Source organism: Chlorocebus sabaeus, chromosome 11 (genome assembly GCF_047675955.1).
Source record: "Chlorocebus sabaeus isolate Y175 chromosome 11, mChlSab1.0.hap1, whole genome shotgun sequence".
Classification (NCBI taxonomy): domain Eukaryota; kingdom Metazoa; phylum Chordata; class Mammalia; order Primates; family Cercopithecidae; genus Chlorocebus; species Chlorocebus sabaeus.
Window position 1 is genome coordinate 15826349 of NC_132914.1, and position 288358 is coordinate 16114706.

The 288358-nt window shown below is 37.2% G+C and overlaps 1 protein-coding gene, 1 long non-coding RNA gene and 1 other non-coding gene across 4 annotated transcripts; 2 read left to right on the top strand and 1 right to left on the bottom strand.

The window, feature by feature from the left end:
- Positions 1-67116: 67116 nt before the first annotated feature.
- RERG (RAS like estrogen regulated growth inhibitor) lies at positions 67117-179459 on the bottom strand. 2 transcript variants are annotated; one of them, XM_007967762.3, is made up of 5 exons: positions 179148-179455; positions 175321-175495; positions 80378-80434; positions 70129-70202; positions 67117-68337 (listed from the first exon to the last, which is right to left on the bottom strand). In XM_007967762.3, the coding sequence occupies exons 2-5, from the start codon at positions 175379-175381 to the stop codon at positions 67930-67932; spliced, it is 600 nt and encodes a 199-aa protein (XP_007965953.1). In that variant the 5' UTR covers positions 175382-175495; positions 179148-179455; the 3' UTR covers positions 67117-67929. The 2 variants fall into 2 exon arrangements, with proteins under 2 accessions (XP_007965953.1, XP_072876608.1); XM_073020507.1 differs by lacking the exon at positions 80378-80434 and having other exon boundaries at positions 179148-179459.
- Positions 112702-116063, top strand: LOC140712837 (uncharacterized). The gene is made up of 3 exons (XR_012094645.1): positions 112702-112849; positions 115014-115115; positions 115976-116063. It is a non-coding gene; the product is annotated as an uncharacterized lncRNA (long non-coding RNA).
- Positions 179460-276779: 97320 nt separating the features above from the next.
- On the top strand, positions 276780-276886 carry LOC119621312 (U6 spliceosomal RNA). Its single transcript, XR_005237863.2, has one exon. It is a non-coding gene; the product is annotated as a U6 spliceosomal RNA (small nuclear RNA).
- The last annotated feature ends 11472 nt before the right edge of the window (positions 276887-288358 follow it).

Below are 288358 nucleotides of genomic sequence, written 5' to 3' on the forward strand. Positions count from 1 at the left end.
TTTGTAATTCTGCAATTAAAAGACAAAAACGGACTCAGGCAATGGTTATTATCTTAGTCCATTCAGGCTGTTATAACAAAATATCATATACTGCATAGTGTATAAACACAAAAAAAATATTTCTTACAGTTCTGGAGCCTGGGAAATCCAAGATCAAGGCACTGGCAGATTCAGTGTTTAGTGAGGGCCCACTTCCTGGTTCATAGAGGGTGACTTCTTGCTGCATCTTCACAGGATGGAAGGAGACAAGGCAGCTCTCTGTGACTTCCTTTTTAAGGGCCCCGGTCCCATTCATGAGAGCTCCACTGTCACGAACTACTCACTTCCCAAGAGCCCTATCTCTTAATACCATTACTATGGTGATTAGATTTCAACATACGAATTTTGGAGGGACATAAACATTCAGACTATAGCATTTATTAATGGTTGGAGATACCATTAGGTAAAAGACTGATAAGAAATTTTGCTGATAAGGAAGTTTACCACCTGCACTTACTGACCAGTCTTAGGATTATTAAAAGAAAAAAGAAATTGTGTGCCTCCTGATATAATGCTATATGAATTACATAGCTCCACTTAGGAAGTTTTCTTGGCCAACTCTGCCCTGTCACGCCCCCACACCACCCCTGCCAAAAAAAAAAAAAAAGTAAAAATAAAAAAGTTGAACATGAATTGAGTATTTACTTCTAACTTCTACTCTAGTGGAAATATGGCGGAAAAGGACATGTTAAAATATCATGAAAAAGCCATCAGCCAAATCTGGAATGTGGGGTATTTTATAAGACAAATGACTGTTCTTCTTAAAATGTCAATGGTGTTTTAAAAATAAGGAGTTGGGATTGCTATAAATTAAGAGACTGAAAGGTGACTTAAGAGATAATCAAATCCGTTGAGTAGGCCTCAATTGCATCTCATAAAAACAAACAAACTTTATTTCTAATTTTGGGACAACTGGACATATTTGAAAATAGCTGGCCGGGCGTGGTGGCTCACATCTGTAATTTCGGCACTTTGTGAGGCCGAGGTGGGTGGATCACGAGCAAGAGTTCGAGACCATCCTGGCCAACATCATGAAACCCTGTCTCTACTAAAAATACAAAAATTAGTTGGGCATGGTGGCGGGCGCCTGTAGTCCCAGCTACTCAGGAGGCTGAGGCAGGAGAATCGCTTGAACCCGGGAGGGGGAGGTTGCAGTGAGCTGAGATCACACCACTGCACTCCAACCTGGGTGACAGGGCAAGACTCTGTCTCAAAAAGAAAAAGAAAAAAAAAGAAAGAAAATAGACAGTGAATTATGATAATAGGGTATTATATAATACACATTAAGAAATTATTGGTATTTTTGTTAGGTATGGTAATAGTGTGTTTTAAGAAAATGTCATTTATGTTACTAATGCTCTTATTAATTTTGAGATTCTAAAGTAGATATAGATCAAATTTCATGGGATCTAGGATTTACTTTAAAAAAAACTCGTAATAAAAGGAGTTAATGTGAGGGAGGGGAAACAAATATGGCAAAGTGTTGATAAACGTCAACCCGGGGTGCTTGGACTCTTTATTTTTGTTATACTGTATATTTTCATGTTTGAAATTTTCTTTTTTTTTTTTTTTGAGGCGGAATCTCGTTCTGTCTCCCAGGCTGGAGTGCAGTGGCACGATCTCGGCTCACTGCAAGCTCCGCCTCCCGGGTTCACGCTATTCTCCTGCTTCAGCCTCCCGAGTAGCTGGGACTACAGGCGCCCGCCACCTCGCCCGGCTGATTTTTTGTATTTTTAGTAGAGACGGGGTTTCACTTTGTTAGCCAGGATGGTCTCGATCTCCTGACCTCGTGATCCGCCCACCTCGGCCTCCCAAAGTGCTGGGATTACAAGCATGAGCCACTTCACCCGGCCAGAAAGTTTCTTTAAAATAGTTATCACACAGTATGACACGGCCGGAACGTGGGGACATGGGAAGGAATAAAGGAAGCAGGGAAGCTGGAGAGCAGAAGGAGAGTCCTGACCTCAGGTCTAGGATGCTGCCTGTGCAGGTGACCGCTGACCATGCAGGCTACCTATCACAAAAGCAGCCCAGCAACCAGGAGCAGGTTGAAGGGAACCAGCTGCACACGACAGGCAGTGCAACTCAGACTGCCAATGTTCCAGACAAAAATAATCCATGGAAATCAAGCCAAAGCTGGCCTCAACAGACCAGATAATTAGATACAGGAAGAAAACGTTGCCAAGTCCAATACGAAGTTTGGTTCTTGTTTGACCATTTCAGAATAAAAATGAAATCAACATGTAGTGATGTACTCAGTTCATAAGTGAAGCAAATTACAATTGATTCTGGCACTTATTCAATGAGGCAGAAAAGTTTACGATTGCTCTTCCCTTATAATAATTTCTTATATATTGAAAAACATGATAAACATATTTCTTGACTTTCTACTGAGATTAAAAAGTTAGAATCAGTTTAGCCTTTCTTATTTTTTCCCAATCCTTTTATTATTTTTCTTCTCATTTGGAAATCTCAAAATTTACATTGTAATTGCAGAGTACATCAACATACTATAAAAATATCAGTAAACTTTAAAGGAAAGATGTAGGGACTCAACGAAGAGCAAGAATTCTGCACATTAAACAGTAATCATAGGAGTGGCATGGACTGATGGGGCAGATAATTGGCCTGCAAATAGACAGTGGCTCAAATTACACTGGCATTTTCCACAAAGCAAATTCCCTTTAAAGTAGATATAACATGATATCCTCCATCCACAGATGGAAATCCTTCCTTCCTTCCTTCCTGATGGAAATCCTTCCTTCCTTCCTTCCTTCCTTCCTTCCTTCCTTCCTTCCTTCCTTCCTTCCTTCCTTCCTTCCCTTCCCTTCCCTTCCCTTCCCTTCCCCTCCCTTCCTTCTTTCCTTCTTCCCTTTCCCTCTTTCCTTTTCTCTTCTTGCTTTCTTTATTCTATAACACAGTCAGATGACTAAAGAAGCGTTTGCATGTGTGTGTAAAGTCCTCATAAGGATCAGCAGGTTGTCAATTAGATTTGCATATGAGACTTACTCCTTCCAAATATAGGCCTTCTGCCTCTCTCTCACCAAGACATCACTTTTTATCATTTTATTGTCTCAAATCCAAAAACATTGTCTTCCAGTCTTCCATGGGGTATTCAGTTACCCATCTTGATTTCTTTTCCCTACTCCTTTTTAACTTCAACATACTATGACGCCCAATCGAGTAAAGATTCCATGAAGTGTTTAGGTTGAGAGACAATTTTCCAGGTGACTTACTTTTTGCTTAATGGAAATTGGAAGTTGTATATACATTTTTTCTGCTTAAGGATGAGAAATTACATATCAAAGAGAATAAAAATTGCAGAGGGGAACCAAATAATTCCACTGTTCTTATTTTGTTTAGAATTAAAATATATGCTATGTTAAATATATGTAGGTGTGTTGCTTAGTCATTAAACCCTTAGTGCTCCATTTATCATGTGTTTATGTAAGTGATGTGATGTGGTTTGGAAAAACGAAATATTAGAAAAATGGGCCGGGCGCGGTGGCTCAAGCCTGTAATCCCAGCACTTTGGGAGGCCGAGACGGGCGGATCACGAGGTCAGGAGATCGAGACCATCCTGGCTAACACAGTGAAACCCCGTCTCTACTAAAAACACAAAAAACTAGCCGGGCGAGGTGGCGGGCGCCTGTAGTCCCTGCTACTCGGGAGGCTGAGGCAGGAGAATGGCGTAAACCCGGGAGGCGGAGCTTGCAGTGAGCTGAGATCCGGCCTCTGCACTCCAGCCCGGGTGACAGAGCAAGACTCCGTCTCAAAAAAAAAAAAAAAAAAAAAAAAGAAAAATGGATGCCCTTAGTTTGGTTTGTGTGATGTTATATACTAATTTTTGATTTTTATTTCAGTACCTGCATATGGTTTAGAAATTTAGATAGCACTAAAGTCTCATTTTAAACGCCCCTCCCCAACTCCCAGCCCCTACACGGAGCAGTTACATGCCCCACCTTCCCACCTCTGAGTCCCCCTGCTTAAGGAATATTATTTTTCAACATTTTCAGGCTTACTGGCCATTAAATTTTTTTTTTCAAATTAGGATAATATCTAATGTCTTTCTACTCTGAAGATTTAACCCTTTTACATTATACTCCACTCCAGTGACCTTCCCCTTTATTCCAGTACATATATTTAATAAATTTTGGTTAAATCACTCTTAGGTACTTGGTATACTATGATTACATTTTTTTTATTGCATACCTTTTCATTTCTCTTGGACTTCACAATCTTTTTTTATTTGCATAGTTTTCTATGTATCTAGAAAATTCAGAAGGTGAGGAGGAGCACTGAACATCACTATGCCTCTCAGGAATTGGCTGAGAGTAGTTCTCTAGCTGATATGCATCGGGGGTCGATGGGGAGACTGCTCCTAGGAGGCAGGAAGCCTAGGAGCAGTGTGTGCCGTAGTGCTAAAAGACCTTGGGATCTTACTAGAGTACAGACATATATAACACTGCAGAGAAAGGAAGGCAATATATGTTGCTTGGAGAGGTTGCATGCTAAAAATGAAAGGAACTCTACTTACAAGAAGCCTCCCAGCGACATGAGAAATATTTTTACTAAATTTATGCCTAGGGTGCCAAGTATGTAGAGCTTAAAGGGTAAGTTGAAATTAAGACCTTGTAAATATGTGAAATCCAGGAGCAAAAAAAGAAAAGAAAATAACATAAAATAAAAACGGCTCAGGGAGACTGCAATGCCTTAAATGCTCTAAGAGATAAGGGGATTGGATATAGATAGGTGTTTTCCCGCAAGATAGGGGACACTTGTGATGAGGACAATTTATCTCTCAGTGTGATGGCTGTTGGAAAGGAATTTCAGCTCCCAGATTGTGAGCTTCAGACTACTGCTCACAGACTTAACGGCCTCCTGCTGCCCTGACGCCAAGACATTTTCCCCCCTTATCTCTCATATTTTATGTCTACTCTTCTTTCCAAGCTAATACTGAGCTTTGACCTTGGTATACTTCTGTAGGTATGGGTTGTCTTGAGGTCTGGATCATAAATTTTACCTAGGAATTTTGCTATAGATACCAAGGATTTGTTCTATGCCTATGAGGCCAGTGATGTGATAACCTCATATCCTATTTCGTCTGACTGGAAAAGAGATACACACATTTTAAAAGTCGAAACAACAACTTTGGAGGTGTCAGTGGAAGACAGCACAAGATGAAACAGCTGCTAAAGAAACCCAGATTAAGGTAATATCCTGTAACTGAGTTTGGCTAAAGAGAAAATTGATTTTGAACTTATATTTTTTAATGCACAAGAGGGCTCTTTTATCAGGGGATTTAATTCTTTCTGGTAACTTCATCTTTGGGGATGTATATATTATTAATTTTCTGGGTATTGTACCATTTGATATGTTATGTTTTTGTTTGGACATCTCTTATAATCTCAGATGAATTATGGTGAATAAAGTTACTGGGCATAAGTCAAAGTGTGAAATAAAGTTGACTTTTTATGTAGACAGCATCACTGACTTAATGAATGTTCTGATCCACACCAAAGCATTTGAAGGTCAATCATTAAAGGGGCCATTTCACAAATTTCAGGAGGATGTATCAGGGCCCCTGGTGGTAGTGTGGCTGGGCATCCTGAAGGACAATTCATTCCTCCATTCATACTTCCAGTTGACCAAAGGCTTGGCTGTAAAGTCTATTGGCTATGATAGAACAAAAATTTGTGGAATATTGATAAGACTGCATGACCCTATATTACTGTTTTGGCCCAGAGACAAGGTTATTTTTATTTTCCATCGTACTTATGAAATAATCTCATATGTCACATCCTTACTTACTCCTTCCTTCAGAGGAGCATGAGTAAAGTCTGAACATTCTTTGAGTCATGGTTTTTTACTAGTGAACGGGGTTACTTTGATTTAAAACTACAAAAATGGCACCATCTAGTCAGAAATTTAGTTTCCTTACCTTGTTCTTTAAGTCTCCATGAGGAAAGAGAAAAATAAGGACTTTTCCCGGGAGGCCCAGCTAAGTCTGCTCTCTCAATTACAGCTTCTTAGTATGCAATTGGGTGAGTAAATTAGATCAGCCTTGCCCAATCTTGAAAACTTCTTCAATTTGTGATGCGGGAAAAAATGGCCCATCATGTTGTTAAAGTCAGTGTTGTCAAAGAACGCTGCCCTTTAAGACAAAAATCAGCACTTGATTGGCACTTGATGAATAAACCTGACACTTGAGTCTCATTAGCTATCAACTCCTTGTGCCTATTCTCTTTTACTTCCGGAAGGGTGATTCTTCCATTCCTTCCTTTTGCAAAGCTTCCCAGTGTGTCGGGTGACTATGAAGTAACTTGAACTATCACGCTTACATCAGCCAACCATATGACCACATTGGTAGATACTTCGGTAGGCCAAGCTGATGAGCATCTGGCAAAGTGGGTCTCAATCCTGGATTGGAATCATCTGGGGCACTTAAAAAATTACACCAGCTGGCTCTACTCCCAAGGGATTTGATTTAACTGGTCTGAGTTGCACTCCCAGGGTTGATGTTTTTATAATGGTCCTAGGAGTTTCTAATATGCAGTCCGAGTTGAGACCTAAATATGATTAGAAGCTGAACAGCAAGTAAGTACACTTACTTCTGAAACAAGCAAGACATTAGGCTTCTAGCTAACACGACACTACTTAAAGTCTTCTTTATTTTCTCCCATTCCTTCAACCCTAGTTTCCTCAGGGAAGAAGAATAATTAATGATAATTATTATCATTAATAATTTACAGACTTTGTCCAAAGGCTGTAAAGGGTAACATCTGTGGTATTAATCCTCATCACAGCAGTTATATTTTCATCTTGTGGAAAAATCAAAGGCTAATGGTATAATAACTTTCCCAAGGTCACACTGGTAAGTGGAAAAATAGGATTACAATACTGGACTGTTTGAATTAATCCATTATCTTATTTCAAACTTATTTGGTAAATAGTTTTACAAGTTTGCATTTTAACACTGATGTGTCTTTATTTATTGAAATTCATTGTATTTGCAACTGTTTTAAGAGAAAGGAGTAGATGCAATTTGCCTTTACTCCACTATCTTTAGTTATAAGTCAAAGGTACAACTCAAAATTTATTATTCCCAGTAACTTCCAAAATATCAGAGGTGGCATAGCTTGCTTAGTAGTTAAAAGAGTATTGGACTTGGAGCCAGACCACATCAGTTCAAATCTCACCTCTATAATCTGTCCAACCCTGAGTTTACCTAACACCTCTGTGCCTCAATGGTTTCCACATTATGTTTAAGTGTTAATGTTGTTAATTAATTCTGAATTATCAACTTAAGGTATTGCATACTAAGGTTTTCTCTCTAATCTTCCTGTGCTCCTATCTTTTGCTTTACCCCCATTATTTATTTTTATCATCCAGCCAACAGCCCTTCTAGCCTATTAGCCTAAAGTTTCCAAGACTTAAGGTATTGCAGGCTACCCAAATATTTTTACTTTATGGCAGAACACAAACCAAACCTAATTTGACTGCAGGTGTTAAAACTCACGGAACTTGGCAGAATTAACACATTTTAGCTGTTTGTGGAACAACTTGAATGTCGTGACTCTGCCCCTTGGGTAGGATGGTGGTTTCGTATGCTGGAAACCTGTAAAGATGGCTGCATGCCAATCCTTTGAGTTAGAGACTTTGAAAGTCTCTGCAGAAGCTCTGTTGGCCAGTTTTATTCTCAAGTAGCTGCTTGAGAATAAGTAAATAAGTGGCTAACATGCTGTGCTAGTTACAAGTACTGTAGCTTGCTTGTTCTGCTCGTTTACAAAGTAAATGTGTGAGTTTAAAACTTGTCACACAGAATGTTGTAAATTACCTTCGAACCTGGACCCTGGTGAGAGAGAACTTTGGCAAGAGTACCAACGTATATCTGCAATTTGTAAAATTCTTCTTACCTACTTTGATGCAACAATGTCATTACTTGGGTTCCTAAGCATTAGTTTAGAATCAATCTTTATATCTTGTGTCAACCTTTTAAAGATTTCACAGTAATTATAGAAATAGAAAGTCATTCAGTATGCTAAGTATCTCTTATTTATACGTTTATGACATCCGTGTTTAAGAAGACAGACAAAAATATCTGGTCAATATGAGTTTACTGTTTAGATTGCAAGATAACGCATAAAATATAGGCAACATATAGGTAGTAAAGGTAATCAATGCTGTGAATTACAAACACAAGACATGTAGTCAGGTAAGACTTCAAGGAAAAGTAATGACTTAAAGGAAAAGCCTTGAAGAATAGGGTTAGTGAGATTACTGTCATGTGGGAATGACATGAACAAAGGTATTGCCACAAGAATAGTTAGGTATGATCACAAACAGGAAGGAAAGGTTTGTGTTCAATATCAGATCCCTTTTAGAAAATATACATTTAGAATTTTGCTTGGCCTTCTGATTAATCTTTTTCACTATACAAAAGCTATTTTTGAAGTAGCTTCTGTAGTGTACTTCTAGAACATATGCCTTATTCTGACTTTTGTCATAGAATGTTGAGGGAACTAGGAAGTACTGATCTCTAGGATCACCCTTTTCTGGCAATGGCAGAAGGTTGAGGATTACCTGTTCACTGGTTCACTGCTTGTTCACCACCAACCTACTGTTGTAGGTGCCATCATGATGCCAGAGAGCTCATTCTCTACACAGCACTGCTTACGCCCTTGCTGATAAGCTAAGTTCTCTTGTAGGAAGTCATATATAGCATCTTGATTTTTAGCTCCTTCTACATCTAATAATGGGTTGAAGATGGATGGATAGAAAGACTTAAGATAATCTTTAGATTTCTACAGATGGGCTTTGTTTTCTACTCCCTCCAAGTAGTAGTAGCAGAGGCTTGATCAGTACAGGCCTTCTTCCAAACCAAAGCATCAAATGACATTATGGTTAAGGGTATAAATTCTGGAGCCAAATTGTCTCTGTTTGATTCCTGGCTCCCCAGTTTCTAGCACTGTTGACTTGGCCAACATATTTAGTTTCTTAGTGCATTGGTAATTTTATCTGTAAAATGGAAATGATAATAAATGTCTACTTTCTTGGATTGTTCTGAGATATCTAAATATTTAATATTTGCCTTTAAAAAGTTCCAGGTACAAAGTAAGAACTCAAAGCATTGTATAATTGTAGTTATAATTACATATTACATATTTTTGTTTACTAATATTTTTTCTGTCACTGAATATTTCTTACTACATAGGATAAATACAATGGCCAAAACTTCAAATGAACCATGACAGGCTTTTACATATTTTCTCATTTAAAAAAATCACCCTATTATATTCACCCCTCTATGTACTTGTGGAAGTTTTACATTTCTCTGGATAAACTGTGCCCTTATCGTCAGCTATCATGTAAATGTATACTCTACTATCACAAAGACTTTTCAGCAAGAAATGTTCTATCTTGCTTCCCCAGTTGCTAAGAAGGGAGAAGGAAAACAATTTTCTCTCCTCCCTTTAGCTCCCTTTCACTCTTCTTTACCCCCCTCAACACAGACATATTGGCACTAATTCTTCTTCAGGAGACTAGAATAAGAAAACAGGAACAAGGATTTTTAGTCTTCCACATTAGAACCTTTGGACACAAGTTTAAACAAAGTTGTCATATGTTAGCCACATGTTTAAAAGTCAGCCAAGTCATTAGACGTCTAATATACAAACATAAGCTGCAGAGTTTAGAACTACAGTACAAAATTCCCTTTTTGTTCAGAGTTGGGCTACACAGTGGAGTTTTAATGTTGTATGATTTAAAGGGAACCTGACAGCCTTCTTTTTCTGTCCAAAGAATATCCTTCTTTACCCTGTGTCTCTTTTACTAAAGTATTTTTGGGGAAAATGATGAAGGCTTGTAGGCTAATGCAAGTTAGATTACTTTCTGTCCAGGGAGGATTAGGAAGTATGAAACTAGCCAGTATATTGAAATACTTAGTTGAATAAGAGGAAACATGGGGAAAAAACAGGGCCCTTAATTAAACTTTACCCACATGATTCTCTTGCTGAAAGAGTTTCTGTTTTACTTATTTCTAAAATTCTTTGAAGGCAGATTGGTTCTGTCTAGGCCTCCCTCTGTTATCAGGTAAGTAATGGTTACCTCTTATAAAATAGAACTGTAAAACCAAAGTCTATTTTAATTTAAGTGAGGACAGAGATATTTGCCTTTGAGAGATGGTCTAATACTCGATGGTTGTGATGTGACATGTAAACAATATTCACTTAGTGGAAAGCAAGAGTAGAATAACTACTTACTGTTTAGTCTTAAATGTATTTCTTCAAAAGTGATTCTCTTAGTTTATATCCCTTGTTGTTGCCAAGAAGTACGAGTGCAGAAGGAAATTAACAAAGTATCTGCAAACCCTGTAAGGCCCCATCTCAAATCTAGCTATGAGACACTGACTCAACCAAATATCATTACCCAGAAAATTTTATTTCCACTTACTCCACTTACTCTCATTGCCAATAATAAGAACGGTAACAGACTAAAACTTTTCTTGTTTCAATTTTACCTTTGGAAACCATCTCTATTTTTGTATAACTGTTAGTTTCCAATGTATTCAGTGGTCTTACCTTTACTGCTAATTACTTTTTTTGGACCTTAGGATTTTTTTTTTTTTTTTTTAAGCTTTAAACTAAAGCTGGCTTGATTAGGAAGATAGAGTAATATATTTTTTGAGTCATTATACTCACATGCGGATCACAGCTTTTTAGCCACCTGTTTCCGATCCTTCAGTCACACTGGGAAATGCTACCTTATATAGATGACTGAATCCATTAGGGCTGGTTACGCCAAGGTGTCATAGTTTGGCTTTGCTTTTGGGGCTATGAATTGTTTGTGGAATAGAGCAAGTGTAGACCATAAACACTATAGGTTAAAAATTTAATTCAGTTGTGGATGTGATAAAACATGAAAATAGCAAATCATGGGTCTTGAAGTTTGACCTCAATTCAGATCTTGCCTCATTACTTGTTATATGACTTTGAGCAAGTTATTTAAACTTTGAATGCTAGTTTCTTTTCTTTAAATGAAGATTTGAAAATATTCCTAGTGGGCTAGTGTAAGAAGGTAACAAAATAAAACACATTTGTAGATCATCAACAAATAGTAGTTGCTAATATTAACATTAGAGATTTCTAAATTTTCTTTAATCCACTTAATATCAGTGTCATCCAAAAGACTGCCAGGAAGGCTAAATAGTAGACAGGAGAGCTTTATTGGTAATACCAGTTTGCAAACTGGGAAGAGACTGTCTCCTGCATGTACCGAAGGTGCTCTCTCTTTGAAGAACGAAAGGGTAGGTTGATTTTTATGCCTCACAGGGTCTACATTATACAATAGAATCATACATATTCAGCAAGTTTAGGGTGGAAAGCCATACATATTTATGAGGGGAGCTGAGAGCATGTGGAATGGATAAACATGTAGGTAACATGCATTCTATGTTCACTTTGGGGTGGGGTTTTATTGTTGGTGCAAAAGTAATTAGGGTTTTTGCCAGTAAACATAATGGCAAAAACCACAATTACTTTTGTACCAACTTAATAGCATTAAAATGAGGTAGAATTTTGCTCTTTATGTCAAAGATAAGCTATAAGATACAAAGACAGTTTGTGCACAGTTTCTATAAGCTGGCTGAAACTGAATTGAGGTCTAGAAACATCATCAGGAAATAATGTCTGTAGGGCCAGTTCTTTGTCCAATCACAGTTGTAGTGATCTGAGTTATTAATCAGAGATAGGAAGCGTCTGACAATTTGCCTGATAGCTCCTATTGTTAGAGAGTTTAGCAAGAGTGTGGTTTGTCTGGTAGCCACAGGAGTTCAAAAAGATGCCATACCAGTTGAGCCCCGAACTCTTGATCTGCAGGTAACTTTTGTTTCCTTAACCTTAGGGTCCCTTTTAGTTGATAAAGGGGCATGCATCTGTTTTGGTCTTTCAGATCACAGCACCAGCATGTTGAGTCTCTACATTGTCTACTTATTTTTATCCATGTACTTGATGGATCAGATCTTTTTGTAGCCTAATAATAGTTGATACCACACAACGTGAGTGGGTCTTAATTAGCCCATAAAGCAAAGCAATATTCCTTAAGACTGTCTGTGAGTATAATGAACCTCCTATGCTGTGAAGATGTTTTCAGTCCTTTTTTGTTTGGGAGAAAAACTTCTCCTCATTTTTTAATTACCTGATCACATACCGCAGATTCAAACTAATTTTGTAAGCTTTTTCTGTACGTTATGCTATATTGCCAACACAAAGATATTTAATCTCCAAACAGAATTCTCCAAAACACCTTGCCCTGTAAGACATTCACTGAAGGCATTGTCCCATCTATTTTGGGCATTTTTTGATCCTTTATCTTGTGCTTAATTTAACAAGTTGGTTAATATTTTTGTTGGAATCTTAGGTGGCTTTAGGTTTCTAAATTCACAGGATGTCCCATGACTAGTGTCAGGCCTCGGAGCCTAAGCCAAGCCATCGCATCCCCTGTGATTTGCATGTATACACCCAGATGGCCTGAAGTAACTGAAGAATCACAAAAGAAGTGCAAATGCCCTGCCTCGTCTTAACAGATGACATTCCACCACGAAAGAAGTGAAAATGGCCGGTCCTTGCCTTAAGCGATGATATTATCTTGTGAAATTCCTTTTCCTGGCTCATCCTGGCTCAAAAAGCTCCCCGACTGAGCACCTTGTAACCCCCACTCCTGCCTGCCAGAGAACAACTCCCCTTTGACTGTAATTTTTCCTTTACCTACCCAAATCCTATAACACGGCCCCACCCCATCTCCCTTCGCTGACTCTCTTTTCGGACTCAGCCCGCCTGCACCCAGGTGATTAAAAAGCTTTATTGCTCACACAAAGCCTATTTGGTGGTCTCTTCACACGGATGCGCATGACAACTGGCACTGCCATTATTTTGGAAATAAGACATGAGCATCAGTTACCTGTAATCATGGGGTTAATCACTTGCATTTACTTTAGAAATATTTACTGTAAGAAAGCAAGTGAAGGCCAGGGAAGTGAGCAGTGCTTCAATATATCCACTCTTTCCAGTCTGAAATGGATTCTGTCTCTATCACTGCCTCATGTCCTATCAAAATTACTCAATGTATTTGTCAGAATTTGAATTCAAAAGGAAAATTCTTCGTTAAAATAAAATTGGCTAAATTAATTTGAGTGATAAAACTATTTGACAAATTTAGTTTAGGTTCCAATGAGCCAAGTTTGCGGGAATTTATTACAACCTCTTTAGAATGGCACGTGGCTTGTCACCGGCATTTAAGTATATAAGTCAATATTCCAATTACGTTTCAGAGCTATTTGGAAGTAGCTACCATACTACCATAATGAACTATCTTCTATAAGCTATAGATTTGAACCACAGATTTTTAACTTTCAAACAATTTCAAAAACAAAACAATTATTTCTATTTAGAAACTGTTATACTTTGTTGTATAATACAAAAGGTATACATTTAAAATGAGCAGGTTCGATGAGGACTGATCTCATTCAGTTAGAATAGGACGGATCTTTTCTAATTCTGGTTTTATCTCCAGTTTTTATGTGGAATGTTTCCTTCTAGTTCATTCTGGGTCGGCTGTTCTACTGCAGGGATTTAAATTCTTGATCTTTAGGCTTTCGATATTAAAGGCTTTCAGGTTTGCTGTTTCCCTTGGCAACCAGTTTAATTGAACAAATAAGAGTCCTTTCTGTGATCATAAATTAAAAGGCTGTTTGTAATTTGCCTTTTAAATTTCTCCTCTCATCTAAGGTCTCTCATATTCTTTCATGCAATAAAAGCAGGAGTAGACAGTGTCATATAAGATGTCTCTCTATTTTGAAGCCCTAAGTGTAAAATGTTCGTTTTTTTTTTCCTTGTGAGTTTGTTTCTGTTACTTGACTCAGTGACAAATCATAACATTTGTATTCTGCCTTATAATTTATAAACCTCTTTAATATTCTCATATTAACTTTGTAAAAAGCCTATGAAGTAACAGAGTCATTTACTGAACCCTTGGCATATAGTAGGTTATTAAAGATTAACTGAATGGGCCAGGCGCAGTGGCTCATGCCTGTAATCCCAGCACTTTGGGAGGCTGAGGCAAGTGGATCACCTGAGGTCACGAGTTCAAGACCAGCCTGGCCAACATGGCGAAACTCCATCTCTACTAAAAATACAAAAATTACCTGGGTGTGGTGGTGCATGTCTGTAATCTCAGCTACTTAGGGAGGCTGAGGTAGGACAATTGCTTGAACCTGGGAGGTAGAGGTTGCAGTGAGCTGAGATCGTGCCATTTCTCTCCAGCCTGGGCAACAAGAGAGAAACTCCGTCTCAACAACAACAACAACAACAACAACAACAACAGAAAAAAAGATTAACTGAATGAAATGTAGATATTAGTATCTTATTCTAACAACAGGTATTTGAAGCGATGAGAAGTTGAAATCATTTTCTAAGATCATTGGGTAGAGTCTGGGCTCATTTTTAGCTGTTCTAGATCACAGGGCTAGGTTTTTTTCCTTTATGCTATATCACACTGACCATATTTGAGGTTTCAGTTTTTGCGGTTGTTTTTTTTTTTTTTTTTGAGACGGAGTCTCACTCTGTCGCCCAGGCTGGAGTGCAGTAGCCGGATCTTAGCTCACTGCAAGCTCCACCTCCCGGGTTTACGCCATTCTCCTGCCTCAGCCTCCCGAGTAGCTGGGACTACAGGCGCCCGCCACCACGCCCAGCTAGTTTTTTGTATTTTTTAGTAGAGACAGGGTTTCACTGGGTTAGCCAGGATGGTCTCGATCTCCTGACCTCGTGATCCACCCGTCTCAGCCTCCCAAAGTGCTGGGATTACAGGCTTGAGCCACCGCGCCCGGCCTTTTTGCGGTTGTTTTTAAGGTAAAATTTACATAGATTGAAATGTTCGGATATTAATGTACAATTTGAGTTTTGAGAAGTGCATTTATCTGTACAATGAAGATGCCAACAAAGATATCAAATATTTCCATCTTCCCAACGCCCCTAGGGATATTTCCCATACCCTTTACCCCATGGCAATCACTGTTCTGACTTTTTTCCCTGCCATATGTTAGTTTTGCCGGGTCCAAAATTTCTTATAAATGAAATCATATAGAAGATACTCTGTATGTCCCAGTTATTTCATGTGGCATAATGGCCGAGATCCATCCACATTGTTGTGTGTATAAGTTGTTTATTCCTTTTCATTGCTGAATAATATTTATTATACGAATATATCACAATTTGCTCATCTGTTCTGTTGATGATCATTTTGGTTATTTTTTTTTTAGCTATTATAAATCCAACTGCTATAAACATTTGTGTACAAGTTTATTTGTGAATATAAATGTTTATTTTTATTGGAGACTTACTAGATTACAAGGTAGTTGATGGAGAACATAATGTAGCTACCAAGTCTTTTTCTAAAGTGGTTGTACTATTTTATACTCCTACCAATAACATATAAGTGTTCTATTTGTTCCACATCCTAGTTAATATTTACTGTTGTTAGTCTTTTACATTTTAGCTATTGTAGTGGATAGACAGTAGATTTCATTATGGTTTAATTTGTGTTTCTTGGTTAATGTGCTGACGTTTTTTTCCTGATTTTATATGCCATTCATGTATTATTGTTAGTGAAGGGCCCAACGTTTTCCCCACATTTATTTAAGATTCTCTTTTTGTGAGTCATGGGCATTCTTCATATATCCTGGATATACATTTTTGTCAGATATGTTTATTGTGAATATGCTCTCTGAGTTGGCAACTTTTCAATTTGTTTTCTTAATGATATCTTGATGAATAGAAATCTCCCTTGATAAGATTTAGTAGAAGGTTTTTAATTTTATTGATCTTTCCAAAGAAACAATTTTGGCTTTAATTTTTATATTATCTGTCTTTTTTATTTTATTGATTTAAGCTCTTTATTCCCTTCCTTCTACTTCCTAGATGAGCAAATTAAACCCAAAGGAGTTTTAGAGCTCTTGTTTTTTATTCTAATTTAATTCTGTTGTGTTCAGAGAATGCACTCCATGAGAATTCCTTTTAAAATTTACTTAAATTTATTCTATGATACGTGTGGTCCATATTGGTAAATACTTTAATGCACTTAAAAAATATAATATGATTATACATAATTATAATATAATTCAATTGTTTCATACAGTGAACAATAAATGTGAACCAGGTCAGGATGGTTATGGTGTTTAAATTTTCTCTCTCCCTACTACTTGATTGTGTACAATTGTTTTATTAATTGCTGAGGAAGAGATATTGACATCAGCCTATTCTTGTCTGCCCCTCCCTTCCCAAGGCATTGGAGGGGAATGTGCCAACTGGCAGTTAGAAGAGAAAGATGGCCTTGGGGGAAATTTTAGAGAGTCTTCAAACTCTTTTTATTCTCATGTTCCATATTTCTAATTTTAACCTAAATAATGTGCTTTTACACTGGATTGTAAAAGGCATGTGATTTTAGAGATTTTATTTTGGGATGTACTGTCTTATGCTGTATTAAAGGGAAACAATGATTAATGTGCATCACCCCATCTTGTTTTTGATGCCAGGGTAGTTGTATGATTTTGTTACTAGCAGTGCTATACCTGAATGTGACTTGGTTACCTTGGAAATGCAGGAACTTATATGAAAGTACTGTAAAATAAAATGAGGATTGGTTCCCAGGAAAAAAAATTGTATATTTTATTTTTGTAGATTTTCTTTAATTCTGTCCATTTATTGCTTCATGTATTTAGAAGATCTGCTGTTAGGCACACACATATTTATAATTCTTATGATTTCAGTTGAATTGACCGTTTTATAATTATGAAATAACTTTGTCTTGGGTAATATTCTTCCTTAGTTTACTTCAACTGCTATTAATGTAGGTACTCTAGACTTCTGCTGACACTTTTCATGGTGCCTGCTTTCCATCTACTTACATTCAATTTTTCAGGGTGTTTATATTTAACGTGTGTTTCCTATACACAGCATGTAGTTAAACCTTCCTTGAAAATTTGTATTGATACATAATATTCGTACATATTTATGGCTACATGTGTTATTTTGTTACATGAGTAGGATGTGTAATGACCAAGTCAGGGTATTTGGAGTATCCATTCCCTTAAGGATTTATCATTTCTATGTGTTGAGAACATTTTAAGTCCTCTTTTCTAGCTATTTAGAAATATACAATACATTGTTAACATACTCACCCTGTTTTGCTATAGAATATTAGAACTTATTCTTCCAGCATAACTGCATGTTTGTGTCCATTAACCAACCTCTCTTCATAAACCCCACAAACACATGCTTCCTAGCCTCTGGTCTCTATTATTCTATTCTCCACCTCCATGACATTTTAGCTCCCACCTTGACAATCTGCATTATTTACGTTTCTGTGCTTGGTTTGTTTTACTTAACATAATGACCTCCAATTCCAACAGTGTTGCTACAAATGACATGATTTTATTATTCTTTTATAGCCAAGTGTTATTTTATTATATATATATATATTCCATATTTTCTTTATCAACTGAATCGTTGATAGACACTTAGGTTGATCTCATATCTTTAGTATTATGAATAGTGCTGTAATTAAAAAAAGGTTACAGGTATCCCTTTGATATACTGACTTCTTTTCCAATGGATAAATACTCAGTGGGAGGGCTGGACCATGTGGTGGTTCTATTTTTTTTGTTTGCAAAATTGCCATACTATTTTCCATGGTGGCTATACTAATTTACAGTCCTACCAACAGTGTATTAAAAGTTTCCTTTTCTCTGCATCCTTACCAGAATTGTTTTTTGACTTTTTAATGATAGCCATTCTAACTGGAGTAAGATGATATCTCATTGTGGTTTTGATTTGCATTTTCCTAGTGACTAGTGATGGTTAGCATATTTTTATATACCTATTGGTCATTTGTATGTTGTTGTTGTTGTTGTTTTTCTGAGATGGGGTCTCGCTCTGTAGCCAGGCTGGAGTGCAGTGGTGCAATCTCAGCTCACCGCAACCTCTGACTCCCTCCTGGTTCAAGTGATTCTCCTGCCTCAGCCTCCCGAGTAGCTGGGATTACAGGCATGTGCCACCACACGCAGCTAATGTTTGTATTTTTAGTAGAGATGGGGTTTCACCATGTTGTCCACGATGGTCTCGATCTCCTGACCTCACAATCCACCCGCCTCGGCCTCCCAAAGTCTCGGATTACAGGCGTGAGTCACTGCACCCGGACTGTATGTTGTCTTTTGAAAAACGTCTATTCATGTTTTTTGCCCGTTTTTAATGGGACTCTTTTTTGTTGTTGTTGTTGTTTTCTGTTGAGTTCCTTGCATATTCTTGACATTAGTTCCTTGTTGGATGAACTTTATAAATATTATCTCCCATTCAACAGGTTGTCTCTTCACTCTGTTGTTTCCTTTGCTGTGCAAAAGCTTTTTGGTTTAGTATAGTCCCGTTTATCTGTTTTTGCTTTTGTTGCCTGTGCTTTTGAGGACTTAGTTATAAAATCTTTGCCTAATCAATATCCTGAAGTGCTGAACTATGTTTCCTTCTAGGATTTTTAGAGTGTCGGTCTTACCTTTAAGTCTTTAACCCATCTTGAATTGATCTCTGCATATAGTGAGAGATAGGAATCCAGTTTCATTCTTCTGCATATGGATGTCCAGTTTTCCAAGCAGCGTTCTTTAAAGAGGATGTTCTTTCTGCTGATGCGTATTCTTGGCACCTTTGTTGAAAATCGTTTAAACACATGGATTTATTTCTGTGTTCTTTATTCTCTTTCATTAGTTCATGATTCTGATTTTATACCAACACGCATGTTCTGGTTACTATAGCCCTGTGATGTTTTGAATTTAGGTAGTGTGATGCCTTTGGCTTGGTTATTTTTGTTCAGGATTGCCTTGGCTATTTGGGAACTCTTCAGTTCCACACAAATATTAGAATTGTTGTTTTTTTATTTCTGTGAAAAATGACCTTGTATTTTGATAAGGATTCCATTGAATCTGTAGATTGCTTTGGGCAATACAATCATTTTAATAACATTAATTCTTCTAATCAATGAGAATTGGATGTATTCCCATTTGGTTTTGTACTCTTCAATTTCTTTCATCAGTGTTTTGTAATTTTCCTTGTAGAGGTCATTTATCTCTTTGATCAAATTTATTTTTAGATTTTTTTTTTTGCAGCAATTGTAAATGGGATTGCCTTCTCGATTTCTCAGCTAATTCGTTATTTGTGTATAGAAATGCTGCAGATTTTTGTATGCTGATTTTATATCCTGTGACATTACTGAAATTATGTATAAGTTCTAAGAGAATTTTAGTAGTGTCTTTAGGTTTTTCTAGATATAAGATCATGCCACTTGCTAAGAGAGACGCTTTAATTTTCTCTTTTCAAATGTAGCTGCCTTTTATTTATTTTTGTTGTCTGATTGCTCTAGCTAGGGCTTCCAGTACTATGTTGAATAGGAGAGTGAAAGTGGGAATCCTGGTCTAGTTTCAATTCTCAGAAGAAAGACTTTCAGCTTTCCCCCATTCAGTATGATATTAACTGTGGGTTTGTCATACATGGCCTTCATTATGTTGGGGTATGTTCCGTTTATGTCTAATTTGTTGAGAGTTTGTATCATAAAGAGATGTTGACTATTATCGAGTGCTTTTTCTGCATTTATTGAGATGATCATACGATTGTCATTCATTCTGTTGATGTGATGTATCACGTTTATTAATTTGCATGTGTTGAACTGTCCTTACCTCCTAAGGATAAATCCCACTTGATCACTGTGTATTATATTTTTGATATGTTGCTGGATTCAATTTGCTAGTATTTTATTGAGGATTTTTGTATCTATATTCATCAGAGATATTGGTCTGTAGTTTTCTTTTTTTGTTGTTGCATCTTTGGTTTTGGTATTAGGATAATGCTGGCCTTATGGAATAAGTTAGGAAAAATTCCATTGTCTTCAATTTTTGGGACAGCTTGAGGAGAATTGGTGTTAGTGTTTTGTAAGTTTGATAGAATTCAGCAGCGAAGTCATCTGATTTGGAACATTTCTTTGTTGGGAGATGTTTTATTACTGAATCCATCTAATTACTGATTATTAGTCTCTTCAGGTGTTCTATTTCTTCCTGATTCAATGTTGGTAAGTTGTGTGTGTCCAGGAATTTATCTATTTCCTATAAGTTTCCCAGTTTGTTCGTGTACAGTTGTTCATAATAGCCTCTGATGATTATTTGTAAAATATTTCTTTGGTATCAGTGAGTATGTCTCCTTTTTTGTTCCTGATTTTATTTGGGTCTTTTTTTCCGTTTTCCTTGGTTAGCCTTGCTAGTTGTTTACCAAAGGTATTTATCTTTCCAAAAAACCAACTTTTCATTTTGTTGATCCTTTTTATTGTTTTTTAAGTCCCTATTTTGTTTAGTTTTGTTCTGATCCTTTTTTTCTTCTACTAATTTTGAGTTTGGTTTGTTCTTTTCTTTCTAGTTTCTTAAGGTAAATTGTTAGATTGTTCATTTGAACTCTTTCTATATTTTTGATGTAGGTGTTTATTGCTGTAACTTCCCTCTTAGCATGTATTTTTGCTGTATCCTATAGGCTTTTGTAGGTTGTGTTTCTATTTTCATTAGTTTATAGACATTTTTTGATTGCCTTTATAATTTCTACCCTAACTTGATGATCATTCAGGATCATGTTGTTTAATTTTCATGTATTTTTACAGTTTCTAAAGTTCCTTTTCTTATTGATTTCTAGTTTTATTACATTGTGGTTAGAGAAGATAATTGAAATGATTTCAATTTTTAAAAAATTTTTGAGACTTGTTTTGTTTCCTAACATATGGTCAATTTTGGAAAATGTTTCATGTGCTGTCAAGAAAAACGTGTATTCTGTAGCTGCTGAATGAAATATTCTGTAAATGTCTGTTAGGTCCATTTGATTTAAAGTACAGTTTAAACTCAGTGTTTATGTGTTAATTTTCTGTCTAGATTATCTGCCTAATGCTGAGGGTGGATTGTTGAAGTCCCTAGCTATTATTACATTGGAGTCTATTTCTCTCTTTAGGTCTAATATTTGCTTTATGTATCACAGTTCTCCAATGTTGGTTGCATACATCTTTATAATTATTATATCCCCTTGCTGAATTGATCCCTTTATTATTATAGAATAAACATTGTCTCTTTTTCACTGTCTTTGTCTTAAAGTTTATTTTAATTAAGTATAGTTACTTTTGCTCACATTTGGTTTCTGTTTGCATGGAATATCTTTTTCCATCCATTTACTTTCAGTTTCTATGTGTCTTTACAGATGAGGTGCATTTCTTGTAGGCAGCACATAGTTGGGCCATATTTCTTTTATTCAGTCAGTTTATATCTTTTAAAAAGTAGAAAGTTAAATCATTTTATATCCAAGGTTATTATTTTTATGTGAGGGTTTATTCCTGTCATTTTATTGATTGATTTCTGGTTGTTTCTCTATCCTTTGTTTTCTTTGTGCCTTATTTATCTTTGTGATATGGTGGTTTTTTTGTAGTGGTAAAATCTGAGTCCTTACTCTTTCTCATTTCTCAACCCATTTGCTCTGCCAGTGGGTTTAATACTTTAATGCAATTTTATAACAAGAGATATAGTCCTTTCACTTCCAGGTGTAGGACTTCCCTAAGCATTTCTTGTAGGAGCAATCATAGTGATATGAATTTGTAATGGTGATGAGTATTTTTAGCTTTTGCTTGTCTAGGAAAGAGTTTATTTCTCATTCATTTATGAATGATAACTTTGGTCTGTATAGTAGTATCCTTTGCCAGCAGTTTCTTTTTCTTTCAGCACCTTGAATATATTATGCAACTCTCTCCTGGCCTGTAAGTTTCTGCTGAGAAATCTGCTGTTAGTCTGATGGGGGTTCCCTTATAAGTGACTGGACAGTTTTCTCTTGCTGATTTTAAAATGTCCTCTTTATCTTTGACTTTTTACAGTTTCACTCTAATACGCTGTAGAGATGTTTTTGAATTTTATCTATTTGGGGAATCCCTGAGCTTCCTATATCTGATGTGTCAGTCTCTTGCTAGACTTAGGAAGTATTCTGCCATTATTTTATTAAATGGTGTTTCTATCCCCTTTGTTTTTTCTTCTCCTTCTGGGTCACCAAACATTTGATATTTGGTTTCTTTATGGTGTCCCACACATCACATAGAATCTGCTTATTCTTTTTGATTCTTTTTTCTTTATTTTTGTCTACTGGGTTATTTCAAAAGACAAGTCTTTGTGTTCTGAAATTCTTTCTGCTTGATTGTGTCTCTTGTTGAAGCTTTTGAATGTATTTTGTATTTAATTAAATAAATTTTTTAGTTCCAGAATTCCTGTTCCATTCTTTTTAATGATATCTATCTTTTTGTAATTTTAAAATTCATATCCTGAATTGTTTTCTGGATTTCTTTTTATTGTTTGTTTGTATAGTCTTGTATCTCACCGAGCTTCTTTAATATCATCATTTTGAATTCTTCTGGGATTTTATAAATTTCTTTTTTGTTGGTATGTGTTGCTGGAGAATTATTGTTTTCCTTTAGAGATGTCATATTTTCTTGCTTTTTCATGTCTTATTTACCTTTACATTGATATCTGCATATCTGATGTAACAGTCACTTCTAATGTTTTTGAATTTGTTTTCATGGGGGAGGACATTTTCCTGAAGATTAATCTATGTTGTTGGTTGGATAGGGCACTTTGGCTTAGATTCTGTGCACAGGCAGTAGTGCAGTTCCTGTACAATTTCTTCGGCTTTAAACAGCATATATGGCATCTGTGACTTTCTCAGTGGTTTAGGTTGCATTCGTAGTGGAGGCTGTGGTGAAGTTTTGCTGGGGATGGGGATGTCAGGTGGGCCAATCCTTGTGCCCCACTGGTGGCAGTGTGGGCCAATTGTACCTGAAGTGGTGTATGCTGGCACTGGATTAGCAGCTCCCTGCATGCTGATTCTTGGGCATTCAGGAAGCTTGCTCAGGTGCCAGTAGTGGCAGTGGTAGGCCAGGCAGGTGGGCAGGTCCTCTAGCCTCTGGTCATTAGGCATGGCAGGGATGATGGCCATAGCAGTGGCAGAACATGCCTGTCTCCCAAGTGGTCTGCACTGATGTTGGTAGTTGGTGCTGTAGGCTCAGCAGGCCAGTCCCTGGCCCACAGGTGGCAAGTGAAGGTAGATGCTGTCTGTTGTGGTAGTGGCAGGTTGGTTGGGCTTCACATCAGGTTCCTGGGAGAAGTACCCAGGTACAATGATGATGAATGGGGCTGGGTGATCCCCAGGCTCCTAGATGACATGCTCAGGCCCTGAGGGGGCAGAGCTGGACAGGGAAGGCCTGTCCTCAGGCCCCTCATTGCTGTTTGCAGGCACTGGCTGTAACAAGCAGGGGTTGGAGTGATTCCTGGGACTCTGACAAAATGCTTCAGTGGGGTTATCAGTAACTGCACTGTGGACCTACTACTGGGGTGGCCAAGGTTGCTTTTATAGGAGCAACCATAGGCAGGGGACTGAGGAGAATGCACTTCAGCTCCAGGTGGCAGCTTTGGGTGGAGCAGCCTCCCCTCAGGGAATTTGTTAATGCACAGTGCCTTCATGACTGGGGGGCAGTAGGGTCATTGTCAGTAGATTGCCCTTCAGCTTTCTTGAGGTCCCCTGTTTCTTTGCTTCAATCAGAAAAGTGCTCCCAGGCAAAAAATCTAGGTCATTGTTGGACTAATCTCATGCATTCTCCTCCCTGAGGGATCACAGTTCTATACTCTCTGTTGTTCATCATCTGACAATAAGCCCCTCATGTATTTTGTCTTAGGTTACAATTTTTTTTTTAATCTCGAAGGCATTAGTTGGATACCAGTTAGTTACTTCACTGTGGGCAAGAGTGGAAATCTCATGGGCAGAAACAGAAGTCTTAATTACTGATTATTTTTTAGCTACTTTGTCCCAACTAGATATCAATAGCTTAAAATAAGTGTTTACACATACTTTCTACTCATCTTTCCCACATCAGCATAAGCTACTAAGAGAGTTTCCTTGTTTCCCTAGAACAGTAGTTCTTGAAGTATATAGGTTATAGACAAGCAACACCGGCATCATCTGCACAACTTTTAGAAATAAAAATTTACTGGCCTCACCCAAGATCCGATGAATCAAAAAGTGTGTTTGGGAACCAGCTGTGTGTTGTTGTAGCTGTTGTTGTTGAATAAGCTTCCGGTGATTCTGATGTGCAGTGAAGCTTAGCTCCTATCCCATCAGGTCTCCTGCTGTCTCTACAGTATCCTTTGTTGTAATTACTTGATTGGTTGTGTAACTTCCCTCTAAGGTCTTTGTAAAGAGAAAATGTTTCTCATAGTCACCTGATTCCCAAATTTATGATTGACAAAAAATTTGAATATCTGTGCTATTGCTTTGTCTTCCTTTCTTAACACAATTTTTCTCCTTATACTCTTAAAGGTTCATAAATCATCTCCCAAGGATTTTTTAGCATGGAAAGATTATATTTTTTAAATGACTTTAATTGGTTTCATTTCATGGGATTATTATACTTTTTCTTTTGGAGAAGAAAAATTCACAAGTTTACGTAGATACCTGAAAATTTTTTTGTAGAGTAAACTTGTCCAAAGAAGCATATCTTTGTAGTTTTCAGTTTAATGAATGCTTTTAGGTTGAAGTAGACATGGGAGGTAGTTCCCATTCAATGACATTCTGCTTTCAGTATCAGTTGAGTATTTTAGTTAGACCAGGGCCTGGTGGAGTAAGGAATGCTTCAGGATGCAGTTATTTGTCTTCCTGCCCCAGAGGTAGGATCATGATATCATAGAGTCTCGGGGATGGAAAAGATAAGAAATTTTTGATTAGTGTGATAGAAACCACATTCAAATAAAGATTGTATGGTGAAGATTCTACATCTATTTTGGGCACTAAGGTAAATTACTATGAGGAAATTATAGAACCTTTTAACATCGTTTTTATTATCTGTAAAATAAACATGATTTTCTTCAATGCAAAGACTGTTTACTCTCAGTTTACAGCTTCACTGTCTCTTCTGCATCATACATTTCTTCTTCTTGACTGGAATGTTTCTGTGAGCTTACTTATTTTGCAATATATCTGATTTTTTTATCCCTCTTTTTAATCCCACATCTCCCCACCACCCCAAGAAATAGCTAACCTTTTACTTAATCTTTGTCCTACCAGGCATTCTGTTGAAATTTGCTTAAAGGAGAAGATGAAAGTCTTTAAATCTATGGTATAAATCCTATCATGAATTGTAAATTAGTTATCATTAGTAGCATTTAGTGTACCTCTGCTAACCTCATAGCCTTAGAATTGCATGTATTGCTATGGCATTTATTAATTTTCACCTTTACTGCCAGTAAGGAACACACACACGTAGTTGTGTGCCACATAATGATCTTTCAGTCAATGAATAATCCCATAAGATGATAATGGAACTGAAATTTTCCTATCACCTAGTGACTTGTGTTACAGTTGCCTACAGTATTCAGTACAGTAACATTCCATACAGGTTTATAGCTTAGGAGCAATAAGCTATGCCATATAGTCTAGGTGCATAGTAGGCTGTACGATCTAGATTTGCATAATTACATGCTATGCTGTTCATACAGTGACAAAATCACCCAAAGTTGCATTTCTCAAAACGTATCCCTGCCATTAAGTGTTGCATTTTCCCCTTGAGGTTCCATGTATCTATTCTTAAATTATAAGCTACTCAGTTTCCTAAAAATGTAGTATGTGCTTACAGGCAATTGAAATGTAGGAAGTCTAAGGCCTTTTCTGTGTAGCCTATCTGAATGTTCAAATTTATCTTTAATCTTTTGTCTTTTTAAATATACTCAGAAACCTTTAATTTATGCACATATTCATACAAATTTTCTTCTGATATCAGTGGATTCAGAAACATGGCTTGAGATCCTTATTTAAACATTTTGTAGTTTTTAAACATAATACATGCTTATCTACAGCTTTAAAAAAACTAACCAGAGTATAAAACATTGTCTTGGTCAGCTCAGGCTGCTATAACAAAAATACCATAGACTGTGCAGCTTAAACCTGGGGTCCCCAACCCCTGGGCCACAGACTGGTACTGGTTTGTGGCCTATTAGGAAATGGGCCGCAGAGCAGGAGATGAGTGGCAGGCAAGCGAGTGATGCTTCATCTGTATTTACAGCTGTTCACCATCGTTTGGATTACCACCTGAACTCTGCCTCCTGTGAGATCAGTGGCACCATTACATTCTCATAGGAGCACAAACCCTATTGTGAACTACACAAGCAAGTGATCTAGGCTGCACATTCCTTATGAGAATCCAAGGCCTGATGATCTGTCACTGTCTCCCATCACCCCCAGATGGGACTGTCTAATTGCAGGAAACAAGCTCAGGGCTCCCATTGATTCTACATTATGGTGAGTTGTATAATTATCTCATTGTATATTATAATGTAATAATGAGAGAAATAAAGTACATAATAAATGTAATGTGCTTGAATTATCCCAAAACCATCTCTCCTCTCCTGGTCTGTGGAAAAATTGTTTTCCATGAAACCAGTCCCTGGTGCCACAAAGGTTGGGGACAATGACTTAAACAACAAACAGTTGTTTGTTTATTTCTCACAGTTCTAGAGGCTGGGAAAGCCAGTATTACGATTCTGGGAGATCTGGTGTCTGGCGACGAACTGCTTTCTGGCTTGTAGACAGCTGCCTTCTTGATTTCTCCCAACATGGCAGAAAAGGGGATCTCTGGTTTCCTTTTCTTCTTATAAGGACACTCATCCCAGCCTGGAAGCTCCACCCTCATAATTTCGTGTAAACCTAATTACTTCCAAAGGCTCACCTCTTTATAACGTCCCATTGGGGTTGCGGTTTCAACATATAAATTGTAGGGAGACAAAAACATGCCGTATATAACAAATATTTGATCGAACATTCACAATTGCCATAAACATCCCAAGTACCATTCTATTAACAGCAAATATTGCAAATGTTAACAGTAAATGCTTGTTCGTGCCTCAACTTTCTCTGATATGAAATCCAGGTCATTATGAATAAAATGAGAGCTTTTACTTTTTCAGACAAGCCTGTTTTCAGTGGAGTCACAGAGAAATCAGTTACCATGACTACAAGGTTAGTTGCCAGTTCATTTGCTTATTAAATTACTGTCTAATAGTCATTCCTACTTCCTGGTCCAGATACATGATCTGACCTTTCATTTTGAATTGCTAAGTAAAATTATGAATTCATGTTTTCATTTTCCTATTTGAGAAGACAGGTTTTTGTGTTTCCTTGGTTATCAAGATTAATTTTTCTGGATTGATTCTACTAAGTCCTGTTACATGAACTCTCAGGCTGGAGTTATATACGTTTCAATGGTATCACTGATAAAATATAATTGACTTCCTACAATGGGAACTTAAGTTTCTTTTCTATGAAAATTATAGCATGCCGATAAGTATTTGATACTGATATTACTACTTTCTATGTATGGGATTTTACGTATATCTTGAAATGAATTCAATAAAGTCAGCTTGCAATAACCAGATACATTTTACTCATTGCCAAAAGGAAACTTCCAGAATTAAGTTTGAGATGGGATCATATTAGCTGTTTATTTTTACTCTGATGTCTTAAAAGCATTATATTACAAGATATGCTTTAGAAATGAGAGAAGTATGTAAAAATGTTCACATTATTTTGATTTCTTTCTACTTCAACTTTCCTGTAAGGAGTCTTGGGTAAGGCATTGGAAACTGTCAAGCCTCTGGAGGAAGATATAAAATTAATTCACTAAAATGAGACATATTATAATGCATGCTAACCCTTAAAAATACTGAGGGAACAAGAGGAAGAGAGTTGACTCAGGAGAGATTGGCATCAAAAGAAGTGAATTGGTTGCCTTTATTTAGATTAAGACTTTTCCTTTCAGTGTATGTTAATCTCCTGTTTTGCAAAATGCCTGGGCATGTCTTTGGATCTTTCTGAATAATTGAGAAGGAAATGATGAATGAATCAATGCAGTGCTAAACTTTATGGTTAATCACCAATATGTGTGACCTACTGCTACTCTGCTATGTATGTATCAGAGCACACTGGCTCAAAGATTAGGTTACAGAATGATAACCAAAACAGCATGGTACTGGTACCAAAACAGATATATAGACCAATGGAACAAAACAGAGGCCTCAGATGTAACAACACACATCTACAACCATCTGATCTTTGACAAACCTGACAAAAACAAGCAATGGGGAAAGGATTCCCTATTTAATAAATGGTGCTGGGAAAACTGGCTAGCCATATGCAGAAAACTGAAACTGGATCCCTTCTTTACACCTTATGCAAAAATTAACTCAAGATGTATTAAAGCCTTAAATGTAAGACCTAAAACCATAAAAACCCTAGAAGAAAACCTGGGCAATACCATTCAGGACATAGGCATGGGCAAGGACTTCATGACTAAAACACCGAAAGCAATGGCAACAAAAGCCAAAATGGACAAATAGGATCTAATTAAACTAAAGAACTTACGCACAGTAAAAGAAACTACCATCAGAGTGAACAGACAACCTACAGAATGGGAGAAAATTTTTACATTTTATCCATCTGACAAAGGACTAATATCCAGAATCTACAAAGAACTTAAACAAATTTACAAGAAAAAAACAAACAACCCCATCAAAAAGTGGGCAAAGGATATGAACAGACACTTCTCAAAAGAAGACATTTATGTAGCCAACAAACATATGAAAAAAGGCTCATCATCACTGGTCGTTAGAGAAATGCAAATCAAAACCACAATGAGATACCATCTCATGCCAGTTAGAATGGTGATCATTAAAAAGCCAGGAAACAACAGGTGCTGGAGAGGATGTGGAGAAATAGGAACACTTTTACACTGTTGGTGGGAGTGTAAATTAGTTCAACCATTGTGGAAGACCGTGTGGTGATTCCTCAAGGATCTAATACCAGAAATGCCATTTGACCCAGCCATCTCATTACTGGGTATGTATCCAAAGGATTATAAATCATTCTACTATGAAGACACATGCACACATATGTTTATTGCAGCACTATTCACAATAGCAAAGACTTGGAACCAACCCAAATGCCCATCAATGATAGACTGGATAAATAAATTGTGGCACATATATGCCATAGAATACTATGCAACCATAAAAAAAGATGAGTTCATGTCCTTTGCAGGGTCATGGATGAAGCCAGAAACCATAATTCTCAGCAAATTAACACAAAAACAGAAAACGAAACACTGCATGTTCTCGCTCATAGGTAGGAGTTGAACGATGAGAACACGTGGTCACAGGGAGGGGAACATTAGGCACCGGGACCTGTCGGGAGGTGGGGGGTTAGGGTGGGAATAGCATTAAGAGAAATACCTAATGCAGATGACGGGTTGATGGGTGCAGCAAACCACTATGGCACATGTATACCTATGTAACAAACCTGCATCTTCTGCACATGTACCCCAGAACTTAAAGTAAAATAATAATAATAATAAAAGAATCATCCTGCATTATGTCTCAGCCACTGTGACATTTAAGAAAGTCATATTTTCCTTCTGGCCTCAGTTTCCTTACTGAGGAATTGATTATTGGATTCAATAATCCAAGGATGTTGAAGTAGACAACTATGATTCTTTTTGGTATTTAATATTATATTATCGTTTTCACCAAAAAGCTATATATTTCCTTCTGGCCATGGCTCTGTGACCATTTGAATGTACACAGGTTTTTGTGAGAATTGATTTTAGAAATTCCAAGAACATTTGAGTAAATTAAATATTTTAGATTTGAAATCTATCTTGTAACTTTTCTAATTTTGTTTACAATTTTTTTCAGGCTACAAAGGCAGCCTTTGTCAAGCCCAAAAGCAAAATTGTCATTGTTATACTAGATGCAGTTAATTATAAATGTAAAAAATGTAAGAGCCCCGTTCTGTATGAAGCTGGTGAATATGGCAGTGAAACTTACAGAAAAAGGAAACAATCTAAACAGACCATCATCCTAAACCCTAACAGTGATGTCTCACTCTTCGATGAAGAAAAACTACCCAGAGCAGAATTCCATTTCTCCTCCTTAAAAAAACGTGCTTGATCATCTTAAAGTATAAAATATCTTTCACTCCCGTGCTCCTGGAGTTATTTATCTATTCCAGCGTGTTCACTTTTTTTACTTGACTAATGACTAAGTTGAGATTGAAATAGGAATGTGTGGGGACTCGTATTTAAGTCATTATGAATAAAAATAACGTGTAGGTTGTACTGTTTCTTACTATTTCAAGAAAGAAGTGATATCTTCTCCACAATGTTAATAATAAAAGAGCTTTCTATCAAATACAAACATACATATGTAACCCAAATACAAACCGCACATAGGGTGGTTTGGGCCATGGGATGAGTCTGTGATAGTTGTTTACTCCACTGTTACTAGCCAAACACAAATGGAACTATATTACTATTCAGGAAAACTACAGAGGAAATTGATGTCTCGTAGGCTCCCAAGAGGTACAATCCTAGTGAATGTCGAGATGATCATGCTGAGTCTTTACTTCCTTCCATTCACTTATAATCTTCAATATTTGTATCATGGTTTATAATGGTCAATAGGACCCATAGTCCTCTTACTTGAGGTGTAATTATAATGTTGTGGAGGTCAAATCAACTCCACCTTGGATGTTAATCTGCTGTATTGACTTATGATTAACTCGTTTCAGGAAGCCTCTAAGATTTCCATTTACCTAATGTTCCTTGTTTAAGAGGATTTACTTACTGTAAATCCTACCCTTAAGTCAAACAACCTTTGTTATCGTAATTTGGTTTTCCTACTCTCCCTTCTGAATCACACTTTCCCTATGGTATATACGCCCTGGGTCTGGGGGATAATAGGATGGAAATCCACCATCTTGTCTTGTACGTAGATGGGGCTTCTGTTCATAAGTTATTATTAAATATTTCTTTCTAAGAAACTGGATATGTCAGCCTCTTTTTTGGCCTCTCAGCTTCCTTGAACTTTGAGAGTAGGTTTGCATAGACTTGCCTACCACAAAACAAATGTTATTATTTATAAACAGATGAAAGAAGTATTTAACATTATTTAAGAACAAAAACTCCATCACAGGTTTCTGAAAGAAAGTAAATTAAAGCAAATTTCCAAAGCACCCTGGTTTTTATTAATCTTAACATACTATGTTGTAATCATATTATGTTAGACTTATGGTTTTGTTAGCCAGCATAGGTGTATGTATCTATATCATTTTGTAAATATCTATTTATATTCAACAATGACAAAATTCAACACCAAACCGGCTTTGCTTATCTGTACCTATTATTTGTTCCCAGTCCGTACAGTATGATAATCGGCCTGCTATTCTCATTCTGTTCTTTTTTGCATGATCCTTCTTGAACCAGTTGTCCTCCTTTCATCCTGCAAACTCTCACACTGCACTAGATTTGGCTTAGCCTTAAAGATGCAGTTTCAGAGTTTATTCTCTGCTGCAAAGCTCTGGGTCCCTCCCACAGCCACCCTGCTTTCTGGATCAGGTGCTTTATCTATCACCATCTCTATCAGAGCACAATATTACACCGAGGTCAATACAATGTTTTAATTCATCCATCTTCTCCAGTAGACTCAGAACTCTTGAGGATAGAAATTTGTCATACTTACCTTTGTATCTTATACAGCATTGTGGTCAACTTAACCTAATAAGAAATCTGTAAACAAAATGAATAAAAATACCAGAAATAACACTTTGGCTCAGATGGAACATCAGAATGGGGACATTGTGGGAAATGTCAAAAATTTTTATACCCCTTGTTTACATATATAGCTGTTATTCAGAGGTACCTTAAGTGTCTTCAGACAGAAACATCTGATAAACAGAGTCATCTTCAGAAGTTTGGACCAGTTTACTTTCTTTAGCCGCCTGAGCATTTGTATATATAATTGGGATTGCTCTGCTTGAGAGAGACCCTGTGACTATTAGTCATACTATTGCTACTACATACTAGTAGCATGAACTACCTTCTCTTCTCATATGTGCATGCCATTTATGTCCAACTATGTTTTAAGATTGAGCTTCCTGATTGTGTTTTCCGGAGATACGTTTTCAACCTCTACTGTTTAAGGGTAAAATAAAAGAGAATTATAACACTGTGGGTAAAATTTTGATTTAAAATTATTGGCCAGTCACGGTGGCTGATGCCTGTAATCCCAACACTTTGTGGGGGAGAGTGAGGCAAGTGAATCATTTATGTTCAGGATTTCGAGACCAGCTTGGCCAACATAATAAAACCCGCTCTCAATACTACCACAGCGGATGCTCTCTTGAAAGCACCACCTCCCAGCAGGAGGCCAACCAGCACAAAAATAGTGCACTAATTCACCAAAGCTAAGGACCCTCACAGAGTCCATTTCATCTCCTGCCACTTCCACCAGAGCACGTGCTGGTATTCACGACTGAGAGAACCACAGACGGTTCAGATCACAGGACTCTGTTCAGACAACCCCCAGTACCAGCCCAGAACCTGGTAGACTTGCTGAGTGGCTAGATCCAGAAGAGAGATAACAATCACTACAGCCTGGCTCTCAGAAAGCCACATTCCTTGGAAAAGGGGGAGAGTACTACACCAAGGAAACACCCTGTGGGACAGAAGAATCCGAACAAGAGCCTTGAGCCCTAGATCTTCCCTCTGACAGAGTCTACCCAAATGAGAAGGAACCAGAAAATCAACTCTGGTGATATGACAAAACAAGGTTCTTTGACAACCCCCAAAATCACACTAGCGCAATGAATCCAAACCAAATAGAAATCCCTGATTTACCTGTAGAAGAATTCAGAAGGTCAATTATTAAGCTAATAAGGGAGGTACCAGAGAAAGGTGAAGCCCAATGTTAAGAAATTTTTAAAAAATGATACAAGAAGTGAAGTGAGAAATATTCAACGAAACAGATAGCATGAATAAAGAACAGTCAAAACTTCAGGAAACAATGGAAGCACTTACAGAAATCAAAATGCTCTGGAAAGTCTCAGCAATAGAATTGAACAAGCCAAAGAAAGAACTTCAGAGCTTGAAGACAAGGTTTTCAAATTAACCCAATCCAACAAAGACAAAGAAAAAAGAATAAGAAAATATTAACAAAGTCTCCAAGAAGTCTGGGATTATGTTAACTGACCAAACCGAAGAATAATCAGTGTTCCTGAGGAAGGAGAGAAATCTAAAAGTTTGGAAAATATATCTGGGGGAATAATTGAGGAAAACTTACCCAGCCTTGCTAGAGAACTAGACTTCCAAATACAAGAAGCTCAAAGAACACCTGGGAAATTCATAGCAAAAAGATCATCACCTAGGCACATTGTCATCTGGTTATCTAAACTTCAGATGAAGGAAAGAATCTTAAGAACTATGAGGCAAAAACACCAGGTAACCTATAAAAGAAAACATATCAAACTAACAGCAGATTTCTCAGCAGAAACCCCACAAGCTAGATGGGACTGGGGACCTATCTTTAGCCTCCTCAAACAAAACAATTATCAGCCAAGAATTTTGTACCCACTGAAACTAAGCTTCATAAATGATGCAGTCTTTTTCAGACCAACAAATGTTGAGAGAATTTGCTACTACCAAGCCAGCACTACAAAAACTGCTAAAAGGAGCTCTAAGTCTTGACACAAATCCTAGAAGCACATCAAAACAGAACCTGTTTAAAGCATAAATCATACAGGACCTATGAAACAAAAATACAATTTAAAAAACCAAAAACAAAAAAAACAAGGTATACAGGCAACAGATAGCATGATGAATGGAATGGCACCTCACATCTCAATAATAATGTTAAATGTAAATGGCCTAAATGTTCCACTTCAAAGATACAGAATTGCAGAATGGATAAGAAATCACTAATCAACTATCTTCTGCCCTTGAGAGACACACTTAACACATAAGAACTCACATAAACTTAAGGTAAAGGGGTAGAAAAAGACATTTCATGCAAATGGACACCAAAAGAGAGCAGGAGTAGCTATTCTTATACCAGATGAATGAAACTTTAAAACCACAGCAGTTAAAGGAGACAAAGAGGGACATTATATAATGATGAAAAGCCTTATCCAACAGGAAAATATCATAATCCTGAATATATATGAACCTAACATTGGAGGTCCCATATTTATAAAACAATTACTAACAGACCTATGAAATGAGTTAGAAAACAAACAATAATAGTGGGGACTTTAATACTGCACTGACAGCACTAGACAGGTAATCGAGACAGAAAGTCAGCAAAGAAACAATGGATTTAAACTATACCCTGGAACAAGTGGACTCAACAGATATATACAGAACATTCTACCCAACAACCACAGAATATACATTCTATTCAACAGAGCGTGGAACTTTCTCCAAGACAGACCGTATGATAGGCCACAAAATGAGCCTCAATAAATTCAAGAAAATTGAAATTATATCAACCACTCTCTCAGACCACAGTGGAATACAACTGGGAATCAACTCCAAAAGGAACCTGCAAAACCATGCAAGTACATGGAACTTAAATAAACTGCTTCTGAATGAACATTGGGTCAAAAATGAAATCAAGATGGAGATTAGAAAATTCTTTGACCTGAAAGACTATAGTGTCACAACCTATCAAAACCTCTGGGACACAGCAAAGGTGGTGCTAAGAGGAAAGTTCATAGCCCTAAACGCCTACATCAAAAAGTCTGAAAGAGCACAAACAGACAATCTAAAGTCACACCTCAAGGAACTAAAGAAACAAGAACCAACCAAACCCAAACCCAGGAGAAGAAAGGAAATAAGACCAGAGCAGAACTAAATGAAAGTGAAACAAAAAAGTACAAAATATAAATGAAACAAAAACCTGGTTCTTTGAAAAGATAAATAAAATTGATAGAGCATTAGCAAGATTAACCAAGAAGAGAGAAAATCCAAATAAGCTCAATTAGAAATGAAAAGGGGGATATTACAACTGACTCTACAGACATACAAAAGATCATTCAAGGCTACTATGAACACCTCTACTTCCATAAAGTAGAAAACCTAGAGGAGATGGATAAATTCCTGGAAAGATACATCCTTCCTAGCTTAAATCAGGAAGAATTAGATACTCTGAACAGACCAGTAACAAGCAGCGAGATTGAAATGGTAATAAAAACTTACAAGGAAAAGTCTAGGACCAGACAGATTCACAGCAAAATTCTACCAGATGTTCAATGAGTTGGTAGCAATCCTAATGACACTATTCCACAAGATAGAGAAAGAGGGACCCCTCCCTAAACCATTCTATGAAGCCAGTATCACCTTAATACCAAAACCAAGAAAGGACATAACCGAAAAAGGAAACTACAGACCAATATCCCTGATGAACATAGATGCTAAAATCCTTAACAAAATACTAGCTAAAAAACAACATATCAAAAAGATAATCCATCATGATCAAGTGAGTTTCATAACAGGAGTGCAGGGATGGCTTAACATGTGCAGGTCAATAAATGTGATACACCACATAAACAGAATCAAAAACAAAAATCATGTGATCATCTCAATAGATGCAGAAAAAGCATTCAACAAAATCCAGCATCTCTTTATGATTAAAACTCTCAGCAAAATCGGCATACAAGGGGATATATCTCAATGTCATAAAAGCCATCTATGGTAAACCCACAGCGAACATAAAACTGAATGGCGAAAAGTTAAAAGCATTCCCTCTGAGAACTGGAACAAGACAAGAATGCCCACACTCACCACTCCTCTTCAACATAGTCCTGGAAGTCCTAGCCAGAGCAATCAGACAAGAGAAAGAAATAAAGGGCATCCAAATCAGTAAACAGGAAGTCAAACTGTTTTTGTTTGCTGATGACATGATTGTTTACCTAAAAAAACCCTTAAAACTCTTCCAGAAATCTCCTAGAACTAATAAAAGAATGCAGCAGGGTTTCTGGATAAAAAATTAATGCACACAAATCAGTAGCTCCTTTATACACCAATAGCAACCAAGCTGAGAATCAAATCAAGAACTCAACCTCTTTTACAATAGCTGCAAAAATAAAATACTTAGGAATATACCTAGAGATCTTACAGGTGAAAGATCTCTACAAGGAAAACCATAAAACGTGCTGATAGAAATCACAGATGACAAACAAATGGAAACACACTTCATGCACATGGATGGGTAGAATCAATATTGTGAAAATGGCCATACTTCCAAAAGCAATCTACAAATTCAATGCAATTCCTACCAAAATGCCACCATCATTCTTCACAGAATTAGAAAAAATCCTAAAATTCATATGGAACCAAAAAAGAGCCCGCATAGCCAAAGCAAGACTACGAGAAAGAAGCAAATCTGGAGGCATCACATTACCTAATTTCAAACTATACTATAAGGCCATAGTCACCAAAACAGCTTGGTACTGGCACAAAAATAGGCACCTAGACCAAATGGAATGGAATAGAGAACTGAGAAATAAACCCAAATACTTACAGCCAACCGATCTTCCACAAAGCAAACAAAAACTTAAAGTGGGGAAAGGTCACCCTATTCAACAAATGGTGCTGGGATAAGTGGCAAGTCACAAGCAGGAGAATGAAACTGAATCCTCATGTCTCACCTTATACAAAAACCAACTCAAGATGGATCAAGAACTTAAATCTAAGACCTGAAACTATAAAAATTCTAGAAGACAACATTGGAAAAACCCTCGTAGACATTGGCCTAGGCAAGGATTTCATGACCAAGAACCCAAAAGCGAATGCAATAAAAACAAAGATAAACTGCTGGGACTTAATTAAACTAAAGAGCTTTTGCACAACAAAAGGAACAGTCAGCAGAGTAAACAGACTACCCACAAAATGGGAGAAAATCTTCACAATCTGTACATCTGACAGAGAACTAATATCCAGAATCTACAACAAACTAACAAATCAGTAAAAACAGACAATCCCATCAAAAAGTGGGCTAAGGAATAGACAGTTCTCAAAAGAAGATATACAAATGGCCAACAAACATATGAAAAATGCTCAATGTCACTAATGATCAGAGAAATGCAAATCAAAATGGCAATGCAATACTACCTTACTCCTGAAATAATGGTCATAATAAAAAAATACAAAAACCGTATATGTTGGCGTGGATTTGGTGATCAGGGAATACTTCTACACTGCTGCTGGGAATGTAAACTAGTACAGCCACTATGGAAAACAGTGTGGAGATTCCCTAAAGAACTAAAAGTAGAACTACCGTTTGATCCAGCAATCCCACTACTGGATATCTACCCAGAGGAAAAGAAGCCATTATACAAAAAAGATACTTGCACATGCAAGTTTGTAGCAGCACAATTTGCAATTATGAAAATGTGGAACCAACCCAAATGCCCATCAATTGATGAGTGGATAAAGAAACTGTGGCATACATACATACATATATATATATATATATATAAAATATGAATATGATGGAATATTACTTAGCCACAAAAAGGAATGAATTAATGGCATTCACAGTGACCTGGATGAGACTGGAGACTATTATTCTAAGTGAAGTTACTCAGGAATGGAAAACCAAACACTGTGTGTTCTCACTCTTAAGTGGAAGCTAAGCTGTGAGGATGCAAAGGCATAAGAATCACACAGTGAAATCTGGGGACTCAAGGGGAAAGGGTGGGAAGAGGGTGAGGGATAAAAGACTACAAATTGGGTGCAGTGTATACTGCTCAGGTGATGGGTGCACCAAAATCTCACAAATCACCACTAAAAAACTTACTCATTACTTACTCATGTAAACACCACATGTTCCCCAGTAACCTATAGAAATAAAGTAAAAAACAAAACAAAACAAAACTATAGCAACTCATAAAAATTTCAGAATAAAGTTCCTTAAAAAAAAAAATACCCATCGCTACTAAAAGTACAAAAATCAGCCAGGTGTGGTGGCATGTGCCTATAGTCCCAGCTGCCCTGAGCCTCCTGAGGCTTAGGTAGGAGAATCGCTGGAACCCAGGAGGCAAAGGTTGCAGTGAGCCAAGATCATGCCACTGCACTCCAGTCTGGGTGCCACAGCAAGATTCCATTTCAAAATAAAATAAGATTACTTGGACACCTCCACCCCTACCACCATTTTTAGCTTCAAAAATTGTGCCTTGCCAAGTGATTTGTCTTACAGTGAAAGAAAATTTTATGGCAATTTTAAGTGTATGACAAGAGATCTAGAAAACAATTTTATTTCTTTACAATTTAGTCGTCCAGAAATATATATTATAAAAACGTGCTTTTAAAAAAAGAGATTTATTATAATCTTTGCAGGTTCCTGAAGTAAGACAAATTTCCATATCAAGTGAAATCTGATTAGGAATCTTGGTTTTTGCTCCAACAAGTTTTTCTGAATGGAGTTATATTTAGTTAAATGACATACTCCTGGTTTATAGTAAAGTTTTCCTGTTAATTTCTTGGCCCATAGTCTGTTAGACTTAGATTTCAAATTTTATTCTTCATTCATAGTTCAAAACTTGATTGAGTTCCTCTTACATGGCAGACAGTGTCCTAGTCCCTAGGTAAATTGTCACAGACAAAACAAACGTGATGCTTATTTCTGTGGAGCTGATAGCAATCCGGATGGAAACCTCATGGCCCAGACATGTTTCTTTGGCCTTGTCATTTTTCTATCTGACTTTGACAAAAACTTTTAAAACACAGGGCTTATCAGGACAAATATTACCGGAGAGATCTTTGTTTTTGAAGAGTGGGGATCGCTGACCTGCCCAGCACACAGGGAGAGAGGAAGAACACAGAACAGGGGGAAATTTGTATTCTTAAAACTTTTTTGAAGGTACTGTACCTCTGACCCAGCAATTTCATTACTGTGTATATACTCAGAGGAACATAAATCATCCTACCATAAAGACACATGCACAGGAATGTTCATTGTAGCACTATTCACAATAGCAAAGACAAGGAATCAATTGAAATGTCCATCAATGACAGACTGGATAAAGAAAATATAGTACATATACACCATGGAATACTATGCAGCCATTAAAAAAGAACGAGATCATCTTTTGCGGGAACATGGATGGAGCTGGAAGTCATTATCTTTAGCCAAGTAATGCAGGAACAGAAAATCAAGTACTGCATGTCCTTACTTGTAAGTGGAAGTTAAATGATGAGAACTCATGAACACAAAGAAGGGGACAACAGACAGTAGAGGCTACTTGAGGGCAGAGTTGTGGAGTAGTGAGAGGAGCAGAAAAAATAAGCATTGGGTGCTTGGCTTAATACTTGGATGATGAAATGATCTGTACAACAAACTCCCATGACATGAATTTACCTATATAACGAAACTTCACGTGTACTCCCGAACCTAAAATAAAAGTTAAAAAAAAAGAAGCCTTTGAAACTTGATCTCTTTTTTTTTTTTTTTTAATTTATTTATTATTATTAAACTTCAAGTTGTAGGGTACATGTGCACAACGTGCAGGTTTGCTACATATGTATACTTGTGCCATGTTGGTGTGCTGCACCCATCAACTCGTCATTTACATAAGGTATAACTCCCAATGCAATCCCTCCCCCCTCCCCCCTCCCCATGATAGGCCCCGGTGTGTGATGTTCCCCTTCCCGAGTCCAAGTGATCTCATTGTTCAGTTCCCGCCTATGAGTGAGAACATGCGGTGTTTGGTTTTCTGTTCTTGTGATAGTTTGCTGAGAATGATGGTTTCCAGCTGCATCCATGTCCCTACAAAGGACACAAACTCATCCTTTTTTATGGCTGCATAGTATTCCATGGTGTATATGTGCCACATTTTCTTAATCCAATCTGTCACTGATGGACATTTGGGTTGATTCCAAGTCTTTGCTATTGTGAATAGTGCTGCAATAAACATACGTGTGCATGTGTCTTTATAGCAGCATAATTTATAATCCTTTGGGTATATACCTAGTAATGGGATGGCTGGGTCATATGGTACATCTAGTTCTAGATCCTTGAGGAATCGCCATACTGTTTTCCATAATGGTTGAACTAGTTTACAATCCCACCAACAGTGTAAAAGTGTTCCTATTTCTCCACATCCTCTCCAGCACCTGTTGTTTCCTGACTTTTGAATGATCGCCATTCTAACTGGTGTGAGATGGTATCTCATTGTGGTTTTGATTTGCATTTCTCTGATGGCCAGTGATGATGAGCATTTTTTCATGTGTCTGTTGGCTGTATGAATGTCTTCTTTTGAGAAATGTCTGTTCATATCCTTTGCCCATTTTTTGATGGGGTTGTTTGTTTTTTTCTTGTAAATTTGTTTGAGTTCTTTGTAGGTTCTGGATATTAGCCCTTTGTCAGATGAGTAGATTGCAAAAATTTTCTCTCATTCTGTAGGTTGCCTGTTCACTCTGATGGTAGTTTCTTTTGCTGTGCAGAAGCTCTTTAGTTTAATGAGATCCCATTTGTCAATTTTGGCTTTTGCTGCCATTGCTTTTGGTGTTTTAGACATGAAGTCTTTGCCCATGCCTATGTCCTGAATGGTACTACCTAGGTTTTCCTCTAGGATTTTTATGGTATTAGGTCTAACATTTAAGTCTCTAATCCATCTTGAATTAATTTTCGTATAAGGAGTAAGGAAAGGATCCAGTTTCAGCTTTCTACTTATGGCTAGCCAATTTTCCCAGCACCATTTATTAAATAGGGAATCCTTTCCCCATTTCTTGTTTCTCTCAGGTTTGTCAAAGATCAGATGAAACTTGATCTCAAAAAATACCAGTCCAGGTGTGGTAGGAAAAAAAAAAAAAAAGGAAAAAAGTACTACACCTATCTTTCTCTGATTAATTGTGAGGTTTTCTTTTGGTTTTTGGCTTTCAGCAATTGATTATAGAGTGCTTATGTATGGTCTTTGTATTTGTCATGTATTAGATTTAAGTGTAGTTGATGTTGCTGATCGGGTTTTAAAAATTATCTACCTTTATTTCTCAAATATTCCTTCTGACTCATTCTCTCTTCTCTTCTTTTGGAACTTTAATTAAAGGTGTTAAACTTATAGATAATGTCCTATATATTCTATTCTTTCCTTTTTTCCCCCTCAGTGCTTTGGTTTTTATAATTCCTATTAAACTGTCTTTGCATTCACTAATCCTGTCTCCTGTGCTAGTCTACTGTTAAATTTATCCAATGAGTTAATTTCAGATATATTTCAAGTTGCAGTTCTAGAACGTCTATTTAATTTCTTTTTAGACTCTGTCTACATTTAAATATTCCTTTTTAAAATCTCTCTACCTGCTTTTCTATTTTTTATCACGTTAATTAATGTTACATATTAACTTCTACATGTGACTCATCTTTGGCTCTCATTAATTAATCTCTTTTATCACCTTTTCCTGCTAATCACATTTTAAGATGATACATTGTTGGGTTCTACATTATGTTATCCTCCTCTAACAGGTGTTGAATTTTGTTCTGATGATCAGTAAAATTACTGACAGATCATTTGGATACTTTATTTTAGGTTTTACTATGGCAGGTTAGTTTTATTTTTCCCCTGCTTGTGGGATGCGACATTTGTGGGTTTGGAACCCAAAGATTAGAGTGTTCACCAAGGTCTCTGCATTCTGGCTTAGTTTAGACTCTAACCTCTACCTACCCAGTATTGTGTAGTTTTCTCTGCTTTGGAATTTTTCCCCGTGGGTATGTGACTTAGGGGTCAGCCAAGGACCTGAAGTAAATTTAATTTAAAAAATGTAATTATTATTGGTACTTAATAGTTATACATGTGATATTTTGATTCTAGCATACGACATGTAATGGTTAAATAAGGGTACTGTAATCCCAAAACTTTGGGAGGCCGAGGCAGACGGATCACCTGAAGTCGGGAGTTTGAGACCAGCCTGACCAACGTGGAGAAACCCAGTCTCTACAAAAAAAAAAAAAAAAAAAAAAAAAAGGCAAAATTAGCCGGGCATGGTAGTGCATGCCTGTAGTCCCAGCTACTCAGAGGGCTGAGGCAGGAGAATTGCTTGAACCGGGGGACGGAAGGTTGCGGTGAGCCGAGATGGCCCCATTGCACTCCAGCCTGGCAAGGAGAGCAAAACTCCGTCTCAAAAAAAAAAAGGGGGGGTAATTAGGGGATACATCACATCAAGTATTTAGCATTTCTTTGTGTTAGAAACATCCCAATTCCACTCTTTTAGTTATTTTAAAATATGCACTAGATTATTGTTAACTACAGTCACCTTACTGTGCTACCGAACACTAGATCTTATCCCTGAAGGGAGTTTTAAACCCAGAGGTTTGAATTCCTATTCTGTTGTTCTCATCTCCAGGACTTTCCCTCAGATCCCACCTGCTTTGGCAGCCCCACGCAATGACTGTATCTTCTTGACAAGAAGACCATCATTCTTTTCTTGAACTCTATTTTCCTGCACTGAGGTTTGGAAGATGCCGTCAGTGAGAGCAAGGAAGAATGTAAGGCTCATCTTGTCGTCTTCTCTCAAGGATTATAGATATGCTCTAGGTGCTGTTCAGGGCCTACAAAAAGCGATTTCTGTGTCTTGTCTATCTCTTAAATATTTATAACAAGAGAATAAGTTCAGCACAAGTAATCCTTCTTGGCTTTAGATAATATAAATTCCTTCAAAATTTTTTAAATCAAATTAATTCTTTTCATGTGAAATCCACTGTCTTTAAGTTACTAGTCAATCAACTTACTACTTTCTCTTCCAAGAATGTTAAAATCGAGGGTAGGGAGAATAGTCCAAATTTATTGCCTTTGAGTTTTTGTCTGCAACCCATCGTCCCCTGCCAATATGATTTTTGACATCTTTGCTTTATGGAATGTTCTGTACAAGTTCAATGACTTTTAGTTTATCTGAGACAATAGATTTATCTTGTTTTTCTACCTGCTTGACCTTTGCAGCATTTGTCAATTGTAACAATCATGCTTTTCTTAAAATCCTTCTTATATTACTCTGTTTTTATATCTCTGACTGCAATAAACTGAATACTTACGTTCCCCCAAAATTCATATGTCAAAATCCTAACCCCTAAAATGATGGTATTGAGATGTGTGGAGCCTCATAAATGAGATCAGTGTTCTTATAAATGAGACCCCAGAGAACACTTTCATTCTGTTGGCCATGTGAGTTTATAAGGAGAAGCCTGCTGCCTGTGTGGAAGTGGGTCCTCACCAGACACCGAATCCGCCAGAGCCTTAACCTTGGACTTTCTGGCCCCAAGAACACTGAGAAATATCTTTGTGTAGTTTATAAGCCACCCAGTTTATTTTGGTTATAGCAGTCCAAACAGATTAAGATGTTGACAATATTTCGTTGTCATCTTGATTCAGTGTTCTCTGTAGGTATTTATATAGTTTCTCTCCCCAAAACATATTCTTTCTGTATTCTAGTCATTCTAATTGACTCCTGTGGCTTCAACCATCACCATTAAGCAAATGGTTTCCTTGACCGTAGCCCTAAACTTTCTCTCAGGGCTCAAATACCTACTTTTTTTTTTTTTTGAAACTATGGAATTAATGAAACAGCATTGGATTGAGTACTTCTGATATTATTTTGTAGAAAATTGAGAGCAATCTACTCCACATTTGTGGGAATCCCTCTCTTCTTCCCAAATCCTTACTAGTTTATAAGCCCCATAAAGGCAAAGACAGAATCGTATTTGTCTGTGTTGATTTTGCAGTGCTTTAGAAGCAGTTGATAAACATTTTGCAGAGTAAATGTTTACCAGCCATTTATATTTGAAGGCTCTATTAATATTCCAAGGACAGTAGTCCTGCTAGTCACCAACTAGATTTTGAGTGTGCCCTTTTTACAGCAGCCATAAAAGGTGAATATTTTAAACAACAAACAGGGCCTGAATATTCTGCAAAAGAAGGAGGGAAGGATGAGATGAGAGGAGTCAGGGAATGGACGACTGGATGGATTCTGAGAGGGGTAAAGTCAGAGGGAAATTACAAAGGCATTTTGGGTACAGGAAATCCATTCCATGATTGGAATCTGTTTACCTTGCTTTAGTATAGAACCCTTTTTCAACACCCTCAATTCTCCAGTGAAGATGACTACATTCATGAATAATTTTGGCAAGTATTTTTTTTCTTTTTACTTCGATCCTTAGAATTAGAAGAAGATTGTGTTTCACATCCAGACCAATGGATTGAGGACCAGAGAGATCAGATATTTAGAGACAGATGTGACCACAAGAAAATTTATAGAAATTTTGGAAACATCTATAGACTTCCATAGGCTATGAAGTTTCTATCTGGGTCTTGATATCTCAGTTAGTTTCTAAATGATAGTAATATTTATAATGCACCATTTAAAAAATATTATCAAGGCCGGGTGTGGTGGCTCATGCCTGTAATCCCAGCACTTTGGGAGGTGGAGGCGAGTGGATCACTTGAGGTCAGGAGTTCGAGACCAGCCTGGCCGACATGGTGAAACCCCGTCTCTACTAAAAATACCAAAAAAAATTAGCCAGGCATGGTAGCGGGTGCCTGTAATCCCAGCTGCTTGGGAGGCTGAGGCAGGAGAATCACTCGAACCCAGGAGATGGAGGTTGCAGTGAACCAAGATCACGCCATGGCATTCCAGCCTGGATAACAGAGCAAGACTCTGTCTGAAAAAGAAAAAAAGAGAAAGAAAAAAATACCATCAAATGTAATTTCTTATTTTTCTTGGCATACCTAAGTTCCTCAAGGACAGAATCATACCTTATTCATTTTTTGTTGTTTCTTCCTTTCCCATCCCTAAAATACAGACCAGTGAATAGCTGGATGAATTATACAGTTGATCAACTTAAATTAATGAAATGAGTAAGTTAATGAATTTAAGCTAATTCCTCACTGTTTACAGCCAATAAACAACCAGATTACCTGATTTCCAAGCATTTTCTTCTTAAAGAAATTGAATAGGGAGTCTTCCAAATATGTTAGCAATTACATAGACTCAAGGAAACAACTAGTTTAGTAGTTCTTATACATTAATATACTTCAAAACAAGCTGGAAGGTTTGCTAAAACAATTTTGGGAGCTCCACACAGAGTTTTTGATTCTGTAGATCTGAGGTGGGTCTCAAGACTTTGTAGTTCTAACAAGTTCCCAGGTGAAGCTGATGCTACTGATTTGGAGGTCACACTTTGCAAACCACTCATGAAGGTGACATTATTAAAACACACAGAATTCTCTCCATGGAAAACATTGTAGGAAGACTGTTCTTGAAATGCTTAAAAAATCTCCTTCACTGCCCTGTGGCATAACAAAGTGGAAGGTACCCGTGTTGTACAGCCTCAGCTCTGACACCCACTCAGGATGATCTTAGGAAAGCCACATCATGCCTTCGTACTTCAGCTTCTTATAAAGAGGTTTACAGTAATTTTTGTAAACTGCAAGCTCTTTCTAGAATGTAAACTCTGACTACAGAATTGAAAGTACATTAACCTTTTATGAAGAATGTTAACTCGGCTCTAGTGATTCTCCAGAAGCTTTGGTTATGAGATTCTGTCATTAGCCAGACCCTGGAAAAGTAACATACTAATATTGGTCATAACTAAAACCAGAAATTGACCTTGCTCATTCTTTTATGCTTTCTCTAATACAAAGATATTGAATGTACCCGATTTGGACTGGGGTCTAGTTTCTCTCCTTCCATATCATGTAAGGGCTGCAGAGATAGGAGAATGGAGCAGTTGCCTTCTTTGACTGCGTGCCAGGGGAACTTTAGCTCTTCAGCAGGTGCACAGTAATTTCAACAGAACAACCACTCCAAACGAACAAAGTCTTAAAGGAAAAGCATTTCAAACTCAGTATCTTTTTCTGTTACAAACAATATCCATATTTTAAAATCAGCCACATAGGATAAATATATTTTTATTCTCTTCCTTTTCCAAAAAAGATTTGATTCTTTGTAACCAGAATGCCTTTTTGGATTTCTGTATGTACAGGGGTTGGTCTTGCGGATTTACAATAGTCACATAATTTGAAGAAATAGGCAAAACCTAACATTAGTTTTGAGCTTCTATATGTGGTGATAGGTACCCAATGTAGTTAATAGTGAAGCATTGCCAATTTATTTACTTGTCTTTGGTAAATTTTCATTGTTCATTTACTTGTCAGTTCATTACTTGTTCATGCTTATTCATTTTTTAATGGTTGACATAGGTTGACACCATCTAGACAAAACAATTGATTATATTTCTCATCCTTTTGTTTGATAGAACATTGAAACAAGTTGCATTCCAAGTGGTACCCTTGATCTGTGAGCTACCACATGCTCTGCAGAAGAGACTCGTGCAGCATCAGGGCGTCACATTCCACTGTTAAACATCTCTGATTTTGAGTGTTCTGCTCTGTATCCCTGTAAACACCATGTGTTAGACTGATGTTTTGATTCTAGCAGAAAGAAGAAAAATGATACAGGCAAAAATAAGATGCAAAATTTATGAAAATCATGGTATTTTTTGAGCAATAACATACTTTCAGAAAACAATCGCCTTTTCTTAATATTATGTCAAAAGTGGTTTATGTGTTATGGGGGTGACAATTGACCATAGATGCCATTTGTCCAGGGACAGTCCTGGTTTATGCCTATTTACTCAGGAAACTTACTAATAATGCTCTCTTTTGTTACCACATGCTTTAGTGTGGATGATAAACATGGTCACATTATTTATTAGCAAGTGTAAACTGCACTTAAAAAACTACTGTTTTGTATGTTTATTAAAGAGGTAAACTGTAAACATTTTCCGATTACTAGTACATATACAGTTTCTAAAACATCGGGACAAAAACAGTAATTTACTTCATCATATAATTAAGCTTTGATTCAAAAAGAATCTCTGATAGACACACTGAAAGTACAATGGCTATGAAACGAAAAGTAGTAGTTCTTCTTTTCCCCATTTACCCAGTCCAGAGTAGTAGCACTTTTCACACATGTAATTGTCATAAAAGGTAGGAAAATTAATTTTTATTGAAGCATTCAGAATGTAGTCCCTATAAAAAGGGATTCCTACATGTAGAATTTAGGTAAAAAGGGAAACTAGAAAGTTTTCATTTCCTCAGCAAAGGAAGCAAGTTGTCCTTGTTGAGAAATTCAAGAGAGGAAAGCTTGAGGTTGATGTTCAATGATTTTAGAAAGCCTGTAACTAAATCTCTTTTTGTCTGAACTCTAAGAGAAGGGTAAAACACTAGAGGAAATAGCCAGAAAAGTTAAGTAGACTAAAGCTCACCAAGATGGCAGAAAAGTCAGAATTGAACCTGGATTCTCAAACATTAAGCTAGCACATTCCCTCAACAGCAGATTTTTCAATAGCTCAGGTATATACACATTTTCAGTAGGAATACTTGCATGGAAATTAAGTAAAGTGCGTTTCCAGCTGTCTCAAATGGTAACATTGCTCTCTGTATTTTTCAGATGAGCATTTTGTGAATATGTCTGAATTGTTGGACATTATTTTTCTACATCTGTTAAAATATTGTTCATTTATACAGGACCAACTCTGTATTCTTCACAAACATAATTGAACTAAATTAAACCATAAACAAAACCTGGAAAGCAAACCTTACCCAGACCAATTAAATCCATCACTGGAAAGTGGGGATGAGGTCTTATTACTGGGAGGGCATGTTTATTAGTTTTTTAGGGCTGCCATATCAAAGTATCACAAACTGGTTGGCTCAGGCAATAGAATTTTTCCTTTTCTTATAGTTCTGGAGACTAGAAATACAAGATCAAGGTGTCAGCAGGTTTGATTTTTTCAGCGGGCTCTCTCCTTGGCTTGCAGATGGCCACCTTCTTACTACGTCTTCAAATGGTTGGCACTCTGTTTTGTCCATGTCCTGATCCCCTCTTTTCATAAATACATCAGTCAGATTGGATTAAGATCTATCCATATGACCTTATTTTATCTGAATTATTTCTTTAAAGGTCCTGGTTTTACACAAAGTCACATTCCTTGGTATTCAACGTTAGGGTTTTAACATACTAATTCTGGGTGGAGATAATCAGCCTATAACATCATGTGTGTGTTAGAAATCCTACTTCAGAGAGTCTCTGGGCCATTTACACTGCACACCTGGAAATGTTTAGAACAAATTTCATGTCATTCATAATTTTGCTTGTAACAGGCTGAATCTTGAAGTCAAGAGCCCTGACTTCTTGGGAAGCAATAGGGGATGTTGGAAACATATAAGCTTTGTCAACTGCAAAAGTGGCTCTTTTGACTGACAACTATATGCATTTTGTGGAGTAATTTAAGCATTCCAAGCCTTACTTTTCTTATCTGAAAAATAGGGATAATGTTTATCTCATGGATTATTGTATAAGCTAATTATGATAATATTTAAAGTAATTAATATAGTGACTGACATCAGGACTCTAATATTAGTAAAAACAGGATCCTACTCCTTCTTCTATTTATTGACTCTGTATTTGGATTAGTTTTATTTTGCTACTATAACAAATTGCTACAAACCCAGTGGTCTAAGACAACACAGTTGGAGTTCAGAACAACACAGTTTTGGAGTTCAGAAGCCTGACATAGTACTCACTGTTCTAAAATCAACGTGTTGGTAGGGCTGTGTACGTGTGTGTGCGTTTTTTTCTTTTTCTCTTCTTTTTTTTTTGAGATGGAGTTTTGCTCTTGTTGCCCAGGCTGGAGTGCAATGGCACGATCTTGGCTCACTGCAACCTCCGCCTCCCAGGTTCAAGCGATTCTCCTGCCTCAGCCTCCCGAGTAGCTGGGATTACAGGCATGCGCCACCACACCTGCCTACTTTTGTAATTTTAGTAGAGAGGGGTTTCTCCATGTTGGCCAGGCTGGTCTCAAACTCTTGACCTCAGGTAATCCGCCTGCCTTGGCCTCCCAAAGTGCTGGGATTACAGGCATGAGCCTCCGTGCCCGCTGGGTTGTTTTTTCTGGAGGATCTGGGAGATAATACGTTTCTTTGTCTTTTCCAGTTTCTAGAAGCCACCTGCCATTTCTTGGCTCATGGTCCCCTTCCTCTACCTTCAAAGCCAACAATGGTGGGTTGAGTCCTCATTTTTGTGACCCTGCTTTCGTCATTGTCACATCTCTTTCTCTGATTCTAGCCAGGAAAGTTTCTTTGCTTTTAAGGACCCATGTGATTAGATTGGAGCCATCTCAACAATCCAGGATAATTTTCCCATTTCAAGGTCCTCAACTTAATTACAATTGCAAAGTCCTCTGCCAAGTAAGGTGACATAGTCACAGATTCACAATAATGGGGTTATTACTCTGCCTGCTGCAGTATCCTTGGACACATTTCCACCGAGCCAATTCTTTGACACTAACGTGGAGATACTGCTGTAACTGCCCTTACATTGAGAAGTTTATTTTGGAAAGTTAATGCATTATTTTCTTTTTGAGAATAACAATTCTGTAGTGAATAAAGTTTCTTATTTTATTCTATAGCCATATGAGAAATGAAGACTTATTATCAAAGCCATAAACAGAAATTCTATCAATTCTCCTTACACTGTGGTAAATTTCTTACCTTTTCTTTTCTTTTTTTCTTCTGTACCTGACCCCTATCCCACTGATTCTCTTGTCCTTTAGTGATAGCTCTTGCTTATCTTTCAAGTTCAATACAAAAGGCTACTATATAATTTAATTAATCAAAATATCTCATTTGCCAACTATTATAGAAACAAAGAAATTGAAATTTGGACATATTCTCTGTTGGATACTTAGCCTGATACTGAGCTTAATGCTATATTCTTTTAAAAATTTATTAAAAGTTTATTTTTGTATAGATGAGGTTTTAATGTGTTGCCCAGGCTGGTCTTGAACTCCTCAGCTCAAGCAATCTACCTTGGCTTTCCAAAGTGCTAGGATTACAGGCATGAACCACTGCACCTGGCCAGTGCTGTATTCTAAGATTCCTGAAAGCCATTATTTATTGAGCTGGTTCCAAGATAAACTGATGATATAATTTGGAAGTACATGATGTTTTTCCTTGGAATGTTACCGCCTCCAGTTTGTTTGTAGAGGCTAGTCCTTTTCTGTGCATAGGGAATTAAAGGGTAGGCAACACATATTATACCTTCATCTGTTACATTGATAGAGTATAAAACAGTACGTCAGAATTGGGGTTTTATAGGCAAAGATACCAGAGTTTAACCCTTGGTCTGCCATTTTTCTAGCTGACTGACCTTGGGAAAGTTTTACTTTATTTAGACCTTTATTTCCTCATCTACTGAATGTAGTAATAGCAAATGTACAGGCTTGATTTGGGAATTAAATAAAATAATGCTTAAAATACATATTTCACAGTGTCTAGCACACAAGAAAGACAATATTTATTAACTTTAGTTATTATATTTTGTCTTCAGCTTTCCTAATGGCTGCCATGAAGTAAATGGGAAAGGGGAGAAATTTAGATTTATAAAAATTAGTGTAAATGAGTTTTTCCTTTCCTATGGGAAGACCCAAAACACTTATAGGAAGTAAAAATGGTGAACACATTTTAAAATGTAAACACCTTCCAGGTAGGAACTTATCTTCCCCATCAAAGTGTGTCTCAGCTTTTCTCCATCAGTTCCTTCCTGTTTACTATTCACTGAAAAAAATTCTATCCCTTTTAGATTTGTCCTTTAGGTTAAAATCAAGGTGTCGGTGAGGCTGTGTATTTTTTCTCAAGGATCTGAGAGAGAATATGCTTCCTTGTCCTTTCCAGCTTCTAGAAGCCACCTGCCATTTCTTGGCTCATGATCGCCTTCCTCCATCTTCCAAGCCAACGAGAATGGGTTGAGTCTTCGTTTTTGTTACCCTACTTTGGTTGTTGTCACATCTGTTTCTCTGATTGTAGTCAGGGAAGTTTTTCTGCTTTTAAGGACCCATGTGAGCCATCCCAACAATCCAGGGTAATTTTTCCATTTCCAGGTCTTCATCTTAATTACATCTATAAAGTCCTCTGCCAAGTAAGGTGACATAGTCACCTCAATACAAAGGACCTAATTCACATGATGCTGAATCTGGAGACGTGAGCAAATGGGAGAAGAAAATGGGAAAATATTTCCTGGGGGATTTGAGCAGAAATGCGCTGCAGTTGTCGTCGTAGGAGTTGTCAAAAGACAAAATTACGATAAACTTAAAAATTGAATTGCCTTTTGTTTGTGATTCTGGAATAGAGCAAAACATCATTTTATAAAATAGAATGAGTTGGGCATGATAGAATGGCTGGTTTTTGTAAGGTGGGGACATGAAAATAGAAAAATAAAAAAAGTGACTGGTTAACATCAAGTCACTCCAGGTTCCTTTTCTTGTAAGTGTTAGAGCAAAGAGGACTTCCTTGAATGATGCTGACTTAGATTGACTGTGCTCTTTCTGATAGATTTCTGTGAATCTCCTGTTTCCAGGAAAAACTGGCTTAAAGCACAGTTTGATTGTGTGGCATTTAGCATGCATTGACCCCATTTTTATTTGTTTTGGGCTGCTGGGGCCTAGGCAGGACACTAGTCCAAAACAATAGATTCCACAAATTTTAACATAGGAAAAAGAAGAAAGAGGATTCTAAAAATTATTGTTGTGGACTGTGTGTTTACTTTGAGATGTTAAAGAAATACCATAAGCAGGTGATTATCTTGAACTTAGGTTTTAGTCATGAATCCATTTATGTGCTGTACAGTTCTTTAATGGGACCATGTGAATCACAGCCTCAATAGGCTTACACAAAGTATTAAAAGAAAAACCTTAGACAAATTAAATATAACAGAGTTTAATTGAGCAGAGAATCATGGTCGCATTGGGCAGCCTCCCAGGCCAGGGTAGAGGCAGAGAGACTCCAGCAGAGCCACGTGATGGAAGAACATTTGTGGACAGAAAAGGGGAAGCAACCTATGGAAAACAGGTGTGTGAGGTACGGAAATAGCCAGATTGGTTACAGCTCTGTGTTTGCCTTATTTGAACACAGTTTGAATAGTTGGCTGCCTTTGATTGGCCAAAACTCAGTGATTGGAACAAGAACAGATTACAGTCTGTTTATACATCCTGTTAGGTTACAGTTACTGTGCACAGAGAAACCATGAGGCCAAATTTTGAATATATAAGGAGGCAACTTTGAGCTAAATTTAATTTAACAAAAAGGTATACATATTTTGAAAGGATAAATTTACAAAATTACAGATATTGTGGGAGAGAGAAAGAAATAAATGAGAGAAAAGGAGAAGGAAAAGAGAAAGCAGGAGGGGGAAAAAAGATGGATATGAATAAAAAAAGGGAGGAAGACGTAAGACAAACTACTTATTTCAACATTCTGACTAAAGTAGAACCCTGCAATCTGAGTTGTTTGTATCCAGATTCAACCACTCAGAGTCACATTTAAAGTCACATTTTAGGCAAGGCAAGACCACAGATCAATTTGCTAACCTTACATTTTAAAAGCCTTAACCACTGGTTTATTTTGGGTGCCATGGAAACAAATAACTGGCTTTACTAACTGGACACTTTTAAGCTGGTGGTTTTGGCTAGGTGTAGTCACAGCTAGAATCAGAGACCAAAACTGAGCCTCAATCTTGACTAAGCAGATGCAGAGATGTTCAATAACAAGTGACATTTTCATCTTAGACACAGATTACAGATTACATGCTCTCAAATTTCAAATTTTGACTTTGTCATTAGACCATAATTCTACCTCTGGTATATCGTTTCATTTTTGCTCATCCTTTTCTGGAAGCAATAGCAATTTTCATGCGGAGACTGATCTCATGTCCAGGTAGCGGATGTCTTGCATTTATGAGTTAGATGCTGGTTTGATTTTTTTGTTTGTTTAGTCTCCAGCCATGTCCTCAGAAGCTCATTATAGAGAAAGCAGAAGTTATAGTAACTAAAAATTAGAGCTACAACTCTTACACTTTCAAATTAATACAACAAAGTGCAGATGAGTACCAAGGTTTTAGAAGACTCTGCTCAGGGTCACAGAAACCAAAATCAAAACAAGGCAGGACTCCTACAATTCAGTGAATGAAGATCTGGTGCACAAGACTGGCAAAATCATAAATTGCCACCATGCAAGTCAGAAAGTGATCATTATAAACTAAGTAATCTCTGAGTACAAAGAAGAAAAAAGGGAAAATGCCACTGATTAGGAAGTTTATTTTTAATTCTGTAGCTTACCTTTTCTTATCCTAAGAGATTATATGTGTGCAGGTTATTGAGCAAACATCAAAACTAGTCCTCCATAATCTAGTAAATGATAACTACTCTGCCATTTTCTTCTCTTTCAATTTTTGTCCTTTTATACATAGTTTTACTTGAGATTTAGCTGTATAATTTGTATCTCACTTATCTTTTTAAAAATGTCACAAACACTTTCCCATGTTTTTAGAAACTTTGTCAATAATATTGCAAAGTCTCTATAAAATCTATGTATAATTTTTAACATCCCTTATTATTGAATACATAAATGGCTCCTTTTTTGTTTAGTTGATTTTAACATTAAGTTAATTAAGGGGATTTTGGTATTCAGGTGAATGATGGTGGCCTGAATTCTTTGTACCATTTTAACGAAACAGACATTATTATAAAATTGGTGTTAAGAAGCTTCATTTTAAATTTGGTTTCACCCCATCTCCAGGAGTTACACAAATGACCCAGGTGCTTTTGTCAAGGCTCTCAGAACTCTAAGAACGTTGAAGAACCTTAGCTCTGGTGCAGTAATGTGAAGATCTGGCATACCCCTCTGTATGGTGGCAGAAAACTGAAATAATATAGTGCTAATTCCCTTCCCCTTGAAATTCACAGATCCTTCAGAAAATAGACATTTGATATGTGATATAGTTGATATAGTTTCTTGTTCTGCCTGTCTCTTTGGCCCTACTGCAGAAATTGTCACACTTTGATGTAAAATAAATTCTTTGAAGAAAAAATAATCACCTAGGGAGCTTGTTACAATGCAGATTTCTGGGCTCCCCTGCCACACATTTAGTTCAGTAGGTCTGGAGTAAGTCTAGGATTTAAATTCTTAACACACTTCCCAGAAGAGCTGTATTTTGAAAAACGTTTCCACAGGAAATAAAGCACCGAGCTGTGCCAGGACAGCATGGGGATTCTCGTATTCCCCACCAAGCTCAGGTTGGAGATGGGATATCATACTTTCTTGTTAGTGTGCTTTCAACAGACTTGACCAAGATGGTCCCAACAGAAAGGGTCAATTACTTATGGCTTCAGATCTCCCCCCCATGTTTTACCTTTGACTCCTTAGCAAGAACGTGATTTGCAACGTAGAAAAAATATCTGGCAGGTTGGCAGTCCAGTGTGTAATCTAGTTTTAGGCTAAGCAGAATTCAGACACAGCAGTAAGGTTTGTGGGCTGGTGCCCAGTAATTACAGTTGGTGAGAAGAGTTCCACTCTGTTTTACTTGCTCATGGTTTGAGGTCACAATCAGATCATTTATCAGCATCATACATTTGTCCAGCATCATTTCTCTTCTGCACTCTGAGTTGACATTTTAATGGATTGTTTATAGCCAACATGGTAGCAAGATACAGGATGTTGATTCACTGTTAATTTATTTCAATGGGGAAGATTACCAAAGCAGCATATGTCTTTGATATGGTTTGGCTGTGTCTCCACCCACATCTCACCCTGAAATATAATAATCTTCCTGTGTTGTGGGAGAAACCCATTAAGAAGTAATTGAATCATAGGCATCATAAGGGCAGGTTTTTCCTCTGTAATAGTGAATAGGTCTCATAGGATCTGGTGGTTTTATAAAGGGGAGTTCCCCTGCTCATGTCCTCTTGCTTGCCACCATGTAAGACATCCCTTTGCCTTTCCTTCATCTTCTGCCATGATTGTGAGGCCTCCCTAGCCATCTGGAACTGTGAGTCCACTAAACTTCCTTCCTTTATAAGTTACCCAGCCTTGGGTATGTCTTTATTAGCAGCAAGCAAATGAACTAATACACTCTTGTTTGTTTTTGTTTATTTGCTTTTGTCATTGTGAGCAACCCGGATAGATAGTGCTTTCCCTCCCTTGTTCTCACCTGTCCTTTGATTGTATGACTTTTCTTCCATAAAAGCTTTCATTTGGTATACTAGTTCACTTGGGACATAATATTTATTATCAGTAAAAATTAGAGTAATAGAGCTAAGCCAGCAAACTCAAGACCCACTTTTTTTCAAAAAGTCAAACTCAATGTAAAACATCCTAATTTTCCATAGAAAAATAGCTTGATAAAGTTTGTGTAGCCAATTAAATCTCAATTTGCCTATTCAACACCTCAATTGTTTTGTGTTTTTATTTTTTTCCAAGGTCCCATAGAATCAGTTGACTGGCAAAAAATTAGCAAACTGAATTTTAAAATTCAATTTGTAAGTAATATCATCTGGCTGAGAGGTGAAAGCTGAGCAGATAAATGGAAGCTGGACACCCCTTCTCTAGAGAGAAATGGAGAAGGGCTAGCACATTACTAACTTTGCTGTGGTATCTGAGTTTATTACATGTTTGTGTTGCTGACTTAAGTACTTCATACAATGAAAATGTAGCAATAAAGAGTTGCTCTTTAATCTACCATATATGCTCTGTTTTTCAACTTGGAAAGTAGCTTCGCTGCACAGTGGATATACTCTGGAAAACGTGTTTGCAAATTGAATTTTTTAAAAAGAAATCACACATTTTCTGGAGGTAGACAATTTTTTTTTATTTTTTTATTTTTTTTTTTGAGGCAGAGTCTCGCTCTGTCGCCCAGGCTGGAGTGCAGTGGCGTGATCTCAGCTCACTGCAATCTCCGCCTCCCGGGTTCACGCCATTCTCCTGCCTCAGCCTCCCGAGTAGCTGGGACTACAGGCGCCCACCATCTCGCCCGGCTAGTTTTTTGTATTTATAGTAGAGATGGGGTTTCGCCATGTTAGCCAGGATGGTCTTGATCTCCTGACCTCGTGATCTGCCCGCCTCGGCCTCCCAAAGTGCTGAGATTACAGGCATGAGCCACCGCGCCCAGCTGGCAATTTTTAGGAATAATTCTGTGGTGATCTTTTAAAAGGTGAAGTCAGAAATTTCTTCATAAATTCAAATTGTAATGTTTCCATTTGAGAATATTATTGGTTGGTATGTTATTATATATAAGGGAGAAAAGAATGTAACCTAGCTATCGAGGCCTGCATTCCAATCCTGTTTCATTGTTTTGCTCTAGAGTTGAGAGATGGCATTAGATGATGTTTGAGTATACTTTTACTTTTATAATTCCAGAATTTCAATTTCCAATTTTTAGTGACTGGCTTTGTTCAAAATAAAGCATGAACACGCAATAGATACCAACATATCCTGATGCTGCACCATCCAGTACAGCAGCTACTAGCCACATGTGGCAACTGGGTACTTGAAAGACGGCTGGTCTAAACTAACAAGTGCTGTAAGTGTAAAGTGCATACTAGATTTCAAATATTTGATAAAAATTGTGAAATATCTCATGAATTAATACTTTTTATATTGATTATGTTACTGTGATATTATCTTGGATATACTGGATTCAATAAAACATATCAAAATGAATGCCATGTGTTTCTTATTTTAAATGTAAACATTTTATTTTATTTAACTTTTATTTTAGATTCAGGGCATACATATGTGCAGGCTTGTTACAAAGGTATGTTGTGTGATGCTGAGATTTGAGGTACAATGGAACCCATCACCCAGGTAAGTGAGCATAGTACTGAACAGGTAGCTTTTCAAACCTTGTCCCCCTCCCACCCTCCCCATTCTTGTATTCCTCAGTGTCTATTGTTCCCATATTTATGTCTATGTGTGCCCAGTGTGTAAATATTTTACATTTAAATAATTTAAATTTAAGCAATTAATCAGACTCTGGTAAACCATCTAATAAATAGAAAATTTAAACTTCCTTATGGCTTACATTATATTTTTATTGGGCAGTGCTACTCTTAAGGCACAGCACATCCTACAAAGGACCTCTCCTTAGAAGCAGAGAACTTTTCACTACTGGTGTTGTTCAAGAAAAGCCTTGATGATGTAGAAGAGAATCTTTGAAGGTAAGACGAAAACATTATTTCTCAAAGTACAGTTCACAGAACACTAGTCCCTGAGATACACCACCGCAGTCAAGCAAGTTTAGGCAACTCTATGCTACTAACCTCCTCTTTCTGATTCCCAACACTCATTAGCGTAATGAAGGCTCAGAGAAGTTACCCTGTAGTGAAACTTACTTTCCTTGAGTTAATCCACTTTTGTTTTTTTCCAAATTCGTTTGAAAAAAAAGAATTCTTTTAAAAATGTATTAATGATACCTAATAGCAGCCTGTAGAATCAAGAAAATCACTTGGAAAAATTCTGGTAAATTAGATCATTGCTAAGTCCCTTTTGTCTGTTGTATGTTTATATGCAATTTATAGGACCTCATCCTAGGGATTAGGTGTAACTGCTTCTGTGTATATATGCTTCTATTCAAAAGAATCCTTCCTCTGTTCTACGTAAAAATGTTTTCCTTCACTTTTCTAAGCTACTTGAAATATCATCAGTCGGACGTATTTGTGTTATCAACTACCCTCTTGAAAAAATTCCTAACTTGCCCTACTCTTCAAAGAAGGTATAAAATCAAGAGTTCAAGGAGGGGTTACTGCAATGTGTGAGAGATATATAGAAAGATAGGCAAGGGGATGCTAAAAAGATACCTGCCCTTTTTGAAATGTTATGTTTAGTGTATTCCCTATCAGGAAAAGTGCTGTGTTATGGGTTAAATAGGTGGCTATAGACTCACTGGGGAGCCTAAGGATGATTTATAACTTTGTTTTCCAGGGAAATTGTATTGAGCATTCCAAAAAGCCAATTTACAAGCAAATGTTAGGAGCATAAATTGTAAGTTAGACACTGCCGGTGTATATATAGATTCACTCAGAACCTCAGGGAATAGAAGCGATCAATATCCTGTGCATTGCTTCAATGCACGATCTTGCTTTTTGCAATAAGCTCTTTGCTTCTTCAAATAGCAAGAAGATGGAGAGAAAGATAGAACAAAAGTTTTTATAGCAGTATTTGAGGATCTCATAAATTATAAAGTAACATCAAGAAGCCTTCATCAAGAATTTCCCTAGATTACAAACAATGAAACAATGAGGTTTTATTCTTTTTTTTTTTTTTTTTTTTTTTGAGACGGAGTTGCACTCTTGTTGCCCAGGCTGGAGTGCAATGGTGTGACCTCAGCTCACTGCAACCTCCATCTCCCAGGTTCAAGAGATTCTCCTGCCTTAGCCTCCCAAGTGCAGGGATTACAGGTGCCTGCCACCATGTCCGGCTCATATTTTTTTGTATTTTTAGTAGAGATGAGGTTTCGCCATGTCAGCCACTCTGGTCTCGAACTCCTGACCTCAGGTGATCTACCTGCCCTTTTGGCCTTCGAAAGTGCTGGGATTACAGGCATGAGCCACCACATCTGGCCAAGGTTTTATTCTTAAAGATACTCTCATAAAATAAAACAAGTTATTTTTTCTTATAGAATATGTAAGAGTAGACATACACATATGCGAGCAGCCCAAACTTAAAATCCTCAGACACCCATCTGCAGTTTTTAAGGAAAAATACATTTATTGGATTCACAAGGCATTAAATCACACATTGACTCGCAGTGGGTGTTTATTGATTGGACATACTTCAGGTCAGGGGGCCTGAAATGGGGCAAAAACAAGGAGAATTTAAATGAAACTATTATTTTAAAATATTTATACTTTATTAAAACTGGAAAAGATATTAAATACAAACCCATGCTGAGATGTGGAACATTTGTTTTAAAGGGTTTCAGAAAGTTGCTCTTTGACCTGCCTTCTTTGCTGAATGTGCAAATGAATATGTTTTGTTTTCTAATTTGCATTACTGAGATAATAAGTTATGAACAGTAAGTAAACCACTTTTCAATGAGTCTTAACAGATATATATGGTCATTTAACCAGTCATTCCTTTGGATTCCTCTGTAGTCCGTTCCTGCCCATTATCTGCAGCCTCTGGCAAACACAGATCTGCTTTTACTGTAACTTTTCCTTTTCCAGAGTTTTGTGCAAATGAAACCTTGTCTTATAATACTTGTGTAGTATCTTGTGTTTGACTTCTTTTGCATAGCATAATGCATTGAGATTCATCCAGTAGTTTGATCTTTTTTTAAAAAAATTGTTTAGTAATATTTCTTGAATGAGTTTATTCATTCATTCATTCATTCATTCATTCATTCATTCATTCATTCATCTGTTTATTCATTCACCCATGATGGAAAACTGAGCTGTGGCTAGTTTTTGGTCATTATGAATAAAGTTGCTGTAAATGTCAACAGACACATCTTTATGTGGACATAGATTTTTATTTCTCTTGGAACATATTTAGGAATAGAATTGCTGGATTGTATGTGAAGTTTGCATGCTTAACTTTGGAATTAACTGCCAAACCGTTTTCCTAAGTGGCTGTTCCATTTTATATTCATACTGGCAACATATGAGAGTTCCAGGGTGCAGACGTCGTCACAGAGGTATGTTGCATCTTTTGGAATATTAGGCATTATAATGGGTGCATACTGATAATATACTGTGGTCTTAATTAGCATTACATTAATGGCTAATGACGTTGAGCATCTTTTCATGTAATTATTTAGCTTTTGCATATATTTTTAGTGAATTATATATTCAAACTTTTGCTCAAGTTTTAAACATGTCATTTTTAAACTTTTAACCCAATTTAATTTTCCTATTATTGAGTTTTAATAATTCTTTGTGTATTCTAGAAATAGATCCCTCATAAGATAAATGTTTTCCATGTACTTTTTCCTAGTCAGGCCTACTGCTGCGTATTCTTAACGTCCTTTAAAGTAATACACTTTTAATTTTGCTTTTAAATTGTGTTCTTTGTGTTCGATGTTAAAATTGTATACCTAAGCCAAGGTCCTAAGGATTTTTTCCCTATGTTTTCTTGTGAAAGTGTTCTAGTTTAGCTGTTACATGTAGGCAAATGATCCACTCAGAGTTAACTTTTGTATATGGTCTGAGGTATGGGTTGAGGTTTATTTATTTGTTTATTTCGCATATGGCTATTCAATTATTACAGCACCATTTGTTGAAGAGAATATCCTTTCCCCATGGAATTACCTTGGTACATTTGTCAAAAATCAATGGACCATCTAAGTACAGTTCTTTTTTTTTGTCTTTCTATTCTGCCTTATAGACCTGTATATCTAACCTTCCACCGGTAACAGGTTATCTTGACTAGTGTAGCTTTATAATAAGTATGAAAATCAGGTAGTATAAGCTCTCTCTTTTTTTTATTCTTTTCAAAAATTGTTTTAGCTCTTCTAGATCCTTTGAATTTAAACATTCGTTTTAGAATTAGTTTGTTAATTTTACAAAATAGCCTGCTGGGATTTTGACTGGGGGTTTATCAAATGTAAAAATCAAAGTGGGGACAGCCGACATCTTAACAATGTTGAATCATCCTAACCATGGACCCAATATGTCGCTCCATGGATTTAGAGCTTTAATTTCTCTAGGCAATGTTTCATAGTTTCCGGGATACAGGTCTTGCACATATTTTGTAAAATTTATTCCTAAATATTATATGTATATGGGTGTTACTATAAATAGATTTTTAAAATAATTTTATAATTGTATGCTGCTAGTATGTAGAAATGCAATTGATTTTGGGGTACTACCTTTATACAACTAATTTTGCTAAACTCATTAATTAGTTCTAGTAGTTTTTCTTTAAAGATCCCTTAGGCATTATCTGTATAGATGATCATGTCATCTGCAAATAAAAACAATTTACTTATCCATTCCCTTGATTTGTTGTGCTGTCTAGAACCTCTGTATAATGTTGAAAAGAAGTGGTGAGAGCTTATATCCTTGTACCCTTTCTTAGGGGAAAAGTTTTTGGTCTTTTACCTCTAAGTATGATGTAGAAATTTTGAAGATACACTTTTTTGGAGTCAGGAAGATCTCTTCTACTTTCAGTTTGCTGAGATATATTTTTGTTTTTTTGAATTTCAAGATCAAGAATTGGCATTGAATTCATCAAATTATTTTTATGAATCAATTGAGATTATTATGTATTTGTTATATTTTAATCTGTTAGAATTGTGAGTTACATTGATTAATTTTTGAATATTAAATTAACCTTGCAATTCCTGGTATAAACTCTCTTGGTCAAGATGTATTATGATATGTGTGTGAATGTGTGTGTTTGTGTGTGTGTGTGTGTGCATTCATCTACTAAAACTTTGATAAAGATGTTTGTGTTCATGTTGAAGAGAAATATTAGCTGGCAGTTTTTTAAAAATAATATGACTTTTCTTGCTTTGGTGTTAGAGTAATGCTGGTATCAGTGTAATATGTTGATTTGTACTGGATTTTTTTTCTTCTCTAATATAAGATGTTAGTGTAATTAATTTTATTCTAGCACAGCTTTGGCTGGGTCCCACAAATTTTGATATTTGGTGTTTCCACATTAATTTTGTTCAAAACGTTTCCTGACTTCCCGGTTGATTCTTCTGTGATTCATGAATTATTTATATGTTATTTAATTTCCTAATATTTGGTTATTTCCCAATTATCATTTTGTTGACTATACGTACTTTAATTCTTTTAAAGTCAGAGAACATTCTTTAAGATGTAAATTATTTTAACTTTATTTAAACTTATTGCCCGACATGATCTAGTTTGATAAATGTGTACACCTGAAAAAAATGTACTCTGCTTTTGTTCAGTGGAATGTTCTGTAAATATCACATCAATTTGATTGATAGTTTTGTTTATGTGTTCCATAGTTTTACTTCTTCTTAAAATCTATTTGTTCTATCAATTACTGAAAGAAGACTTGAAATATTCAATCATAATCATATATTTGTCTATTTATAATTTCATTTCTATCATTTTCTTTATGTGTTTTAAGGCTGTGTTATAGGTGCATACATTTAGAAGTATTATGTCTTTTTCAGTTGACCTCTTTATCTTCAGGAAAGGTTTCTTTTGGTTCCTGTTAATTTCCTTGCTCTGACATCTATCTTGTCCAATATTAATATGGCTACTCTGACTTGCTTTCATTAGTGTTTGTTTAGTGTATATTTCTGACTGTTGTAGTTTTAATCTATTTGTATCTTTTTGTTTAATAAGAATTTCTTGTGGACAGAATGTAGGTTGTTTTCACTTTATCCAATTAGAAAATCTATGATTTTTAATTAGAGTGTTTAGACCTCTCATATTTAGTAAATTCATAGATATAATTGAATTTCCTTCCTTTAATCCAATCTGTTCTTTTTTCTTTTCCTGATTTTTTATTAGAGTAATTGAGTATTTCTTATGATTCCATTTTATATACATTATTGGCTTATTAGCTATATCTCTTTGTTTTAGTTTTAAGTGGCTGCCCTAAACTTTACAACATATACATTTAACTTATTATCACTGCCTATCTCAAAATGATATTATGATATTTTACATATAGTTTCAGAAACTTACAATCTATTCCTACCCTTCCTTGGTATTAATGTTATTATGTATTTTGCCTGAAAAATGTGCTTTAACTTTTCTGGCATTACAGACTGGCTGGTGATAAATTCTCCTAGATCTTTTATGATTATTTTACCCTTATTATTGAAAAATATTTTCACTTGGAATAGAATTGTAAGTTGACATTTCTTTTCCTTCCATTTTAAATATTTCATTCCAATGACTTCTGGCTTGCATAGTTTTGAAAGTAAAGTTGGCTGTCATTCTAGTCTTTGTTTCGCTGTACTTAATGTGTCTATTTTCCCCACTGGCTGCTGGTTTTTTTTTTTTTTCTTTTCTTTGAGATGGGGTCTCACTCTGTCACCCAGGTTGGAGTGCAGTGGCATGATCTTGGCTCACTGCAGCCTCTGCCTCCCAGGTTCAAGTTATTCTCCTGCCTCAGCCTCCCGAATAGCTGGGATTAGAGGTGCCCACCATCACGTCTGGCTAATTTTTTGTATTTTTGGGAGAGACAGGGTTTCACCATGTTGGTCATGCTAATCTCAAACTCCTGACCTCAGGTAATCTTCCCACCTTGGCCTCCCAAAAGGCTGGGATTACAGGCATGAGCCATTGTGCCAAGCCCCCACTGACTGCTTTTAAGATTTTCTCTTTATCATAGTTTTGTAGTAATTTGATTTTGATGTATCATGATATTGTTTTCTTTGTTTTTTACTCCTTAGGGTCTTTTGAGCTTCTTGGATTTGAGGGTTTATAGTATGAATTTTTTCAGCTATCATTTGTTCACTTTTTTTTCAGTCCCACCATCCTCTTCTCTACTTCTGGGAGTCCAATTATATACATATATGTTAGACTGCTTGGTCTTATCCCAGAAATCACTGATGATGTGTTCATTTTTATCTCTCTAGTCTTTTTTCTCCCTTTTCTTCATTTGGATTGTTTCTATCACTATGTCATCAAGTTGACTGGTCAATTTTTCAGAGTCTAATCTGATATAAATGCTACACAGTGTATTATTATTTCAGATATTGTATTTTCTATCTCTAGAGATTACATTTGGGTCTTGTTTATAACTTTTACTTCTGTCTTCACTCACTATGTTTGTATCTTTCCCCACCTTCTTGAACATATGGAGCATATACATATAATGGCTGTATTAATTTTTGTTGTTTGCTAATGCTAGCATTTGTCATGTTTTTGTCTGTTTCTATTGATTGATTGATTGATTTTTCTTCTATTTATGGATTATATTTTCCTGCTTCTTTTGCTGCATAGTAATTTTTGACTGGATGCCAGTCACTGTAATTTTTATCTTATTGGGCACAAGATTTTAGTATTTTTTTTACAGTGTGTTGGATTTTTTTCCAGCATAAAATCAAGTTACTGGACTCCATTTGATCAATTTCAGGCTGCCTTTTATGCTATGTTACAGCAGTCACTTAGCATCCTGGTCTAGCACTAATTGAGACTTACAATGCACACAAAGTCCTAATGTCCTGTGTGTAAACACAATGTCTAAGATCCTGTGTATTACTTGTATATTACATGGTCTTTTCAATGTGGCTGGAGGGTATACAAACTATTATCAGCCTTATTTATGCTCCCCCCAAATTTTGACCTACTGCTTTTCTGCACTTCTTACTTCATCCATGGGTAGCATCCTTTTACCATATGATCCATACTAAGCCAAAGACTAAAAGGAACTCTTTTGTATGTCTATGGAATTTTCTTTCTGTTAAGTTTCCTTTTTTCAGACATTCTATCCCACAGATTCTTATAAACTTGACATCCCCCAATTCTGATTTTTGTCTATTCAACTCAATGAGACGACCAAGTTCTGTGGTGTTTTTGTTTGTTTGTTTGTTTGACAGGGTCTCACTCTGTCACCCAGGCTGGAGTGTAGTGGCATGATCTGGGCTAACTGCAATCTCAGCCTCCTGGGCTCAAGCGATTCTCCTGGCTCAGCCTCAGCAGTAGCTGGGATTACAGGCATGCACCACCATGACCAGCTAATTTTTGTGTCTTTAGTAGAGATGGGGTTTTGTCATGTTGCCCAGGCTAGTCTCGAACTCTTGGGCTCAAGTGATTCACCTGCCTTGTCTTCCCAAAGTGCTGGGATTACAGGGATGAGCCACCATGCCCAGCTTTTTTTCTTTTCTTTTCTTTCTTCTTTTCTTTCTCTCTTTTCTTTCTTTCTTTCTTTCTTTCTTTCTTTCTTTCTTTCTTTCTTTCTTTCTTTCTTTCTTTCTTTCTTTCTTTCCTTTCTTTCTTTCTCTCTCTCTTTTTCTTTATCTGTCTCTTTCTTTCTCTTTCTTCTTTCCTTCTTTCTTTCTTTCTTTCTTTCTTTCTTTCTTTCTTTCTTTCTTTCTTTCTTTCTTTCTTTCTTTCTTTCTTTCTTTCCTTCCTTCCTTCCTTCCTTCCTATTTCTTTCTCTTTCTTCTTTCTTTCTCCTTTCTTTCCTTCCTTTTCTTTTTCTGTTTTTCTTTTTTTCTCTTTCTTTCATTTTTTTTCTCTCTCTCTTTCTTTCTTTCCTTTTTATTTTTAACTGTACTGCTTCTTGGAACCTATCACTTGGCAATAAGCTGAAGCATTTGTAGGGTTTACATCATTTCTTTCCCTCCTTTTAGGGATCAATGCACTATATTGCTTGTTATTCAACATCTGAAAACCATTGTTCTATACATTTTATCTGACTTTTTTTCTAGTTGTTTAATATGTAAGAGTAAATCTGGTCCCTGTTATTCTATAATGGCCAAGTGAATATTATGCTTCTAATGCAGAAAATAGAACACTGTCTCTACTTTTTACAAAGGGAATCTTGCTTCCTCAGCATTCATAAAAATGAAGCTGAGCTTCTAAACAACTAGTAGTATTAACTTATTTATAATCTTATATTTGGGGAGAAGCCTGAGGCATGAGAGAAATAACCAATTTATATTTGTACAATCTCATGCTCTTCTGTAATTAGTGGTTGAAACTTACACCAATGGTTGTTTGGTTTTTAACGTCTGGATTTGTATTCACATATCTAGGGTAGTTTCTGGTGTTGGTGACTGTGTGTTTAACTTAGTTTTTTGACTCAAGAATGACATCCATGTATTTCACTATGCTTCCTTATGAACTTATTTTTAATAGGAATTGGCTGAATTATATTTCCAAGTATAGATATGAGAGAATCAAAGTGACTAATTCTAGAAGATAATGAAATTTCAAAAATAATTTTTATCTGCTCCCATTTCCCCCACATTGTCTAAAAGGACTTTACTGAAAATGCATCATAGCTAAGTCTCCCAATTTGATTCTTTAGTAGGTAGTTGCTTGCAGGAATAGGAATTTTTGCCTTTCTTTCTTCCCTCCTGCCCCTTCATTTAAAAAAAAAAATCCCTTTTGTTCTCTTTCCCTTTTTCCCCTAAAAATGATATATGTGGTCCTCTAAACTCCTTCTCATTACCACATTTGCCATCACTGTTCATGTCTCTATATTTTGATTCCATGCTATTTCCTTTGCCTAGAAAATCTTTACCATATTTCTTTCTTGGATAACTCTCATCTATACTTTAAGGCTCAGATTAGACACCATCAAATAGACTAATTTGTATCAAGTTATGTGTCCAACATGTATAAATATTTGTAATGAGTAAACAAAAACATAAAGTGAATTATCTGCTTCTGTATCTTCCCTGCTACAGCTCAAGGATAAGAAGTATGTAACTGATAATAATGCAGAGTCTAGAATCCAAACTTTTACTCTTTGGGTTCAAATCCTGGTTCTACCCACTAAATAGCTATGCAAAATTGGCTTTACTACATTTTTCCGCTTGTGACTCAATATCTTTATCTCTATCATTGTGCTTACAGTACTAGGCATTGTGAAGATTTGATAATACATAAAGTGCCTAAAATAGCACCTAAAGACTCCAAAAGCAGCTATCCTAATCAACAGGAGCTAATTTTTTTATATCAGGTTCACTGATTTGTTAGTTTTGCAATTCAGTTGTCTCCTCATGTCTCCCTTCAAATTATAAATGTTTCACGTTATCACAAGAAAGATTACCCAAATATGACAGAATGAGAAAATTATGCTTTTTATTATAGTCACATAAAATAAAGTCAGTTACACCAAGTTGTCCAAATGCATTGGTGAATTAATGCCTCCAACTCTTACAAATTTTTATACATATATCTATGCATTTATAAATACATACATATGTAAAAGATATATATTTTCTACTAAAATAAAGTACCCAAATCTTGGTATATAGGGGCATAATGGGGGATAAAAGAATCACGAAGTTTTATCAGTTGTAGACTGTACTTTCAGAATACAAGAATCTGTTTTAGACACATTTATTCAGCTGTAATGAACTTTAATCACCCATTGTTTTCTGAATTTTCCTAAGTGAGTTAATGTATCCAAAATATCAAAACAAGTTATGTGGCAGACTTAATGAATCAGAGGCTAATTTTTCTTACTGTACCTGACTCAAAGCCTAGACTTCCCAATGGAGGCATGGTTAAGCTCCATTCTTAATTTTCTTGTTTTTTGGACTGTGGTTTTTCTGCTGAGGTGATAAACAAATAAGATGTCTCTAATTTTACATCTTCTACTAGCATTCGATAAAGTCAGGGTTTGGTGAAAAGATTTCCAATGTTTTTACATCACCCTGACTTGATGAAAAAAGGCCCAGCAGGGTCTGAATTTCCTGCTGCCTTTGTTATAGCAAAAATACTGTTTGAGCCATGGAAGGAGAATTAGGGTGTAATGATCAATAGATCATTGAGAGAACCAACTCAAATTGAAATGAATTCTCTGTTATAGTGAAAAACCTTAGTGAGAAGATGCTTGAACTTAAGAACAAAATAAAATGTTAAAGAAAACCTAGATGATATTAGATAATTCAGAAAATCTTCACTTCAGACAGAAACTAGAGTTCTTTCTGTTTCCTGTTCCAATAGCTCAGCTTCTTCTCCTGTGTTTTTACTGTATTTTCTGCTATCTTAGACTTTTAAGACAATTATTTGTAGTATCTGACAAGAAATTGAATTTTTAAATGCCTTTGAAAAAACTTCAACCTACTTAAGCAAGGTGAAGATGCCTAAAAATAGCTTAATATAAACCAGTCATTTCAGAATCTCTGGTGATTACATGTTCAAATGCCATTAGAGTGTATCTTTATTCAAGCAGGAAAGGAAGAAGTTGTTAGCACTGAAATTGCATAAAACACGCTAAAACTTCCCAACCTACGGGAGGCTGGGAACAATGGGAAGCCCAGACATTTCCCAGAATCAAAACAAAGGATGCAATATTTCATTTTATTTTTGAAAGGGGAACAGAAGGGGAAGAGTGTTTCCAATTACGTGGTCCACCTCAGCTGGGCTGCCTAACTACTGATTTTGGTGAGCATCTTGTTAATGGCTTGCTTGACGTGCGTGGTGGAGCTGCGTCGCCTCGTCTTGCCCTGCACCATCCTCCGGCGACGCACCTCTCGACACAGCTCATAGAATATCTCTGTGATGTTCCCTTCCCCAGTGCAGGCAGAACACTCGTAAAAAGCACAAGCCAACTCTGTGGCCAGCTTCTCTCCTTCTTCTGTGCTAACCTGCCTGGAGTGGTCCAAGTCAGCTTTGTTTCCAACCAAGATGAGAGTCACATTCTTGGGCTTTTTGATCTCATCTAGGATGTTCTTAAGTGGCAGCACTTCCTCAAAACTTCCTCGGTCAGTAATGTCGTAGACCAGCACAAAGCCTTCCCCCCATCGCATGTGTCCTTCCCTCTGAATGGTATCTTCCTGTTGGCAAAGAAAAATGGCCGTCAAGAGACCTGGAAATAATCAAAATAGATGGATGCTGGTAATGCTGACAGTAATCCCTTAATTACTATTCTTTATATCCAAAGTCATTAAAATGTCATGGTACTCTAATTGTACAAACTTTCTAAATAAGTTTTAAATACAGTCATTACTTATTCATCTCAACATATTTCTGGAAACTGAATATTTTCTAATTTAACAGATTTTACCTTTCTGCTTTTATTTTTTTTCTTGCCATATCATTAAATCTGTAATCATAAGAACTAAAAAGAAATTATAATCTTAGTTAAGCACATCACTTTTGAGACTTTTCATCACGATTAAGGAATTAGCAATTTTTTAACAGATGACTAGCCCCTATCCCACCTTTTAAGTATCATAGAGTCAAAGTTTAGCAAGATGCCATTTTGGTTTGTTTATTACTTTTTTGGTTTGTTGTTTGTTTTAATTTTCTCTTTCTTCAGATTATAGACAATTAGCTTCCAGTAAAACCGTGACAAACTATTTAGAGAATCCAACTCTATGCTAAAGGATTTGACTTTTTTCTTTTCCTATCTCAGAGCACCCAAAATGTCATGTAGTACCAATGACAGAAACTCTATTATAGAACTGATTCTCAAAGTGGGTTATCGCTCCTTCATAGGAAAGTGGCATGTATGATTTGAAAAAGCATTGCTTTCCCAGGTTCAAATGACTTCTGGAGGTATGCACTTCCCTGCTGCTTCTCTTCAGAATCAGTGCTCTGTGAAGGTCAGAGAATAAGTAGGTGGTAATGAGATGGAAAAGTGGGTAATTCATTTCGAGAACATTTCTTGGTTTAAACACTTTGATTCAAGTCTTTTTGGGCGTCACAGGTCATCGATAAAGTACCATGGAAAACTTCAGCTTTCTGTCATTCTAGTGGCCATTGCTTTTTTTTTTTTTTTGAGATGGAGTCTCGCTCAGTTGTCCAGGCTGGAGTGCAGTGGCGTGATCTGGGCTCACTGCAAGCTTTGCCTCCCGGGTTCACGCCATTCTCCTGCCTCAGCCTCCCAAGTAGCTGGGACTACAGGTACCGACCACCACCCCTGGCTAATTTTTTGTATTTTTAGTAGAGATGGGATTTCACTGTGTTAGCCAGGATGGTCTCGATCTCCTGACCTCATGATCCTCCTGCCTCAGCCTCCCAAAGTGCTGGGATTACAGGTGGGAGCTACTGCGCCCTGCCAGTGACCATTTCTATACCTGAAAACTAAACCTACCTATGAACCCTTTTTTAATCTCAGAAGTGACTGACCTAATACCAAATACTACAAGAAAGACACCTAAAATAAAGTTTTCTGAAACAAACTTATATGACATCATGTAAGTTTAAATACAATATATACTAAATCTCTTTCTTAAAGACTCACACATACGCATGGTAGAGGTTTTGAGAATTCTTTCAGTAAAGACACCTGTTTAACTTCATTTGAGCATTTCAAAACACATTTGACCATGAAAACTTATTAATATCTTGGTATGCCACAAAATATAGGTGAGTGAGTCTAACCTAGATAATATGTGAATATTATAGTATGTTCAAAACCCTCTTGAAACACTAGGCAGTTTACATAAGGATGCGTATACAGATATTTACAAATACATTAATATATAAAATGACTAATTAGAGAAAAAGGTTTTAGGCATGCAAAATTTAGTTGAAGAAAAGTGCCTTATTTTTGTTCATAGCATAGATTTCTCAGTTTTATTTGATCTAGAAAAAATATTTTAGCTGAACTCTTTATTCACCTGACCAGCAGTGTCTAGTATCTCCATGGAAACAACTTCATCATCGATGGTTGCTTGGTGTCGGTAGGTTGATTCTAAGGGAATGAGCAAATAAAAAAGGCAAAAAGGTAAATACATGCAAGATTTAATTTGATCCTTAAAACTGAAAATGGGCATGGGAAAAGTATTCCTGATTTTACAGCATAAGGAACTGTGTAGTCTAGGAAGGAGATGATGGATGTGCAAAAATGTAGAATCTTCATACTTAGCTCCTGGGCATACCAAGTTCTAACATGGGTGCCGCCAACTTTCAGAGTATAGAATAGGGGGAATCTCTTTGCATCTTTGCTACCCTATCCTTTCCTCTTTTTTTTTTTTTTTTTTTTTTTTTTGACAGGGCCTAGCTCTGTTGCACAGGCTGGAGTGCCGTAGTGCGATATCAGCTCACTGAAACCCGGGTTTCAAGCGACTCTCTTGTCTCAGCCACCCAAGTACCTGGGATTACAGGTGCCTGCCGCAACACCCAGTTAATTTTTGTATCTTTAGTGGAGGCGAGGTTTCACCATGTTGGCCAGGCTGGTCTTGAACTCCTGTCCTCAAGTGATCCTCCCGCCTTGGCCTCCCAAAGTGCTGGGATTACAGGCCTCAGCCACCATGCCTGGCCCTATCCGTTCCTCTGAAAATTCCGTTTTATTTTTCTGAAAAGACAGGTCCCTGGTGCTCTTTTCCTTCTATAATGAGACCTCCACAATGTAAAGGTGGTTTTCACAAATGAGAAGGTGATTTTCACAAAATGCCTTGGTGCTTCTAAAAATCTAGTTTCTGGAAACTGCTGTTTCTAACAAGATAACATACCAAGAGAAGCTACCAATTTCCTTTCAAACCTCAACTCTGGAAATGTAACAGATATTACCAGGAGGTGAATGGTTCTTGCCAAATGTTGTAAAACTATAAGAAACTCTAGGGGTAGTAAAATGTGGTCAGACCCCAGATTGGTGAGGAACAGTAATCCAAAGTAGAGGAGGGTTGGGCAGCATGGAGGGGAGGTGGAACTATATGGAGTCCTCTTGCTCATGCTGCCTCTTCAAAGTGGAAAAATGGCAGATGCTCAGTACCAGCTGGAGGCTGGTGGATCAACAGCAGAGTGGTCACCAAGCTATGTGAGGGGAAGGAGAAGTTAGCAGGTGCAAGAAGACGGGGTGGCCCTGAGTATGCCCCTCATCACATAAAATGGAAACCACAGGTCAAAAATAAGTGCCAACTGGTGCTTCCCTGTATGAAAACTGGAATAATAGAAATAAAGAACCAAATGAATGACCTGATGAGAGTCAGGTTGAGGAACTCTCTCAGAAGTATCAGTAAGTGTAAATAAGTAAAACAAAGGAACATGTAAAAGTAAAATTTAATAAGAGGTATGAATAACAGAACAAGAAATTTTAGTATCCTTTATAAAATGAGCCTCAAAGGAGAGAATAAAATACATAGAGGAGTGGAAATTATTGAGGTTGTAATGGCTGAGAATTTCCCTACATGAGAGAACAATGAAAGATTTAAGATTAAAGGAACTAGTAGGACACATGAGGAAAAAGTTCCATATTTAAACCTATTACAACAAAATTTAAGGATATCAATGACAAAAAATGTCTAAAGGGATTTAGGGAATAAAACACATCACCTACAAAAAGATACGACTCAGATCGATGTAGAACTTTTTGCCAGTGAAACTGAATTCAAGACATCCATGAAAACAATAAAACTACATCAAAATCAATCCGGCATTAGAATTCTAGATGATTCTATCAGTATATCAGGGTGAAGATGGGGGAAAAGGCCAGAAACAAGTATGTGTGAACTAATGTACTTGTCTGATTCCAGAAGATGATATAACTCTTAAAAATCTAGAAACAGTCAACTCAATAAATTAGAAGAGAAGAAACAGAATACATTCAAGACGATATAAGAAAAGAAAATAAAAAACATCATGAAAAAGAAATCAAAACCAAAGCATGGTGTTTGCAAAGATATAAAAAGAGGGCAGAGCTGTAAAGATCTGACGATACTGCCATTAAATTAGGAAAGACAATGCAATTAAAATTTAGCATAAAAAGAGGAAAGTGTACGTTCTGCTGAAATAAAAACAAAATAATACGAAGTTTATAAGCAATAATTTCAAGCTCATAAATTCCAGGAGAAAAATACAGTATCACTAGCATTCTTCTGTATCAGCAAAAGCCATGTAGGAGAGGTGAGAGAAAACAGGAAGCTACTCCCAATAGTAGTAAAATAAATAATATTTAGGAAGTAATAAAAATATACAAAACCCTTCAAAACCCTCCAAAAACAAAAACAAAAATTTTCTACAATAGAAAATTTTAGAACTCTATAACAGAAAATAAAGACTTGAATAAATAAGAAAATCCTAGGAAAATGGAGAAACAACATTTTTAAAACATGTCAGTTTTCCCCAAAATTAATCTAGAATTTAACGCAATTCAAATGAAATGTCCAGGTGGACTTTTTGAGAAGCTCAAGAAATTTATTTATTTATTTATTTTTTTGAGACAGAGTCTCGCTCTGTCGCCCAGGCTGGAGTGCAGTGGCCGGATCTCAGCTCACTGCAAGCTCCACCTCCCGGGTTCACGTCATTCTCCTGCCTCAGCCTCCCGAGTTGGGACTACAGGCGCCCGCCACCTCGCCCGGTTAGTTTTTTTTGTATTTTTTAGTAGAGACGGGGTTTCACCGTGTTAGCCAGGATGGTCTCGATCTCCTGACCTCGTGATCCGCCCATCTCGGCCTCCCAAAGTGCTGGGATTACAGGCTTGAGCCACCGCGCCCGGCCAGAAATTTATTTAAAATTATATAATACTATATAACATTACTCAAAACAGTGTGGTACTAATATCAGAATGCACAAATTTACCAAGGCCTTAACAATAGACACATATTTATATAGGAACTTAGTATATGACTGAGGTGGCACCACAAGTCCCTTAGGGAAATAATAAATGGTTCAAACAGTAGCATTCGGATTAGAACCAATAAGAAAGAACTGGCCACTAAATGCACAAAATAAAGCTGGGCTTCTAGGGCGTATATTAAAAGTAAATCTGGATGAATTAGAGATCTAAACTCACCTAGATTTGAAGAGTGAAACCTAAAGTTAAAAAAATTAAAAGTAAGAAAATATAAAAGCTCATGCACAGACCAAAAAAAAAAAAAAGAGAGACAAAAAATAAATGGGTTGACTACATTAAAATTAAGAATTTTGTGCAATATTAAATAGGCTAAAGACTGGAGAACATATTTGTAATATCATAAGCAAAAAGTTGATTAATATCTAAGGTATGAAAGAAAGTTTAGAAATTAAAAAGATAAGTGAACAGGAAAGAAATACGGCCAAAGTATACAAAGAGGAAATTCACAGAGGAGGATGCCCAATTAGTGAAAACATACATCAAATGATGTTTTACCTGCTTACTGACCAGAGAGAAGCTTATAAAATGATTTCATGACAAAAAGATTGGCAAAAATTATAAAACTAGGTAATATAATGCCTGACTAGGTTACAGGCAGCTTCTCTACACCGGCAATGAGAGTGTAGACTGGTACATCGTTTTGAAGAGCAATTCACTAGAACTTGATGTGGGCATACCTTATGATTCCGCAATCTCCCTCTCGGGTACATGCACTAGAAAAAACCTGGTCCAGGTTCTTACAGCACTGGGCCTCCAAGTGTAGTGCCTGAACCAGTAACATCCAGCTCACCTAGGAACTTGTTAGAAATGCAAATTCTCAGGCTCCACCCCAGACCTATGGGCAATCTGTGTTCTAACAAGTCCCCCAGGTGAATACGGTTTATGCTAAAGTTTGAGAACCACCGATTTAAAGGTATGTTTTCCCTAGTGACATTAGCAGTAGCTCATATTGGAGGCAACTTAGGTGTTTATCATTGGGGAGATGAGTTAAATGTGGCATAGTAAAGAATACCATGTAGAAAACCAGAAGTAAATAGAGAAAAATGCATGGATCTTAAACGTATCAGATCTGGTTCTAATGATTAGAAGTGTGTGTGTGTGTGTGTGTGTGTGTGTATATATATATATATATAAAATTTATATAAATTTAAAAAATATATACACAGAACACTATTTTCCCTAAGTAAACATATAATAGCTAGCACATACTGCTTCTATTTGAACAACTGTTCTAAACACTTTACTTATGTTAACTCATTAATCCTCACAAATATCCAATGAAGTATATACTGCTATCAGCTCCATTTTACAAGAAGAAGCTGAGCCGTAACAAGATTAAATAACTTGCCCAAAGTCACACTGACAATAAATGGTAGAGGTGAGATTTGAGTCAGGGAAGATCAGCTTTGGGCTCCGGCTTTTAAATATCATGCTTAGTTTCAAACACATTAGACTCTGCACTTAAGGCAAAGAGGAGGGCAGTGGGTGTCAAAATAAGGGATGAAGGGGAAGAGGAAGTGGAATAATATAAGGCCTCCCATACACTAATAATAGCATAACACCATGAAAAAGAGTAGTATGATTAACATAATTATTAACTCAATTCTTTGTACCCAAACTACCCAAATCATTAACCAACCAACCAACCCAATAAACTCGGAAGTTTCTGCTCCCATAGGGGTAGCCTGTAAGCCAGTGGTTTTGTAATTATTTTTTCTATATACCTCATGTTTCTGATTTTCATTTCATCAACTATTTTGTAGTCCTTTTTTGACCACTGTTTTCTTTTACTTTACTGTAAATATAATCTGTCCAAAATACAAACTGTAGAATGCAGCTTCGCCAGCCATATCCTTGCCTTCTACTTCCATCAGCACTGTGTAGTGATCATTGCCCACAGGCATGGCACATTGCTCGAGTATTTTCCAAAAAGTAAAATTTTAAAATTAGATTCTGTTCAATATTTTAATAAGTGTATTTTACGTTATTGCCATTCTCCTAGAATATGTAATCCATACATGGTGTATGCATAGTGATTTGCAATTTCAGAATATTCCGTCCCCCCTACTCTTTTATGTTAAATGGGAGATTATAGTTTTGTATGATTTAATGCTCTAAAATACTATTTACAGCAGCCACTTGTCTCCAAGTGTTCTCTCAATGATTGTCTTTTTGTATCTTCAGTGCCCCAGTGTGAGGAAGAGCAGCCCAGACGGCATCACACATGCTGGAGGGCCATGCCCTTTGGCTTCTCCCTCTGCTGTTCTTTAGTGTCCTTTGTACTGACTTCCCTTTTAGAAAGACTGGCATCAGCCCCAGAGACTGGAAAACAGAGTTCTGGGCTCTATTCCATTTCTTTGCACTAAAAGTTGTCTGAGAGACAGGGACATTTTTCTCTGTTGCTTCCATGATAAATAGGATACGTATTTCAATCACAGAATGCCACAGTAGGGGGGAAATGGAATACAATAAAAATTGTATGAAGTTGTGTGATTCTTTGGTTATTCGTTAACTGAAACAAAAAGGATAAAATGCAGGATATGAGAGAATGTCTGCCCCAGACATAGCAGCGGGTGGTAGCAGTGATTTTGTCTAAGCTGAATGCTGGTTTCATACCATTTTAAGAAATTTTTCTTTAAGCTTCTCTCTCTCATTAGAAGCCCACTTTCTCTATGTGTAAAATAATGGAAATACTGCCCCAAAAGGCAAAGTGTCTACGTGCTAACTCTTCCAGAGTTAACTCTAAAAAAATGTACTAAGTAGTTTTTGAAATTAGACTCCGCTATCCATCTTAACACAAAAAAGAAAATGTGTATGTATTTGTTTGGTGGATATTCTTTTGATTTTGTTCATACTAAACAAAAATAATAAACCGAGCCTTTTTTGTGAAGGGTGGGGGGATGATTATTTAGGAGATAGATCCAAATGAACCAAAATATTGTATACTGTGAGAAAAATATGAGTTTCAAAATGGAATGAGGTATTAAAAGTTACACTAGAATTTCACTGTATATGAGAGACGTATAATTTAAAATCTGCGCTCACTAGTAGTTTAATAACTAGAAGTATATTTTATGTACTCTAAGGGGAGATGATGCTCAAAGGGATGTTGCATGTGGTTAATCTTTTTACTGATTTAGCTTTTGTTTTTGCAAATTTCAACACGTTAGTATGGACACTTAGCCGGCACAGTAACAACAGTAGTTAGTCATGTTGATTTATGCCAGAATGGAAATTGTACTGAGTTGAGTTCTATTCCTAGTCTAACCACAACTGGACATGTAATTTTGATTAAATTTACTTCTTTGTACCTGTTTCCTTATTTGTCAAATGACAATCTCCAAGTTCCTTGCAGTGCCAATATTAAATAACTAAACAATTCTATGAGTTGGCTAAGCACTTCTGCTTTAGAATCTGGTTAAGATCATTTGTTCTGGGTGTATCTATTTTCGTATGAACCATTCCAAGCAGCAGGAGTTGTAAGGCAGGCAAGAAGAACCAATCACAGAACCAAAGAACTAGTGGGTCTAAAGTCTCCAGATGCCCATCCTCACTTCTATCTGAGCCTTTTCTGAGCTGATTCAAACACAGTGTCTCCAGTGTACCAGTCACAGTAGTGATAGAAGCTGCAATACAGTCTTTCTCTTCCTCTCCAAATGCCTCCAACACACACACACACACACAGTCACAGGCACACACATTCTAAGCCTCTATCTGTATTCTCTGCGGCGACCAGCATTCTTAGAGGGTAATATGTCTCTTGGAGGTAGGGATTCGGTTCTTGGTTGGGATCCATTCAGAATATGGATCCTGTTGTTCTACAATCAGATCATTGCTGCCACCACCATCAGGGGATTTTCATGGTTAGATGGTCCAACTCCCACATCTTATGAGCTTCAGTGGTGGTTTTCAAATGTGGTTCATAGACATCCGTGTGCTGGTGTGCTGGCCACCCACAAAGATTTCACTGATCCACAGTATAATAAGGAAAACTAAAATAAAGCTAAAATTGTTCAATGTAAAGAACTGATTTTTTTTACATTGTATCCTTCAAAACACTCGGATGTTAAAGCAATTTCTTTCTTTTCTGAAGTGCAAGAACAAGTGGAGCGTAGGTTTAGATCCCCCTGTCTTTCTTTCCCTTGCCTGCACTCCTAGTTGAATTATATAGGCTTTCTCCATAAAAATCAAATAAAAAAACACTGGGTCTGAAACCGAAAAGTTTAGGAGTCACTTGCTACTATAGTAGCAAGCATTTTCTTCACTGAATTATTTCAAAGCAGTAAATATTCTAATTGTGTTAATATGTAGAACGCTGTTCACAGTCTTCAGCTTCTCGTGGAGTAACAATTCTGTTCCAGGTTGGGAGGCCGAGATGGGCGGATCACGAGGTCAGGAGATCGAGACCATCCTGGCTAGCACGGTGAAACCCCGTCTCTATTAAAAATACCAAAAACTAGCCGGGCGAGGTGGCGGGCGCCTGTAGTCCCAGCTACTCGGGAGGCTGAGGCAGGAGAATGGCGTAAACCTGGGAGGCGGAGCTTGCAGTGAGCTGTGATCCGGCCACTGCACTCCAGCCTGGGCGACAGAGCGAGACTCCATCTCAAAAAAAAAAAAAAAAAAAAAAAAAACTGCCCCATGTTTCGCAGGAAAGCACTGACTTCAGAATTCAAGACTGCTTCTTGTATATGAGCCACTTGGCTTTTCAATGTAGTTATCTCTTCTGATGGTGGTTTTGAAACTTTTAAAGTAGCTGATATGGTTTAGACTTGTGTCTCCACCCAAATCTCAGGTTCATTTGTTATCCCCAATGTTGGAGGTGGGGCCTGGTGGGAGGAGATTGGATCATGAGGTGGTTTCTCATGGTTTAACACCATCCCTCGTGGCGCTGTCATCACAGTAGTGGGTTCTAGTGAGGCCTGGTGGTTTTAAAGTGTGTGGCATGCCCCCCACCCACCCTCAGTCATGGTCCTGCCATGTAAGATGCCTGCTCCCACTTTCCCTTCTGCCGTGAGTAAAAGCTCCCTGAGGCCTCCCCAGAAGTAAATGCTGCCATGCTTCCTGTACAGCCTGCAGAGCCATGAGGCAATTAAACCTCTTTTCTTTGTAAACTACTCAGTCTCAGGTATTTCTTTATAGCATTATGAGAACGGACTAATGCAGTAGCCATGTATTCAACAAAGCATCCTGTCTTCCCCAAGGTAGTATGAAGTTAAACTCAGGAAATGCTAATTTCCCTTGAATCAAATGCATTGAGAACCCCTTTCTGCTGGAACAAAAGTGACCTCTTGCACACATGCATATAGACACACAAATCCAGCCTCCGGTGTGAGAGAATTCATGAAGCCCTCACCAGGGAGTGAGTCACATATCCATGACTCCTGAAGACTGATGAGGCAGTGCTTGTTGCTTAGCAGCTGCCATCCTCTTTGAGAAGTACCATACAAGGTCACTCAATAAAGTTTCCTTATTCTTACTGAAGGAAGCCTGCACTATACATAACTGATGCAGGCAGATTACTAGTAATAGCAGTTGTTTTTCAGAAGGAATAAAACAGAAGGGAAAATGGTTCGACTAAGACTAATTAAGAATAATAAGATTAGGTACTGGAACACATTCAGGGAGAGTTCATTTTATGAGATCGTTTTTTCTAAGCTTCATCTTTCATTGAGATATATGGATACAGCAATAAAAAAATTTGTATTTTTAAAACTAAACTCCCATAAATCATTAAGATTCTCAGATAATCTCCGTAAATCCTATGTAAGTAATAAAAATATAAGAGCAGAATAAGTATTCGCTTGGTGGGTGAAATAATAAAGAATAATTTTTTTTGAATCGGGTGCATTTTTAGACCCAAATATATCATCTTAAAATTAGTGTGGCTACATTTAAAAATATGTTGAAAAATTTGGATGTGAAAACTCTGACCTATTTAAAAGCAAAAACAGAATAATAAATAATAAATGTAGAGACATGCTAGTCTCCTAGATTAAAAGGTGGAATAACATAAATATATGAATCTTTTCAAAGTAATTTATAGTTCTAGTACAATTCCAATCAAAATCATGTCATACTATTACAGAGTTTCTCAACTTGATCTGGAAAAATCAACTGAGCAGAGTAGCCAAAATAATTTTGTAAAAAGTAATAAGGAAAGACATTCTCTACAAAGTATCAAAATGTTCTGTACAGCATACAATTAATGAAAAAGTGTGCTTCTTCTGTTTGGTGTGAAAAGCAAATCTAGAATGGTGTCCTGGTATAAACAATTCAACATTTGAAAAGACTGCATTGGAAGTAGTGGAGAAAGGTAGAGAGTATTTAACAAATAATAGGAGGAAAACTGGTTAAAGATTTGGACAAAAACGTTGGGTTTTCACCTTGTACTTCTTACTAAAATAAATTTCAGAAATATTAGTCAAATACTAACTAAACTATAAGATCATTCTATATTCCCTTCCTTATTGTTTTCCTTCACAGCCCTTATCGCTATCTCACATATATTTGTTTGTTTATTGACTCTTCTCTCTTTCCCAGACTGCGCACTCAAAAAAGCCAAGGCCTTCTCTTGCTGTATACTGACTTATCCTTAGCACCCAGAACACTTTGACACACAGGAGGCGCTTAATAAATATTTGTAGAATGAATGAATAAAAACAATGAAAGAAGCCTTGCTCCCTTTTAAACTGAAAATCTTGGAGTGACAAGAATAAAACAGAACAAAGAAATAAAAAAAAAAAAAAAACGGGAAGCGTGTTTGCCTACATTTTATATATCAACATTATTGCTACTTTTAAGATCCACAGACATCGTATTTTGCTGCTGCTTCTCTCCGTAACAGACTTTAGTCAGATGTATTGGAGAGAAAAAAAGAGAGAAACGTTATTTTATTTTCCCCTAAAATCCATATTCAATAGTTTTATTTTTCTGTTACTCTTCTCAGGATGCCGTTCTATTACGCACCAAATTTCCCATGTCCATTTTATCCTCTTTCTCCCATTAGAATGATACTGCATTTTTCTGATGTGACGGCAGCGTGTTGTACCCACTTCCTTTCTTTGTGGCTGAGGCTTGACCTAACTTCTTCATCTATGCGTTAAAATCCTGCAGGGTTCCAAGCACAGACAGCATGAAACACACATCTAGCCTCATGGAGGGCTTCTTTGCATGATTTGAAAAGCACTTCCAAGTCAGCTAAAAGGAGCTTAAAAATGTTGCAACAGAAAATATTATTCTTTCTCTGGGGCCATACATTTTTACTGAAGAGGAGAAGGAAACAAAATTTGACCTACCGAGGGTGGGATCATATTCCCAGATGAACCGTTTGGTCAGAAATCTCACTACAAGAGCTGTGGAAGAAAAGAACAACATTTCAAAAAGTAATTTGTTAATTTGCTTAGCGCACCTATCTTTTTAAAGAAAGCGAAATGCTCCACACAACCCTATAAATGCTTTATATTTCCTTGGTATGTAAACCGAATAAATTTTTTATGTTTATTCAAGTAATTTTCCAATTTCATATTATGGCCTAAAAACCATTGTATGTTTGAATGGGTTTATTGTGCATTAGTCAACAATTAGATTTGTTGCTTTAGTCACAAGGTTAAAAACAAAACAAACGTATAATGTGAAAATGCTCATATATAAAATTTTTAGCAAAATGATGAATTCAGATATAAAAGGTCACAATACAGGTATCCGAAGTTTGTATATTGATAAGGATTGGCAAAGGCAAGTTTTAAATGTGATAAAATTTTTAGTGTAACGAAAGATCACTAGCAGGTCATTTGCATTTTTAAAAAGTAGATATTCAAAATTAGGACTCTTTATTAGAGATCTGTGAAAGCTCATCAAAAGCAGCACTGACAGAATACAGTCAGAATCAGGTTCTGGAACTACACCACGCAGTTTGCTTTCATGATCTCCTCAATCCTCACTTCATCTTTATGAGGCAGGTACTATGATAATTCCCATTTTTCAGATCAGGAAACTGAGGCGCTGAGGGGTTAACTCATTTAATTAAGCTTATCTAGTTAGTTAGTGGCCTGGTAAGGATTTGAATCCAGGAAGTCTGTAACTTGTCCATTGTACCAAACCGAATTTAAGTCCTAGGCCATCTGGATAATATTTAACTGGAAGATGGGCTGGAGGAAAGCACTGAAATATATGGACTCTATTGTCCTTATAAATTGATGAGACATAGGCCAAACATTTTCTTACACTTGTAGTATAGTTGAAAACAGTGGTTTTAAATGAAAACAAAAAAAATTGGAGCGGGATGTCACAGGCACTTAAAAAATGGAATGAAAGCATTGGATCCTTTTCCTGAAAAAATATACGTGCACACATTTGGCACATAATTTAGCAGGCTCATGAGTCCTCCATAGACCCCTGATGGTCTCCCCGGGATCCCACTGACCTTACTAAAACATTCATTGTCTATCATGTTTTACAGTTTTAAAATACCCATTATAATGTGTATTTTTATTTTTACTGAAATGCCCTTAATGTAGCAGCCAAAAGATACTCCTTGAAGAAATAAAACTAGTTAGCGGAAGGTCACTGTCAGTCTTTGCCTATTCTCACTTTTAGCAACAACAGAGGTGTAACCTTCCTCCTGTAAAGTTTTATATGAGAGATGGCAGGTGTAAACTGCACGGGGACCTCACAAAACAGAGGACAACGTGGCTTCATGACGGGAGGCTGGAGACGGAAAGTACCAATGTTCTTTGTAATTACAGAGTGTGAGGCTGAATTCGAGCCAAAATATTTGCAGTGCCTAAAGTAGCAAGGCCACTGACCCCGTAATACTTCCCACAGTGACTGTACTTGTGGTTTTATCTGCAGTCTTCAGAGTCTGTCACTGTTCACTCTCTTGAGACTGAAACTTTTATTTTTACATACAGGATGCAGTAAGCAGTAAACATACTTTTTCTTTTTTACAATTAGCAACGTTAATAAACACTCAACAGCTCGCACGATTTAAAGAGTTCCATCTTTTGTTACACTAGGTAGTTGTTTTTTTTGTTTTTTGTTTTTTGGTTTTTTGAGACGGTATCTCCCTCTGTTGGCCAGGCTGGAGTGCAGTGGCGCCATCTCAGCTCACTGCAATCACCACCTTCCGGGTTCAAGCGATTCTCCTGCCTCAGCCTCCCAAGTAGCTGGGATTACAGGCCGGTGCCACACCACCCTGCTAATTTTCGTATTTTTAGTAGAGACGGGGTTTCACCATGTTGGCCAGGGTGGTCTCAATCTCCTGACCTTGTGATCTGCCCGCCTCGGCCTTCCAAAGTGCTGGGATTACAGGCGTGAGCCACCGAGCCCGGCCAGACTATGTAGTTTTAACACTAAAGGCTGCAACCTAGAAAACTTAATTATCTGCCATCATGAAAAAATGAGCTTTATTTTTTACGTAAGTGCGGTTTACAGTTCTTCAATTCCAAAACCATTTAAATTTGAATCATTTCTCAAAATCTTTAAAAAATGTATTAGACACTCTGTCAGCTTTCAAAACCAAGTATACTGAACATAATTGAATCATTTGTAAATGCCTGGATCTCAGTTAAGAACCTTGGTTAGTGCCTGTGCAGTTATGCAGCAATACTTTCTGAAGCTGTAGAGTGGATTGGGCAAAACAGCTCTAGAGTGCTAGAGGTTTTGAGCATATATATGTATACGAATGTTCAAAAACTCAAAAAAGTTATATATATTGACTATTCTATATCAATATATTCACAACAGTTGTATAACTTATTACATTTAAATAATAAATATATTCAAAATAGTTATATAATTTATTAAATTTAAATAATAAAATTTAATCCCAAACAATTTATTGTTTATACAATAGATATTAAAATTTATTAAATTTTAATAAATTTCTAAATTATCAATAAATTAATAATCTAATTTAACTATAATTAATGAAAACAGGTACTATAAAGATTGATCTCATTTCCTTTTGACTCCCTACCCTCTCCATCCCGACTATCTTGAGCAAAGTTTGTCTTTGGAAGTAAAATGGTGGTACTGATTTTTACTGCTACCGGAATTCTGATTTAAGGCCTTGTTGCTCCAGAAGTTTCAAGGTTTGACATATTTGATTAGTAGTTACTCTTGAGTCTCTGCCTTCTGAAATATTTTATTTTCTTCCCATTGCCTTGACAACCCATACCTTTCCATTAAAGAAGCCAAACATGTCCAATGGCTAATGTAGGGAAGACTGTTTTCCTCCTTTTGCCTAATTTACAACCTACTTGGCTAATTCTTCATCATCTGTGGTTCCATTTCAGTATTACTGGTACTATGAATTTTATGATTATTAATGAAAGTTGGTTTCTAACAAAATGGAAAATTTGGTAAGTAAAATTTAATCCAATAAAATATTTTTAAAAGCCACTTAATGTAATCATTCAGTGGCATGCTATTCCATTCATAAGTAAGAGCTAAAGGTAAATCCATTACATTAAAATAGTCATGTTATTTCTAAAAATTAACCAATCTATGCTGTTTACTCGAAATAATTCCTGACAACATTATCAAGAAGAAGTAGGCATCAGAAGTGCCAGATTTAGTGTCAGAATAATATTTTAAAATGAAAATTAATTAGGTATGATCTGTACAGTAAATTAGCTTCAGCAAGAAATCAACTCTTCAAGGTAAATGTAAACTAACACACATGCTATTCCTTATTTAAGAGTCATATTCAAGAGAGATTCAGGTAAGACTTTCAAATGTTACCTTTCAGTATCATACTTGAAAAATATGTCATTACTTTTCTTTATAGAATTCAGGAAGTAATTTGATTGACAATGTATATAATGCAATTTTTTAAAAGATACTTAAGCATATGTAACCTCCTACGCAATTGTGATTGTTCTTTTCCATAGGTCTCCAGGCATAGAGCTATTGCCATATAACAAATCCACCCCGAAAACTCTGTAGCATACCACAATAAGTATTTATTATGGAAAAATATTGGAAAATTTTTTTCCAGCTGGAAAAAGTATTACATATTTATGGGACTGTGGTGAGTTGATTGCATTGGAAAAATATAACTAAAAGAGTTTAAAATGGCCAGGACAGATTTTTTTTAGGTTAGGAAAAGAATTTCTGCTCCAATTAAAAGTGCTTCAAGGAATACTACTCATCACCTTCACATCATGAATACCTTTTGAATTTTGTCTATGATCCTGGTAACACACCCCATGAAGACTCTTGATTTAATATACACTCCACAACAGTACAACATTCATATAATAATGAAAACTTACTACAGATGTATATTAAGTGATTTATATCATTTTCATTTGTAACCTGTAGTGCCTTCACAAAAAATACATACTTTTAAGTTGTAGAATCAGGTAACTTTAAAATACCTTTTAAGGGACTTCTACAGGAGTTTGCCAACTTTGGGACAATTCCGTCACAAAGAGTTTCAAATATTTTTGAAAAACAAAAATTTGTGTTATATAAAGAGAAGGCAAATGCGGATAATACTAGCACAACTTTAGTCCATTATAGGTTGTGATATGTATATTTACCACTTGTTATCTGAATCATTTTTCCCATGTTGGTTTATAATCAAAAAATTAGAAATGTTAAAGCTTAAAAACTACATGAATAAATTATAATAAACTTACATAGTATCCTAAGTATGAAACTTTTCAAAGTTGGGATGCCTCCAGGAGATAGAGTAGCTCTCTTCATTTCTCCTCCATTTTCATTTCATTATAGTACTTACAGCATAACTACTTGACATTATCTTGACCAGCAAAAACCAGGAGGCAATGATATACATTGCCAAGTCCACAAGGGTTGTAAAATCAACACTAAATTGTTTTCAGTTTGATTTTTATGATCTACAGTTAAAATGTCATAATAAATAAAAAAAGTGTTTAAAAAATAATGGAAGTGAGAAGAATGAGAGCATTTGATGCAATGTGGGAACTGTTTTCTCATTTCATTAAGCATGACCTCAATTTAAATAATCTTATAAAAATTATAATGGAAAAAGTTTGACAGTAATGCAGTAGTGTTATTATTATTCATCTTCAGTTAGCGTGTGCTCTATTAGGTTAGGCATTATGGTAAATACACATGTATCTTTACTCTTCACTTCCTTATAGTATGGAATATATGGACATGGACATAAATACGATGTATGTATATTGATGAAGAAACTGAAGCTCAAATTGTTTACATTTCTTCCTACAATGTGGGCTTACTCTTTCCTGGCCTCAGGATCTACATTCTCTTTTTACAGATGAGGGCTTTGCTACCAGGGAGCTTAAGAGTCTTACTGGGGTATTCCTCTATTGTCTAAACCCTTAATCTGAAAAATTCCATGGAGAATGTTGTATATGCCTTATACATATATATAGATTTTTACACATACAAACATTCTTCCATTTGAAAAAAATGCATAATCTAGTCTCAATCTTCTTTTGTTACAAAAGAAAAGACTAAAAACCCTGGTGAAAATGAAACCTGAAATGTCTATTAAAATCTGATATTTTAGACATAAACTTCTGACCATTTATTATCCTCTTTTATTGCCTCGGTGTGGAGCACCAACACTATTCCCTTAATTCTAACAAACATGGTGTGCTAACACACACACAACGTAATTATCCTCATGATACCATTTTGCTTCACCATCTTAATTTACTTGACTGTACATTTCTTACAGGGTTTATTGCTATTATTTTAAATATAGTGCAGGGATCATTACATATTTGGAATGTTCCATAAATATTTACAAGTCGATGTTAGTTTAGCTTAGCGCCCTTAAAAGCCCAAATGAACTAACAGCTTGTCAGTATTTTAAGCAGGTAACCCAGACTGGAATTAAGTCAAAGAAAGGGGAACAGAAACACATATTTAAAATGTACTAACTCATATCCAGATAGCATTTCTACCTGTGGTATCTAATGAAGCATCCCCTCCTCTTTGAAGTCTTCCCTGGCCTTCCCAAGCCATTAATCACTCACATGTGGCATGAAATACCTTGTAAACATTTATTTATATTCTTGTATGTCTTAGAAATGGTGAATGATCTAAAGTCACAGATTAAGCCTTGTTCATCTTTATGTCCCATGGCTGGCATGGCACTTGATACATATGTGCCCAATAGGTATTTGAGAACTGAATGAGAAAACAATGAACATTTCTTTAAGCTATGTGACTCACTACTGCTATTGTCCTTGGCTCTGTACTCTAGCATGTTTTTGTTACTTGAAAGACATGTTCTTTCAAGTGGGACTTTCATTTTTTGAAAATATATTGACCACGTCTCTGGTCAGATGTCCATTTGGTCAACCTACGTTGTACACCTGATTGAGAAAGGCAAGACCCAGCACTCTTACTCTCCTAGGCCAGAGAGGAACTGCTACCCCTGACCTCACATCACTATCAGCCCTAAATTTAACACAAACCCTTAAGTGGTCAAAAGGCTTCAGAGAAGTAAAAATGAGTGTGACTCACAAAAACAGAGAAGACTCTACCCTAGATTTGCGGAGATAGTTTCTCATTGAATGAATTAATTTTGTAGAACTAAGTATCCGTTTATTAATCATATAGTTGTTAGATTAAAGTGTATATGCCTTTAGAAAATGCCATTAGGTAAGTTTTAGCTATATCTTAAATAAAAACACTACTGGGATTTCTTGAAGGTTAAATATCAAAAGGGGGCTTAAGTATATATTAAATACTGACTATATGCTTATTTAATTTTCATAAAAACTCTTAAAAGTAGAAATTAATGTTCCCACTTTACGTATAAGAAACCTAACCAGAAAAGTGAATAAATTGTCTAATTTACAAAGCGTTTAAGTGATAAAACTGATATGAACCCAACTTTGTTTACCTTAAAACCCGTACTTTTTCCAATATACAATACTTCCCACTATATTTTAATATTTCTATGTATATGATATAATTTTACATGCTTGATTTTTTCAATATGAGCATACATCCTATGGAGAAGCATGCTTTGAAAAGGGAATATTTTGTTCGTGATTAGATTTATTCTTCCTTAGTGGAGAAAATATCCATGACCAGAAACCATGGCAACACAGAAAGAGAATATGAATTTCGAGAAGCAAGAAGAAAACTTTTGGATAAATAAGATTTTTGTTTTTCTCTTGAAAACGTCTTTAAGAATGCTGCAGATGAGGAAAACAAGTATCTGAAGATGTAGGCGATGAAGCAGTATGCGAAAAGCAAATTTTTTTTACGAGTTTCCTCAGTCATTAACAATAAAAATTAGCATACCAGAAGCCATTTTAGGCAGTGAGGAAGTCAGCAAAGAAAATAAGATACAGTTTCTATTCATAAAGCGTTGAAAGTTTGCACCTTTGCATGTCCCAGGAAAAATATAAAGATATGTGGGTAATTTTGAATATTATCCAATTCAAGTCCTGTTATGACGCCTATTCTTATTGCAAGGACTGAGTAAAAGGGAGGCCAGACTGAGGTGAGCTGGATTCACTTGAGTGCCTCACAGGGAGCAAACTTGTGTTTTCCAGAAAAAATTTAGTAGATAAAATAGGAATAATGTATATGGTGTGTCAGCCTTAAAATGGTTTGTCTTCCAGTTTAATGACAACAACGCAGTGGGTCTCCCTAAATAAGAGGCAATTCAGCTCCTTCTTCTTCCCTCCCTCACCTGCACCTCGAGCAACCTCCTATCAAATCAAGCCTCCAAATCGAATTTTCCAATTCCTTGTCCCCTGGGTCCAACACTTTTGGTTCTTCATACCTTGTTCCTGGGTCTTGCTTCTATCACCAACCCTCAAGGACTGCTTTTTTACAGCAGTCCTTCCTCTCTTTTCTGTGACTGTTCTGGTCTCCTCCAAGAAATATGGGTCATTGTGCCTCAGATGAGGTGTGAAGTATGAGATCCCAGCACCGAGTGAGTCCTGGCCTAGAAAGCCACCTGGGGACCATGGCAGCTAGTTGAAGCTTCACTTTCACAGCTGTTGGTAATGGCTGAGACCAAGATTATGCAAGTTTGGAATACTGGAGCCCTTAGTCAAAGGAGATGAAAAACTATTTCTGAAGTGAGGAGCTGTTCTAGAAGGCAATGGAAATGAGTTGGATTGGAAATAAGATGCCAAAACAACAACAACAACAACAAAAACTCAGAAAATTGTGTAATTTGAAATGTTAGATCTTTAAAAAAAAGGGGCTCAGAGCAAAGATGTGTACACAAAAACTAGATTTCAGATACATTTGCTGATAATTGAATGCAATAATTTTCAAATGCTTATCCATTTTGATCTCCTGTCAAATCTATCTTTCTCCACATATGTGACTTTCACACACTTTCATTTCGTCAATAAATATTTATTGACCACTGTGCAAAGCACCAAAGAAAGCAAGACTGAGAGGATGCCTAGGCACAATATCAGAAATGACTTTATATTAAAGCTAAGCCATAAGCTGAGTCTTAGAAGACTGAAGCTCATTATTTTAGGAAGAGCATTTCAAGCAGAGAGGAAGTCCCAAGACACAAGAGAACTAGTTCAGTTAGAATCACACGTGGTTCAGGGTGGGAAGAGTGGCATGTCGGGGGAGCTATGTTGGTGGGGGGGTCAGGTTGTGACATTCTTTAGAGCCCAGACTATGAAGGAGCTCCTATGTCACATGAAGGAGCTTGGATTTTACTCTGAAGTTTTTGAGCATACAGGGGTTCTGAGTAGGAGAATGGCTTGATTTGATCTGGTCATCTTGGGGACTGTTCATTGATTAGAGGTGGACAGTGAGGGAAAGGGATTAGTGCAAAGACTCCATATGAAATGAAAGTCTGGGGGTAGCATTATTCTTTGAGAATATAATGGGGAATATAACGGGGAAACAAATTAAAAATGATGTTGGACTTGAACATGTTGAATATAAGACATGAATGAAAACATCATGTAGAGAATTACCATCCATCCATCCATTCATCCATCCTTTATCCTGCCATTCATCTGCCTATTTATCATACATACACAATTATTGAATGTTTATCATGCCCCAGGTACTGTGCTAGGCACTGTCCCATAAGCAGTGGACATCAAAGCCTGAAGCTGGAGAGAATGATCCTTGCCAGAGTGCCACCTTCTGGTGGGTGGTGGCATGCAGTGGGCATGGTTAACATGGTCCAGGTAGACAGTTTAAGTAGAAGACGACTTAACTTAGAATTCTATTTTCAGATTCATCTCATGGTGGCATCTCTTGCTTTTTATGTTCTCCTCCACCTAAACTCCTCAGATGTTTTAGCCAAACTAAAAAATTAACAGATCAAGCCAGGGGACAAATATCTCTTCATATAGTGATTGTTTCTGAAGGAACCCTCTCCCTTACCCCTTATTTCACCTGTCCCCTTTTTCTATTCCCTGTGAAGGTCAAAATAAATTGACATTGAAAAAAACAACCATTTGGCGTTATAAAAAATAAAATTGAGCAATTTAATGGAAATTTAAAATGAATGCTATATAAAATGCATGCTTTATAATGCCAGAAGTTAAAATGAGAAGTAAATTAGTTCCAGATGGGGGTCTAGGGATTGCTTTTAAATTACTGTGTTTGCTTAAGCCTGAAAATTTTGACTACTCTTGCATTCTCACAAAAATATCACTGAGAACACATCAGTTCTCTGTATAAATCATTTCTTAAGGCTAAGTGGTGTAATCTCCAAGAATTATTAGGGAAACACTTTTGTTTTTGAAAATCTAGCCTGGGAGTCTAGCTTCAGTGCACCTCAAGTTCTGAAAATTGACTTTTATTTTTTAAACTTGGAAATGGTAAGGTAAAGGTTAATCTGGTCCTGGTAATTTGGTTTTAGGCTGACACACGATGAGGGGAAAAATGGCAGAATCATTGCTTTTAATTCCTAACAAGTTTGAAAAGCAGTAGCGATACTGGAATGCTTAAAAATAATGCAAAATCAAGAAAAATGTTAATTTTCTATAGAAAATTAACCTGTATGATTAAATGATAATATTTTCTTGAATAATTTAAATTGACAGTAAAAACAAGAGAAAATAAATTTGGAATACGGTAATCAACTGATTTGGTTTTATCCTTTTGTTTGTGTCTTGAAGGTTAATAAATCAAAAGGGTTTTGTGTCCAAGATTTCAAACCAATTTTATATAAGTTGAAAATTTTTATTTATGTTAATTTTAAAAGTGATGGTTAATAAATAAATTACTAAATTTCCCAAGGCAGTGTTTTCAATTTAATAACTTATATTTCATTCCAAACCATCATGTTTAAACAGAATTATTTGTAAGGTATTAAGCATTTTGTTAAGTTGTCAAGGGATTTGGATATAAAATTGAGATTTTTAATTTTTACTTTTTCTTGGAAAAAGAAATACATATGATGTTAATGCCTAAATTTTTTTCCTACACTTATGTTACTAGGGCACATAAGAAATTGACAACTGAAAACATCTGGACTTTAATGTGGACATAAAAGTGACTCAGAGTGACTAAGTATCCCAGAGAAGCAGAGGAGTATCTGGCATAATCCTCACTGGATGACCTCCTTATAGGGATCCAAGGATCTTACAAGTTACTCTCTTCATCATGTCCTTTTCTTTAGACTGATCTGGGTTCCTGTCCAGATGGACACATACAGTTCATTTGCAGTTCCTAAATAGGCTGTGCCTATGGATTCTAGTCCAGGCAGAAAACCTCTAACAGTAGGGTGTCTCCATTTGCAGCCCAAACACCACTCCCATGACTACCTTTATACCCCATAAGAAGACAGGAAGCCTTAAACATAGGGAGAACCAGGGCCTGGTGAAATAAGGGTGTGAGTGGAAGGAATTATGTGTGTTTGAGCTGGAAAAGCATCCCAATTATGAAAAGCTTAGAAGCCAGCCTAAGAAATTTCCAATTATGTTTAGGATGCTGGGAAGCCATTAACGTATTATTAACCAAAATATGACATGAACATATTTTTGTTTTATAAAGGTCACTGCTGTTTCAATGCCAAGATGAACTAGGAGGAGGAAGGTAATCATGGAGACAAAAGGCCTAGTTAGGAGTCATTTCCAGTACTACAAAGGGAAAGAAAGTAGCACTGAAAGGTTTCCCGTTCACTCCCACCATTAGTAAATGTGTCTAATAATAATTGGAAATATACAGTATGTGACCTATTCAGACTGGCTTCTTTTACTTTGCAATGCACACTTAAGGTTCATCCATGCCATTGCCTGGATTGATCACTTATTTCCTTTCATTGCTGAATATTCTATTGTATGGATATACCACAGTTTGCTTACCCAGTAACTAAATGAAGAACATCTTGGTTGCTCCCAGTTTTTGGCAATTATGTTTTGGCAATAAAGATGTGCATGCAGGTAACTGTGTAGACATAAGTCATCAAGTCAGTTGGGCAAATATTTAGATGTATGATGGTTGGATTATGGTAAAGACTTTGTTTAGCTTTGTAAGAAACTGCCAAACTCTTTTAAAACTGGCTGTACCATTTTGTATTCCCACCAGTAATGAATGAGAGCCCCTGTTGTTCTACATCCTTCTCAGCATTAGAATATCACTTTGTCGGGCTTTTGGCTTTGGATTTTAGCCATTCTAATAGGTGTATTGGTATCTTGTTGTTTTACCTTGTAATTCTGTAATTACACATGATATTGGGAATATTTTCATGTGATTTTTTGCTATCCATGTATCTTGTTTGATGGGGTGTCTGTTAGATCTTTTGCCCATATTTTATAAATGAGACTTGATTTTTTAGAGAAATTTTATGTTCACAGCAAAATTGAGCAGAAAGCACACAGAGTTTCCACATACTCTGTGCCCTACCCACCCCTCTCCCCGCCACACACAGCCTCCCCCATTATTCATATCACATACTAGTGTGGTAACTTTTTTTTTTTTTTTTTTTACAGTTGATGAATCTACATTGATACATTATTACTACTAAAAGTCTATAGCTTTTGCTATGGTTCACTCTTGGGGTTGTATATTCTGTGGGTTTTGATGTGTGTGTGTGTGTATGTGTGTGTGTATACATATATAATTTATATATATATAATGACATGCAACTACTATTATAGTATCATACAGAATAGTTTCACTGTCTAAAAGTCCTCTGTGTTCTGCCTATTCATCCCTCTCTTTCCCCTAAATCTTAACAACCTCTGATCTTTTTACTGTCTCCATAGTGCTGCCTTTTCCAGAATGTCATATAGTTGGATCATGTAGTGTGAAGCCTTTTCAGATTGCCTTCTTTCACTTAGTAATATGCATTTAAGTTTCCTCCATGTTTTTTCATGGCTTGATAGCTCCTTTCTGTTTAGTGCTGAATAACATTCCATTGTCTGATGTACCACAGTTTATTTATCCATTCATTTACTGAAGAATATCTTAGTTGCTTCCAAGATTGGCAATTATGAATAAAAGTTCTACAAATATCCATGGGCAGGTTTTTGCAGGGATATACATTTTCAGACTATTTGGGTAAACATCAAGGAATTTGATTCCTGAATCACGTAGCAAGAGTACCTTTAGCTTTTAGTAAGAAACTGTCAAATGTCTTCCAAAGTAGCTACACTCGTTTTGATCTCCACCATCAATGACTGAGAGGTTTTTTTGCTCCACATCCTCACCAGCATTTGGTGTTGTTAGTGTTTTCGATTTTGCACAATCTAATAGGTGCGTAGTTGTATCTCACTGTTGTTTTCATTTGCAGTTCCTAAATGATACAAGATGTTGATAATCTTTCCATATGTTTATTTGATATCTGTATATCTTTTATGATGAGATGTCTTTTCAGATGTTTTACCCATTATTTTAGTTGAGTTGTTTTCATTGTTGAGTTTTAGAAGTTCTTTGCATATTTTAGATCACAGTCCTTTATCAATTATGTCTTCGGCCAATATTTTCTCCCAGTCTGTGGCTTGTCTTATGATTCTCTAGACAGTGTTTTCTCACAGAGAAGTTCTTAATTTTAATGATCTGTTTAGAAATTATTTCTTTCATGCATCATGCCTTTGTGTTGTATAAAAAAGTCATCACCATACCCAAGGTCACACAGATTTTCTCCTATGTTATCTTCCAGGAGTTTCATAGTTTTACAATTTACATGAAAGTCTGTGTCTCATTTTGAGTTAATTTCTGTGATTGGTGTAATATCTATATCCAGGTTCATTTCTTTCTTCTTCCTTTTTTTTTTTTTTTTTTTTTTTTTTGCATGTGGATGTCCAGTGTTTCCAACATCATTTGGTTAAAAGACTGTATTTTCTCCATTCTGTTGTCTTTGCTTCTTTAGCAAAGTTGACATTATTTGTGTGGGTCTATTTCTGATGTCTCTATTCTGTTCCATTGATCTATTTATCTATTTTTTCACCAATACGATACAGTCTTCTGATTACTGTAGCTTTATAAAACTTGAAGTCAGTCCTCGAATGTCCTTCTCATTTAATATTGTGTTACCTATTCTGAATCTTTGGCTTTTCCATATAAACTTTTTAAAAAATTTTTATTTTAATATATATTTTTTGAGATGGAGTCTCGCTCTGCTGCCCAGGCTGGAGTGCAGTGGTGTGATCTCGGCTCAATGCATCCTCCACCTCCCAGGTTCAAGTGATCCTCCTGCCTCAGCCTCCCAAGTAGCTGGGATTATAAGCATGTGCCACCATGCCCTAATTTTTGTATTTTTGGTAGAGATGGAGTTTCACTATGTTGATCAGGCTGGTCTCAAACTCCTGATCTCAAGTGATCTGCCCGCCTCAGTTTCCCAAAGTGCTGGGATTATAGGCATAAGTCACGGTGCCCAGCCTCCATATAAACTCTAGAATCAATTTGTTGATGTCCACAATACAATTTGCTGAAATTTTGATTTCAATTGCATTGAATCTGTACACCAAATTGGGAGGAACTGACATCTTGGCAATACTGATTTGTTCTATACATGAACATGAAATATTTTACGACTTACTTAGTTTTTCTCTAATTTCTCTTATCAGAATTTTGCAGTTTTCCCCGTAGAGGTCTTACACATATTTTTGTTAGATTTGTGGCTAAATACTTCATCTTGTGATAACATAAATGGTAGAATGTTTTAAATTTCAACATTTTTTCCACTTGTTCATTGCTGGTATATGGGAAAGTGATTGACCTGTATCCTGTAATCTTTCCGTAATTGCTTATCTGATCTGGGAGTTTTTTGTATATTCTTTTTAAATTTTCTACATAGATGATCACATAATTTGTGAACAAAGACAATTATATTTTTTCTTCCCAATTTGTATTTTCCTTTTTCTGTCTTATTCCACCAGCTAGGACAGCATTATGATGTCAAAAAGGACTGGTCAAAGGAGTTATTCTTGCTTTGTTACTGATCTTAGAGAGAAAGCACTTGGTTTCTCACCATTAAACGTAATGTTAGCTATGAGTTTTTTGAAAAATGTACCTTATCAAGTTGAGAAAGTTCTCCTTTATTCCTAGTTTGCTGAAAGTTTTTATCATTAATGGGTGTTAGATTTTGTCAAATGCTTTTTCTGTATCAGTTGGTATGATCATGTGATTTTTCATTCTTTAGCCTTGATTTGATACATTTCATTAATTAATTTTTGAATGTCAACCAGTCATTCCCATTTATTTGGAATAAATTCCACTGGGTCATGGCATATACACCTTTTTATTCATTGCTGGATTCAACTTGTGAATATTTTGTTCAAGATTTTTGCATTTATGTTCATGTGCGATATTGGTCTATAGTTTCCTTTTCCCTTAATACCTTTGCCTGCTTTGGGGATTAGGATAATACTGGCCTCATAGAATGAGTTAGGACATATTCCCTTTGCTTCTATTTTCTGGAAGAAATTATAGAGAATTGCTATGATTTTTTGCTTAAATGTCTGATAGAACTCACCAGTGAACCCATCTGGGCATGGAACTTTCTGTTTTGGGAGGTTATTGATTATTGATTTAACTTCTTTAATAGGTATGTGCCTGTTCTGGTTGTCTATTTCTTCTTGTGTGAGTTTTGTAGATTGTGTCTTTCAAGGAATTTATTTATTTCATCTAGGTTATAAAATTTGTGGGCTGAAATATTTGCCCATATAGTATTCCTTTATTATCCTTTTAATGTCCATGAACTCTGTCATGATATCTATCCCCTCTCTCATTTCTGCCGTTAGTAATTTGTATCTTCTTTTTCTTGGCCTGGCTAGAGGCTTGTCAATTTTATTGCTCTTTTCAAAGAATTAATTTTTAGTTTTGTTAATTTTTCTATAGATTTTCTATTTTTAATTACATTGATTTCTGCTCTAGTTGTTGTTATTTCTTATCTTCTGTTTATTTTGTGTTTAATTTACTCTTCTATTTCTAGTTTCCTAAGGTGGAAGCTTATGTTATTGATTTTAGATCTTTATTCCTTTTTAATACATGAATTCAATGCTACAAATTTTTCTTTAGTCACTGCTTTTGCTGTATGACACAAATTTTGATAAGTTGTATTTTTACTTTCATTTAGTTCAAATTATTTTAAATTTCTCAAGATTTCTTCTTTCACCCATATGTTATTCAGAAGTGTGTTGTTGAGTCTTCAAGTATGTTGGGATCTTTCCAACAAACTTTCTGTTGTTGATTTCTAGCTTACTTCCATTGTGGTCTGAGAACATTCTTTGTATGATTTGTATTCTATTAAAATTTTTGAGGTGTTTTTTATGACCTAGAATGTGGTCTATCTTATGAATGTTCTCTGTTAGCTGAAGAAGAAAAAATGTGTATTTTGCTGTCATTGGATGAAGTAGTCTATAGATGTCAATTATATGCAGTTTATTTATGGTGCTATTGAGTTGAACTGTGTCCTTACTGATTTTCTACCTGCTGGATCTATCCATTTTTGATAGCAAGGTATTGAAGTCCCCAGCTATAATGGTGAATTCATCTATTTCTCCCTAAATTTCCATCAGGTTTTACCTCACACATTTTGATGCTCTGTTTTTAGGCCCATATATATATTAAATATTATTATGACTTCTTGGGGAGTTAACTCTTTTATCATCATGTAATGTTCCTTTTAATCCATTATAATTTTCCATTCTCTGAAGTTTGTTCTGTCTGATATTAGTATAGCTATTCCAGTTTTCTTTTTATTGGCATTATCATATTTCTTTCTCTATCCCTTTACTTTTAATCTATATATGTCTTTATATTAAAATATATTTTATATTGGATGCACTCTGACAATCTCTTTTAATTGATGTATTTAGATCAATGATGTTTAAAATGATTACTGATATATGAAATTAATATCTATCATATTTGTTATGTTTTCTATTCATTGCCTTTCTTCTTTGTTTCTATTTTTTGTCTTTTACTTTTTTTCTATCTTTTCTGGTTTTAACTAAGTGTTTTATTTCATTCTATATTCTCTCCTTTTCTATTATATCAATTTTACTTTTTTTTTTTTACTTCATTTAGTACTTGCCTTGGAGTTTGCAAAAGATATAAATTTACAATTAATCCAAGTCCACTTTCAAATAACACTACACCACTTTATGGGTAGAGTAATACCTTATAACAATAAAATAATCCTAATTCCTCCCTCCTGTCCATCATATCTTCATTGTCATCCATTCAATTTATACATGAGCTATTACAAATACATTGTTTCCTTTACTACATTGACAAACTGTTATTTGTTAGCTAAATTAAGAGTAAGAAAAACTAAAGTTTTAATTTTACCTTTAAAATTACCTTTTTCTGTAATGCTCTTCCTTTCTTTAGGTACAATCCAGTTTCTGAGCTATATCATTTCCCTTCTCTGAAGAATGTATCATATCTTTTTTTTCAAGGCAGGTTTATAGGCAGCAAATTCAATTTTTGTTGTCCAAGAAAGTCTTAATTTATCCTTCACTTCTGAAGAATAATTTTTCAGGGTATAGAATTCTAGGTCGATGGATTTTATTTTTTGTCAAAAGCTTCAGATATTTCATTTCACTCTCTTCTTGCTTGCATAATTTCTGAGGAGAAGTTTGAATATTATATACCTGGCTATCATTCTTTGGCATTTATCCTGCTTATGTTCTCTGTGCTTCCTGGATGTGTGGTCTGGTGTCTGACATTAATTTGGAGGAAATTCTCAGTCATCATTTTTTCAAATACTTCTCTTATTTTCTATTTCCTCTCCTTCGGGTATTGCCTCTCTATGTATGTTGCATGGAAAATAACATACATTTGTACCACAGTTGTACCACAGTCCTTGGATATTCTGTTCTATATTTTTCAGTGTCTTTTCTCTTTGCTTTTCAGTTTTACCAGTTTCTATTGACATATCCTTGAGCTCAGAGATTTTCTTCCTTTGGCCGTGCCCAGACTCATTAGCAAAGAGACTGAGGAAAAAGGCATTTAAAGGCATTCTTTATTTCTGTTATAGACATTTTAATATCTAGCATTTCTTTAGAGATCTTTCTTAGAATTTCTATTTACATTAACCATGAGTTTTTGCATATTGTCTACTTTTTCCATTAGAGACTTTGGCATACTCTACCCATTTTTAAATCAGGTTTTTTTTTTCTTATTGTTGTTTTAATACTTCTTTGTATATTTAGGACATAAGTCCTTTTGCTCATACGTGTTATTTGCTTTGCAAATAACTTTCTAACTCTGTGGCTCATCTTTTCATTCTATTAACAGTGTCTTTAATATACCAGAAGTTTTAAATTTTAATGAACTCCAATTATCAATCTTTTTTTATTTTCATGGATCTTTTTTTTGATGTCACTTCTAAAAGGTCTTCATGAAACTGAAGTTTACCTAGATTTTCTCCTATATTATCATCTACAAACTTTACAGTTTTGCATTTTACATTTAGGTATATGATTTTTTTGATTGATTTTTGTGAAAAGTGTTCACCTGTGTCTAGACTTTGGTTTTTTTGCACTTACTTTTTACAGCACCAATTTGTTTTTCAAAAGCTATTCTTTCTACATTTACTTGCCTTTGCTCCTTGGTAAAATATCAGTTGACTTTATTTGTGTAGATCTATCTCTGAGCTCTTTATTCTGTTTCATTGAACTATATATGTCTATTCTTTCATGAATACCATGCTGTCCTACAGCCTTACAAGTAAGCCTTGAAGTCTGGTAGTGTTAATGATGGAACTCATTCTTCCTCTTTAATATTGTGTTGGCTACTCTAGGTTTTTTTACCTTTCCATATAAATTTTAGAAACAGATTGTTGATATCTACAAGATCAGTTGCTGGGATTTTACTTGAGTTGGATTGAATCGGAACTGGCATCTTAACAATATTGAGTCTTCCAATCTGTGAACATGGAATACTTCTCCATTTATTTAGATCTTCTTTATTAGATCAGAGTTTTATAATGTTTCTCACATAGATCTGGTATATATTTTGTTAGATTTATACATAAGCATTTAATTTTCTTTGTGCTGTTTTAAATGATAATGTGTTTTTAATTTCAAATTCCATCTGTTCATTGCTAGTATACAGAAAAGCAATTAACTTTTATATATTAACCTTGTATACTGTTATTTGATATAATTACTTATTAATTCCAGGGGTTTTGTGCTAATGTGGGGGAATTTTCTACATAGAAAATCATATCATTTGCAAACAAAGACAGTTGTATTTCTTCCTTCCCAATCTGCATATCTTTATTTCCTTTTCCTGTCTTATTACACTAGTTAGGTCTTCTGGTGAAATGTATAGAAGTGTTAAGAGGGGCTATCCTTGTCTTGTTTATGACCTTAATAGGGGAAAAATCCAATTTCTTACCCCTCAAGTATACTATCTTCATCTGGTTCTGCTGCTAGGCTAATGCTGGCCTTATAGAAAATATTCACTGCTTCTATTTCTGTAGAAAATTGTCTCATATTTTTCCAAATATTTGGTAGAATTCGCTAATGGAACTTCTGTCTGCTTTCTTTTTTAAAAAGTGTTGTGAACTGAATGTTTGTGTCCCTCCAAAACTAATATATGAAAATCCTGACCACCAGGAGGTGAGGTCTTTGGGAGACATTAGATCATGGGAATGAAACCCTCATGATTGGGATTAATGCCCTTATAAAAGACATTCCTGGGAGTTCTCTTACTCTTTTTCTCCCATTTGGGGGTTAGTGAAAAGACAGCTTACCTGGAAACCAGGAAGAGGGGCCTCACCAGATACCAAATCAGCCAGCACCTTAATCTTGACTCCCCAGCCTCAAGAAGTATGAGAAATCAATGTTTATTTTTTAAGCTACACAGTTTATTACACTCTTTTATAGCAATTCAAACTAACTGAAACAGAATGTTATTAATTATTGATTCAGTTTCTATTTCTTCAATAGATATAGGCTTTTTTGGGTTATCTATTTCTCACTATGTGAGTTTCGAAAATTTGTGTCTTTCAAAGAATTGGTCCAATTCACTTCATTTTAAAATTCGGGAACATAAGGTTATTCATAGTATTCCTCTATTAAACTTCGAATGTCAATTACCAGCACTAATTACTCCCTTTTCATTTCTGGTACTAAGTTGTATCTTCTGTCTTCTTGGTTAGCCTAACTAAAGATTTATCAACTGTATTGATCTCTGCAAAGAACCAGCTTCTGTTTTTGTTGACTTTACTGATTTCCCCTTTTCAATTTCACATGATTTCTGCCCTATGTTTTAATTTTTGTTTTTCTTTTGCTTGCTTTAGATTTAACTGTTCTTTCTCTAGTTTCCTAAATTGAAAGCCTAAATCATTAATTTTACATTGCTATTCTTTTTAAACAAATGCTTCCAATGCTATAAATGTCTCTCTAAGCACTGCTGTCACTGTCTATCATAATTTTGATAAATTCTATTTTTACTTTCATTGGCTTCAAAATATTTTATAAATTTATCTTGAATCTTATTTACCTTGTGTGTTATTTAGAAGTGTTTTGTTTAATCTCTAAGTATTGGGGGATTTTCCAACTATCTAGTTTGATTTCTAGTTTAATTTCATTATTGTCTGATAACATACTTTGTATAATTCATATTCTTTTAAATGGTTGAGGTATGTTTTATGGCCTAGAATGTGGTCTATCTTGTTGAATATTTCATGTGAATTTGAAAATAGTATGTATTTTGATGTGGTTGGATGAAATATTCTATAAATGTCAATCAGGTCGAGTTGACTGATAGTGATTTTCAGGTCAACTATATCCTTCCTGGTTTTTTCCTGCCTCCTTGGTCTTTCAAGTTACTGAAAGCAAGGTGATGTATTCTCCAATCATAATAGTGGGTTTGTCTATTTCTCCTTGCAGTTTGCCTCATATATTTTGATGCTCTGTTGTTAAGTGCATGTTAAGAATGTTATGCCTTCTTGGAGAATGAACTCTTTTATCATTATGTAATGTCCCTCTGTTTTAATCTATTCAGGCTGCTACAGCAAAATACTATAAACTGGGTGGTTTATGAACAACAAACATTTATTTCCAACAGCTCTGAAGGCTGAGAAGTCTAAGATCAAGGCAACAGCAGGTCAGTTCTCTGGTGAAGGACTATTTCTTGTTTCAGAGATGGTGCCTTCTCGCTGTGCCCTCACATGGTGGGAGGGACTAGCTAGCTTCTGAGGTCTCTTTTATAAGGGCGCTAATCCCAATCATGAGGGAAAAGCCTGATCACCTCCCAAAGGCCTTATCTTCTAATACTATCATCTTGGGAGTTAGAATTTAAACATATAAATTTAGTCAGGGGGATACAAACTATGAGAATTTAAACATATGAATTTAGTCAGGGGGATACAAACTATGAGACTATAATATCCTCTTTATCCCTGATAATTTTCCTGTTCCAAATTCTGCTTGTCTGAAATTAATTCAACTAGTACACCTTTCTTTTGATTCATGTTAGCATGGTCTATCTTTCTCAATCCCTTTAGTTTTAACCTGTGTCTTTAGATTTAAAGTGTGGTGTTTGTTTGTTGTAGACAACATTTTTTTAATTCACCCTGACAGTCTCTTTTAATTAGTGTGTGGAGACCATTTACCTTTGAAGTAATTATTGTCATAGCTGAATTAATATCTACCATGTTTCTGTTTTCTATTTGTTTCAATTACTCATTGTTTCTTTATTTTCTTCTTCTCCTTATTCTGGCTTCTATGGTTTCAATTAAGCATTGCATATAAATCCATTTTTGGACGTCTCTTAGCATATCGATTATACTTTTAAAAAATTTAGTTTGTCCTAGAGTTTGTAATATACATTTACAACTATCTAAGTCTACTTTCAAGTATACTTAGTATATACCACTAAGTATATACTTAGTATATACTTAAGTAGTGCAAGTTACTTTATAACGGAATGTTCCCAACTCTTCTCTCTCATCTCTTACATTACTGCCTTTCATCTTCCTTACCATATGCTATAATCACCCAATACATCATTCCTATTATCATTTGAATAACAGTTATTATTAAATCATTTTAAAAATAAGAAACACAAAAGATTTTGTTTTACCTTATTTATTCTTTCTCTATTGTTTTTCCCTTTTTAATGTAAATCTGAGTTTCTGACCTATGTAATGTTTTTTCTCCGTGAAGAATTTTTTTTAACATTTCTTGTAGGGCAACTCTGCTACCGATGAATTGTCAGTTTTTGTTTGCCTGAGAAAAATCTTCATTTCGCCTTTACTTTTAAAGGATAATTTCACAGGATACATAATTCTAGGTATTTTTTTTTTCTTTCAGAACTTAACATATTTCACTCCACTGTCTTCTTGCTTGGGTTCTGATGAGTCCACTATATAATTCTTATACTAGCTTCTCTATAGGAAAGATCTTCCCCCAACACCAACTTCTTTCAACATGTTTTTAGTCTTTGATTTTTTTTTTTTTTGGAGTTTTATATGATTTTCCTATGTGTATGTGTAGTTTTTTTGGTATTTACTCTACTTGTTGTTATCTGAGCTTTTGGACATGTGATTTGGTAGTTGTCATTAGTTTTGGAATATTCTAAGTTATTATTTCAAATATTTATTTTGCTCCTTTCTCTTTCTTCTTTTTATGGTATTCTAACTATGTGTACATCTTTTGACACTATCCTACAGTTCTTAGATACCCAGTGTGGGGAGTGTTCATTTTTATATTTTTCATTCTTTTTTCCCTTCGCATTTTATTTTGGGAAGTTCCTAATACGTATTTTATTTTATTTTATTTTTTTCTATTTTGAGATGGATTCTCGCTCTGTTGCCCAGGCTGCAGAGCAGTGGAGCAATCTCGGCTCACTGCAACCTCCACCTCCCGAGTTCAAGCTATTCTCCTGCCTCAGCCTCCTGAGTAGCTGGGACCACAGGTGTCTGCCACCACGCTCGGCTAACTTTTGTATTTTTAGTAGAGATGGGGTTTTACCTATTGGCATAACTTAAAGCTCACTGATTCCTTCCTCAGCTGTGTCCAAGCTAGTGATGAGCCCATGAAACACATTCTTCCTTTCTGTTAGTTTTGTTATTTCTTATTTCTAGCATAATATCCTTTTGATTTTTTTAAAGTTTCTATCTTTCACTTATATTACCCATCTGTTCTTGAATGTTGCCTATTTTTAATATTAGAGAACATTTCACAGTCCCATCAGCTTCTGTTCAGGTGAATCGATCTTGGCTATGATTTTCCGTATTTGTCTGTCTTTTTCCAGATTTCCAGGTATGATGGATTCCCTGGGAATTTTAGTATTCTGACTGGTCCAAGAAAGGTGATTGTTATTCAGCTTGTTTAGCTTTTTCTTTTTTTAAGAATGGAAGTGATGACTTACAAGCTCGTTGCATTTCGAGGCTGAAATTAGAAGTCTGTTCCAGCTTACTTTCCAGTAAGATTCTAGAACTCCCTTATTCAGCTATTATTCTTGCCTCTTCAATATTTTTTCACACTTATTTGGGCTCAGCCATGTTTTATATATATTTCACCATTTTTAAAGTGTGTAATACAAAGAGGAATTTATCTTACCATCATTGACACTGTAGGTCTAGAAATAGAACTCAATTGACAAGCATTTAACATTTTTCTATTAGTTTTATTTGGTTTGTTTCTAACTTTTTCAAGTTACTCATATTCGCTTAACTTTAATGTGCAATAACACATATCTGATTAATACATTTATATTTAATCACAAAATATAGATTATTCTCCATTAATAAATGTGTTAAAAATTATTTCACGGACTCAAATATTTACATATATTATCTTTTAGCCTTAATAATCCAAGAGTCATTACCTTATTCAAATTAGAAGATTCCACTTCAGATTCACTTTGCCAATCTTATATTCTTTTCAACACAAATGCCACAGGAATATTCTCTTGCTAGCAACTCTACGAGTAAATTTCTTAGTAAATTGTCAGACAAAACCAAAATCTAACAGCTATACAAACATGGACACAGACCAATGTTCCATGTAGCACACTGGAGTATTTTATAAGAAAATTTCACTTTGTACTTCATCTATTTTGTTCTCTTTGTTTGGAAATAAACTAATTTTAAAAGCTCATCAAAGCGTTGTTATGCTTATTTATTATACACATGATCCTAATATAGCTATATGGTTGATATGGCTCATGCACTGTAATTTAAGCATCGATTTTGGACCGTTTGGTGGCGATTTATCAGTTGGCCTCTTCTTTATTTTGCTTTTGTTTTTTCTAGCATTTCTCTGGATAATAATAATACTTTGGGTCTCAAGAAAGAGAAGAGAGAGAAGGGGTAGGAAAGAAGAAATAAAAATGTAAGACTAGTCTCCCTCACAAGATATTTTAGGTAGTTAAACCACCTAAAAAACCCCCTGAAGTTTCTTTATACTCACTTTCTGAAACTATCATCATCTGTCATATTCTCATTTTGAAATAACTGGCACAAGTCTTGATACATATACTGGCAAAAGCACACACCTTAGTTAGCTTTCTTCTAGCTGTTCCAAACCCATTTCTTCACAGTGTGAGGTAGAAAAGCAAATTGCACCACAGGGAGGAGTACATTTGGAGACAAAAAGAATAAAAGTGACTTCCCAGAACCCTTCTTTCAAGTCCAAAGGATTTGGTTTAGTGATCTTTCGTACATGCTGTCTGAAGCTCTGCTGGAGGATGGGGGCTGGTGTGTATGTTAATGTAATAGGTTAGTGTTAGTAAGTATTACCGAACACATCTACCCTGTACAGGTGCCAGGCTTTTGCTTAAGAACACTAAAAGAAAATCCTACAGTAATTAATGAGATTTTCCCTAGAAAACCTCAGAACAAAGACAAAAACTGTGGATAATATAAAGTAAAAACATATATGTATATACACCCATATATATATACAAAATACACATATGTATATATTATATATACACTTAGATGTATATATTATATATACACACATATGTAATAATATATATTATTTTCTGTGAGTTTTAGAGTTCAAGACAACTGCTCATAGATTTAAGCCATTGTATTCGTTCATGAAACAAATATTTACTAATACCCTACTCTGTGCATGGCAATGAGCTGGTTGCTGAATAACTGTACTGGCCCCGAGTTCATTCATTTTATTCAATATTGATTGAGCGGCTACAATGTGGCAGGCTCTTGTAGGTCCTAGACATGTAAACACATGAAATCCCTTCCCTCAAGCTTCATGGTCCTTAGATTTTAGTACAGGAAAACAGATACTAAAACAAAAACCAAATAAATAAATAAATAAATAAATAAATAAATAAATAAATAGTATGCTATATGCTGGTAAGTGCTATGAAGAAAAGTAAAGCAGGGAGAAGAAAGAGGAGTTGGAGGGGTTTGACTGGTATATTATTTTAAGGAGGGTGATCAAGGAAGGCTTCACTAACAAGATGTCATCTAGACCCAAAGCAAATGATGAAGTGAGCCATCCAGTATCTGGTGATAGAATGTTCCAGGCAGAAGGAAGGACAAGTGTAGAGGTTCTGAGGCAGACATGCACTTGGCCTGCTTAAGGAACAGGAGGCTGCCAGTGTGGCTAGAATAGAGAGCACAAAGCAGGGCAAGTGGAAGAAGAAGAGGTAAGTGGGGAGGTGAAGAAGGGTGTGGAGTATGACAGGAAAAGAGGAGTGAAGGATGACTCCAAGGTTTGTGGGCCAAGAAATTGAAAGGATGAAGTTCCATTTCCTGAAATAAAGAAAGACTACAGGAAAAGCAGGTTGGAGAGTAGGGATCAAAAGCCAGTTTTGTGCAAGATAACTTGGTAATATCTTTTAAACATGCAACGGAGATGCTAAGTGACCATGGAGTGCAAGAGTCTGGAGTTGAGGGCAGAAATTCAGGAAAGAGGTACAAATTTGCAAATTTGTCAGTATAAAGGTGCTATTTAAAGCCACAAGATTGGATGAGGTCACTTGAAGACAGCATAGATGTAGGAGTACCCTGAACTCTGAGGCACTTTAAACAGTTGGGCTGATGAGGTAAAAACGAGGGAAGGAGATTGAAAAGGGGAAGTGTGAGGAAAACCAGGAAAGTTTAGAATCCTGGAAATTGTGCAAAGAAGGTTTTTCTTCGAAAAAGGGATTGATCACTTGTTTCAAATGTTGCAAATAAATATGATGAGAACTGGGAACTGGATTCGGCAGTGTGAAATTGTTGGCCAAGTGGTGTGGATGGCAGTGTGGATGGAGTGGGCTTAACAGAATAGGGAGGGGTGGCAATGCAGAGAGTCAATCTAGGCTTTCAAGTTATTATCGAATGGTTCTGAATCACATACAATTCATGGAGACAGGCCCATTATAAACATTTATCCGTCATCATTTGGTCTGAAGATAACATTGTGAATCACACAAATCTAATGATATATCCAGCTACTATTTAGTAGTGTACCAAATATGGTTTAAATGCACAATGCTGTGAGAAACAGAACTAGAACAAAATGACAGAAAGTTGTAAAGTGAGTGGGAGCAATAATGTGGTGAAGCATTTACTTAAGTGTTTTTTAACAGAAAAATTTCTTTTTCTTTTTTCCATTCCTTCTCTTTCTGTTAGATCTTGATCTCTACTCCCCACAGGGAAGGTAAACCAGAGCACAGATGCAAATAGAAACCACACATAGCCATTCCTACATTTTAACAGACAAATGTCTTGGCATTAACAATTAGAGTCTAACAAGAACCCTCTGCTCCTCTAGTTCCCAAACAACCCCTTTCTCAGAGGCCTGAGATAAACACCCTTTCTGGACTAAGAAGAGAGGAGAGTTAGAAAAGCAAGGGAGAGAAATTTTGATGTGGATTTAGACCCCCTCCCTCTTAGGCTGAGCCAGTGACCGGAGACTAAAGAAGAAGAAAGAGACAGAGCAATTCCTGGTTAACTCTGAAGGAGTTCGAACAAGGGGAACCTCTCCTTCACAGCCTGTCAGGGCCATGAGAGATCTCACCAAATCCCCTTTGATAAGGAGGAACAAGGACCACTCACGGGATGGCCAGGCAGATGGATCTCAAACAGGGTCGCAGAGCCACTCTGCAAATGGGGCCCGGGGTGTGTCCGATGCTAGCTCCCTGGCTCTGAGAGTGCCGCAGGTGTGCCATCAGAGTCACCGGACCTGTTCACGTGCTGCAATCTGACAAGGGGATTTCAACAGCAGGTGTGCTCAGGTGCTTCAGTGGATGGCAGCACGGAGGGGCAGCTGTGCCTGACCAAATGAGGAAGGCCTTTCAGCACTTGGCGTAAGCCCTTGTATCTTATAGATTTCACACCAGGGAGTAAAGAAGCAACAGCAGAACCCCATGGTGACTGAATTGGCCATAAACCCACTAAGAGAAATCTGAAGTTTTAGGCTGAATTCACATAAAATGGACTATTTCAAGTTTCACGTCAGAACACAGAATAAAAGTTAAGATAGAAATTAGCTCGTTTTAAGAAAAAATAAAGTTACAGTTGCTTTCCATGCCTACAGTGGTTGATTGAGAAATTTGCACCAGACACATGAACCCATAATTGCATAGATAATGTGTTTACAAGCCCTTTGGGAGAAATCTGTGGTACAAGGAAAAACAAAACACTATGCTTGGAAAGATAAAACTAGATTTCTCCTAGCTCTGTTACTCTCTTTAGAATCTCAAGAAAAGTAGTAATGCTTTTTGAGTCTTAACACTTATTGATAAAATGAAATGCCTCACAAGACTGTTGTGATTATCAAATGCCATAATGCCATAATACACAAAAGTGTTAAATAAACTTTAAGTGTTTCAAAATAAAAAATGAAGGAACTGAAACCAACTGCTACAATATGCCAGGCTCCTTATCTTATGGTAAACATGATATATATTTTACATTTAATGTAATAATTTATAGTAATACTGTATTATGTTATTTTATATTATATTCCTGGCTGGCCTGGGATAGCCATATTTTACAGTTATCATTCCAGCATAATTTTTAATAATGCCCTTTTCACTCTCACAACTTCTGATTTGCATGATAAATTACATAGTCACTCTATACATTCTTTCCATACAATATCCTTGCAAAGTAAGGTCCGTATCTTATTCCCTTTTCACAGATGAGGTAACTGAAGTTTACATGGCTTGAGTAGCTAACCTGTGCTCTCACAGCTAGTCATGCTGCCCTGTTGGAAATCAAATGTGGGACTATCAACTTGAAAGGTCAGGCTGTTCAATTTAGTGTACCATTATGTAAGGTGCAACATTCAATTTAGTGTACCATTATGTAAGGTGCAATGGAAACGCAAATTTCCATTTGCGTTAGAACCATAGGCATGTAAAGTGAATCACTCTCTCCCAGGCACAGAGCATGGGACCCATCTAAACTGACAGCTGCGAGTTAAGAGCAGAATGAAGGCTAGGCTTTGAATTCCTGAGCAAGCAGCTTCCCGAGTCCTGTTTACTTTCAGCGATTTGGCCTTTGCGTTGGATTGGAGAGCAGTACAAACATATGCAGATTAGCCTTAAGTAAATCAACTTGGAAATATTACATTAACAACCCCTCTCTTTGGTTTCATTTTTATTTAGGTTTTATTCAAATATTCTTAAAAGAAAAGCCTACATCTCCTTCAAACACGCCTTCCTTTTGACATTCTAAAGCTTTTAATTGTGTCCAGCTTCTAAATCTAATTTAGTGAAGCCAAAAAAAAAAAAAAAAAAAAACTTAAGGCTATGTTTATTTCAGTTAAGCCTGGAGTAAAAGTTCATGCCAGATCTCATTTTAACAAAATGAATTCACCATCCCCTAGTAAACATTGGATGAAACTTATAATTACACTGGTGACAAGAAAGAATCCCTGGCCTTGGTTTGCAGAATTATATGACCTTACATTGATATTAGAAATCTAAATGATTAAAATCTAGGTTTGCAAACGGACATAATTTCTATTGTAAAATTTGCTTTCAGCAAAAAAAGCATTTTGTAACCGTGTTTCACTAAAACTGTCTTTACAAGCCAAACGAGATGGGTATTTATTTGGGCGAACAATTTTTAGTTAATTCAGTACAAAACAATCTGAATAAAGATGGAGAAAAAGTGGAATCACTTCCTAACTGTAGTCAAGAATAGTGAGGGCAGGGACATTGAAACTTTGTTTTGAAATACATATACATATAGAACATGTATCTGAAGTTATGCCCACTAATCTAGAACACCTGTTTCAAAATGTGATGACTTGTTTAGGAACATTCAAAAGCAAACACACTATTACCCCAGAATGTTCAACTAAGGATCAGAGCTGAACAAACTAAGAGATAAATTGTAAGAAATTCATGTATTTAGATATTGAACCAAAAAGAGAGAGACCATGGAATTGTTTTCTACTTGGGAAAATGTATGTTCATTTAAAATGGAAAGGAATCCTTCTACCATTTCTATACCATCAAAAACAAGTCTCAGGAATTGGACAGCACATCTATGAGTCTCAGTGGATAATATTAACCTGTGTACATGAAACACGTAAAACATACATCAGATTCTCCCAGAATAACATGGAAGAGTGTCCAAATCTGGGATCCCCACTTACAGAGTGGGTAGACACAAGAAAACACTGCAGAAGTTGAAATGATGTTCCTGTGCAGACCTAGATTTTAATCATTTTGATTTATACTATTTGTGTAAAGTCATATTCTGCAAACCAAAGCCAGGGAGACTTTCTGATCAGTATAATTACATCCTCATAGTCCAGGGAGTGAGTGGAATATATTCTTAGATAATGCGAACTGAGAGAAAAAAACCAGAGAGAGATGCTTTCCAAAAGACGAGGCTATCTATAGGTGGACTCAAAACAAAACAAATTACAAGTGAACTGTAGGTAATAAAGTCAGAAGACGCCCAGAAGGCTAGGCAGACTGGCCATTATGGGGACTTCCGGGATTTTCAAAAGGAAGACTGGAAATGTTAATTGGAATAAAACAAGAAGGTGTGAATAAAGAAGGTAGAAATGGGGCGGGGATGAGGGTGGGAAATGATCTAGAAAACAAACAGCAAATGAAGGACCATGCCAGTGCTGGTCACCTACAGTGAGCCTCCTGTTTCTGGAAGAACATGGAGCTGAGTGTTGCAAGAATCAAACCTAAGACACTGGGAATATATTTCTGTCCATGTAAGCATAGGAAACTTTGTAAGGAATAATCTAAGTGTATTCATTATTAAGGAATACAAGTTGTGTGCAGTGACTTGTTAAATAAGCCACTGATGCCAAGCAAGTGCAGAGACATTGAGGAGTCATGAAGTGAATGAGAAAAAGTCACTTTTATTACAACTACTAATTGCCCAGGAATTTAGAGATTTTTAAATACTCATATATTGCAGCATCATTATTAACATGTCTATTTAGCACTGAAATTTTGGTCTGTACATGAACATCAATCATTTGGGCAACAGTTTCATTAAATTCATTTGTAGTCCTTTAACTCTTAATGTTCAATATCCAATAGTGACTGAGAAAAACAGGGCTGTGTTTATTTGCTTATTTGTTCTTTCTGAAAAATCAAGAACATTTTCATTTTTTTTTATCACTTCATCTCAGGCTTTCCTTATATAGACTGGATTTTGATACTTAATTCTTAACATATTTTAAAATATTAATAGTAAAATGTATCATTATATTTAAAGCCAAAAAAATGTATCCACACCTACTATGAACAAAGAAAACACCAGTGCTAGGCACTGGTGGGAGGGGAGGTGGATGATACATGAAAGCACAAGACAGAATTAGCACTCAAGGGCTTTGCAGTTCTGATGGGGAGAAAGATGTTCACTAATAACACTAGCTCATGGCAGAATGTGACCTGTGTTGCATACTGGAGAGGCAGAGTGCTACTTCTATAGAAGAGGGTGGAGACTTTAATGAAAGGAATTCTACTTCCAGTAATTTCTCCCAAAAGATCTACTGGACAAATGCAGAAAGTTACATGCACCTAGGTGATTCCTAGGTTAATATTTAGCCTATTTGTACTAAATAGCCAACAGCTTGATTATGCCAACATGCCAGTTCACACGGACACTGGATTTAGAAATGATAGAAAACAAAATACTTTCAAGAAAAGTTGTTTCTGTTCATAAATGGTGTCTAGGACCAGCCTACAGACCTCCACCATCCTCATTTCGTGCCTATGACAGACATTACTAATTGATCATGGCATACTTTCCTTCGTGCTCTACGGTCTTAGAATCCTTCCTTCCTGAGAGTTACAACTTACTGAGATGAATGCATTTGCATATCCAGGGTATAGACAGTGGTTCTCCTATTATGCAGCTTTGCTCTGTGAAACCCCCTGAAGGCTACTGGGGGAAAGAAGGGGGAGGGAGAGTAGATAGAAGGCCAAGACTGCTCACTTTTGGAACACACCTATGATATTAGAAGGGAGCTTAGTAGTCACTTTTGGATGCAGGCACAAGGAGATTTTTTGGGATCTGGTAAAGATGCGGTGATGGTACCTCAGGCGTTTTTCATTTGGGAATATTTACACAGGTTCAAACTTAGGATCTATGCATTTTTATATATTAACTATATTTTATCCTTCAATACAAATTAAACAAACAAGCAAAATAATAGCTAACCTATCAGAGCCAAAACAAGATGGAGAGCTCAAACTTTACAGACCATCAAATGTAGGCTCATATCTAGGCTCAACATTGTAACTTGCCATGTGATTTGGGCAAGTCATTGCAGCTCTCTGTTTCATTTTCATGACCTGAAACAGGGATAAAGAATATCTAACTCATAGGATTGTTATGAGGAGTAAATGGCGTAATAATGAACTTAGTATCATGACTAATATATCATAATATGTTAATAACGATAACTAACATTTATAGAGTCCTTCCCATGTTCCCAGCTCTGTTCTAGGGACTTAATTTTCTCCAAAAAACCTTGTGGGGCAGGGCGTTTATTTTACAATAAAGGAAACTGAAGCAGAGACTTTAATTACTCACCCAAGATCTCTCACCTACTAGGTGGAAAAGCCAGAATTGAAATTCAAACAGGCTGCATATTAATCACTGCATTCTCATGTGTAATAAGGACCTGTTAAACAGCAGTTATTACTATTACAAGAATAAATCTTGGCAGAGATGCATGAGGTTATAGGGAAGAATTGAGTGTGGGCTGAACTGCTGTTCTCCAGGAGGCAAAGGGCAACTCTAGGTTTAGGCTTTGAAATTCTATGCCGAATAAATGGCTGCTATTATTATTATGCAATCTCCATACCGAATTTGAGACAGAAAATGAAAGTACATAATACATGCAATATTGTTATTGTACTTTATAAATAGAGAAAACAGCTTGTGGAAGGTTAATGCCATGCTCCCCTTTGGTCCACTAGAGCCTGCTTCTAAAAGCTACCCCAGGGAAGCATTCCACCTCCGTAGGCTATGTCCACAATCAATCTTGGTTTTGTTGTGACTATGGGTAATTTTTTTCTCTGTATTTTCTACATTTTCTATAATGAACACATTAATTTTATAGTGGAAAACTGACTTTGAAAATAAAACAAAGCAAAACAAAAACCAATCTCGGTGAGGCAATAAGAACCACATGTCTTCTAAATGGAAAACATGCTTATTTCTCCTTTGTTTCGTGGAAGCCGCTTGCCAGATACACAGTCCACAGCTTTGAACCATTTACATAAACACACCCAAGCCAAGCGTTTCCACGCAACAGCCAAATTGCACCCATATTAGCAATTTAATGACTTTGAAAGTAATAAATGGTAGAAACTGATACTCACTTTGCTAGAATTCACCTTAGATATTCCTTACAAACCACAATCCAGTGGCATTTGTTGTAGATGGTAGATGTAGATATTCAAGAAACTTTGAAAGAAAACACTATTCATCCTGAGATGGGGGGGAAATGCTAAGTGGTGACAAAAGGTAGAAATCTTTCAGATGAAATGTAATGTCCAGGAACTGAGTGGTAGTGGATCACTGTAAATCATCCACCAGAGGGCACTGCCAGAATATACAAAGTTTTCTTGGGAAACCTTGGACACCCCCTAACTCTTAGCAAAGAGAGCTAATATGGTTAGCTTAACAGAATTCCACTTTTATTATGCTTCCTTTGCCTTTATAAATCAGGTCAATCTTTTCCTCCTGATGAAGGAATTCATGAACTGCATGCTACCTTTACTGTTATGACTCTTTTAAAATTGCTGCAACCATCTGATTGTAAAAATACTTTACAAGAAATGCTGTGTTCCATGTGCTAAGTACTGAAGTTATTACCATGATGACAAGACCACCTTCTTGCCTACAGTTCGGAGATTAATAAAGGGCTTCTGAGATAACCACAAGGCACATGAAATAACTCGGGAACTATAAACTGCAGAAGGTAGATGCTGTTTCGTTTTGCACTGTTAAGTACCATTGCTGTTCGGTGAAGGGAATATTGCCCACAGATGTTTTGGAAAGCCATCTGAGGAAGGCGCAGAAGGTTGTACAAATAGAATAGGCAGAAAGGAAAGCAGAACACAGCATTAGCAAAGTCATAGGAGTCAAAATTTCATTACTAAGGAAAACTAGTGCCTTTCGTTTCATATTTCTGGCTGTCCTACTGACTTGGAATGCTTCAAATGCACCAATTCACCTGCCTTAGATATCGACCGATACTTCAGTTCCATCTGCTGTAATAGGTGGGCTTTTCATATTTTCTGAAGCTATTATCCATAGTGTTTCCCCTCTAATTTCAAAAGCCTAGAGAGAAACAAAGTGGAAAAACTCTTGTTTTGGACAGAGAAGGCTCTGAAACAAGCCACCTCCTAGAGATGGAGAGCCTCATTTTGTCCTGCCTGAGCCAAGACAGGACACAGTAGAAGTTTGCTGCAAGAACACAAACACATCAGGTTTTCATGTAGCAGTGCCCTAAGAAGGAAACTGGACAAGGATGACTCGAATTGAGGAAACCAGTCCAGCTGGAGCACCTCCCTGTGGTTTCCCATGGACTGGGAATAGAAATTTGCTCTGAAGAAATATATTTTTAAAAGTTAACCTTCACATAATATTTGAAGTTTCATAGAACTTTTTTGGATTGGAACCAGATCTAGCTTGCATGTTCTTAGGTATTAAAGCCTAATATTAATATTACTCATTGAAAAAAATGAATTCTTTCCTCATAATAATTTTCTTCAAAAATAACACTACTTTTTACTTATATTAAATTCTCTACTGTTTCTGATGTTATGCTACTTAGGAAAATGCCATTTTCTTGTTAAATTAATATGTGCAGACAAGTATTTACTTACCACACATGAACATGACCCCCTTATAAGTCATCACTCCTAATATTTATGGTCTAAGAATGAGGTAGTTTGGGTGAGTCACATATTTAGACTTAGCAGAGAGATTAAGAAAAAAATTAGGACCACAATTTCCCTTCAGTAATGGAAAAAATGTGACTTGTAACACATTTGTTTTCTGTGTCAGTGTTTTTCCAGCCTTTCCATAGAGTCTTAAGGTCATCCAAGGTTTCTATAGGTTTTCCTAAAAGAAAGAATGGGGGAGTTGTGATGGGTGCTTGATTTTAAATGTGATAACAATTATCTGCGACTTTTAGAGAACGCAACTAACCATTGTGAAGGTTACTGTTCTGGATAGTGAAAAATATGAACCACCAGTATAGGCTTTGAATGTTTGAAATGGATGATCTTAAATTTCTCAAATAACAGGGCCCCAGACATGCACTTTGCTCACAAAAGAGATCTTTTACCCCGATCTTTAGACATTTGCTTAAAGTGGGAGAGTCTAGTATTTATAAATAGAAGAAAAACAGTAAGATTCAGAAAAATACCATTGAGGTTCATAAGGAAATAGAAAACCACAGTTCCTGGAAAATCCAGGAATAACTGAATAACTTTTATAATATACAGAAAAAGAATATTCACGGTGCATTACTTTTGGCAGCCTATCATCTAAATATGGCACCTAGAATAAATGCATTGACTGAAGGGAAATTATATGATTTGAATCAACCTTACCAAAGGCTAAATCATCCTCTCCGGTGATTTTTCAAGATAGATAGTGTTATGGGTTGAACTGTGTCTCCTCAAAGGACATTGAAACCCTAATCTTAGTACCTGTGAACGTGACCTTATTTAAAAAGAAGATCTTTGCTGATGATCAAGCTCAGATGATTTCATTGGGGTAAGTCCTAAGTAATTAAATATGACTACGTTCTTATGAAATGGGGAAATTTGGACACAGAGACAGACACACACAGAGAGATGATATGGAAACATAAGGAGAACACCATCTGCATGCCAAGGATGGCCTGAGGTTACCAGAAGCTAGGAGAGAGGCAGGGAACAGATTCTCCCTTACAGACTTTGGAAGGAACCAGTCCTTCTGACACCTTGATTTTGGAGTTCTAACTTCCAGAACCATCCGGCAGTAAATTTCTGTTGTTTAAGCCCCCAAGCTTGTGGTACTTTGTTAAGGCAGTGCTAGCAAACTAGTACAGTTATATATTCTGAATTCTTGTCTTTTGGCTTGCCATTTAGCCCCCGAGTCTCCCTGGCAGTCAATAGAGCACAGAAGCTTTGTTCAGATTGCCCAACCACCCGGTTCGGTTCTGGACAACCTCATACTACTGTCCACATAAGGCAAGTTCCTTTTAAAGTTTGCCAGACCAAAGCAATTAAGAGGGCAAATCTGGTGGAAAAACTCACATATGGCATTATGAAGCCAAATATAAATTCTACTTTGATTATTGTTCCTTATGAAGGAGAGCAGTGTCTCCAATCATCAGAAAAGAATCAGGGATTGATTGTATTTCATTTTCTTTGAGGAATATTTGGCCAAATAGCTAAAGTAACCCGATTAATGAGAAATTTGCAGAATGGGAAAAACACTGCAATTATAAGCAGCAACCATGGACATCCACTGATAGCCAAAGAACATAGCCAGTCTTCTGGTGCGTACATTATGTGGCAGCTCATTGGTCTCCTGCCAAATAGGACAATCAATGTAGGCTGAAATTTGTCTCAATCTCACTCAGCAATCATATTCATAAATACTGCCTCTGTGTCTTATTTAGGTGAGACAGCAACCTAAAGACTATTATGCAAACAGAATTTTGATAACTAGAATTTTTAAAATATATTAAACTTCAAAAGGGTCTTTCCCAATATTTGATGGAGGAACTTTAGAATAGTTAATTTAAATGAAATTGTAGTATTATATATTTTCATTTTTTAAAATGTTAAGTTGCTAAGTGTGAAGGCTTTAGACACTGACACCTCACCTTGATTCTTGCTTTACAAAGAGACTTGGAAAAGAAACCAGTGTATGTATAAAATGATTAATTGGGATAAGAAACTCAGCTAAGAGATATTCAGACTGGAAGAAAAACTAAATAATGAATATAAAACAGACAATTAAAAATCAAGGGAAAAAGCAGGCATAGTGTTGAAGTACATAAAGTAATCTAACACCACCGTGTTTTTTCATCTTCATTTTCCAGTGTCTATACTGCATTGTAACTTTCGGAAAACCATGCACACACCTGGTGCCACCTGGGTAGGTGTGACCAGAACCAGTCTGTTGGAAAATAAAGGATTAAAAAAATGAAATGAGAGAAAATGACACTTAAAAGGACAACTTAAGGTTTCCGCAAAGCAAATATATAACTAAGCTGATCAACCCTCCAGCATAGTCCTTCTGAGCTGTGTTTCCACAGGAAAATGAGGGTGGAGGCAATCACAAAAATCTTGGCTCTCATCCACCCCTGTGGCCTGCTGACACAGGCCCAGCTCCCCAGAGCACTGGGGTCGCAATGAAGTTGCTGCCAGAAGAGCCGCTTTCATTAAAATTGAGTAAGAAGAACAGATAATGTGGTTGGGTAGAAACTAGGACCTGAAAGTGGGTGGGATTGGGGGACTCCTCTCTTCTAATTGGGAAGGCTGGGTAGGGCTGCTTGGTGGTACCTGACAATTCTCTTGTTCTAGCATTTACAGCCTTTCTCTACTCCTGAGGTCACTGCAGGGCCCCCAGGGGACTCTGAAAGCAGCTAGTTGTTAAGCGAGGGTATTCTCCACTAGGGCTACAATGAAGTTTATATTCTAGAACCGGATCCTACACTCTTTTTGTGCTGTGAACCATTTGTGCATAGCCTGTGAACTATTTCTCATAATAATACTTTTAAATATATAAAAAATACATGTCATTACAAATAAAATCAACTAGGTTGAAATAGCTCTATAAAAATATTTAGAAATACTGATATACTGTTACAAAAAACATTTTTAAAAATAAATAGGTGATAGTAATTATATTCTTTATTAATATGTTCAGTATAATCTGGTGTTGAGCTTATTAATTATGATTTCACATTAATGATGACTAAAACTAACATTTTGAGATATCAGCAACAACCGATACGAATGGAAATATCCATCATTTCTATTAGGGACAAAGTCACAGGTATTGCTAACACTGTGATTTGTTTCTACATTTATCATGGAAGGCAGTGCCAAATGCCATTTAAGGGTGCGTGGAAATGAAGATGAAATGTTTTCCCATACAAATCCACAGACCCCCTGAAATCTACCTGTGGACCCTTTGCTGGATCTGGAGTTCAGGTTAAGAACCTTGCCACAGAGGGTTACCCATCCTGATACGGAAGTTTACCATAAATACCACATCAGCTTTCATGCAATTGTATGATAATTACCAACTTTTAAAATAGTGTCAATTTAATCTCTATCTCTCTGAGGATTCAGAAATCACTTCAAAATTTTCACAAGAAGTAACATTGTGAGTATCAAAACATTTGACCTGTAGACTTGAGGAATGCTTGTTAATGAAATTGCTAGGTTCAGAAAATCTCTAATAGTTGTTAGTATTTTCTTTCTAAACAAGAATGTACAACAAATTATGCAAGAGCTGAATGGTATTATCATTGCTTTGCGAGTTCTCAGGAGAAAGAAGTAGAGTGATCAATATAATCAATAAAGCAAGGCAGTTTAAGCTTAGTCAGACCCTGAAGTCAGGCACATTTTCGTGCAAATCTCAACCCTACTACTCATGCAAATCTCAACCCTACTACTCACATTTGACAAGTTATTTACTTCTCTAAACCTCTAAACCTGTATCTGAGCTACAAAATAGGGATAAACATAGTGCCTATCTCACAGAGATATTGAGGGGATTAAATGAGGTAATACATGATAAAATGCTAACTCAGGCTTTGTTGTTAGAGGAGCCATTGCCCTTGTTGCAAAATGGGAAAATGGAAACTATCTTCAAGTCTGTCAGACATCTCTCAGCCTGTCTTTTCTTTCAGCCTCTTTTCTTGGAGTTGCTCTAGATTTTCCACTTTAGTGGATGGCCTCTGTTTTTCATTCTGCATTGTAGGAATGAAACTTGAAGAATAGATAGTTTTTGAAAAGAGACAGACAGTTCCCGAAGACAGGAGAAAACAGAAGAGGCTACTTATTTTGCATATAACACAGATGCTCAGGGCATACCAGAATAGCTTAGAATTATTTGTAATCAGCAGATATGAGTGTAGGTCTGGTATCATCTTTAAAATGTTTTGTAATGTTGAGAAATATTTTACAATCCATCCACCCCCAGGTTTCCTATGACAAAATGTCAAGAGGGACGTGCAAGAAGCTTGAGAACCAGCAAGTAATTTTTCATATGAATTCCCACTAGTTGGGACTGACCTTGAAGGATGTAATTTATGGCCACTCTTGGGAAACAACCATGAAAATGTAGTGTTAAAGCTTGTCAGTTGCTTCCTGTCCCCTAAAGTGGTAGCGATAACTTACCAGAGTGTCCCATTTTTACTCCTTTTGGTTTCCACATTATACTTACAGATACAAACAAATAAAAACAATACAAACATGAAAGATAACCCTAACTTCAAAGCACACAAAGATAACTGATGACTAGGAAATAAGAGCTTTGGCTGCTTATTTGAATAAGCCAGGCTTTTCTTTTCCATCACAGTGAAATGTAAATGACTGCCTTTACTGATGAGAAAATTTTGCTTTTCAACATTTTTTTGTCACTCTTTTGTATATATTTTCAAATGCAGAAAAAAGCTATGAGGAAAGATTACATAACTCTCATATTCTGTTTATCCAGATCCACAAACTGTTTATACATTTTTCCTATTTGTTTTATCATTCACTCTGTCTTCTCTCTATACATATATAAATATATATGTATAAATAAATACATATACACACACATATTCACATTTTTCTGCACCACCTGAGAATAAGTTAAAGACATTTTGCCTCCTTACTTTTAAGTGTTTCAATATCTATACCTCATAATAAATATATTTTGTAAGATAACAAAAATACAGTTATCAATATCAGAAAATTTAACATGATGTAATAACATTATCTAATCCACAGTCTATATTTGAATTTCTTCAATTGTCCCAATAATGTCCTTTCTAGTTACTTTCCTCTCCTTGGTCCAGGATCTAATCTAGGACTGAACATAGCATTTAGTTGTTACAACTCTTTACGCTCTTTTAAATTGGAATAGTTCCTCAGTTTTTGTTTTGTTTTGTTTTGGGTTTTTTGGTTTTTTTTTTTTTTTTTTTTTTTGAGTTGGAATCTTGCTCTGTCATCCAGGCTGGAACACAGTGTTGTAATCTTGGCTCACTGCAACCTCGACCTCCTGGGCTCATGTGATCTTCCCACCTCAGCTTCCCAAGAAGCTAGGATTACAGGCACACACCACCACACCTGGCTAATTTTTGCATTTTTTTAAGAGATGGGGTCTCATTGTGTTGCCCAGGCTGGGATCAAACTCCTGGGCTCAAGTGATCCACCTACCTCAGCCTCCCAAAGTGCTGGGATTACAAGTGTGAACCACTGTGCCTGGCCTCTCAGTATTTTTTTTAAAGGATATTTCAGCTTTGCCATTTTTGGAGAGTATAAGGAATTTTGAAGAGTACACAGTTTTTGAAGAGAGACAGACTAAAATGTCCCCCAATTGTCTAATACTTCCTCATAATTAGATTCAGATTAGGTATTTTGGGGCAAAAATGCTAGAGTGATATGTGTCCTTCTTAGTGCTTCATATCAGGAGGCATATGTTGTTGGCCTACGATCGGTGACATGAACTTTATTTTATTAAGGTGGCATTTTTTTATAATTTTCCACTGTAAAGTTATTATTTTTCTATCTGGTAATTAATAAGCAATCTGTGAAAGATATTTTGCAACTGTGTAAATATCCTGATCCTCACCACACTTTCACTCATTAGTTTCAGTCTCCACTGGTGACTCCTACCTGAATCAATGATTTTGATAATTTCCGAATGATAGTTTTCGAACTTGTCATTTCTTCTGCCTTTATTGGTTGATATTCTATTGTAAGAATGAACTTGTCTTTCTCCCCATTGATTTTTTTATACACTTACTGTTTATATCAACAGGGACCCATGTATTCTTTTTTTTTGTTCAATGGATTGTGATCCATTACTGACATTATTTACTTTGTCTCAGTGAGACAAAGTAAAGCCATTGAGAGCCCTTTCAAGCTGGCTCTTGTGCCCTCTTGACAGGTCCCCACCATTTGTGGTGTAAAACCACAATAGTACGTCATGCTTTTGCCTTATTTTTTTGCCTTACTAGTACAGAAATATATTTTAGTTCTTACATACAGATGATTCTTTTCTTTTACAGAAGGGAGAATTATTATTGATTTAACTATATATTTTAAACTTCATACTTGGCTCATCAGGATTTTTAGTTTTTAAATAAAAGTTATTGATTTGGACGCATTTACATTTATTGATACAATTTAAAAAATCTTAATGGAAACAAAACAAACAACAACAAAAAAATTCCAACCAAATTTATCTTCCAAACAATAGAAAAGGGCGAGATTTAATGCATTTTGGCCTAAGACAATTGAGAAAATTTTGATATTCCATTGTCAATGTAAGAAGGAAGAGAACTGTAGAGATTATCATACATTTTGGAAAACAGAGGGAAAAATGAACACAACCATTTAGTATCTATACCAAATTTCTACTTGTATAAAACAGCAAATCTGTTTCATTATAATGGCTAAGTACAGTTCTCCACAGTTGAGCAGTTTTTATTTGTACATGTCTATATGTGTGCATATATATATATGCACACATTTTGGTCATTTTTTGTTTTGAATCCTTCTCTTGATATTGTACTGAAAAGAGTAGTGTTAGATTGTGTATTTCATGGATTCTAAGTACAAAGCACTGTGATCCTCGCTGGGCAGGACGGTAACCATGCGTGGGTACCGGCCACTTGACCAGCTGAAATGAGGCACGCAGGGATTGCAGCAGGGGCAAGGCATCTCAGGTGCAGCTGAAACAGGGCTTTTAAGAAAACTTTTGCTAAGCGTTTTTCAAAACTTTTGTTAAGGGCTCCATCTATAAAGGAAACAAGAAAAAAATCACACAGCAGAAGGTAGGCAGAATTTGGAGTGTAGCCTTAGATTTGTTAACTTTTCAGTCTCAATTTCTTCATGTCTAAAATAGAAATGACAGTAATATTTACATTATTTATCCCACAGGGTAATTTTAGTGATCAAAAGAGATACTGCCACAATAAAATACTTTGCATATGAAAAATAATTATATTAATTATGATCATGCTTTGTTCAAGGCATTACATAGAATGCTGGAAGTCAAGAATCAGTGCATCCCCACAGCTTGAATGGCAGCATAGTGGAGGTGGAAATGTAAGAACTGAATTGGAAAAATACATCAGGGGTTGCTCAACAAGCATTAAAGCCTTAGAGAATAATACTCAGAAACAGGGGCATCAGCTGGGCATGGTGGCTCATGCCTGTAATCCCAGCACTTTGGGAGGCCGAGGCAGGCAGATCACCAGGTTAGGAGATCAAGACCATCCTGGTCAATATGGTGAAACCCCATCTCCACTAAAAATACAAAATTACCCGGGTGTGGTGGCATGTGTTTGTAGTCACAGCTACCTGGGAGGCTGAGGCAGGGGAACTGCCTGAACCCAGGAGGTGGAGGCTGTAGTGAGCCGAGATTGCGCCATTGTACTGCTGCCTGGGAGACAGAGTGAGGCTCCATCTCAGGAAGAAAGAAAAATAAAAAAAGAATGAAACAGGGGCATCACTTACTGTTGAGCTCTATCTAGTACAAATAAAGTATGCCACTGTGTCACACAATATAATCTCTATGTATGGACCAACCCATGGAAAACATCAGTCAACAAGTGTATTCTTTGGAGAATGTTCATCTTCTCCTTAGGTCCTCTCCTGTCTCAGGAATAATAAACTATTTCCTGAAAGCCCCTTGTACGGTGCACAGACCTGTTCACCAAACACTCTGGACCTCCCTTCCTCCTTCTTCCCATTAACATTTTGCCTGTTCAGGAACCAGCCAGATCCCCTTCACTCACCATGAATAGCTGATGTACTCAATTAATTCTCGCGGAAGCACATGCATTTTAGAAAGCGATTTTGGAGACTCATTCATTCACTTGATTGATTATTTATCAAGCACCTATTCTGAATCAGACCCTATCTTAGGAGCCTGGACTTGAACCATACACAAGACCTATGGTCTCTGCCCTCATGCAGGTTACTATCTGGTGGTAAGGATATATAATTAAAGAATCAATACTAACAATACTACTAATAATAACAAACCATATTATCGACCATTTATCATGTGCCAAGCACTGTTCTAAGTATTTTGCATTAAAAATCCTCTTCCCAAAACATACGAAGTATATTCTGTTATTATTCCCATTTCACAGGGTTAAAAATTAAGTCTTGTGAAGCTTAAATACTTTTCATACAGTTACCAAGAGGCGGAGGCAAAATTTAAACCCAGTATCTTCAGTACCTGTACCCTTGGGTAAGGAGATTCGAGAGCATTGTAGAAATATACTCTAACTTAGACTAGTGGTAGGAATGGAAAGTTTCTCTGAGGAAGTGTTGTCTAAAGAAAGACTTGAAAAATGAGACTACTGCCTTAATCAAAATAAATCTCTTATGAATTTCAGGATACTTACACAGAACAAGAGCAAAGCAATGGGAAGAGGAATGTTTGAGGGCTGAAGGACCCAAATCTCATTGCTGAAATGGTAGGCTACTCTGGCTATACACTGAGTGAACCAAGGCCCAGGCACAGCCCTGGCCAAGGACTGTCGCCAGGACAAAGTATGGTTTGGGTCAATCAGAATAGAAAAAGAAATCAGGAGATCAAATCTTCTAATATATCAGATAAATCCTCCAGCTAAGAGGGTTGGGGAGAGCTTGGGCACATAAATATTAACTATACAGGCTTAAAATCCATAATTAAGAACCCCATTAGAGTTTTCTCTCATTCTTAGAGATAGGTCCTATAGCATTGCTTTTATGATGAAGGAATGGTTAAGATCCCTAATTATCATACATGTTCCATTATACATAAGCATCATACATCCATTGGTCAAAAACATAAATGGTAATACAATGGATGGGAGTACTGAAGTGAGAAAAGACAGCAGAGGTTTTCTTCTGTATACATGAAGAGATCTTTTGTTCTCAAGGAAGGAAAATAAGGCATGAAGAATTTTTTAAAAACACAACCAAATAAATTTACGGTGTGGTTTCAGCTTTATGTTTCTGTGTTCTTAAAGATGACCTGGTCCAATTCCCTTATTTCACAAATGTGAAAATTATCTCAGAAAGATAAACTTGCCTATCATCACACAGCTAATTCCTGCCACTGTGAAAAATGGAACCTACACCTCCTTACAATATTGCTCTAGACCTTAGAGTCCTATAACATACGTTTATATTGTGAAGAGTTTCCATTCTTCCTATTAGCAATAGCTTTTATGGGGATGTTCATGTTAAGCCTAGATTTTTGCTAAGAATTTTTATGATCTTTGCTGAAGCAATAAGAGTATTACTTGCCCTTGGGCGCCCAGTTGTGTTAATGAGCATCCCTAGTTTCAACCTTTTGTTGAAACATCACAGAATGTAGGTGGAGATTATAGCACTTTATTTTGCAGCGAGCCAACAATGCCAGAAGCACTACACAAAAGCCAAGCAGACGTTATCCCTGTCAGGTGACCTGATATTGAAAAAAGAGAAAGAAATAATGTACCAGAAAAATTGGATGACTTAGGGAGCAGGGAAGAAGAAGAGATGAAAATTAAAATTGATAACATCATTTTGTGACTCATAGAGTCATTTTTCCTGGATCATATTTCAAACATTGCCCTTGTTAATTTTCCAATGAATATACAGATTTGAAAGCAAAGGAATCATGACCCAAAAGAAGTAAGGTTCGACATGAATGTGAAGAATTGGGTTACACAGGGGAGGTGTTTCCAGTAGGGGATAAGACATACATGTAGAATAGAGGAAAGAAAGTAATTTAATAGTCAGATGGTCTCTGCTGCAATTCCAGATCTGCTCAGTGGGAGTGTATCATAGGGCCTAGCCAGGAAAACAGAAACCACTCTAGGTCTTTCAAACTCATGGCATTTAATAGAGGGAAATTATTATTCAAAACGACGAAAAGCCTGAGAAGCCAGTTAGGAGATGGAAGGCAATAGCAGAAAACTGTAACCACAACTACAGGTGATGAAACAACAGGAGGAAAGAGACAACCAGAGCCCAGCATCTGGAGCTGTCCAGAAGCTGGAGTCAGTGAAGACAGCCTAGTGGGGGAGAGGATCATTGAAGGAGGAGCTTTCTTAAGGTAATTAGAACTCTAGATGGGACCCAACTACTCCACAGGAATGGAAACATCACAGGAGACACTGCAGGAAGGGGTGTGGAAGAGAAAGAGAGGGACAGGAAGAGAGAGAGGGGGAGAGAGAGAGAGAGATAGAGAGAGAGAAAGAGAGAGAAACAGAGAGAGAGAGAAAAATTGTGGTTTTCCCTTCCCATATTGCAGTCTTCTGCTACTACCTCACATTGGCCAAACGTGCTAGGAATGAAGAGGAGAAGAGAGACAAGGAAATGCAGTTCTGTTGAAAGGAGAGCAAAAAAAGCAGGGAAAGAGCAAGAATGGATGAGGTTACTCAGTTAATTGACCAGCACAGGGCACAGTTAATAAAGTCTAACTCCAGAAGACTCACTGATCTCTAAGCCAGTCCTGACCGAAGCAAGTTTTACATAGGGTCTCCGTTACCATTTGTGGAACCTGGATTCATCCATCCTCCTTTCTAGAGCTTCTGAAGTAAGCTCAAAACTCATTGCCTATTCACCAAACTTTAGACTTCCCCTAAACAATCAAAGTATTTGGGACATTCATAAAGCTAATGTCCAGTTCACCACATGAGCCTTCTCTGAACCTACTATCTTCTTTTGAGACTTTGACAGCCTGTGAAGCTCATTAATTCCCTCTTCCAAGGGACATGAACAAGGCTTGCACCCCCAACTTTGGGCTAGAATATTGATCCAAAAAGGATTAACCATCTGGTGCCTCAGTGCAGCCACCTATTAGATGTTCTATATCACCACTAGCAAGTTTCTCCAGGCTCTATGTTTCCACCCACCCATTGGACCTCCTTGATATAGTCAACAGCAGAATTTTCTATGAGTTGCCATACCGTGAGCTGTAGACTTTGTCTTAGGGGGCCAACAGAACCACTGTTTAGTTTCCTGGGCTTGGATTACCCATGGTCCACTAAGCAGTCACATTGAATTTTCCTTCTTTATCTCTCCCACAGTAATTTGCCACCCACAAAAGGTGTTAACTAGCACAAAATAGTCAAAGGTATATGAGAATAAGAGTTGAAACAAAATTTCCTTTGGGAACTTGACCTTTTGCACCTGGAGAGAATCCAAAAGGGTGTTATTGAAGTTTTCCAGTGGAGCACTCTCTTCATTAAGCCAGGGTGCCACTCTGGAAATTTTAATGTAAGAGCAAAATTGTCAATAATCCTCTTGGCACTAAAGGTTGTGCTCTCTCTTTGAGGCTTCAAACAGCTCCTCTAGAGCAGACTCAGAGCTAAATGAAGAATAGGAACAAAATGTACCAAAACCCAAATTGATTCTGAGGACACGATCAGATTCTCAGTCATTTTCCTTGTCCGTGCGGTACTTTAAAGCTGAAGGTTAAGGGAAGGGCTCCTGCTAAGCCCTGGCTGCATTAGTCATAGCAGCATGTCTTTGAGTGGCGACCACTCAAAGATAGCAAATTACGGATTTCTGTCTCTGCATGTAAACTGTCTCCGTACAACTAAGGAAACTAGATTGGAACTCATGTACCAAACACTTATTCTAGCCAACAATCTTTTAACTTCTGCCAAGACTTTTTTTTTTTAACTAAAATAAAGTTGCTCGGGCTCCAAAAATAACATCTGTTGCTCAGAGTAACATTTTCAAACAACATAATAAATTGTACTTCCAGAAAATATACACTTTATGCTTCCCTAAGGGAACTCACAAATGGGTGATGTGGGATTCTCAACTCCTTCATTTCATGTACTGCCTGCCCTTGGGTAAATTGTTTAGGTGGTACGGGTGGTGTTAAGACTCACCATGCGCAATTTACCTTCATTTACAGCATGTAGGGACTGGAGTAGCCTTAACTAACAACCCCCCACCAGATAAGCCTAGCAGGTTAGCAGAATGAAGTTTTAAAAGGAAGTCATGGTGCCCTGGAGTAGGTACCAGGGAGAGCCAAAGAGGTTAAACAATCGTATGAATAACTGTAACACTTCAAGTATGGTACATTTTTAAATTCCCTGAAAGTTAAATACTTTCTGAGATCAACTAATGGTCTCACTCTTAACTCTGAAACCTGCTAATCTTAGGATCTTATCCTCTCCAACTCTCCCTGTCAACCTTTTAGAGATGGAAGATGGGCTAAGCATGGATATGCTTGGATTACAATTGGCTTCACGACTGTGAGCTCCCCTGACCATTTCCTAGGTGTAGGTCACTAGTACAAGAGACTGGGAGAGGTTGTGCAGGTTATGTAAAATCATTACCACTACTGGAGCTAATTCAAAACACTCATTTCTATATGCACAGGGTAAAGGACTTAACTTCATGAGAACCCTCATTTCTAATTTGAGAAGAAATTCCAAAGATATTTTTATTGTTATCAACTTCTTAAAAGCGTGAGATAGCCCTGCTGTCTGCCTTGGCCAGGATGTGGCTGCCAAGGGCAGAGTAGCAAGGAGGCCTAGACAGTAAGCCCAGGGTTTCTTCTAGAATGAAAGGTATTGAAAATAAATAGCCCATCCTCATGGGCTTGCAAGATTTTTTAGAACTAGAACATAATATTCATACAATTAATCTAATATAATCAAATTCCTTAATCCTATGAAGGTGTTATGCAAAAACAATAGGAAAATGTGAATTTCAGTGTCTCCTTTTTGACTTTGGGACTCTGGACAAGTCATCAAGGTGCTCTGAGCTTCAGTCTCATGAAGATTGATGATGATGATGATGAGGATGGTAGCGATTGTGGTGGTGGTGATGGTGGTGGTGGTGGTGGTGGTAGGGTGATGCCACTATGACTGCTTACCTTCCCTAATGCATACATTATTTGAAATTCATGTCAGCATATATGAAATGACTTTATGGTAAGATGTGGTGCTTTGAAAGTATTTATTATTGTTGTTGCATTCATTGTTGTTGTTATTCAGAATGTTGTAGTCAACCACTATACTGCCTGACAAAGGGCTGGACTAGATCACTTTTAAGAACCTTCTTGACCCTAAGATTCAGTTTTGCTATATGTTCACATGCTTTCTCATGTTCTAAGGTCAAAACATCAATGAAAATATGTCTTACAAGCAAGGCAGGTCTTATTAAGGAGACGATGCATAGGCAAGTCTTGGTGTAGAGGGTACATTTTCTTACCAAGTAAAGGGCATGTATAAAAATTACTGAGGGCTAATCTGACTTGACCTTCCCAATTAAGCTTACCTGGAGGCCTGAGCAAACCAGAATGTCCCAGACACTAGACTTGGCCTAGGTTGAATGTGACTCTCTGCTGGGTTGCCCTGAGAGGAGTCCAGGCTCTAGATTGGCCCTTCCTCTTTGTTCTGTAGTGAATTTAAAGAGGATTTAGGTTCTGCATCGGAAAAACTCCACTCCAGCTCTAAGTCAATGACTGCCTCTTCCAGACAAGTAGCTCTCAAAGTTCAGCATCAGCAGAATCACCTGGGGAGGGATTTGTTAACACCCAGATTCCTGGACCCTAGGCCAGGGTTTTTGATTCAGTGGGTCTAGGGTGGGGCATGAGAAACTGCATTTCCAAGATGATGCTGACGCTGCTGCTCTTAGGACCACGTGTTGAGAAGCAATGTTCGGGAGAAACCATCATATATTCTGGTATCTAAATTGACCCTTTATATATGCCAAAAAGACAGGCAGTTTTGTGAGCTGTTTTTGACGGAAGCTGGAATGGAGATACTTTAAAAAAGATAGTAGTAGTGGGTGTTAACTTCAAAAATAGATAATCTAGTTATATAAATTACATCCAAATAAAGCATTCCTTTTTTTGCATAGACTTCCCTGTTTAACATTTCTAATAAAGACAAAAGAAATCATACTTTTTTGGATTAGTCATTTTTGTCATCTCTGGCTATTAAAAGTGAACAGTTTTAATTGGTTCTTTGCTCAAATTGAGGCAAAAGGCTTTCAGATTGGCGACACAGAGTTACAAATTGCCCTTTGAAAGTTGAATAATAATTGAGAACTATGGCCCTGAGAGAAGGTAATGTTAACTGTACACCTCAGTTTTTCCTTTCGTTAGGCCTGCAAGTCTGGCTTATGATTGCCTCTCATCTAATTAACCAATTCAGCTTTTCGCCTTTCGTTGTGACATTCAAATGTCCAAGGCTCTGTTTTAATAGGACATTCCGTCATCATAAAAATGTGTACAATTCCCTACTTTCCAAAGAAGATCGCATTTCCTGAGATTAATGTGCTGTTTTCAAGTTCAGCATTAATGATTTGGATGTGGTCCCCTGTAGCTTTAATCATTCCCCACAAATAAGAGGTGAAGTATAAGCACCATTTAGCCTTATTATCAGGAGAGCAACACAACAGCGAGAGAGTTCTGCACTGAGTCGAAAGACTCAATTTCCATTCCAGCTCAAATGCTTACTGGTTCCAGGGCCTTGAGGAAACCTTTTGACTCCCCAGAGGTTTTCAATTTTGAAATGGGGCCAATAACCTGTGCCTGGACTACTTCAGAGGGTTGTTTTGATGATCAAAATCAAAATGAGATAACACAAGTGACAGCACTTTGGAAATTCGTAAGTCTTAAAAGAGTCAAGATCTCCTTCCTCCTGGTGTCATGCTATGGGTACAGTGTATTCTCTGTGATGGATTGTTAGTTTGCCCTGGCCTGTGTCCGCAGGCTTCATTCCTGCTCCCAGCAAGCAGTTTCTCAAATGTGTGCTGCTGGTTCCTACTTGAAGACTGATGAGAAATGATGACAACTCCATATCAACTCTCTGTGATAATGCTAACATGTCTCTGCCACCGTCAAGGCAATAAAGTCATTTTCCAGCACATGACGTCTCTCAACCTTTATAACCCTGTGCAGTTAATATTCTTTCCCTCAATTTGCAGATGAAGAAACAAAGATGCAGATTCTTATTGTCTTCTCAAGTACACAGTGAGGAGCAGAACCTTTTCTTCTGGAAAACCAGATTTAAACAAATAGGTAGATAGGCAACTCAAGGGTATGGTCTGCTGATACACTAAAGGTTTTTTTGTTTTTTTTTTTGTTTTTGTTTTTGTTTGTTTTTCTATTTTAATGACTCTGGGGGTGAAAGGTTGCAAATTAAGGGAATCCCAAGATCAGAAAATAAAACAAGTTCTCATTGGTTTGCCAGTGAAATGAATGATAAGCGCAAACTTAAACCTACAAGATTGAAGAGATGAAGTTTAAATAGTAAGTTCTATAAGAGCCAACCTATAAAAACAGATCGGCAGTGTTCCTTCTAACTATGCAGGGGAGTGATGGTTAATTGTATGCATTAACTTAACTGGATCACAGGATGCCCAGATATTTATCTAAACATTAGTTTGGGTGTGTCTGTAAGGCTGTTTCCAGAGAGACTGGCATTTGAATTGACAGACTGAGTCAAGATTGCCCTGACCAATGCAGTTGGGTATCATCCAATCCTTTGAGGCCCGGACCAGAAGTCAAGAAGGAGAAAGGGAGAATTTGTCCCCTCTGCCTGACCGCTTGAGCTAAACATTGATCTTCTCCTCCTCTTGGCAGTTTGGGTTCTCAGGCCTCAGACACAGACTGGAATCTACAGCATCTGTGGACCTTTCCTGGGCCTCCAGTTTGCAGACAGCAGGTCTGCAAAATCTGATCAGTGGATCTGTGGAACTGTACAGCCTCTGTCATCCTGTGAGCCAGTTCCTCATAATAAATCTATTTACATGTATGTATGTATCTTATTGGTTCTGTTTCCCTAGAGAACCCTAATACAAGGGATTCCCTCTCAGATGTGTATAGAAATTTATTTTTATGAGTTTCTAGCCAGGCATTCATGTGACACCAATTCTTGGCCAGTACTAAACTTCGACTCTTAATGATTAACCCACACTCTTTAGGGAGACCACAATGTGGGGACACATTAACAGAAGCCAAACACCACATAAGCAATGAAATAAGAAGGGCACACGTCATCTGCTAAAAATATGTGTGTGTGTGTGTGTGTGTGTGTGTGTGTGTAAAATCACGGATCAACAATGCATGAGTTCGGGAAGACCACATGATGAGACCTAGCTTACAAGGTATTTTGTATTTCTAATTGTTATAAAACCCGCCAGATTCAAAGTAAATGAGAAACACATATATAGAAATGGCACTCATAAATGAATTCAACTCCAAAGTGAATCAAACTTAAGACTATTTTAAAATAAAAGTGCAATTTCATTTAAATAAAACAAATGCTTTGAATTATTTTAAAATAAATATTAGAAGAGTGAACCCAAATGTAAACCATGGACTTGGGTGATAATGATGTGCAATGTAGGTTCATAATTAACTGTAAGAAATTTACCACTCTGGTACAAGAGGTGGATGGTGGGGTAGTCTGGGTGTGTGTAGGGGGCGGGGAGTGGGAGGACAGAGGGCATATGGGAACTCTCTACTCTCTGCTCAGTTTAGCCCTGAACCTAAAACTGTCCTAAAAATAGAGTTTTGTTTTTTTTTTAAAAAGAAAGAAATTATTTTTTTAAAAGCACATTTTCTGGAGTTGTGATCTTCAGAGTTACTGCTAGCAACCCCATTTTACAAACATGCAGAGGCCAGTGGCTGCCAATCTCTGAGTATTAATATGTTGGTCTGGAGAATAGTCTCTGTTTACCTTTTGGATCCAGACTTTGGTTCTGAACGAACATATTTTGCAGAACATGCAATGGGCAGCCGAGCTTGAGCAAGGCTGCAGAATTCTGCAGTGTGAAGGCACACTGAGCAGAGATGGCATTTCCAGTTTTCACAGAAGATGCTACAGCTCTTGCATATACTCTATCTCCTTCCAACTTAAGTTCGCAAAAGGTAAAATCACCCTAAACAACCACTTTTAAAAATCTAAATAACTTCCCTAAAAACCAGAGAAAATGAAAATCACAGTTAATATAAAACCAACTGCTAATACTTCCTCTTCTACTATATGACTGTGTGCATAAATAAAGCTCTGCAGACAATTCAAGGGAGCTTTAGAAAATCCCAGGTATCTACATAGGTTATTGCTCTCTTTGATTTACCAATAGGGAGAATTTAATTGGTGCATTTATTGTGTTTATCACTGTAGTAACATGAATGACAATTTTCAGGTCTCGATCTGGCTTACAAGGATCACTGCAACGCGATGCCACTGTCTTCCTTCAGGATGTGCCCACATGCTATGGGATGGGTGCATCCACCCGTTTAGGAGGTTGTAATCAAAACTGGTGGTCAGAGCTGGTGTTGGACCTTCCTACTGCACAAGCATGAGTTGATTAATAGTATTAATTTTTACTCCATCTTGTGGTCTTCTGATTTTTCCCCACATATCAGTACCTTGAATTTACAGTACGATTAGTAGACTTTAAACAAATATTTTAACTGAATGACTAATTGAATAAATGACTTAATTAACACAAGGTGAGTTCGGGGACCAAATAGTTTGGATGATTTACAAGGTTTATGAAAGAGCAGCAGATAAGGCTGGACTGTGGATTGGAGATAGAGTGTAGGATATCCCGAATGCCCAGCTGAGGAGGTGGGAGGAGAGGAGCCTCCAAAGGTTTCTGAGTGGGGCGGGAGCACAATAAAAGCATGCTTTAGTACAGCGGTGATTAGAAGTCATGAGTCAAAGTAAATATCTGAGAGACATACTTAAAAAACAATTTTCTCTTCGTATTTTTTGTATTGTTAATGAATTATTTTAAAATGGGTTTTAAGTTAACCTGAAATGGTCTTGAAATTTCAATAAAATTAAAACATTCCATTTCCCAGAGCTCATGCAAAAGAATATTTCATAAGTGATGTATTTCCAAGGAAAAGAACATTGACATACACTCTGACTACATGCTCCCTAAAATATTAGAGGTTACTGGTTAAACATATTAATAACAAGAATCATACTAATAATTAATAAGCTTATGTGTAGTTCTCTGACTTTTTTGAAATCATTTGAACATGTGTAAGACCTAACATTTTTACTTGTTCTTTAAAGCTACATACAGCTTTTTAAAAAGAGCTTGATTAAAGAGATATAATTAACATATCATGAAATTCAGCCATTTAAGTGTACAATTCAATGTTTTTAGCATATTTGCAGAGTTGTACAACCATCAACACAGTCTGATTTTAGAATATTTTCATCACCAAAAAGAAACCCCATATGCATTAGCAGTCAGTTCTCACTCCACGCCCATCCATCCCCAGCCCTAGGTAACTTAGTCTTTCTGTGTCTATAGATTTGCTTATGCTGGACATTTCACTAAAATGGCATCATACAATATGTGGTCTTTTATGACTGTTTGTTTTCACTTAGCATAATATTTTAAAGATTCATCCATGTAATAGCATGTTTGAGTATGTATTTCTTTTTATACTGAATAATATTCCATTATATGAATATGCTATTTTTTATCCATACATTCATTTATGGACATTTGGGTTATTTTCATTTTGGGCTATTATGAATAATTCTCCTAGAAACTTAAATGCACAAGATTTTATGTAGGCAAATTTTTTCTTTCTATTGGATATATATCTAGAAGCAGAATTGCTTGGTCATCTGGTAACTCCATGTTTTACATTTTTAGGAGCTGCCAAACTGTTTTCCAAAATAGCTACACTATTTTACATTCCTATCAACATTATTTGAGAGTTGCAATTTACTACATCCTTGCCAATGTTTGTTACTATTTTTAACTAAAACTATCCTAGTGGGTGCAGGTGGTATCACATTGTGGTTTTGATTTGCATTTCCCTAATGGCTAATCAATACGAACATCTTTTTATGTGCTTATTGTTCATTGTATATCTTCTGTGGATAAATATCTATTCAAATCCCTTGTCCATTTTTAATTGGGCTATTCATCTTTTTATTATGAGTGTGAAGGTTCTTCATAAATTCTGGCTACAAATCTCTTCTCATATATTTGATTTGAATGTGTTTTCTTCCATTCAGTGAGATTTTCTTTTACTTCCTTTGATAATGTCCTTTAATGCATAAAAAGTTTCCAATTTTCATAAAGTTCAATTTATCAATTTTTTTCTTTTGTCACTTATGCTTTTTGTGTTATATCTATAAAAACCACTGCCTAACCCAAAGTCACAAACACTCTTAGGTTTTATTCTAAGAATTTATCATTGTAGCTCTTATTTTTAGGTCTATGATCCATTTTGAGTTAAATTTTGCAGATAGTGTGAGGTACAGGTCCAACTTCATTCTTTTGCATGCAGTTATCCCAGAACCATTTGTTGGAAGTACTATTCTTTCTCTACTAAATCATGCTGGTACCTCTGTCAAGGATCAATTCTTCATAAATATATGGGTTTATTTCTGGGCTGTCAATTCTATTCTGTTGATCTATATACCTATCATTGTGCCAGTACCATACTGTTTTGATTAATGTAGCTTTTATAATGAGTTTTGAAATCAGGGAATATGAGTGTTCAAGTTTGTTCCTCTTTTTCAAGATTGTTTATCTATTCTGGGTCCATTGCATTTCCATATAAATTTTAAGATCAGCTTGCGAATTTCAGCAAAAATTCCAGATAAAAAAATTTTTTATAGGGATTGCAATGAATCTGTAGATTAATTTGGGGAATACTCCCATCTTGTCATCTTAACAATATTAATTCCTCCAATTCATAAATAAATATGGGCTTTTCCCTTATTTCAGTCCTTTAAAATTTATTTCGGTAATATTTTATACTTTTCATTGTACAAGTATGACATTGTTAAATTTATACCTAAGTACTTTATTCTTTTTATGCTATTGTTAATAAAATTGTTTTCTTAATTTCATTTTTAATTTTTCATTGTTAGTATATAGAAATATAATAGAGTTCTGTAAATATCTTGCATCTTGAAACCCTGATAAACTCATTTACAATTTTTTATTGAATTCCTGAATATTTTCTATATACATGATGATGATGTCTGCAAACAGTTGTTTTACTTTTTCCTTTGTAATATGGATACCTTTTATTTAAAAATACTTTTATTCTGCCTTTTATATTTATCTATGCAGTTACCTTTACTAGTGCTCTTTATTTATTCACGTGGAGTCAAGCACTCCCTATTGTCAATTCCGTATGACAGATTCCTTTTAATACGTTTTGTAAGGTAGTCTTAATAGAGACAAATTCTCTCAGTTTCTGTTTGTCTGGTAGTGTTTAATTTTTCCTTCATTTTTGACATATAGTTTTGCTGGATGTGAAATTCTTCTATTATAGTCTTTTTCTTTCAGCACTTTAGATACATCGGCCCCAGTAAAAAGGAATTTGAGGAGAAAAAAAAATAGATATGTCATCCACTGCATTCTGGCCTATGTAGTTTCTGATGAGAAGCTAATTATTAATCTTAATGAAGATTCTTTACACATGACAGATAATTTTCCCTTGTTGCTTTTAAGATTCTTTGTCTTTGTCTGTTGAAAATTTGACTATAATAATGTATAGGTATGGATCTCCTTGAATTTATTCTACTTGGAGTTTGTTGAGCTCATATATATATATATATTTAATCAAACTTAGGCAGCTTTGGGCCATAATTTTTTCAAGTAGTCATTCTGCTTCTTTCTTTCCTCTATTCTCACATTCCAATTACACATACACATTTGTATACTTGATGGTCTCACAGATCTCTGAAGCTCTGTTTATTTTTCCTTTCTGTTTCTCACAATGGATAATATCATTTGATCTACATTAAAGTTCATCAATTTTTTCCTCCTGTCAGCTAAAATCTGCTCTTGGGCCCCTCTGGTGCATTTTTCATTTTAGCTCTACTACTTTTCAATACCAGAATTTCTATTTTTTTAAATAATTTTATCTCTTTATTGATATTCTCTGTTTAGTGATATATTGTTGTCATACTTTCCTTGAATTATTTTCTTGTTTTCTATTAGTTCTTTAAACACATTTATAAAAGCTGATTTAAAATCTTTGTCTAATAACTCTAAGATTTGGGATCCCTCAGGGACAGTTTCCATTGACTCCTGTTTTCCTGTGAATGGATAATTCTTTCTTGCTTTTTGTGTCTCATAATTTTTTGTTGAAAATTGGACGTTTTAAATAATATAATGTGGTAACTCTGGAAATCAGATCAACCACTCCCAACCAAGTTGTGTGTATGTGTGTGTGTGTGTGTGGTTGCTATCATTTTGTTGTATTTGTTGTTGTTTGTTTTGTAACTTTCCTAAGCTAATCCTGTAAAGTCTATATTCTTCATAGTGTGTAACCACAGCTCTGTTCAGTTACCTTGTTAATCAGCTTGTTAATGCTTGGTCAGAGATTTCTTAAATGCCTCCAAAAATTAAATCTTTCAACCTTTACTCTCAGGCTGTGTGTGTGTGTGTGTGTGTGTGTGTGTGTGTGTGTGTGTGTTGGGGCATGCTTCCCATGTTCAGGCAGCCAGTTTACAAACTCTACCCTAGACTTCATTTCCTGGTTGCACAGGGCTTCAAGATCAGCCAAAGGTTAGAGACTTGGTCTCTAACCTTTCCTGGGCTTTTTCCAGGTCTTTCCTGGGCACACAAACAATCTAACCTTTTCCAGGTCTTTCCTGGGCATACACAAAATCTTGCATGTAAGTGCAGCCATATAGAACCCCAGGAATATCTTCGAGCTTTTGAAAAGCCCCAGGGACATCTCATTTCCCTTATCTACTTTTTAAGTTTCTGGCCAAGCTCTTGTTTCTCTCTCATGTTAAGTAATTACCACTAATTGTTTTTGAAAAATTCCCTGGGGATAGGGCTTTTCCTTTAACATGTGTTGTGAATCAGATCAAATAACAACTGCTCCTTTTGAGTGCGCTTTTCCAGAGGCTGTGAGATAGGTCAAACAGTGACAGTGCTCTGCAGATAGAACATTCTGTGGAGTTACAAACCCCATCTGCCCCTCCAGTGGCTGCATGGCTGCGGTTTCTCATAGCTACTGATTGTGAGGCTGCTGATTTTCCAGGCTACTGCAGAGCTGGGGAAAGAGTGATAATAGCAGATCAAGTTAAAGTACCACAAACTCTGCAATTCTTAATGAAGTTCAGCAGTTTTTCCTGAATAAGCACTTTTCAGATTGTTACAAGACTTTGTTAATTTCTAGAAGTCTAAAACGTTATTTGTGTTTTCATGGCTTAGTGTGCCAGTGTTTTCATGGTTTTTATGGCAGGGCAAGTTATAGAGGTCTTCATTCTGCCATTCCAGAAGTTTCTTACTAATATTATTGTTAAAGGAAAACAAAATTTAATTGAAGATTTTCATACATTATAAATGATTCTTCATCTTTATTTTCAACTATATTATTTAGGCAATTGCACACTGTAGTTCAAAATTCAATATTAATTTACAGAGTGTGACAGAAGCCTACAGTTTCCTAGTTTCTTTCAGCACCATCTTCGTATCAGGTATTTCCTCATGTTATATAGAGGGCTGAATCTCCCAAGTAACTCTCCTTTTTATTCCCCTTAATTTGGTTTTGCTTTTCTTAACATGTGGTACCCAGAGGCAGACATATTTTTTATGTAATCAGACCTTTGCAGGCCATAGGAGGGCTTTAACATTTCCCCTGTTAAGGGTTTTATGCTTTTATTGCTGTTGTTTGTTGGTGAACACACTCGACTGAGTATTTAAACCTAACCAGATTCAAATCAACTTGAAGCAAGACGCAAGATAATAGAAATTGTAAGACAAATGCTGAATAGGTTGTTTTTTATCTTTTGGAGTTTGGGGACTTGGGTTCAGTGAGATCTGAAAATACCCAGAGGACTAGCAAAATACCAAAGCATACAAATTTACTTGGTATTTTATTTTGTTATTCTTTAAAACTATTTTATGAAATTTATTTAAAGTAGATTAACAAAAGATTTCTTCTTCTATTGTGAAATGCATTACTTTCAAGTATCTTTCTGATATTTGATCATTTGGTAAAAGAGCTCATTCTTTCCTGTTAACTAGCCACACATACACCCTTTTAAATATTTTAAATATCAATAATACAAAAAGGGAAAATACACTTATTTGGCCATTAAACCTTTCTGGCATCTTATTGAAATCTTATCATAAGGCATGAAAATCATTGATTTTATTGAAGATGTCCTCACTCAGTTCATCTATATCTAAGTGATATGCAGTATGCATAATTCTTTGTCAACATTCAAATAAATTTAAGACCATATTTTAGCATGGTAAGTTCTACTTTCTTAAAAATTGTACAATTTATGGCTGGGCGCTGTGGCTCACACCTGTAATCTGAGCACTTTGGGAAGCCCAGGTGGTCAGATCACCAGAGGTCAAGAGTTCGAGACCAGCCTGACCAACATGGCAAAACCCTGTCTCTACTAAAATTACAAAAATTCACTGAATATGGTGGTACATGCCTGTAGTCCCAGCTACGTGGGAGGCTGAGGCAGGAATATTGCTTGAACCCAGGAGGTAGAGGTTGCAGTGAGCTGAGATCGCACCATTGCACTCCAGTCTGGGTGAGAGAACGAGACTCTGCCTCAAAGAAAAAAATTTTTACAATTCATACAGAGCAATTTTGCCACTATAATTTAGCCACGTTATTTATGCTGTTTATCTGAAATTCAGGCCATTGCTTAATAGAATACCTCAAAGTCTCTCTGATAAATTCAGTAGCTCCATATTTGAGCATGAAAAGCAGCAGAAATCATCCAAGTACATTTTAAAACTGAAGACAACTAAACTGTCAGTTTAAAGGAACACGTGGTATCAAACTTCTATCTTACAAAACATTTAGGCTCCACATAAAAATCTACAGCAAAGACCAAAACATTGTTTTGACAGAGTCTAAGAAGAACATGAGGAATAAAGAAACAAGAGAAAACATGAAAAACTAAAATTGATATATCTCTGGTTCCCTCTTTTTTTTTTTTAACCTGTATGACTTATTAAATAATTGTTGCCATTTATAACAAGGATATTATACTTTTCTATTTGTAGTGTTAACCAGAGGCACAGAGCACACAGAAATGAGGAGCCGGATGCACACATTTACATATTTAAATTTTATAATCCCTAGATCTCTACTTTTTAGCTTCTTTCTCAAATAGATTGAAACCCTTCCCTGGATGACTGATGGAACAGATAGGAGTTTTATTGCTAAAGGGGAGTAAGAAAGTAGAAAGCTATGTGCTATAAAGGAGGCATACTTTGCAATTCTTTCATTGTGAATATACGTTAACAACTTGATTCTATAATGGAATAACTTCAAGAGTAGCTCTAAGCTCTCTACAGAATGGCTAACTATATTCTTCTTATTCATTTCAACCGTTCTTCTAAGTAAAACACGCGATCTCTTCACCACCACTTAAAATGGCAGCATTGAGTTTTTCTACAATATTCATTATTATATATGTCTCTAAGCCTCTGTTAAAAATATGAATATGGAACCTTGGCACTAATGAATGAACTTGAACTATACTATGCAAAAGGTATCAGAAATAATCAGTACACTATCTAGGGAGAAGTCCAAGACAATATCCATTTGGTTTTCTTCCTTAATTTTATAGACTTATTTTTTTATTTGGTGAGAGAAGATTCTTTGCATTCAGAGTGGCCTAGATTTGAGTTTCAGGTTTATCTCTTACTAACTGTGAGAACTTATGCGAGTTACTTCCATGTACTAAAATATACTGAGTCTCAATTTCCTCATCTGTAAAATACAGATAATAAAACCTGTTGGCAGGACCAAATCATAAATATAAATTAAATGACTGCATTGAAAGGAGAGTTTGACTCCTATGAACCTCTAAGACATTCATTGCAGAGCAACAACCTCCAAGTTTCTCAATGTATATAGAGATTGAATAAAAGGACTGTCTCATTAGAGATATGAAAAAACGTTTTCCTGAAGAGATTACCCCATCAATATAAAATTATTTTATTTTCTGTAGTTACAACTGTGTTAAAAATTACATCAACTCTTTGTTGTAGGAAGTGAGCATTTAAAGTAAAAGTTTCTTAATTGTCAATACTTTGTATTGAAATCCTAACCTATTACTTTCTCCAGCTGTTCTGCTGCTTAGAACAAGATTGTTCCCCATGCCCCAGTTAAAGATTTCAGGCATCAGATACACAGAAATTAAGGAAAGAAGGGAAGGGAAGGAGAAGCGCAAGAGAGAATGTATGTTTTGAGGGTAAGGGAGGGAAATGGGTAGTAGCAATATGTGTATATGTGTGTAGTGGAGGTGCTGGTAAGAGTGGCTACTTCTCAACTATCTGAGGATGAAACTAAATCTCTCTATTGTCTTTTAATTCACATAATCCCTTCTGAAGACAGATGTGTTTTTCTTTCCTTATGTTATCAGAGTCACTTTTTGCAATCTCAAAAGCAGTTCAAAACCAAAGGATGTCAAAAGCCAGTGCAGTTTGGAGGAAGTCTGAAACCCAGGGCTCTGCACTGCTTGTCTCTTTCTAAATTGAAGTGCAGAACTGCATTAAGGTTGTTGCCATCAATCACTGTTCAAGTCCAGGATAAAAGATCTGTACCTATTAGAAATCTCCCACCCCCCAGTGCTGCAATCAAGTGTATACATTTTGTGAATTTCCACCAAAGCTTTCTAAAGTATCTGGTTTATGCCCCTGATTGTATTATCTTCCATGTTTAGGCTATATCTTTCCCCAAAAAATTGTTAGGAAACATTTGCTTACTGCCATGTGACATCTAAAAATATAAAGACATTAAGAGATGTGAGAAAATGCCTACGGGTTTTCATATTCCAATTACCATCCCCGAAAGCCACAACAGAGTGATTCACTGCTTTTCATGGAGAAAATTACCAATCAACAGAGAAAGAAAAAGGAGACACTGAGGGATATAGTGTGGGCAGCTCTAGTTATAGTCATTCATTATCACAGCTTGTACATTGCACAGTGGGCGCTTCAAAAGATCACAACTGGACTTTGCATGAAGCACATGTTACAGGATATCACAAGCTGGGTCCCAGATCATCCGGGTCAGGGGCCAGGCCAAAGTTGTAATGAAAAGCATTACAACAAGTTTAGTAGTTTTCAGAAGAAGGACGAAGAAGAGATATAAAATTCACACATATGAACCTATTTGGGAGAAACCTGATGGAGGAAAATGAAAGAAAAAAAAAAACATGGAACAAGATCATTCCTAGTTAGAAATTTAACTTTTTTAAACCAGGAAAACCAAGGAATGCAATAGAATAGTGTCCATTTAAACAGAGAAGAATATGACTCCATAAGCAAGGCCTTGGAATTTTACTGCAAAGGGCTGACATATGTAGTGAGCAAAGATCAGAATTACAAAATAAAAAATAAAAATGTAACCCTATTTCCACGCTGAAGTGAGCTGACAAGCCATATCCACTATGTGCCTGGGAGTCCCTGTCTTGGGTCATTCAGCCTCCCAGAACTGTCCACAATCCAGTGGACAGTTTCCTTCTCATCTTGGAGAGGTGGGGAGAGCTGGGGTCCTGAGTTGAAAGGCTTGAGCTACTGGCAATGGCTCTGACATGAAAACGAGCCCTCTCTCTCCGTACAGGCCCCACAGCCAAGTTTCCAGCAAGCAGTAGCTCTGGGTACTGTAGCCAAGAATGATCAAAAGCAAAACCCCAAGTCCATGAGGCAGATCTAATACATCATCCACAGCACCCTCTAACCGGAGGCGCAGACTTTGAGATGGAAGGGCACTGGCTGAAGTCAATAGGGACGAGGTAGAGCCCTTTTATCTGCTAGAAACTTGTGATCCTGAATGCTGATTTGTCCCGTGCACTACCGATAAAGAGATCTCTGAAGTGGATCTGTCTGCCCCACTCATACGCTAAAAGTTCCACTCCTGACTCCATGGGTCTGTATCTCCCAGCTTTGTGAGTAGGAAGTAGAATTTTTCGAATGCTCTTGCTCCAAACTGGGTAGTAAGACCACACAGCCAGGTGGCTTCTAGCTTGGCAGCCCCGTGAGTTGTGAAGATATTTCATATGCTCTCAGATTCAATTCATCTCACATGTACAAATGATTAATAGCAGCAATTCTATGGCATCCAGATATCCATTTTTCCAGTTGTTTCCCACCCCCCTCCCCTCGCCATGGAAATGTCATTTAGCCACTAAGAAACCAAACACAGACATCGATAGCTTTAAAACTCTGTTTTTGGTTCACCTTCTGGGGCTGAGACTCTGGTTTCATTTGGAGTAAGCACAGCACACAACATTGCAGCAGTCCAAAGAAAGTCCTCCACCAGCCCTGGATAGTGGAGGCCCTTGGAGAGACTGATAATGACTGAGTCATGTGAATTTAACCCAGAAATCCAACAGCCAGCAAGCTAGTCTTCTTCATCTTGAAAAATCTTAATAATCCAAACAATATGTGAAATATTAAGCTAGAGCACTTTCACGAAATTCCATATCTAATTCAGAAACTGGCATGGGATTTCTTTCTTTGTTTGTGTTCACAAATACCCCATTCATCAAGATTGCTAATGGCTGGGCTTTGCAGACTTAAAATGTGAGAAACGAGATATTGTAAGATGACAGTGTTGGCAGTCTGGGCTGCTAAGCTTCAAACCCTGGCCCTGCCACTTACTAGTTCCGTAACCTTGGATATCATGCTTAACCTCCCTCTCCTCCATTTCTCCGTCTGTAAGTGGAGATAATGTTAGTTATTTCATAGGATTGTTATGAGAATTAATCGCTATATGCAAATTGTTTAGAATAATCTGTGGACATCATAGGAGTTCAATAAATGTGAGATACTATTATGTCTGGGTGAATTTTCTCTCCATTTATAGAGGAAGAAGGTAAACGACTAAAGCCTGCTGGGGTGTTGAGGTTTATATTGATGAGGAGAGAGTAAAGAGTGGAGAAAAGAAAGTGAGAAGTGATGTCACACATAGAACCAAGTGGAAAATACCTGCAGGGCATTGCAAAAGGGTGGTTGCAGGGCTTTGCTATTCATAGAGCAAACTCTGGGAGTATGTCGTTGCAACCACAGACCACTGGCAGCAGCCATTTGGAAATTCAGTCATTTTCTCTCTCTCGGACTTTGAAGAATTAAATCACTGTTCACGAGACAATCGTGTCTCAGAAGAAGAAGAAGAAAGTAAGACTAAAAGAAATAACTTTTTTTTTTTTTGAGATGGAGTTTCGCTGTTGTTGCCCAGGCTGGAGTGCAATGGTGTGATCTTGGTTCACTGTGCCTCCACCTCCTAGGTTCAAGCGATTCTCCTGCCTCAGCCTCCCGAGTAGCTGGGATTACAGGCATGTGCCACCACGCCTGGCTAATTTTGTATTTTTGGTAGAGGCAGGATTTCTCCATGTCGGTCAGTCTGGTCTCAAACTCCTGGCCTCAGGTGATCCGCCCGTCTCGGCCTCCCAAAGTGTTGGGATTACAGGCGTGAGCCACCACGCCCGGCCCTCTAATGAACTTTTAAAAGATCTCCTGGATTCTTGCTAAAATAACTCTCCATCCTCACCAAATACCTCCTCCCAGGTCTTAGCCATAATGGGACCAAGGGGCCACTGTTAGCTAGGAAGACTTTCAAAGGTTAAAAATAATCGAATATTGACTCAAAGACATACTATCACATGATAAAGTACAGGTCTTATTTTTTCTCATCTAAAACAATTAAAAATTTCTATAAGTCTAAAAAAGATGAGCCAATTGTTATGTAATAGCAATTGTTAAATTGCAAAACATATGCTTTCTACATATTCATGTTGATTCTAGAATGACATCAACGTAAAGTGATATAAACTGTTCATCTTTACATTCTGACTTAACAATAATAATTTTTACTCCCTGATGATATCAAAATACTTAACAGACATTATCTAACTAAGAGGGTATTAAGCCACGTATGGTGGCTTAAGACTACTATCCCAGCACTTGGGGAGGCTGAGGCAGCTGGATGGCTTAAGGCCAGGAGTTTGAAACCAGCATGGGCAAAATAGGTAGACCTTGTTTCTACACACAAAAAATTAAAACACTAGCTGGGCATGGTGGTGTGTGCTTGTGATTGGTCCCAGCTCCTGAAAGGCTAAAAGTGAGAGAATCCATTAAGCCCAGGAGCTTGAGGTTGCAGTCAGCCATGATTGCACCACTGTGCTCCAGCCTGGGCAACAGAGAACTTGTCTGAAAAACAAAAACAAAAACAAAAAACAGAAAAGAAAGTATGAACGGGAGATTTCTATGCAAATATTATAAAAAGTTGGAGTAGAAAATATGCGGATGTAAGATCTAAATTGTGATAAATCTTTGAAACGTAATAATAATAACTCCTTATTATATTGTTTTTAATGGTTTAGAATCTTCCCATGCATTATATCATTTAAATTTTAACACAAACCTCTAAGATAGGTGGGCAAACATATAATAATCTGTAATCAAGAAAGCTCCAGGATGTTGAAATTGAGTAATCAATTTAGTTTCAATTTTAAAAAGTAAATGCAAAATTAAAATAATTTTGTATATAAATTCAAAACTTTGTAATCTTCCTGAAATATATATTAGTAAAGAAAAGCATTTCTTTTTTTCAGATAAAAAAGGCATTTATCTCAATTTTTAGTGAAAGAAAATCAACGGAGACATGAAATACAGTATTCAATCGAAGCTTCTAGTTCAGGTGTACAATTTTTAACCCAGGACGAATATTTTCCCTCACATTATGTAAAGTTTTATGCCTACAACATGTTATTTTACAATCTGTCATTCTGAGATATTAGGAAGCTATTAGGGCATTTTCTTTAAATAAATGATCTCCATATATCATTTTAGAAAAATAATTTTACTGTACTTTGTCCCAAATCCAGAAAAAGCACAGCTTTACACAGGCCCATAAATAGCGTGGAAAACAAAGGTCTTCCAGATTTACCCTAAACTTACTTGTTTCAGGGTTAACCTGTCATGAACCCAGCTGGGAGTAGTCCCCAGTCTCATCAGAACTATGTATCTTTTCATCTTCCATAAAGAGTAGAATGAGGAGCCTATAAACAAACACTTAATATCTCTGTTTGCCCATCAAAGTTTTGCAGGAAGCCAGATAATCTTTCTAAAAGTAAAACGTGTGATGCGAATTTATGGAAATTCATTCTACATTGCTGTCACTCTCCAGGACACATCAAACCCAGTGACACTCAGGAGTCAGAATATGATGGTGAACACAAATCAGAGAAGGGAAGAAATCAATTACTTCATGTCTTTATGTCCATTTCCTCGTTTACACCACTAGTGTCCAAAGATATAGAAGAAGAAAATATTCAAACTTCTATTTTTGTTATTTTAATCTCATTCTTCCAAAATGTCTACATTTTATATTTTTTATAATGTGAATAATATATTAATACAGTAGTGACAGGTAGTAAATCCAAATGAACCTAGTTTAAACAAGAGGGAGAATATTCAATATTCCTTTGTATATGAGAGCAGTCTTGCAAGGAAGAAGGAGTTTTTTATATTCAAGTGGATGTATTCCGCTTTTCGAAACTGGCTTGCTTCTTAAGGAAAAAAAAAAAAAAAAGAAATATGACCAGTGAAAAATTTTCTAGAGAATATGTGATAAACCACAATGTTTGAAATTTCTAAATCCAGTAAAGTTTCCCCCGACTTATGCTACATGATCAGGATGAGTCTCATTTATCAGGAATTCACTGAGATCCGGATCATGATTACAGGCTGTAAACCTGGGAACACAGAGTGTTTGAAGTGATGAATTTAATAGCGTCCGATGACAGCAAATCATAACGACAGAAGGTGTGTCATAAAATCAGTCAGAGATGAATTGTGAAAAATGAATATTGCCAAGTCAGCTTGTGGGAAATTATGTGATTGTCCCTGTATTTGTAACATTTTAAGAAGGTCAACCTTCAGGAGTCCTTTCAGAATCTGAACTGAGGTACTTAGGAGGTCTCTCATAGATTCCATAATTTGAAATACCACAAGAAAGAATGGGGGCAGACATAGAGAAGGACATTCTATTTTCCTGTAATTTTATTTTCCCTTAACCTAATAAAACACTCCAATGGAAAGTGACAAAAAAACAGCTCCAGTAATTTGTCAAACGCAGACTAGGAACTGCATAAATAGCCTCAATATGGTTCCGCCAGAATTCACTTCATTCCTGCGCAGGCAAGATCTCAGGGACAGGTGCAGACCCCCAATTTTTTTTCTGATGGCTATGTTTATATTAAATAATATTCATTCCCCCTGAAGTACTTAATCTTAGATTAATTGCCACAATTGCCAGAATACACATAAGTTGGACCCAAATTCTGCCATGTTTCAACAACTAGAATATAGAACACGAAATATTTAGTTCCTTTGCTGCTGTAATATCAATCTCATATCAACCCTCTTTCACATATTCTTAACCGTGACCTAAACGTCAAGATTTTTAAAGCTCTCACATAATTGTAATGTGCACCCTAAAACTGAGAATCAATGGACAGGAGACTCAGAAACTCACAGAGAAGCTCTTTAGGGAGCTTGCAATGTGATTCAGAGCAGAGTGGCCATCTGCTCTTAGAATCCCTCACTCCCCTGGATCTCCTGGAATGCCCTTACCTCCCGCTAGGTGAAGACACCTCAGTTAGTGTCAAGAAATGCTCCAACCTGTATGAAAGTAATTGTGTCATTTTTTAGCAACAGTAGGGTATTTTAAGGGAAAATTCTGAGATTGGGCTCTCTGGGGGAAAATAATTATTTTAAACTCTTTCCCATATTAATCAGGTTATGGCCCTAGACACCAGGGTCTACTAGAGAAGGAAAGGTAGGAGGAGGGTGAGGGTCAAAACTATGCTCACTACCTGGGTGATGAGACCATTTGTACACCAAACCTCAGTGACATGCAATTTACCCATATAACAAACCTGCACGTGTACCCCCTAAACAAAAACAAAAGTTGAAAAGAAAAAAAATTAATACAAAACATAAATTTGATAAAACACTAGTAAGGCTGATGAGAAAAAAGAACAGAAGAAAAAACTTAAGAATTTGAGGAATGACTACAGATAGACTAGATATTTATACAATGATTTGAGAATACTATGAAGCAAATTATGCCAACATATATTAAGATATAAAAATGGTCAATATTTTAGAAAAATATAACATCAAAAATTGAACTGAGAAAACCTGGAAAACTGTTTTTTCAATGACCAATGACCATTAAAAAGTTGAACATACAAGACTTAGAAAAATGTTTTAGTAAATCTTAGAGGAATAGATAAGCTTTCTCTTATATACATTATTTCAGAGGATACCCAAATAGCTATATAAATTATACTTAAAAGTACATTATATTTTAGATTATATAAAAATCAGTAGCATGATGACATCAGGAAGTGAAATTACTTATTTTTTTCCTGTTCAGCATTTATAGCAATTCATTTTGTCTGGATGTTTGCTGGGCCATGTGCTCCAGTCAAAGATTAACCTTTGTAGGAAAAATATTAAAAAATTAAAAATGCACATTTAATTCTAATGTTTTAAATCTTCTCTACTCAGAAGAGGTTAAAATGAAGATAAAAATTAGTTTATATCAATCTAATATATTATTTAGATAGTCTGGCTTTGAGTCAAAGAGATGAGGAGGAAGAGAAGAAGAGCAAGGAGGAGAGGAAGAGAAGAGGAGGAGGAAGAAGAGAAGGTGGAAGAAGAGAAGGAGGAAGAGAAAAAGGAGGAGGAGAAAACATTAATTTAGAAGAAGGAATCAAACCAAGAAAGACATGGAGGCTACTTCTTCACAGCCATATGGGATAAATGACAAAGAACAGGCCTTGCTATTTAATGAAAATAAGCTGCCAAAGTACAGGACCATGCAGAAAATAACAAAGCATTTAATTATACAGTGACAGTTGCAGCACTGGAGATTTCCCAGAGATTAATGGAGCAGCTGGGAAGAGTCGATGGCCCTGGGGACAGCCAATATGATCCCAGTCAATGAATAATACTCGGGAAAAGCTTCTTGTTAACTTCACTATTAAGCAGAAAATGGAGGAGAACTTGGGTGCTTGGCTTGTTTTCCTCTTTTTCTTCTTATTAGAAAAAAATTAACATGGGGTAATTTGATTTCAATTAAGATTCCCACAGAGATAATTAGACCATCTAGTTCATCTCACTCACTATGCAACTATCTTAACGATGGATAAAACTTTTCCACTACTTCAGGCTAAACTGGAAGTTATGATCAACATAATCTTTGAGGAGATGGTGGGAGGAAATAGACTTTGAAAACTGACCTTTCAAGAGCAGAGGGGTAGAACCAGCTCTCAAGGCAACAAGTAGGAATAAAGCACAATGCTGAATACTAATAAAATACACTACTCTTGTTGGAAAGTAAAGCTTAAAATGTGCCGAAGAATAAATGCAGCACTTAGCAAATCCAAAGTCTAACTATATTAATACAAATTAAGTGTGCTTCGACTGGAAGCCAGCAAACTCCTTAAGTCTGGGGTCTTAGCACAATTGCTTACTTGTTCACACTTTATTCGGTGACCAGCCATAACACCGATGGGTCTTAAGTTTGACAATGTCAGCTACAAATGTGAATTAAGGCCATACATATTTACTACATTTTCTTAGTCATTTAGTTATTCTTAATAGCAAAAATAAACACTCTGAGAACTTATTTTTTATTATTTTGAGATGGAGTTTCGCTCTTGTTGACCAGGCTGGAGTGCAATGGCACAATCTTGGCTCACTGCAACCTCTTCCTGCCTCGTTCAAGTGATTCTCCTGCCTCAGCCTCTCGAGTAGCTGGGATTACAGGCACCCGCCACCACACCCAGCTATTTTAGTAGAGACAGGGTTTTGCCATGTTGGCCAGGTTGGTCTCGAACTCCTGACCTCAAATGATCCGCCCGCCTTCGCCTCCCAAAGTGCTGGGATTACAGGTGTGAACCACCGCACCTGGCTGAGAACTTTTTCTTGGGTTACACTAGATGAATTACAGACTTTATTATAATTTTATGAGACTAGATATTGTTCTCCCTTTTATTATCAGGAAATAAATAAATACTGAACATATGAGGACATAGAGAATGTTTTCCCACCAGAGTAAATAATAGAGAACACCAAACTGGGTTATAGAGTTCCAGAGCTAGAATGGGTCCTAGACAGGCAATGCTTGTATCTTAAGGATGAGGAATAGATATCCAGAGAGATGAATTACCACGTTTGCAAGGCCACATGGCTAATGAGCGAGAAAGCCAAGACCATAACTCCTATTCCTTGCTCACCGGTCCAATGTTCATGTATTTCCAGCAGTGTTTTGTTTTGTTTTTTTCTCACACAGTTGCCTTTAATGCCTCCTTGGTGAAGAGATATTTATCTTACATGCTCTAATAGAATAGGTTTCTGACAAAGGACAAGACAGAACACCCTGTCCAGGGACCCAAGCTTGGGTAACCACTGTTACTTAGAGAAGGTCACAGTGTCTCTACAGAGATATTCAGAAAGTTACACAAACACACAAAGCTTTCTAATCTATTAACATTCTCTTTGGATTGTCATGCATGAAGAAATCCCCCAAGAGGAGGCAGCATCAAGTACGTCAACAAAAAGTGATGATCTTGTGGATTATTTCATGCTCCAACTCTGACTCCTGCCCTGGCCATGGCATTCATCTTTCGTGAACTCCAGAAATAAAGATATAATATATTTTTCATATTTAATGTAAAGATGAAAATTTTTTTAAAAATTAGGTGTATCTAGCACATAACAGGTGGACATGATGTGTGCTTATACCAAAGCATATTAAAACTGTATCTAGACTGTAATGGGTGCTCAATAGTATGAGATTATTTGCTCTTCCTTAAAAGGGTTTTTCAGCTGAAATTATAGTCCTTAGAGATAAGTAAATATGCTGCTTGGAGAAAGGATGAAATCAGCTATCCTTTCCATAGCTTTTTGTTCTCTATGGGCAGTAGTTAAGAGAATGCCTCAGACGCCCATGCACTCTCAGAGTAAGGCGAGAGATCACTTGTTCTTTCTATCAGATTTCTTGATTTCTTCATCAGTCACCAGAAAATGCAAGGAGTCCCATATTGTCTCTCCTCCCCATGAGTCCACTAGGCTGCATTCAAAACTGTCCTGGGCTATATGCTGTGCACAGCATATAGCTGTGTAATGATGGTAACGTTCTATGTTTGCCCTGCTTACTTGGATTATTGCAGTAGCCTCCTAACTGGTTTCTATGTTCCTACCCTTGTTTTCAACCTCTCTCCTGTAAACACACACCATATTGTTTTCTTAGCACAGAAATGATAGACTGTTACATGTGACACATGTCATTTCTTTGCTTAAAATATTCCAATGGTTTTTCATTTTATTCCAGTAATAGTCAAAGTCTTCATAGTGACCTGCAAGAAGCTACATAGTTTCACCTGCCCAGTAATCTCCCTGACCTCTTTCTTCTTTTCCATTCCACTCTACTCCACCTAAACTGGCCTTCCTTTTGCAGAAATAGACCCTTTCACTTGCTGTTTCCTTTGCCTAAAATACTATTTGTCCATATATCCACACGATTCACTCTCTCACTCTTTTCAGGTCTTTGCTTAAATGCAATCTTCTCACTGAAATATTCTAGTTATTCTGTTAAAAATTGCAACTCTTATTATTTTTAGTCTCATCATTTTTCCCCATCATAGCTATCACTGACACACTGTGCATTGAAGTACTAATTTCCTTATTATATCTCTTTCCCTTTAGAAGGCACATTTCGTTTTTAAAGCTCTTTTGTTCATTGCCATATTCCCATAGCCTTAAACAGTGACTTACATATAGTAGGTGGTAAATAAACATTTGTTGAATAGATGGTTTACAGCTAGAGGATTAGAAAGAAGGGTCTTCTGGGAGAGGACTTTGCATTACCTTAAACCAAACATGAGGACTAAGAAATGAAGGGCTTACTGAATCTGTTCTCAAAAATTCATGGAAAAGGCAGAAGGCCATGGCCTCCTGGTTATCACCTATGTCAGCAAGGTTACAGACCAAGGAGCTTGACATTCAGAAACCTGCATGATTTCTTAAACTCTACACATTCCCAAATGTGCCATTTTTATAATTCTCTATCCATTTCTAGGTAGTAGTTTACAATGTTACACTTCTCAGTAACAGTAAGATAAGAGAGAAGGGTACAGTATATGAAGTCCAGTTTAAGAATAAGATTACAGGTGTGAGAGTTCAATTCCATAAGAATTAAAGTACATGAGGATAGCTTAAAGGCTTAAAGCAGCTTAAGCCTGCTGCTTCTGTGGTAAGGGACATTAAGAAAGCACGGGAAGCCAGTTTAGGTCTACAACAGGTCCTCATGGTTCCAGGAGTGTCCAATCTTTTGGCTTCCCTGGGCCACATTGGAAGAAGAATTGTCTTGGGCCACACATAAAATATACTAACATTAATCATAGCTGATAAGCTTTAAAAAAATCACAAAAGAATCTCATAACATTCTAAGAAAGTTTACTAATTTGTACTGGGCTGCATTCAAAGCTGTACTGGGCTATATGCTATGCACAGACCGCAGGTTGGACAAGTTTGGTAAATAGTGGGAATGTCTTGGGGTGCTCCGATACCCGAAAGCAAATGTCACTGGTAATGGCTTACGCATACAACATAGTTCTAGGTTGACCAAAGAGGGCAAAGATGTTCCTTAATTTGTAGGTCAACCCAGTTCTGATAGAGCCAAAGAGAGTTTTCAACATTCAGAATATACAGATTAAGTAGCTGAAAACATAAATGATAGGTAAAAACAAGAAGAAAGCCCAGTTTAAGACCCTGATAATGGACAGAGCCAAAGATGGGAAATACAAAAGAAGGAAGAACACGGTATCTGGAGTGAGTATACTCAGTATCTGGAGTGAGTATATTCATTTTCTGTTGCTGCATAACAAATTGCCACAAGCTTAGTGGCTCTGAACAGAACCCTTTACCATCCCATAGTTTCTGTGGTCAGAAGTCCTTTGCTCAGCATCTTGCCAGGTTGCAATCAAGGTCTCAGTTGGGATCGCAGCCTCATCAGAGGCTTGACTTAGAAAAGATTTACTTCCAAGCCTCCTCAGGTTGTCAGTAGACTTCAGTTCCTCAAAGTTGTGACTAAAGGTTTCACCGTTTTGCTGGCTGTCAGCTGGCACCACTCTCAGCTCCTAGCAGTTACCCACAATTCCTTGCCACATAGCCCTCCCACAACATGGCAGCTACTTCTACAAAGACAGCAAGGAGGTCTCTCTCACTTGTCTGCTAAGACAGTCTTATGAAATGTAACTTTTAATTATGTAAGTGGCATCCTATCACCCTTGCTATTTCCTATAGGTTAGAAGACAGTTACGGATTCTATGCACACTCAAGGAGCGAGGACATGACTCATTAGAGGTCACATCAGGGGTGCCTGTCACACCCACACAAGGATCATAGATCTTCAGACAATCATATTGCAGTCACAGGCTGCTGCCATACATGGTAGCATGGACTTATGTGTAGACTAAAATGATTTACTAATTCTAGATGTAGAACTGAACATTCTAATAATAAATTCTTTCTCTCCCTTATCGTTTGTATGCAATCAAGCATTAGCTTTTGTTAATTATGCCTGTCTGAGACCTCTGAAATCTGTCCACTTTCTCTCCAAGCCACTCACAATAGTATCAAGACCTCATCTTCCCAGTATAATCTATTCCTCATAGGGAAGCCAGATAATTTTTTTCCAAATTATAAATTTAATAACATCACTCTTGATTCAAGCTCTTTACTAACTGCTGTCATATTTAGGTTAAATCACAAACTTCTTAACATGATGTGCACTCTACTTACCTTTCCAGCTTCATCTCTCTCCAGCCTCCCCTTGAACTCCATGATCCAGTCAAGTTAACTTTTTCTTCATTTTACAAAGGTTCCTTGTTTTCTCTTACCTCTACTTCTGCTATGCTATTTCTTCCACTCTAAAGACATCCGTATCATTTGTCCCTTCTCTCCTCAGTCAATTCCAACTTGGCCCATTCCTATTCATCTTCAGCTCTGTGACCTCTGATCCCCACAAGCCTAAATTCAGTGTTGCTTCTATACGTTCTCATAGATCCATGCACTTCTCTTATCCTGGCACTTACTGCTTTATCAGGATCTGCCTGACTTGTCAGCCACAAAATCCCCAAGGCTAACAGTGACTTGACCTAGTGACTGCTGAGCTGCTGTTGAATGAACAAATGCCAAGTGTTATGGTGAGCACTGTATTGTCATTGTCCTGGACGCCTAATATAGTTTAGATCTGTGTCCTTGTCCAAATCTCATGTTGAGTTGTAATCCCCAGTATCAGAGGTGGAGTCTGGTGGGAGGTGTTTGAATCACGGGGCAGATTTCTCATAATGGTTTAGCACCATCCCCTTGATGCTGGCCTCGTGAGAATAGGTGACTTCTCATGAGAGCTGCCTGTTTAAAAGTGTGTGGCATTTCACTGTCTTTCTCTTGCTCCTGCTCCTGCTATGCGAGGTGCCTGCTTGCCCTCTGCCTTCTGCGATGATTGGAAGCTTCCTGAGGTCTCCCCAGAAGCAGGTGCTGCTATGATTCTTGTATAGCCTATAGAATCATGAGCCAATTAAACTTCTTTATAAATTACCCAGTCTCAGGTATTTATATCAATACAACAATAGCCTAACACAACGGCTTACAGTTATTTTTCCTCAGGGTTAGAATGTATTTTTAAAAAACCCTAAATATTGCCTATGCAATACCTTTTATTTTGAGATAATTTTAGACATATAAAAGTTATGAAAATAGCACAGAACAGAGAATTATGTATTACTTCACTTAACCAAAATGCAGTGATCAAAACTAAGAAATTAATATTGGTACAATACTATTAACTAAACAACTGATTCAACTGGATTTCATCAGTTTTTTTTCCAATAATGCTGTTTTTTTCTCTTTCTAGTATATGATTCAACACCCTACACTGTATTTACTTGTCATGTTTCCTTGGCCTTCTGTAATCTGTGACAGTTCCTCAGTCTTTCCTTGTGTTTCATGACCTTAACACTTTTAAAGAGTACTGGCCATTTTGCAGAATGTCATTGATTTGGGGGTTGTCTGATATTAACCCATAATGAGTATATACATTATTGGAAATAATGCCAGAGAAGCGATGTGCCCTTCTCAGTGCATCATATAATCATGTCAGTATATCTCATTCCTAATGATGCTAACCTTCAGTATTGCTTAACATGGTATCTGCCAGATTTTTTTCACCATAAATTCCACTTTTCTCTTTGTAATGAATAAATATTTATTTAAGGGGAGACACTATGGGACAATGCAAATATCCTGTTTCTGTTTAAATTTCTACCCACTAAATCTACTGATGGCTGCTATTAGTGATTATTCCTCTGGTATTCTAACATTCTATTCCACTCATGCATTCTATAATTCATTAATTGGAATTGTGTTCTAAGGATGACTTGCTGTTTCTACTGCCTTTATTTGGTTATTTGTTTCAGTATGGCCTCAGGGATATCCATTTTATCCCTTGAGTTATATTCAGTAATATTTTTGGCTTTATGCTGTTATTTATTTTGCTTAAACTGTATAACTCCTGGCATGGGGAACTGTTTTTATTTGAGGTTGGTAGACATGCCTCCACCCTTTCATTTTTCAGCACTTCCTTACTTTCAGACACCACAAGATGTTCCTCACTAATCTTCATTCCATGCCCCAACCCTTGAATCTAATCACTTCTCCAAAAACTCCATGTGCCTTCCACTGGAGAATTTATATCTGTGTCTCAGAACACTGTGATGGCTTTAACTCTATACTCATCCCATGTTGCCCACACTGGGGCTCTCTGTCTCACTTCTGGTTCCCTCAAAGAAACATAAACTCAAAATGACAGCTTTAGGAACTCATATGGGTCCACAATATAATGATATAATAATGAACACATGACCATATAATATAGGAGCAAGAGTTCTGTGCTTAGAGCTGGGAGATATTCCTGATCATCTGGTATTTTCACTCTGGGTCCAGTTTGGATGGAAAAATATTGTAAGTAAGAGAAAGTACAAGTATAATTGCAAATGAGAGAAATCAGCCTTAGAACGTTTTGGCTATCATTTCCCCTGGATGTGTTATGTTCGTCAGTTTTCAGTGGTAGGCAAATGATTCAGGTTATTATTAATCCTATAGAAAGGAGCAAATCAGTGAAAAGAGGCTTGCTTCTTTTTATTCTCTACTTTCCCATCCCTCCCTCCAAAAGGATGGGAAATCTCTTGAATGTGAGATTTCATATTGACAGCAGGAAAAAAAAAGTAAGTACTTTTACAAGAACAATCAAAACAATGACTCATAAACTCTGTGCAAGAATTTAAGATTATTTCCCTGTTTTGAAAACCTGTAGGGGATTATGCTAAATCATATGCCGACAGGTAAAAAGGAGAGAGTGTGCATGCAGCTGGGGGACATCTATGTTTGCATGAAACACATTTGCAGGGTTCAGGCTGGGCTCTAAATAACAAACAGTGGTTTCCTTCAACAGCACATTCCAGGCCTTGCTGTTAGGGAGCAAAGGCAAGACGCATTTAAGTAAAATCATGAATGATCATTCAGAAGTCACTGAATGGTCCCTTGAAACACTCTTCCTACTCTCTCACATATTGTCTCCCACTCCTCAATTCTCAAAATATATATACTCTCCCCTCAGAACATGTGCTTTTGAAAATCAGTTTTATTAGACCGAATGTTTTTAATTTAAAAAACGAAGAAGAGGTAGAAGGAGCCTGATCTCCCTAAAAAGTTTGGTGTTCAGTGAACTCTCCATTACGAATGCCACACTCTTACTGCCATTCCATCATCTCAGATTCATACACTGTACATACAGCCTTGGTGTTGCTTAAAATTTTGGAGCCCATCTCTTCCAAGAATGCTTAACATGATGTTCACCTCTCAGATGCCAAGAAAGGAGTTCTATTTTGCTTTATTGGTTAACAACAGCAGGATCTCTTGCTGTGTCCATTTTTCACCCTCTGGTTGCTGCAGGATGTTGGGTTGAATGTGTCTGACCACTGAGAACTTAATGAAATTCACAGAGGAAATCTTACAGGAGGCATTGGGTTCTCTAGGTGCAATTTCCACAATCACGTCATATCCACTATCTCTGTAAGACCAATTTCCAGGCTGCCAGATGGCACATGGTAACTGATGCCAAGGATTCAGTCCTTTATATCCATCAAAAATTGAGAGTGTTTTTCCATTTGTTTTGTTTTCTAAATATCTATATATATTACCTTCCAGCGAACACTTTGTGGAAAGGTTTAATCTACTACCCAGAAAGCCAGAGAGCTTGTCAAATTAATGCTTGCAAAGTGGCTTGAATAAAGCCCTTCTGAACATCATTATAGTCATGAATAAATAACTGCTGACATGGGAAGATTCTAGATAGCCCCCGAAATATGATGGCAGAGTGGAGGAGATTTCCAAAATGCCTCCAGGAATACTGCCTTGGATAAGGTCCAATATGACTGGGATGAGCCCAAGCTGTCACAAATGGAATGACATACAAACCCTATAAGACCATCCTGCCTCCCCTCTCCACCTCTCACACAAGTGGCACTGCTCAGAATGCCAAGGGTGCCTGATTAGGGAACGAAGAGTTGGAGCAACAGAGAGGCCATTGTTAATCTTTGTCTTTCTTGCCCACTCATTTTCCTCTTGCTAAGTAGGTGGCCGTCACCCTATTCCATGAAAGATTATGTATTCCGGTTCCATAACTTCCCATGGAAAATTTCCACTTACCTTCTTAAAGCACAGCAAGCTTGGCTGTGTGTGTGTGTGTGTGTGCATGTGCGTGCATGCATGTGTGTTGTATTCTGTTGGTTTAGTTAATTACCCAAATCCATCAGCATCTATTTGTCTCAAATTGAACTGCGGTCAAAGGATGGGAGGAAATCAGTAACTGCTGCCATATGGCACCAAACTGAGACATGCAGATACCTAGAAGTTGCATCACTAATAATAATTACATTGCTAATATGCCACCCACCTTCCTGGAAGGCTCACAGCTTCGGTTCTCATCCTGCTGCCTATTAATATCTCCAATTCATGACTTAAATCAAATGCATGAATAACTTAAGGTGAAAAGCCAATCCATCAGCTGCTTTTGTGTTTTGTGTGTCTTGGGAAAGTTTTTCAAGCCATATGGACAAGCATATGTGGAAGGGACATAGGTGTCCAGCATAATGCTCAATGCTTTGCGTATGTGCCCCATGCAAAACGATACCCCAAAGCTAGGTGTGGGAACTTTGACTGCCTAAAGAGTATGATTCAATGCCTTCTCTCCCTCTTTCAGGCCATTTAAAACCTGAGAAAGGGATTTCTATTCCTCCTCAAGTTTCCATGAGTAAGCTCCATCTGGTCAACAATTTGTTGAACTGGATTCATGTTAAGTCAAATGAGAAAGCAGTCAGATAATATCTATAGATATGTAGGAGTAAGCATATTGCCCATCCCTGTTTAATAGTATGGATGCAGCTCTTATATTTACCTATAGAAAAAGAAAGAAAAATCATTTCATTTTACCCAGGCACAGGTTCTCTGACTGAAGAGATGACTGTGGCTTCAGCTTCCTGAACTGAGATAATTAACACTGTCAGTTTATTACAAGACTGGCATAAACATGCTAGAAATTGACACCTTGTCTTAATCATTCTTTTCCCCTGAGGAAATATTTCTCAAACAGATGCAACTCCAAGCTAGGGCTTCATATTAACAACTGTGTTCAAGGTCAAAGCCCTGGTGTAAAGGTCAATCAGGTCCTCAGCTCCCAAGACTGTAGGCCTTGCACCAAAAATATGCTTAGGGTCAACTAAAACACATGAATGAGAAAAGCTTTTAGTGATTGGTGAGCATTTAGTTTACACTAAAAATGAAACACATACTGCCTCTCTGGGATGAGAAATTGTTTCTAAAGAACTTTAGAGGTGGTGATTCCACAATTACTGTCAGTAATTCATTGAGGTAGGTATTTTGTACATAATTATGCTGTACTAGAAAGGGAAGGCTATTCTTGAGCATTCACAGCAGTTTATATTTTTACAAACGCTGTGCAATCTTTCTTAACTGCTGACACTGAAACAAAACAGTCCTAGGTGAGAATGAGAAGAGAAGTGAGAAAGGCCAGGAACATGAGGGGAGGATTCTAATCATAAAATAACCAAACCTCCTAATTGTTAGCATCTCATGAGACCACAGGTCTATTTGATCACAGGTCCTGGGGCTTTAATTTCATGTATAATGACAGCTAACTTTGAGTATTTATTAGGTGTCAGGCAATGTTCTAAAGCATTCTCATGAATTATTCTGCTTAATGCTTCCAATGACAATCTGAAGCAGTATTTTATTCTCCAAATATTTACTGAGCAACTAGAATATGTCAGACGAACACATAAAAATGCCTGAGTTCTGTAACTTAGATTGTAGTGCAACCAGGAAGCAAAGGAGCCAAGATTTGAATCCAAGAAGTCGGACTATTGGATTATAAAACTATTATAGTTAGCAGGCATCATAAAATGCAGTCTCTCTTGGAGATCAATGAGAATCTCATAAATCATAAACAATTCAATGTGAAACAATTGGGAGATGTTTGTGTCCTGGGCCTGATATTACTGGATTCCTAAGACTGAGCTATTCTTGATTGGAATAGTCTGAGCAAGGCCAGAAACTGAAAAGATCTGGCATTTGGAGTGAGTACAGATGAGTTCAGGTACTGGCTCTGCCACTTAGTAGATATATGCTTTGGGCAAGTTGTTAAACCTGTGTGAGCCTCAATTTTCTCATCAATAAAATAGGGGACTTAAAATAACAGAATTTAATTCATTGCATGTTGGTGAGCTATTAAAGGAGGTAGGTCAAATAAAATAGTCGATAGAGTGCCTGATATTGTATAAAGTAAGCCATTTTTATTATTTGCCTTTATGGACCTTTAAACCTAGACAATAAAATATGAGAACCTAATTTAAGTCATTTTAGAAATGTGAGCCTTGTACTTTATAAATTCCTGACTATACGGAAGGAAGCAGAACTGTAGTCTATAGCCACGTGTCTTCAGTATGTGTGTGCACAGGGGTGGGCGGTGCAGAGAGAAAGGACGGGCTGGGCCTGTATTACCCAGAAGCACCATTCAGCTCAGCCTGTCTTGGTTGCTGAGTCCTTTTTGCCCAAGGAGACTGGCTCTTTCATCTTGTGTCACCAGCTTTGCTTCCTGTAGGTCTTGCCCTCAGAATAACTGTGTCATCCAGGACTCATAGAAAGCAAAGATGCCTGAGAATCACAAACTGATTTGTCTGTAAGGACATCGCCTGGCCTGGCCACTCTACACCTGATGCATTGGTTCTTTTTAGTTCTCAACCTCTGGCTCTATTTCCTCTCCTCTCCATTTTTCCTATCTTGTCTCTTGATGAGGAGGCATTCACTTATAAATCTAAATGGTTCAACTTACTGTTAGTGACTTCCTCTGTTTTGTGTACAGCTCTCAATGCACCCCCTTCTTGGTCAAAAGGGGTGCAGAACTCAACTCCATTCAGGCTATGCCTAACCCAAGTGATCTCTCAATGTGATCCCTTAAATTTAGAAATTAACCAGCTATGACTCTTCAGGATGTTGGTCATCTCCATCCATTTGGTGTTCCCATCTGATTGAGGCTCCATTCCTGAGTTTCCAAAGGCTATTTTGAACCTCAGAGTGAGGGGGAATATATGTGCAGAGGCTCAGAAACTTCACTCGGTATAGAATATGTTGATACTCAGCAGTCTCTTCTTGTTGTAATTTCAGTATACATATGAAATCAAGGCTTCTGGGAGCCACATTCAATTTTTATGTATAAGAATCCAAGTTATCACAAACTTAGTGGCCTACAACAATCAAATTTACTATCATAGAGTTCTGTAGATTAGAAGTATGACACAGGTCATGAGGGTCTCTCTGGAGGCTCTGGAGGCATTTTCCTGCCTCCTTCACCTTCTAGAAGCCACCTACATTTTATGGCTAATGATCCCCTTCCCCTCTCCTCAAAGCCAGTAACATTATATTTCTGTGACCATTCTTCCTTTGTCACATCTTCCCCTGGCTTCAGCCTCTGACAGCCTGACAAGGTTCTTCACCTTTAGGGAATCATGTGATTAGGTTGGGCTCACCCAATAATCTAGGGTAATCTCCCTGTCTAAAGGCCCATTACCCCAATCATATCTGCAAAGGCCCTCTTGCCATGTAAAGAAACATATTTATAGGTGCTACAGATTAGAGCATGAACATCTCTAGAAGTCATTATTCTGCCTATCACAGTCTTCTCTCTGTTCCCTAAGGATTCACATCTGTTTCACATGCAAAATATATTCATCTCAAGGTCCTCAATGTTCTCAACCCATAATAGTGTCTAATCAAAGTCCAAAATCTCATGAGCTCAAAAATCCCATATCTCATCATCTGCCTTGTATAAATCAGGCATGGGTGAAGCTCCAAGTGGCAACATGAGGTACTCTTCTTCAATGTAAATGTTCTGAAGTAATTGAGTTGCTATTGTTTCTACGGGTTTACACATTTTATCAAATGTTTCCATTTGATTATGGAATTCTGAGGCATTTTTATCAAAAGGGCCATGAGCGACTTTTATTTTTTGTTTGTTTTTTGTTTTCTACAGGTTGCCATATGTCTACTGTGTGTCGTTTCAATCTTCCTATTCTCGGTCCAACTCTGAGTCTACGGTGGAGATGGACACATGTTTTCCTTACATTCCTATATTCTAGACTGGTATTTACCACAAACGGAGGAAAAAGCTGAACATAAGACTAAATATTGAACCCCTTGGTATTTCAATATTTTCCAAGTTTTAAGTCTAAAAATCATCAAAATCCATAGATGGTTTAGGTTCTGATTTTCTAGGATAGTAGTTTTAGCCAACATATATATAGACACAGACACACAGACACACACACACACATGCACTCACTTATATATACGCATTCATCAAATGGCAGTGGGGATTTGAAAATTATATAATTTAATATAGCAGTTAGTGTAGTGTCTTTAGTGCCTTAGAAGTTTATCATCATTTCTACCTGTACCAATGCACCTTTATAGAAAAAGCATTCTAAGATTAAAATAAATTTCAGATTTTTTGGCAGTTCCTTTCTTTTAGTACGTTTGCATTTGCTCCTCTACAAAATGAAACTCTTTCATTGTAAAAAAATTATTTTACAGTAATTTTTGGGCCATTCATACCAATACATGTTAGAAATAAAACACATTAATACCAGGAACAATATTGTAATGCCACACAAAGTGTACAAACAGAATAAACTTGGCTGAATAGACAAAGGTATTTGGGAGACTATAATGAATACTCTGCAGATGACCAAGAGAGAAATGTTTACTTACTGAAAACTATGGCAATACTACATTGCATAATTCAAGAAAATTTTTAAAATCTTGTTTCATCATACTTTAAATAAGACACATTTACAAGAGCTCATGTTTTCTTAGTGATGCTTGGCTTGAGGAATTTTTTAATTTGTAGTGAACAAAACTTCCTTTCTACTGAACCTGAAAAAATGACCTGAGAAAACTGTATAGTAAAGTTTCCAGTTTTTCATCAAAGCTATGTGTGCCAATCATTCATCCAAAAAGCACCATCATCATGTAATTCTGAATAATCAATTACAGAATTAAAACATAGCAACCATAAATGACAGTGATCCCTTGCATTTATAAAAAGCATCACCGTTTTTAACGATATTTATTGACCTAGAAGTCATGAATTATTCATAGCAGATAAAAGATCTCCAGTTATCTGATGGGATCCAATTCTACTCAATCTGCCCTCACAAAATGTTTGAAGCCTCCTGGCATTTTGCCCTTTGTAGGGGCTTGATTCTTCCAGTTATTTGGTTCACAAGAACATCTTGTATTTTAGTGAAGAATAAAACATCCTCCTATTGCGATGAATAATGAAGAAAATGTCTGCAATCCAATATTTTGAACACATATCATCATTTAAAAATTCCGACTTGACTATATATTTTCCTTAATGTTGACATGTTAGTACTCTTGTGTTTTTAAAAGGCTTCTGAGTTTTGCTTCTGGGGTTATGCCAGGTCAAATTATTAATGTACCCTCCCTTTCCACTGAGGATATTTGACACGCTTCGCATTTTTTACATATTAAACATTACGCTCTTCTATCTTCCTTTACAATTTCCATCCTCCTCCCTTAACACTTCCTTCACATACTGCTGGGCCCTGAAAGCCAAATAAGAGGTTTTAACATGAAATCATAGGCAGAATTTGGAACAAAAATATTATTTTTAAAACTGAGTTGACTAACAATATAATGTAAGGCTATAAGATATTTTAGTAGTTTAATCACAGTTTCCTCCATTCTGGTTCCTCATTTTTTTCTAGCAATGGTTCAGGTTAAGTACTTTTCATGGATACTGATTAAATGAGTATTCCTAAGCAACATGGAAGAGAGGACAAGGGAGGGAGAAGGGAAGAAAATATTTGTTGAGTGCCTACAATGTACTTGGCATTTTGTTAGAAATTTTTAGAGTACTGGAATCAAATCAGACACTGGAGCCAAATTGCCTGAGTTGAATACTAGCTCTACTGAAATCCCATCACTGCCTGTAAGATCGTGGGCAACTTACTTACTTACTTTGGACCTCAATCTTCTCATCTATAAGAACAAGGTGAATACATAATGTAGTTCTGATCAAATTATGAGCTCATATGTGTGAAGTACCATGGCAATGGTTGGCTTATGGTAAATGAGATGCTAATATCATGAGATCTCATGTCAAGTGCTCTTAATATACACACAGACATATAAAACAGACACAAAAGGGAAAGGAACACAAGGAAACTTGAGAACTATAATACATTGATAAAAGACATTAAGGAAGATACAAATAAATAGAAAGACATTTTGTGTTAATGAATTGGAAGACTTATAATGTTAAAATGTTCATCCTACACAAAGAAACCTACATATTCACTGCTATTCCCACCAAAATACAAGTTTTTATTTCTTACAGAAATAGAAAATATAATTCTAAAGTTTATAGGGAACAATAAAAGACCCAGAATAGCCAACGCAATTTCAAGTAAGAACAAACTTGGAGGCATCACATTTCCTGATTTCAAACTATATTACAATGCTATAGTAATCAAAACAGTATCATATTGGCATAAAATGGGCACATAGACCAATGGAACAAAATAGAGAGCCCAGAAATAAACCCACACATATGGTCAACTGATCTTCAATAAAGGCACCAAGAATACACAATAGAAAAAGGATAGTCTCTGCAAAAAATGGTGTTGAGAAAACTGAATATTCATGTGCAAAAGGATGAAACTGGACCTCTATCTTACACGAAAAAAATCAACTAAAATGGATTAAAGACTTAAATGTAAAACCTGGAACTATAAAGCCCCTAGAAACAAAATAGAGGAAAAGCTTCATGACATTGGTCTTTTTCTCCTTCTAATTCCAACATTAATAACATGTGAATTGCTATGAAGATAATACAATTTTGAAACACAATAAATAAGAGGAAAAGCTTTTCCACTCCTTCCCATAAAAATCCCACTGAACTTACAGTATTTCAAACTTACTGCCTCCCTAAAGGCCTCCCCAAGTATTTCTCACTGATTTTTCTTCTTCCTATTGACTCCTATAGCATTTATGGCCAGAACAAAATAGCTAAAACTTGGTTACATACAATTTAAATAGCTAAGTTGCACATAACAAAAGATGTACATTTCTGATAATAAATAGCTTACCAAATTTCACTTCTTAAAAACTCATGATGAGCTCTACCATTTCTTAAAGTTTCTCCTTCTCTATCCTTTCCTAGTTGTATTTTCAAATAGGCCTTGGGCCTGAATTGAGTCAAAAAGCAGTAATTCTAGGATCTGTAGCTTAATTGTGTATCTACATCAATCTTCTTGTTTTGCTAATGCATTGTGATCATGTAAGATATCATCACTGAGGGGAATTAGGTGTAGGGTACACAGGAATTCTCTATTATTTTTGCAACTCTGTATAATTATCTAAAATTATTTCAATATAAAAAGTTGTAAAAATCATTTATTCTGCTGAACACATACTATCACTGGCTGATTTTGAATTGTAAGTTATACATACTCAGGAAAACACTATGGTCCCTGAGGACAAGAAAAATTTTACATAGTTCTTTGAACTTCTCCCACAAATATTAGCATTTTATTGGGCTTATAGGGGGAGGACTGAAGAAAGGGTGGAAGAATTGGGAACACAGTAGGATTTTAATAAATATTTATAAACTGGTAAGTGAGAGACATAAGAAATCGTGGGTTAAATTTTGGGACCTGAAGACTCAAATGTACTGCGTTCTTGATTTTACCCCTTTCGGAGCACCGCTAAAAAGCAGATTTAAGATACGAAATATTTGAATGGAAAAAAAGTCCCAGGTTTTGGAACAGATCACTATTATTCATACTACCATGTGTGGTTGAGTCTTCCATTAAACCATCAAACTCAACATGTGCTTCCAAATGACTAGGAACCTGGCTCAGTTGTTAGATTCAGTTGTAATTTATGGGGTTCTTACTGCAAAAATAACTCAATTACTTTTCAGACAAATAGTCACCATTTTTTATTCGTACTTTTTCTTTTTGACTTTACCTCTTAAATTAGTACAATGGCACAAAACAAGAAAGAAATTTTTTAAAGATTCAAAAAACAGGAAATGCATCATTGAGGAAAAGATGTTATCTTTGTACCTAAAACAGTGGAAACTTAGGAACTTTAATCAACACTGCTGTTCATTCTATTTACCGTTGCATAAGTTTTATAAATGCCACCATCAAAGAGCAATTTAAAATCATTTTTCCAAATACTGGGGAAAGAAAAACGATCTGACTTTAATTTGGTTTTATCTAAAACTTAACTATATGGAGCAAGGTGTCAATAAGCTCAAGGTTATGGGTTCAACTCGGCTACTTAGTTTCTATCAGCAGAAAATTTGTAACAGGGACATAGACTATATGTTTAATCCCCAAACACTTACCATGCAATCTAGCTCAATCCATTCCCACTTTTATCAAATAGCACAAAGTATCATCTTAAAATCAAAGTTCATCCTGTCACAATTGTTGAGGCTTACATTTTATTTTTAAACAAAATTCACCCTTCTATGATTTAAACAAAAAGTTCTAGTTTTAAGGAACCGCAGGAAAGCTTCCCATGTGCTCTGGCCCACAGAATATTTTTTTACTCACGTAGTCTATTCTCACTAGAATGTGAACTCCATGAAGGTAGACAGCTCCTTGTTTTACTACTACAGTGTCAGTATACACCCAACAGGGCCTGGCACTCAATGCACTGAATGTGCAGCTCACAAAAAGTGATACGATTTTCTGAAGCTGAAAACACATGCCTCAAATGGAAATTGAGTACTCAGCAAACTTAACACAATGATTCCTAAAGTGTGGGCCTTAGACTAGTAGCATCAGCATCACTGAAGAACTTGTTAGAAATACAAATTCTCTGGCCTCAGTGCAGACCTATTGAATCAGAATCTCTGAAGGTGGGGTCCTGAAACATACATTTTAACAAGCCCTGCTGGTGATCCCAAGGCATGGTAAAGTTTGATATCAACTGTTATAATCCAATAAAAAAATACATTTCCAAACTCAGCTCTGGTTTGGTTTGCAGCAGCAGTGCTAAATCACATAAATTCAGCCATCTTAGTACAAAAGTATTCATACATATCTTGGAACAAATGCCTGGGAAATGAGTTTCTGCATAGGATAGATATTTGGGCCAATAATGGTTGATCACTGTTACGCACTTTCTGTAGCAATGTGTCTTGATTCCTAAGAAAAGCATGGCAGAGAGAAACAAGAGACATAAAACATAATATTAAGCGGGAGATTATAACTGTGAGGCTTCTCCCCAGCTCACCTTGGTTATGGCAAATCTCCTAAACAGAAGTTATTTACTGACCACAGAAGCAATGTGATACAGTGTTAACGTGCCTACACCAAGAACCAAAGACCTATGTTTTTGTTAACCAGTTGTAAGTTATCCAAAAAGTGACATAATTTCACTAGAATATCTCATCGTCTCAATGAGCTAAATAATACCAAAGTGGAAAATTCTGTGATTCAATGAGAGTGTCACAAGGGTCTATAATGTTCCAAAACAAACATTTCCAGATGATAGAAAGTGGGGAGGGATAATAGACATGCTGGATCCAAAAGGCTCCTGATGCGCCAGGATAATTGATTAAATCTAACAAAATAATACTTAAGAGGATGAAAATAAACATCTATACCTGGGTGAAACATATACACATTGCTCAGGTACAGATTGGGGAAGGTTTGGCTCAGCAATGACATACATTAAAAAAAAAAAAAAAAGAGTCTCCATTTGCAATAAACTCCCCATGAGCCAACATCATGTTGTCTCTCATCCTGAAACCAACAGTGACCTTAGGATGCCTCAGCAGAAACAAAGGATTTAGAAGCAAAATCACAGTTATGCTCTGATCTGTTCTGGGTACACCGCATCTGAAATGTCTGTCTTCAATTTCAGGTCCACATTTCATGGAGTGCATTGTAGAGCAAAAGAGAAAGGATGATGCTATGACCTCATGGGGGTAAACTAAGAGACTCTTTGTAGCTAGACTATAGAAGAAGAGACTCAGGCATGAGTCAAGGCATGCTGGCTATATTCAATTTTGTGAAGGGCTGTCATAAGAAGAGGGATTTATCATGCTCTACGTGACACTGAGGGGATAAAGTTAAAGTCAATGCCTACAAGCTACAGAAAATCCTTTGGTTCCAAAGAAGGAAAAGCAACAAACAGGAAGAACTGTTGGAATAATTTTATTCCAACACTCTTCATGTGACATATTTGAAACCAAAAATTCCTAAGGCATTCAAACTACAACCTCCGGATATGCTGTCACATTCCTCCCTGTTAGGCAGTCCATGGAGGAACACAAACACTAATGTAAGGGTTTTGTCTATGTAGTTAATATCAGTAGACTGATAGTAGTAAAGGAGACTACCCCTGATAATATGGGTGGGCCTCACCCAATTCTTGGAAGGCCTTAAATGAAAAAACTGAGGTTTCCTAGAGCAGAAGAAATTCTGCCTTAAGACTGCAACATTATCTCCTGCCTGAGTTTCCATCCTGCCAACCTTAGAGATTTCAGTCTTGCCAGCTGCCACAATCAAAAGAGATAATTCCTTTGAATGAATGAATGAATGTGAGTGTGTGTATTCTATTGGTTGTGTTTCCCTGGGGAACCCTGACTGATACAGTTGTGCAAAGGCAGATGTGCAAGAATGATTTACTTCCAGTCATGTTGCATTCCTGTCACTGGAGACAGTCAAGTTCAGGCAAGGAAACCACTTTGGTCATAATAAGGAGGCTATTTAAAACATATGACCCTTGATACAGTTTTAAAGCACGTGTGCCAAACTAGACAACATAGTCTAATTCAAATGTTTCATTTATTTATTAAGTCCTAGTATGTGTCAAATACTGCATGAGGCTCTAGAGGTATAATGAACAGAAACAGCTACTGCTTTGCCTTTTTGGTAGGTACATGGATCCTGCACGATATGCAGGGGTACCAGACCAGCTCTTCTTGAACACAAAATTGGTGCTCAACAGATACTTGTTGAATGAACAACTGAATGAATAAAACTATATTTTAAGACTGTAGAGAAATAGATAAATACACACACATACACATACATGTACATATATGTTAACCGAAAACTCTATCAAAAATATTAAAATGTTTTAAAGCTTTAATTTATATAAAGATAAGATTTGATTATTAAAACATTATATGAACACACCATGTTCCCTTCTCCGACAAGGCATAAGCCTAAGTTATTGTCCTAAACCCTCCTCTCCTTTTCGACTGCCCACTTTACATACTGATACTTAAAAAAAAAAAAAATCAACTCAATGTCTCTTCATGTGACGTATTTGAAACCAAAAATTCCTAAGGCATTGAAACTACAACCTCTGGATATGCTGTCACATTCCTCCCTGTTGGGCAGTCCGTGGAGGAACACAAACAGCCAACTGCTGGACTGAGTGTATTCATCTGGCCTTCAGTAGTAGACAGCCAAAGAGTTCACCATGCTGCTTCTCCAAACACAAATGTTAAGAAACATAAGGGGAAAAAAATGGATGCAGATCAATAATAACAGAACCTTAGTATTAAGGCCACATTTGTATCAGACTTGTAATTTTTCAAAGTACCTTCAATGACATAATTTCATTTTGTAAATTGCATTCTGTAAAAATTTTACCCGCATTCTGTAAAAATTGAAAAAGAACAAATGAATCCATCATTGGGCAGATGAATAAAAGGAGATAAGGATGAAATTAAAATGAGGTTTTAATCTCAATCTTTACAGTCAGTTGTGTGCTTCTTTACTATCAGATCATAAGGACAGGACACAGTGTAATGTAGGCTATTTACATAACAATGAGGAACACATTCTTTAGCAAAAGATGATTCACCAGTTTGTTTGTTTTTTTAACACTTGATGCGAGGCTATAAGAAATAGAATACTGCATCACAGGAGAACACTCTTATATAAAAGTTGCTGAGAATTTTGGCTATTTTGGTTAGTAATGCACCTGGTACTCCCAGAGGGCTTTGCCATGCATCGGTTATTTATTGGTTACTGTGAATTTCTTATAAAAACAAGATCCATCAGGTTTTACAAAGTTTGTATGATAAAATTCTAATGGTCATTTCATTTCCTAATATAAAATATCTGAGAAGATGTGGAAAATAACTGAATGATACAAAATGAAAACCTTTGATAGCAAAGTTGCAAGAGCCTTGCATTGAGTCATAGACTGGAATTCTAGACTTGGCTTTAGCACCAACAAGCTGGGTGATCTCGCCAAGGATCTCTCTCACATGTATCTCTCATACGTATGGATAAGCTTTACATATTTGTTTATTCATGCTGAAATTATCTATTTCAGACTGCCTGGCCTTCACAATATAGCAACTCATTTTCTATGGGATGGAAGAAATTATGGCTGTTTTTCTGAAACCACATCAATTTTCAAAGGCAGCTGTAGCAACAGACATGCATTTGCACTGGAATTTTGGCTTCAAGGCCAGTACCACCTTGAAAATCTGGCTGATTTCCGCAAACCCATAAGTTGGAGAAATACCAGGAATAAAAAGGGGAATTACAAGGATGATTTAAAATTTTCTTCCCTCCACTTAAAGTTAGTCTTTTCAAGTTGCCAAGAAAACAAGTCGAGATCAAAATGGAATTAATAGATAGCTAGTATTTAACTACAGAAACATTTCAATGAATAAATTAGCCATTAGTTTAAAATAAAGGACAATTGAATTTTAATAATACATTCCAATAAAAAAAGCAAGAGCAGAGATAGGCCCTTTTGGCTTTGAAAAATAATTCTTGATTTTGTTTTGTTTTGTTTTCCAGTATTGTTTCCCCCCAATTATATTTTTCTTAAGAGAAAAGCCTTAACTAAGAAATGGTCATTGTCAACCTGCAAAGTACTTAGCCACCTACCAGTAACAATTAATTTTCATTTTTTTCTAGTTTTTTGTTTACTTCTATTTTCCTATGCCATCTTAAGACCATTTCTCTTTTTACTTCCTGGGCATACAAGAAAGGTCAACAACGACTTATAAATTTCACAAAGGTCTGCCTTTTATACATATGAATGGGCATACACCTGCAATTTGAAAACATGGTTTCATTGGTCTTGGGGTAGAAAACACAAATTACAATTGACGCATCTAGGCTGTTTGCCTCTTTTCGCTTTTCTGTCTTTGCAGGTAAAGGAAGAGACAAATGCTGTAAAGCCACAGGTTACCAGAGCACTATATTTTAGGCCAACAGAAAGGCTCTTCTAAACACATCCAAACTTGTCTCAAAACCACCTCCCTCCCTTTGGTCCAGTTCTTTAAAAAACAATTATTCCTCTAACCACCAACTACGCAAGGAATCAATAGGCCTCATTTCTCGTAATCCTTCAATTTCATAAACCAACTAGGAAAAGCTTCTTTACATACATACATGTGTTAAGGGGCCATGCAAGCTCTGCATCCACATGGGCAGAGGGAAGCATAATCTGCCCTTTTTCTTATCTTGATTAATGTTTTTAGCAAATTTACCATAAAGATTATATAATCTTATGTCTACACTCCCATGTTCACTGTAGAATTTTTCACAATAGCCAAGATATGAAAACAACTTAATGCTCATTAATGGATGAATGGATTTTAAAATATCATTTTATATTTATATATATGTGTGTATATATATGTGTGTATATATATATACACACACTTATACACAGACACACACACACACACACACACTGTGGAATACTATTCAGCCTTAACAAAGCAGAAAGTTCTATAATTTCCAACCACACGGATAAACATAGAGGAAATTACGCTAAGTGAAATAAGTCTGGCCCAGAGAAACAAATACCATATGATCTCACTGATATGCGGAATCTAAAAACGTCGAACTCATAGACACAGAGAGTGGAATGGTGGTTAATGTCACTGGGAGAGGTATCAATGGGCCAAATGGGGGCATTGGTCATAGGGTACAAAGTTTCAGTTACACAGGAGGAAGAAGCTCTGGTGATCTATTGCACAGCATGGTGACCATACTTCATAATAATGTACTGTACACTTCAAAATTGCTAAAGGAGAGGATTTTAAATATTCCAACCACAAAGAAATGACTATTGAGGGGATGGATACACTAATTCACCTGGTTTGATCATTCCATAATGCATATATGTATCAAAACATCAAATTATATCCCATAAATATTTACGGTTACTATTTGTCAACAAAAAATAAAACAAAAATCTGTGATTGATGGTGAAAAATATATAGAATCTTACAAAATAATGCTCCAAAAGTTTAATGGCTAGTTGGGTCCTCAAGGAGGTAAAAACTGAGATACAGGGTTGTTGTCTGTCTTCACATTCACGTGGTATGCACAGCCGAGGCCACTTCTTATACCTGTGGTCCTCAAGTGGACCTGAAACCTATGTGATATTAGAGCCACGAATAAACTTGTTATATCTTCCTGAAAAGTCCATTTTAGTCACTGAGTTTTAGGAAAGATTGTTTTTATGTTTAAACAAACAGATACATTAGGAATTCATAGTAAGTTTTGCATACATTTTATATAACTATAAAACATGCAAAATGCTTACATGATTCTGAGATGCTTACATAGCCCAAACCCCCTAGATCTTTCTTTCTCCTATTAGATGTACTTTGAAAACAATGTTCGAAAAGCATCATACTATGCCATTCAGTCTGAAGAAGGGGAAAAATTGGTATATAGCTACTTAAGTAGAGAGAAAGTTCTAAAACACAAAAAGTAGTTCTATCGCATAAGAAAATTGATCTACCCGAGATGCGATTGATGCTTCTGTTTTTTATTTTATATATATGAGATCTCATAAATATATCTCAGTCTGAAGTATACATATATTTTGAAGCAGGTTTTGGTGGTTATCTTAAAAGTCACATTTAAAATTAGAATAGTCCCTGTCCCACTTAAAAATAAGACGAAAAATGCTTTTAAAAACTTTTTTATAATTGACAGAGAATAAAGCAGGCAAGAACAAAAAATAGGACGAAAAATCACTTCTCTTTGTGCCACAGAAAAAAATATCACAAGCTTGTTTGTTTTTGGCACCCAGTTTATAGCCTAGCAATCTGAGTCTACGAACTTAAGCCTTCATGGATGAGTGCACCAATTGGCTTTTGAATTACAGGATAGCATTACTCAATTAACTTTGAGACTAGCCCTTTCAAGCAATATCGTTAGCTGTGGCACACAATATTTCAGTTCTAAAATGAGAATGTCAACTGTGAAACTAAATTTACAATTTCAGTTGTTTCTCTATCAGCCCCCTCCCACACTTACTACGAATTTGAATAATACAACTACAAGAAGCATTGAAATAAAAACGTGTGCATTCTAGGCTTATGGGCAAGTCTTATCACTTTAATTACTTGGAGCTTGTCAAAATATAGGCTGATGCACACAAGGAAATCTGTGCCCTGCATGCTACATTATTAATGCTTCACCCTTAAGCCAATGAAAGTAAATGTTTACCTGGCTGGGGCAACAAAAGATAGAAAGGGCTGGGAAATCATGACCCTACACTTTGCAGCGTTCCCATAGAGTTCACCGTACTATCCCTATGCCAGCAAGCTCACTTGAAGACCGAACTGCAAGATACAATTAGAAGGAACAAGAATTCCCCCAGTACAGCAGACCATGTAAATACTTATATATTACACACATGTGTGTGCACATACACACATCCCTCACATGTTTTATCAGTACTCTTTAGGAATTAGCACATTATTAAATTTTGCCTCTGCTGACATGTCTATGGTCAAACTGTCAATGAAAAAGTTCTGGTAAATGTTAAATTCTGTTTTAAATATAGAGGGCCTATCTATCACCTGGGCTTAGGAAGCCATCTGCCACATACCAGAAGCACTTTCACATTTAAAGGTGTTAATTTATTGGTGACACTAACATATTTCTGGCTTTTTACAAGATTAAATATAAGCCATATGAAGTATTGTTACGATCATCTGTAGTCAAGCTATAATTGACATTAACCAGATTTTAGGTTTAAGAAAGAGAAAAAGAGAGAAAGTATGTGTGTGTGTTTGCGTGTGTGTGTGTGTTCAGGGTATGCTGAGCAGGGATATGGAGTTTTTACCTTATAAGCTGTCTGACTTAGTGAAAACCAAAATACTCACTTGAATGCAAGTATATCTTTAATTGTATGTTTTCACTGTGGAACTTACAAATTAAAAAAGCATACCTTAACAAATTACAATAATATAAGCTAATTTTGAGCATTTGCAATGTGCCAGGAACACTTGCATGTAACAACTTATTCAATCCTAGTAACAACTGAGGTGCTATTATATGTTTTTCATAGTTGAAGAAATTGACAGGTTAAGTAACTTGCCAAAGTTGCCAAGTTCACAGGGCTAACAAAAGCTCACACTCCGGACTCCAAGCTATATGACTCCTTGTTAGCAAATGGGCAATAAGGTCTTGTTTATCCTCAATTCCTACTGGTATTAAGTGTGAGGAAAGTAGAGCGGACAAGGAAGACGTGAAGCCTCTGAAACAATTCAGTGAAGAGTTACTGAATTACATTCCAGGAGGTATAATTTCTTGCAGACTTAAACAAGCAAAAGTTACCTATAAGATTGATAAAGTTTCTGCAGTACAAAGAGAAATGCGTGATACAATGACGAGGCAGAGATATCAAATAGCCATATTCACAAAGAATTAGAATCAACATAAATTCAATGTTGTTGTAGTCTATTTTCAAAATGGTTGCATATGAGCCAGGCGTGGTAGCACACACTTGTAGTCCTACTTACTGGGGAGACTGAGGTGGGAGGATCCCTTGAGTCCAGGATTGGAGGCTGCAGAGAGCTATGATCATGCCACTGCACTCCAGCCTGAGTGACAGAGGGAGACCTAGTGTCTTAAAATCAGATTGGTAGATATGAAGTAGTCTGTGGTCGTTTTCACTGAACTGTGGAAAAAGGCTTCACAATTGTTACCCATGCATCAAACAAGTGCTACTTTTAAAATGTGAGGTGCAGTTACAGGTCTCAGAAAAATAATTTAATGTTGAAATAGGAAAACACTGTCTGTTTACAGATGACAGACAAAAAGGCAATTGTTAAAGGTATGTAGTCTGTCATTGTCATTTTCACCTAAATGAAAATAAACACAAATGGTGGAATGTATTTAAGGCAAATAGAGAAAACAGTCCAAAGAAGATTTGAATGTTGTTAGAGTTGGAAAGAAACTTAGTGAGCAATGTCAACCTGTGCATGTTACATAAAATAAAAATAAGTTCATCAGAATTCGATCTCCCTGTGCAGGTGTTATCTTCAGCTCTGGGTGTGAGTCGCACTTCTAGGGGCAGTGTATGGAGTAAGGACACAAGAAGATGATATCTAGAACCCTGGAAGCTTCAACTTTGAGAAGTGGGCAGACGAAGAGCAAACCCATGAAAACAGCTAGTTAGGAGCAATGGAGAGAGAGCAGCAAAGCCAAAGAGTGTGATGTCATGGGAGCCAGGGAAGGAAGGAATTTCAGGAGAGAATAAGCATTGGTGTGATGATAGAAAGAAGTCTAAGAAGATCAGAACTGGAAAATGATCATTAGATGTGTTGGTTATTGTTTGGTAGTGACGTTAGCAAAAGCAGTTTCAGGAGCGTGGTTATAACAGAAGATGGCTATGTTTTAAGCAATGAATGGGAGAATAAAAAAACAGATAAGACAGTAAGGGAAGAACTCATATTCAATAAGCTTGAAGAAAAGAAAAAGATGAAGCAGCGGACAAAGAAATGCGTAAGGAAAAATGGTCAGGTGAGAATGAGAGGAATAATTGAAACCATGTGGGGAAAGGCAATGAAAACAGGTGTCCCAGCTCAGGCTGATGCATGAGCCTTGACAGGAGACACCCAACTTGCTCCAAGATCATGAAGATGGGAAATGGATGGACACACGTAGAGCTACGTGGTTCTCTCACCTGAGTTTTTTTTTTTTATGTTTGACTTCTTAAATCGCATGTAGGTTATTTTAACAAACGATACAAGGTTTTTAAAAATCTCCTTCCCTTATTGCCCATGGGAAGTCTGGAATGAAGGAATAAATGGTCAGCCTCAAGCCTAGACCCTGCACTCACAAGGAGTTAGGCAAGCTCTTGCTGGCAGTGTGCGTCTTCTCCCACACTCCCTTCCCTCCATCCTCCACGCACAGGAATCATTTCCTCATTCTCCAGATCCTTCCACCAGCTACGGAAATTAGGTTCTCACGCCATTAGAAAACACTGAGGAGATTAACAGGGAGGAGTTTAACTATCTTCAGTCGTGTGAAGGCTGGCAGGTTCTTAGCCTTGCCAACTATCTATTTTCCTTGCGTGGTTTCTGCCAGAGGCAAGAGCAAACAGCAAACAGAAGAAAAGGGTGGTAGCAGGAAAGAGTACTCTTGAAAAAATTAAAAGAAAAAGAAGAGACAAAGACTTAGAAGAGGGAAGATTACTGCTGAAATTAAACCAGAAGCAGGTTACAAAAGAAAGGTTGGTCACAGAATTAAAAAGCTATTATGTGTATTTGTCTAAGATTTTGTGGATTACCTAATGTATTGGATTATACAGCTTATTTCCAAACAGGTTTCCCTCTACAAACATGCACCTACCAGATATCTGTTTGAGTCTTTTCCTGAGAACCAAAAGCTCTGTATACAGTTAATTATGGTTCCTTCCCTCAGTAAGAGACTAAGGCAAGAGGTTACCCTGAAAGGTTATGCTGCCCTAATATTTTAGCAACCTCGACTTTGGAATTCTTTAATTGTAAGATCGAAGATATATTTTTCAAACTAGATATTAGATACATTTTTCACTTCCACCATTTCACCCTTAATCTTAAAGGTCTGCTAGTGATTTCTCAGATGGGAAACAAAGTCTCTGAATTACTGATGTTAGCCAGAACTTGCTAATTTAAATTCACTGTAGAGGGATTCGCAATAGCTATCTTGCTTAAGGGCATGCACTCCTAAAGTTTCAGGAATCCTCAGGATTTTCCAGTGTTGGGCAATAATGCAATTCTGCTTCTGATAAAGCTAGATTCACTTAAGCATTTTTAAAGCACCTAACACATGCTTGACACTGGGCTGTTTGCTGAGAATATAAAAATGAATGATATGTAAACTCAGTCCCTCAAGATCTCATACATAGAGAAAAGCACAAGTATGTATTTTATAATTTCCACGATCTGATTTCTTTGGAGGTTGTTAAAAATCAGAATGCCAAGACCTCTGATATATCCATTATCTGTGTGTTATCAGCAAAGCTACTTCAACATAAATAAGCAAAAGGATATATAACAGTCAATTAGGCAAACTAAAAGTTCTAGATGAAGAGACTTTATCTAAAAGAGTAACAAATGAGCATAGGAGAAATACCAACTACCCACCTGCCCAATCCCAAGAAACGATAATAAAGAAACACAGTCACCCACACACACACACTACAACAACCACAGTGAAAATCTTACCTGACTTGCCCACGCCTGCTCTCCCAAATATTGCCAGTTTGACCTCTGCACTTTTAGCCATGATGGGTGCTGGTAGACAATTTACTGTTGTTAAAATTAGAACACTGAGCAAATCTTCTTGGTTCCAGTCTTTGGATTCACCATATCATTGTAAATCTTGGAAGAGTCCACAATCCTTAAACAAAAGAAATTTGGGAATTCATAAGAGACTGGAAAATGAATTAATATTTATTAAGCATCTAGTATAAGCCAGCCACCATTCACTTTATCAACATTTTCTAGTTTGATCTTTACCACTATCCTGTGAGAAGTCTATGGTAACTTACTGTAAATGATTTAGCTAATAAATGGTAGATTCAGGACTTGGATTTTGATCTGGTTGGTACTAAAACATGCATTAGCATTTCAGGACTTGGATTTTGATCTGGTTGGTACTAAAACATGCATTAGCATATCACATACAATAGCATTTCTAAAGTACTTCCTCAAGAAATTTTTTTATGAAGGTATTGATTCTTGGTAGTAATAGAAAGTAAATACTTAAAGTATGTGAATACACACATTTACCATCTATCTGTAAACATTCAGGGTACAAACACATGCAGTGGGGCAATGGAGAGAGCCACTTTTGGGCCTCTTCATGTCTCTTTGGGTTGAATAATATACATTCATATTAGTCAATTCCAATGCAACACAATTCAATTTTGCATCTCAAAGTTCAATTTTATCTCAATTCACACTTGATCACATGATGAAGTCATGTGACAGATACAGATACACATGTTCTAGGAATCAATATATAATATGTAGATTATATTTTTATATTTTGCTGGGCACCATGCCCTGGTACACAAACAATAAATGCCATGCTCCAAGTTATTATTCCTTTTCTATGATGACTTCAAGTAAATTAGTTTATAATGCTGTCTTAAAACTTGGAAAATAACATTACGTACAAAGTAAGCACATCTTATTTAGTTTGGTGCTTTAGGAATGACATCTAGGTTCTTAGGACCATGGAAATGTAAATTTGGAAAGAGCTGTGGTGGTGGTGGGGGCTGGAGTGGGGGTCATCTGAAGGAATCTTCTAGCCATTCTTCTAGCAAGAATCTTCCCTTAGGACATAACAATCATTCCATATTCCATTCCTGACTTACCACTTCCAGGTATGAAAGGTAGGCTCATTACTTCTGAAAGCTGCTTCATTTCTCCAATTAGGAGAAACTACCTTTCTAATATTGAGCTCTAATCTGTCTCCCTGTGGCTTCTACTCATTTGTCCTGGTTTTTCTCTATGAAATAACTCAAAATAAGTCAACTTTTTATTTCACTCAGAACCGTTCAAGGATCCTAGCATCTAGTAGGACCCTTGCTCCATCCTAGGCTTCTTTTTTCTAGGAACTTGAGGCCCAGCCTGTCCACTTGTTCTTCCTGGAATGCACACTCTCGTTTATGTTTTTTTGACCTTTACTCCCTTTTTCATCATGTGCATTGCCTCCTCAACATCTTAATCACTTTAAAAACGTGGTGTCCACTGCATTCCACTTTGAGATATGACCTGACAAACTGACCCAGTATAAATTCCCTGAGATTTTCACTATCGTTAATCTGCATACCATGGCTGTACTGTAGCACAGCCAATCACAATAAGCCTCACATCTTTTACATGGACTGCAGATCCCCTCTTTCTGAACTTTTGCAATCAATGGCTTAAACCTAAATACAACACTGCACTTTTACCCGTGTTAAACTTAATCTCATCAGTCTTCATAATTCATTCAGCTTTCAAGTCTGTAAAGACTTTTTAAACACAAATATGTTATCTAAATGTGTTAACTGTTCCTGTTAGACTTTTTCCATCTATAAATTTTTACAAAGAGCTTCTTAAGAGAGAGAAATAAAAAAGTGGAAACCCTTCTGAAAAAGTATTTCTACAAAGACATTAACATGCAATTGTTTTCTTCCTTATGTATTTAAGCTATCATCCTGTACCTAACAAGGTTTTGTATTTGCTGATTTTCAAAGTGCCAGAGCTTCCTCTGAAGGAAGGAAAAATCAACATTAACATTAGCTATTGTTTACTTCATCCTCAATAATGAAAAAGTGTCTAAGTAATCATTAATAACAAAAACCAGAAGCTTAAACATCTGCAATTTGTCCAGTCCCATATTTTTGGCTAAAGATAAAACGATTTCCTTATTTGTCAGTTTAGATGCATTCATTAAGAAAAGGCCCCTATGTCTTCAAGGTTTAGTGCTTCATCACAGAAACATAATATATGGAGATATATTAACTATTTAAATTATAAATGAGAAGAGGTGCTGGCAAGTATTTCTTTGAAACATTGAAGTGTCTGGAGCTAGTATAAACAATAATTTTCTATTTCATGCAAAACTGTTAATATCCATGGATATAAAATGCAAGTAATTATCTCTCTGATTCATATTTCATGAAAGTAGCCATCAAATGTGATTTTTTAAAAAATGACAAGTCACATTTTTTAGTAACTCCTAAATGGCCTCAGAGGCATAGGAATTTCACTTAAGAAAGAGAAATTGTGTGAGCTGTTTCTTCCATTTATAACCTAATAAAGATACAGCTGGTTATTGTCAACCTAGTGTTATGTTTAGAAAAATCACTTAAAGGAAGACACAAAACTGACATGAGTTCTTCAACATTTTATTTCTCACATGAAAATGTGAAAAGTTACATTTGACAAGATAGAAAACAAAAATAAATTTGTAAATTGTTGTAATAAGTAAACTGTTGCCAAGTTTCTGATGTTCACAATAATTCATAATCTGAGAGCTTCCATATGTGGATCTAAGAAAATCCATTTGTCCTAATGTTCTGCTGAAATATTCTGAGTAGGGCTGAAATTTGCCATTCACTTTTTATGTGGACGGTGCTTTATTAGGACAAAAACATCTCAGCTCCTATCACTCCTAGAGGTAAAGTCATACCTATTTAGTTTGAAGGTGTAGGGTTTTTTTTTCCTAAACATAAATTAAAGGAAAAAGGAAAAACGCTAGCCTCCAAATCCTGTATTATTAGTGATGCATTCAATGATTTATTCCACACTTACGCTACGCACATACAAATAAAAGTAGCTCCCTTCGAAGAGCTTACACTCTGCTAGACCTATGCACTGTAACCTTATTTACTTACTTATTTAAAGAAAGTTTTCATTCCTAACAAATCATTCTCAAGGCTATATTTATCAAGGTTCATGCTTTCTGCTTCCTCTTGGGGGTGGGGCAAGCAAGCATCTTTATAAGGTAATCATGCTTGGAACTTCTGTTTTCATGCGCTCATCAAAATCAACTGTAGCTATTTAGGGAAGCAAAGACCCTAGTCTAGTCCTGGAAATGAGATTCTCTTCTTTTTTGCCCGCCTTTTCTCTGGTTCTGAAATCAAGTTTTCCTGGTCTCATTACTAGGAATTCTCCCTCTTCTTATCACTACGCAGTACCCACAGCAAACCAGGATTAATTGTATAAGCTCCTTGGCTATTTAATGTTGCTCTGAAATCAACAGGTATCTCGCAATAATAAACAAACCCATTGTGGACTGCAAGTCACTTGCTTTCAGGCTAGGGAGAAAATGCAGCTTTAAGTCACAAGGGCATTTTTCTTCTCAGCTAGGAGAGCCCTGTCAAGCCAGGCTGCCGGTGTTCACATCTCCCTGTCAGCGAACCCCAAAGCCACCCTGGGAGGAGGACCCGGTGACCAAGAGGACTGACTCAGAGGCCGAGTGCTCTCAGGGGCTCGGAATGGGTCTGCAGGAAGTCGTCCCGAAAGAGCCACCTGGACACGTGCGTGACACTCACCTGTTCACACTCTCCAGGCCAGGAGAGCCACGGTCCTCTCTGCAAGTTCGGAATGGGTCCCCCAAGATCGCGAAGCCCTCCCACGCTGCGCAGCCCAGGCTTCGGGTTGCGTTTCCAGTTGCTGGGCTGCGGTCGTGGGTGGGACTAGCCGCAGAAGCAAGTGCCACTGGCCCGGCGGGGGTCTCCTCACTCTAGCTCGCTCCGACTAGCGGCGGAGGGACTGCGGCAGGACGCGAGCTGAGCCCGGCCAAGGCCGCTGCGCTCCGCGGCCAGGATGCTGCAGTGCGGCGCTTCGGCGCCCCCTACTGGGTTCAGGGGTAGACTCCTCCCGCCGCGCTGCCTCCCAGGCCTGCGAGCTTGGGTCTTTAACTTGCTGCACCCAAGACGGGCTTCCCTTTTTCACTGGTCATTTCCAGGCCTCTAGGCTCTCACCGAAGGGCAGCTTTCCTTGGTTAAAAGCTTGCCTAAGAAAGCATCACTACGTGGTGTTTTCTGTTCCTTACTTCAAATGATCCTTACAATATCTCTTTGAAGTATTTTTAATTATCTCTCCATGATACCCAAGAGGAAACTGAAGGAGAAGGCAATGCAAGGCTAGTAAATGGCTGGAATGAAATCCAGACTGGGAGATGCTAGGAAAAACAAACACGGAATTCAATTGAAATTCTACTCATGTATTTGAGAAAGTTCCAAAAACTTCTCGTCCTTCTCACAAGATCAGCATTTATAGGATTTGCATTGGAGTCATACTCCATTATTCTCAGACCATAATAAAGACAATTAATATGCGAGCTGTGCTGGACCTGCTTTCATATCCCTCATCTGATTTGATTTTTACACCCTCTCTTCATGTAAGAACCAGTATTATAATTACCAGCCTTTCACAGATGAGGAGGTGAGCTTCAGAGAGGTTAAATGATCTCCCAGAAACTGAAACTTCTGAGCAAAGGAGCAGTAAACACTTATGTTATTGTTTTTCCCTTACAAATCTGGGTATTCTTACCAAGATACCAAGCGGCTTCCAGAAAACCAGTGTTATGTAGAACAGACAGGGGCCTAGGGCAAACTGAACGATCTGCAGAATGTCATCAATGGGAAGGGAGGTAACCATGGGGGCAATTTCCAGAGGCCAGGCTGACCTGGAAAGTCACTGCAGCCACGAGTGAATGGCTGAATGGAATAGCTAGATCTATGGCAAAAGGAGGAGTTCCCTTAGCTGAGCAGAAGTTGCCCTGCTAGTTCTTTGAGAAAGCTCAAACACTGTATGGTTTATGAGTTTCCTGATCCCTCATGTATCCCTCCCTCCACACCCACACATCTGGATTAGATGCCTCCCTCTATATCTCACAGGACCCTGTGATCTTATCATTGTGTTTGTATCGTACTCATTTCTGCTCCTCAGTCCTCTCCATTAAACTGTGAGCTCCCAGAAGCCAGGAATGTACTATGTGTGACTCTGGATTCCCAGCATCATCCATACAGTGTATATACCTACAGCTTGGCATATGGTAGGTAGTTAAAAATACCTACTGAATTGAAGGAATTAAGATAAAGAAGAAGTTGTGACAGGATATGTTTGAGCTTTTTTACATACTGGATTTAGGATACACCAGCCAGTAAGAAACTGAATGTATGGGGCTGACATTTAAGAAAGAGGCCTGGAAAAGAGAGAGACTTTGGTGTCTTAGCACGCAGAAGACCTTTGAAGTCTGGGATGAGATAATAATTGCCCAGATTGATTATATAGAATCTTACAGAATTCCAATTACATGGAATTGTGTGGCATTAAGGTGTTCAGGTTTCACATGTTACCTTGTTTCCCCCATTAAATCTTATACTCAGGGCAAGATTTAATTTTAAAAAAATTCTGTGACCCTATATCGATAAATATACTGTTTACAGAGACTTGAGTTGGAATTCCCACTTTGCCACTCTTATTTAATAGGAGTTATTGACCAGCCTGGCCAACATGGTAGAGACATCATCTCTACTAAAAATACAAAAAATTAGCCAGGCATGGTGGCACGAGCCTGTAATCCCAACATTTTGGGAGGCTGAGGTGGGCGGATCACCTGAGGTCAAAAGTTCGAAACCAGCCTGGCCAATGTGGTGAAACCCCGTCTCTACTAAAAATATAAAAATTAGCCAGGCGTGGTAGAAGGAACCTGTAATCCCAGCTACTCTGGAGGCTGAGTTCAAGAATCACTTGAACCCCAGAGGCGGTGGTTGTAGTAAGCCAAGATTGCACCATTGCATTCCAGCCTGGGTGATAAAGAGAGACTCTGTCTCAAGAAAAGAAAAAAAAAAGAGTTTTCGAAGCGGGCCCAAGACAGGTCCCATTTGTAGTAGTTCTTTTGGAACTTGCCGGTGGGACCTGATTCTCTCCATTTTCCTGCTCAGCCCATATACGACAGCACTCCTCCCTCAACTAGGGAGGCGTTTGCACACACACCTGCAGTTCTTGATGTGCTGCTCTAAGAGAGATGAAGTAGCTATCTTGGAGCCTGACACCCACTGTGTTATATTTTCTGTATGTATCCTATATTCTGTAGGCTGCTTCCTTTGTCTCGAAAGCAGCAGAAAGAAGCATCCTCTCTTGTACTGCCTGCCTCATGGATCAGTAGGAAGGGCAGAGGACACTTTGTACTTATGGTTCCATGATATACGTCTGCTGGGCAAGAATTCTCCTGGGGAAAGGGGAAGTCCTTGTCACATTCCAGTCTCTTAGCCTGGCCTTAGGCTTCAGCTAAAACCTCTAACACAAAACAAGTAGATGAAGAGTTCGTATAACCACAAAGCATGTTAGAAACTGGAATTGTGTGTGTGTGTGTGTGCGCGCGCGCGCACGCAGCTGTTAATCATGTTTGTTGTAAATAATTCAAACAGAAGAAAAAAAACAAAGATGTAGACAATCACTCCCAGAATCACACTATCCAGAAATAATAACCATTGTTAACATACGGGGACCATCATCATTCCAGATATTGTAGGAAACAGACATCTTGATGGACAGGTATGTGAAATGGCACAGATATGCTAAGTGTCATCATACTGTAGATGCTATTTTTAATTTAAAAGTACGCTTAATGAAGCAGAAGATAAAATTAAAGTGAACATTAAAGAGTGGCTGAACTTTAGATATTTACTCACTTCATGAGATATTCACCCTAAAGATTCCTTTACAGTTTGAATTATTACATAAAACCAGATCTGAATTCATTACGCTTAAACATATATTTGTTTCAGTCAATATCAACTGACTGTTTGCTATTTTAAAAGAAGAAAATAGCTCTTTTATTATGTCTCTTTTTTTTTCTTCTCTCTTATATTTTTACACAGGTTTTATTTGTTCATTGTCAAGATTTATAACATTCACATTCCACTTACAACTCTCATTCCCAAAGTTATTTAAACTTAGTTCTATATTGAAATAGAAAAAATTTCTTTAATTGATTCTTTTATCATGGTTTTTCTATTATTGATTATTTTGATTCATCACTTGATATCTTCATTAAGCAGTGTTTTCAAGAAGGTCTTGCAGGTGCTGTATTGTATAATTGAGAATACCTGTTTCTTCCTTTTCTTGTTGTTTTTAAATTTGTTATTAGCCTACTTTTGCTTACAATGGCCTTCCTCTCCTTTTTTTTCCCTGCGTAGTGTTTTTATATTTATTATTTGTTTCATTTTAAGATCAGGACTCATATTTGCTATGATACAAATTCAGTTAATTGTGCTTGACTTCATTCCTACCTTATCTGAAGCCTGTTTGTTTTCTCTATAAAGCAATGGTTTGAAGATGAGCATTGTATTCTGTCTACCATCCTGAGATGAGAAGATGGTAAAGGAAAGAGAAGAGGGCTTCTGAGTCTCTGTGCAGCCTCTGATAGAGGTTACATGCTCTACTTTTGTTCTCAGGTTTTGCTAAAGACTCTGTCTCAGGATTTAGTGCAGGCAGTCAGGATCACATACTGTTTCAGAAAGATTCCCTTAAGCCTGAGATTGCATTCTTCATTCATTCTTGGAGCCCTCTACTCTCTCTCCCAAGCCATTTCCACTATGACTACTCACTCTGCCCTCTCCTCGCATCAGAAAAGTATAGTTGCTCAGTTCATTTCACTCCAAATTTGGAGACAGTCTTAATTAGTGAGAAAGAATACTTAGGATTTGATCACTCATCAGTACTGCTTCTGGAAAGCCGGGACTTTCTACATCGTGATCTTTTATTTTCTTTATTTCATTTTGCATGGCAACAAATGATACTCCTTTCCTTATTTCGTTGCTACTAATGATTATCTTTTGACTTTGGGATGGGCATTTTATTGCTGTTACCATTTATTTAGTTAAATGTTAGGCAAAGGCAAGACTGATTTTAGTTGAGATTGAACTTTCCTGTTTACTGGGAACAACTATAAAGGCTAACCAAAATATACAAAATAGCTGTTTGAAGCATTGGCAAACAACCAAGGCAGGACTGCACAGCTGACAGAAGAAATGTGCTAGAGTTTAGCCCCACAGGCACACACATTTTCTTGTTGGGGTCACCTTAAGGGCCCATATCCATGAAAGTGAAGCCCAAACATCATTGAGAGGTTAGAGTTCAGGGCTACTAAGGCAGCGGGGTTCAGAAGGCTATCAGAAAGGGCAGCAGCCACAGAGAGAGAAGCTCAGATATTTGCTAGGATCTTGGCTAATTTCAGGGCTGCACATTGCGTGGTGAGTCTCTGAGACATCTGGTAAAAAATAGCTTCCTAAAGTCTGAAAGCTCCTGAATCCCAAGATCTGAATTCCAGAGTTCTCTGAGTACTGAGAAGACATCAGAGGTTCAGCGCAGTCGGAATTCAGCAATCTTTGTGAAGTAGGAGTGAGGACAATGCCTTAGGCAGAAGAGCTGTAACCTAGGACTAAGGGTGGATCTGAAAGACATCCCCCCACAACAAAGACTGAAATGAGACCTTTACAGGAGCAATCTCATCCACCAGCAAATTAACAGTCTGCCGAAACAAAATACAACACTCTTGAAAAAGTTAACAGGATCCAGGGCCTGTATAACCATCATCTACAATGTCAAACCTACTGAATTAGTCTGCTCAGGCTGCCATAACAAAGTACCCCAGAATGGGTAACTTAAACAACAGAAGTATATTTATTACATGTATGGTGGCGGGCGCCTGTAGTCCCAGCTACTCGGGAGGCTGAGGCAGGAGAATGGCGTAAACCCGGGAGGCGGAGCTTGCAGTGAGCCGAGTTCGTGCCACTGCACTCCAGCCTGGGCGACAGAGCAAAGACTCCGTCTCAAAAAAAAAAAAAAAAAAAAAAAAAAAAGAAGTCCAAGAAAGTTTCATTATGAAGCCTCTTCTTTTGGCCAGCAGGCGGCCCTCTTTACGTGCTCACAGGACTTCCTCTGTATGAGTGTGTGGAGAGACAAAGAGAGCTTTGCTGTGTTTCTCTTTATAAGGACATTGGTCTTATTGGATCTGATACCACCCTTATGACCTCATTTAACCTTAATTCTTTTTGGAAAAGTTCTATCTCCAAATAAAATCACACTAAGAGTGTGGCTTCAGTATAAGCATTTTGAGGGTACGCAAACATTTAGTTCATAACATAGACAATAAACATTTCCAGATAGGCAAGAAGCACATAAAATTTACCAATACTCAAGAGATAAAAATAGATGATAGATGATCTATATATTGAAGTAATTAGATGAAGACTTCAAAATTGCTAGGATTATTATGCTAAAACCAAGAGAGGAAAGAATGGACAAAAACAGATAAAAATATAAAGTATTTACCATATTTGTATCCATTTGGGGGTATTTCACAGAGAAATAGAAACTATGAAAAGGATCAAATAAAAACTTTAGGACTATAAATAAATACTTAAAATTAACAATGCATTTGAGGGGTTTAACAGTAGATTAAAAGAATGGAAGACGGAATTAGTAAATTCAAAGATCTGTCATTAGAAAATGTCCAAAATGGGTCACAGAAAAAATAGACAATGGAAAGATGAAAATAGAGAATGAAAAATGTAGAACATGATCAAAAGTCATAACATACATGTAATTGGAGTTCTAGAAAGAGAAGAATGAAAGGATGAGATAAAAGCAATAGTTGAAGAAATAATAGCTGAAAATTTTGCAAATCGAATGAAAGATAGTAATCTCTCAATTCAAGATGTTTCACGAGTCCCAGGCAAGGTAAATAAAAAGAAATCTAAACCTACATACATTTCAGTCAACTTTCTGATCAAGATACAGAGAAAATACTAAAAACACCTAGAGAAAAAAACAAAAAAGACACACCGTTTTTACGGAAAAAATACAGTAAAAATGGATTATAGCCTCTCAATAGAAGCTATGGAAAACCTAAGACAATGAAAAAGCATCTTCAAAGCGCTGAGCTAGAATTCTATACTTGTTGAAATAAGTCATTCGCAGACAAAATTTGAGATAGTTTATTGGTTGCTAACAGAACAATGAAAAAAATGATTTCAGATGGACGCAAAAACAAAAAATTCTAGTACTATCAGCAACTCCTGATAGGGTAAATAAGTGGGTAAAAATAAATGAAGATTAACCAATGCAAACCACAAGTATAAAAAGGTCTTGTGGATTTATAATTTCTGGAGGTTAAATATATGACAGTGGGAAACAAAGTAAGAGGTAAAAATTAAGTTGCGCTGTTATAAATTTCTTACACATTGAGGGATTTGGCAAAATTACTAACTTAGACTAATAATGTAAGAATTCACTTGCAATTTCCAGGAAAACACTAAAGGTATCCCAAAGTATAACCAAAAAACCTAATAGAGAAGATAAAATAAAATATAAATATTCCATTAATACAAAAGAAGGAAAGAAAAGTGAAATAAAGGAACAAATAGATGGAAACACTTGTCAACAAATAAGAAGATACTAGACTTACATCCAACTATCTCAAAAATTACATTCAATGTACATTACTGAACACTCCAATTAAAACACAGAATATGTCAGATTGGATTAAAACGGATGCAACTGTATGCTTTTTACAAAAATCACTTATTAAATATAAAGGCACAAATAGACTGAAAGTAAAAAAAAAAAAAAAAAAAAAAAAAAAAAAGATGTTCCATGCAAACACTAGTCAAAGGGAAAGGTCAATTCTGCAACCGACTTTGATTCCATGTCATTCCATACATGAAAGTTAGCCCAAAGCCTGTGTTCTGAATCATAATGCTTCACTACTTTTATAATGCAGCGAAGTTCATCTCCCTTTGTAATATTTCCTTGCCTTGGCCAAGGTTGATTGCCTCCATTCTTCTTTCCCATTCTCAGTTCATTTGGTGGTGTTCCGAGCACGACAACAGGAATACTAGAAATGAGCATGTGTACAGAAAAGTAAGCTGTGGTCAGTATTTTATGTCTCTTTTGCAGATTCTCACTCTGAATCCTCCCGCTCATCTGGTCATACCCTCTGGTGGGCAGGATTGCTGGAATGACAGCCCACTTTGTTGAGGAAAGGGAGAAGACAGTGAGTGCCTGTATCTCAGCAGATCTTTGAACCATACTCTTTGAACCAAATTTAGTTCTCATTAGTCCATCTCTGTTTAAACTATTTTTCCAGACTATTGGAGATTAGATTATCCTAAAAGAATTGGATTTCTTACTAAATTTTTATTGCTATCACTTTTACTGACTTTTAAGTGGACAGTAGAACAGTTCTAAGATTAGTTGCATATGTCTCCATGTTAGTACTGTGCAATAGGGAAAGAGAGAGAGAGACTATCTGCTAACAGTAAATGCAGTTTAGTTATCACTAGTTATATAAGTATTATAGTTATATAAGTTAGAATCTTGATGAAATTAATAAATTCAAATAGAATAATATATTCTATTGGAGGTTAATGCTGCTCAGATGCTATCGGAGGATCTTTACCTAATAAACTGGCAGGGAATTAGAAACACATTTGCAAAGTTCTGACAATTTGTGGGACCTGGAATAACATAATAAAAGCAAAATTTAGCTTACCACAGGGTCAATGTGAAAAACTACATTTACTTATATAGGATAGTCCACGTGGTTTTGTACTTCCTACCTTTACCTTAATGATACGTAAAGACAATTCCAAACTGGAACATTTTTTGAACCTTACAAAATCCAACTTATCATTTATGGTTAAAAAAGGTCAAGAAGCCACATGAGCTAGGATAGTTTTCCCTCCATTCTGTCTCTTACATAGGGTTGAAAGTAGAAACTCTTCTGAAATGAAATCATCATTTAATGAATCCAGTTGATACAGAGATCCTAATGTTTAATAACAGCCACCAACTGATGCCAATAAGCAGCTAACTCAGGGAAAACTGTAGAAGATGGAAAATATTACAGTTTTACTTATTTACATAGTGGCTGGCATGGAGATAGAGCCTGATTCATTTTCGGTATTGTTGAATAAAATAAATACAATAAAATATGTATGATCTGTGGATGATTGAGCATGAAACAGATACATAGTAATTTCTGGTTTAATATTTCATCTGGCTGGCTATCCCCAGCTAAGTCTTTCCAAAATGCTGCCAGTATACGTCAAATAAGACATTGATAAAGATGAAAACGCATGCCAAAATCTAAAGCCAACACTCAAATAAAACAAACTACTTTAACAGTTTAGGATATATTCTTCCTCCTTTGTGTGTGTACTCACTCACACACACACACACATACACCCCCATATATATGCATTTGAAAAAATTCTTACATATTGAATCATAATGTACAAATTGTTCTTCTTCTCATTCACTGTGCTTTAGAGACCTTTTCATTTCACTACATACAGATGTACCTCACTGATTTCAACTGTGTTGTCATAGTACTAAGGAACTATCTACTAAATACCATTTATGTAATTTTTAACCATCTAAAAGTACATTTTCATATTAGACATATTATTCATCGTTTTAATGAGGTAAATTCATATATACTGACATAAAATATCTCCAACACAAAACAAGGGGCAATACATAAAATCTGATGCCATTCATGTGAAAAAAGAAGTCTACATAATTTCTATGTGGAGACACACATGATTTCATAGTCAATGTATGAAGGATAGAAAGCTAACAGATGAAAGTCCCTTTGGAGAAGTGTCTGGGGTTGATGTGGGTAGATAAGGGGGTGCTAGGCTTATCTGTAATGTTTTAGTCTGTTTTATTTAGCTTATCTTATAATGAAGATATATGTATTGCATTAGCTGACAAAATAAAAATTATATCATATTTTTAAAACTAAAAAGTATATAAACTGGAAAATGAATACATGTATTCTAGAGATCGTTGGAAAAGCTTGTCGAGGGAAACTGGTCCATCAGAAGCAAGATCATCAGTGCAAAAATGTAAAATGGTTGGATTTTACAGTTACATCTTTTAAATGAACACTGTCAAGATGATACCTCATATACTTTTCTCTGGTGGCTGTGAATATTATTTTAGCCAGCTTGTTCATGAAGGATGATAACAGAAAGGCATGGAAGTCAATTAAAAGATGCTGTCATTTATGTCAAACTCTGGGACTGAGCATGAGAGTCACGCTACTGTCAGTCATGCTGGTCCTTTGCATATTAGTGTCCCTGCAGGGCTGGCTGCACAGGGGCTCACTTTTATAAAAGCTGGATTTCAGTGCAGTCACTTTTTCAGTTGCCTTGCTATCAGTGCTTTTTTCTCCATTACACATATGGTTTGCCCTTATGTTTTTCCCTTTACCTTTAGCTGAATTATAATATTGAAGGATAGAGTTGCTGGAGCTTATTGAAACACAAAAACCAAAATTTGCGGAGGCGGAGCAAGATGGCCGAATAGGAACAGCTCCAGTCTCCAACTCCCAGCGCGAGCGACACAGAAGACCGGTGATTTCTGCATTTTCAACTGAGGTACTGGGTTCATCTCACTGGGGAGTGCCAGACGATCGGTGCTGGTCAGCTGCTGCAGCCTGACCAGCGAGAGCTGAAGCAGGGCGAGGCATTGCCTCACCTGGAAAGCGCAAGGGGGAAGGGAATCCCTTTTCCTAGCCAGGGGAACTGAGACACACAACACCTGGAAAATCGGGTAACTCCCACCCCAATACTGCGCTTTAAGCAGACAGGCACACCAGGAGATCATATCCCACACCTGGCCGGGAGTGTCCCACACCCACGGAGCCTCCCTCATTGCTAGCATAGCAGTCTGTGATCTACCGGCAAGGCAGCAGCGAGGCTGGGGGAGGGGCGCCCGCCATTGCTGAGGCTTAAGTAGGTAAACAAAGCTGCAGGGAAGCTCGAACTGGGTGGAGCTCACAGCAGCTCAAGGAAACCTGCCTGTCTCTGTAGACTCCACCTCTGGGGACAGGGCACAGTAAATAATAACAAACGCAGCAGCTCTGCAGACGCAAACGACTCTGTCTGACAGCTTTGAAGAGAGCAGTGGCTCTCCCAACACGGAGGTTGAGATCTGAGAAGGGACAGACTCCCTGCTCAAGTGAGTCCCTGACCCCTGAGTAGCCTAACTGGGAGACATCCCCCACTAGGGGCAGTCTGACACCCCACACCTCACAGGGTGGAGTACACCCCTGAGAGGAAGATTCCAAAGCAAGAATCAGACAGGTACACTCGCTGTTCAGAAATATTCTATCTTCTGCAGCCTCTGCTGCTGATACCCAGGCAAACAGGGTCTGGAGTGGACCTCAAGCAATCTCCTACAGCTATAACCTACAGCTGAGGATCCTGACTGTTAGAAGGAAAGCTATCAAACAGGAAGGACACCTACACCAAAACCCCATCAGTACATCACCATCATCAAAGACCAGAGGCAGATAAAACCACAAAGATGGGGAAAAAGCAGGGCAGAAAAGCTGGAAATTAAAAAAATAAGAGCGCATCTCCCCCGGCAAAGGAGCGCAGCTCATCGCCAGCAACGGATCAAAGCTGGACGGAGAATGACTTTGACGAGATGAGAGAAGAAGGCTTCAGTCCATCAAATTTCTCAGAGCTAAAGGAGGAATTATGTACCCAGCGCAAAGAAACTAAAAATCTTGAAAAAAAAGTGGAAGAATTGATGGCTAGAGTAATTAATGCAGAGAAGCTCACAAACGAAATGAAAGAGACGAAAACCATGGCACGAGAAATACGTGACAAATGCACAAGCTTCAGTAACCGTCTCGATCAACTGGAAGAAAGAATGTCAGCGATGGAGGATCAAATGAATGAAATGAAGCGAGAAGAGAAACCAAAAGAAAAAAGAAGAAAAAGAAATGAACAAAGCCTGCAAGAAGTATGGGATTATGTAAAAAGACCAAATCTACGTCTGATTGGGGTGCCTGAAAGTGAGGGGGAAAATGGAACCAAGTTGGAAAACACTCTTCAGGATATCATCCAGGAGAACTTCCCCAACCTAGTAGGGCAGGCCAACATTCAAATCCAGGAAATACAGAGAACGCCACAAAGATACTCCTCGAGAAGAGCAACTCCAAGACACATAATTGCCAGATTCACCAAAGTTGAAATGAAGGAAAAAATCTTAAGGGCAGCCAGAGAGAAAGGTCGGGTTACCCACAAAGAGAAGCCCATCAGACTAACAGCAGATCTCTCGGCAGAAACTCTTCAAGCCAGAAGAGAGTGGGGGCCAATATTCAACATTCTTAAAGAAAAGAATTTTAAACCCAGAATTTTATATCCAGCCAAACTAAGTTTCATAAGTGAAGGAGAAATAAAATCCTTTACAGATAAGCAAATGCTTAGAGATTTTGTCACCGCTAGGCCTGCCTTACAAGAGACCCTGAAGGAAGCACTAAACATGGAAAGGAACAACCGGTACCAGCCATTGCAAAAACATGCCAAAATGTAAAGACCATCAAGGCTAGGAAGAAACTGCATCAACTAACGAGCAAAATAACCAGTTAATATCATAATGGCAGGATCAAGTTCACACATAACAATCTTAACCTTAAATGTAAATGGACTAAATGCTCCAATTAAAAGACACAGACTGGCAAACTGGATAAAGAGTCAAGATCCATCAGTCTGCTGTATTCAGGAGACCCATCTCACACGCAGAGACATACATAGGCTCAAAATAAAGGGATGGAGGAAGATTTACCAAGCAAATGGAGAACACAAAAAAGCGGGGGTTGCAATACTAGTCTCTGATAAAACAGACTTTAAACCATCAAAGATCAAAAGAGACAAAGAAGGCCATTACATAATGGTAAAGGGATCAATTCAACAGGAAGAGCTAACTATCCTAAATATATATGCACCCAATACAGGAGCACCCAGATTCATAAAGCAAGTCCTTAGAGACTTACAAAGAGACTTAGACTCCCATACAATAATAATGGGAGACTTCAACACTCCACTGTCAACATTAGACAGATCAACGAGACAGAAAGTTAACAAGGATATCCAGGAATTGAACTCATCTCTGCAGCAAGCAGACCTAATAGACATCTATAGAACTCTCCACCCCAAATCAACAGAATATACATTCTTCTCAGCACCACATCGTACTTACTCCAAAATTGACCACGTAATTGGAAGTAAAGCACTCCTCAGCAAATGTACAAGAACAGAAATTATAACAAACTGTCTCTCAGACCACAGTGCAATCAAATTAGAACTCAGGACTAAGAAACTCAATCAAAACCGCTCAACTACATGGAAACTGAACAACCTGCTCCTGAATGACTACTGGGTACATAACGAAATGAAGGCAGAAATAAAGATGTTCTTTGAAACCAATGAGAACAAAGATACAACATACCAGAATCTCTGGGACACATTTAAAGCAGTGTGTAGAGGGAAATTTATAGCACTAAATGCCCACAAGAGAAAGCAGGAAAGATCTAAAATTGACACTCTAACATCGCAATTAAAAGAACTAGAGAAGCAAGAGCAAACACATTCGAAAGCTAGCAGAAGGCAAGAAATAACTAAGATCAGAGCAGAACTGAAGGAGATAGAGACACAAAAAACCCTCCAAAAAATCAATGAATCCAGGAGTTGGTTTTTTGAAAAGATCAACAAAATTGACAGACCACTAGCAAGACTAATAAAGAAGAAAAGAGAGAAGAATCAAATCGACGCAATTAAAAATGATAAAGGGGATATCACCACCGACCCCACAGAAATACAAACTACCATCAGAGAATACTATAAACACCTCTACGCAAATAAACTGGAAAATCTAGAAGAAATGGATAATTTCCTGGACACTTACACTCTTCCAAGACTAAACCAGGAAGAAGTTGAATCCCTGAATAGACCAATAGTAGGCTCTGAAATTGAGGCAATAATTAATAGCCTACCAACCAAAAAAAGTCCAGGACCAGATGGATTCACAGCTGAATTCTACCAGAGGTACAAGGAGGAGCTGGTACCATTCCTTCTGAAACTATTCCAATCAATAGAAAAAGAGGGAATCCTCCCTAACTCATTTTATGAGGCCAACATCATCCTGATACCAAAGCCTGGCAGAGACACAACAAAAAAAGAGAATTTTAGACCAATATCCCTGATGAACATCGATGCAAAAATCCTCAATAAAATACTGGCAAACCGGATTCAGCAGCACATCAAAAAGCTTATCCACCATGATCAAGTGGGCTTCATCCCTGGGATGCAAGGCTGGTTCAACATTCGCAAATCAATAAACATAATCCAGCATATAAACAGAACCAAAGACAAGAACCACATCATTATCTCAATAGATGCAGAAAAGGCTTTTGACAAAATTCAACAGCCCTTCATGCTAAAAACGCTCAATAAATTCGGTATTGATGGAACGTACCTCAAAATAATAAGAGCTATTTATGACAAACCCACAGCCAATATCATACTGAATGGGCAAAAACTGGAAAAATTCCCTTTGAAAACTGGCACAAGACAGGGATGCCCTCTCTCACCACTCCTATTCAACATAGTGTTGGAAGTTCTGGCTAGGGCAATCAGGCAAGAGAAAGAAATCAAGGGGATTCAGTTAGGAAAAGAAGAAGTCAAATTGTCCCTGTTTGCAGACGACATGATTGTATATTTAGAAAACCCCATTGTCTCAGCCCAAAATCTCCTTAAGCTGATCAGCAACTTCAGCAAAGTCTCAGGATACAAAATTAATGTGCAAAAATCGCAAGCATTCTTATACACCAGTGACAGTCAAACAGAGAGCCAAATCAGGAATGAACTTCCATTCACAATTGCTTCAAAGAGAATAAAATACCTAGGAATCCAACTTACAAGGGATGTAAAGGGCCTCTTCAAGGAGAACTACAAACCACTGCTCAGTGAAATCAAAGAGGACACAAACAAATGGAAGAACATACCATGCTCATGGATAGGAAGAATCAATATCGTGAAAATGGCCATACTGCCCAAGGTAATTTATAGATTCAATGCCATCCCCATCAAGCTACCAATGAGCTTCTTCACAGAATTGGAAAAAACTGCTTTAAAGTTCATATGGAACCAAAAAAGAGCCCGCATCTCCAAGACAATCCCAAGTCAAAAGAACAAAGCTGGAGGCATCACGCTACCTGACTTCAAACTATACTACAAGGCTACAGTAACCAAAACAGCATGGTACTGGTACCAAAACAGAGATATAGACCAATGGAACAGAACAGAGTCCTCAGAAATAATACCACACATCTACAGCCATCTGATCTTTGACAAACCTGAGAGAAACAAGAAATGGGGAAAGGATTCCCTATTTAATAAATGGTGCTGGGAAAACTGGCTAGCCATAAGTAGAAAGCTGAAACTGGATCCTTTCCTTACTCCTTATACGAAAATTAATTCAAGATGGATTAGAGACTTAAATGTTAGACCTAATACCATAAAAATCCTAGAGGAAAACCTAGGTAGTACCATTCAGGACATAGGCATGGGCAAAGACTTCATGTCTAAAACACCAAAAGCAACGGCAGCAAAAGCCAAAATTGACAAATGGGATCTCATCAAACTAAAGAGCTTCTGCACAGCAAAAGAAACTACCATCAGAGTGAGCAGGCAACCTACAGAATGGGAGAAAATTTTTGCAATCTACTCATCTGACAAAGGGCTAATATCCAGAACCTACAAAGAACTCAAACAAATTTACAAGAAAAAAACAAACAACCCCATCAAAAAATGGGCAAAGGATATGAACAGACATTTCTCAAAAGAAGACATTCATACAGCCAACAGACACATGAAAAAATGCTCATCATCACTGGCCATCAGAGAAATGCAAATCAAAACCACAATGAGATACCATCTCACACCAGTTAGAATGGCGATCATTCAAAAGTCAGGAAACAACAGGTGCTGGAGAGGATGTGGAGAAATAGGAACACTTTTACACTGTTGGTGGGATTGTAAACTAGTTCAACCATTATGGAAAACAGTATGGCGATTCCTCAAGGATCTAGAACTAGATGTACCATATGACCCAGCCATCCCATTACTAGGTATATACCCAAAGGATTATAAATTATGCTGCTATAAAGACACATGCACACGTATGTTTATTGCAGCACTATTCACAATAGCAAAGACTTGGAATCAACCCAAATGTCCATCAGTGACAGATTGGATTAAGAAAATGTGGCACATATACACCATGGAATACTATGCAGCCATAAAAAAGGATGAGTTTGTGTCCTTTGTAGGGACATGGATGCAGCTGGAAACCATCATTCTTAGCAAACTATCACAAGAACAGAAAACCAAACACCGCATGTTCTCACTCGTAGGTGGGAACTGAACAATGAGATCACTTGGACTCGGGAAGGGGAACATCACACACCGGGGCCTATCATGGGGAGGGGGGAGGGGGGAGGGATTGCATTGGGAGTTATACCTGATGTAAATGACGAGTTGATGGGTGCAGCACACCAACATGGCACAAGTATACATATGTAGCAAACCTGCACGTTGTGCACATGTACCCTACAACTTGAAGTTTAATAATAATAAATAAATTAAAAAAGAAAAAAAAAAAAAAAGAAAAAAAAAAAATACGTGCTACCAAAAAAAAAAAAAAAAAAAAAAATTTGCACTTTACTTTTTAAATATATCCATGGCTCAGAATTTCAGAGGTGAACAAAATAAACAAACAAATATGAAGCTGTATCTAGGTGTTTCCCAAAATGGAAGAAAGCAATTTCCTTTCTATGTTAATAGGTTAAAGATCTGTAATTAAAGTGAACTTTTAACTAAAACAAGAACTGAGGATTTTTCAATACTGCTACAAAAGAAGTGAATGTTACAGCTGAGAATAAAATAATAACCTAGGACTAATAGAAGAACATCAGTAGAATCTGGATTGTGTATGAAAACACATCTGGAAACCAATAAGCAGAGAGATGGTTAGCTTAGCTGCTGCCTCTAGGGCTCTTACTAATCCTTCAACACGATTGAATAGCAAAGGACAATGATGTCAAAAGACTACTCTGCAACACGTGCAAATGCACACAATTATTCCTGAGTCCACAACATAATGTAGCCATTCTCAGATTCTATAGTTTTGTTTTTATCATAATGTCATTTTATCATAATGTCATAAAGTTAATGAACCTCCTCAGATGTAGCCTTGATAGATCCCATCTAGTCATTTTGTTAAGATTTTGCAAATCAATTAAGCAGATCTCTCATCAAAACTATATTTAAAAATTTAAAAAACATTTGAAATGTACGTGTTGCGCATCACATAGAGTGGTGAATGCACAGCAGAAGAGGAAAAATTCGAGGTTTTCAAGTGTGTTGATCCTGGCTGGTGGAAGAAAAGAAGAATGCATGCCTGAAAAGAAGCTCTCACAGGTATCTACCCTTGTAGCACACTACAAAGAGCTATAGAAATATTTGCCTAATATTAGCTGACCTGCCACTCCAACCAGAGAATATTGGGAGGGACTGGGTTACAGGCTCAACAGGACAAGCCAAGTTTAAAACAGGCAGATGTGAAAGCCTAGGGAGCTGCCAAATGGCAGAAGGGCAGAAAGGAAGAGAGGCAGGTTTATCAAAGTCAAAATCTGAGACCAGGACACAAGTAGAAGCAAAAACTGGTAGGAGCTAAATGAATAACCTATTTTACAATTATCTATTCTAGGGATTTCATTCTCTCTTCTATTGACTTCCAGATGCCCAAATCCACCATGCTCTAAGCTAAGTCTGTACTTTCTCTGTAGCATACTCATATCATACATCTCCATTTTCCCTCCTTCCCTTTATACCTCCATCAAATAAACCTGTCTGATGTCTTATTCTCTTAGATTCTGGCTGGGTGACAGAAGCAGTCTGATAAATTAATTCCTGCCAGATGTTAACTGGGGCAATAACATCATGGATAAGATCAGGAACAGCATAGGTTGGAATCCAGACTCTTCTCTATTAAATTGTGTGTCTGTGATGTAGGTTCTTTTCTTTTTTAAGGTGAAGTGAGTTTATTGGTGTGTACCCTAACCTAATGTGACCACAGGTCTTATAAGGAAAGGTGTTTAGGATACAAAAAAGCTCAAGAGAAGGTCCCCTGAATACAGAGACAGAAGACAGCCATCTCCAAGCTAAGAAGAGAGGGCTCAGAGAAACAACCCCAGACTGACAGCTTGATGTTGGACTTCTATCCTCCAAAATTGTGAGAAACTAAACTCTGTGGTCAAGCTCTTCAGTCTGTGTGTCGTATTATGGCAGCTCTGGGAAACTATTCCAGCCTATTAGGACACACATAGGATGCTCCCCACAGAACAGCTGCATGGAAATGGAATCTTATCATAACAGCATCCACCAGCATTGAGAGGCTGACCTGCTATGGGAAATGGCTGCCCTAAGGAATAGTATGATGCCATGTGAGGGCACCTCCCGATGGAGCTCCTCCCTGAAAGATTAGAACTTTCCTCCCAAGATCAGGCACATAGGAGCATCTGCAGAGAATCTCCAGTCAGAGAGGAAGCTAGATGACAGATTGAAGTCTCAGGATGAACATGTGAAAAGAAAAGCTTTGTCCCCAACACTCCCTTTCCCATCCTGCCAGCCATGACCAGAGTATGAATCTGACAGACCCACCTGGCTCCCAACCCCTGACAACCTACTCCTGTCCAGGTAGAGCCCCTCATCTCTTACTTCCCTAAAACACATGGTGATGGGGAGGGGTAAGGAACAGCCCTGATTGGATCACAGCGGAGGCCTGGCCTGGAAGGGCCTACCCCCGGGCTGCCCTGTGTTACCTGTGGGTGCCTTCTGCCAAATGGCCAGAGGCGTCGACAGTGAGAGTTCAGCGAATGTCCACAGTCTTTGGAAAGATTCTCACTTTGGCCTTTGTTGAGACAAGGACATAGACAAATGGAGATACAGCAGGAGAACATCTTGCTCTCTTGAGCATCCCCACCAATGGCTGGATATGGAGCTATCCCTAGAATGTGGGTGTCTAGTTACCAGAGTTCTAAAATCTGTTGAGGTCTGTCCCCAAGGAAGTTAGGTCACTTCTTCAAGGTTCCATCACCTAGGCTCCTTCCTTTCATAAGACCTACTCAAAGGCCCCACTGGGCTTCTGACCACTCACCCTCCCCTTATCAACTTCTTATTTTTTCCATAAGCCTTTGAGGTACCGGTGGTCTTTGGTTACATGAGTAAGTTCTTTAGTGGTGATTTGTGAGATTTTGGTGCACCTATCACCTGAGCAGTATACACTGCACCCTATTTGTAGTCTTTTATCCCTCATCCCCCTCCCACCCTTCCCTCCAAGTCCCCAAAGTCCAATGTATCATTCTATGCCTTTGCGTCCTCATAGCATAGCTTCCACATATCAGTGAGGACATACTATGTTTGGTTTCCATTCCTGAGTTACTTCACTTAGAATAATAGTCTCTAATCTCACCCAGGTCACTGCAAATGCTGTTAATTCATTCCTATTTATGGCTGAGTAATATTCCATTGTATATATATATACCACATTTGCTTTATCCACTCAGTTGATGAGCATTTGGGTTGGTTCCATGATTTTTCAGCTGTGAATTGTGTTGTTATAAATACGAGTGTGCAAGTATCTGTTTTGTATAATGACTTATTTTCCTATGGGTAGATAACCAGTACTGGGATTGCTGGATCAAACAGTAGTTCTACTTTTAGTTCTTTAGGGACTCTCCACACTGTTTTCCATAGTGGCTGTACTAGTTTACATTCCCACCAGCAGTGAAGTGTTCCCTGTTCACCATATCCACATCAACATCTACTGGTTTTTGTTTTTAATTTTTAAATTATGGGACAAATTGCAGGAATAAGGTGGCATTACATTATGGTTTTGATTTGCTTTTTCCTCATCATTAGTGATGTTGAGCATTTTTCATATGTTTGTTGGCCATTTGTATATCTTCTTTTGAGAATTGTCTATTCAGGTCATTAGCCCACTTTTTAGTGGGATCGTTTGTTTTTTTCTTACTGGTTTTTTCAGCTCCCCTATGTTGGAGTCAAGGACTCTGGTGCTTCTGGCTCCTGTCCAGAGCTCTGCCTACCTTGCTGTCTCCAGCTGTCACGTAACTGTGCTCCTGGATCTCCAGCTTTCAAGTAATACACGTGATGTTTTAGCTTTCATCAACCTCCATTACCTTAAAGCATTCCACTAGGAATTACCTTTAGTCTTAAGAGACCAGGGTGTTCCTTTCCACGAAGTGTTTACTGTGATTTTTTTTTTTTTTTTTTTTGAGATAGAGTCTTGCTCTGTCACCCAAGCTGGAGTACAGTGGCGCGATCTCAGCTTACTGGAAGCTCCGACTCCCGGGTTCATGTCATTCTCCTGCCTCAGCCTCTCGAGTAGCTGTGACTACAGGCACACACTACCACACCTGGCTAATTTTTGTATTTTTAGTAGAGATGGGGTTTCACCAGTCTGTTGGCCAGACTGGTCTAAAACTCCTGGCCCCAAGTGATCTGCCTGCCTTGGGCTCTCAAAGTGCTGGGATTACAGGCATGAGTCACTGCACCCAGCCCCACTGTGGTTTTGAGGGATGTTTTCCATTGCTCCTTCCTTTGCTACAGTGAGGGAGGCTTTCTACTGATGTAAAACTCTCTAGCAACCTTGGTAGGATAAAAAGAGTCTGAGATTTGGGTACTCCCTATAAGACATTGTGTTGGGAACAGGCCCCAAAATCTGGCCATAAACTGGCCCCAAAACTGGCCATAAACAAAATCTCTGGGCACCATGACATGCTCGTGATGGCCATGATGCCCACGCCCACGCTGGAAGGTTGTGGGTTTACCGGAATGAGGGCAGGGAACACCTGGCCCACCCAGGGCAGAAAACCACTTAAGGTGTTCCTAAACCACAAACGATCACATGAGCGATCTGTGCCTTAAGGATATGTTCATGCTGCAGAAAACTAGCCAGAGCCCATCCCTTTATTCTGGCCCATTCCTTTAGTTCCCGTAAGGAATACGTTTAGTAAATCTTATGACTGGCTTGCTGTCAATAAATATGTGGGTAAATCTCTGTTCAAGGCTCTCAGCTCTGAAGGCTGTGAGACCCCTGATTTCCCACTCCACACTCTATATTTCTGTGTGTGTGTCTTTAATTCCACTAGCGCCACTGGGTTAGGGTCTCCACGACTGAGCTGGTCTCAGCAACATTGCCTGTTATGTATCTAAACCTCCACTTTATAGTGAAGTGACCCTCACTTTATAGGTACTTAATAAATGATGGAAGTTTCCTCAGGTCTACCCTATGTGGATGGAAACCGATCACTGGCTGCTTTACAGGATTTTGGTTTTAATATTTTGTGACAACATACTTATGTTACTTTTGGTTCAAGGAATAGTTCATTTAGGAGTTTAATAGTAAGAATTTGTTAACAACAAGAACAGAATTTTTACCCCTGCATTAGATTAATTCCATAAAAAAAAATTAACAGTTATTTGCTTCTACATTTTAATATAAAACAACAGGTTTAAACTCTGAAACACAGATTAAAATCAGACTAAAATAATTGCCAGTTTCTTTTAATCACAGAGGAAACTGGGCAAGGAAAATCTTAGGATGGAGAAACTGATAAACACTAAATTAGGAGCACTTGATTTGATATATGTAACCTAACTGGGAAGCAGACATGCATTTTTCTCATTTTAAATATAAAGAATGGAAATATGTGATTTTCCTCTGTGTCCAGCAAGTCAGGGGCAATGAGTTAGGCAATGAGCTCCCACAAAGTTGTCTCTGAGACACATTACTTCTCACATAATGCAATAGACATGAATGGAAGTGATTAATGTCCTAGAGTGTAATAATTACTCTATCAGCTTCCTATTGTCAATAAGAATGAAAACAACAATCTCTAACACTGAGATAGCATTTTTGTAATGTTCTTATTTCTTTCACTCTACTTTTCACCTCATCATTTTAGAGAAAAGGACGCTGAGAGCTGAAGCGCATTTTGTCTAAATTTACAAGGGTAATAATTATTAAGTACAAGTTAGAGTTTTTTAAATGTAGTGTGGATTTTGTTTTGAGAAACATATATTTGACCATTTAATCTTTCACTTATAGGTTATCTAGATTGCTTATTCCTTTAATACACATTACTGAGGCCCTAATATACTCAAGGTACTGTGCTAGATTCTGAGGATACTTCAAGGAATGAGTCACACACAGTTCATCCCCTGCATAATTTATAGTATGTTGATGAGGACAGTTATTAAACAAGGGATGAATATTATAAAACAATGTCAGTGTTTTACACACTTGCCTCATGGTTAGTCTCAGGTATAGTGTGGTATCTTTCTTCTGCAACAGACTGGTAGACTCAGCCACACTGGATGTTAGTTGGATGATAACTCCTTTGAAAGAACCAAGACTCATTAAGTATACATAAAGAGGGTTGGTGCTGTTCAGGGGACAGGAATAGAAATCATGTCTTCCAGAGGTTTACTTAAATGGGTAGACTGTGAGGCTGAATTTCAATGAAGAGACTTAGGTGAACATCATCAAGAATACAAAGACAGGAATTTCCCAGGGCAGGAAAGGAAGGAGTACATTGTTCAGACCAAATTCAACATATGCAAGGGCAATGTCCATAAACTATATTTTTTTGAACAGGATAAAGAATGGACGAAACAGAAGCAAAGGCCAGAGTTACTCTTAAAAAAATAGCTGTGGCCAATAAGTGGCTTGGTGGGCAGATGCTATCTTCAATGAGGCAATTCAAGGCTTTGCTGATAGGCTTCTCTAGGGCTACTTTAGTCAGAAAGAGGAGAGAATCTCCTAACACAGTCCATTTCCTTAATGCAACCAGGAATCAAATGAGAAACTCATTTAAAATTCCAAGAAAATTGGGTAGGGAGGGAGAATATTTTTCTTAGAAAAAAAATCCCCTTCTAGGTATAGGCCCTAACATTGTTGGGTAAATATTTGGATATTATGATTAGCTAAGAATGGAGACCATCAAAAATCAGGTTGAATAACAATGGCTTATTGACAAATTGCCTTTTAAGGAAGGCAAGTCCAGTTGACCTCAGAAGTTCTTCAAGTGAGATTACTTAAGTTTTAAGTGGAATCTGAATTTGTTGGGACAATAGAGTATAACTTAGAGATTTATATGGAAAACATCAAGAAAGAAAAACATCTTTAGGCTGGCAGCTGAAGAATTACTCTCTGGGAGAAAAAAAGGTCTAATGGAGTTTATTACTAAGTTCTTTGCTACGAAGTGTGCAATGTGAATTTGCTCTTTTATTTCTGCAGTTAAAATCTGCATTGTGACTTGCATTTGACCTTGAAGCACGTCACCAAGTATTGTGTTCTTATTAAAGTTGATACAGGAAAAACTAAAGGTTATTCATATGGAGTGCCAACTGTGGATTATAATACTCATAATAATAGATACCACTTACTTAGCATTACTATGCCCTAAATGTTTTCCTTATGTTGTCTTATTTGCCCTTTACCCCAATTATAGGATTTAGTGTGTAATTGTGGTTTTAATTGCCTTGGCTTGAATTGACCTATATCATTGCTTCTCATCTTCCACTGGCAAAACTTAGTCACATGATAACACCATAATGGCCACCAGCAAATAGAGCCTCCAGCTGTACTATTTCTTCTCAGATATAACTCTCTACTGTAAAAGAGAAAGCACACATTTGATAGACAGCAGTCATATTGGCCATGTCAGTCAGGCAGATAGTATCCCCATTATATACATGAGAAAACGGAGGCTTAGAAAAACTGAGTAACTTCCTCAATATCATGCAAATAGAAGGGGAAGAGTCTGATCCATACCAGATACTTTTTAGATGCTTACTACTTATGATCTAATTTAAATGTTAGGTAAGGTTCTTTAAGTGAAATGAGTTAGATGAAATAGAATTAAACTGACAGCCCCAACCACCAGATAAAAAGGTAACAGAAGCCTTTCAAATGAATAAATAATCTTTTTATGTGGGGATAAGAAATGAACTCAAAGACACACTGTTAAATAGAAAAGAAAGAGCAAACCAGTAAGATACAATTTGTATATTAAAAAATTGTAATTTTACACACGCACGGTGCTCAGGCACAGAGAATATCTCTGAAAGGGAGATTCAGAGCTGCTGGGACAGTGGTTTCTTCTGGGGAAGAGAATTGAGGGCTTGGAGAGGGACTTCCCTTTCATTATACACCTGTTTGAATCTTTTGGGTATTTTATTGTGTGCATGCAATTACTTATGCAAGTTTAAAATTTTAAGTCAAATGGCAAAAGTTGATGAGAAGATAGCACAATCCTTTAGGAACTGCTGCTCATTCTCCAGGCTGGAGAGAACTCTTTAACGCTGAACTTCCCACCTTTGCGCTTTTGGCACCACGTAGCCTCCAAGGATACCATTCCTAATTCCATTGATGTGAAACTATACTGGCTCCTGGAAATCTCAGGGGTCGTTGATCCTGGTACCATTGTCAATAGACAACTCTTTGACTCGGTTTTACCTCCCTATTTCCTGGCAATTAAAGTATCCAGGTTGACTTAGCATTAACCAAGTCCCCTTCAAATTTACCACGTATGCTTGGATCTGTTCTTCCGAGACTGAAAGTCTAGCCAGTCTTTCTGCGTGACTGTAGGAAATCTGCAGAAATAAACCAAGATATATGATTGGCGAATGAGTGATTTGAGAACAAAGGATAATAACATTTCAAATGTGAATTCCTACAATTAAGGATTTGAAAGAAAATGGAAATCACATTTTTCTCTTCATGTTTATCAGAGCAAATTATTAGTGATGTTTATGCCAGCTATCTAGTTAGGTCAAGCTTTACCATGGCCAGAACTGATTTTCATAAACATGCAAGCAGGTGGAAACAACTTAAAAATAGCCTTGAATGGAAATAATTACCACTTTATATTATCATGAAAGCATATCTTTGTGGCAGAAAGCCCCGTTCCTACTTGGCAAAGCCCTAATTACCGCTGCTTGCAAGAAGAGCGTTGATGCCTTAGTCGAAATTCCTAGGTTCTAAAGTTCAACTTTTTTTTCCCTAGAGTTTAGAAAATGCCAAAAATTGTCTTTTGGTCCAAAATGGCTTCACAGACAATAATTGTTGTTCTAGTGATGCACGAAGTATTGCTCAAGTACTTTTGTCTTATGTCGAAGCCTTTATTTTTTTAAAGGAACATAATGCAACTAAACAAATGTAGAAATTCATCATTAATCATAATAGTTAAATCTCTATTTAAAACTATATACACAATAGTTGTCTCCACAAGAAGTTAAAATAATTTGTACAATTACAAAGTTAAAACAAAATTTATAATGGAAACATATTAGGGCATAAAATATGTTAGACTAAGTTATACCATATTTCTTAACTAGAATACAATGCTCTACTTGAAATGCAGGGGGAAAAACATAAATTTGACCTTTCATACATTCTCAAATATTTCATGTTGTTTGAGGTATGGACATATTACATACATTCCTTAATTCATTTATATATTCACTGATGCCAAACAAACATTTCTAAGATTATTCCTTTTAAGCTTATTTGGACAGTGAAAAATGTCAGTATATAATACGCTTAATTCTACTTCAGCTTAGAAATGGTTGTATCAGCTCAAATGTCAACTTTTAAAACCAAATAGAAGAGCCAGCAATTATGTTCTAACATTTAGATCTCAGAGTGAAAATGAAGACATGCTGCCCTCTTAATCGTTTTCTGCTTTTGTTTTTGTTTTCCTTTTTGCTTTTTAATTTCGCTTGTCCTCCTTGCCCCACAAAACTCGAAGACTGAAATGTGGTAATTTTCTTTTGTAAGACTTTGTTACTGATTTAATGAATTAAAAGCAATTTACTTGTATTTTAAAAGTCAGCTTATATTTTGGTTCATCAATGCTTTCAATCTTCTCATAATGTTACAGCCCATTCCAACATTAACATATAGACTTATATCTATCAAGTGTCAACAGCAACAGAAACAAACTTCTTCTCTGGTAGAAAAAAAATCTATCATGATATTGCTTTGCCTTTTACATTTCAAAATGCTGTGATACCAACCATGTATTTTTCCCCTCATCTCTCCTAAACTCCCTTGTAAAGTTCCTTCTGTACCTTAACTCTAAATATCGGAGTTCCTTGAATCCCTTAGATGAGATCCCTTTTCTTCTCTCTCTCTCTTCCTCAATGTTCTTGGGCAGACCTATAGTTCGAATGCTATCTCTGTGCAGATGAATTCTGTGTTTATATAGCACTATGATATCTGTGAGCTTTCCTGTGTCTGGAGCAGAGGCCCCAAACGTTGAAAGCAACACAATTTGAGGCAAGTATCTTACATCCTAAAGAAGATGCTAAACCAGATGGGGTGGTCATGCTAAGGGACTATAAAACCGGTACCGCCAGCGTTGGTCTGTTGCCTGCCTTCTGAATCTGTGAAGGAAGGCATCAGATCCAAAGGAGGTTGAAGCAACCACTTTCAAACTAATTTCTTTAAAGGGAATTGTCAGTGTGCTATCCATTTCCCCCATGTGTTCCACACAGCTATGAAGGGGGGAAGGGTACTCCCCTCTCACCTTCAACCGTGTGAGTTGGAGTTTGTGAGAAGTATTTAGAGTTTAGCACACACTTTTTTTTTTGAGATGAGGTCTTACGCTGTTGCTCAGGCTGGAGGGCAGTGGTGCAATCTTAGCTCACTGAAGTGTCAACCTCCTGGGCTCAAGTAATCTTTCTACCTCAACCTTCTGAGTAGCTGGGACCACAGACATATGCCATCCCACCCAGCTAGTTTCTTTAAAAAAATTTTTTTTGTTAAAAAAAAGGATCACACCATGTTGCCCAAGCTGGTGATAAACTGGATTCAAGCAATCCTTCCACCTTGGCCTCCCAAAATGCTGGGATTGCAGACGGGAACCACCACGTGGGGCCAATGCGCACATGTTTGGAAAAACACTGGAACTAGTACCAGACTTACTTGAAGAGAAGGTTGTGTTGAGGCGTGTTGCAAGTTCACAGACTCAGGACAACAGTACATGTTTTCCAGGTGCCAGATACGGACTTATGAGCTACCTTGAAAATAGTCCTGCTGAGGAAGGTTTCCTGCCAGGGAATTGACTAGAGGTATACTAGCTGATCATTTTTGCCCTGCCCACAGGGCACCAATCCCATATTTTAATCATACCCTTTATTTATCCTCTATCCTCCAAGCCCCTTGGAATCTGCAGAGGCTCAGAACAATCATAAGCGACTGGAAGTATGAGGGCATGTCCCACTATGGGGCTCAAGAGTCCAAATACAAAACAGCTTGGGGGAGAGGAAAAGTTTCAAATTGGATGAGAACCTGGAATTTTTATAGTTTGGAAACTACAATGGATTTTTAAGTTGCCTGATACTATCTTAAAAGCCATGCGATTTTGCCATTCAAGGGGAGGGAAAGAGCAACTCAACAGAAAGGAATTAAAAGGACCAGTTGAAGAAAATATAAACCCGTTTCTGTTTGCAACCTACTGTGTACAGGTCCTTCCAAATAATGGTTGCCATTTTATATCACACGCAGACTTAACCTCTAAGCTCTAAATTAAATATGTAACCAAACACTTGATATCGATATTTAGATGCTTTGTAGGCGTCTCTACCTTAGCAAGTCCAAAACTTGATTCCAGCTCCTTTCAATGATGATCCAATTCTTCTTCCTCCTTCCAGCCTTTCTCATCTCTTTACAAGGCATTATCACCCACTCATTCTCCCAGCCTAGTAAACAGAGAGTGATTACTCCCTCTACCTACCATATGTGTCGAGTATTTTAACAAGTCCTGTTTATTCTCTCTGCAAAATCCATAGCAAATCCATCTACATCTATCCATAGCCATGATTCTAGCTTTCATCCAGAGCACAATCATCTTTCACCCAAACCACACAGCAAAAAGTCCTCTAACTGGTCTCTGCACATCTATGGTTGCCTTTTTTTCAGTCTTTTAACATAGCAGACACGGCATTAATTAAGCAACCATTTTATTAAGGTGTTCCAACTTGTATAAACATAAGGGGTTTTCTTTTTCTAATTATTGCCGAGCCATTGTTTCCCACTGGGAATGTCTTCCTGAGCAATATCTGAGCCTGATTTTCTAAGTTTTCAGTCAGTTCTCACAAGTTGGTCTCATTCAGATTCTAAGACAGACCAGTTTACTTGAACACTTTAACTCTGTATCCATTTCAGATCTTTTCCACATCTGCTCTGCCCAGGTGACTCTTGTAGTTCACATGGCCCTGAACAGAAGGGCTCTGTTTCTTATTGGCTCTAACCTGTCTACATCTGGGGAAGCAGAAGAGGCCTGAGTGATAGAGTGATATCCATTGTGATTTCTTTGCAAGATCATAGCCTTCCCCTTGTTTGCTTGGGAACTATTGCTCTAGCTTGATTGTCCATGACCTGCAGTGGACAGGTGGCAGCACCCTCCTGGACATTAACTGTCCCTTGTAAAATTCAGAAATGTCTCTGGCTGAGTCCTTGCCATGGCAGCCTCATGCTGTAGTTTTATGTCATCTGCACTTTTTGTTCAACATCATGTCCCCAACAGGCCTACAAGTCATCCTCCAAAACCGACAACACCTTTACACTATTGCACAGGGGCTGGTAGGATTCAGATTAGGCCCCTATCTAATCGAGTCTTTAATTGTAAAACTCTCCTTTCTTGCACCTGCCTCCCCTCCCTGAATAAACGCCAAGCCTTGTTTAGAAAGGATGTGGAAAATAAAATGAAGATTATGTAATAACCACATTTCCAGGTTCCCGAGGATCTCTGAAATTTGTTCTAACTCTGTCGTTCCTAGAATGTATGTAAACTAATACATTTCAACTTCTGTCAGTTTAGTTAGATTTATATCGCTTAGAAACCAAAAAACAGGACTACCACAACAGATAAAGCACAGGGGTTTATGTCAATGCAAACAGAGTCAAGGATCAAGCACTGGAGCAAATTCAGCAGGACTATTTTCTATTCTAAGTCATGGCTTTCCAGGATCTGTGGCTGAGTTTTTGTTTGGTTGCTTTGCTTTCTTTTATTTGAATCCATGTTTAAATAAGACAGTACTACTAAAAGCACAGTCCATGAAAGAATAAACAGAGAACGCACACAGAATTGAGAGCAATTTGGCACTGTCATGACATCCAAGTATGTGATCAGTGAACTCATCTTGCTGAAAAAGAAATTGACTGGTTTGAGTGTTTCCTTTTAATTCATTTTATAGTAATCCATTCTTACTGTTTTGTCAAAAGTCGAATTCTGTGATGAAGTGGGAAAGTAAGGAGAAAAAGGGGAAGAGGGGCAGAAGGAAGGGAAGGAAAGAAGGAGAGAAGGAGGGAAAAGGAAAGAAAAGGAGAGAAGAGGAGAATAGGAAGGGAAGGCGAGGGGAGGGGAAAGGGAGGGGAGGGGAGGGGAAAGGGAGGGAGGGGAAGGCAAAAGGAAGCAGAAAAAAGGGAAGGGAAGCAGCAGGGAGGAAAAGCGGATAGAGGGGGAGAGAGGAAGGGAGGAAAGAATGAGAGGGGAGGGGAGAGGAGGGGAGGAGAGAGAACGGGAAGGGAGGGGAGGGGAGAGAAGGGGAGGGGAGGGAGGAGGGGAGGAGGGAAGAGGAGAGAGGAGATAAGAGAAGAGGAGAGCAAAGGAGAGGAGACGAGAGGAGAGGAGAGCAAAGGAGAGGAGAGGCGAAGAGAGGGAAGGGAAGGGAAAAGGCTGGCGCTTTACCACAAAGAGTTTAAGTATTATTGCACTCGAATATATTTCATGTTCTCTGTAAACTGCCTACGATTCCTTGTAAAAGTGGTAAGTAAAAAAATAAATACATAAACGCCCAACTCCGCAACTTCAGTTCTCCGAGCCGGTAATTTACCCTCCCTCCCACTGATGTTCTTTTTCCCACCCCATGCAACTATATGCACCTATTCATTTCCCCACCTACCCAGCCAATTTCCTCATCACCATACTGCCAACCACTACAGTTTTCTTCAATTTTGATGTTGCTTGAAATATTGTTTAAAATGAAATGAACAAATATCATAGTGCCTAAATGAAAATGGTCTTGTGACCCAAAATGGATCATGATCTTCAATAACTTTTCATGCCATTTTATTGACTTTGGCCTAAATTTCCTTAGCATTTGCAAGAAAATTTAATGTTCACTTCTTTTGAGTCAAACATTTAACAGTTTACATAAGACCTCTTTCTTAAAAAAAAAAAGTTTAGGGAGATTAATGTATCTATTTGCTTTAGGAAAAGTAAGTATTAAGAAGAACATTAAATATGTTTATGTAATGATGTTATTACACATTTTTCTGAATGCAGTCTGTTCAAAACTCTCCTAATTAAAAAATAAACAATATCAGTTGAGTTCATCTCAGTATGATTATAGTGGTTCAGTATTTCTCAACAATAAAATATTTTGTTACGAATCAACTGAAGGATTGCCTTTCCCTCAATCACATTTGGCTTTGTGTCAATGTTAGTTCAAGGTTATTTTTCTCTTCCATGTGTAGTAAATATGCCAAAGATGTTATCTATCTGTGAGATAGTTGAACAAAATGAAGAAGTATTGGGAAATATTGGGTTCTTATACATATTTCACTTGGTTAAATATTTTGCTAAAACAAAACCATAGAAAATGGAGAATGTATCTGGAATTCTACAAGTTAAGACAAAGTGTATTTTATTTAATAGTTTAAGTGTTTAAAAATATGTTACAGTACAACTATAAATACTGACTTCCTGTTCCAAAATGGTGGCATAGAAGCAACCTGACATCACTCCCCTCATCTTACAAAACACCAAAAGCAAATGCATAGTGCCAAGATGATCATTTGTGATATCCCAGAACTCAAATATGAGGATAAGACGGTTGCTGGGGCCACAGAGATGTAAAAATCCTCTGAGCAGATGGAATTTCCATGTCCATGATGCCTTTCCCCACAGTCTGCCTGCCACCAACCATGCAAAATTTTCCTCCCAACTCACAGCTTCTCCACTGGAATAACTGAGATGTAGGTGAATGATCAGCTTCCCATCATCTTGGGTTTTTTGGCAGTAGACCTATTCCTGCCAACCAATTCGGAAGCATCTTGAGTGCCTGAGGGAGACATATCCCTGAGAAGAGCCAGAGACATAGGGAGGGTGCAGGACTACATTACCAGCTCTGAAAACTTCTCTGTAACTCAGCCAGAGACAAAATCAGAACAGCTGCTCAGCACCACTACACTGTGGAAGGTAAGTTCCATGGATACCCAGGGCACAAATCTCTACCCAGCCTTGACACACTGAAGAGTTATCCCCTTTGGGACTTCAAATCATTGATTAGAGCTGAGGCAAATCTAGACATAAAGAGCCACCTAGAACCTAAAGGTAGGCAGTTACCTAATGGTAAAGAACCTCTAAGCAAATATATCCAATAAAAAAACAAAACAAGCCAGAGAGAGAAGACTGGAATAAATAGCTAGTCCTTCAGGGCAAAAACATAGACATACTTACACAAGATAAATGAGCAAACAGGGAACCATGACCTCCCCCAAAGCACAAAGCAAGGAACAAGTGATTGTCCTTAATGAGATGGTGAACTGTGAGCTCCCTGACCAAGAATTCAAAGTAGCAGTCTTAGGGAAACTAAGCAATTCCCAAGATAACAACACAAAGCAATTCAGAAAGTTATCAAAGAAGTTAAACAAAGACATTGAAAAGCAATTTAACAAAACAAATCTTGAAACTGAGAAATACACTTACTGAACTGAAAAATTAATTACAGGTTTCAGTGGTAGACTAGATCAAGCAGAGGAAAGAATCTAAAAGCTCAAAGACAGGCTATTTGAAAATACACTGTGAGGAGAAAGAAAAAAAAAGAATAAAAGGAACTATAATCATCTACAAGACATGGAAAATTATCTCAAAAGACCCAAATTAAGAATTATTGGCATTCAGGAGGGAGCTGAGCAAGAGCAATGGATAGAAAGATTATTCAAAGAAATAATAACAGAAAACTTCCTAAAATTTGAGAAAGATATAAATGTTCAGGTACAGGAAGGTCAGAGAACACCAAACAGATTTGACTCAAATAAGACTACCTCAAAGCATAAAATATTCAAATTTTCAAAGGTGAAGGACAAAGAGGACTTTAAAAGCAGCAAGAGAAAAGAAGAAAATAACTCATAAAGGAATGTCAATTCATCTGGCAACAGACTTGTCAATAGAAACCATATAGGCCAGGAGGAAGCAGGATGACATTTCCAAAGTGCTCAAAGAAAAAATCCTGCAATCCAAGAATATTGTACCTGGCAAAGCTAGTCTTCAAATGTGAAGGAGAGATAAAGTCTTTGCCAGACAAAATTTGAGAGAATTCACCACCACCAGACTGGTCTTAGAAGAAATACTATAAGAAGTTATTTAATCTGAAAGAAAAAAAAAAAAAAAACACTAACATGCAGAAAAGAAAACAATTGAAAGTTAAAACTCACTGGTAAAAATAAGTGCACTGACAACCCCAGAATATTCAAATACTACAATTGTGGTGTGCAATGCATTCATATCTCTAATATGAAGCCTAAAAGACAAATGTATCTAAAACAAAAATAGCTACAGCAAGCTATAAGAGACAGGCAACGTGAAAATATGTAAATTGGAGCAACTAAACATCAAAATGGGGGAGATGGAAGTGAAGTGTAGAGAAGTTTTTTAGTTGTTCCTTTGTTTGCTTATTTCTGTTATCTTTTTTGTGATCTAAGATAAGTTGTCATCTCTTTAAAGTAATTTCTTATATTTCTAATATTTTTGTAAGCCTCATAATAACCATAATGCAAAAACCTACAATATATACTACATATAAAAAGCAACAAATTAAAATATACTACCAAAGAAAATCACTTAATCTCAAAGGAAGACAGTAAGAAAGGAAGAAAAGAGTTCCAGAACAACCAAAAAAACAGGCAACAAAATGGCAGTAGTAAGTCCCTTTACTTATCAATAATAACACTAGATGTAAATGGTCTCAATTTTCCAATTAAATGGCACCAAGTGGCTGAATGGATGAAAAAAATAAGACCCAACTATATGCTGCTTTCAAGAAACCCACTTCACTAATAAAGACACACATAGACTGAAATCGAAGAGGTGGGAAAAGACATTTTATAAAACTGGAAACTAAAAAAGAAAAGTAGCTATACTTAGATAAAATAGATTACAAATCTAAAATTATAAAAAGAGATAAAATGGTCACCGTATAATGACACAGGGGTCAATTCAGCAAGAGAGTATAACAGTTATAAAATTATCTATGCATCTAACACTGAAACTCCCAAGTATATAAAGCAAACACTAATAGATTTAAAGGGAGAGACAGACTGCAATACAGTAATAGTAGGGGACTTTAACACCCCACTCTTAGCAATGGACAGATCATCCAGACAGAAAATCAACAAAGAAACAGCAGAGTTAAACCACACAGGAGATCTAATAGGCCTAACTAACATTTACATAACATTTCTCCCAACTACTTCAGAATACACGTTTTTTTTTTTTTTTTCCCAGCACATAGAACATTCTCCAGAATAGAGCATATCTTAGGCTACAGAATAATCAAAACAAATTTTAAAAAATAGAAATCATAACCAGTATCTTTTCTGACCACAGTGGAATAAAATTAGAAATCAATAATGAGGAATTTCAGAAAACACACACATACAAATTAAACTGCATGCTCCTAAAGGACCAGTAGGTTAATTAAAAAAAAGAAAAGAAAGAAAGGGAAACATTTCTTGAAACAAATGATAATGGAAATACTACATAACAAAATCTGTAGGACATGGCAAAAGCAACACTAGAGAAGTTTATCACTATAAATGCCCATATCAAAAAAGTAGAAAAGCATCAAATAACCTATCCTTAAGGAAGTAGAAAATCAAGAACAAACAAAAACAAAAATTAATAGAAAGAAACAATAAGGATTAGAGCAGAAATAAATGAAACTGAGATTTTAAAAAAAACAACAAAGAAGATCAATAAAATAAAAGGTTGTTTTTTTGTTCTTGGTTTGAGATAGAGTTTTGCTCTTTTTGCCCAGGCTGGAGTGTAATGGTGTGATCTTGGCTCACTGCAACCTCCACCTCCTGGGTTCAAGTGATTCTCCTGCCTCAGCTTCCTGAGTAGCTGGGATTACAGGTGCCTGCTACCACACCTGGCTAATTTTTTGTATTTTTTAGTAGAGACGGGATTTCACCATGTTGGCCAGACTGGTCTCAAACTCCTGACCTCAGGTGATCCTCCTGCCTCAGCTCCCAAACTGCTGGGAATATAGGCATGAGCCACCATGTCTGGCCAAGGATTTTTGAGAAGATAATTGAAATTGACAAATGTTTAGCTAGACTAACAACAAAAGAGGGAACACCCAAATAAACAACATTAGAAACAAAAAAGAGACATAACTATTGACATCTTAGGAATTCAAAGAAGAGAATAACTATATATTAGAGTCTATTATAAACAACTATATGCCAAGAAATTGGAAAACCTAGAAGGAATTGATAAATTCCTACATATACAACCTACCAAGATTGAATAATGAATAAATTAAAAACCTAATAAACCAATAATTAATAATAAGATGGAAGCTGTAGTACATAACCCAGGACCTGATGGCTTCACTGCTGAATTCTACTAAACATTTGAAGAAGAATGCCAGTCCCTCTCAAACTCTTCAAAAAAAAAATGGAAGAGGAAAGAATACATCCAAACTCATCGTACAATACCAGCATAACCCTGATACCAAAACAAGACAAGGACACAATGATAAAGGAAGCCTATAGGCCAGTATCACTGATGAACATGTATACAAAATTCTCAACAAAATTCTAACAAACCAAAATCAACACATATTTTTTTTAAAAAAAGTCACTTACTATGACCAGGTAGAATTTGTCCCAGGGGTGCAAGGATAGTTCAACTTATGCAAATCAATAAATGTGATACATCACATTAAAATAACCAAGAACAAAAAGCATATAGACATTTCAATAAATTCTAGTAAAGCATTGATCAAATCAACATCTCTTTATGATAAAACTCCTCATCAAACTATATAGAAGGAGGATATCTCAAAATAACAAAGGCCATATATGACAAACCCACATTATATTGAATGAGAACAAACTGAAGGTTTTCTTTAAGAGCTGGAACAAGACGAAAATGCCCACTTTTACTATTTTTATTCAGTATAACACTGGAAGTCCTGGGCCAAGACAAAGCAATAAAGGGCATCCAAATTGAAAAGAAAGAAGCCAAATTAGCCTTGTTTACAGACAACAAGAGTTTATACTTAGAAAAGCCTAAAGATTCCACCAAAAAACTAAAAACAAATTAATTCAGTAAAGTTTCAGGACACAAAATCAACATACAAAAATGAGTAGCATTTATATATGCCAACGGCACATAAGCTGAAAAAGAAATCAAGAAAGCCATCCTAGTTCCACTAGGTACAAAAATATTAAATATCTAGGAATCAATCTAATCAGAGTAAAAGACTTATTCAGGAAAACTATAAAACTCTGATAAAAGAAATTAAAGAGGACACAAAAGTGGAAATATATTCCATGTTCATGGATTGGAAGAATTGTTATTGTTAAAATAACACCAAAAATTGCTTTGCTACCCAAAGCAATTTACAGATTCAATGCAATCTCTATCAAAGTACAAGTAGCATTCTTCAAATGAATAGAAAAAACATCCTAAAATTTATAGTGAACCACAAAAGACCCCAAATGGCCAAACCTATTCTGAGCAAGAAGAACAAAGCTCAAGGACTAATTGACTTCAAAATCTACTGCAAAGCTATAGTAACCAAAACAACATGGTCCTGGCATAGATACAGACACATAAACCAATGGAGCAGAGTAGAGAATCCAGACATAAATCCCCACATTTACAGCCAACTCATCTTCAACAAAGGTGCCAAGAACATACAATGAGGAAAGGCAGCCTTTTCAATAAATTGTTCTGGGAAAACTAGATAAGCATATGCAGAAAAATGAAACTGGATCCCTATCTCTTACCACACATAAAAATCAAAATAGGTTAAAGACTCAAATCTGAGACCTAAAACTATGACACTACTATAAGAAAACATTAGGAAAACTCTCCAGGATATTGTTATTGGCAAAGATATTTTGTGTAAGACTTCAAAAGCACAGGCAACCAAAGCAAAAGTAGACAAATGGGATTATATAAAGCTAGAAAGCTTTTGTACAGCAAAAAAAAAAAACAAACAACAACAAAAAACAAACAAGCAAAAAACCATCAACAAAGTGAAGAGATAATCAACAGAATGGTATAAAATATTTACAAACTATCCATTAAACAAGAGATTAATAGCAAGAATGTATAAGGTGCTCAAACAATTCAATAGCAAAAAACAAATAATCAGATTTTAAAATGGGAAAAAGATCTGAACAGACATTTCTCAAAAGAAGACATACTAATGGCCAACAGGTATATTTCAGAAATGCTCAACATTATTAATCATCAGAGAAATGCAAATAAAAACTATCATATTCTCTCATTTTAGTTAAAATGACTTGTATCAAAAAGACTGAGAGTAATGGATGCTGGAAAGGATGGGGAGTCAGAGGAACCCTTGTACACTGTTGGGAGAATGTACATTAGTACAGTCATTATAGAGAACAGTATGAAAGTTTCTCAAAAAGCTGAAAATAGAACTACCATACGAACCAGCAATCCCACCATATGAGCCAGTTATCCCACAATAACCCCTAGGTATACACCCCAAAGAAAGGAAATCAGTATATCAAAGAGACATCTGTACTCCCATATTTATTGCAGCACTATTTGCAGCAGTGAAGATACGGAATCAAACTAAGTGCCATCAATGGATGAATGGATGAAGAAAATGTGATATTTATAAAAAATGGAATGTTATTCAACCATAAAAAGAATGAGATCCTGTCTTTTATGGGTTCGTTCTGAGTCCCCAACCAAATCTCACCTTGAATTGTAATAATTCCCACATATCAAGGGCAGGACCAGGTGGAGATAATTGAATCATGGGAGCGGTTTTCCCTGTGCTGTTCTCACGACGGTTAGCGAGTTCTCATGAGATCTGATGGTTTTATAAGGGGCTTCCACTTTCACTTGGCACTCATTCTGTCTCCCGTCATCCTGTGAAGAAGTGCCTTCCACCATGATTGTACGGTTCCTGAGGCCTTCCCAGCCATGCGTACTGTGAGTCAATTTAATAAACCTCTTTTCTCTATAAATTACCCAGTCTTGGATATTTCTTCATAGCAGCATGAGAATGGACTATCCACTGCAGCAACACGGATAAAACTGCAGGTCATTTAGTTAAGTGAAATAAGCCAGACACAGAAAGATAAATATCACATGTTCTCACTCATATGTGGGAGCTTAAAAAGTGGATCTCATGAAGATAGAGAGTAGAATGGTGGTTACCAGAGGCCAGGAAGTTTGGTGGTCCGTGAGGAGATGTTGATTAATGGGTATAATTATATTGCTTGAGAGAAAAAATAAGACCTAGTGTTCAATAGATCATTAGGATGATTATAGTCAACATTAATCTATAGTACATTTCAAAATAACAAAAAGAATAATTTGAATGTTCTAGCATAAAGAAAAGATGAATATTTAAAATGATGGACATCTCAATTACCCTGATTTGATATTTACAAATTATATTACTGTATGAAGTTATCACATGTATCCCCAAAATATGTACATCTATTATGTATCAACAAAAACTACAAATATCTAATACAGTTAAAAGATCCTAGAAATCAGGGAAACAACAGGAAGCTACAGTGCAACAGGAAAGATAATGGCAAAGAGAGATTGTGTGTGTGTGTGTGTGTGTGTGTCTGTATGTCTGTGTCTGTGTCTGTGCTTCAGAGGAGGAGGAGAACAAAGAGGAAGAGAAGGAAGAAGAAAACTGAGGACGAAGAGGGAAGTTACACAGAGAGACAGCCCGCAATTTTTTTTTCACAAGATTTAGAGAAGCTGGAACATTCTTTATCTCCTAGTCCTCTAATTTTATAATGTTTTCCGTTTTCTGTACAACCTCCTTGCTTGTTACTATTTACCACCTGAAAGGGCATTGCTAAAGAAGAGATCCAAGCAAGTTTTCCAATCTCATTTCCATAGCAGCAGCAGCTGCTGCCTGGAATTTCAGTAGCAAGTAACTGAACACATCAACTTTCTGCAACCTTTCCACTCCTTCTATGCTCACTTGTGATCTCCCTGGAATTCTTCCTTTTCTCTTTCTCCCAAGTTAAAGTTAAGGTAAAGGTTATTGTGAGGAGATTCATAAAAATACACAGACTTCGGGTCAAATATTATTGTCAAAGAGAGCCTAGACTAACCTATGGGTTAGCCGATATGTTTCTCCTGTCCTCACAAGCATTTCTGGACCATCTAACATACTGGACACGCAATTCTCTCTCTTTCTCTCCTTTGCAACTGTGGCTGTTTATCTTCTTCCATTTCCACCCAAGCTGGTAGTTTGTAATTGAACTGATAGATGGTAGGAACTGTATGAAGCCCATCATTTGTATCTTATAAAAGCCTAGACTCATTAAAGAAATTATTACATGCATCCACAATGTGGAGAGTAAAAGGAGAAGATCTTTGTGGACAGTAAGAGACAGAGAGAAAAAAAAAGAACCTAGCAACAGGGTGAGAAAAGGATGGAATTTGGTAGGCAAGAACAATGCAAACTCACTCTGCTTCTAGCACTGCCCTGGGGATGAAGGAGGAGAGAGTTTTGGCAGCTGAGTTTTAGCACCAACAAAGACTAGTCTGCAAAGGAGCACCGGAGCTCCAGGAATCCTGAACATCAAAGGATTATGAGGACTTAGAAGCAATAGGCATCTGAAAGGGACCAGCATGAATCCCATACTGGAAGTGCCTCCTAAAATATTTGCTTTGCATAAAACTCTAGGACCTTTGCATAATCCTAGAGGAACACTGAGGATTTTGTCAGACAGACTGGTGGCATAGGAGCTTAGGTTTGGATTTAAATTCATTTTATGAAATGAAGAAATGTGATGTTTCTTACTCTGACTACTCTACAAGTATTATTAATGTAAAGAGGTACACATACAAAAAATACACAATCATGATCTATGTTTATATGTGTATGATTATATAATCATCAAAAACATTATTTCTGTAGATTACATGTGGAAGATAACAATCCTTTTAAGCAAATATTAGTCTCCCCTTTGAGGGTTATGAGCCTCATTATGATCAGGAATTCCTCCCTAACGGAGTCCTTTGCCCCAGAGCCCCTTTTGTGGGCGTGCAGAATTCTAATACTCATGTTCTTGGCTCTCCATCTAATTAGAAACTAAAGAGAGGTTTTTGTTTTCAGCTCTCACAGTGCAATTCCATCTAAAACAGTTGCTACCTTAATTCTCCGAGGTGGAGTGCAAGCCTATGTCAGCCTGTTCAATATTTTAAGACGCAAGTTCCTCACGTCTCAGCAAATGGAAACCTTCAGGGTTGTGGCAAGTCTTCAACATGTATGTCTCTCCAATTCGTCATTTTCTCTATTTAGTAGCAAGTTGTGTGTGTGTGTGTGATGTGCGTGCATGCATGTGTGCATGTGTATGCGCATGTATGTGTCTGATTGGTGGATTATTCCTCTATTTTTCTATAGCATTATTATTTCTCATTTTAAAACATTATTTCCTGTTACTGACCCTCCTTTCCGGAAACACATTGTTTTCTTTCTCTGTACTGGAGTGTAGCAACACAAAAACTCAGCCAACAATTTCACTTGGTGGTCTGATGAACACTCATAAATGCCTTGTTTACAGCATAAGAACGTAAGTACATATTTATGCATATCTCTGACAAAATATCTTTTCTGTATATCTGATGGCCATTAATTTGGACTTAACTAGTTTTGTCCAAAAATGAAATTCCAAGGGCCAGGAAAGAATATTAGGTACTTGAAAAATTTCTTCTGCCTGGTATAAATATTAAATTTATATGCTAATTGAAACAATAATGGTCCTTTGGATGATTCTACATTACAAGCATCAACTGAAATAAGGTCCCCAGTTGTCACTGAGAACATCAAAGGGATCTTACTTTGAGGAATAAGTACGTGATTATAGTGATTATGTGTGAATTGTGGTTACATTCTTCAATAAAGAAACATGCTGGGATTTACAACTCTCCTCTGAGACTTAGTCAAACAAATTAACACATATTGAACACCCACAGGATTCCTGGAGCAGAATAAACAAATTATTTCACCAACCTGCAAAACATCAACTAGTGGACTAAGCTGCACAATGAACTCAGCTGAGCATGGCCCCAAGCAGAACAATTAGGCAGGCGGAATTTATTTTCACTGGGGATTACGTCTCCATTGTGCAATCTAGAATGGTTTGGACTGGACGTCAGAACTGGATTCTGTTTCCAGCTGTGGCATCTGATAGCTGCATAATGGTATCCAAGACACTTCACCTTCCTGAGTTTTAATTTCCTAATTTTGAAATGGGAAATCATTGCTTCTGTCTCATGGAGAGTTTCAAAGGAAACAACAAGTGGGAAATTACTATTGAAATTGCTAAACATTCTACGGTCATAAAATATTGTTTATCTACTTCATTTTTTTCTCAATACTTTCCTAAAGCAGTTTTTATTTTCATGATCTAATCCCTCTTCTCCTTTTTCTTCTAAATCTTCTCTCCAATCCCCTCTGCATTGCTAAATCAGAACACTGTCCAATTCTCAGTTCTCATCTTACTTAATGAATCAGCAGCATTTGACAGAATTCACAGATTACTTTATCTTCCTTAAAACATTGTCTATATTGAAGAAATAACATTCCAAGGATACAGGGCACTGTATATAGATATATCTTCTAACATAGTTATCTGTATCTTCTATCACTTTGTATCTTGGGAAATTACTTTTTTATTGTCTTTCTGCACATTAGAATGATTTTTTCCTTGGAAACAAAATGCGTATCTGTATGTTTTGGTACTTTTTTATCCAAAGCAATGAGAAAAATGCCTGGTATGAAATAAACAGACAATAAATAATTTTTAAATGAATGAATAAATGAGTATCCTTGTTACTGAACCTGAATATAAAACTAGCCTTAATAATTTTCCATTCTAGGGAAAAAGCTTTGTGAGATAAGAGAAGTTAAGTGGCTTTTAAAGTAGACACTTTTACATTGATTGAAGTAGGTTTTGATTGCTTGTGCCTAGAATTATTTACGAAGCTGACTCCAGCTAGCATATCAATTTGGAATAACTGGGGGACCCAGACAAAGGGGAATTTACATACATTCACAATCTCTTTCATGGTTCTTTACTGGGTACTTATAAGACTGGAGAAAAGAGAAGAAATTGGCAAGGGCCCCCTGCTTAGTAGTGCATATGTGAGAAGATGATTGGATGCTTCTGGAGTCAAACACAAATCATAACCCACTTCCCTGGATTCTTCCCTCCTATGTTGCCAAAAAGCTGAGCCTCTGGGGCAGGAGTAGAAAACCCTTTTATCCCAGAGCACAGGAAGAGATTCTTGTATTCTTATGTAATTGTTTTAATATTGTTATATTTAAATAAGGCAGAAGCTATATTTCTAATACTCCTGTATGTCATTTTTCATTTTATGTTGAAATTAATTTAGCATAAAATGAAATTTTATTTTATTAACAAATGAAAGTTAATTTGTTCTCTGGAGTTCCATGGGTAATTTTTTTTTCATTTTAGCTTTAAAACTTTCTCCCAAAGTAGCAGGATGCCAGGCAATTTTGTTCAAGATTTCAGCAACTCCAGTAATAGGTTTCAGACACCATTACAATGGCCCTTTCTAATATTCAGCAGAGAGATGAAAGCTATAAGAAAATGTCAAGTAAAATGACTTGGAATATTTTTTAAAAACCATGATATCAGAAGTGAAGAATTCTTTTATGTAGCCTATCAATAGTCATGAAAGAGAAGAAGAAATAATGGATGAACATGAAAATAAGTCAATAAAAATTACCAAAACTGAAGTACAAGGAGAAAATAGAGTGGAGAAGGGGAAACAACAGAAAAGGGCATCCAAAAGCTGTGGGATATGTGTCCATCTGACATATATAAACTTGGTGATCTTGGAGGAGACAGAACAGAGCAGATGATTATGTGAAAATATAATTGCCAAAATATACCAAAAATAGTGGAAGATATCAAACCATGGGTCCAGAAGCTGAGAAAATGTCAACATGATAATTCTAAAAATAGATACATTGCAGTCAAACTTCTAGAAGCCAAAGCTAAAGAGAAATCCTACAGGCAGACAGAGGAAAGAAAAAGAAATGTTATCAACAAAATACACAAAAATGACAACAAGAATCATAGCAAGATTCTCATTAGAAACTATATTATATTACATTATAATACCCTATGCTGGACTATACGACTGTATCATGCACCAGAAGACAAAGCGTTGTCTTTAAAATATTGTCAACCCAAAATTCTATACCCAGCAAACATATGTTTAAGAATGAGAGATACAAATGTCAAAAGATGAAATAAACATGTTTTCAGAAAAACAAGAGAATTAATTGACTGCTGGTAGAACAATATGTTTTTAAAAATAGACTTTCAGTTATAAGGAGTGTGAGACCAGACCAAAGCTTGGATCCACACAAAGAAATAAAGAGTGCATGAAATGATAAAAATGAGGATAGTAAGATAGATGTTTTAATCTAATTTGTAATAACTTTAAAAGATAACTGTCTAAAGTAAAAATCATAGGTTTAAAACGTATGAAACTAAGTTGTTCATCCAATAATCCTGTTCAGAATAAATTGGATGACAACAATCATGTAAAGAAGAAGGGGAAAAACTTGAAAGTATATGATTGTAAAGTTGTTGCACACTGTAAATGAAGTGGTAAATATTTAAAGGTAACCATGGTAAGTTAATGGTTTCTTTTGTAATCTATAAAGAAAGTACTAAAAACATGTACACCTAATAAACCAATAGTAAAAATTGAATAAAGCTATTTTTGAAAATATTCAATTAATCCAAAGAAAGCAGAAAAAAGAAGAAAGGTGAATGAACTTGGATGTGTTCAAAGAGAATACACTCATGAGTTAGTAAATACAAACACAATTATCGAGGTCAGAAGATCGAGACCATCCTGGCTAACACAGTGAAACCCCGTCTCTAATAAAACTACAAAAAAAAAATAGCCGGGCGAGGTGGCGGGCGCCTGTAGTCCCAGCTACTCGGGAGGCTGAGGCAGGAGAATGGCATGAACCCGGGAGGCGGAGCTTGCAGTGAGCTGAGATCCGGCCACTGCACTCCAGCCTGGGCGACAGAGCAAGACTCCGTCTCAAAAAAAAAAATAAAATAAAATAAAATAAAAAAAAAAAAGAATTATATATAATGTAAATGTCTAAACACTCAAATCAAATGGCAGACATTGAGAGACTGGTTAAAAAATTCCAACCACTGGCTGTCTACAAGAAATCCATTTAATTATAAATATGTGTAGAGATTTAAAGTTAAGGGATGGGAAATAATTATAGTATGAAAGCATTAACTCAGGAAAGCTATAATTACTACTTATATCAGATAAAGTAGACTTCAAAACAAATAGTTCCAGAGGGAAAAAGAGGTATTATATAATAATAAAAGAATCAAGTAGTCAATTAGCTCTAAAAATTCTATATGTATATGCATCAAACTATGCAGTTTCCGAATGCATGAAGCAAAAACTGGTAGACCTGCAAAGAGAAATAGAAAAATCTACAATTGTATTGGACATCTCAATATTCCTCTTTTAGTAACTGAATAAGTAAATGAGGATCAGTAAGGATAATGAAAACCTGGACAACATAGGCTGGGCATGGTGGCTCATGCCTATAATCCCACCACTTCGGGAGGCTGAGGTGAGTGGATCACCTGAGGTCAGGAGTTTGAGACCAGCCTGGCCAAGCTGGTGAAACCCCGTCTCTACTAAGAATACCAAAATTAGCTGGGCATGTTGGCAGGCACCTGTAATATCCCAGCTACTCGGGAGGCTGAAGCAGGAGAATCACTTGAACAAGGGAGGCAGAGGTTATAGTGAGCCAAGATCGTGCCATTGCACTCCAGCCTGGGCCTCAGAGCAAGACTCTGTTTCAAAAAAAAAAAAAGAAAGAAAAAAAAGAAAACCTGGACAACACTATCAACAACTTGACTGAATTAATATTTGAATACACTATACAACATGGACTAAATGCATATTTGCATATGCACATGAAACTTTTGCCAAGATACACTGTGTTCTCAGCTATGAAGGAACATCAACAAATTTTGAACAATTGAAATCAGGCAACATATGCTATCTCACCAAATGGAATTAAAATAAAAATCAATTACAGAAAGAAATCTGGAAATGCTCAAATATTTGAGACTAAATAACACACTTTAAAATAGCCCATGGGTCAAACAGCAAAACAGCAATAGAAACCTAAAAATATTTTGCACTGAATGAAAATGAAAACACAACATATGGAACACACCTAAAACAGTGCTTAAATTGCCATTTATGTAACATTAAATGCCAATTTTTAAAAACAATAATGTTTTTGAAACAATATTATAAGATTTTAAGAAACCATGAAAAATAAGAGGAGCAAATTAAACTCAAAGCATGCAGACAAACGGAAATAGTAAAGATAAGATCAGACTTCAATGAAATTTAAAAAACAAAACCTGATTACTTGAAAAAAATTAATAAAAATATAACAAAGATACCCAAGTAAAAGTTTGGGGCATGATACCTGCAGAGCTGAATTCTACCAAATATTCTAAAAACAACTGGTTCCAATCCTTTTCAAAATTTTTTAAAAATCCAACTCATTTTATAAGTTCAGCATTACCCTTAGACCAAAGCCAGAAAAGGACACTACAAGAAAAGAAATTTACGGATCAACAGCCCTAATAATCATAGATGTAAAAATTCTCAATATTAGCAAATGAATCCAACTGCACATTAAAAGGATCATTCGCCATCATCCAGTGGGAGTTATTTCTGGGATGCCAGAATTTTCCAACATAATCAATAAATGCGATACACCACATTAACAAAATAAAGGATAAAACTCATAGATCATCTCAACAGATGCAGAAAATGTTTTTGACAAAATTCAGCACTCTTTCATGATAATAGCTTAAGGATACAATAAATATATCTCAACATACTAAAGGCCATATATGACAGGCTCACAGCTAACAACATACTTAACGGTGAACATCTGAAAGCTTTTTCTCTCAGATCAGGAGTAAACGAAAGTGCCCACTCTCACCACTACCACTTAAAATAGTATTCAAAGTCCTAGCCAGAGCAATCAGGCAAGAAAACAAAATAAAATACATCCAAATCAGAAAGAAATAAGTTAAATTGTCTGCAGACATAATCTTACGTATAGAAAACTCTAAAGATTTCCCCCAAAACTGTTAGAAATAATAAATAAACTCAGTAAAGTAGCAAGATATAAAAATCAATATATAAAAATCAATTGTATTATATCTCATGCTCATGGATTGGAAGGTTAACACTGTTAAAATATCTATACTACATAAAGCAATCCGCAGAGTCAGTGAAATCCTTATCAAAATTCCTATAGGAATTTTCACAGAAATTGCAAAAACCACCCTAAGATTCTTACAAAATTACAAAAGACTCTAAATAGACAACATAATCTTGACTAAGAAGAACAAAGCCGGAGGCCTCACTCTTTCTGATTTCTAACCATATTACAATGCATAGTAATCAAAACAGTTTGTTAATGGCGTAAAAACAAACACATTAACCAATGGAACAGAATAGAGAACCCAGAAACAAACACACACAAATGCAGTCGTTGTGGTTTGAATGTGTCCCCTCCAAAATTTAGATGTTGACAATGTGATGGCATTAAGACGTTGGGCCTTTAAAAGAGGATTACACCATGAGGGCTCCTTCCACATAAATAAGATTAAAGTCTTCATAAAAGAGGTTTCATGCAGCATTCAGCAACTTGTCCTTAGAACTTTTGCCATTTGAAGTCATAAGTTTCTCTTTTTCAGGGAATATAGACATCACCTGATGACCAAAACCTGCTGATACCTTAATCTTGGTCTTGCCAGCCTCTAAAACTGTGAGAAATAATTTCTATTCTTTATACATTACCCAATCTGTAGTATTCTCTTATAGCAGCACAAATGGACTAAGACAACAGTCAACTCATCTTTGATAATGGCCCAAGAGTATACAACATGAAAAGGATCGTCTGTTTGATAAGTAGTTTTGGGAAAACTGGCTATAAATAATTTGAAAGGGAATACAATGCTTTCACGATTCATAGGTAATGCGATTGTAAACATAGAAATCTAGAATAATCTAAACAGTTTTTCAAATTAACAAAAGGATTTAGTAGAGTATCTGGATACAACCTAAATATACACGTATCAATTGTATTCCTATATAACAGAAAAAACTAGGAAAAAAGTATCACTTACAATAGCATTAAACAATCTAAAAATACTAGGAATTCATAAAATTTGTGAAAATCTCCATGGAGAAAATCATAATTTTATTGAGAAATATTAAAAAGACTGAAAGTAAAAGGAAGATATGCTATGTTTATGGAAAAAATATTTTTCAGATGTAAATTTTATCAAAATTAATCTGCAAATTTCATGAGATTCTCATATAAAAATGAGAAGAAATCAGAACAGGTAATTAAGATAGTGTTTTTTTGTTTTGTTTTGTTTTGTTTTTCTAGCACAGAGATAAGGAACATAGACCAGTGACACAGATCAGGAGTTCAAATACAGGCCCTCATATATATGGACACAAAATGACAGAGATGCCGTAACATGTCAATAGGTAATTGGCAAGCTTCAACAAATGGAACTGGGCCAGTGAAATGGCCACTTGAAAAAAAATTTTTAAGTGTATTTCCAGATAGATGAAGAGCCTGAAAGTGAAAGACAAATCTATAAAACTTTAGGAGATAAGGAAATATCTCCATGAAGTAGAGTAGGAGAACATTTCTTAAACAATATACAAAAGTCACTAAGTAAAAAGGAAATATCAAAAAATTCAAACACGTTCAAATTTTTAAAACTCATTCATAAAAGCAATATTAATGAGAGTGAAAAGATAAGCCATTGGAAGAGAGGTTATGATTGCAACACGTATCTTGAACAAAGATTTGGTATACCAGTGAAATCTTATAAATCAAGAATAAATACACCACCACCTAAAAGAAAATGAGTAAATAAGGCTTTAACAGTTTCCTTACAAATGATGAGATCCAGGCGACCTGTAATGCATTAAACTGTGTCTCTCAAAAATTCATATAGTGAAGTCCTAGCCCCCAATATGGCAGAATGCAATAAAATTTACAAATTGGGATTGTTGTTTATGTAATTAGTTAAGATAAGGTCACACTGAAGTAAGGTGAGCTCCTAACTCATTATGATCGTTGTCTTATAAAAAGAGGAAATATGGACACAGACACACACACAGGGAGAATGCCATGTGAACGTTATGGCAGAGATTGGGCTGGTGCATCTAAAAACCAAGAAACACAAAAGATTGCCAACAAACCATCAGGAGCAAGTCAAGAGGCACAGAAGAGATTCTTTCTCACAGCCCACAGAAGGAACCAACACTGCCAGCACCCCAGACTTCCAGCCTCCAGAATTGTGAGATAGTGTCTGTTTAAGCCATCCAGTTTGTGGTCTTTGTTATAGCAGCCCAAGCAAACTAATTCATGGTCAATTAACCTAAGAAAATGTGACCAAGCTAGTAATTAGAAAAATCAAAATAATAATAACCTATTTCTACCCACCCATCAGATTGGCAGTAGTACAAAAATATCAATGAATGATGAGGATGTAGAGCAATAGAACTATGCTGTCATCCAATACTTTTGACAACCACTTTCCAAATAGTTTGGAACAACTTGATATCATCTGGTAAGTTAAATCTATACATTATTTCTTAATTCAGAAACTCTACTGTCTGGTGTATACCCTAGTGACTAATCAGTGTGTATAATGATTTCTATGCACCCAGGATACATACACAAAAATGTATAATTAAAAACTAAATGAGAAACAAACTAAATCTATCAATAGCAAAGTAAATAAGCAGATCAATGTATATAATTGACCCTTGAACAAGACAGGTTTGAACTGCACGGGTCCACTTACATAGGAATTTTATTTTTCAGTAAAAACAGTAGGCCCTCTATATGGGCAGGTTCCATGTCCACACGTGGATCAAAAATACTGTACCTTATTCACAGAATGTGAAACCCTTATATAGGCAGGTATAACTTTTCATATCTGCAGGGCCAACTGTGAAACTTGAGTATGTGCTGATTTTGGTATCCATGGGTAGGCCTGGAACCAATGTCTCATGAATACTGAAGGCCAACTGTATTTCTTGCAGCAATGAAAAAAAGTAAAGCTACGCACAACAATATGGATGACCATCACAAACAAAATTTTAAAAATGTGATACAGATGGTGACATAGGTGTTTGCTTTATGATTATTTGTTAAACCAAGTCAGCACATTATTTGCTTTTCTTTAGTTATATTTCACAGTTTAAAAATTCTAATATTTGTTTTCTATTTGGGGGAAGTCCCACCCAATGTCTTCAATCTTCAGGTGGAAATTTACCACTTGGTTACCTCTAAATGCACAGTCCAGAAGAGTAAAAACAGCAACAATGACAAGATTCTGTTTAAGAAAAAAGAAGAAGATAGATATTTGGTAAGGAATTAGCAGTATCTGCTCCCCTCATTCTAGTCGTTGTTTGACATGCTTGTGCAATTATACTTTTTCTTTTTTCTTTTTTTATATACTTTTAAGGTATATACTTTTTCGTACAACAATGTGCATAAATGAGGTCTGCTCTAAAACTTGAAGAATAAATTTTCTACATTGAACTTAGTGTGAGTGAGTATGTCAGCGTTTACCTTGGTTTACTTCTAAAAAACTTTCAAGCAGAAGTGTGTATCCTCAAGAACTAACCCCTCTGTGGGACAGATTATAGCCTATCCCTCTTCTGTGGAGTTGGCCTCTCACTCAACTTGGCATAGTGATCTAGAGATGCCAGGCCCGGAACTATTTTCTGGTTCTGCTGAAGAGATAAGAATATAAATGAGATTATACTTTTCAGAATTTATCATTGCATTTTTACCTCAGGGTCACTTTTTTTTTCTAAATTTCAGAGGATTTTGGTAATCCAAAATCTTCTGTGTGATGCCTGAGCCAACCCTTACTCATAATTCTTTTCCCCCTAGTAACTTAAGGAGCCTCTGTGGAAGTGGGGAGAGACAGAAGTGGAAGAGCTGCTTCGAAAACTTTTGCTTTCTTGACACAAAGGGATCTTTTCTGCTTATACAGAATGTTGTGGAGATGTTGGCAGGTGTGATGCAGCAAGCATGGGGACTAAAGCAAATCATGGATTGTGGAGCAGAACTTGGACCAAATCCAAATCCCAATAAGCATTGCTGAACACTTGCATCAGCTCAGGATTGCCTATTTATAGACTCCCACATCACACACCATTAGATGCAGAGGCTACATCCTAAGAAGGATTCCAGAAATGTTAGAACATAAAAATTATTTCTCACTCTGTCTACCTGTAGAAAAATAGAGGCCATTGTTGTAGGGCCCCATCCAGGGGCCTGTGTCATATAAATTACTGAACAACAGTTTATTGATCCATTCTTATGCTGCTATAAAGAACTACCCAAGACTGGGTAATTTATAAAGAGAAGAGGTTTAATTGACTCACAGTTTCACAGGCTGTGCAGAAGGCACGGCTGGGGAGGCCTCTAGAAACTTAAAATCATAGCTGAAAGCGAAGGGGAAGCAGTCAAGTCTTCATATGGCAGCAGGAGACAGAGAGAGTGAAGGGGGAAGTACTACACACTTTTAAACAACTAGATCACATGAGAACTCTATCACAAGAACAGCAAGGGGGAGGTCCACCCCCATGATCCAATCACCTCCCACCAGGGTCCTCCTCCAACACATGGGGATTACAATTCAACATGAGAATTGGGTTGGGACGCAGAGCCAAACCATATCAGACAGTCATTTGAAATTTGACTTGAAATCAGTAAACTACCTAGATAAGAGATTATAAATAACTTGAAAAACAATTTGGTAATAAACTCCTGATAAGTCATATATTTTTTAAAAATTCAGCTAAACTAAAACTAAACAAAAATGCTAATAATAGAGAGGCTTTCAAGTTCAGAAGAGATAACACTAGTTTAATTCCTCATCTTTATTCTCTCTCTCTCTTTTTATTTTTTTAGACAGAGTCTTGCTCTGTCACCCAGGCTAGAGTGGCGTGATCTGGGCTCACTGAAGCCTCCGCCTCCTGGGTTCAAGCAATTTGCCTGCCTCGGCCTCTGTAAGCTGGGATTACAGGCGCTGTGCACCATCACACCTGACTAATTTTTGTATTTTTAGTAGAGAGAGTATTTCACCATGTTGGCCAGGCTGGTCTTGAACTCCTGATCTCAGATGATCCACCCGCCTCAGCCTCCCAAAGTGCTGAGATTACAGGTGGGAGCCACCGTGCCTGGACTCTTCATCTCTTTTCTTTTCTTTTTTTTTTTTTTTTTTATTTATTTATTATTATTAAACTTCAAGTTGTAGGGTACATGTGCACAACGTGCAGGTTTGCTACATATGTATACTTGTGCCATGTTGGTGTGCTGCACCCATCAACTTGTCATTTACATCAGGTATAACTCCCAGTGCAATCCCTCCCCCCTCCCCCCTCCCCATGATAGGCCCCGGTGTGTGATGTTCCCCTTCCCGAGTCCAAGTGATCTCATTGTTCAGTTCCCGCCTATGAGTGAGAACATGCGGTGTTTGGTTTTCTGTTCTTGTGATAGTTTGCTGAGAATGATGGTTTCCAGCTGCATCCATGTCCCTACAAAGGACACAAACTCATCCTTTTTTATGGCTGCATAGTATTCCATGGTGTATATGTGCCACATTTTCTTAATCCAATCTGTCACTGATGGACATTTGGGTTGATTCCAAGTCTTTGCTATTGTGAATAGTGCTGCAATAAACATACGTGTGCATGTGTCTTTATAGCAGCATAATTTATAATCCTTTGGGTATATACCTAGTAATGGGATGGCTGGGTCATATGGTACATCTAGTTCTAGATCCTTGAGGAATCGCCATACTGTTTTCCATAATGGTTGAACTAGTTTACAATCCCACCAACAGTGTAAAAGTGTTCCTATTTCTCCACATCCTCTCCAGCACCTGTTGTTTCCTGACTTTTGAATGATCGCCATTCTAACTGGTGTGAGATGGTATCTCATTGTGGTTTTGATTTGCATTTCTCTGATGGCCAGTGATGATGAGCATTTTTTCATGTGTCTGTTGGCTGTATGAATGTCTTCTTTTGAGAAATGTCTGTTAATATCCTTTGCCCACTTTTTGATGGGGTTGTTTGTTTTTTTCTTGTAAATTTGTTTGAGTTCTTTGTAGGTTCTGGATATTAGCCCTTTGTCAGATGAGTAGATTGCAAAAATTTTCTCCCATTCTGTAGGTTGCCTGTTCACTCTGATGGTAGTTTCTTTTGCTGTGCAGAAGCTCTTTAGTTTGATGAGATCCCATTTGTCAATTTTGGCTTTTGCTGCCGTTGCTTTTGGTGTTTTAGACATGAAGTCTTTGCCCATGCCTATGTCCTGAATGGTACTACCTAGGTTTTCCTCTAGGATTTTTATGGTATTAGGTCTAACATTTAAGTCTCTAATCCATCTTGAATTAATTTTCGTATAAGGAGTAAGGAAAGGATCCAGTTTCAGCTTTCTACTTATGGCTAGCCAATTTTCCCAGCACCATTTATTAAATAGGGAATCCTTTCCCCATTTCTTGTTTCTCTCAGGTTTATCAAAGATCAGATGGCTGTAGATGTGTGGTATTATTTCTGAGGACTCTGTTCTGTTCCATTGGTCTATATCTCTGTTTTGGTACCAGTACCATGCTGTTTTGGTTACTGTAGCCTTGTAGTATAGTTTGAAGTCAGGTAGCGTGATGCCTCCAGCTTTGTTCTTTTGACTTAGGATTGTCTTGGAGATGCGGGCTCTTTTTTGGTTCCATATGAACTTTAAAGCAGTTTTTTCCAATTCTGTGAAGAAGCTCATTGGTAGCTTGATGGGGATGGCATTGAATCTATAAATTACCTTGGACAGTATGGCCATTTTCACGATATTGATTCTTCCTATCCATGAGCATGGTATGTTCTTCCATTTCTTTGTGTCCTCTTTGATTTCACTGAGCAGTGGTTTGTAGTTCTCCTTGAAGAGGTCCTTTACATCCCTTGTAAGTTGGATTCCTAGGTATTTTATTCTCTTTGAAGCAATTGTGAATGGAAGTTCATTCCTGATTTGGCTCTCTGTTTGACTGTCACTGGTGTATAAGAATGCTTGCGATTTTTGCACATTAATTTTGTATCCTGAGACTTTGCTGAAGTTGCTGATCAGCTTAAGGAGATTTTGGGCTGAGACAATGGGGTTTTCTAAATATACAATCATGTCGTCTGCAAACAGGGACAATTTGACTTCTTCTTTTCCTAACTGAATCCCCTTGATTTCTTTCTCTTGCCTGATTTCCCTAGCCAGAACTTCCAATACTATGTTGAATAGGAGTGGTGAGAGAGGGCATCCCTGTCTTGTGCCAGTTTTCAAAGGGAATTTTTCCAGTTTTTGCCCATTCAGTATGATATTGGCTGTGGGTTTGTCATAAATAGCTCTTATTATTGTGAGGTACGTTCCATCAATACCGAATTTATTGAGCGTTTTTAGCATGAAGGGCTGTTGAATTTTGTCAAAAGCCTTTTCTGCATCTATTGAGATAATGATGTGGTTCTTGTCTTTGGTTCTGTTTATATGCTGGATTATGTTTATTGATTTGCGAATGTTGAACCAGCCTTGCATCCCAGGGATGAAGCCCACTTGATCATGGTGGATAAGCTTTTTGATGTGCTGCTGAATCCGGTTTGCCAGTATTTTATTGAGGATTTTTGCATCGATGTTCATCAGGGATATTGGTCTAAAATTCTCTTTTTTTGTTGTGTCTCTGCCAGGCTTTGGTATCAGGATGATGTTGGCCTCATAAAATGAGTTAGGGAGGATTCCCTCTTTTTCTATTGATTGGAATAGTTTCAGAAGGAATGGTACCAGCTCCTCCTTGTACCTCTGGTAGAATTCAGCTGTGAATCCATCTGGTCCTGGACTTTTTTTGGTTGGTAGGCTATTAATTATTGCCTCAATTTCAGAGCCTACTATTGGTCTATTCAGGGATTCAACTTCTTCCTGGTTTAGTCTTGGAAGAGTGTAAGTGTCCAGGAAATTATCCATTTCTTCTAGATTTTCCAGTTTATTTGCGTAGAGGTGTTTATAGTATTCTCTGATGGTAGTTTGTATTTCTGTGGGGTCGGTGGTGATATCCCCTTTATCATTTTTAATTGCGTCGATTTGATTCTTCTCTCTTTTCTTCTTTATTAGTCTTGCTAGTGGTCTGTCAATTTTGTTGATCTTTTCAAAAAACCAACTCCTGGATTCATTGATTTTTTGGAGGGTTTTTTGTGTCTCTATCTCCTTCAGTTCTGCTCTGATCTTAGTTATTTCTTGCCTTCTGCTAGCTTTCGAATGTGTTTGCTCTTGCTTCTCTAGTTCTTTTAATTGCGATGTTAGAGTGTCAATTTTAGATCTTTCCTGCTTTCTCTTGTGGGCATTTAGTGCTATAAATTTCCCTCTACACACTGCTTTAAATGTGTCCCAGAGATTCTGGTATGTTGTATCTTTGTTCTCATTGGTTTCAAAGAACATCTTTATTTCTGCCTTCATTTCGTTATGTACCCAGTAGTCATTCAGGAGCAGGTTGTTCAGTTTCCATGTAGTTGAACGGTTTTGATTGAGTTTCTTAGTCCTGAGTTCTAATTTGATTGCACTGTGGTCTGAGAGACAGTTTGTTATAATTTCTGTTCTTGTACATTTGCTGAGGAGTGCTTTACTTCCAATTACGTGGTCAATTTTGGAGTAAGTACGATGTGGTGCTGAGAAGAATGTATATTCTGTTGATTTGGGGTGGAGAGTTCTATAGATGTCTATTAGGTCTGCTTGCTGCAGAGATGAGTTCAATTCCTGGATATCCTTGTTAACTTTCTGTCTCGTTGATCTGTCTAATGTTGACAGTGGAGTGTTGAAGTCTCCCATTATTATTGTATGGGAGTCTAAGTCTCTTTGTAAGTCTCTAAGGACTTGCTTTATGAATCTGGGTGCTCCTGTATTGGGTGCATATATATTTAGGATAGTTAGCTCTTCCTGTTGAATTGATCCCTTTACCATTATGTAATGGCCTTCTTTGTCTCTTTTGATCTTTGATGGTTTAAAGTCTGTTTTATCAGAGACTAGTATTGCAACCCCCGCTTTTTTGTGTTCTCCATTTGCTTGGTAAATCTTCCTCCATCCCTTTATTTTGAGCCTATGTATGTCTCTGCATGTGAGATGGGTCTCCTGAATACAGCAGACTGATGGATCTTGACTCTTTATCCAGTTTGCCAGTCTGTGTCTTTTAATTGGAGCATTTGATCCATTTACATTTAAGGTTAAGATTGTTATGTGTGAACTTGATCCTGCCATTATGATATTAACTGGTTATTTTGCTCGTTAGTTGATGCAGTTTCTTCCTAGCCTTGATGGTCTTTACATTTTGGCATGTTTTTGCAATGGCTGGTACCGGTTGTTCCTTTCCATGTTTAGTGCTTCCTTCAGGGTCTCTTGTAAGGCAGGCCTAGTGGTGACAAAATCTCTAAGCATTTGCTTATCTGTGAAGGATTTTATTTCTCCTTCACTTATGAAACTTAGTTTGGCTGGATATAAAATTCTGGGTTTAAAATTCTTTTCTTTAAGAATGTTGAATATTGGCCCCCACTCTCTTCTGGCTTGAAGAGTTTCTGCCGAGAGATCTGCTGTTAGTCTGATGGGCTTCCCTTTGTGGGTAACCCGACCTTTCTCTCTGGCTGCCCTTAAGATTTTTTCCTTCATTTCAACTTTGGTGAATCTGGCAATTATGTGTCTTGGAGTTGCTCTTCTCGAGGAGTATCTTTGTGGCGTTCTCTGTATTTCCTGGATTTGAATGTTGGCCTGCCCTACTAGGTTGGGGAAGTTCTCCTGGATGATATCCTGAAGAGTGTTTTCCAACTTGGTTCCATTTTCCCCCTCACTTTCAGGCACCCCAATCAGACGTAGATTTGGTCTTTTTACATAATCCCATACTTCTTGCAGGCTTTGTTCATTTCTTTTTCTTCTTTTTTCTTTTGGTTTCTCTTCTCGCTTCATTTCATTCATTTGATCCTCCATCGCTGACATTCTTTCTTCCAGTTGATCGAGTCGGTTACTGAAGCTTGTGCATTTGTCACGTATTTCTCGTGCCATGGTTTTTGTCTCTTTCATTTCGTTTGTGAGCTTCTCTGCATTAATTACTCTAGCCATCAATTCTTCCACTTTTTTTTCAAGATTTTTAGTTTCTTTGTGCTGGGTACGTAATTCCTCCTTTAGCTCTGAGAAATTTGATGGACTGAAGCCTTCTTCTCTCATGTCGTCAAAGTCATTCTCCGTCCAGCTTTGATCCGTTGCTGGCAATGAGCTGCGCTCCTTTGCCGGGGGAGATGCACTCTTATTTTTTGAATTTCCAGCTTTTCTGCCCTGCTTTTTCCCCATCTTTGTGGTTTTATCTGCCTCTGGTCTTTGATGATGGTGATGTACTGATGGGGTTTTGGTGTAGGTGTCCTTCCTGTTTGATAGCTTTCCTTCTAACAGTCAGGATCCTCAGCTGTAGGTTGTAGCTGTAGGAGATTGCTTGAGGTCCACTCCAGACCCTGTTTGCCTGGGTATCAGCAGCAGAGGCTGCAGAAGATAGAATATTTCTGAACAGCGAGTGTACCTGTCTGATTCTTGCTTTGGAATCTTCCTCTCAGGGGTGTACTCCACCCTGTGAGGTGTGGGGTGTCAGACTGCCCCTAGTGGGGGATGTCTCCCAGTTAGGCTACTCAGGGGTCAGGGACCCACTTGAGCAGGGAGTCTGTCCCTTCTCAGATCTCAACCTCCGTGTTGGGAGATCCACTGCTCTCTTCAAAGCTGTCAGACAGAGTCGTTTGCGTCTGCAGAGCTGCTGCGTTTGTTATTATTTACTGTGCCCTGTCCCCAGAGGTGGAGTCTACAGAGACAGGCAGGTTTCCTTGAGCTGCTGTGAGCTCCACCCAGTTCGAGCTTCCCAGCAGCTTTGTTTACCTATTTAAGCCTCAGCAATGGCGGGCGCCCCTCCCCCAGCCTCGCTGCTGCCTTGCCGGTAGATCACAGACTGCTGTGCTAGCAATGAGGGAGGCTCCGTGGGTGTGGGACCCTCCCGGCCAGGTGTGGGATATGATCTCCTGGTGTGCCTGTCTGCTTAAAGCGCAGTATTGGGGTGGGAGTTACCCGATTTTCCAGGTGTTGTGTGTCTCAGTTCCCCTGGCTAGGAAAAGGGATTCCCTTCCCCCTTGCGCTTTCCAGGTGAGGCAATGCCTCGCCCTGCTTCAGCTCTCGCTGGTCGGGCTGCAGCAGCTGACCAGCACCGATCGTCTGGCACTCCCCAGTGAGATGAACCCAGTACCTCAGTTGAAAATGCAGAAATCACCGGTCTTCTGTGTCGCTCGCGCTGGGAGTTGGAGACTGGAGCTGTTCCTATTTGGCCATCTTGCTCCGCCCCCCTTCATCTCTTTTCTTACCTTAAAGAAGCTAACTAACATTTTAGTCTCAATTACTTAATCTGTTAATTCGTTAGTAATGCCTTTTTTACAATATTATTGCTGTATGTGGAAAACAGCAATTGCATTTCTAGTACATAGTACTTTTTCAATAAATAGCAACTATCATTAAAGCTCACAAAATCAAGTCATTCCCTAAGGTCACTAGCTATGTCAATTGATTCTTCTTGGGGCAATTGATTCTTCTTTTATATAATAAGTGGATTAGGCAAAATGACTCTAATATTCTATAACTACATAAGACAAAAATTGCCCCTATAAACCAGCATCTCATACAAGTGGAGCTGCAGAGAAAGAAAATGATCCTTGAGTTCTAGTCCTAATTCTACCGCTGCCTACCAGGTCAACAGAGAAACCACAGGTCCCTTCTGTGTAGAATTACAGGGTTGAGTGAATATGATCTCTGATAGTCTCTGATGCTGTTGATATCAGACAAAAATATCTAATACTTTTGGTCACGGTGGGCAGAAAACATGTGAAAACAGAAGTGAGTTCAAAACTGGAAGAGTTCACCATATTTCAGGATCAACTGCTGAGAGTTGGATGTCTGGCACCATTTTGATCAAAAGCTCAAACTTGTGCCCCTTGACTGGTGTCCAGTGCTGGGAAGTCTATTTGAGACAAAGTTGCTTCCCTTGCTCTAGGATAAAAGGGAAGTTATAGGCTCGTATTAATTAAATGTCTATAAAGCGTGGATGAGTGAGGCACATATACAATGAAAGTGAAAAGGGATGTAACCAGCCTAAGGAAGGAGTTCTAAATTCCATCAGCACACACTAGGCATATACGAAGAGGTAACACAATAATTATAGAAAAGGGATTATAAGCACGAGGACCTCAAAATCCCCTTTGATTTTTTTTTTTTTTTTTTAAATGGAGATGGAGCCTCTCTCTGTCACTCAGGCTGGAGTGCAGTGGCGTGATCTCGGCTCACTGCAACCTCTGCCTCCTGGGTTCAAGCGGTTCTCCTACCTCAGCCTCCCAAGTAGCTAGGATTACAGGTGCCACGCCCAGCTTTTTTTTTTTTTTTTTTTTTAATTTAGTAGAGACGGGGTTTCACCATGTTGCCCAGGCTGGTCTTGAAATCTTGAGCTCAGACAATCTGCCCGCCTCGGCCTCCCAAATTGCTGGGAAAATCCTCTTTGAATGTAAGGGACAGGTTACCTAAGAGAAAGGCACAGCATTGCAAACATAAAATTAAGTAAGTAGCTAATTTCAGAGGAAAAGACTGAGTTTTAGAAAGCCCCTGTTCGCTGGCAATAAAAAATGTGACCATACAAAACAGCCTGTAGCATCATTTCCAGCTTAGGCCAGTTACTAGGGAGGAAATCATGGTGTGTTGTGTGTGTGGTCTGGGCCTCAAGCCATTGGAAAATGCTTAGAAGAATTTGATCTACTATGTTTGTAAGTCTGATTTACTTGATTTACAATTTCAGTACTTAGCAAGATGTTGTCAGATCTGTATTTGAGTGTTTAAAATAAAATCTGTACGTATCTTAGTCAATTAAACATTTGAGATAATACAGATGTTTTAAAGTTGTCATTGTACTTTAACATATCCAAGGCAATTTTATTAAATACATAAAATGGTTTTGTTTGAAAAAGAATTTGATCTCAAATATCAAATTCAGAAAAGCATTTTTTCAAAATTACTGAACGTAAAAATAAAATAAGATTTATAATTCAAACTTAAAGTCTTGAAAATTTTTAATTTAAAAATTGTACATTTAATCAAAGGAATATTGATTAAAATCCAAGTTTTGGATGGAATTCCTGTTCCTGAACAAAATCCCCACTGGTGTTATTCCTTTCAGTATTTGTCTTCCTCTAGTCTGGCTACCCCAGGCAAAGTGCAGCAGAAGGTGGAAGAATCCCATCATAAGTAGGTAGGCACAAATCTAATAACTGTTTCTACCCATGCCTGCATCTGTAGTGCCACCTAGTGTCAGAGAGGGATGACAACATTTTTAGAAGTCAAGTGTGTAGTATGAAACCTGTTTCAATTTTTTCTTAAATTCTTAATGCGTGAAACTTTCCAAAATCATGGTGTCTAAAGCCCTTTTTTCTCCTTCAGTCTCATGGCATTTTGTGTTTTCCTGTTTATATTCCCATAGCGCATTCTATTCATATCATTGAGTATATTTCTTTGCTTTGCGTTTAGTGAAACCTCTGCCTCCATGCGGCTTGTGCACTAGTAAAATTTTCACTTCTGTCATACTATTTATCACAGTTGTTTCATATTATCATCATTTATATATGTCCACCTCTTTTATTGCCTGGGAGTTGTTTTCTCAATTGCGTCTCATTACTAAAGAGGGCCTTGCATTGTGTTCAATGAATACTTATGGAATTAAATAGATGTGCAAAAAAGAATATTGAGCATGATGTACAAATACATTGACTTTATAGATTTAATGTTCCTTTCGTCTTTGTGTATTTGGTCAACAACTATTTTCTTCATCTGTTTTATTCTGGAAGTCACACTGTTGTATACTTTCTAGCTAGAATAAGATATAAGATAATGGAATTTCTCTTATTTTGCATGAGAATGATTAGATGCTTATAAAAGAAAATGGTCAAGTCTGTGATTTTTACAAAATAACATCATTTAGTCATCTTTTCTACTGTATTCTATTTCTTAATTTATCAAATGTTATGTGTCATGTGAGAAAAATTATTCAAGTACTACATATACAAACATCATCTTCCACAAACATGTCATACTATTAAATAAACATATCATTAAAGAATCATGATGTTCAACTCATTAAAAGAAATTATAATTTTTTAAAAAGATAATTAATACTGGATGAGTTGAGGTAGAAATAATAGGTAATAATAATAGTAGTAGAATAATAGAAATAATAATGAATAAAAAATAATAGAAATATTTTATTCGATCCCAGGATACCTGATATCAAATGTACCATTTTAAGGAATCTTATATACTAGTCTTTTAAAAATGTAAACAATATTAACTAGATTAACAATAAAGAAGCTGGTCTCCATAATTTTCATGTATTTGAAGCTCATGCAAAAACACCTATGTAAAAACACCTATGATGTTTTGTTTCCTCATTCTAACCCCTAGAATGTGTGAATATGCAATATAACATAGCAAAGTCAGGCTAAGGTTGCTGATAAAATGATAGTTCCTAATCAGCTGGCCTTACAATAGAAAGTTTAGCCTGGCTTATCCAGGTGGGCCCAATGTAATCATGAGGATCCTTAAAAGTGGAAGAGAGAATCAGGAGAAAGCACCAGAGGTGATAGCATGAGAAGAAACTCAGCCTGACTTTGCTGGCTTTGCAGATGGAGGAAGAGGGCCAAGAGTGAAGAGGGCAGCCTCTAAAAACTGGAAAAGCCCAGAAAACAGATTCTTCCTAAGAACTCTCAGAAAGAAACACTGCCCTGAGGGCACCTTGATTTTAGCCCAATATGTTAGTCCGTTATTGCACTGCTATAAAGAAATGCCTGAGACTGGGTAATTTATGAAAACAAGAGGTTTAAGTACCTCATGTTTCTGCAGGCTGTACGGGAAGCATAACAGCATCTGCTCCACTTCTGGGGAGGTCTCAGGAAACTAACAATGATGGTGGAAGGCGAAGGGTAAGCAGGCATGTCTCACATGGCTAGAGCAGGAAGAAGAGAGTTGCAGGGAGGTTCATGGAGGGGATGGTACTAACCCATTCATGAGAAACTGCCCCCATGATCCAATCATCTCCCACCAGGCTCCACCTCCAACACTGGGGATTGCAGTCTAACATGAGATATTGACGAGGACACAGATCCAAACCATATCACCCAGTGAGACCCGTGCCAAACTCCTAATCTAGAGAATTGCAAGTTAATATATCTGTGTTCTTTCTTTGCTGCTAGATGTTTGGTATTGTGTTGTGGCAGTGATAGGAAATTAATTCATTCCTACACTCTTCTACTAAAGAATGATAGAAACTGTTAAAATTGCATTCCATTAGCTGTCAATATTGTTTATATTAAGTATTTAAATTAGGCTGCAAAAGTCAGGCAAGGAATAAACAATCCAGCCTTTTGATAGCAATACCAGAAGGAGTTCATTAATTTGGGATTTCCTAACATCCAGTTAGTAATATATTGAGAAAGACCAAAGATCAAACCCCTATTATGGAGTAAGAGTTATAGTCATTTATTTATGATATATATACAAATTGTTCATACACAATATATAGTATATATGAGCAATTTATTTTATAACCTCACTCCATATATATATATGTGTGTGCTCACATACACATATACACATATATGCATATTTTTCACATATATATTTTATACAGATGCATGTGTACATATTTTTCACATATATATAAAATCAGGAACGTGTAAAAATATAATATAGCAGACAAAACATCTCGGTTAGTTACTGGCCAATCTGCATTTGACTCTTTTCCTGTGCCTTAAAAGTGATATTGAATTTTCTCTGGATTTTCTACGCTGTTCTGATCCAGTTCGTGTTGCAACCCCATTTTCTTGTACCAAAACCTTTATCACAATTTTTAAAAGAGTCTCAGTACGTAAAATTTTAATTGCTTCTAGATTTTGTCATAAATACTTTTATAAGGTTTTGCCTTCTCCAATAGACGTGAAAAACGCCAAGTTCTTACTTTGCCTATTATCCCAGAGTGACTTTGCTTTTAGTTTTCTCAGTGCTTCAGCTCTGCACTGAGTTCTGATCTCTCTCCTAAGTCCTCTGTGTGCACTCACAACATTGGTAGAGCGAAGTTAAATCCTCCAATATGACATCGGGTCAGGAGCATAGCTTGAGACCTGTTTTCCTCACGGCTCTGCTACTTACTACCTATGTGGCTTGGAATAAATTTTGTTGTCATCCTTATTACTCCATTTTCTCATCTATAGAATGGAAGATATTAATACACACCTAACAGAGTGGTTGTCAGGATGAGATGAGTATATATAACACGCATCCACACAAACATCTACCATATAAAATACCATTCCATGGTAGTGAATGCTACCATGAAAGTTGTGCTAACCAGAACTAGTATTATCAAGAAGTGTAAGGGGACTTAGCTTCTACATGTATGAATATGAGTACTGGTATGATATTATCAAGACTCTCTTCCTCTCTTAGATCTGCTTTTTATTTGCACTTATCTCATTTTCAGGGTATCTCTTCGTGGTAGCAAGATGATTGGCAATAGCTTCATCTTCTGAGCAATGACAGCAGGATTAAAAAGAACAACAACAACAACAACAGAGTATATCTTTACAAGGTGCTTCAATAAAAATCCCAGAAATAGTTTTGATTGGCCCCAATGGAATCATGTGACCAGTCCCTAAACCAATCACCATGTCCAGAGGAATACAAGACTCTTATTGGACAGCCTGGAAACAGAAGCAAAATAAAATCCAGGGAAACAGAAGTGAAAAAGCTGGCACAAATAACAAGCAAAAGCTTCCAACAACATCACCCCATTCAGTTGCATAGATCCTACACGAACGAGTCTGGTGAGGGGCCCAAGCAGCTGCTGAAATCCAGTCAATTCCCTCTTGTCCCACCTGACTGGGAGCCGAAGACCATCAGGTGTCCTTTGTGCTAGATGTGGCCGGGATCACATTCCCTTCTCCACTGCATGTCCCCAGGCCATGAGTAGGGCCAAGCTGAGAGAAGGAGAAACGCTTTGAACTGAAGGGGAGATTAAAGTCTTATTTTGATTTGACGAGGTATTTTAATACTTAAAAATTACTAGTAATATTCTTTATGTCTTTAAAAAAGACATAAAGAAGAACATTAAAATTACTCGTCATTCCATCTACCCGTATCATTCTCGTGTTTTTTGCTTGTTTGTTTGTTTTTTGTTTTTTTTTGAGATGGAGTCTGGCTCTGCCCGCAGGCTAGAGTACTGCGGCGCCATCTCGGCTCACTGCAAGCTCCCCCTCCCGGGTTTAAGCCATTCTCCTGCCTCAGCCTCCCAAGTAGCTGGGACTACAGGCGCCCGCCACCACGCCCGGCTAACTTTTTGTATTTTTAGTAGAGACGGGGTTTCATCGTGTTAGCCAGGATGGTCTTGATCTCTTGACCTCGTGATCCACCTGCCTCGACCTCCCAAAGTGCTGGGATTACAGGCGTGAGCCACCGCACCAGACTGTAATATTCTTATAATACCTAAAAGGGACTGGAAACCGTGGAATCACCCAAGATACATTAAGGGATGAAGAGAGCTAAGACAGAGCAAACACGAAGGTAGTAGTTGGAACAAACGCGTAAAACTGTGTTCTGGTCGTGCCTGTTAAGTCAGCTCATTCACTAAAGCTGGTTACTTTTGGGCATTATGGTCTCTTTACACCACTGCTGAATTTCAAAATTTGTATCAAGAATATATTTATCATTAGGCACGCACCAGGAAAAAAAAAAAGTTTAATTTCTCTGAAAAACTGAAGAAGGAGGCCAAGAAAGGAAGCCAATATTTATTGATGTGAACTATGAACTCAGCCCTGTACCTTCTTGATTCCCTGGAATGCTCCCGAAGATCCTGAGACACGTTATTGTTTCACAGTTGAGGAAACGGAAGCTCAGAGATGATAAGTGATTTAACCCAATTCAAAGCAATGGTATATGGTGTGGGGAGGGACAAATTTAGTCCATTTTGATGAAACGGTATTGAATTTCTCAGCTCCTATTGTGTGAAAGTGAAAGCAGTTGTACCATGGGCCCCATCTAAATCTCCACAGTCATTGAGCACTTCCTTGGGAGCCCACACATTGGTCCCTCAAACCTTAACCTGCCTGGAGTCACCACACAGCCTTGACCTAGGTTAAAGTGAACTGAAGCTGATAAGGGTGTTGCATAGTCCAGTTTCTAATCCAAACAGCTGAAGAACAGGGTGCGCGCCATAAATCACTGAACTTCACAACAGTGAACTTTTAATGTGGAGGCAGAGAATTTTTTTCATATTTGTGCAAAAAAAATTTTAAGTTAAATATTTGCTTTCAAATTCCATTCTTGTTCCTGGGGAAGGTGTGCATTCATTGGCGGATACATTCTCCTTTTCTCTGCGGGAACTGCAAAACCTACAAAGCCAAAAAATTTACTATCTAGCTCTTTTCTTTAAAAAAAAAAAAAAAGAAAGAAAGAAAGAAAGAAGTGCCAATCCCTGTCCTAGAGTATTGGTTGTTAAAGTTGGTTGCATATTACAATCACCTGAGGAGTTTTTAAAATTCCAGATGCCCATGCCACACGCCAGACCGATTAATTCAGGACTTCACGGGGGTGGAACTGGCGTCATTTTACCAAGATCTCTACTACGTTGAGAACTCCAGAGCAATGGTTTTCAAATATTGGTGAGCACAGGAATCATCTGGCCTCACTGTCAAAAATGCAGTCCAGGGCCACATTTCCAGATTGTCTGATCTGATAGGACTGGCAGGGTTCCAGGAACCTACATCAGCATACCAGGGCTTCAGACATAGTAGCCTCAGGACTTTATTTCAGAATTGACTAAGGCACATGCCTTCTAATTTCATCAAACTTGCTTTATTAAAAGTTTCACATCAACTCAAGTATTTACAGAACCACAATTTACAAGAATGAGTCATTATTACAAAGTACAACCTGTACCAGCAGTCCTACTCCTTTCCATTAAAAATGATCCTGCACACAGAAAAAATGTCACCCACATCCTATTTTACTTAACCTCTGAGTGTCATTACTGCTGTAAATATCAGGCAAAAAAGACGAGTTTCTCTGGAACAATACACAGTCTCTATGATTGCCCTTAGGAGTTTGCTTTTTATTAGCATAGAAAGAAGGAATGAATAACTTAAAAATTTGAAACATCCAGAAAGATTTGTATTCCTCTGACTGTGCTTAAGGTTGCTTTAAAAATTAGCAGGACAAAAAGATCATTTTTATTTAATCATAATATTTAAAAATTAATAATAACTTACCTTTTAGGGCAGCAGTGTCAGTGACCAAAATTTCTAATCAAATTACGATAAATGTGGACCAAACCCATTGTTTTTACAGGGTCACTGTACTATCTGCCTAATGGCAGGGACGTTAAATCAGTAGTTCCCACATGACTTCACTTTCTACATTTGCAGGACCTGTGTGTGGCAGTGGCTTTTCAGATTCCTGCTCCTTCTTTGGGCATTACTAGCATAAATGTAATTAAAGTAGTCAGTGAGATCCTCATTAAGCCTGCCTTTCACATCTACTGAGATCCTAGTGGAGTTTCACATAGGTTTTTCACAGTCTTATGGAAGAATCACCATCTGATCACTTATTTTCCTTTTTTTTTTTTTTTTTTGACAGGTTCTCACTCTGTCACCCACGCTGGAGTGCAGTAGCACAATCTCAGCTCACTGCAACCTCCCTCTCCTGGGTTCAAGCGATTCTCCTACCTCAGCCTTCCGAGTCGTTGGGACCTACACCCGGCCAATTTTTGTATTTTTAGTAGAGACAGGGTTTCACCAGGTTGGCCAGGCTGGTCTTGAACTCCTGACCTCAAGTGATCCACCTGCCACAGCCTCCCAAAGTGCTAGGATTACACTCCTGGCCTATTTCAGTTATCCTCATGTCTCCTGATCCTGATCGATATCTGTGCAGTCAGGCAACGGGAGAAAAGTGAAGGAAAGCACACGTGAGATACTGATTGATTGCTTTAGGTTCTAAAATTCAAAGAAATCAAAATATCCAATACGGTTCTAAAGAAAACCTAGCACGTCCCTTCTAGTAGCATAGTCATTTGGCTGCATGGATTAACAATCCAACCTTCCACAAGATGAAATAACTTTTGGAAAAAATGAATTTTTTTTTTCTAGAAGAGGAGATGCTAAGCACCAAAGAGATGAGCGGGAAGGAAGGTCAGTTTTTCCCCAGTACAGTGAAGAAGACTGATTCTAAAGCAAGGAACTCCTGGCAACTTGCGGTTCCTCACTCAGTGTCAGAATTTTAAAAACCAACAAATGTCATATTTCAATTGGTCACAAGATGGCAGGATTTCAGCACATTCACACAGATAATGGCCTCCTCCCCATCAGGATTAATGGATGGTAGTGATTTAAGCGTGACACTCTCCTCTCAAGAGACTTCATACTCTCATAAATGAAATACGAATATGGTTCAAGGACTTATGTTTTATAGTTTTAAAATACCGAGAGTCAGCGATTCACATAATGTAATTGGCATCCACAAATGTTAAAGCTATGGAAAAGGTTCTAGTTTTGTTAATGGGCCTCTCATCTATCTCACTGGATGAGGCCTGGGAACCACCTGGACTTTATTTTCCTTTGCTAAGCTTTTCTCAGAAGGAACAAGTCTTGCTGATACTGTGGACGCACAGCTTCCGGGAGTTCCATAGGACCATGTACAGAGAAAGGAAGGGACGCACACTTTGACGGTAGAAATAAAGGAAAACGGGCTGGGTGCGGTGGCTCACGCCTGTAATCCCAGCACTTTGGGAGGCCGAGGCGGACGGATCACGAGGTCAGAAGATGGAGACCACGGTGAAACCCCGTCTCCACTAAAAATACAAAAATTAGCTGGGTGTGGTGGCGGGCGCCTGCAGTCCCAGCTACTTGGGAGGCTGAGGTGGGAGAATGACGTAAACCCAGAAGGCGGAGCTTGCAGTGAGCCGAGATTGCGCCACCGCACTCCAGCCTGGGCAACAAAGCTAGACGCCGCCTAAAGGAAGGAAGGAAGGAAGGAAGGAAGGAAGGAAGGAAGGAAGGAAGGAAGAAAGAGGTTGTGGGGGAAAAGAGAATGTTTTTGCTTTGAGTTAAAGAAAGACGGACAAAGAAGTGTCCAGTAGGATACAGTCTGTCAGAAAACCGTAGACTGTGATACAGCTCTAGCATATTCATTCATTCGTTCATTCATCTGTCCATCTGATATTTATTGAGCAATTGTGTCTCACTAGGCAGTATGCTGGTCTCAAGGAATGGGAAAAAAGGGAAAAAATATTCTACCCTCAAAGATCCAGTCCATTAGAACATTTCTTGAAATGACTGAGTAAAAGAAAAATTCCATATGATAACTAGACTAAAACAAAACTACAGAACAATTGGAAAAGGAATTGGTGGAATTACAAGCCATGTGAAGAATGAAGTGGGCACCCTGCAGGGATTATCAATAAGAAGTAATAGGGGGCCATGAGATCAGATAAAAAGTCAGAAATGGGGTGTTCTTCGGGAGTTGGGGGTTGAACATTTATTTGTAGGAAGGTTGGGACCCTATGTGGTGGAGGAACTTGGGACTGGAATTAGAAACAACAATAAAAAATAGTTGAGTTTCATCAGAGATTTCAGAACTGGCTCGTTGTACGACCTTGAGCGAGTAGCTAAATCTTTCTAAGCTTCAATTCCTTCATCTGTAAAATGGATCCTGCAATAACTAACTCGGGGAGCTAATAAGGATGATAAAGGTGAAAACATAAGGGAGTGTGCCTGGAATAGAATTGTTCATTACATAATGTCAGTTGTTTTTCTTCCGTGTCAGACCATTTGAGAAAAGTTAGCAGAAAATATAGGGAGAGCAGGGCCCTCCAGGCTTCATAGCTAAACAGACACACTTTCATCCCGGAAGCCCAGATCCTCCTCGGCACTCATACTTGCAGTAAAGGCAACCGTGATGGATTCCTGGGCTCAGAAATCACGAGCTAGCTAGATAGAGGCCCCATAGTGCATTCCACCAAGGGACATGGAAACACGCTGTTTGCCTTTTTACACAAACATGGATACATGCTCCCCATGATAAAGAGAAAGAGAGAGAGACAGAGAGTTTAAACTATGAACCCTCTTTACACAGTACAATCATATGCTCCTGTTCATGTAACCACACAACAGTCTGGGATGTGGTCTCCTAGCTTTTGACTGATGCGTGTGTGTGTGTGTCTGTCTGTCTGTGTCTGTGTATGTGTGTGTGTGCATGTGTGTGTATGTGTATGTCCTCATATATGCATGTCCGTGTACCTGTACCTGTAACTCAGATGCTGGCCATCTCCAGAGGAACCCATCCCTTCCCCTTTCCAATCTGGAAGCTGATGGTAGCATTTTTCTACACTCTACACAAATGAAATTCACTCCACAGAGCATTAGGGAGTGATGTAGAATTTGCTGAAGTCTTCTTCACCCTATGGCAATTCTTTTCTAAGTCTTCCTTCACCACCACCACCAACTGGGAATTCACTTCTCTTTGACTTTCCCTAACACTGCACCGAGCCTTGAACCTGCCCACTGCCCTTCTTTATCATACTGAGCCTCTGCCTCCTTCCCCGTGAACTTCAGTCCTCAGGCTGAGGCACTTTTCTGATGTACAAGGGTCTTTTCAAAGCTTCTTTTCAACAAAGATAATCCTTTCCTCAAAATAATTTCTATGCCAGTTATCATAAAGATTAATAATTTTCTCCATGTTATAATGTCTATATGACTATAACTACATACATTATTACATATGTGAATGTTTTTAACATGAAATAGAATCATATGATCTTATCATGCACATTGTTTTCTGATTTTCAGTTGCTTCTCAATTATATATTTTGTGTATCTTTCCAAGTCATTAGAAATAAGTCAAACTCATTTTTTAAAATTACTGAATAAAATTAGTACTTTAATGTGAGACATGGTCAATTTCTTTGTGCTGTAATTTTGTTATTGACGAGATAGAACATAGTAACACAGAGTTATAATGAGAATTCCTCAGCTACAATATTAGAGACTTTCAGTTGCTTAAAACAAGTGAGCTACATAAATAATAAAAATTACGTTAGCTATATAAACAATGCTAATCAAAGTTGCTAACACTTCATCAGCATTTTTCTATGTGCCAGGACCTATTCATAGTCATTTATATGCACTAACTCATTTAATCCTCATAGTGACCCTATGAAGGAGATACTATTATTATTCCCATTTTATAGATGATCTTTCTGAGTCATGGGAAAGTCAGTACATTGCACAAGGCAACGCAGCCAATAAGTGACATTGCCAAAATGCAGTGAGTCTGGCTCTAGAGTCTGTGTTGTTAATCACTAAACCATCTATCATCATCTCCAACAGGAAATACTTTGTACAAGCTTGCTTGCCAGGGACCTGAACTGGCTGTCATTGACCAAATTTAATAAACGTGCTCACTGCAAGTGGCGCTCCAGCTGATCCTGGCATGGGGCTCTCTGCACTGCTCCAAATTAGGCAGCCAGGCCGAAAGAAGATATGTAGCATCCATGGGGAACAAAGCGAGGCAAGGTCTGCTGAGCAAGGCATGGTTTGGAGGGAAAATTGGGGTTGCGGGGAGAAGCTACAAGGAGTCAGAATAAAATAATGAAGAGGAATACTGCCAGGCACCTGGCCCAGCTGAGGAAGCCTCTGAGGTGTGCATGCCAAACCTCAGCAGCTCCAAGCCCAGCTCCCAGAATAGCTGGAAGGAGGCACACTGCCAGCGAGCCACTTAGTACAGCCAGAGCTGGGAGCACTTAATCAGATGCATCCGGTTTGTGTTCACAAGATATTAGGCGGAAATATGTGGTCAACTGCAATGAATTGGCATGCCCTGTAGTGGGCCAGCCGTTGCCGGAAGCCATGTCTCTGGCAAATTGAAACCTAATCTTTCTCTCCTCTAAGTGCCTGCCACAACTAACTGATTATGTACATTTTATCTCTGTATGATATACTATCTAAGGAAGAGGAAATATTTCTTTTTTTTGTGATGGCTCAGTGGAAATTGAGAATGCATAAAGCTAGTAGGACCAAATCCATGGAATACCCAAGGCAGGTACCAATCAGATAAGGCCGGTCTCCTCCTCCAGCAGGTTACTACACAGCAAATGTCATCTGATGCATCAGGCCCAGGGAGGCTGACATAGAAAACATGAAAACATTATGGAGAGGGTTAAAATGACCCTAAGGATTGCTGAGCTTCCTTTTCTGCCAGGAATTCCCACAAATGACATATCATTGTTGCTAGTTGGCTCCAAAGTCTTCCTGAATTAAGAGCTACCAGTTGGCGATCTCAGTGTACTTGGGGTGTTTAATATTCTTTTGAGTATTTTTTTTTTCTCCTAAAAATGCATTGCAGACACTCCTGGTGTCCTGTCCAGATTCCCTTACCAGGCAAGTGCAGTCATCATCCAGTTGCTGTGACAGTTCCAGAGGATTGCCACCTCACCAGGACATGACTGGAAAATTGTACTAATCCTACAAGTGTCCTATGGCCTGTGGCAGACTGAAGTGAGGTTACAACAGTTCAGCCACCTTACCCACAGGCAATGCGAACTTTTTGTTGCATTTAAACATTAAAATTCCTTGGGGGATCAGTCTGAAGCTAATATTCTCCTAAAACCTTGATTTGCCTTGTTTCTTATTGTGCACTATCTCGTTTCCCTTCCTCCCCTATAGGTTTGTCCTGAAAGTGTCCCCTCAGTAATTCACCGGTACAAAAATCCCTGCCTCAGGCTCTGCTTCTCAGAACCCTGGCCTAAAACAGCATGTAAAATCTTTGTCAGCAAAAACCTTATAGTAAACACATGCCACCAGAGAAATACAATGCAGTTTCCCCAATCTCAGCTGTTCATACACTACCTACATTATTTTCCCATAATTGCATATTGCTTTTACAGCTATTTACCTAGCAGTTATTTGTAAGTAGTTTTCAAACTAACTTCTTTTTCAAAAAACTAGCCTTACCCTAGAAAAATCATAATTCTGCAACCATGATTTTGAGGCATTAATGAGATGTATCAATTACATAGTGAAATAATGTGTGCATATATATGTATATTTACATATGGGCATTAATCTATGTATAACTTAAAAATTATTCTATCTTTCACAATGAATTATATGTACATGAACCAGGTCTTTAAAAACATCATAAAATGAAAAGCATGGTTTGTAAAAATCTGTTTTCCTACTTTATAGTACTACTGCAGAGCTATCTCATACTGAAGGTAGAATAAATTCTTGCTGATGTTTCTAAATTCAATAAATACTTTTTAATTTTCTCTTAGCCCCTGATCTTGCCAATAGTTCTAAGGGGATGCACAAAATATGAAGTAAAAAGAGGAAAGAAGTATCAATTTTTTTTTTTTAATTTTAATTTATTTATTATTATTAAACTTCAAGTTGTAGGGTACATGTGCACAACGTACAGGTTTGCTACATATGTATACTTGTGCCATGTTGGTGTGCTGCACCCATCAACTCGTCATTTACATCAGGTATAACTCCCAATGCAATCCCTCCCCCCCTCCCCCCCTCCCCCCTCCCCATGATAGGCCCCGGTGTGTGATGTTCCCCTTCCCGAGTCCAAGTGATCTCATTGTTCAGTTCCCACCTACGAGTGAGAACATGCGGTGTTTGGTTTTCTGTTCTTGTGATAGTTTGCTAAGAATGATGGTTTCCAGCTGCATCCATGTCCCTACAAAGGACACAAACTCATCCTTTTTTATGGCTGCATAGTATTCCATGGTGTATATGTGCCACATTTTCTTAATCCAATCTGTCACTGATGGACATTTGGGTTGATTCCAAGTCTTTGCTATTGTGAATAGTGCTGCAATAAACATACGTGTGCATGTGTCCTTATAGCAGCATAATTTATAATCCTTTGGGTATATACCCAGTAATGGGATGGCTGGGTCATATGGTACATCTAGTTCTAGATCCTTGAGGAATCGCCATACTGTTTTCCATAATGGTTGAACTAGTTTACAATCCCACCAACAGTGTAAAAGTGTTCCTATTTCTCCACATCCTCTCCAGCACCTGTTGTTTCCTGACTTTTGAATGATCGCCATTCTAACTGGTGTGAGATGGTATCTCATTGTGGTTTTGATTTGCATTTCTCTGATGGCCAGTGATGATGAGCATTTTTTCATGTGTCTGTTGGCTGTATGAATGTCTTCTTTTGAGAAATGTCTGTTCATATCCTTTGCCCACTTTTGGATGGGGTTGTTTGTTTTTTTCTTGTAAATTTGTTTGAGTTCTTTGTAGGTTCTGGATATTAGCCCTTTGTCAGATGAGTAGATTGCAAAAATTTTCTCCCATTCTGTAGGTTGCCTGCTCACTCTGATGGTAGTTTCTTTTGCTGTGCAGAAGCTCTTTAGTTTGATGAGATCCCATTTGTCAATTTTGGCTTTTGCTGCCGTTGCTTTTGGTGTTTTAGACATGAAGTCTTTGCCCATGCCTATGTCCTGAATGGTACTACCTAGGTTTTCCTCTAGGATTTTTATGGTATTAGGTCTAACATTTAAGTCTCTAATCCATCTTGAATTAATTTTCGTATAAGGAGTAAGGAAAGGATCCAGTTTCAGCTTTCTACTTATGGCTAGCCAGTTTTCCCAGCACCATTTATTAAATAGGGAATCCTTTCCCCATTTCTTGTTTCTCTCAGGTTTGTCAAAGATCAGATGGCTGTAGATGTGTGGTATTATTTCTGAGGACTCTGTTCTGTTCCATTGGTCTATCTCTCTGTTTTGGTACCAGTACCATGCTGTTTTGGTTACTGTAGCCTTGTAGTATAGTTTGAAGTCAGGTAGCGTGATGCCTCCAGCTTTGTTCTTTTGACTTAGGATTGTCTTGGAGATGCGGGCTCTTTTTTGGTTCCATATGAACTTTAAAGCAGTTTTTTCCAATTCTGTGAAGAAGCTCATTGGTAGCTTGATGGGGATGGCATTGAATCTATAAATTACCTTGGGCAGTATGGCCATTTTCACGATATTGATTCTTCCTATCCATGAGCATGGTATGTTCTTCCATTTGTTTGTGTCCTCTTTGATTTCACTGAGCAGTGGTTTGTAGTTCTCCTTGAAGAGGTCCTTTACATCCCTTGTAAGTTGGATTCCTAGGTATTTTATTCTCTTTGAAGCAATTGTGAATGGAAGTTCATTCCTGATTTGGCTCTCTGTTTGACTGTCACTGGTGTATAAGAATGCTTGCGATTTTTGCACATTAATTTTGTATCCTGAGACTTTGCTGAAGTTGCTGATCAGCTTAAGGAGATTTTGGGCTGAGACAATGGGGTTTTCTAAATATACAATCATGTCGTCTGCAAACAGGGACAATTTGACTTCTTCTTTTCCTAACTGAATCCCCTTGATTTCTTTCTCTTGCCTGATTGCCCTAGCCAGAACTTCCAACACTATGTTGAATAGGAGTGGTGAGAGAGGGCATCCCTGTCTTGTGCCAGTTTTCAAAGGGAATTTTTCCAGTTTTTGCCCATTCAGTATGATATTGGCTGTGGGTTTGTCATAAATAGCTCTTATTATTGTGAGGTACGTTCCATCAATACCGAATTTATTGAGCGTTTTTAGCATGAAGGGCTGTTGAATTTTGTCAAAAGCCTTTTCTGCATCTATTGAGATAATGATGTGGTTCTTGTCTTTGGTTCTGTTTATATGCTGGATTATGTTTATTGATTTGCGAATGTTGAACCAGCCTTGCATCCCAGGGATGAAGCCCACTTGATCATGGTGGATAAGCTTTTTGATGTGCTGCTGAATCCGGTTTGCCAGTATTTTATTGAGGATTTTTGCATCGATGTTCATCAGGGATATTGGTCTAAAATTCTCTTTTTTTGTTGTGTCTCTGCCAGGCTTTGGTATCAGGATGATGTTGGCCTCATAAAATGAGTTAGGGAGGATTCCCTCTTTTTCTATTGATTGGAATAGTTTCAGAAGGAATGGTACCAGCTCCTCCTTGTACCTCTGGTAGAATTCAGCTGTGAATCCATCTGGTCCTGGACTTTTTTTGGTTGGTAGGCTATTAATTATTGCCTCAATTTCAGAGCCTACTATTGGTCTATTCAGGGATTCAACTTCTTCCTGGTTTAGTCTTGGAAGAGTGTAAGTGTCCAGGAAATTATCCATTTCTTCTAGATTTTCCAGTTTATTTGCGTAGAGGTGTTTATAGTATTCTCTGATGGTAGTTTGTATTTCTGTGGGGTCGGTGGTGATATCCCCTTTATCATTTTTAATTGCGTCGATTTGATTCTTCTCTCTTTTCTTCTTTATTAGTCTTGCTAGTGGTCTGTCAATTTTGTTGATCTTTTCAAAAAACCAACTCCTGGATTCATTGATTTTTTGGAGGGTTTTTTGTGTCTCTATCTCCTTCAGTTCTGCTCTGATCTTAGTTATTTCTTGCCTTCTGCTAGCTTTCGAATGTGTTTGCTCTTGCTTCTCTAGTTCTTTTAATTGCGATGTTAGAGTGTCAATTTTAGATCTTTCCTGCTTTCTCTTGTGGGCATTTAGTGCTATAAATTTCCCTCTACACACTGCTTTAAATGTGTCCCAGAGATTCTGGTATGTTGTATCTTTGTTCTCATTGGTTTCAAAGAACATCTTTATTTCTGCCTTCATTTCGTTATGTACCCAGTAGTCATTCAGGAGCAGGTTGTTCAGTTTCCATGTAGTTGAACGGTTTTGATTGAGTTTCTTAGTCCTGAGTTCTAATTTGATTGCACTGTGGTCTGAGAGACAGTTTGTTATAATTTCTGTTCTTGTACATTTGCTGAGGAGTGCTTTACTTCCAATTACGTGGTCAATTTTGGAGTAAGTACGATGTGGTGCTGAGAAGAATGTATATTCTGTTGATTTGGGGTGGAGAGTTCTATAGATGTCTATTAGGTCTGCTTGCTGCAGAGATGAGTTCAATTCCTGGATATCCTTGTTAACTTTCTGTCTCGTTGATCTGTCTAATGTTGACAGTGGAGTGTTGAAGTCTCCCATTATTATTGTATGGGAGTCTAAGTCTCTTTGTAAGTCTCTAAGGACTTGCTTTATGAATCTGGGTGCTCCTGTATTGGGTGCATATATATTTAGGATAGTTAGCTCTTCCTGTTGAATTGATCCCTTTACCATTATGTAATGGCCTTCTTTGTCTCTTTTGATCTTTGATGGTTTAAAGTCTGTTTTATCAGAGACTAGTATTGCAACCCCCGCTTTTTTGTGTTCTCCATTTGCTTGGTAAATCTTCCTCCATCCCTTTATTTTGAGCCTATGTATGTCTCTGCGTGTGAGATGGGTCTCCTGAATACAGCAGACTGATGGATCTTGACTCTTTATCCAGTTTGCCAGTCTGTGTCTTTTAATTGGAGCATTTAGTCCATTTACATTTAAGGTTAAGATTGTTATGTGTGAACTTGATCCTGCCATTATGATATTAACTGGTTATTTTGCTCGTTAGGTGATGCAGTTTCTTCCTAGCCTTGATGGTCTTTACATTTTGGCATGTTTTTGCAATGGCTGGTACCGGTTGTTCCTTTCCATGTTTAGTGCTTCCTTCAGGGTCTCTTGTAAGGCAGGCCTAGTGGTGACAAAATCTCTAAGCATTTGCTTATCTGTAAAGGATTTTATTTCTCCTTCACTTATGAAACTTAGTTTGGCTGGATATAAAATTCTGGGTTTAAAATTATTTTCTTTAAGAATGTTGAATATTGGCCCCCACTCTCTTCTGGCTTGAAGAGTTTCTGCCGAGAGATCTGCTGTTAGTCTGATGGGCTTCCCTTTGTGGGTAACCCGACCTTTCTCTCTGGCTGCCCTTAAGATTTTTTCCTTCATTTCAACTTTGGTGAATCTGGCAATTATGTGTCTTGGAGTTGCTCTTCTCGAGGAGTATCTTTGTGGCGTTCTCTGTATTTCCTGGATTTGAATGTTGGCCTGCCCTACTAGGTTGGGGAAGTTCTCCTGGATGATATCCTGAAGAGTGTTTTCCAACTTGGTTCCATTTTCCCCGTCACTTTCAGGCACCCCAATCAGACGTAGATTTGGTCTTTTTACATAATCCCATACTTCTTGCAGGCTTTGTTCATTTCTTTTTCTTCTTTTTTCTTTTGGTTTCTCTTCTCGCTTCATTTCATTCATTTGATCCTCCATCGCTGACATTCTTTCTTCCAGTTGATCGAGACGGTTACTGAAGCTTGTGCATTTGTCACGTATTTCTCGTGCCATGGTTTTCGTCTCTTTCATTTCGTTTGTGAGCTTCTCTGCATTAATTACTCTAGCCATCAATTCTTCCACTTTTTTTTCAAGATTTTTAGTTTCTTTGTGCTGGGTACGTAATTCCTCCTTTAGCTCTGAGAAATTTGATGGACTGAAGCCTTCTTCTCTCATCTCGTCGAAGTCATTCTCCGTCCAGCTTTGATCCGTTGCTGGCGATGAGCTGCGCTCCTTTGCCGGGGGAGATGCGCCCTTATTTTTTGAATTTCCAGCTTTTCTGCCCTGCTTTTTCCCCATCTTTGTGGTTTTATCTGCCTCTGGTCTTTGATGATGGTGATGTTCTGATGGGGTTTTGGTGTAGGTGTCCTTCCTGTTTGATAGCTTTCCTTCTAACAGTCAGGATCCTCAGCTGTAGGTTGTAGCTGTAGGAGATTGCTTGAGGTCCACTCCAGACCCTGTTTGCCTGGGTATCAGCAGCAGAGGCTGCAGAAGATAGAATATTTCTGAACAGCGAGTGTACCTGTCTGATTCTTGCTTTGGAATCTTCCTCTCAGGGGTGTACTCCACCCTGTGAGGTGTGGGGTGTCAGACTGCCCCTAGTGCGGGATGTCTCCCAGTTAGGCTACTCAGGGGTCAGGGACCCACTTGAGCAGGGAGTCTGTCCCTTCTCAGATCTCAACCTCCGTGTTGGGAGATCCACTGCTCTCTTCAAAGCTGTCAGACAGAGTCGTTTGCATCTGCAGAGCTGCTGCGTTTGTTATTATTTACTGTGCCCTGTCCCCAGAGGTGGAGTCTACAGAGACAGGCAGGTTTCCTTGAGCTGCTGTGAGCTCCACCCAGTTCGAGCTTCCCAGCAGCTTTGTTTACCTACTTAAGCCTCAGCAATGGCGGGCGCCCCTCCCCCAGCCTCGCTGCTGCCTTGCCGGTAGATCACAGACTGCTGTGCTAGCAATGAGGGAGGCTCCGTGGGTGTGGGACCCTCCCGGCCAGGTGTGGGATATGATCTCCTGGTGTGCCTGTCTGCTTAAAGCGCAGTATTGGGGTGGGAGTTACCCGATTTTCCAGGTGTTGTGTGTCTCAGTTCCCCTGGCTAGGAAAAGGGATTCCCTTCCCCCTTGCGCTTTCCAGGTGAGGCAATGCCTCGCCCTGCTTCAGCTCTCGCTGGTCGGGCTGCAGCAGCTGACCAGCACCGATCGTCTGGCACTCCCCAGTGAGATGAACCCAGTACCTCAGTTGAAAATGCAGAAATCGCCGGTCTTCTGTGTCGCTCGCGCTGGGAGTTGGAGACTGGAGCTGTTCCTATTCGGCCATCTTGCTCCGCCCCCCCAATTTTTTAAAATAAAGAAATAATTTAAAAATCCTTAGCATTCTATCTTCAGTGCTTAGATTTTTCTGGGATCATCTGCTAATCTGCTCCTGTCACACAGGAACATTTTACTCAATGATTGAATTGACAGTGACTTGCAAGGAAAGAGAAACTTCCAGAAACTTGAAATTCCTTTTGCAAGGATGATTATCTGATATCATGAAACTCAGATACTCCTCTCAGAAAAGGAAGAGCCATTGATGGCCATTACGGCAGGTTTTGGACCATACGGGAATGCTTTACATTGCACCTTTTCCTCCAAGTTGCAGCAATGCATTAAACCGCATGACCCTCCCACAGAGTATTTCAATGTGGAAGGTAAAAGGTCAACTGTCAACAAAATACTTTAGGGTGAGGATTTTGATTCTCATCTCCAGCATAATGTCTTTTCTGATCCATTCATCCTTCATACATTCTTTCAGGAACAATCTAGTATTGAGGAAGTAGAACCCTGAAGACCACTGTGTCTTGAAATGCATGCTTTGCACAGTTGCAAAGATTGCCAAAATCATACATTTCAAACCTGACAGGACAAGTTTAAAATTAGACACTAAGGAAGCATAGCACCTGTATATCAGGGAAATGAGTGCAAGCTTGGTATTAAAAAAAACTACTTAACTAAGTCATAAAATTCTTTCCAAAACTAAAACCTGTTCTTTAAAATGTAATTCTTCATGTTTTTATCCACCTAAGCTTGTTTCATTGAATGACAAGATCTGCTGACAGCAGAACTTCAGCTCCATTAATACATCGATTAATATATCTGTGCATAGAATTTCCTGGTACTGGGTATAGGATTTCTCTGATGCAGGAAAGTACATCATCTTGGTCTTGTTCTTTAACTGGCAAGGAATTTTCTTTTACAAGAGATTTGGTTATATATTCCAGTAGTAGTTATATGAGTTTAATTTTTTTAATACAATCCCTATATGTCCCTTCATTCTCAGAGGGTTTTCTTCTTAAAGGCTCCTTATTGTGACAGTAGCTGCTTGAGTGGTCTGTCTGCTTCCATTACTCAATAGTTATAGCCTCAGGAGTCCAATTCCGTCCTTTCTTGTAGCTCTCTAATTTAGTTGAGTATACCAACAAGAGACATTAGACCTTAAAGCCAAGTCAATCCTCTCTCCGTGGTGGAATGTGGACCAAAATATAAGAACTTTTAATTATATATTTTAAATTAAAAAAAATAGGAAAGTAAGCTTTTCTAACACATCATATATGGATTTATACTGGTGTCCTAATATATTCATGTGGAAAAGAGGCAAGTGTCACATATGGTCACTGAGGCATGCTGGGAGAAGGGCAGAAGTTCTAAGTATAGAGGTGGGGTCAGTCCTGGCTTCATGCCATAGACTTCATGCCATCTTGCAAAAAACATGGACTAAACATAATAGCAATAATCCACAGACAAAGCAAAATTGGCAGAAACTTCCACTTCTAGTTTGATCTCTTTACCAAGCACATCAAAATGTTGAAAACAATGAGGATGTAATTAGATAAGACAGGAAGTAAACCAAAATGATTTGAAATTATCCAAGCTATTTAAATCTCATGCTAGGTGTGTTTGCTGCCTTGACATGTTTGCAAATGATAATACAGAGCCATCATGATTAGTGAGACATTTGGGATCTGAGCATCCAGAGAATGCAGACAAACCTTTACAATTTTTTTCCGAATTTTTCTTAATGCGGTTTCAAGCCGCATTAAGCCCAATTTGCTAACCTGTTCAGGGAGAACTAGTGATTGTCAGTAATGTGCTACCCAGAAGATATCTTTCTCAAAATAGATATATAATCTATTCCTTCAAGGTAAAGGTGAAGTTTTTTAACAAAGAGTGAGAACCTACCTGTTTTTAAAGGCACTTGTCATGCAAAAGATATTTGAGAACGGCTATCAGTTAATGTTTGGAGCAGTATGTGATTTTGTTGCTGAAAATTACGTCACTTATGAAAGCTCTCATATCTGCATGCTTAAAAATACAGCCACAAATGTATTATTTAACCTGTATCAAAAATATCCCAAATAGTTTTAATGGAATTTGAATCGTATTTTAAAAAAGAGAAATGCAACATATTACTACTTATTTTCAAAAACAATAATCAACATTGGGGAAAACAGAAATATAATAACTGAATTTTAACAAAAACTTTTGTGTAATTGATGGGTGGAATATAAAAATCAGTATCATAATACAATAAGCATAGACAACTCTGTACTTCATTTATTTAGCTCTCTAATTATTTGAAGATATTTTTAAAAATATGATAGCCATTCCAATAAATTTCTAAAATGAATGGAAATGAGAAACTTCCACTTCTTCCAAAACTGGACTAATGGAAACCAGATTTACAATCCTACTTGAAATGGGGGGGAAAAACTAGAAACAATAAATAAAATCAAGATTTTCATGACATTGGACATCGGGCAACAAAAAACAGTGATCCATGACAAATGAGAAACGAATAAGATAAGCCTAAGTTGATTCCACCTTACTGCCTGCAGAGAAATTCCAGGCAGCAGCTCAAGGAGGGGAAACACAGGCAGAGTTAAGTGAACTCTCTGAATTGAGGGAATAAGCCGAGAGTCTGTAAAATCCAAGGTGGCTAGACTTTGCAAAGCAGAGTAGCAGAAAAGAGAAAACTACAAAGTGAGAGAACCCCAAAGATCTGCAGAAGATACATCCTCAAGTGATAAGCAGAATGCTTATTAGTGCATGTATGTGAGGAGACTACCCAGTTCCAGGGAAGAACCAGCTGAAAGGATGAGAGAGAACAACAGCCAGCACTCATACGGGACTGGGAACAGTGCTAGTTTCCACCAGCCAGACTGGAAAACTTCATAAATATCAGTGCATTGGTTAGAGGACTCATGAAGAGTCTTGCCTCAGGAAGGTGAATAATTAGTGTGCTCAGGTTCCACCTGCCAAATCAAAAACTGTCTCAACAGGATGAGCTGTTTTGCACTAACTTAAGTGTATCACAGAATTAAATTCAAGAATCTATGTCAAAACGCAAAATATACAGTACCCAATAATGTAAAGTTTATAATTTCTGATGCCCATTCAAAAATTACCTAACACACAAAGAAGCAGGTTGCAATCCATGAAAAAGACAAAAATCAATTAATCGAAGCTGACCCAGAACTGTCAGAAGTTTTAGTTAGCAGACAACAACATCTAACATTTATTATAACTGTGTTCCATATGTTGAAAAGTTAAGTAGAAACATGAAAGACACTTTTTTAAAAGACCAAAATAAAACCTTTGGAAATGGAAACAACAGTACCCATGGTGAAAAATAAACTAGATAGGAGAAACAACAGATTAGATATTGCTGAAAAAATATTACTGAATTTAAAGACATAGTAATGGAAACTTCCTGAAATGAAACAGAACAGAAACAGAAAAAAGCACCACTGATCCGTGGGACAATTTCCTAATATTCATGTAATTAGAGTCCTCAAAGGAGATGGGAGAGAGGAGAAGAAATATAAGATGAAATATGGACAAGTTTTTCTTCCACATCTGAAGAAATATATAATATAAATGCACAGATCCAATAATCTCAATAAATGCTAAGTATATGTTGAGAGATATGAAGAAAGTCACACCAAAATACATCGTGTGCAAACTGCTCAAAACCAATGATACATAGAAAATTCTAAAAGCAGCCTGAGAAGTGAGACATGTTAGGTGCAAAAGAACAAAAATAAGCATAATGGTAGATTTCTCATTAGAAATAATTAAGCGAGAAATAAATGGAATGAAATCTTTAAAGTACTGAAAGAAAAATACTGCCAGCCTGATTTTATACTCAGATAAAATATATTTGAAAATGAAGACAAAATAAAGACTTTTTAACACATAAAAATTTAAAGAATTTATCTACAACTACTTAAACTTTAATTGATGTTCAAGAAAGTCCTTTAGGAAGAATTAAAATTACAGTAGATGGAAATGTGGGTCTACACAAAGATACGAAGAGCAATGGAAATGGTACCTATGCAGGGAAATCTATAAGATTGTTTCCTTATTATTTAAATGTCCTTAAAGAGTAATAGATCATTTAATCAAAAATAATTACAATGTACTGGTAATAACATATGTACAAATAAAATGTGTAACAGGAACAGCATAAGGATGGGAAAAGAAAAATGAAAGTATACTACTATGTTTCTCACACTATCCATGAAGTAGTATGATACCACTGGAAAAAAAGACTGTGATAAGATAAAGATGCATGCTATAAACCTTAAACCAATCAGTAAAGTAATGCAAAAAGAATTATAGCTAATAAGTCAAAAAGTAGATAAACTCAAGTTATAGAAATTTATAATTTATCTAAAGGAAGATAAGAAAGGGATAAAATGGAAACAAAGAACAGATAAAGCAAAGATAAAATAAGATCATACATTTAAACCCAACCATATTAATAATCTTATTAGATTGAATTTATGTAAACACCCAATTATAATGTGAAGATTGACACGTTTGATAAAAAAGCAAACCTATCTATATATTTTCTGTGAGAAACACTTCAAAAATAAAGACAGAGTAGGTTAAAAGTAAAAGGATAAAAAAAGATATACCATGCGTACCCTAATCCAAAGAGAAGGAAATGGCTATGTTAGTCTAAAGCAGAATATGTTTCAGAGCAAATAGTATTAACATGGATAGAGTCACTTCACAATTACAACAAGCTCAATCTACTCAGGGAACATAACAATCCTAAGTTTTTGTACCCTTAATAACAGAGCTTTTGTATACATGAAGAAAAAATTGATAGAATTGTAAGGAGAAATAGACATATCTATAATTATTGTTTGAGACTTCAACACCACTTTCTCAATAGCTACTAGAACTATGGAGAATACAAGTGTATAGAAGACTCGAACAACACTATCAACCAACTTAACCTATTTGACATCTATGTGATATTCCACCCAACAGCAACAGAATACACTTTATTTTCAAGTGCACAAGGAATATTTACTACAATAGACCACATTCTGGGCTTAACTTTTGATAAAGTTAAAAAGATTTAGTTCATAAAAAATACTTTCTCTGGGCACAATGACTTAAATAAAAAACTAATAACAGAACAGGAAGATCTCTGGAAAAATACTCAAATGTTTGTAAACTAAGCCCACGGATCAAGAAAAAATCAAAGGCGGAAATTATAAAGTATTTTGAGCAAACGTAAATGAAAACACAATATACCAACATTGATGAGATGCACCTAAATCAGTGATTCTCAGCTCAGGTAGTTTTGCCCACTTGCCTTCAGCAGACATTGAGTAATGTCTATAGACATTTTTGATTGTCACAATGGTGAGGAAGAGGAGAGATGCTATTGACATCTAGTAGGAAGGAATCAGGGATTCTGCTAAACCTCCTACAATGCACAGGAGAGCTCCCCATAATAAAGCAGTATCCAGTTCCAAAATGTCAATAGTACCTCTATCGAGAAATTTTGATCTCTACCAATAACAAGGAAAAACGTTATAGCACTAAACACCTATATTTAAAAAGAACAAAAATCAAATGAATGAACTCAGCTTCTGCTTTAAGAAACTAAAGGATCAAATTAAACCCAAAGCAAAAGAAAAGAAATAATAAAGACTTGAGCAGAAATCAATATTTTTAATGGAAAAACAATAGGTAAAATCAATAAAACCTAAAGTTGGTTTATTCTGAAGATCAACAATATTTATAAACATCGAGCCAAAATGATCAGGAAAAAGAAGAAAGAAGACACAAATTATCATATCAGTAATAAAAAAGATATTAAAATGATAATAAGTTCATTCAAGAAAAAATAGATACCTTGCATACACCTATACCTATAAAAGAAATTACAATTTTGATTACACAACTTCCAAATAAGAAAATTGTAGGTCTGGATGGCTTCACTGGTAGATTCATGCAAATATTTAAGAAAGATATAATACCAATTCTATATAAACTCCTTCAGAATATAAATGGAACTTCATCACAAATTGTGCTATGATAACATTACTCTGATACCATAACCGCACCATGATAAATGTTTACAAGAAAATGTTTACAAGAAAATAAACTATATTACAATATCCTTCATGAGCATAGGTGCAAAAAAATCCTAAAATTATTTTTAAAATTCTTAACAGTGTTTATGTATTGGAAGACTCAATATTGTTAAGATTTCAATCTTCTCCCAAGTTAATTTACAGATTCAAGCCAGTCTCAATCAAATTGCAGCAGGCTTTTATAGAAATTTACAAGCTCATTCTCAAGTTCACAGGAAAATGGGGGAGACTAGAATAGCAAAGCAACCTGTAAAAAGAATGAAGTTGGAGGACTAATACTACCTGTTTTCAAAACTTGTAAAGCTACAGTAATCAAGATAGCATATTATTAACCTCAAAATTGACAAATAGATTTGTGGGACCGGTAGGAAGTTCAGAAATAAACTCATGCATATAAGGACAACTTATTTTTCACAAAAGTGCAAAAGCAATTTATTGGAAAAAGTTTTTTTTTTCTTTTCCAGAAAATAATGCTGGAAAAATGTTCCTTTTTTTTTTTTTTAAAAAAAAAAAAGAACTTTAATCCATACTTTATATACAAAAACTAATTCAAAATGGATCACAGTCTAATTGCTGGAAGAAAACATGAGAGAAAATCTTTTTGACCTAGGGTAAGGCCAAGATTTTTTTGATACAACACCAAAATCATGATTCAAAGATTTAAAAAAATGATAACTTGAACTACATTAAAATAAAAACTTTCTATTATTTGAAAGACACTGTTAAGAGAATGAACAACAAGGAATAGACTGAAATAAAATATTTGCAAATTGCATAGGATAAATAAATTTTATCTAAAATATATAAATAACTCTTGGAACAAATAATAAGAAAATTAACGACTTAAACAAAAAAGGGAGAAAAGGATTGAACAGACAGTTTACCAAATAAAATAAATGGATGGCAAATAAACACCTATGGTAAAATTAAATTTATAATTTAGGTACAGTAAGAGGTTAGCAATAATAAATAATAATAAAGTGAAAATTATAATACACTGTAATAAAAATTATGTTAATGTATATCTCAATCTCTCTCACACACACATACACACACACACACACAATATCTTATTATACAGTACTCACCTATTTTTGGACTGTGGTTGACTGTGGGTAACTGAAACCACAGAAGACAAAGCCACAATAAGAGGTAGCTACTGTATATTTCTTCCCTACTCTTTCTGGTTCTGTAGAAATAGCTATAGACTCAGTCTCATTGGACCAACTGTGAGATAGATTTGACCAAGGTCAGTCTGTTTAATTAGATCTTGTCCTTCATAAACCTCCACTCTGATAATCATACTGATGTGTCATTATGAGTCTCCAAGTATTAATGTCTATTCTGTCAGTATCTAATAATTCCTGGGAGCCCTGGACATTTTCCTGTTCCCATTTTACAGCTGCTCTAGTTAATGGCCATAACTCTCTTTAGAGAAGGCTTGGGACTGGCTGTAAAACATGGTCTCCACTTTCTTTGAGAAGTTTAAAGCTTGTGAACTGAGGAGTGAAAACTAGCTGAGAAGTTGTGAACCCTTTTTGAAGGCTCATTAATATTAAAATTTTAATTTTAACATTTTCCGATGTAGTGAGTCAAAGTCTAGGTTTAAATTTAGTTTTGTTTAAATATTTCTTTTTATTCTCAGTACTTGGGTGATGGGTACTGAGAATAAACTTCAAGGTTTGGAGTCAGCATCATGCAATATAGTCAGGAAACAAACTTGTACATATACCCCCGAATCTAAAATAACAGTTGGAAACTAAAAAAAAGAAAAGAAAAGACAAAAATGTTTCTAATATATTTATTGGAGTATAGTTAATATACATGAAGTGTACATATTTAAAATGCACAGTGTAATATTTTGACCAATGTATATACCCATGAAGCCATCACTATAATCAAGATAATGAAAACATACATCATATTTTAAAGTTACCATGTATCCCTTTGTAAGCTCTCCTTCGTGTCCCTCCTCCTTAATCCTAAGGCAACCACTGGTGTACTTTCTGTTATTATACATTTGTTTGCATTTTCTAGAATATTCTATAAATGGAATCACACAGTACATACCATTTTGTGTATAGTTTCTTTCACTCAGCATAATCATTTTAAGATTCATTCATGTTATTGCTTCTATCAATAGTTCAATGCTAAATATAATTCCACTGCACAAATATGCCATGATTTGTTTATCCATTCACATGTTGATGAACATTTGGATTGATTCCAGTTTGTGGGCTATTACCAATTAAACTGATATAAACATTCATGTACAAGTTTTTGAATGGACATACGCCTTCATTTCTCTTGAGTGAAAACAATAGGGACATGTTCTAAGAAATGCATCATTAGACGATTTTGTAGTTTTGTGAAGACCATGAAGTACTTACACAAACCTAGATAATATAGCCTACCACACACCTAGGTTATGTTGTATAGCCTATTGCTCGTAGGCTGCAAACCTGTACAGCTTGTCACTGTAGGGAATATTGTAGGCAACTGTATCATAATGGTATTTGTGTATCAAAATATGTCTAAATATGGAAAAGGTACAGTAAAAATACGGTACAAAATACAAAAATGGAGGCTGGGCAAGGTGGCTCACACCTGTAATTCCAGCACTTTGAGAGGCCAAGGTAGGCAGATAATTTGAGGTCAGGAGTTCAAGACCAGCCTGGCCAACATGGTGAAACCCTGTCTCTACTAAAAATACAAAAAAAAAAAAAAAAGAAGAAGAGTCAGGCACGGTGGTGTACACCTGTAATCCTGGCTACTTGGGAGGCTGAGGCATGAGAATAACTTGAACCCAGGAGGCAGAGGTTGCAGTGAGCCAAGATCATGCTACTGCACTCCAAACTGGGTGACAGAGTGAGATCTGTCTCAAAAAATTTCTCTCTATATAAATGGTGCCCTTGTGTAGGGCACTTCCTATAATGGAGCTTTCAGGACTGGAAGTTGCTCTGGGTGAGCAAGTGAGAGAGCAGTGTGTGAATGTGAAGGCCTAGGACATTATTATATGCTAATGTAGACTTGATAAACACTGGACACTTAACCTACATTAAATTTATGAAAAAATATTCTTCAATAATAAATTAATTTTAGTTACTGCAATGTTTTTTACTTTATATACTTTTTAAATTTTAACTTTTGACTCTTGTCATAATATTTAGCTTAAAACACAAACACATTGTACAACTGTAAAAAATATTTTCTTCCTCTATATGCTTTTTCTATACAGTTTTTTTCTGTATTTAGTTTTTTGTTGTTGTTAAAAACTCAGACTCAAGTGCACATATTAGCCTAAGCCTACACAGGGTCAGGATCATCATCACTGTCTTCCAACTCCACATCTTGTCCCATTGGAAGGTCCTCAGGGGTAATATCACTCATGCACTGTCATTTCCGATGATAACAATGCCTCTCAGACGAATACTCCTGAAGGAACTGCCGGAGGCTGTTTTACAGTTAACTTCAGTTTTTAATAAGGAGAAGGAATACACTCTAAAGTAGCAGTAAGAAGTACAGTGTAGCATTACCAGGTGGTAGGAAATTTGCAATGGAGCTAACCATTACAATCTTACAGGACTGTGTCATATACGTGGTCCATCATTAACCAAAATACTGTCATGCAGAACATGACTCTATATGGGGTTTGGAACTATCCATGGTTTCAGGTATCCAGTGTGGGCCTTGGAAGGTATCCTCCACAGTAAGAGGTCGGCAGGGGCGGGGTACTATTGTAATTGGTAAAAGACGGGACCTTTAGGTTCATCCCCTGATTCATGGCTATCACGATATGAAGGATCAAGTGAAAGTTCCTCCAATCAAATCCCCGTCCAACCCCCTCACCAAAGCAGTAAGTCAAAAACAACACCATGTCCCTAGGTGTATTAAAGAGATGAGTGCTACCGTCTAAGAACTGAACATCTCTGGGTACAGTTTTTACCATTTAACTTGCCCATTTGGCTGGTGCAGAGGCCAACAGGTTCTGGAAGAATGACGGTGAATTATTGACAACATAATCAGAGGTAATTCTAATCACAGATGTAACTCAGAATGTGGTATCTTTATTAGAGAAAATTAGCACAGCACCTGGCTCATGGTATGCAACTATTCTGGATATGGAAATGTCTTTCCTGTCTGCAGGGTTTCTATCCAGTACACATTTGTAGACTTACAGAAAACCATCTTCATTGTTGTGATATCTCGTCCAACATCACATCCAACAGGGATACCTTTATTGCCTAGAAAGTGCAGCAATGAGCCCTACTTACAATTCACTGATGTTTCATGTATCCTATCACCCAGAAAAACCAAGCAGTAGAATGGTCTGTTGAGAATTCATTATGGTACCAGCTGGCATGCAATTCCTTAAATATGGGATGCTGTCCTTTTGGATATGGTATGTGCTATCACCCAACCAACAGACGATGTATGGAATGCTTTTAAAATCTAACTCCAAGATTCATAATACTTATGTTTTTAATTGAAAATGATGTTGCAGCATTGTTTTCAAATAAAGAGGCAACCAGAATATGCACTAAAAACTGTAGGAAAAATTACAATAAAGATGTGACAGATACAAATATAGGTTATTTTTCTGGATTTTTTATAATGTTTGTGGTATTTATTAACATTTGTTTAATTTATTGTGATTTTTGTCCTCATTCAAAATAAATATTTGCTTTTACATGTAACATTGTATTTTCAGTTGTATATTCTTTTTCTTAAGAAAGGCTTCCCAAACTCTATAAGCCTTAAGGCTGTATATCTACTTTCACTTCTAAAGTTGCTCAATGTCACTTGACCAAGTCATTTCTGCCTCACTAACACACAGTTCCAGGCTGTCACCATGTAAAGGGTCTAGGATGGTCACTCTCCTTTGCTCTGTTATTAAGGTGACTTAGGAATTTGACATTAGCTACTTTCTAGAGGATTCAAAATAGATTTTTTTACACCGAAGCTTCACAGGACCCAAGTATTCTAAAGCACAAGAATATGATACATCACCCACTAATAAAACTGACTTCATTTTAATATCCTGACTGGAATACTGCAGAATGATTTTTAGGTAGTTGTTTATTTATTTAGTTTTAAATATAAGCCTTGTCTACATTTAACTTGTTTCCAAAATGCATGTGTGCTTTCAGTCATCAGCACCAAAAATCTGGACTCTTATTAATTACTTAGAAACATTTCACATAAAATATGGAGATGCCAAAGTATTTTAAATTCTCTCTGATATAATTTGAGAGTAGATATAAATAAATGACTCCCTTTGTGATGAAATAGATTATCAAGTCCTCCAGTTTAGAATATCAGAAAAACTAATAACACACACACGCACACACAAAATGCTCTATAATGAAAACGTGTGCTTGACTGAATCAGAAATATAAAAAGGCATTTTATTCCTATGTATTACAGAATCAAATTATGGATAGAATTGGATGTGTATGTGTGGAAGGAAACAGCCAAAATACAGTTCTTGTTTTCTCATCATCCTTATCTCTGCTTAACCATGGTAGGTTAATGGAGATATCTTACTGGATCCATTATTTCAATACAGATGTCACTAACTTCTCTCAGACATAGTTTAATTGCTATTAGTTTCTAATGAAATTTATACTCCTGAGGGAAAGTGAACCTCCTTCAATAAGGTTCACTAGCTCACTACAGAATACTAAGCAGCACAAATTACTGATACTGACATAATTAATAATACTGCTTGGGAAGAAATTTATTCCAAAGGATTGGCCAAGAATTAAACGTGTTAGATACTATACAGAATAATATATTTTCTAACCTATCACTATTCTAATGTAATATGCTACGATAATATTGATCATTTTTCAAAATATAGACTAAGAATCCCTTATTTGCAACACTAAAATTCATAGCAATTCTGACGCCTGTATTTTGTCATAGCTGCTGAACTGGAATTTTGCCAACTGAGATATGAACAACATTGTTCTTAATGTGTAGCAAGATCAAGGGACTTTTTCCTACTGATGTTTATTTTCATAAAATGTTATATAAAATGGGAAGCCCAGCAAGACGGCTGAATAGAAGCCACCACCGATCATCTTCCCCACAAGAATACCAAATTTAACAGCTATTAATATCTTCATTTAAAAAGCACCTTCATAAGCACCAAAAATCAGACAAGTGATTGTAGTACTTAGTTTTAACTTCTTATCACTGGAAGAGACCCTGAAGAGGGTAGGAAAGACAGCCTTGAATTGCCAGTGCCACCCCTCCCCACTCCCTGGCAGCAGCTGTGTGGTACACAGAGGGAATTGTGGGGCCTTGTGTTAGAATTCAGTGCTGCAAACACCGGGTGGAACTCAGTCAACGCCCACGGAGGGAGCATTTAGATCAGCCCTAGTCAGAGGGAAATCACCCATCTCATCAGTCAGAACTAGAGTTTTGTCAAGCTTCACCACCACAGGTTAAAGTGACCTGGAGTTCTAAATAAACTTGAAAGACTGTCTAGGCCACAGTGACTGCAACTCCTATGCAAGCACTAGTGCTTTGCAGTGCCTGAAGCCAGTGGACTTGGTGGGCATGTGCCCTAATGAGACACTAGCAGGGGAAGCTAAGGGAGTTTTTGCATCACCGTTCCCCAAAGTCAGGCAGCATGAGTCACAGCTCCAAAAGAGACCCGTTTCTTCAATTTGAGGAGAACAGAAGGAAGAGTAAAGAGGACTTTGTCTTGCAAATTGGACACTAGCTCAGCCACAGTAGGAGAGGGCTTGGGACAGAGTCATAAGGCCCACATTCCAGGCCCTTGTTCCTGGATGACATTTCTGGACACTTGCTCCCTTGAAAGGAAGGGCCCAATCCTGCAAGATTTATTACCACCTGATGACTACAGAGCCCTTGGTCCCTGAAAATCAGCAGCAGTACTTATGCAGTACTCACCATGGGATATGGATTTGACTCTGGCATGTGCTGACTTCAGGTTTGACCTAGCACAGTTCCAGTGATGGTGGCCACAGGAGTGATGTGTCACCCCTCCCCCACCTCTGGGTGCTCATCACAGAGACAGACTTGGTTTGTTCGGGAGAAAGTAAAGGAAGAATGCAAGAGTCTCTTCCTGGTAATCCAGAGAATTCTTCCAGATCTTATCCAAGATCACCAAGGCGATACTTCTGCCAGTTGGTAAGAACCACAGCATTACTGGACTTGGAGTGTCCCCTATTGCAGATAAAACTGCGGTGAACAAAAACTTAAATTCCAACACCGAAGTCCTTTTGAATACCTGGAAAGCCTTCCAAAGAAGGACAGTTACAAAAAAGTTCAGACCGCAAAGACTATAATAAAATACTGAACTCTTCAATGGCCAAACACCAACTAACAATAACAAACATCAAGACCATCCAGGAAAACATGACCTCACCAAACAAACTACATAAGAAATCAGAAACAAATTCTGGAGAGACAAAGATATGTGACCTTTCACACAGATAATTCAAAATAGCTGTGACAACATTTAGCTCTGTATCCCCACCTAAATCTCAGGTCAAATTGTCATTCCCAGTGTTGGATGAAGGGCCTGCTGGGAGGTGACTGAATCATGGGTGCAGACTTCCCTCTTTCTCTTCTCACGATAGAGTTCTCATGAGATCTGGTTATTTGAAAGTGTGTAGCCCCTCCCCTTTCTCTCTTTCTTCCTCCTGCAGGCCATGTAGGATGTGCCAGTTTCCCCTTCACCTTCCGTCATAATTGTAAGTTTCCTGAAGCCTCCAGAGCCATACTTCCTGTACAGCCTGAGGAACTCTGAGTCAATGAAATGTTTCTTTGTAAATTACCCAGTCTCAGGTAGTTATTTACAGTGGCGTGAGAATTAACTAATACAAGCTGTTTTGAGAGAATTCCAAGAAATTCAAGGTAACAGAAAGAAGGAATTCAGAATTCTAACAAATAAATTTAACGAAGAAATTAAATAATTTTAAAAAATCAAGTAGAAATTTTGGAACTGAAAAATAGAAGTGACCTACTGAAGAATACATCATGCCTATACGATCTACAAAAAGCCTTAAAAGGGGAAATCTAAGAATTATTGGTTTTCAAGAGGAGGTAGAAAAAGCTAGGTAGAAAGTTTATTCAAAAGGATAAACAGATAACTTCACCAACATAGAAGAAGATACTTAATACAAAAAGGTTATAGAACACCAATATTTGAGTACAAGAAGATTTTAGAAACCCAAGAATATTTAACCCAAAGAAGATTAACTCAAGGCCTTTAATAATCAAACTGCTAAAGGTCAAGGATAAATAAAGGACTCGAAAAGCAGTAAGAAAAAAGAAACAAGTAACTTAAAATGGAGCTGCAGTACACCTGGCAGCAGACTTTTTAATGGAAACTTTATAGGCCAGGTGAGATTTACATGACATATTTAAAGTGCTGAGGGAAACAAAATAAAACTTTACTCTGGAATAGTACATCTGGCAAAAATATCCTTCAAACGTGAAGGAGAAATAAAGACTTTCCCAGACAAACAAAAGCTGAGAGATTTCATCAACACCAGACCTCTCCTACAAGAAATGCTAAAGGGAGTTCTTCAAACTGAAAGAAAAGAACATTAATGAGCGATAAGAAATTAAGTGAAGACAAAAAACTCACTGGTAATAGTAAGTACACAGAAAAACAGAATATTATAACACTGTAATTTTGGTATATAGACTCCTGATACCTTCAGTAGAAAGATGAAAAAAATGAAACGATAAAAAATAACTACAACTTTTCAAGACACAGCACATTAAAGTTTAAATAGAAAAGACAAAAAGTCTAAAAGCAAGAGGATGAAATTAAAGTGTGGAGTTTTCATTAGTTTTCTTTTCACTTACTTCTTGTTATGCAATCAGTGTTAAGTTGTTGTCAGTTTAAAATAATGGGTTATAGGATAGTACTTGCAATCCCAAATTGAAAAACATACAATGAATACACAAAAAATTAAAAGCAATAAATTAAAACATGCCACAAGAGAAAATTACCTTCATAAAAAAAAGACAAGAAGGAAGGAAAGAAAGAAGAGATCAAAACCCAAGCAAAAAACTAACAAAATGGCAGGAGTAAGGTTTTACTTATCAATAGTAACATTGACTGTCAATGCAATAAACTCTCCAGTGAAAAGATACAAACAGGTGAATGGATTATAAAAAGCAAGAGCCAACAAACCATTATCTACAAGAAACACACTTCCCCAATAGAGCCACACATAGATTGAAAATGAAGGGATATAAAAAGACATTCCATGCTGATGGAAATCAAGAAAGAACAGAAGTAGCTACACTTCTATCAGACAAAATAGAATTCAAGAAAAAAGCTATAAAAAAGACAAAGAAGTTCATTTTATGATAAATGGGTCAATTCAGCCAGAGGATATAACAACTTTAAATATTTATGCACCCAACACTGAGGTACACAGATATATAAAGCAAATCTTGTTAGGGTTAAAGAGAGATAGACCCCAAAAGAATAATAGTTAGAGACTCCAACACCCCACTTTCTACATTGGTCAGATCTTCCAAACAGAAAATCAGCAAAGAAACATTCATATGCACTATATAGCATATGAACCTCATAGATATTTACAGAACATTTCATTCAACAACTACAGAATACACATTCTTTTTCTCAGCAAATTGATCTTTCTAAAGAATGGATGATATATTAGGCCCCAAACACATCTTAAAACGTTGAAAAAATTGAAACATTTTCTCTGACCACAATTGAATACAACTATAGATCAATAAAAAGAGGAGTTCTGGTCTGGAAACTATACAAATACAAAGAAATAAAACAATATTCTCCCGAATGTCTAGTAAGTCAATGAAGAGATCAGGTAGGAAATTAAAAAATTTCTTGAAACAAATGATAAGGGAAAGAGAACATACCAAAACCTGTGGGATAGAGCAAAAACAGTAATAAGAGAGACGTTTATAAGTGCCTACATCTAAAAAAGAAAAACTTGAAATAAACAACCTATCAATGCATCTTAAGGAACTAGAAAAGCAAGAGCAAACTGAACCCAAAAGCAAGGAAATAATAAATCTTAGAGCAGAAATAAGTGAAATTGAAATAAAAACAATAATACCAAAGATCAGTGAGATAAAGAGTTGTTTTTTTAAAAGAATAAAAAAATTGACAAAACTTTAGCCAGAATAACAACCAAAAAGAGAGAAGACACAAATAATTAAAATCACAGATGAAAAAGGAAACATTACAACTGATACCACAGAAATTCAAAGGACTTTTATAGGCTATTATAAACAACTATATGCCAATAAATTAGAAAATCTAGAAGAAAAGAATAAATTCCTAGACACATACAACCTCCCATGATTCAACCAGGAAGAAATAAAAAACCTGAACAGATCAATAATAATTAATGAGATTGAAGCTGTAATAAAAAGTCTCCCAGTAAAGAATATCCCAGAATCCTATGGCTTCACTGCTGAATTCTACCAATCATTTAAAGAAGAACTAATACCAACCCTACTCAAACTATTTCTGTGTATTAATCCATTCTCACATTGATATAAGAAAATATCCAAGACTGAGTAACTTATAAAAGAAAGAGGTTTCATTGACGTGCACTTTTATGTGGCTGAGAGGCCTCAGGAAACTTACAATTATAGCAGAAGGCACTTCTTTACAGGGCAGCAGGAGAGAGAATGAGTGCAAGCTGAGGAAATGCCAGACACTTATAAAACCATCAGCTCTCATGAGAACTTACTATCATGAGGAGAGCATGGGGGAAACTGCCCCCATGATCCAATTACCTCCACCTGGTCCTGCCATTGATATGTAGGGATTATGGGGATTACAATTCAAGGTGAGATTTGTGTGGGGACACAGAGCCAAACCATATAATTTCACCCTGGACCCTCCCAAATCTCATATCTTTTCACATTTCAAAACAAATCATACCTTCTAAACAGTCTCCCACATTCTTAATTTCAGCATTAACTCAAATGTTCACAGTCCAAAGTTCATCTGAAACAAGGCAAGTCCCTTCTGCCTATGAGCCTGTAAAATCAAAAGCAAGCTAGGTACTTCCTAGATACAATGGGGAAACAGGCATTGGGTAAATGCTCCCATTCCAAGTGGGAGATTTAATAAGGCAGTCATTAAACCTTAAAATTATTTTGGCTACATGTCTCACATTCAGGTCATGCTGATGCAAAAGGTGGGCTCCCCCAGCCTTGGGCAGCTCCACGCCTGTGGCTTTGCAGGGTACAGCCCCACTCCTGGCTGCTTTCACTGGCTAGTGTTGAGTGTCTGCTGATTTTCCAGGCACAAAGTACAAGCTGTTGGTAGATCTGGCTTTCTGGGGTCAGGAGGATGGTGGCTCTCTTCTCACAGCTCCACTAGGCAGTGCCCCTGTGGGGACTCCATGTGAAGGCTCCAACCCCACATTTCCCTTCCACACTTCCCTATCAGAGGTTCTCCACAAGGGGCTCTGCCCTTGCAGAAGAGTTCAGCCTGGACTTCCAGGTGTTTCCATACATTCTCTGAAATCTAGGCAGAGGTTCCCAAACCTCAGTTCTTGTCCTCTGTGCACCTGTAGGACCAACACCACATGAAAGCTGTCAATTATTGAGGCTTGCACCCTCTGAAGCAACAGCCTGAGCTGTGCCTTGGCCCTGTTCAGCCATGGCTGGAGCAGCTGGGGCACAGAGCACCAAGTTCTGAGGCTGTACACAACAGGGGAGGGGGCACCCCAGGAAACCACTTTTCCCTCCTAGGCCTCCAGGCCTGTAATGGGAGGGGCTGCTGTGAAGGTCTCTGACATGCTCTGAAGACATTTTCCCCACTGTCTTGGTGATTGGCATTTGGCTCCTCTTACTTATCCAAATTTCTGCAACCAGCTTGAATTTCTCCCCAGAAAATGGGATTTTTGTTTTCTACTGCATTGTCAGGCTGCAAGTTTTCTAAACTTTTATGCTCCGTTGCCTCTTGAATTTCTAAGATTTGCTCTTTAGAAATCCACCCCCCCGCCCCCCCGGATATTCTAAATCATCTCTCTTAAGTTCAAAGTTCCACAGATCTCTAGGGCAGAGGCAAAAAGCCTCCAGTCTCTTTGCTAAAGCATAGCAAGAATGACCTTTACTCCAGTTCCCAACAAGTTTCTTGTCTCCATCTGAGACCACCTCAGCCTGAACTTCATTGTCCATATCACTATCAGCATTTTGGTCAAAGCCATTCAACAAATCTCTAGGAAGTTCCAAACTTGCCCACATTTTCCTGTCTTCTTCTGAGTCCTCCAAACTGTTTCAAATTCTGCCTGTTACTCAGTTCCAAAGTCACTTCAATATTTTCAGGTATCTTGATAATAGCACCCCACTCTCCATGGCACCAATTTACTGTATTTGTTCATTCTCATGTTGCTATAAGGAAATATCTGAGACTGGGTAATTTATAAGGGAAAGAAGTTTAATACTCACAGTTCTGATTGACTGGGAAGGCCCCAGGAAACTTACAATTATGACAGTAGGCACCTCTTCACAGGGTGGCAGGAGAGAGAATGAGTGCAAACAGAGGAAATGCCAGATGCTTATAAAACCATCAGATCTCTTGAGAACTCAGTCACTGTCATGAGAACAGCATGGGAGAACCACTCCCACAATCCAATTACCTCCACCTGGTCCTGCCCATGTGGCGATTATGGGGATTACAATTCGAGGTGAGATACGGGTGGGGACACAAAACCAAACCATATCATCCTATAAATAGAAGAGGAGGGAACACTTTTAAACTCATTTTATAAGGCCGGTATTACCCATATACCAAAACCAGTCATAAATGCATTGGAAAAAAAACAAAACAAAACAAAACAAAACTACACTCCGATATCCCTGATGAGCATTGATGCAAGAATCCTCAACCAAATACTAGCAAACAAAATTCGATGGCACATTAAAAAGATCATTGAATATGATGAAGTGAGATTTATCTAAGGGATGCAAGGATGTTTCAACATATGAAAATCAGTCAATGTGACATCATATAAACAGAATGAAGAATAAAAACCATATGATCATTTCAACTGATACTGAAATTGCATTTGATAAAATTCAATATTCCTTCATGATAAAAACCCTCAAGAAACTGGGGTTAGAGGGAACATACCTCAACACAATAAAAGGCATATATGACAGACCCACAGCTAATGTCATACTGAATGGGGAAAAACTGAAAGCCTTTCCTCTAAGATCTGTAATATGACAAAGATGCCCACTGTCATGACTATTGTTTATCATAGTACTGGAAGCCCTGGCTAGAGCAGTCAGACACCAGAGATATAAAGGCCATCCAAACTGAAAAGGAGGAAATCAAATTATCCTTGTTTGAAGATGATATGATTTTATATTTGAAAAAACCTAACGAACCTATTTTCCTTAAAAAATATTGGAACTGCCGGGCGCGGTGGCTCAAGCCTGTAATCCCAGCACTTTGGGAGGCCGAGATGGGCGGATCACAAGGTCAGGAGATCGAGACCATCCTGGCTAACACAGTGAAACCCCGTCTCTACTGAAAAATACAAAAAACTACCCGGGCGAGGTGGCGGGCGCCTGTAGTCCCAGCTACTCCGGAGGCTAAGGCAGGGGAATGGCGTAAACCCGGGAGGCAGAGCTTGTAGTGAGCTGAGATCCGGCCACTGCACTCCAGCCTGGGCTACAGAGCGAGATTCCGTCTCAAAAAAAAAAAAAAAAAATTGGAACTGACAAGCAAATTCAGTACAGTTTCAGTACACAAAATCAACATACAAAAATCAGTAACACTCCTATATGCCAACAGCAAACAATCTGAAAAAGAAATCAAGAGAGTAACCCCACTTTAAAAAGCTATGAATAAAATTAAATACATAGAAATTAACTGAACCAAATAAGTGAAAGATGTTTACAATGAAAACTACGAAACACTGATAAAATTAATTGAAGAGGGCACAAGAAATGGAAAGATCTTCCATGTTCATGAATTGAAAGAATCAATATTGTCAAAATGCCCGTACAACCCAAAACCATCTACATATTCCTTGTAATACCTATCAAAATACCAATGACACTCTTTACAGGAATACAGAAAAACCCTCTCAAAATTAATATGGAACTGCAAAAGACCCAGAACAGAAAAAGCAATTCTGAACAAAAATAACGGAACTAGAGAAATGACATTATCTGACTTCACATTATACTACAGAGCTATAATTACCTTTAAAAGCATAATACAGGCATAAAAACAGACACATAGACCAATGGAACAAATAAAAAACCCAGAAACAAATTCATACATCTACAGTGAAGTCTTTTTTGAAAAAGTTTCAAACAACATACATTGAGGAAAGGAAAGTATCTTTAGTAAATGGTGCTGGGTAAACTGGATATCCATATGTAAAAGGATAAAACTAGACCACTATCTCTTGCCGTACATAAAAATCAAAGCAAAATGGATTAAAGACAAATTTAAGACCAAGCTATGAAACTACTAAAAGAAAACATTGGAGCAACTCTCTAGGGCATCCGATTCAGCAAAGATTTATTGAATAATATTCTACAAGCACAGGCAACCAAAGCAAACATGGACAAATGGGATCACATCAAGTTAAAAAGCTTCTGCACGGCAAAGGATGCAACCAACAAAATGAAGAGATAATCCACAGAATGGGAGAAAATATCTGCAATCTATCCACCTGACAAGGGATTAATAGCCAGAATATATAAGGAGCTCAAAAAACTCTGTAGGAAAAAATCTAATAATCTGATTTTTAATATGGGCAAAGGATACGAATAGGCATTTCTCAAAAGACGTACAAATGGCAAACAGGTATATGAAAAGGTGCTTAACCTCACTGATCATCAGATAAATGCAAATCAAAACTACAATGAAATATTATGTCATCCCAGTTTAAAATGGCTTATAACCGTGCTCACTTCGGCAGCACATATACTAAAAGTGGAACGATACAGAGAAGATTAGCATGGCCCCTGTGCAAGGATGACACGCAAATTTGTGAAGCGTTCCATATCTTTCATACTGAATGGGCAAAAACTGGAAGCATTCCCTTTGAAAACTGGCACAAGACAGGGATGCCCTCTCTCACCACTCCTATTCGACATAGTGTTGGAAGTTCTGGCTACGGCAATCAGGCAAGAGAAAGAAATAAAGGATATTCAGTTAGGAAAAGAAGAAGTCAAATTGTCCCTGTTTGCAGATGACATGATTGTATATTTAGAAAACCCCATTGTCTCAGCCCCAAATCTCCTTAAGCTGATAAGGAACTTCAGCAAAGTCTCAGGATACAAAATCAATGTGCAAAAATCACAAGCATTCTTATACACCAGTAACAGACAAACAGAGAGCCAAATCATGAATGAACTCCCATGCACAATAGCTTCAAAGAGAATAAAATACCTAGGAATTCAACTTACAAGGGATGTGAAGGACCTCTTCAAGGAGAACTACAAACCATGTTCAACAAAATAAAAGAGAACACAAAGAAATGGAAGATCATTCTTCCATGCTCATGGACAGGAAGAATCAATATCGTGAAAATGGCCATACTGCCCAGGGTAATTTATAGATTCCACGCCATCCCCATCAAGCTACCAATGACTTTCTTCACAGAATTGGAAAAACTACTTTAAATTTCATATGGAACCAAAAAAGAACTCGCATTGCCAAGACAATCCTAAGCAAAAGGAACAAAGCTGGAGGCATCATGCTACCTGACTTCAAACTATACTACAAGGCTACAGTAACCAAAACAGCGATATAGACCAATGGAACAGAACAGAGCCCTCAGAAATAATACAAACATAATTTTCTCTTTTTAAAACTGACATGGTATATACATATGATTTTAGCTGCATTATTATGCATACTCGCCCACATTTAAAATACTATACAAAAAAATTAAAGGCAAATTGCAATCTAAAAGATTTTATTTGCAACACATATTACATATTAAAGAAGATTAAATTATGAAACTACATAGTATTTTTTAAATTAAATAAAAAGTAGAATGGGAAATCAAATAAAAAAGAGACTGAATATAAACAAGAAATTCACAAAAGAAATTTTAAAAAATAATGTGTTCAACCACTTTAGTGATCAGGAAAATGCTAATTATACTGTATGTATTGGGCATATATTATATCTCATTAGTTTGAATGATATTATCCAATGTTTCTAAAGGTGTAAAAAACTCTTGTATTCTATTGGTTGCTATACTTTCCTCTTCAGAAAGCAATACACTTGGTAGCTTTTTCTATCCACTTGTACATATGTTTATTTTTTGTACATAAGTGGGATCACACTGTATATACTGTTCTACAAATTTTTTCTTTCCGTTAATATAAAAGTATAAACATTTTATAAAAACTCTTATAAACTGTTGGTTGTTAGGCATCAATTTGAGGGTAATTTAGAAAAATTAATGAAAATATAAACTATCCACACTTTCTTGCCTTAGCTAATTTACTTCTATCACTCTGTCATACAGATTGTGTGCATGTACACATGATGTATGAAAAGGAATATTACAAGCAGTGTTGTTCACAGTAGTAGATCATAGAAAGCAATATATGTTTCATCCCAGGCAAGTGAGTTGCTACTTAGTGGAATATTTCATGTTATACTATGGTAATTGCTGAAAAAAATGAGGTACTCTTAAGTGTGCTGAAGTATAAAGATACACAGATACTGTTAAGGAGAAAAAGCAATTTGCAGAATCCTATGTACGATATGATCCCACTAATGTACAAATGCATATACATATGTATAAATGGAGGAAAAACGCTAAGAGTATTGCTTTCTGAAGAGGGCACTATAATCCACAGAGTGGATACAGAAAGGAAATTTTTATATTTTATTCCACATACTTTTATGATGCTGAAAAATTTACTTTGAGAGTATGTTTGATGAGCCCATTGGCTTTAGAGTATATAAAATTTTACAAAAAATAGTAATACAAAAATAGCAATAGTAAGGCCACCAATTAAAAGAAAGATGTGGAATATTACAGATTAATTTTAAAATGGATGGATGAATAAAGTTACTAAACACATGGAAATATTAAGGACATAAGTAGGAACACAATGAATATGTTTGAAATGAAATAAAAAGATTAGTCTTATATAATATTTTTAGAATGTAATTTTTTCAATTTTAATTTTTTAATTTTTATAGGTATATAGTAGTTATATATATTTATGTGATATGGGATATGTTGATACAGTCATATGATGTATAATAATCACATCAGGGTAAATGAAATATCCATCACCTGAAGCATTTATCCTTTGTTACAAATCATCCAACTATACCTTTTTAGTTATTTTTAAATGTACAATTAAATTATTATTGACTATAGTCAGCCTGTTATACTACCACATATTGATCTATTCATTCTTTCTATGTTTTTGTACCCATTAATCACCCACTGTTCCCTTTACACTCCTTACTACCCTTCCCAGCCTCTGGTAACCATCTTTCTACTCTCTCTCTCTGACTTCAGTTGTTTTAATTTTTAGCTCCTGCAAATACATGAAAACATGTGACTTTATGTCTTTCTGTGCCTGACTTATTTCACTCAACATAAAGACCTCCAGTTCCATCCATGTCGAAAATGACAAAATCTCATTCCTCTTTATGGCTGAATAGTACTCCATTGTGTATACCTACCTGACACTTAGGTTGCCTCAGAATCTTAGCTATTGTGAATAGTGCTGCAGTAAACCTGGGAGTGCAGATAGTACTTCAGTATACTGATTTTCTTTCTTTTGGGTATATACCTAGCAGTAAAATTGCTGGATTTTATAGCAGCTCTGCTTTGAGGTTTTTGAGGAAACTCCAAACCGTTCTCTGTAGTGGTTGTACTAATTTACATTCCCATCAATAGTGTATGAGAGTTCCCTTTTCTCCATATCCTTACCAGCATTTGTTATTGCCTGTCTTTTGGTTATAAGCCATTTTATTTTTATTATACTTTAAGTTCTAGGGTACATGTGCACAACGTGCAGTTTGTTACATATGTATACATGTACCATGTTTGTGTGTTGCACCCATTAACTCGTCATTTACATTAGGTATAGCTCCTAATGCTATTCCTCCCTCCTACCCCCCTCCACAATAGGACCCAGTGTGTGATGTTCCCCTTCCTGTGTGTAAGTGATCTCATTGTTCAGTTCCCACCTATGAGTGAGAACATGCGGTATTTGGTTTTCTGTTCTTGCGATAGTTTGCTGAGAACGATGGTTTCCAGCTGCATCCATGTCCCTACAAAGGACATGAACTCACCCTTTTTTATGGCTGCATAGTATTCCATGGTGTATATGTGCCACATTTTCTTAATCCAGTCTGTCACTGATGGACATTTGGGTTGATTCCAAGTCTTTGCTATTGTGAATAGTGCCGCAATAAACATACGTGTGCATGTGTCTTTATAGCAGCATGACTTATAATCCTTTGGGTATATACCCAGTAATGAGATGGCTGGAGTCAAATGGTATTTCTAGTTCTAGACCCTTGAGGAATCGCCACACTGTTTTCACTGTTTTTGGGAACTAGTTTACAGTCCCACCAACAGTGTAAAAGTGTTCCTATTTCTCCACATCCTCTCCAGCACCTATTGTTTCCTGATTTTTTAATGATTGCCATTCTAACTGGTGTGAGATGGTATCATTATGATTTTGATTGCATTTCTCTGATGGCGAGTGATGATGAGCATTTTTTCATGTGTCTGTTGGCTGTATGAATGTCTTCTTTTGAGAAGTGTCTGTTCATATCCTTTGCCCACTTTTTGATGGGGTTGTTTGCTTTTTTCTTGTAAATTTGATTGAGTTCTTTATAGTTTCTTTTGCTGTGCAGAAGCTCTTTAGTTTAATTAGATTCCATTTGTCAATTTTGGTTTTAGTTGCAATTGCTTTTGGCATTTTAGTCATGAAGTCTTTGCCCAAGCCTATGTCCTAAATGGTATTGCCTAGGTTTTCTTCTAGGGTTTTTGTGGTTTTGGGTTTTCACTTAAGTCTTTAATGCATCTTGAGTTAATTTTTGTATAAGGTGTAAGGAAAAGGCCCAGTTTCAGTTTTCTGCATATGGCTAGCCAGTCTTCCCAGCACCATTTAGTGAACAGGACATCTTTCCCCATTGCTGGTTCTTGTCAGGTTTGTCTAAGATCAGATGGTTGTAAATGTGTGGTGTTATTTCTGAGGTATCTATTCAGGTTCATTGGACTGAAGTTTTCTTTTTCTGTTGTGTGTCTTCCCAGTTTTGGTATCAGGATGATGCTGACTTCGTAAAATGAATTAGGGAGGACTCCCTCCTTCTTAGTTGTTTGGAATAGTTTAAGAAGAAATGGTACCAGCTCCTCTTTGTACTTCTTGTAGAATTCGACTGTGAATCTGTCTGGTCGTGGGTTTTTTTTGTTTTTTTTTTTTTTGTTTCTTTTTTTTTGTTGGTAGGCTATTAATTACTACCTCAATTTCAGAACATTATTGGTCTATTTAAGGATTTGACTTCTTCCTGGTTTAGTCTTGGGAGGGTATATATGTCCAGGAATTTATCCATTTCTTCTAGATTTTCTAGTTTATTTGCGTAGAGGTGCTTATAGTATTCTCTTATGGTAGTGTGTATTTCCGTGGGGTCAATGGTGATATCCCCTTTATCATGTTTTATTGTTCTATTTGATTTTTCTCTTTTCTTCTTTATTTGTCTAGCTAGTGGTCTATCCATTTTGTTAATGTTTTTCAAAAAACCAGCTTCTAGATTCAATGATTTTTTTTGGAGGGTTTTTTGTATCTCTATCGCTTTCAGTTCTGCTCTGATGATAGTTATTTCTTGTCTTCTGCTAGCTTTTGAATTCGTTTGCTCTTGCCTCTCTAGCTCTTTTAACTGTATATTAGGGTGTCAATTTGAGATTTTTCATCTTTCTGATGTGGGCATTTAGTGCTATAAATTTCTCTCTTAACACTGCTTTAGCTGTGTACCAGAGATTCTGGTACATTGTCTCTTTGTTTTCATTGGTTTCAAAGAACTTCTTGATTTCTACCTTAATTTCATTATTTACCCAGGGATCATTCAGAAGCAGGTTGTTCAATTTCCATGTAATTGTGTGGTTTTGAGTGAGTTTCTTAATCCTGAGCTCTAGTTTGATTGCACTGTAGTCTGAGAGACTGTTTGTTATAATTTCAGTTCTTTTGCATTTGCTGAGGGGTGTTTTACTTCCAATTATGCGGTTGATTTTAGAATAAGTGCCATGTGGCACTGAGAAGAATGTATATTCTGTTGATTTGGGGTGGAGAATTCTGTGAGTGTCTATTAGGCCCATTTGCTCCAGAGCTGAATTCAGGTCCTGAATATCCTTGTTAATTTTTGTCTTGTGGATCTGTCTAATATTGACAATGGGATGTTAAAGTCTCTTACTATTACTGTGGGGGAGTCAAAGTCTCTTCATAGGTCTCTAAGAACTTGTTTTATGAATCTGGGTGCTACTGTATTGGGTACATATATATTCAGCACAGATAGCTCATTTTATTGAATTGTTCTCTTTACCATTACGTAATGTCCTTCTTTGTCTTGTTTGATCCTCGTTGGCTCAAATTCCGTTTTGTTAGAAACTAGGATTGAAAACTTGCTTTTATTTTTTTTTTCTTCTTTCCATTTGCTTGCTAAATTGTCCTCCATCCCTTTAGTTTGAGCCTATGTGTGTCTTTGCACATGAGATGGGTCTCCTGAATACAGCACACTGATGGGTCTTGGCTCTTTATCCAATTTGCCAGTCTGTGTCTTCTAATTGGGGCATTTGGTCCATTTAAGGTTTATATTGCTATGTGTGAATTTGATTCTGTCATCATGATGCTCTTTGGTAATTTTGCACACTAGCTGATGCAGTTTCTTCATAGTGCCATTGGTCTTCATATTTTGGTGTGTTTTGGCAGTAGCTGATACCAATTTTCCTTTCCATATTTAGTGCTTCTTTCAGGAGCTCTTGGAAGGCAGGCCTGGTGGTAACAAAATCCCTCAATATTTGCTCTTCTGGAAAGGATTTTATTTCTCCTTTGCTTGTAAAGTTTAGTTTGGCTGGATATGAAATTCTGGGTTGAAAATTCTTTTCTTTAAGAATGTTGAATATTGGCCCCGAATCTATTCTGGCTTGTAGAGTTTCTGCTAAGAGATCCACTCCTAGTCTGATGGGCTTCCCTATGTAGGTGACCTGGCCTTTCTCTCTGGCTGCCCTTAACATTTTTTCCTTCATTTCAGTCTTGAAGAATCTGATGATTATGTGTCTTGGGGTTGATCTTCTCTTGGAGTATCTTAGTGGTGTTCTCTGTATTTCCTGAATTTGCATGTTGGCCTGTATTGCTATGTTGGGAACATTCTTCTGGATAATATCCTGAAGTGTGTTTTCCAGCTTGTTTCTCTGTCTCCTTCAGGTACTCAAATCAACCGTAAGTTCAGTCTTTTTACAAAGTCCCATATTTCTTAGAGGCTTCGTTGACTCCTTTTCATTCTTTTTTGTCTAGTCTTGTCTGCATGCCTTATTTCAGCAAGGCAGCCTTCAAACTCTGATACCCTTTCTTCTGCTTGGTCGATTTGGCTATTGATACTTGTGTATGCTTCACGAAGTTCTTGCACTGGGTTTTTTCAGCTCCGTCAGGTCACTTATGTTTCTCTCTGAACTGGTTAGTGTAGTTAGTAGCTCCTCTAACCTTTTATCAAGGTTCTTAGCTTCTTTGCATTGGTTTAGAACATACTCCCTTAGCTCAGTATTTTTTTTTTATTACCCATCTTCTGAAGCCTACTTCTGTCAATTTTTCTGTCTCATCCTCTGTCCAGTTCTGCACCTTTGCTGGAGAGGCGTTGTAATCATTTGGAGGAGAAGAGACATTCTGGCCTTTTGGGTTTTCAGCACTTTTTCATTGATTCTTTCTCATCTTCATGAGGTTGTTTGGTTTCAATCTCTGATGCTCCTGATCCTTGGATGGAGTTTTAGTGGGGGCTTTTTGTTGTTTTTGATGCTGTTGTTGTTGCTTTCTGTTTGTTTTCTTTCAATGGTCAGGTCCCTCTTCTGTAGGGATGCTGCAGTTTGTTGGGGGTTCACTTCAGGCCCTATTCATCTGGTTCACTACGATGCCGGCAGATGTCATTTAAGGAGCCTGGAGAACAGCAAAGATGGGTGCCTGCTCCTTCTTCTGGGATTTCTGACCTCAAGGGACACCAACTTGATGCCAGTAGGATTGCTCCTGTGTGGGATGTCTGACAACCCCTGTTGGAGGGTCTCACCAGTTGAGTGGCATGGGGAACAGGACCATTTAATGAAGCACTTGGTTGAGGGGACATGCTTCACTGGAGGGAACGACACTCATCTGGGCTGCCAGGATTCCTCAAAACTTCCAGGAGGAAAGGCTAAGTCTGCTGGGTCCACAGAGACTGCAGCCACCCCTCCCCTTATGGGCTCTGGCCCAGGGAGACCTGACTTCTGTCCCTGAGCCTCTGACTGGAGTTGGAGTTCCTGCAGGGAAGCCCCACCCATTGCAGAAGGAAGGCTGGATCAGGGTCAGGTCTGAAGAGGAGCTCTGGCTGCAGTCTGCCACAGCTGGTGTGTTGGGCTGTGGGGGATATGCTTTGGGACCAAGCCATCCAGTCTCCCTGGCTCCAGCAGGGGAAAAGCACAGCCTGGAGCTATAGAGATGGATGCTGCCATTATCCTCCCAGGGAGCTTAGAGTGTTAGGCAGTTGTGAGTCCCAATGCCCGCTGCTGCCCCTCCCCCAAGGAGCTCAAATGGCTTAGACAGCAAGCAGTAGCAGCTGTGGTGCTGGTTGCACCTCCCGCCAGGAGCTCAGCAGGCTTAAGCATATTCCAACTGAGAGACTATTGAGCTGAATGGCTCTGGGGTTGGGACGCTAGGACTCGATGGCATGGGTTCACAAGTCGGATCTTCCAATCCGTGGGTTGCACAGTTCCGTGGAATAAGCATGGTTCCCCGGTTCCCGGGTTCCCTAGCTGGGTAGCATGCTCACTTACTGCCTCTCTTAAAATGGCAGTGGGGTGGGGCTCTCCTGCCCCGTGTGGCTCTCACAGGGGTCACTGCACCACACTGTTCCTTCCTCTCTGTGGATCATGCCAGCCTCCTGGTCAGTTCTGATGAGAGAACCTGGATACCTTGGTTGCCAGTGAAGGATTCACACGCTTATTATATTCTTTTCAATAGGAGCCTCCGAACGCTGCTCACCTCTTTTCTTGTAAATTACCCAGTCTCGGGTATTTCTATTTTTCTTTCTTTCCTCTTTTTTGAGAGGGAGTTTTACTCTGGTCACCAAGGCTGGACTGCAATGGTGCGATCTCGGCTCACTGCAACCTCTGCCTCACAGGTTCAAGCGATTCTTCTGCCTCAGCCTCCCAAATAGCTGGGATTACAGGTGACCACCACCATGCTGGGATAATTTTTGTATTTTTAGTAGAATTGGGGTTTCACCACATTGGCCAGGCTGTTCTCGAACTCCTGACCTCAGGTGATCCACCCGCCTGGACCTCCCAAAGTGCTGGGATTACGGCCATGAGCCACCAGGCCCTGCCTCAGGTATTTCTTTTTTTTTTTCTTTTTTCTTTTTCTTTTTTTTTTTTTTATGAGAGTCTCGCTCGAACGCCCAGGCTGGAGAGCAGTGGCCGGATCTCAGCTCACTGCAAGCTCCGCCTCCCAGGTTCACGCCATTCTCCTGCCTCAGCCTCCCGAGTAGCTGGGACTACAGGCGCCCGCCACCATACCCGGCTAATTTTTTGTATTTTTTTTTTAGTAGAGACGGGGTTTCACCGCGTTAGCCAGGAAGGTATTTCTTTATAGCAATACAAGAACAGCCTAATACAATACCATTATGGAAAACAGTCTGGAGGTTCCTGAAAAAAATTAAAATAGAATTGCCATGTAATGTGGCAATCCCACTACTGGGATTTATTTCTTTTATATATAAAAGATATAAATATCTAAGGATATAAATATCTAAAGATATAAAGATACATCTAAAGATATAAATATCTAAAAGAAATAAATCAGTATGCCAAAGACCTATCTTAACTTCCATGTTCATTGCCACATTATTCACAAAAGCCAAGATACGATACAATCAGCTCAAGTGTCCATCAGTGCATTAATGGATTAATAAATGTGATATATATATATATATATATATATATATATATATATATAATGGCATATTATTCACCCCGAAAAAAGAAAGAAATTCTACCATTTGCAACAATGTGGATGAACCTGTAGGACATTATGTTAAGAGAAAAAAGGCAGGCCCTGGAATACAAATGCAACATGATCTCACTTAAATGTGAACTTAAAAATTCAAACTGATAAAAGCAAAGAGTAAAATGGTAATTACCAGCGGCAGTGGGTAGGGTGAGAGTGGGAGTAGGTTTTAGGAACTGTTGATGAAAGAATACAAAATTTCACTTAGGAGGAATAAATTCAGGAGGTTTATTGTAAAATATGGTGAGTACAGTTAATAATAATATATTGTGTACTGAAAATTACTAAATGTAGATTTTAAGTCTTCTCACTATGAGAAAAGATCAATATGTGATGTAATATATGCATTAATTAGCTTGATTTAGCCATTCCACAATGTAGACATATTTTAAAACATCATGTTGTATATCATAAATTACACTATTTTTATTTGTCAATTAAAAATAAATTTACATTAAAAATAAAAGTAAAATTAATTTGCCAGTTAAAAAATTTAAAAGCACAATCTACTATATAAATTCATCAGTTCAAAAATCAGAATGAAAAGTAAAAATTGTTTTAACTTTAATAACATTACAACTTATGAGTCATAAATAAGAGGAAAATTTATAATATAGAAAAATATACTAAAAGTTAAAAGTAAAACACTGAATGTTGCATCTAAGTTTTCATATAAATTAGTTCTTTATAATATCCTCACGTTTAAAAAAATCTGGGAATCAAAAAGCCGCCTAATTTTTTGTTTTCAATGTTTTTTCTTTATTTATGTTATCTTAGCGCATCTTACCAAAAGTTGTTTTTTTAATTTGTCTTTTCAAAAAGGAAACTTGCATCTTCTCTTTTTAAATTTTGTTGGTATATGGCAGGTGTGTATGTTTATGGGGTAGATGCCAGTGTGTATGTTTATGGGGTAGATGAAGTGTTTTGATACAGGCATGCAATGTGATATAAGCACATCGTGGAGAATGGTGTCTCCATCACCTTAAGTATTTATCCTTTGAGTTAGAAAAAATTCAGTTGCACTCTTTAAGTTACTTTAAAATATACAGTTAAGTTTATTATTGACCATAGTCACCTTGTTGTGCTATCAAATACTAGGTCTTATTCATTCTTTCTTACTACTGTTTTTGTACCCACTAACTATCCCCACCTTCCCCACCATTTCCAACCTCACCTTCCCACTACCCTTCCGAGCCTCTGGTAACCATCCTTCTACTCTCTATGTCCATGAGTTCAATTATTTTGACTTTTAAATCCCACGAAATGTGAAACCACGCAATGTTTGTCTTTTTGTGCTTTACTTATTTCACTTATCATAATGATCTCCAGTTCCATCCACATTGTTGCAAATGACTGGATATCATTCTTTTTTATGGCTGAAGTACTCCGTTGGGTATATATACCTCATTTTTCTTTATCCATTCGTTGGTTAATGGACACTTAGTTTACTCCGAAACGTCAGCTATTTTAACAATGCTGCAACAAACTTAGGAGGGTAGATGGCTCTTCAATATACTGATTTCCTTTCTTTTGGGTATATACCCAAAAGTGGGATTGCTGGATCATATAATAGCTCAATTTTTAGCTTTTTTGAGAAACCTCTAAACTGCCCTCCATAGTGGTTCTACTAATTTACGTTCTCACCAAGCATCATATGAGGGTTTCGTTTTCTCCACATCCCTGCCAACATATTTTATCGCCTGTCTTTTGGATATAAGCCATTTTAATTTGGATGACATGATACCTCATTGTAGTTTTGATTTGCACTTCTCTGATGATTAGTGATGTTGAGCACCTTTTCATATATCTGTTTGTCATTTGTATGTCTAATAATTATTAGATTTTTAGATTTTTTTTATAGAGTTGTTTGAGCTCCTTATATATTCCGGTTATTAATCACTCATCAGATGGGTAGTTTCCAAGTATTTCATCCCAATCTGTGGGTTGTCTCTTCACTTTGTTGATTGTATCCTTTGCAGTGCAGAAGTTTTTTAACCTGACATGATCCAATTTGCTTATTTTTGCTTTGGTTACCTGTGTTTGCGGGGTATTGCTCAAGAAATTTTTGCCCAGACCCATGTCCTGGAGATTTTCCTCAATGTTTCCTTGTAGTAGTTACATAGTTTGAGGTCTTAGATTTAAGTCGTTAATTCATTTTGATTTTTTTTCTGGTAAATGGTGAGAGATGGGGCCTAGTTTTATTCTCCTGCATAAGGACATCCAGTTTTCCCAGCACCATTTATTGAA

Excerpts from the sequence above, each read along its gene's own strand:
- RERG (XM_007967762.3), bottom strand. The coding sequence starts at position 175,381 with ATGGCTAAAAGTGCAGAGGTCAAACTGGCAATATTTGGGAGAGCAGGC. Across the intron at positions 70,203-80,377 it reads GGAATATGATCCCACCCTCG|AATCAACCTACCGACACCAA; the intron begins GTAGGTCAAATT and ends TCATTCCCTTAG. Across the intron at positions 68,338-70,128 it reads TACTAGACACTGCTGGTCAG|GAAGATACCATTCAGAGGGA; the intron begins GTGAATAAAGAG and ends CTTTGCCAACAG.